Below are 288,358 nucleotides of genomic sequence, written 5' to 3'. Positions count from 1 at the left end.
GACAGGCTTATGTTTTAGTCCTTTCTTTCACATTTCCTGCCCCTTTGCTTCCTCCACAGGGGCCTTTTTACACAAATCTCTTAACCTTTTGCTCTCTCTTATGAAATAAATACCTAATAAAATACGTGTGTGCCTATTCCTTTTTGTAGGTTTTCTTAGAAGAATAAAATCCCGTAAGAATTGTATCATTTCTCTGAACATTATTTAGTAAGTACCACATTTTAGCACTTTAGGGTAGAGGTGACCAATACAAATTGGCTAGATTTAAAAATAGAACGAGGGTCACATGGATGGTAAAAGAAATTAAATCAACAGCCCTATAATTTATAGAATGTTCTCAGGAATAAGTTCTGGCTGATGTCAGAAGCTGGCCAACGCTGAGATTATCCAGCAATCTACTAATACTAACCAGTCTGGAACAATACAAGGAACAAAGCTCTACATCACCAAAATGAGTAATTAGGATTAAAGGCCAGAAAGACAAGAGGAGGACAAGGTCACCCTGAATATGTAGGGTCCTGGAACAATCACAGAGTTGTTATGAGGATTAATTGAGATTATCTATATGGCTGCCTTTTATAAACTATACATCCTTATTTAAAATTTAGACATAATTGTGTGAGGCTAGGATATGCTTAAAGGGGAGGAGGTGAGGCAGGGGAGGGATTGAGCAAAAAGGAGAAAGGATTCATGGGCACAGACAACAGTGTGGTGAATGCTGGAGGCAGGAGGTATAAGAGGACTAAAGGATAATGAAAAAAACACAATAAAGATGAAATAAAATACAGAAAAAAAGGGTATGGGAGAAAGTTAAGGGGAGACATCTCCTTAAACTTGAATCCCATTGTGTTACTGATTTCTATAAACAAAAATTGGCTTGTCTATGGACAGGATCAATGAGAAAACTTCTGCTGTGGGTGGCGGGTAGATATGGGTGGGTTATGAACGAGGTGCAGGGTGGGTTAAGTGGTGTGTTCTATAATCTGCTTGGATGTGGATCTCACATATGGATTGCATGTGACTAATTCGTTGATCCATTTCGAGTAAATATTAAGGGCTCAGGGCAGATATTTTACTAGCACAGGGGTAAGCACATGTAGAGTAGGGTAGGGGCAGTAATATTTGTCAAATAAATGAATATACATCTATAGCCCTGCCTGTCCTATCCTACAAGTAGGAAGTGGTCACAAAGAAGTCCTCACAGTTAAAACTAAATGAAATAATTCCCTAATAGGTAGATTTCTCCCCAAAGAGAGACTGTCATACAATTTTTACCTGCATTGTGGTAAACAATATAGAAAGGACATTTGGATGTACTTTATCCATCCATCCATCCATCCATCCATCTGCTCAGTACACATTTATTGAGTAACTGCTACATCCCAGGTTCTGAGCTATATTCAGGAGATGTAAAAATGAGACATGATCTCTATTCTTTGTTACCTTCACAAAGTACCTAGTTTTGCTGCAAACTTTACTACCATTTTGAAGACGGCAGTGGGGAAGGAACATGCAAGTTCCAATGAGAGCACAAAGTAAGCATGCCTTACAGAGTTTCAGACCCTGTAAGAGTTGGTAGCTAAGTCTACTGCAGTAGATGATTAATTGATGATGTCCCATACAATGGAGGGTTTGACTTCAGATGTAAGCCCTATTGTAAAGAGAAAATATAGTTAAATCACATACACACATATGCACACACATCCAATGTATGAGGAATGGTAGAGGCAAAAAACAGAGACAGAGAGGGTAAGCATTTCAGATTACTTCTCTTCCTTTTAATCTATGGGTAGAGGGTAGGGAGAGCTAGAGAATGATGTCCTACTCTCTTCACACTACTGTTTGAGCACATACTTCAAAATGGGCATGTAAAGTTCCACAAGTGGTAGGCATTTCATAGTTGATACTGCACAGCTTTACTCTGTTCATGAACTTAGGCTCTTTCATCAGACTCAAAACTCCACTGAGCAAGTTAGGGGTGTGAATGTGTGTGGGTGCATGTGTGCACGTGTGTTTGTGTGCACGGAATTGTGATATAAAATATTTCCTATTGGGTCAAGAGAAGCACCAATTGGAAGCTCCTGGTGTCAACCCTCCTGGTAAAGTCTGTACAGCAGGTCTGTAGCTTTGTTTTATTACCATGAGGTGCCTGGCCTTGAGGTCTGGTCCTGCCAAAGGCATGCCACACCTTCTGATGCATGCTGTAGGCTTAGTATTTCATGACAGAAAGCCTGAGCTGGAAGTCATAGGATGAGGACACTATGCAAACATCCTAATCACAATGCTGTGAGCCCTTGATAATTATGCTTAAAAATTCCAGAATTTTGCAATGAGAGTAGGGTGGCCATGACTTTTTTTGGGATTATATTTTAATAAGGGACTGAAATGTGTGAATAGACATGCATGGATACTTTTACTCAGTTTCTCCTTTGCCATTTTGTGGTTGGTTCTGACAGTCTGGCTTCCAGCTGCACAGGAAGTCCTCAGGAGTCACTCAGTGGCAAAATTCTACAAGAGTCACCTTCCATCTGGTTCATGCTGTCCATCCCAGTCACTCCCAGTTTATGTATCTTTGGGTTAATGCCTTGAGCTGGAGTTATGCTCTTAGTGGGTGAGTTGGAGTGTTGTCAAACAGTGATGACATATCTAATCCTTGTATGAATTTTCCCAAGTTCAAAGAATTGAGTTCACTGAGAGGACCAAAACAAACAAACAAACAAACAAAAAACTTCTTTGTTTCTAGCCTAGCTGTTACCACTGTATGTTTCTAAGACATTTTTGTTGTTGTTGGAAACAAGGATAAATGATTGCATCCCAGCAGACAAGACATGGCATAATGGAGAGTACAAAGGTAAAAGAAAGAAGGTAAGTTTTCCTTATCTCCTCTCCCCCCCAAATTTTTGCTCTTAAGAAGGTAAAAACCTTTAAGAGTGGGCACTGATAGCACATACCTTTCAGTAACTGATAATTCTATAGACTTTAAGAGGCTCTCACACTGTCTCCCCTTTCTACGCTTTGCTGTACTATGTCACGTAAGCACTTCAAATTTGCTTTAATAAGGTAACATTTGATAGATCTAAAGAAGACTTCTTTCCCCTCCTCTTCCACTGTCTTCCAAAACACCCCCATAGCCATTGAACTATTATATTACTTAGAAGTGCTGAGTTTAGTTGGGGTAGTTAAAATGTGAGGTCTCTGTAGAAATTATGGGAATATGAGATGCTATTAGGCAGAAATAGAATACTTTGTGAGTGCTTTGTGTAGGGGGGGTTTCCTTTTATAGCTGTGTATGCAATTCATGTACGTTGGTAAACATCTAGATTCGGTCTGTGTTGGTTTCCTTCAGGCTCTTCCTTCCTGAAGGCAGCACCTTTTTCTGATTTGACTTTATACTCCTAGCACAGCGCCTGACAATAATTATTTGAATGTTTTATTGACTGCAATGGAAAATATGTGATTATACAATGTCTGTTAAACTAAAAATTATTACAAACTAAATAAACCACTGTGTAATTAGAAGGTCAGCAAACTATTTGAATATCTTCACTTTGGGTACATCACACAAGGAATTAATATTTGAGACTGCATTGTTGAGATATGATTTTCTTTTTCCCATTTATAAAGGAATATAGCTTTTCAAGATGTAATAAATGACGTGGGGAAAAGAAAACAAATGATCTAGCCAAAAAGTGAAGCTTTAACTTCTTAATAATTGTGTGTGTGTATGAGAATGGGTGAGAAAAATTAAACAAATAGCTGAAGGGAGAGATAAATAAGGAGACTGACAGTGTCTCATTTACATCAAGCTGTGAGTCCAGATATTTGTTATTGAATCTACAGAATAAGAGCACAGCTCTTGTTTATTTACATTTGTTCTCAGTTTGAAAGACAGCCCAAGTGGTAAAATAAAATGAGAGTGCCTTAAATGCCTTCTAAATTTCCCCTTAAATTGAATTTCTTGTTTTATCAGGGAACAATACTTGCACTGATGTTAGCCAGACAGCTAAAAGGTCAACAAGTTCCCTTGGTTGCCTTTTGTCAAGGGTTTTTGACTTGTCTGTGAATAAAGATCTCCCAGGAGGAAGGCAGACCTGAATTTCCTGTCATCGGGTAGACAGCAATGAATTTGAAAATGTTACAAAAAGCATGAGGGACTTCAGGCACACCTTCAGACCCGTCGCGGATGCCAATTGCTGCACATGTAAACATGTACACAGAAGTGTTTTGAATTTGTTCTGTCAACTTTGGGTTGTGAAACAAATCGTTCCACAGCAGCCCACCTTGAATACAGAATGAACCAGAGGGTTTTTGTTGTTGCTGTTACCACCTCGTGCTGGATCCGAAGATACCGTTCTCTCAGCTGCCTCACAAGGCAAGAAGCATGCTCTGTTCGGAGGAGCTGGGGAGTCAGGAGAAGTGAAGCCCCATTTTCCTGATCACTTTTCTGTTACTTGAACCTCTTCAGCTCTTCTTCATGTGGTTTTCAGTGTCTAAGATTTCTGTATGTGCAGAACAGGTTTAACACTTCACTTCTAGCATCTTGAAAAAAAAATAAGCGAATCTCTCCTGATAAGTGTTAGTCATTCTTTGAAATGAGTGAATTCTTTTCTTTTTTTTTTTTTTTCCAAAATAATCCCAGTAAGAAGTATTTACCCTCTAGGTTTCTTTATGGAAGTTTGGTCTTAGAAAGGGTAAGAGGACTTTTTTTCCCTTTCCATATTGAGCTGGAAATTTATTGTTGTCTGCCCCGAGCTCCACTTAGGTGACTGGAGCGTCCACTGGGAAAGGAGATTAGGCTGAGTAGGAGTAGATTTTCATTTTAGGCTGTCAAGAAAGCACACAGTCCACTTCCTGCATTATTTCCAGTATAATCACAAGTAAATTAAAGATAATTTTAATTTCTTTTTTAAAATATCACATGCTTATATAGTCAATGCATATTGTGTCTTTGTGTAAAAGCTGAATCAGGTGCTACAGAGAAGAATAAGAACAATAGCAACAAGAAAATCTAACATAAAGTGAATGCGACTCACAGGTTAGGCAATGTTCTAAATACTTGATAGTCTCTTTCAAGTCTCAGAAAACTCCATGAAAAGAATTTTCTATGAAGAAATTGAAGCTTGGAGAGATTAATTCTATGTTCCATGATTACTTAGCTGGAAAGAGATAGAGCTGTGATTTGAACCTAGGACACTCAAACAAAATCCTGCATGAATTAGTAAACATTCTTATTACAAAGAAAGATTTATCAATTTTAAGTTCATGTTTTATCATGGCTCACACAGGCCTGCCAAGAACAAAGAGTTATCCTGTGTATGACTGGGTGGCAAGGTTCAACATCATAAACACACCTCAATTCCTCCCCTCTTTTCATTGACCAATAGGTTTTTGTTGTTGCGATTTCAGTAAAAATTCTTATTGGTATTTTGATAGAGAACCAACAAATAAATTCTAAACCTCATTTCAAAAAGTAAGCCCACAGAAATGGCCAAGGAATGTGAAAATACAGCAATGATGAAATCATTTTATTGGATAATGTAACATTATAAAGCTATCACATTTAAATAATACAAGTACAGTATTAGCAGAATAAGCTCAGAAATAGCCCCAAGAACATTTTAGTGTATAAGAAATGAGACATTTCAAATCAGTAACAGGATTTCAGTTTATGTATTGAAATAGTTGTTTCACTAATTGAAAAAAAAGTTAAATTTTTACCTATGCTAAATTAATTCCAGATAGATTCAAGTTTTCTTCAATTTCTTTCAATCATATTGTATAGTTTTCTATGTGCAGGATTTTTATATCTTTCAATATGTCTATTTCTGGATACTTAGGAATTTCAGATGCTATTATATATGATATCTTAAAAATTTTTATTTTCTAACTCCTTGTCTCTAGCTTATAGGAATAAAATTACACTTCATATATTGATCTTGTATCCAGTGACCATACTTACTAATTCTAATATTTTGTCTATATATTTCCTTTTATTTTTCACATTCACAATTGTGCTAGATTAAGGAAGCTCCCTCCTACTTCTAGTTTGCTAATAACTTTTATCATAGACAGAGGTTTTTCTACATCTATCGGGATGCTTATTATTTGTCTCCTGTATTCTATAAATGTGATGAGTTACACAGATTGATTTTCAAATTTTAAACAAACTTTGCATTCCTGAAATAACTGAACTTAGTTGTATTGTATTGTATTAACTTTTACCTGAATCATTGGATTCAGTTTACTCACATTTTGTTTTAAGATTTTTGTGTGTTATTAGGAGCTCCAGGGGCACGATTGGTTAGTTCGTGGTACTTAGAAGATTTTTGTGTGTTATTAGTGAGATGGGCCTATGATTATCCTTTCTTGTAATGTTCTTATCATTTTTTTAACTATTGATATTTTTAGGGAGTCAGAGAATGGTGAAGGGAAGGGGAGAGAGAGAGAAACATTAATTTGTTCTACTTATTTATGCACTCATTGGTTGATTCTTGTGCCTTGACCAGGCATCTGACTTGCAACCTCAGCATACTGGGATGATGTTCTAGCCAGCTGAGCTACCCAGCTACGGCCTCATGTCAAGTTTTATAGAATGAAAAGTATTTCCTTTATTTTAATTTTCTGGAAACATTTGTGCAAAAATGGAATTATTTCTTAAATATTTGGTGTAATTCACCAATGAAATTCTTTGGCCCAAGGTTTTGGAAAAAAAGATTTTAAATTAAAAATCCAGTTTTTAGCTCTGGCTCATGTGACTCAGTGGATTGAGTCAAACCAAAAGATCACCAGTTCAATTCCCATTCAGGGCACATGACTGGGCTGCAGGCCAGGTCCTCAGCTGGGGATGTGTGAGAGGCAACCAACTGATGTATCTCTTGCACACTGGTGTTTCTCTTCCTCTCTGTCTCCCTCCTTTCCCTACTCTCAAATAAATAAATAAATAAATAAAATCTTAAAAATCTATTTTGAATAAATATTTGCATTTCAAGCTAACATGAGTGTGTGCTATTGTAGCATGTTTGTCAACATGCAGAGTAGGAATTTTAATATATTAGAATCAAGATTTATGGTAATCAATGAACACATAAAATGGGTACTTTTGCCTTCTACTTTTAAAAAAAAATCTATTTTTAAAATAATTATAGGACTATTAATACATTCTATTTCTCCTTATGTCAGTTTATATAAGTTGCACTTTTTAAAGGAATTTATTTGTTTCATCTAAACTAATAATTTACTGGCATTATCTCCCCTTGTAATTATTTTTAAACAAAATTCTTATTTTAGAATAGTGTTAGAGGTACAAAGGTAGCACTAAAAATCCCCATGATGCCTCACACTCCATTTCCCCTACTGCTAACATCATACAGGATTACAGCACATTCATCATAACTAATGAACCAATGTCAACACATTGTTATTAACTGAACTCCGTACTTGATTTGAATTTTATTGGTTTTTCCCCAATATCTTTTTATCTGTTCTAGGATCTCTCTTGGAATATCACATTACATTTAGTTGTCGTGTACTACTTTCTTAGAGTTTCATTGTTTTTGATGACCTTGACCATTTTGAGGAGAATATCCTTCAATTTGGGTTATATGATGTTTTCTCATGTCTAAACTTGGGTTTTATATTTTGGGGAGGAAGATCAGAAAAGTAAAGTTCCATCCTCCTCACATCGTATCAAGTAAAATGCTATCTACTGATAACTTTTAAAATATATTCAGGATTTAATAATGCCAATATCTGTCTTTTCATCCTTGATATTGGTTATTTGTTATTTTTCTCATTTTTGATAGTTTTTATACAATTCTTTTTTTCAATTTTAAGTCTTTTCAAAAAAGCCGACTTTTGGTTTTGATGATTTCCTCTAGTGTATGTTTATTTCATTTATTTATTTCCTTTTTCTGATTTTGGGTTTAATTTTCTGTCCCTTTTCTAACATCCTGAGATGAATCATTAGATATTTGATTTTTAGCTTTTCTCTTTTTCTGATAATTTTAATAATCTAAGTTAAAAGCTACAAATTTTTTGATAAGTATGTGTTAGTATATGCACACATTTTGATATATAGCATTTTATTACCATTCATTGAAAATATCATCTGATTTCCTTTGTGATTTCTTTTTTGACTCATTGGTAATTTAGATGTTATTTTTCTTATTTTTGAAAAGTATGGGGATGCCATGGTTTGTTTTTGCTTATAGATTTATACTTCAGTTCTGTTGTATTCATAGAACATATTCTTTAAAATTTAAATACTTTGAAATCCATTGAGAGTTGTTTAACAGGCTAGCATATGGTTAATATTAGTAATAGTTCCATGAACATTTGCCAAAAATGGGGATCTCATTACCAGCTATCTGCTTTACATGGACTGCATACCATTCCTGCTGGCCTTTTGTGGTTATTAAAACTCAAGCTTCCTCCCTGAGCTCCCAAGCCAAAGGTTCCCCTAGGGTCCTCTTCCAGTATGATATCCTCCCTGGGCCTCTACAGTGTCAGTTAAAATCACTGTGTTGCCTTCTTATTCCTAGTACACTAGATTTCCCTTTGTATGCACCCTCAAATATTCATAAAAATGCTTTCTGTTCTACTCTATGCAGAATTTCTCTGTTCCTTTAGTAGGGAAGTTCCTCTGCTCTATTGCCACAAGCTCCACCTCCCCCTTCACTAAAACATATTGTCTTGTATGCAAATGTTGATTTAGGCTGAATTCTGAATTTTGGGGGTCAGGCTGAATGGGGTGTCACTATACATATAAATTAAATGAATGCCACCTCTAATGTTAACATTAGCATTTAGCATTTAAAAATAGAGCAGATGACAGCTAGTGGTTGGTGCTGGGGGCCGGGGGAGGTGGAGGAATTAAGCAAAAAGGAAAAAGGACTCATGAACACAGACAACAGTGTGGTGATTGCTGGGGGGAGGGGGATATAAGGGGACTAAATGATAATGGGAAAAATAAGATAAAGATTAAAAATAGACTATAGACTATTTTTGGACTAAATGGTAATGGAAAAAAACATAATAAAGATTAAAAATAGACTATAGACTATAAACTAATCAAAGAAATTCGCCAGTCGAAAGAAGAGTTTTAGACTCTTCATGAGGTAGATAAATATGAAATGAAGAACCACCACTTCCAATTGGAACTTGGATTGGAAATGGGAATTTGATTCATTTCACCTCACTGAATGGGAGGGAAAATGCAAAAGGATCCTTAACACATTCCTAAAATGACAGCTGAAAAGTTTGAAATGGAACTGTGTCCCTTTTAAGCTAGCAAATATTCTTCTTTCATGTATGCCAGAAAGGTATACTTCCCTAAAGAAAATGAAAATATGTTACAAAGGAAGCTAAAAAGGACAGATGCTTACATTGTCCTTTATTTCAAAGTAATACTCTTTAGATCAGCAGTGATAATAATATGGCTACTTCCAAAGGTCTTAATAAGTAGTATGCTAAGGGCTTTATCTAGATGATTTTATTCATTTTTCACAGTGACCCTCAGGTCCTTACTATAATCAGATGTTGAATCAGAACCTATAATTGAAATACTGAGTTACAATAAGTGCTGCCTTCCAGAGGAAGGTAAATGAGAAAAGGGAGATAGAGAATGGGGAAGACCTTTGCTATGATTCCTAGTTTCACTTCAAAGAGGAACAGTGGAGGCTACCCCTCATCTTCAATCTGGTGAGAGGGGCTTAAGGAAGCTTCTGGGGAGCTCATTATGTGTCTCTAGGAGTTGAGAGGGCACAATGGACTATTACCTGCCACAGGCACCAATGGAGAAGAACTAGGCACCAATGGTGGACAGCAAGAATGACAGAGCTTTCTTATGGATCAAATGTGGGTCAGGTGGACAGAAAGCTGAATGGGAGCTCCTTCACTTCCTGTTTAAGAATGTGGCCTGGAAAAACAATGGGATCCCAGTGGTCTGCAGGGAGTGAAAGGCTGAAGGAAAGTGGGCTGAGGCAGAGAAGCAGCAGGAGGATAGTATAGTCCCTACAGACCAGCAATACCATGCTCTCCATGGGGACTTCAGAAGCAAAAAGGGACTGATGGACATGGACAACAGTGTGGTGATTGCGGCAAAGAGGGAGGTGGGTGGAGGTGGAAGAGGGTATAAGGGGGAGAAATGACAACAGAAAAATACAATAAAAATAAATTTTAACATATAAACATTAAAATTAAAAAAGAAGATATTCAAGTGCCCAAGAAAGTACAGGTCATCTTTACACATGTGCTAGGTGGACTTTCAGATAATATGAAGCCACCTCATAATGGGACAGACAAGAAAAAAATTTTTGTGCTCCCCTTTCCTACCACTCCTTCTAGTACTCAAACCATGTTGGAGTCAAAACCAGTAAGTGTAAGTCAGAGAATAAGAATAGGCTCGTGTTTTTAATAATGTAACTAAGGAAGTTTTCTGAAGTCCAGGTCTGTACCTGCAGATGGCCAGGAAGATACAATTTTTTCACAGTGCCAACACCTACACCTTTCCATCCCATGTTCATTGCCCCATGCTCAGGGCTCATGAAGTTAGGGTGGAAGGCAGACATCCTCTCCTAGAATCAGAAATTGCAATTCTGATTCATAGCATTGAGCCCCTTATTCATTCCTATGCTGCTTGACCCCTTGGCCTGGATCTCTTCCTTGCTTAGACCCACAGAATACTCAATTCACCAAATATTCATGTACCAGACAATGGGGACCAACAGGTAAATAACACAGTTTTTAAACTCAAGGAACATGTAGTCCTACAGGGGAGGCAGATGTATATACAGTGCCATGTGATATGAGCTAGTAGAGACAAAAGTTGAGGGACAAGGGAGAAAAATGGGTAACTTTATAAGGAAAATTCAAGTAAAGCCTTCTAAGCTGCATCTCAAAGGATGAGAGGGAGTTTGTGAGGGAGTAGGGATTTTCAAGGAGGGTTGCTGTGCATATGATCACAGAGTATGGACCATCAAGGCATCAAATATTTTGATCTGGCCAGAGCACTGAGTGCCAGAGTAGAAATGGTAGGAGATGAAGCTGAAGATAGGGCAGGAACAGATCATGGAGCACCTTGGACTATGTTTGGACTTCTCAATGTAGATGTTAGAGAGCCACGATGATTAGGTTTCCAGCAGGGTATATTACCTTATCACATAGTTGTTTTAGGAAGGTGGCCATAGTGGCTCTGTGAAGGATGGTTTGGGGGGTGGCTTCTTCACACCCATGTTCTCCCTATCTTAGTTAGGTAGAAGTCAGATGTGAAATTCAGAGGGTACATTTTTTACCCTGTAGCAACAGTAGCACCAAAGAAATTAGCCCAGCAATTCCAGATATGCTGTTGTATTTGAGGTTTAGATTGCCATGCTACTTCTGGAGTCGATCCAGCCTTTTACCCTAACATTTGGAAATTATTTGAATGCAATTAACTCCACATGCATGGTGTGCTGGATGATTGCTCAACAACCTTCCAGGATTCTCAAACAAGATAAATTATGCTAGTGACTAGAGATCCACAGGTCTTTAATTTTTAAAAAATGTATTTTATTGATTATGCTATTACAGTTGTCCCATTTATTTCTCCCCTTTATTCCCCTCTGCCCTACAACCCGCTCCTCCCCACCCCCAGCTTTCCTCACCTTAGCTCATGTCCATGATCATACATATAAGTGCTTTGGCTTCTCCATTTCCTATACTATTCTTAACCTCCCCTGTCTATTTTGTACCTAAAATTTTTGTTTCTTATTCCCTGTACCTTTTCCCCCATTCTCCCCTTCTCCCTCCCTGCTGATAACCCATGCTATGTGAACTCCACTTCTATGTGAACTCCATTTCTGTGATACTATTCCGCTTCTAGTGGGTTGCTTATTATTATTTTTTTTAGGTTCAGTTGTCGATAGTTGTGAGCTTATTGTCATTTTACTATTTGTATTTTTGATCATCTTATTTTTCTTAGATAAGTCCCTTTAATATTTCATATAATAAGGGCTTGGTGATGATGAACTGCTTTAACCTGACCTTATCTGGGAAGCACTTTATCTGCCCTTCCATTCTAAATGATAGCCTTGCTGGATAGAGTAATGTTGGATGTAGGTCCTTGCTTTTTATGACTTGGAATACTTCTTTCCAGCCCCTTCTTGCCTGCAAGATTTCTTTTGAGAAATCAGCTTCTAGTCTTATGGGAACTCGTTTGTAGGAAACTGTCTCATTTCCAGGTAACTGTCTCATTTTCTCTTGCTGCTTTTAAGTTTCTCTCCTTATCTTTAATCTTGGGTAATGCAAATTATGATGTGCCTTGGTGTGTGCTTCCTTGGGTCCAACTTGTTTGGGACTCCCTAAGCTTCCTGGACTTCCTGGAGGTCTATTTCCTTTGCCAAATTAGGGACATTCTCCTTCATTATGTTTTCAAATAAGTTTTCAATTTCTTGGTCTTCCTCTTCTCCTTCTGGAACCCCTATGATTTGGATGTTGGAACATTTAAAGTTGTCCCATAGGTTCCTAAGACTCTTCTTATTTTTTTTTTTGAATTCTTGTTTCTTCATTCTGTTCCGGTTGAATGTTTATTTCTGCCTTTTGGTCCAAATCGTTGATTTGAGTCCTGGGTTCCTTCCTATCACTGTTGGATCCCCATACATTTTCCTGTATTTCACTTTTCATAGCCTTCATTTTCTTCCTCTATTTTGTAACCATACTCAACCATTTCTGTGAGCATCCTGATTACCAGTGCTTTGAACTCTGCATCTGATAGGTTGGCTATCTCTTCACTTAGTTCTATTTTTGGAGCTTTGACCTGTTCTTGCATTTTGGAGATTTTTTTTGGGTGGGGAGTGTATTGTTTTGTCTCAGTGCACGTCTTACATAGTAAAGGGTGGTGCCTTAGGTATACACCAGGGTGGGGCAATCCATGTTGGTCCTTTGTGGCACTGTATGTAGGGAAGGAGTCTGAGAGGGAACAATGCCATTTGCTTGGCTCACCTCCCCCACTAGCCACAACCAAATTGGGACCTCCTGGTGCTGATTGCTGGGTGGGTGGGTTTATGTGCATTCTAGGACCCTGTGGGTCTCTCCACAAACTCTGCTGTGAGGCTGGGAGTTTTTCCCACCACCACAACCCCCACAGGTTTTTACAGCCAGAGGATTTGAAACTTTATTTGAGGAAACCAACACTGGAACCCTGGGTTGCATGGTCTGTTTCCTAATTAATCTGCGCACAAATGTGGCACTGCCTGGTCCACCAGCCACCGCCTCACCTGCCCTGGTCTTCCAGCTGCTGCTTTGCTGCAAGTCATTTCTACCCCATCCACCCGTCTCCTCCCCTCCTACCAGTCTGGATAAATGTTTCTTCTTTAACTCCTTGGTGTTAGACTTCCATACAGTTAGATTTTCTGGCAGTTCTGGATATTTTTTGTTTTTAAATTTGTTCTTGTCTTTCTTTTGGTTGTACAAGAAGGCAAAGCATATCTACCTATACCTCCATCTTGGCCGGAAATTGGTCTTTAATTTTTTTGAATGTAGATTCATTTGAGAATCCCTTGAAAGTTGCATGGACTGTGCATGTGTGTGCACATACAATTTTTCTTGAATTCTTAGGGGTTCAGAGACCTACTTAAGATCACTGATTGATTTCCTAGGTTCAATGGATCTCAGGCATAGAATGCCTACTCTAAACCACTCGATAAGCTGAAATTTAAAATCTTGAGTTGGTCAAGCTTAAAGGGGTTAAATTTCTTCATCTAGAAACTTTTACAGTTTTTTAGAAGTCTCTTCATAGCTAGAGCCAAGAATAGTGGCAGAGCTTTATGTTTGGGAGATTATTTTCAACTGCCGTCAGCTTTAAGAGTGTCCATACTCCCTGTTTGACTGTCTTCCTGCTATGTTGGGTACACAGCAGTAGGGGAAGACCTGAGCCAGGTTGAAGGTTTTCAAGGAAAGGCTATGCATGCTGGGCATATGCTCAAGTAAAAGCTGGTCTATTTTAGCTTACGTGGCAATAGTAGTAACGACAGCTCACCACTGTGGAGCCCTTGAGGGATATTTTGTCCATCTTCTATCAATGCTGGCCTCGTGAATCATCTTTTTAGAAGTGCATTATCATTGTGGAAGACAAGCCAATGTAGTTTCCACACACTTTATTTTCTCATTTCATTATCCCCATATTTTTATAGCCCCAAATATATATACTGGATTCATAATGAGCAATATTGAGCAGAAAAGTATCAAATAAAATATGTCTCATCTCACATTACTGTCTGCCTGTTACCTGAGACCCATGAGCCACTGGAAACTTTACTTGAAGTGTCTTGCTGAGTTACTCTGAAACTTAAATTGATTTGTGTGTATTTTTGGCACAGTAATTGTTTTAGTAAGTATTTTTGGCACTTCAAAATGCAGTAGACCTTTATAATTTTTCAAAGGTTGCTTTCCCACGTACTAGCCGTATGTGGTTGCCTGAGAAATCCACATGCAATGAGCTTCTTAGCAATGTTACAGCCAAAAGACTGAGTCTGCGTACACATGCTTTAGAAAATATCTAGTATCAAAATAGTCCACAGTTGTTTTCTTGAGGACAAAACAAAACTGCATTTCTTTAAGCATACAGGTCCCTATCTCTTACATCTCCAAAGGTCTACAAAAAACAGCAACCTTTAAAAAAAATCCTGCCATTTTGGTAAATAATAATAATTTTGACAACAAAAAAGAATCTTGCTAGCATGCAATCTTATCTGCTAGGGTAGCTAGATTTATTATATTAATATGTGCTGAGACTAAAAAATAGTGATCTGTAATCTGGAGATACTTGATTTTATCATAATGCCACTGCAGTGCCAAATAGAATGTGGCTCTCGAAAGTGCAGGCCTCCTTTAACCAGGAACCAACATAGATGAGGCCTTACCAAGACCATGAAACTGATAGACATTATCCATCACTTGTTTACTTATTTTTGAAGACTGAACAGAAGTCAACTTGTTCAAAGATGGGATGACCCCAGTGTCCATATTTATTCCTATACAGTGACGATCCCAAGACCCGTGGTGTTTAGCAGTGTCACCCTTGTTACTGTGCTGGTCCATAGCTTCATTCCTTTTATGTTTTAAATTTCATTTTGTAAAGAAATACTGTTTTGCACAAACCTTGGACACTAATGCTTACATTTGTAAGAGCTTTGCCTGGTTAATTTCTAAATCTCACTTACTCAGTTTATGTATTGCTTCCTCTAGAAAATCATCTTTGTCTTTGAGATAAGCATTTTTGTTGTGTCATAAATGTAGTGCATGGGCAATACATTCAACAGGTAGTATGGTAGGATAGGATGATGTAAATTTGAATAGGATGTAGTTTATAATAAAAATCTATTAAATATTTTTTATATTTCCTCTAGGTTTTCTACAAAGCACTCAATCTTATTTCTTAACATTAGTGCTATGTAATTAGGTATGACACCTCATGATTTTAAAAGGAATCAGAGTGAGTGAAGAATACAGCCTTTGAGGGCAGACTGCCTGAGCCTGACCTTTGTTTTTTTTTTTTTGTTAAAGCTGTGTGACCTTGGTCAACTTATTTAACATCTCTTACCCTTGATTTCTTTATTTATAAAATAGGAGTAATAGTGCTTACTTCATAGGCTTGTTATAAGTATTCAAAGTAATAATATATGCATAATTATATGTAAGTACATATATATTAATATAATACATTAATAATAATAAATAATACATAATAATAAAAGTAATGATATATAGCTAATTGTGCTCGCCACTGATTAAGTGCTTATATACCTTTGGCTCTTATTGTTATTTTCACCATTGGCTGCCCAGGTCGCTGTGCTCCCTTCTCTTCTCACTGCCTTTGTGTTTTCTTCTGAAGCTCAGTTTAAAAGGACCACCTCCTCATTCAGAAAAGAATTATTTTTTAGGCACAGTTGTGTTAGCATTCACATTTACCCACTTTAAATGACACAGAATAAATGTGCTACAGAGCAGTAAGTTCTGCTGATGGAGGCCACCCATCTCTCAGTTTGAAGCCCAGAGAGCAGCACATTTTTGTTCTTTTGCAGCATGAACCAAAAAGCTAAAAATAGCCTGTGCAGCTGGGTGCTGCAGTAACTGCGGTGTACCTTTCATAGCAAGGCATGGGCATGGGGAGAGAGAATGCTGCAAGTGGTCTCTCACTCTCAGCATCTGACAGTGCTGGAGCAGAAAAAGGAAGGAAGAGGAAAGGGCTCAGTGCTAGTCTGGATTAAAGAGAGTGGTCATTGTGACCTACCATTTAAGGCCTGCAGCTGAAGAAGGGAATGTTCTAGCACATACCCCAGTGGTCCCAACAATTTCCAGGAATGGGTTAAAGAACCAGACCTGGGAGACTGCCCTACCTTCCTCTCTGGGACTTAGACAAAACAAAGGAGGAAAACTATCCATCAAGGAACCCACAAAGAACTCAGTTTCCTTTGTTTCCAACTAGTGATTTTGGGAGCAAAACTTCTGCCCACAATTGCTTTCTGAGGCCCGAAATTTCATTTAAATGAACTTGGGCTAAGACAAGTGTACATGCCTACGAGTGGCAATGTTTACACTGAAACTCATTCAGACTTAAAATTTAGTTATTCACTCATTCTTCACAGATCAACAAAAATAATATTTAAAAAATATAACTCACATTGCATCACCTCTCCAATTAAGCCTGCCAATACAATGGCTTCTCATTGCATTTAAGGTAAAGTTCAATAACAAAAATCTGGACCTTGGACTACATGACCTGAGAGAAATGTTCTTGCCTCTCTATCCAGACTCATCTGCACTAATTCCTACCACAGTGTGTTTCTGCTTTCTCAAAGCACTATTTCCTACCCCACAGCCTTGGCACCAGATGCTCCCCAAAGTGTTCAAATGGCGGTGTCTTCCTTCAGATTTCAGTTCACATGCTATTACTAAGAGAGACTTGTGTATCCCAGCTAAAATAGTCTATCCTGCCCTCCCTCACCCTTCATTGCATCATTGTCACAATCTACAACCATCTTCTTTATTAAGTTACATATTTCTCCTCCCCTCCTCCCACATATACATTTGGAATTAATTTCCAGAAGAGCAAAGATTTTATTATCTTAGTTACTATTGTCTCCCACATGTATAATGTCCCTTCTACATAATACTCAGTAAACATTGGTTGAATAAAAGAATGAACCTGTTATTATGAGGTTTCAGAAAATACCAGCCTCTTACGGTGAGGTAGGAGCACAGAAAAAGGAGAGGAGTAGAAAGCTATAGAACTGAAATGCTAAAGGTGAACTTCATTTTATGCTTTGCTTAATTACTGACACTATATACTTTTACCAGACCATGATGGAATAGGAGCTTTGTGTCTAGATATCTTTGCAGTTGCTGCTTTGCTGAAAACTCAGTTTCGTGTCTCTCTTTCTCTAAATATATCATGTCTGAATGAATTCTTAATAACAGCAAAACATGTGTGCAGCTCTTGCTATGTGCCCAACACTCACATGGATGCCATATATGGATTAAATTATGTATTTTTGCAATAAGCTTATATGGTAGGGAATATCATTTTTCCATTTTATAGATGAGAAAACTGAGGTACAAAAGTTTTAACTATTACTCAAGGTCATATAGATTCAAAACAGCAGAGCTGAGATTTGAACTCAGGGACTATAGCTCCAGAATTCATGTTCTTTACCCCCATGATATACTAAAATTTGGTTCTTTGATTGGACTTATATTTGAGGAACTGTGGGAAACATTTATACACTATGCCCTGGGTACATAGCACCTTTTTTTCTAACTCATTTACATAGGTCTAATAAACTATTTGAGTTACCAAACCATTTTTTAAAAATCCTAGGATTTGAAATTGTTTTCTCAAGAATAATAACTTTTAGATGTTCTTTAATTGGGAAAATTAGAACAGCATGTCTTTGATTGTATGCTGTCTCATGATTCATGCTGACTCCCCACACCAAACAGTACCGGCAAATTGCTCACAAAGACAGCAGGCTCAGATAGACATATGTAAGTTACTTCATTATAAATTAAATATTTAATTTTCCTGGAGCTATTTGTCATATTTTTGTCCCATGTGACTGATCTAAATGTGGAAATCTGTTGAATGGAATTGTTGATAAATAGAGCAAAATGCTAACATCCAGAAATGCTTCTTATTCTAAGAGAAGAAAAATCCCTACACAAGGAAAAAGAAAGCAAGGTTTAGACCAAAATGCTGAATGTAAGCAGAAAAATACTGATAGAATAACCTTGAGTCCAAGTCTTTTGTCTTCATCGTTGCAAATGGCTTAATGTAGAAACTGGTTCTTTTTTTCTTAAGGAGCTACTCAGTGATTATTTATATTAGATGTACTTGAAATTTAGCAATTCTTTCATAAGGGAAACCACAGGTGTTTTTGGTCACCCACTTGTAACTATCATTGTGGAAAACTCTGCTTATGGTGTAGAAACAGACTCTGCCACATACTTACTGTGTGACCTCGGACAAATGACTTAGTGTTCTGGACCTTAGACTCCTCAGGGGCAAGATGAGGATGACGATGGACACTTGAGAGTTCAGGTGTGAGGAGTAAGATAATGTAGGTGCAAACACAGAGCACGGTAGTGGGCACATCTGAGATGGCAGCTCTCGGTATGCACACTCCTCCTCTGTATGTCTTTAGAGAAGCACATATATGGGCCCTTGCATGGGGGCGTGTGCTCCACTACTGGTTATGTAATGACATTAGACCTTATTTTAATCAGGAACACCGCATTGCTGAGCTAGCCCCAAGGATTTTCCCAGAGCCCTGCTTTTGTAGAAAAGTACAAAAATGCCCATTTCCCCGTGGGTTACAAAATAATAAGGTTTTTTCTCCTTTGTTATCCTTTCAGTTAGTTATTCCAGCATATCACAGCATTAAAATGCTTTCATAGAAAAGGTCACTCTCTCTGATCAAAACATTTCTTTGCTTTTATATCCTCAGAGGTGCACGTGGAACAACAATCAATAAGAGGAGTTCGTAGAACAATCTGACTTACCTTTGAGGAATAGCCATTAGGTCAACATATTTTGTCATGGTTTTATAACCAATAATTTCTCTCATAATGGCACTTCCTAATCACTGGGTGAAAACAGCTCCAGTTGCAATAATAGGGCTCCATCAGGAACTTTAAGATCTTTTTCAGGACTTTGACCTTAACATTTTCATTTTGGCATTTTTTTGATGTAATGAAAACAATTCCTGATGTTTCAGATGAAAGAGATGAAACATTTTTTCACTGTGGTATCAGCTGCAAATTAAGAATTGCTAACCCATCTTTCTTTTTTCATATATATATATATATTTTACTTTTTAATGTTTATATATTTTAACTATGGAATGGAGATGTGTTCATTACTATAATTCCTCATGATTTTGAATAACATCTTTCTCCTGGGTTCTAAAAGTAATAAGTGGGAATTTATTACTGTAGGGTTGTTATTTTAATACCTCCTTACTCTGTAAGCCTGCACGCAAAGCTCTGTGAAGTCCCTTAGGAGGAAGAAGGACATGCTACTGAGATTCCAAATGGGAATGTGTACAGTTGCGTTTGATGTGTTAAGCCTGTATCAAGTCAATGTGACCCTTAGAAGTTCATTCATGAGCTACGATAGATGTGAAAAAGGCCTGTAAATAATATTGGCAAATTTAAAGCAAGACTTGCAGATAAAATCTGAACCACGTGAATCACATGTACTCACATGTCTCTTCATTGTCAGGTGCTTAGAAGTTATCTTACGAGGATGAAGTCTATGTGTATGTGGTTTGGTTTTAGGTAAGACTTTGAAAATGGAATTTTTATTGTGTGGTAGTTCATACACACAAAAGATTATAAGTAAATCATGCAGCATAGTAATAAAATAACCATTAGCATGCCTGCTACTCAGCTGAAGATGATGAAGGTAACTAATACAATTATGACTACTTAAGTACTCCTCCCACACCTACTCCCACTCCCTGGAGGTAAATAACATCTTAGATTTTGTTTTTGCATGATTTGGAGCTTCATACCCCATTATGTTTTAACATTGTTACTGCATAAAGACACCATGTATTCAGTTTCACTGCTTTGTAATAGTCCATTGTGTGAAAACACTACATTTATTAATTCTTCTCTTAGTAGACACTTGGAGCACTTTCAGTTTTTGTTATTACAAACAGTGCTGCTAGGGTAGATATTTCTTGTATGGTTCTTTGGGTGCACGCAGACAACAACACTTCTGTGGCATGCACCCGGGAATGGAACAGGGTATATACCTGAGACATGCAGAGTCTAAGTGACATAAAAGTAACACCAGATTATTTTATGAGAGTTTGTACCAATATGCCCTTTTTAGCTGGAAACCCACTTTGCCACCTGGGATTTGGGGCTGCTGAGGTAACCCGCTTTGTACTTTATTTGGAGCAACTTCACTTTTACACTTTACCCAGATCTTATGACTAAAAGAAAGTGTAAAAGTTCTCTATCATGCTGCTTCCTCTAACAAGTGAGCAGAGAGAGAAAGCCTTTTGGAGAAAGGATATACCACTGGCCCTTATATAATCCGGCATGTTACAGAAGGCCAGACCCCCAGTATCTACGTGCTTGAGCACACTTCAAGCTCCTTTGCACAGCAGTGGAGCACAGAAGCCATGCAGAAGCCTCTGAGAAACAAGTGGGTGCCCAGCGGACTAGTGGTGTGCATCTCAGTACTCTTCTTTCTCAGGTTAGGTCTAGGTTGATAAAATGGGACCAAAGTCACCCATCAAAATCATGATTGTTCTACCTCCCATGTACCCTGCTTAACTATACCCATCCACATGTATCTAGGTGTCTACGTTGTTTAAATAAAATCTTTGTTCCTTAACCACAGTTCCAAAACTGCATCTTCTCAAGCCATGAGGCTTGTGTTTAGTTCAGTCAAAACCTATTAGGACAGAGTTGATACTTTGATTGAAATTGAATTCATTTATGCCCATGTGAAACATGGCAAACGATAACCCATAATAAATTTTTCTGTCCTTAACTGAATGAAAATAGGTTTTTATAATTGAATTTCTTTGATGCTTCTCACATTTGCATCCTGAGGAAAATGGGAAGATTTATTGTAAGCAAGATATGAATTGCCCATCTGTAAAAATATTTTAATAACAGGAGTTTCTATGACAGGAAAGGATGGGGAGATAAGAATGGGTTTGTCAGCCTTCCTTTATGATGGATTCAATCAATAAAAGATACAACACTGTTCTTACGTTAAGATAGTAGTGGTGGAAATGTAAAGAAATCTATAGAAATAGAGTGATCTTTTAGGCCAAAATGTCTGAGGCACTGGATTTGGTGGATTCCCATGAGGGGTGCCCTATGATGTGTAGAACCCAGACTTCCTTGCCCCTCTTGCAAACCTATCAGGAGGTTCTGTATGAACCCGAGGACTAAAGTTTTCAATTGTCCCTCTAATCCTCATGTCCACTTAGCTGGTGTGTTTGCCATCTCTCTTGTCATTTCTCATAATGTGTGTACATGGTAGACACTCAACACATATTTGTGAAAATAGTAACTGAAAGTACTCAACCGACCCACTCTTACCCTGCCAGTACGATGATCTATGATGGAATGTTAAAGAAAAAGACAGTGATTTAAAAAATGCCAGATTTTATACACAGTCTGTTCTAGGGCTTCACAGACCAAACTTATGTAAATCTGATAATAATGAACATCACAAAAACAATGGGGGACATTATTTTAGTGCCTGTGAAAGTTCTAGGTCTGCGTCAGGCACTTCATATTTAATCTATGTAGCAGGATTACAATATGAATTTCATTTTTTCCATTTCATAGGTGAGTAAACTGAGACTTGAGAGGAGAATGGCAGGTAGAGTTGTGAAATTCAGGTCCAGGTCACTGTGCTGCATTGCCTCCCATGAGAAACATGTAAGCATTCTTTCTGATGTTTGGTTTATGATTAAATTTTAAAGGTAACTTTTGAAAAATTAAATATATGGTTTTGATTCAAAGCAAAGGTTATCGCATATATTTTGTATATTACATAAAGCTTTTGAAAGTTAAGGCAGTTACCCTGAGATAAATGAACATCAAGAAATAAATATTATGTTGCAATTATTGCCAGTAAACTCAGAAATACTCAGAAATACACAGGAAAACTCAGAATACTCAGGGGAAACTATTACACAATGGTGTGTGCCGGTGAAAACTACCATGTCTGTGTAAGCCATCTCTGAAATGTGTTTAAATTATTTTTTTGTCCACATCTACGCCGGTATGAAATTTTGTTGTCTGGCTGACCACTCACAGCCGAGGACTTTGTCCACTGCAGGGACTTAGTGACCCAGGGAGCAGGCTGTCTCTGGTGTAAGAAACCAATGCCCATCATCTACTTCATAAAGTGTGCCCTCATTGGAAACAACAGAAAAGAACCCAAGCCCACGATTCTCCCTTATTTTACCCACCTTTAGCATTCCTGTATTCTTTTTTCCTTTAAAAACATAGTCAACCCCTTACTGATTTAACCAACATCCTATACATTTTCAAGGTGGATTTGGTATTTGCATCTTCCTGAGAAAAGGCTGATTTTTATTGGAATGTAAGCAGCTGTAGGCACTGCCGCTGTTCAGCTCTGACCAGGGCCGGTTCTCAGACATAAGTGCTCAACACTATAATTGCTTTATGAGGTTTCCCAGACACCTTACCCTGTAGGACCCCATATCCCCAAATCCTAGACATTAGTAACCCCCTCCGCTCCCCATGGGCTCCTTACCTCCTATCTGGGACCAGTAAATGACAAAGTAAAGGACAGATATTGGGTAAGTCTACACTGCAGCAAAATTTAGCTTGCTATCTTGGAAATAGTCATACTATTTTGGGATTTTACAGTAAACAAAATCGAGACAGCAGACCAGAGGGGCCATTTACGAGTTATAAAATTGCCTGTGTGAGATAAGGCAGCTCATAAATGATTCAGTGAAGTGCACAGGATAAATCTTATTTCTCATACACATGAATCCAAGGAAGATTCTGTGATGTTCTCAGCCCCTGATAATGTGAAAGAGGAACACATGTCACGTTAAGAACCTGACATGGCATTAGAGTGCTATAAAATGTTCAATTAAACACGGCAACCGCAGGACAAATGGTGCCCAGGATACAGTTCTTTGTTTGCCTTTAAGAACTTTAATGTGTCTTATTTATTGGGGGCAAAGAACATAAGGATAGTAAAGTGACAGACTCTCACCCACCTGAAAATATTTGCGTTAGTGTCAAGAAAATAATAAATGGGGCTGCCTCAGGATCTTAGCCTTTTCAAAAGATGGACAGAGTTGCGTTTGGTGGATTGTACCTTATGGAATTAGAGCCGACTTAAAGAAAACTGTTCCAGCATCTGTCTTCTTTCAAGCAGATTGTCAAGAGGAAAAAAGACTAGGGGGTGGGAGTGAGGGATAACGGGGAAAAAGGATGGGAGAGGAGCAAAGGTGGTGGGTGGGGGAGGAGAGAGAAGCAAGCAGGGACAGCTTGCATGTTTTAAACCCTCAAGATAAGCTGTCGCTTAGAACCTTGACGGCTCCAGAACTTGACACTCGTAGGTGCTCTCTGGGGAACCTTACTCGCTGCTCTGCAGGCAGATCACAGCCAGTGAGCTGTGACGCCCCGGCGCTTGCCTGACCTGATATAATGGGCAGCTATTTACTGCAAACAAGGTAGATGGAAGAACATAGGCTTAAATGATGCTCTGGTGTAAGCAGGAATCCACTGGGATTGGTTGCAAACCAGTCAATCTTCTGGGTTTTTTTCTCCTCCTCCCTCGCTGCTTCTAGGCTGGGACTATTTATTTCTTTCCCTCAGGACCAAACCACAAATGCCTGACTCTGAGCAATGCTCCTCTTCCATCCACCCCCTTCTGCTTCCCACTTGGGATCGATAGAGTGGGTTAAAGAAGCAATTGTATGACAATAAATAAAAAAGAAAACTAAGTTTGGATACTACCACTTCCAAACCGAGGGTTTCTGGGCTCCTTTTTATCTATTCCGAAGGAAAAAAGAAAAAAGAACAGTCCCAGGAGGCATCTTGGTTAGGCTGTCAGAACGCTTCAATGAGAAACCCAATCAGACTTGATTTGTGAAGAGTGTCAAAAGCTGTAGTGAATCATGGAAACATCGTGGGCTATTACTTGAAGCTTTTGCTCTGTAGGCTGAAGGCTCCTCATGCGTGTTTCTAAAGCTTGTGGGTGTTTATTTTTTCTTGCATCTAAGAACTAACAAAATTGGGAAGCCCTGGGTAGTGAATGTGAGCAAACACACAATCAGGGGGCTGGGCAGTTTTTGCCTCTGTCTCCCAGACCTCAGCCCATCACAGTAGAGGAAATTATCCAAAAAGTCTTCCATGGCATCTTGCTTTTCAAAGAGCCAAAAGATTTTATTTCTGTTATTGAATTTATTTCCTGTTAAGTGAGGTGAGACAGGCAGGTATACAAGAGGCTCAGCATCATTGGATTTGCTTGGCAAGGTCATGGTGTCGGCAGCACAATGGTGTCCACATTTTCCAGCCTCCAAATTGCTCTGTTTCTCCCATGGATGCAAACAAGAGAAAGTAAATCCTTTCCTCGAGTCTTACAAAGATTTAAGTGGCACAAGTAACTTTAAAAACCTTTCCTTTGGCCTCAACCCCCAGACACTCAGCACATGTTCTTCTGTGAATTTCCTTATATAATATAAAAAGCTCAAACCCAGAGGCTCTGCTCCTTGGATCTCTGCCAGGAATGGAAGCCAGGTTCCTATCGAAAACCGATACTGGTTTTATTTTTCTTGTAAGTGAAACCTACATTAGTTATAGAAGGGAGAGACATTTTATAATTGCGTTATCAGATTGTAATAGCTAGCTCTGTTGAACATTCACACTATGTCAAGCATAAGACCATACATACCTGGTTTTCAAACAATTTCATAAACCAAGAAAAGTCATCTTGTGTCTCTGCCAGCTCTCCTGAGTCATTCTTCTAGATACTTGTTCAAGTTTCCTGTCACTTAATAATTATTTATGATAAAATGGAAAAGGAGGGGAACAGACACTTGAAATCCACAGATAACCTCTATCCCTCAATTCCACCAATCCTTTCAAACTCATCTTTCCACAGAATTATTTACTGGCAGTGAAATTACTCTGCCTCAGTGTAATCTACTGGTCCTCCTCCTGTGGGTATCAGTGCAGTCCAGGGTCTGGGGACTGAACAGGTTTTCTTTTCTTTTCTTCCTTTTTTGCTTTTCAATATTTCTCTGGGTCTGATTTCTCTCTGCAACCTTCAGCTGAGCTCTTGGAAAGCAGATCATGGGTCTGAGCATTCTGAGCACAATAGTCAATTCTGTTTCTTTTTTCAGCTGCCAAGAGTGATCTCATGTTCTGGGCTACTTTCATATTTTCAAATAAATTATTTCCAAGACTCTTATTCTTATATCTGCTGTGAGAAATTCCACTCTTGGCCGAGCGAGTGTTTTGTCAGTGGATGGTCACAGTACATTTTCACGGCAACACTTGCACCCTAGAGAAATGTAACACAGAAGGCAGTGTTTGGGACTCTTTACAGGAAAGGAAAATGGGGGTTCTGTTATCCCCACCTATAAATAAAACTTGTTGAACAGTTATGTTTTAATTTAGAATGGTAACTCTGTAAAGAACACTGCACAGAAAATACAGTTTGGGGTTACTTTCTTCTCTTCTGACAAAAAAAAATGATCATCCTCCCTCAATGAGAACAAGATATGGGACTTACCAACAGCTTATAAATAAAGTGAGATGCCTGGGTGTATGTGGTATTCTGCCTTCATATTATCTTCTCAGTGTGTACGTGATTTATTCCATAGACTGTGCACATGAAAATGGGAAATGAACAAGGTTTGCAGGGAGGATTTGGGGTCTACAATGCTCTCCAATGTGCAGTGATGTGCCACATGTGTTATCAGCTTCCCCACGCTTGGCACCTTGCATTTTTTCATAAATATAGTTGATATTTTTTTCAATTTGGTATAAAGCAGTATTCCTCAATCTGAGTAGCATTGCCATTTTAAGCCAGATGGTTCTTTGTCATGGAGGGTTGTCCTGTGCATTGTAGAATGTTCAGCAGCATATCTGGCTTCTACTCACTAGAGGCTACTCCCAACTCCTTTCAAAAACATCTCCAGACATTGCCAAATATCCCCTGGGGAGCCAAAGTACCCCCAACTGGGAAACACTGAGGTAAAGTAATATATGACATATTTTTAAAATTTTCTCTTCCCAAGAATCATAAAATGGAGTAAAAAGAGCCTCTTCAACAAATGGTGTTGGGAGATCTGGACAGCTACATGCAAAAAAAAAAAAAAATGAAACTCAATCACCAACTTATACCACACAAAAATAAATTCAAGGTGGATCAAAGACTTAAATATAAGTTGTGATACCATAAAAGTCCTAGAGGAAAACAGTGGCAGGAAAATCTCAAACATTCCACACAGCAACATCTTCACTGATATGTCCCCTAAAGCAAGGGACATAAAGGAAAGAATAAACAAATGGGACCTCATCAAATTAAAAAGCTTCTGCATAGCTAAAGAAAATAGCATTAAAATGAAAAGAGAACAAACTACATGGGAAAACATATTTGCCAATGATACCTCAGACAAGGGTTTGATCTCCAAAAAATATAAAGAACTCACATGACTCCACTCCAGCAAGACAAACAATCCAATTAAAAAATGGGCAAAAGACTTGAGCAGACACTTTTTCAAGGAGGACATATAGAGGGCCCAGAGACATATGAAAAGATGTTCAGCATCACTAGCCATCAGAGAGACACAAATTAAAACCACAATGAGATACCACCTCACACCAGTCAGAATGGCCATCAAAAACAAATCAACAAAAAAGTGTTGGAGAGGATGGGAAGAAAAGGGAACCCTAGTGCACTGTTGGTAAGAATGCAGACTGGTGCAACCTCTGTGAAAACAGTATGGAATTTCCTCAGAAAACTAAAAATGGAACTGCCTTTTGATCCAGCAATTCCTCTGCTGGGATTATACCCTACGAGCCCTGAAACACCAATCCATAAGAACCTATGCACTCCAATGTTCATAGCAGCACAATTTGCAATAGCCAAGTGTTGGAAGCAACCTAAGTGCCATAAGCAAATGAGTGGATCAAAAAGCTATGGTACATTTACACAATGGAATTCTATGCAGCAGGAAGAAAGAAGGAGCTCCTACCCTTTGTGACAGCATGGATGGAACTGGAAAGCATTATGCTAAGTGAAGTAAGCCAGGTGGTGAAAGACAAATACTATATGATCTTGCCTTTATCTGGAACATAATCAACAAAAGAAAAAAGCAAACAAAATATAATCAGAGTCATTGAAATGAAGAACAATCTAACAATAGCCAGAGGGGAGGAGACAGTGGGGGGGAAGGGTTTTCAGGAACTACTATAAAGGACACAGGGACAAAAACAAGGGGGAGGGTGGAAGCAAGGGAAGGAGGTGGGTTTGGCTGGGGTTGGGGTGGAGTGGGGGGAAAATGCAGACAACTCTAACTGAACAACAATAAAGTAATTTAAAGTAATTAAAAAAAATTCCCTCTTCCCAGAAGATTGATGTTCTGAGTTACTTTTACAAAGTTCTGCAGCCACTGTGTCAGCCAAGGAAGTGTGCCACTTAGACCTCCCTGCCAGACAGAACCTGCTGGGCGGGTTTCCAGTGGCCACAGCAGTAGGGCTGAGGCCCTGCTTTGCCCAGGCTGCTCTCCGCTAATGACTCAGCACAGCAGACACACTGGAGTTGGACCACTTGTGCCCAACATGGAACCCCTCAAATGAGCAATATTTACCCAGGCTCTCTCCCCATGGTCTGGCTGAATCTTTTTCAGTGCTGCACTGCCTTCTGACTCTGTTTCTACCTAACCCTCCCTCCTTCACCCACTCTTTGCCCAGGTGTAAGACCTGCATCATGATAGGGACCTTGGAGCCTTCACCTGCTTCCTCTCCCTGTATATTTCACGTGTATTTTCTCCAATAAATTTCTCGCATTTCTGACTTGGTCTTGGGTCTACTTCCTGGATTACCTGATCTGACGCAGCTACCATTACAGACATGCAATCCTGGGTTTCTTGTTGTTCCTCAAACACTTTCAAATTGTACCTACACTAGATCCTTTGCAAAAGTGCTATTTTTCTTTGTGAAATGTATTCTTCATGGCTCTTTGCATAGATGGTTTTGTCCTCAGGTCTCAGAATAAGTGTGACATCCTGAGTGAAGGCTTTTCTGACACAACCTAAAACCACCTCCCAGCAGTGTCTATCACATTATCCACTTTCACTGTTTTCATAGCGTTTTTGTTGATTTTTTGGTGTGTATCTGTTTCTCTCCTTTGGAAAGAGTTCTTTGCAAGAGAGAAGCATGTGTGTCTTGTTCTGCGTTGCAATTCTGGTATCTATAATAGTGCCTGGAAACAGGAGAGGAAACCAAAATTCAAAGCTCTGGCTTCTCCCCTCTTCCTCTACAAAATTGGTCAGGAAATAATGATTTTGAACTGGTTTGTCCCCCCTGGTTTAGAGGAGATTTCCTATCCCTGTAGTTACCAAATATTTATATTTGGTTGTAAATGAATTATGTACTTATTTAGAGTTCAAAGTATTTTATAGCACCGGACAACATGAATATATAAAACACAATTTCTGCCAGAACATATATGAGAATGAAAAAGTTCTGCAGCAAAATCCCCAACAAAACAGTAAGTTGGTAATTTTAGCCATGGTGCTGGAAAGCGGGAAAGAGGAGAGGGGTTATTTGAAGGACAAAGCACATATCAAGTAAGGAACTGATCCCTGATGGTAGAGAGACTTGGGGCAGCTCCCAGGCCAGAAACATTTACTTTCTGATTAAAAAGTTATGAGGAAACTAGGACAGTGGATGATTTGTTTTTGGCACATGCAGAGACCTGGGACAGGCATATCTGCAGAACCTAAGAGGAGTCACTTTTCTCATTTTCTTCTCTTTTTTTTTGGCATTAGCATGAATTTTTATAGCAGTAGTGAGGAGTCATAACTAATTCAATGAAGACCTCATAAAAAGAGCCAGAACTTTGATTAATTATAGAGATCTGTACAATTCTTGGTTGTTATAAGAAAGTGATCATTTTGATGGGGCTCAATATTAATCAGCATTTCATGGATTGGCCTGAATCACAGAGGATGGCAGATGATCTGGATAAAAGTTTGAGGCAGAAGGGGACTCACAGCATTTCCTATAGCCATACATAAGGAAAGTTTGGAATTGACATAGCTACCTTGTTGTTATATCTATTTATTATTTGTGTTCATTTTGTGCACATATGTGCACATACATGAATGGCCAGTACAATGAAGTAGAAGTGACAGTGTCTAAGCCACACCTAGTCCTTGTTCCTGTAGAACCCCTGCCTTCATCAGGTTGAGAGTCCTTGTGAGCCAGAATGCAGTCAGCCAGTTGTCCCTAGGTCACAGTGATATGCAAGGGTCAGGCCAAGATCACTAGATTCATTGACCTAATCCGCAGCTGACTGTTATGAGACCACCCAAGCCTGGCCTGGATCAGCAGAACCATACTTCTGAGCTGCCTGCAGACCTGTGAGCAGTGTAAATGATTGCTGTTTAAGCTATTAATTTCCAGTGTAGTTTGTTAGCAGCAGTAGATAACTAATCACTATTCATGTGTACTGTCTGCTACACTTACTGTCTTGCTGGGTAGGTCAAATAAACACACCAAATGGTAAATCTGATTAGAAAGGAGAAAGTGATCAGAGTGTGCTGAGGCAGTAAAAGGAAAGACCAAGAAAAATAGGATTTGGGGTGAACCTTAATGTCCATGCAGCATCTAACTAAGCAGGGGATGGGTAGACATAAGCCATTCCCGGCAGAGGAAAAATGTGGAGGTAGGAATCAGAGCGCAGTGTGGGTGGTGTTCAGGGACAACATAGACTTCCCCAGAATGAGTGGCTTCAGGTGAATATCCTGGTGGCCTGTGTGGTAGGTGTGTGTGTATGTGTGTGCATGCATGCACGTGCAGGGGAGCAATTGAATCTTGACCAGTCATACCTGAAACCATGTATTTTTTGCCAAAGGTGTATTGTCCATCTAATCTCTGTTGGTAGTTTTCTGATCATTTATTGTTTTTCTCAAATGTCTTATGAAGTGGACATGCAAATTGTCAGCTCTGTACTTTCAGGTTATGTGAGGGCGCAGGCCCAGGACAGCAGTCTCTCAAGGGAGACAGTTCTTTGTGTCAGAAGTATCTCCCCCGTGGGGATTCTGTTTATGTTCAGTATTTTTCAGAACCTAATTGTAAGTCATAGATAACTTTCATGCCTTTACATTGTGTTCTCCTGTAGGAATTCAGAGGTGAAAGAGGGCAAAGGGCCACTGGTGCTAGCAAGCAGCTTCTCCATAAGGTACTGAGACTATTTCACCTGCTTTCTTGTCTCTGCTGTTGCCACGGCCAAGGTGCCAGAAATCGGTGGTGGCCAAGGCCTGTTCCTCTGCCTAGAGATTCTCTCTTGTGGCATTTTGGTAGCAAAGATTCCAGAAAAAAAACCTATTTTTTAATATATTTTTTAAAAGAGTGTTTTGTTGTCTAAATGGTATTAAGAATACAAACCAAGAGGATTCCATGTTACTGCAGTATAATCCCATCATTCTGGCAAATTTTCTCATCGTCAAATAATCTGGAACTTTTTCCATATTAAACTTGATGCAGAGAATTAATACTGTTCAATAATAAGGGTTCATTTGGCTCCGGATGTCAACAGGGAGAGCTGACACATTGCTCTCCAGGGTTCTTCTAGACAGACAGCCCGATCCACTTCTTTCATCCTTTTGTCTTGCTCTCTTGCAACAGCAGGTGTTTTTAGGAATCTGTGTGAAAGGCAGCATCCAGACTTTTGCCATCATTTTGATAACCTATTTCTACTGCTCTGAGATCTCAAAAACGAAAGTAGCAAAAGGTTAATAAGGCAGTGAGTTTGGTGGAGGAGCACAATATACCTACGGGGTGGCTGGATTTTAAAGCAGTTTGCCCGAGTTTGGCTAGGCCTCATCTAGCTCACCTCCTACCTCACTCTCTGTTACTCCCAGTGCACCAGCCACTCTGGCGTATATGAGTTCCTGACGTGTGCATATGAATAAATGTTCTGTTTCTCCTCTCTGCCTTTCCCTTCCTTTATGTGTAGGTAACTCAGTTTTATGTCTCATCTCAGCCATTATTTCCTTAGTGAAGCCTTTCCTGAACCCTGAGTTATAAACTCTCACAGTACTTTTTACCTCTCATTCAAAGCCCTTCACATGTTTTCAATTTATTTGCTTTTATCATGTGATTAATGCCTATCTCTCGTATTAGACTAAGTGATTCAGGAGGTCAGAGATGCTATTTTTTTTTCTCACCTCCAGTGCCTGGAACATAGCAGGTGCTCAATAAACATGTGTTGAGTGGATGCATGAATAGATGTATGGATGAATGGATCAAAGATTTTCTCTGAGAAAGACAGTGAGATACCCACTGTGACTATACCTTCTAGAGGTTTCTCCTGTATTCTGGTCATGACTATCTACTAATGCCTGGAAAATAGTAAGGACAACTGGATTTGTTCTGGATAACTGGGCTTCACTTTTTGCTCAGGATGTACTTTTGGAAACTCTTCTGTGATGCAGTTTATAAAAGGCTTTTTTGAAATACTTGTGGAGCAAAAGTGAAGTCTTGGCTTTTAATTTCCACTTCATTTAGTTACTGATTTTCTTCTGAAAATTTGAATGATGGGCATTTTCCATTAATTCATTATCCCAGCCTTCTCTCTAAATTTCCTATTGAATGATGCTATTTAAAATTTAAATGCCAAACTATAGAAATTATGGAGAGCACTTGATGAATAAACTACTACAATTAAATGTCTTAATGAAAGGAGTGGTCCTAGTATGATTGAGAGTGGACTTGCACTGTGAATTTAGGATAAATTCAAGCACATCAAGGTGATTTACACACCAGAGATGGCCCAAGGGAAGACTCAAGGTGGTATTCCACAATTCCAGGTACCTCAAATGAACTTTGTGTTCTTGAAGCTCTGGTAGATTTCTGCAGACAAAAAAAGACAACCCTTTCCTCTGCATCTTCTCCTTTTAGGTATTCAAGGTTTTCTTTGAAGAGCTCTACTCATGAGCAGTCAAAGTCATTTCAGTTCTGGTACTGTCTTGCTAAGCCATGTGGCTTACTCTAATGCCTCATTGCTGCTGTCACTAACTGTGAGAAATGAGCATCCTGAAGTTTATAGCTCTCTTAGTCTGGATAATTTGGAAGTACTAGTCCCAGGGTGCCCCTACGCTGGGAGAGTTCCCTTGGTCTTCTGTCTTGGCACTTAAACATTAGGACTTTCAGAAAGCTCTTAGAAGTTGTGGAGAAAAAGGGACCCTAGTGCACTATTGGTGGGACTGCAGACTGGTACAACCACTATGGAAAACAGTATGGAATTTCCTCAGAAAACTAAAAATGGATCTGCCTTTTGACCCAGCAATTCCACTGCTAGGATTATATCCTAAGAGCCCTGAAACACCGATTCAAAAGAACCTATGCACCCCAATGCTCATAGCAGCACAATTTACAATAGCCAAGTGTTGGGAGCAACCAAGGTGCCCATCAGTAAATGAAGGGATCAAAAAATTATGGTACATTTACACAATGGAGTTCTATGCAGCAGAAAGAAAGAAGGAGCTCCTACCCTTTGCGACAGTATGGATGGAACTGGAAAGCATTATGCTAAGTGAAATAAACCAGGCAGTAAAAGACAAATACCATATGATCTCACCTTTAACAGGAATCTAAACAACAAAACAAGGAAATAAGCAAAATATAACCAAAGACACTAAAATAGAGAACAGGCTGACAGTGTCCAGAGGGGAGAGGGGAGGGAATTTCAGGGGAAAAGGGGAAGAGTTTACAGGAACAAATATAAAGGACACATGGACAAAAACTAAGAGGGGTGGAAATAGGAGGAAAGTGGGGAGCACTTGGGTGGGTGGGCTGGGATGGGAGTAAAGGATAGAAAGTTGTACTTGAACAACAATTAAAATAAAATTTAAAAAAAGCTCTTAGAGTCATTTGCTGCTCTGACCAAATAGTTTAAAAACTGGGGCAGAACCTCCTCAAAGACCACAGATCTAGGGGACTAGATGTTAAGCTCAAAGTTGGGAGCTGGTCTTTAACTACACACTCATCCCAATGCAGCCTTGACACCCTACACGGCCACCCCAATGCTCTTCCTGTCAGGTGCATACTGCAGGTAAGCTGCTGCCTTATTTCTTCTTTTGTTCCATCTGGCTGCTCTTTGCTTCTTACACAAACAAGTGCTTATGCTAATCGCAAGATATAACCCAACCTTAAAAAGGGTGTAGTGATCAGTATCCATCATCTTTCCAAGTGCCTTGTCACTACATCAATTAATACAATTGAGCAAAAAATGTCACAGGCCTGGTGGAAAAACCTTTTCACAGCCTTTCAGGGGGAAGTTTACTTCCAGCATTTTTCCCTTGCATTAGCTCCTGTCATCTACAAAACAACAGAACCCAGTGGTGTCAATTATATTTGATTGACTGAGTAAAGCACACACACAAATAAGCGAAAACAATGGACACAAAAATCTATATATGACTCCCCTTGTCAGAGAGAGTGCTTGTCTTCTCCATTTTCATGCGGCACGGTGTCCTGCTGCTCCTGGCTTAAATGTTTCCTTCAGCCCCCAAACTATCACCAATTAAGTTAGCAGGGTCTTCAAAGGTGTCAAACGACTCCCTAGGCAATTGGCTCTAACTGCTGTTCAATAAATGAGGTCTAATTTATCAGTTTAACTTCACTTCTAAAAACCTAATGTTTCACAGTGCTGGGCACCATTTACCTAGCGCGTGAGGCTCTGCCACAGCCAGCAGTGTGGGCGAAAGTTAACAATTGCACATTTTGTTGGGTGCAAATTTTTTTCCCCTTTCAATGTGCCCTTCCTTCCCAACTTTGTACTTTTTTTGTACTTATCACCTTGCACACGTACACATGCAAAATCCCCAACATAAAACCTAAGTCTGGACTATCTTTGGTGCCGACAGTTTTAATAACCAGCTAAAAGAAGCAGAACCCTTTCCTCTCTTTTTTTTTATGTGCTGCCTTTGTGTTGTCACTACATAGAGACTCACATTTTTAAAAACTCCAGGAGGCTAACTTTGGCAGCAGAACAGGAAATGAATGTATAGGCTCTTGTTCCTAAATAAATTAAACAGGTACAGATTTGGCAAAAGGACTATTTAAGTAGAAAGTCTTGCAAATAAATGGTCCAGAAATTTTAATTAACAACTCAGGAGTGAAAATCATTCAAATCTATCAATGAGACAAAGAAAAGCTATAATTTAAAGCTCAAACATACTAACCACATTAGAATTGCTCAAAATTAATCTTAATACCTAAACAATGACCAAGGTAGATAAAAGTATTTCTTTCTATCTTGATGTGTACATGATCTGGGTTTATTTGCAGAATTGCTCAAAATTAATCTTAACATCTAAACAATGAGCAAGATAGATAAAAGTATTTCTTGACGTATACATGAATGTGGGTTTATTTGCAGAGTTACTCTGTATTGTATACAATTTGAGCTGGGGTGCAGGGGCAGTCCTTTGTGTTATATTGAGGAAGTATAACTGAGGATATGGTGACTATGGGGATGTTTTCATTTTAATGGGAAGGTCCCTAAATTTGCAGCTCTATCTCAGGCAAGGAACAATTGGAATTTGGATAAAAATCACATTTTAAGTAAATTTCTATCATTCTGATATCTCAACATTTTCCCATGATCTTGAAAGATTTCTTAAAGACACCACACATGATACACTGGGGGCAATATTTTATTATTAGAATGCATTCTCTGTTGCCTCTTTGAACATATTAAATTAACCCTAATCTACCTGAGGAATCCATCTATCCTGAGGAAAATTAAGATTAGGTTACAGAATGAAAGCCAGTAGAAATGTCAGCTCCTGACACACACAGTAGAATTTTGCAGCAGGAAAAATAACCATATAAACCAGACTTGGGATGGTATTTTAGATTCCTTTGTTTTACCCTTTAGCACATCCAAAATCAGGAGGACCCAGCTCACAGAGTTCTCTGGATGGTGGTTTAGAAGATTTGTACCTCTGTGGTTATAGACATAGAAGACAAGGAACAAACAGTCTCAATCTCTCTCTCTCTCTGTCTCTGTCTCTCTCTCTGTCTCTCTGTCTCTCTGTCTCTCTCTCTCTCTCTCTGTCTCTCTCAGACTGTGAGAAAGAGAAAATTTGAACAGACATGCGGCTGAGCTTCCCTCCCCATGCTTTGACCAGGAGAGGGGGAAATGACTGACACGAGAGTGTAACAGGGTGGGTGGAGGGAGTGCAAACACACAAATTAAACTAGCCAGGGCAGCCTGGTCAGTGGAGAAATTTAGCTGCCTTGGTCTTGACATTAAGTTTGCTCAAGCTGTCCTCACTTCCCAACTTCAGCCCTACACCTGCCATGTAGAGGTCTCTGGTTGCTTCAAACTGTAAAAATCCCCATTCCTTCCTACCATTTCCAACTTCCTGTAATGGTCAACATCATATAGTGTGGGGCTTGGTTACTTTCTTTTTATCTACATAGCCCTGAATCTCACTTAGCTTGTTAACTTACTAATATCAGGGGTTATTATCTTTTAAACATAATTGTACAGTTTAATGAATTATCATGAAGTAAACATTCCATGTAACCCCATACAGGCCACTTCTAGCATTGCCTGCTCCCCAGAACCTTCCCTGTTTCCCTTTGCAGTCACACCCTCTTCCCTCCCCCAGAAAATAACCACTACATTCCTTTTATTATAATTGCCAACTTGCATATTCAATGAGCATCACAAACCAGACACAAACCCATTCTCCAGGCATCCCCCCACCACCATCATACCACAAACACCCTGCTCTTCATCTAATCTTCCTCTTCTTGTTAAGTATCGGTATTCAAGTAATTTCTGAGGTCTTCCCTTGATCCCCACATCTGACCCTTCACCTCTCCTGGTGTCACATCTTAAAAGCCCAGCCGATCAGCCCACGTAGTGTATTTCCGGGGGTAACTACCTGGTTCACGCCACCATCATTGCTTTCCCAGAAAATTGCAAAAGCTTTCTGGCAGGTCTCCCATGTTCTGCCTGCCTGTCATCTGTTTGCAGTCATGTGCTGGTAAACATTTAATGGGGGAAGGAAACCCTCAAATTAGCATTTGCCAGTTACCCAAGATTCTCTCTTACTTGCAAGATGTTGTTGGTATTGTAGGTGATTCCAAGGCTTCTTGGAGGGGCAAGAAGATAGAACCCATGCTACAGGTTGGGGAAACATGATTTACAAAATTTGCCTTAATTTACATGGCAAATTGAATGTCAGAAAGCATCAGAAAATGCTAAGAATCCTCAGTAAAATGGACTCATGCTGGTTCTAGACTTGCTCAGGATCCTAGAATCTTTTTTTTTTTTTAATGTTGAAAGTAGGAGTCAATAGAAGAGACAACTTTCTGCAGGTTCTTTCTGTGTTTGGCCAGTAGGGTGTACCACTAGTGGGGTTTTTCAAAAATATAGATTCTCCTGGACCAAGAACCAGAATGTGTAGGGGTGAATATTCATATTTATTTATGTCCACATATAACTTCAATTACCAGTCAGGTGGCACCAGCTAAGCCCCACCTGAGAGGAGGCAGCTGGAGCTGATCCTTAGTCATGACGCTGGGAAACAAGGATGGGCATGAGAGAGTGAAGAGGAGCTTGGTGTTGCAGTGTTCATCTTGTGATTTTACTTTATACATGCTGCCATTTAATGCCTGCAAAATAAGTTTGGTAGCACTTGGATTTTATGGGGTTTTAAGAATCAGTACTGCCTGTTTTCATTTCTTTTAGCTCTTGGTTGATGTGTGTGCACGCTGTAGCATCACCTGTGACCAAAAGACACTGGAAGCTCCTGATTTATAGCTTAAGTGAACACTATGAAAACTTGGAACTTACCTCACCAGATCTCTTGAAAGAAGAAACAACAGACCAAAAGCTGTCCAAAGCCAAAGCATGATGTCTTGTCCATGTTGCCTGCTCCTTACTCCCATTTAGTCCAGAGATTGATTTACCGGGTAATAATTGAGGCCCAATTGAATTTTTAAAAAAGCCCATTAGTCTGTGGGAGCAAGTTATGTGAATTGAGGCTAAGTCAGGATCCAGGAGGCATTTTCTCAGGACTTCTCCTTATGAAGCTATTACTCAATTTTTCACATTAAAAGACATCCCCAAGACAGAATCAGCAGAGACAGGATAAGAAGAAGAAAAATGACACTGCAGTTCTCGAAGAAAACAAAACCCAATTCCAAATGCTGCCCATCAGCTCAAGCCATTCATCTTCTCTCTCCTTTCGTGTCATCAGATTTTATTTCAATCGAAAATCTACCAGGCAGGGACATACCTTTTGAGTGATCTGATAGCACCATAGGTGCAATTGCTGTTTAGTGAGTCTAAGCTTTGAGACTCTTAATAAAACTGAAGGAAAAGAGAGATCCAAGAGGGACTGGTGAATTAGGAGAAATGTCACCAGAGGCTTATTGAAGCAAATAGAAATAGTAGTAAGTGGAAATAGAAGTACACAGAAGTTGAATTATGAGAAGATCAAGATATTTATATTTTTAGCTGAAGATGCGATGTATTTTGGATATCATATTTTAGTTCTTCAGTTAGAATTCAATTGGGAACTATTTAAAACACACAGGATATGTAAAGTCCACATTTATCAACCAGATAAATTGAAGGAAACCTCTACTCTGGTTTTTCATCTTTAAAATGAGAACTGTAAAGGTAGTTTGAGGAATTAAATGAGGTATATATAGCACTTGGTATGATGCCTGACTCAGAATAGGTACTTAGTAATTGTCAGCTATTAGCAAAGCTACTTAAGAGGATTGCTTTAATGCACAAAAATAACTACAAACAATTGATTTAAACTATGAAACTTTTCAGTATTACAAAGTATAGCAGTACAAAAATTAGATATGTTCTTAAATGTTTAGGATCTAAGGAGCTGAGTTGTAAACTTGTAGACAATTATTCATCAACTCATATTTTGAGCACATGCTGTTTCGTGCAGTTGCTAGACACCTAATGCTGTATAATGCCCTTGGACTGAGATAGGTTAGTAAACAAAGACTAAATCTATAGTAGGATAAATGCAAGGAAAGAGGTATGCGTAAGAAGGTATAGGAACTTAAAGAAGAGGCACCTTAGGGAAAAATCTCTTAGAGAAGAGAAAACTTAAACCAAGTCAAGTCTTTCTTTTTTTTAAAGATTTTATTTATTTATTTTTAGAAAGGGAAGGGAGGGAGAAAGAGAGAGAGAGAGAGAGAAACATTGATGTGCAGTTGCTGGGGGCCGTGGCCTACAACCCAGGCATATGCCCTGACTAGGAATTGAACCTGTGATGCCTGGCTCGCAGCCCATGCTCAATCCACTGAGCTATGCCAGCCAGGGCCAAGTCAAGTCTTGATAGGAAGAGGAGTTCCATCCAAGAAGGAGGCATTGGTAGAAATCCTTTGATTCCTTACACAACCAAAAGAAAGATTAACAACCAATATAAAAATAATAAACAACCAGAAGTGCCAGAAAATCAAACTGCATGAAACTCTGACAAACAAGGAATTAAAGAAGCATTCACCAGACTGGTAGGAGAGATGGAGACAGACAACTGGGCAGGTGGAGAGGACCTCATGGCAAGGTGGAAGACTGGGGGGCAAGGCAGCTGCTGCTGACTGTGAGTGAGGCAGGGCTGGCTGAAAGGAGACTAAAGACTCAAGCTAGCTGTAATCTACCACAGGGGTTGCCATAGGGGAAGGAACTCCCAGCCTTACACGACAGAGTTCATTGGAAAGCGGAGCTAGAGCCAACCAAGCCAGCCATATTGCTCTCCCTCTGACCCCTCTCCCACAGACAGCACCATAACACAGCAAAGAGGGTTGCCCTGCCCTGGTGAATACCTAAGGCCCTGCTGACTTACAACATAACAGGTGCATGGAGACAAAGAAATATGGCCTAAATGAAACAACAGATCAAAACACAAAAAGAGCTAAGTGCCTAGGAGATAGCCAACTTATCTGATGCAGAATTTAAAACACTGGTAATCAAGATGCTCACAGAACTGATGGAGCTTGGTCACAAAATGAAGGAAAAAATGAAGGCTACCCAAAGTAAAATAAAGCAAAATATACAGAGAACCAACAGTGAAAGGAAGGAAACTGGGACTCGAATCAATGATCTGTAACAAAAGGAAAAAATAAACATCCAACCAGAACACAGTGAAGAAACAAGAATTCCAAAAATTTAGGAGAGGCTTAGGAACCTCTGGGACAACTATAAACAATCCAATATCTGAATCTTAGGGGTGCCAGAAGGAGAAGAACAAGAGCAAGTAGTTGAAAACTTATTTGAACAAATAATAAAGGAAAACTTCCCCAATCTGGCAAAGGAAATTGACTTCCAGGAAGTCCAGGAAGCCCAGAGAGTCCCAAAGAAACTGGACCCAAAGAGGAACACACCAAGGCACATCATCATTTAGTTACCCAAGATTAAAGATAAAGAGAGAATCTTAAAAGCAACAAGAGGATAGGAGACAGTTACCTACAAAGGAGTTCCCATAAGTCTATCAGCCAATTTCTCAAAAGAAACCTTACAGACAAGAAGGGGCTGGAAAGAAGTATTTGAAGTCATGAAAGGCAAGGACCTACAACCAAGATTACTCTGTCCAGCAAAGCTATCATTTAGAATGGAAGGGTAGGTAAAGTGCTTCCCAGATAAGGTTAAGTTAAAGGAGTTCATCATTACCAAGCCCTTATAACATGAAATGTTAAAGGGACATATCTAAGAAATAGAAGATCAAAAACTATGAACAGTACAATGACAATAAACTCACAACTGTCAACAACTGAACCTAAAAAGAAATAAACAAACAAAAACAAAAATTAAGAAAACAACCAGAACAGGGAAAGAATCAGAGAAATGGACATCACATGGAAGGTTTTCAGTGGGGAGGGGAAGGGCAAAAATGGGGGGGGTGAAAGGTACAGAGAATATGAAACATAATTAGTAGGCATAAAATAGATAGGGAGATGTTAAGAATGATGATATAGGAAACAGAGAAGTTAAAGAACTTATATATACAACCCATGGACATGAACTAAAGTGGGGAAAGCTGGAGGGTTGGGGGATGCAGGGCAGAAGGGGGAAACTGGGAAAACTGTAATACATAATCAATAATATATACCTAAAAATTAAACTAGAAAAAAAAAGGTCTTGATAGGAAGAAAACTTACAGGCTGGAGAATCAATGTGTGGGAAACACAGAAGCACAAATGTACGAAGTATTCCACGAAAAAAAGTGATTGAGCTCAGCAAAGGACAGGCTGTGTGTGGGGTTCATGCTGGAGCAGGGAGCAGCAGGGTGATGCTGCCTGGGGCTTCTAAACCAAGCCAAGGTGCTCGATGCCTTTAAATCACAAAAGGGACATGTTTAGATTTGTATTTTGGTAAGATCACCCTGGTAACAGTATAAATAATGGGTTGGGGACCTCAGTCTTTGGTAAAAGAACCTAACAATTACATATTTGTGAGTTGCTGTGCCTTTGTATTGTGGCTCAATATAATATAAGCAGAATGAATGTTTCAAAGTTGATACTTCAGCAATATATCCAAAGATATCCAGATAATCTACCTGAATTTAGCTGTGGACAAATACATAGTGCTTAGGGGGGAGTTTGAGGAAATTCTTATCTGAAAGCTTCTATTCTTTGAGATGTAGGTGGTGAGGTAATTTACTAAGAGTGAGGCAGGTGGAGTTTGGGTTTTTATTTCAGGTTTTAAAAATCTAATTAGGAATTAATCACACCAGGAAGGAGTTCTATCAACCACTGAACATTCCTGTCCTTCCCTTTGATGATAAATTTCCACTTCTCCTTGTATTCAGAGTTGAGCCCAAACTATGTCCTACTGCAACACCTCGCTGAAGGAGTCACTACACTTTCCACAGTAGTTCCTGCAAAAAAAGGCTGCCTTACCGTTCCATAACATATGTTGTGGGTAATTTTTCTCTGACACTGCTAACCATGAAGAAGGCCAACACAGCCCAGCCTGCCGCCGCTGCCAATCCCATGGTCCCCTGTGAAAATTGCATGCTTCTGGTTAATTATTCCCTGCTGCTGACAGTTGCTTACCCTTCTCAGTGTGGAACTCAAAATCAGGCAGGGCTAATGTGCCTCCAACTTGCCCCCAGCTGAACCCTCTCAAGCCTGTGTGTAAAGCCCTAGTTTTTGTCAAAATAGGACCAAATCTATTCTACCTCTGATCTCTGTTTCCACCATTGACTGCAAGTCTCTCAGGTCGTCTGTCATTACCCCAACTCTCACATGTCTGCCTTTTCTTTTCACACCCACGTTCCTCTCCTCCTGTCCCTTCCACACCCTCCTGGGTGCTCTTGGGAACTCCCTCTCAGGTGAGCCACCTGACCAGCAGATGAACAAGTCAGTCAGAGGCAAGTGTGTGTAATCTTCAGGAACCTCAGTCTGCCTATAGATCCACGCTGTGTTCACCACCCCAGCTTTATCAGAAATTATTCTGATATTTGAGGTCTACATCTGGGCCTGGCTCCCATGTAAGAGAAGGGTTAGGACTTCACCTCACTGACTCCAACACAAATGGCCAGTCCACTGACATCCCCTCACCTCCTCTCACGTTTTCTCCAAAAGCCCCTCAGACTTCTCTTCCTTTCTAGTTCTGCTTAAAGTCCACGTTCATCATTATATTAATTCTCTTGCAAATACCCTACCCCTTGCATTAAAAGTATAATTCCATCAAAATGATAAATCTGTTGTTACCCCATTAAGAACAGATTGAATCTAGGAATCCAATTTCTTTCTCATTTTGAGAAAGAGAAAAATAAGCAGGCAGACAACCAGGGACACAAATGGTAGCTGAAAAGTAACTTTTTCTGCCAGTCTTGTATTTTTAGATAATATTCTCCATCTTCACACCATCTACTTAATCGTGGGTGGTTTCACAATTTCCTGAGATATTGCCTTTCAGTTAAACCCCAAGCCCTGCAGCCAAGCCTTCCTTTCTTCTTTCCCAATGGCTTCTCCACTTTCAAAGCAGTTTGTGGCTAACTCAGGGATCACCTTCCAGGCTGATGAGAGAAGTAGGAGTGCAACTTAGATTGGTTTGGGGCCCAAAGGTCTCAATGTCTAGAGTTCCTAAAATTATGTGGTTGAAAACTGTGCTTATTGCAAATCATTGCCAAGGTGTATAAAAGGCAATGTGAAAAATTCTAGGAAGCTCATGGATTCCAGGGTACTGTATAGGTTACTGGGAATGGCTCTGCCCACCTTCTGGCCAAAGACTTTTCTTTAATGCTATCACGGGGCCAAATGCCTTAAACCGATCCCTTTTATTGTTAGCGAAGTATTAGACATAAAGAATTGACCAAAGAGGAGCAACTGTCTGTCCCCCATTCATGCTTTGTCAGCTTGGTAAGGAATGGTTTCCTTATCAAGGAACAGAGCAGACTCTGTTAGGCACGATACAGGGTAACAAAATGTACAAATGGAAGGTGGGTCATATCATAGCCTATTTCCCTTCTTATTCTTATTTACACTCTACTGTTGGCTCTGGCGTAACATTTTTGTAACTCAAAATCTTATCTATAGCGAAGAATGCTAACTGTTTATCAAAATTCATGTTCTTCTTTTCTTCTCAATTCGAACCTCTTTCCCTGACTGTTTTGAAGTTGGGCATGGCCATGAGTTTGAATTCTGGACAGTGAAATGAAAAGACACACTATGGTGTTTCTTCTGGGCTATGGCTTTTAAAGAAGAACTTGTGTTTCCTCCAGTCTTTCCCCCAACTCATTGGCTGGGTGGGTTGGTTGCAACTGGGTGAGGCCCTAGGGGAGGGCAGAACCACAGAGGGAGTCTCTGAGCCGCCTGTGCAGATGGACCTTCTCCAAAAAGGAACACCTGCCGAGATCCTTCCATGAGCAAAAAATAAACTTCCATTGTATTTGCCTTACATATTTTTGTCTGTGTGGCAAAATATGAACTCATTCAATATATTCACTAGATTCACTTAATTCCTTATGAAGGTTTGGATAGATCTCTTATATTTATCCCATTATATATTATATAATACATATATATTATATAATATATAATATTGGGGTATATATGATATATATTACAATAGATAAGAATATTTTGTCCAGCTTAAAAAAATACTAGCTCATATGTGTAGAACTTTTTAAGACTCCAGTTTTTGCCATTATAGTGCTACCACCCCTAGTACAGACGCTGAATTATTTATTCTGAATAATAACCATGCCCATCATACAAGATCAGATTTTACTCTCAGCTTTATAATCCTCATTTCACATGTGTTTAGTTGTTTTTGAACAACTGTTTAGGTCTGCGGTAATCCAATTTTGAAAGGGAAGACAGCTGTATATCCATACTGTGTACTATCTTTTATGCATAAGCTTCCTCAGCCCAAGCCAGAATGTATATAAAGCCTTAATTTTTGTCAATTACTCAGTTACCACCTTTTATTTGTATTTGATGTGGTGGATTTTGAATGGCTCATAGAAGAGAGAAATATGAGAGCTACAGACCTGAATCAGGATTCTCTTTATTCAACCTGAAATAACACAGACACTTCTTGCCACAACTTCATGTAATATTAAACGTTTCTGCTTAGAACATGGGCTGGGCTAATGAAAATATTACTACCGACAGCTAAATCTGCAAAGCCTTTATAGCTTATATGACTTTATTTGTAATCTTCACAATCCTGGGAGATTGTAATCAAGGCATTTGGATTCTGGGATTCAATTGGAAGAAACTGGTGCAGAGAATAAGTGAAGTGCCTAAGGAATGGCAACTGTAACCAGATGGCCTGTGTCCACAGCCTTTGTTGTTTGCATCATACAGTGCAGTGATTCTGAGCCTCTGAGTGTGCCCTTCACATTTACGTCCTGTGGCATCATTTACTTTAAACTGGGAGATCCGTAAGAGCTGATTCCCAAGGTTCCTTCAGTTTACATGTTTTATGACTGCATTCTGCTATCTGCTTTCACATAAAAAGTTTCTAGCTTTCCATTATGCTAGAGGCTTAGGGTTATTCTCTTATATTAACTCCTTCTTCACAATGTTGAAAAGGGTTCAAGTTTTGTTTACTGAAGAGTCCTTTCCTCATTTCTCTTCACTCAACATTGATTTCATGCCCTTAAATACATTATGTTTGAAGCTGTGATTTTCCCTGAAATCGAGCCAGGAACGAAGTTAATCTCAGCCCATTACACTGCTAATGCTTATCTTCACCTCAGGATGTTTTCCAAAGTACTTAAGAGTCATTAGCTTTTATAGGACCTTGCAGTTTACTAAGTTTCCACTTTGTTTAAAATTAGTGTAACCCTATAATTTATTATGTTGACCAGGATACTTTTAGTGGAAAGGAGGCTCTATAAGTAATTATGCTGGGACAACCGGCTTTCACTGAGACTATCCCAATCAAACAGGCACATGACGTTGCCCGGCTGCAAGGCAGTGTCTTGGTGGGGAACGGGGTGTGATATGTATCTTCAGTCTAACACCAGCCCTCCCCCTTGTTGTTTTCTATTTTAGCATCCAATTATTTTTTTCTCCTCTTTTTTATTACAATGTGTAAGGACACATTTATTTATGTGCTTTAAAGACATTTATATTCCTCACTAGACGTTTTGTTCCATAAGGCAGGATCTAACACCTAACACCACACTTAACACATAAAGGTGCTCAATAAATGCTTGTTAAATGAGGGAATAAATAAATAGACTGGTCTACAAGTCAAAGGCACCTGATTTATGATTTCAAAAGAACACGAACTAAATAAGGCTTTTGCAAAGAAAAGAAAATGCCAGAGATTGGTCTGCTTTGGTAAATTTCAGACCTGAACACAATTGCTTTGTATTTTTTGTATCTGGAATAAGTCCCATCATTTTCTTCAACAATGGAAGAGTAGTAGACATTGTGCTGAGATACAGTCAAGTTAAAGGGCATTTCCAATGTATTAATAATGAATTGTGAATGTAATGGTGTAATGATGTTTTCTCTCTTCAGGTGGAATGGAGCTAAGAGTGGTTCTCTGGCTGCTCTGGGAGCCTCACAGGGGGCTGGGCTTTGGGTGCATAACAAAGGCTTCAGGGGCCATTCATCACCTGCCTATGATCAGTAACAAGATTCTACCAGGTCACTAAATGGGTAAGGTTTTAAAGGACTCTCTCATGTGAATTAAACACAGAAGAAACTGATAGGCTGGAGTGTGAACTTCTTAGCCCATACACAAGAAAACCTAAAATGGATCAAAGACTCAAATGTTAGACTTGAAACCATAAACATCCCAGAAGGAATCATAGGAAGTAAATTCCTGGGTATTTTTTGTAGCAATATTTTTTTCTGATAATTTGCCTCAGGCAAGGGGAACAAAGAAAAATGGGATTACGCCGAACTAAAAACTTTTTGCACAGCAAAGGGAACATCAACAAAATAAAAGACAGCCTGCAGAATTGGAGAACATATTTGCCAATGATATATCTGATAAGGGGTTAATATCCAAAATTTATAAAGAACTTATATAACTCAACACCAAAAAAACAAACAATCCAACTAAAAAATGGGCAAAGGACCTGAATAGACACTTCTCCAAAGGGGACATGCAGGTGGCCAATAGACATGAAAAGATGCTCAAGATCACTAATCATCAGAGAAATGCAGATTAAAACTACAATGAGAGATCATTTCACACCTGTCAGAATGGCTACCATCAATAAACAACAAACAACAAATGCTGAGGAGGATGTGGAAAAAGGGGAGCCCTGATGTACTGTTACAGACTGCGGGGGTGGGGGGGATGCAGACTGGTGCAGCCACTGTAGAAAACAGTATAGAGATACCACAAAAAAATTAAAAAATGGAACTGCCTTATCACCCAGTGATTATACTTCTGGGAATATATTTGAAAAACTCAAAACACTAACTGAAAAGACTGTATGCACCCCTATGTTCATTGCAGCATTATTTATAATAACCAAGATTTGGAAGCAGCCCAAGTGACAGTCAGCAGATGAGTGGAATACTACTCAGACATAAAAAAGGAGGAAATCTTACCCTTGGAGACAGCATAGATGGACCTGGAGAACATTATGCTAAGTGAAATAAGCCAGTCAGAGAAAGACAAATACCATGTGATTTCACTCATGTATGTAATCTAATGAATAGAATAAACTAACAAAAGAGGACCAGATTCATAGATGTAGAACAGACTGACAGCTGTCAGAGTGGAAGGGGGTTACAGGGCTGGATGAAAAAAGTGAAGGGATTAAGCAAAAAAAAGAAAAAGAAAAAAACCTCTCACAGACACTGATAGTGATTAACAGAAAGAAAGGGGGGTTGGGAGAAGAGGATAAAGTGGGGATAAATTGTGATGGATGGAGACTTGACTTGGGGTGGTGAGCACACAATATAATACACAGATGAAGTATTATAGAATTGTACACCTGAAATCCATGTAATTTTATTAACCAATGTCACCCCAATAAATTCAATACAAATTTTTTTAAAAGGGCAAGAAATAAAAAAATAAAATTTACAAAGAAAATTAGGGCAAGCATACCAGAATACTCATGTCTATTGGTGAGCACAATGTGTCTTATGAGAAAATGTGAGACAGTGCCTACAGGCTGCTTAGGAATAAACACCAGATAGGCAGTTGCATGACGGTACTGTCCTTGACTCAGACTTTGAGAGTGTGACGTGCTCAGGTGCTCCAGGCATGTAAATGGTGTCAGATATTTGGAGAGTCACTTTACAAAAATACTGACATCTTCTCTTTAAAGAAAACTTCTTCCCATTCAGAGGCAGATAAGGGCAAATGTTTATAATTTTAATATGTAACTTTAAATCATTTATAATCATACACACAATAAATTATGATAATATTTTAAATAAGAGAATGGTATCCAAAAAGGAAAGGAAAGTGTGTGGAAGCGGGAGGGGGAATATTGTTTGCATGGGAAATATAGGTCTGTGAAATCCTGCGTGTTTGGCAGAGATTGGTTGTAAATTTGAACCTTAGCTTTGCAGTAGCCAGGATGGAGGGAAAAAATACTGATTGATTCTTCCTCTACAGTTCGTGTTTCTCATCTCCTCACAGCTGACATGCTATCAAATAACTGAGTGATTAAGTTATATCCTGGTTTCAGAGACTGGATGGATTGGAAGGCTACCTAGTTTTTCAGGTATGAATTTACATATCATCTCCCAGGGAAGGTATTCCTACATATGGATGGCTTAATTCTTACTTCTGTTCAGAGGGTGTTTGTTCTTTAAACTTATTTCCAAACTCTGTAAGGTGTGTCCTACTTGGAAAAAGATCTGTTTACGGACTCCAATAGATCACTTCATAATAATGATAAAGAAATGGTGTAGTCTTAGGTTAAGAATAATCAACTAAGTTTCCTGATATCTAAACCACAGATTTTTTGAAAGAAACATTTTTCTCCTCCTATCACATATATATTATGTCCTACTATAATTGAGTCAATACCCAGACTCATTTCTCTTTTTTGTCATAGTGAAAGTGAGATTCCTTTCATCATTAGCCAATACCTTAAGTTCCTTTGTACAACATGATACAGACCACAATAAAATATAATTTTACTACAGAGTGATTTTTGTCTATGATACCACTGTCTCCCAGTGAGGTGAGACTTCCTGCTGTGGTGTGGGCACATGTCATAATCCTCAGTAGTTGAGGCTGCAACTACCCAGTTGAAAGTAATATTTGGGTATAGACGGAAATTTTAAATAATGAACTCACCTCAACTTGGTCATTAGCTGGGACATGAGAATGTTTTTGTTTTAGTGAGCTTGCCAAGAGAACCATATATTTTTTATTGTGATCCAAACTATGTTTAAAAACAGAATTACCAAAGATTCACATTTGTCTAAACTTTAAGATGCTGAGTGTTATCACTGTGTATGTACATATACAGACAAAGAACACATCTGTAGCAAAATAAAGGAAATTCTAATCTGTTGTGGAGAAGGTGACATATTGCTAACTTCCCTTGCCAAGGATGGATAACAATTTTCATAATGTTCAAGGGTTGCATTCAATTAGGCATCCGATAATTCCATCCCTCATTAGAGATCATCAGTGTCTAGATATGAGATAGATGTTTCTAAAAGTCTTGCTGGAATCACATAAAAATATACTGGAATTAGAAAAATCATGAAGAGATTATTTAGTAAAATAGTTTTAACAGCTTATATGTAAAAACATCTCTTTTCTCCCCACTCCAAAATTAGGTCTTATTTATGAGGGCGTTCTTAACTCAAAAACATATTCTTACTTGGGGCAAATGTAATGCAAACGTTCTTATTTATAACCTACTCATGGGACCATAGAGGTTTTTCCAAGTTTGATATGCTCACTGAACAAATGATGACATTACAGCTTGCAAGGGATAGAGCTTGAAATTCTAAAGCCTAAACTCTGAACTCTCTGTGTTATATGGCTATAATACATACCAAAGTGTGTGTGTGTGTGTGTGTGTGTGTGTGTACACATTTTCCCAGAACTAGGGTGTTTGGCTTTTGTCAGATTATCACAGAGTTTGTAACTTTTCAAAAGGTTAAGATTTATTGTACTACTGGCTACGGGGTTGATAGGGTAAGATGAACACAAATAAAATTCAAATTCAGAGATTTAGCTTACTACTAAGAGAAAAATGTTTATTGTACGAAAAGAGAGTTCAGCACAGGAAGATCCTGGTAACAATTTTATGCCAAAACAAGAAATTAATGAGTGAAAATTAATTGCAGAATTTCTATGATTCAGAGTAAAGAGTTGTAGGGATTCACTGGTTACTACATATTGACTATATCTCAGGGTTTCTTGTAGTTTGAAAAGTTTTAGTTCATGACAATGTTCAGCATTACTCTTCTTTAGATTCAAAATTGCACGTGACCTTATTGGCATCTGGGTTGATATTAAAATCAGGACCTCAGAAACCAGTAAAATTATCACCTGTTTTGGGGTCTTATTTAAAATCATCTGGAACTCAAAAATCTGAAAATATTTATTGGCTTCTAATGTAGGTACCATATACTAGCCCTAATGTTTTCAGAACCATTTCTGTAAGTCGCCGTCTTATACTGTTCTGCAGGTGCAGCATTTGGCCTTGCTGATGAAACAAGTGCTATGAATTTGGTGCCATAGGAATTAGGCCTAGAATATGGATTAACTACGTCTTTGATCCATAGACTCATACCCCCAACCTGTGTTAATCTTGGGTATAAGTAGGATTAATTAGGAGTTAAGTGTGATTTGGGCAATAAGTACTGGTGATCTGCTTACTTGTATATCATGAGATAGGGCCAGAGTTGAAACTAGAATTCCTCGTCTTGGTCCTTATACTGATTAGTCATCCTCATAGTCACCACAATCCTGTTCACAGATACAAGGGGTTCCAAAGACATTGATGTGTTACAATTCACAGCAAAGGAAAGCTGAGTAAAGTGGTAACTGATGGCTGATGGTTTGGGGCCAAGCCTCACACTACCATTTGTAGAGCATTCTGACACTGCATTAATTTGTAATCAAATCAGTTTTCCTACCTGAGACTCCTTTCCAGCCTGTAGAAATCTGATGTGTTACACCTCCCTTCCCTTCTAGGGCTTCCCTCTTTAGGGAATGAAAACTAGACCTTCTAAGGAAATAAGAAAAGGCTGAGAACTGCCATGGAAAATGTGACTTAAGGAAAAGAAGGGGAGAAAAATAGCACTTGTATATATCGGTATATGTGTATATCCTGTGTGTGAATTACACAGATTTGAAAATAAGAATAAGTGCAATATATGAGTATGTCACTTTTTAAATGATTGTTTTTATTAATATTATAGTTAAATTTTAATTTTTCTGAAGTCTTTTTCATTGTATAGTCTTCATGATAGCATTTCTGAAGGATTTCTTTGTTCATTATTTACCATAAAGGTAAGATTAAAAAATGATAGTCAGTCAAATAAGTGCCTTATCAAACTTACTATAATAGCTGATATGTTTTTAATAAGCATATTCCAAAGGTACACATACAGAGCAAAACAAATTAACTGAATGTTTAATCTCTGAAATTTTAAACAAGTCACTTTTATTTTGCTTCTGGCTGGGGTCACTCCTGTCCCAGGTGCATGTCGTCCTACTTTCCATCTCTCAGAGGGTAAAGTAGCCCCTGAGCATTTACACATGAATAAGGAAGATGCCAACTTTTTAAAAAAGGAAAAGGCTTTCTGTTAGGTTTCAAGAATGAAGTGAGTCACGAAATTTTGTGTGATACTTTAAAAAGGAACCTGTAATGAAAAATAAAAACAAGAAGTCTGTGTCACTTATATACTGGTGGGTTTAGCGAATGAAATTAGTGAAGATGTAGTAAAATAACCATCATGGTGCTGAAGAGTCTATTAAAGCTCAGAAAACTAAACTTCATTTCCTACTAGAAGCACATTAAAATGAACATAATTTCCTACAAAAACATGTGGTCCATTAGTATAATTTTATGCCTCAAAGGATAGCATAAGGGCTGAGTTTAATGTTACTTCTTTCCATAGCAGATAAGATTACCTTTTTCTATTTAAAAAAGGCAGAAAACATGAGAAATTTTGTCATTTTCAGCAAACAGAATAACTGAAGACCAGATCTGAGATCCCTTTAGTGACAAAATATAAAATATGTTTAGCTCTAACTTAAATAGGACTGTCTTACCACTTGGCTAACGGTCATTAATTTTATGTTTTTATGGTAACTAATTTGTAAATCGTCACCAAACTGTGGTCTTATATTTACAAAATAGGTTAATGACTAGCCCAGTGCTTTGCATTGTTAAAATATTTAAGTATTCCAGTGTCAATCACTAAATACTGTGGTGACTTGGGGAATATAGATTTACATGCAATTTTAACCCGGGCTGAATCAAAGTATTTGGTTTTTACACTATCTACTTTATAGTAACCCAGAAAGGCTACATTAAGATAAAACTTTCCCCTCTGTCTTTATTGGTCAGAGATTGCTCCTCCTGTAGACCTTGATGGCTTTTATACTTACTACATCATCAGAGGTCCTTGTCCCCTCCTCTCCTTAACCCTTCAAAGGAAGATGTTCTCTCACTATCAGTATTTCTAAATCTAGTTCTTTCTGCTCTTCTGGAATCTTGCTCTATCAGTTACTCTCTGATCTTTGAGCTCTCTTTCTCTGTTGATTTCCTTGAACAAAAACATGCTAAAGCCTCCTTTTGATAGAGAAAACAAAAAATTAAAAAAAGACAACAAATATTCCTTTCCTTAATCCTGTTCCTCCCTTGAAAGATAATGGCTCTTCATTTCTCTTTAGTGTTAAATATTTTGGAAGGATGCGAGTATTACATAGTAACTAAATCTAATTTTCTCCTCTTATCTCATTATGCTGCTTGCAATCTGGCTTCTGTTCTACTATGAGCAAACTTCCCTCTCAAAACTCATTATCTTTACAGACCAACTACAATGGCCATTTCTTAGTTTTCTCTTCCTTAATCTCTCAGCAGTGTACCAAGTTGTTGGCCACCCCTTCTTTCTCATAACTCAACCCTATTTTTGTATGTCTTCTCCTTAAGTTTTACTTAACCCTTAGTCATTCTCTATCTACACTTCATTTACTGACATTTTCACCTTTTAAACAGATGGTCTAAAATTTTTTTTACAGAACATTTTGTAACTTTTCAGAGGTTGGAGCCAGACAGAGCTTACATGTGCCACTGAGTAATTTTCTCACTGTACACTGTAGCTAATAATACCTGTTGGTGGATTGTTGTCACAATTAAATGAGATAACATGTAAAGTGTTCAGGGCGATGTATGCACTAAATCAGAGCTCACAACATTACAGTCCTTTTCTGCTTTCCCTTATAGATAGAGTCAGATCTTAAATAAATTCAATAAGCACAAAAATGACCAGCCCATATTTCATACACCCTATCTCTATCTAGTAATTTTTACTTTCTGCTAGACATCTCTATCTGGGTACTGTAACACTGACTCAAGTTCAATGTTCCAATGTTATCCTCCCTAAATCTTTGTCTTTACCTGAAGTTGTGCTTTTAGTAATGACGGCAGCCTTCTTCTGGTCTGTGATATGCCTTGGTCTTATTGCATAATTTGGCCCTGATTCTATACCTCCAATATATCTTGCATCTGTTTACTGTTTTACTTCCTACAATCACCATTCTAGTTAAAAAGTTTACAGCCCTTTTTCAAGGAAACTGCAAATAGATTCTCACCTACTTTAATATCAAGCCCTGTCACCAGATTAATCTTTCTAAAGCATAGTTTAAAACTCTTACTCCCTTATGTAGAAATCCTCAGTTGCTCCCTGTCCTCTCCTAAATAAAGTTCAGAAGTTCTTTTAGCTTGGCATTCAAGGCTCTTGATAAGTGTGGTCCAACATTGTTTTGAGTTAGTACTCTACAATGTTTCATTCAGTGGTTAATGGCCTTATTTGTGCTCATGTGTTTTGTATTTAAGCAGTGGTCCCACACTTTCTGAGTTAAATATTTCTGAGTTAAATACCCCAGCCACTGCCCATACGAACTAGTTAAAACAAGGGAGGAATTCTCATCCAGTCTCAACCAATCTTTCCTTTATGCTCTTGGCAGCTCCCAGGGGTGACAAATCCTTTGAGTCTTGGCATAGCCAGTGTTCCCCTTCATTCTTAGGAAGTATCTCAAACTTTCCATCCCCTGCACTGTCACTCCTACTTTTGCTTTTGCCTTGGAAGAGCTGCTGAAATGATACTGATCCTGTGACACCCTGTTGATAGAATTTCCTCCAATTACTGCAGTCAATGTGATTGCCATCCCTGCCTCCACCAACCTATTAATATCCAGCCTAAGGGCACTTGACACTTTGCCTTATACTATACTCATATATGTTTATATCTTACTTTCTATCCTACATCGTAATTCCCCTGAGGACAAGAAGTTTTACATTTTAAAACTCATTGGACTCTTCCCCTCATACAAAGAATTTGATGGAAAAGATATTCAATATAATACTTGTATGATAATTTGTATGTATTGCTTATAGCTTCAAAATTTCTTGAAACACTAAGAAAAATTGTGGGAATCATAATTCTAATAATAATCTTAATTTTATATTTATTATAGCTGGAAATACACATGTACATATATATACAATGTATATATAAATATGCATACATAATATTTATAAGTACATATACAAACACATGAAAATATCTAAAAATATCAAAAACTATATGAAAATTTTAGAAGTAATTATTCATTGGTAATAAGCTTACAATTAGGTTTATCTTTAAGAGAAAAATTTTAACCTAACAAAGAAACCCGGATACAGTACCCTATTTCCCTAAGTTAACCAATGGCCCCATTTTTGTCCAAAGAGCCAATTGGATTGCATCTAAGGGCAGTTGATAGCATTTCTGTTTTGGTGAGTCAGCAGTGCTGCATTCTATATTCAGTCCTAATTATCAAGAGTGTTGATCATTCATAAAATCTCAGTTTATGGGATTTTGACTCTGTGGTCACTGAGGCTTCTTCTGAGAAAAAAACTTAAAGGCTTATTAACTACTATTTGAAAAATCACATTCCACAGTACATTTGATTACATCTCTACCATAAGAATTAATTTTTGCTTTTTCTAAAAAAATAAAATCAATGTTGAGCTGCTTTTAATGTATGACCTATACTCCTTTTGGCATATGTGTAAAAATAACTTGGCTTGCTATGAAAAATACCATTTTAAGAAATCTAAGGTGCTCATCTTGGAGTCTTTCATTTTCTCCCAATATATAAATGAAAATTAGTTCAAAGTGGTTGCCTGAATCCCCAGCCTCTCAGAAAAAAAAAATAAAATCTTCTTTTGCCAGACCACAGTGTACTGAAATAAATTAGTATAATGATTTATGTTTACTGTTTTAGTCAATTCTGATAGAGATTATAGAGACAAAATGACAAACTGCCTTACTGGTAAAGTTAAATCATGTCAGCCAATCTTTAGTTTTTCCTTACCCTAATTGCTCCTTCTGTTCATTTATCTTCCCGGGAAATCTTTGGAAGAAATACTAGTTCAATCAGTGCATGTGCAAACCACTGGAGATAAAAAAAAAGTTTAGTCTAATTTGTCTCACTAAATTGTAATGCCTCTAGTAAACAAATCTTGGTTTGAAAGAAGATTAAAGAAATCTGAATAATTATGGTGCAAAGTGCTCTTGTTTTGCATTTATATACAGGTTGCTCATCTCCCTACTCCTACCTCCATACTTCTTTTTTTCTTACTGCCTTAGAGAATGCGTCCTATTTCCAAATTAGAACCAAGAATTGCATGCAATATTTTTACTCACACAGCTAAGGACCTGTTCAATAAACAAGTAAAAAGTATAGACTTTTTAAAGGAAACATCTAGCACTATTCTACACTAAAAAAGTGTATGTTGAAAAGTGACTTCATGGGGAAAATAAAGAGGTTCCAGTTTCAAATGGAGATAAAACCGCTGGCCACATGAAGATGACTTGAGGTATGCGAACTTTTAGGTGATGAGAACAAGGTTAAGAATGTGTATTCTTTGTTTCAAGAGTAAAACTTTATAATGGGCTTATAATATGCTAAAAACTGGGCTAGGTTTTCACTATAATACTTCTCATTCCAGGGGACCTAGACAATCCTCTGATTCTCTAAACCAGCTTCTCTAAGCTGGCTCATGTTACGTCTCTGTGTTTTTATTGACAAGTTGTGCGATATCATTACCATGTTAGAAAACAGACCAAATCACTGTGCTTATGATTAAAGTTTTTATTATTGTTTTTTCTTCACACAGAGCAAGCCTGACTTCTCTGATTTCTCTATGGTCCCATCAGAGAAGATTCTGAATCTGAGTTGTTAAGTGATGCCCAAGACAAGCTGGATGGGCTTGTTAACAATAGTGCGGTAGAAATTAGCAGACTGTAGCAATCTCTGTCACTCTGGCTTGTGTGAGCAGGAAAAAGTCTCTAAAGCCTTTGGTGGTCTGCAAAAGTGACAGCACTCACTGTCGCCCACTGCAGAAGTCTCTGATGTAACTCTCTGGGAGCTTCAGGTGAAGGCCCCTTGTCATGCCGTGATCGGTAACATCCCTCAAACCCATAATGTGGATTTTCACGCTTACCGTGAAGTGTTAGAACTAAGAAATCTTAGAAACCATCCCTAAAGGAGAGAGTTGGATATAATGGAGACACAGTGGTTTAGGAAAGGTAAGGGACTTTCTGAAGGTCATATGGGAAATAAAGTAGAGGGCTGGGAAGGGGACTTGGATCCTACAAAATCAGGAGGGCTAACTCTAGACTCTCTAGACCAGTCCTTCTAGTGGAGTAAAAAGAAAGCAAACCAGAGAAGTACATTTAAGAAAGAGAAAGCTTGCAATATTAAAGCAAACTTCACTCTTCCTTGTTTAGGACAGTCACTTCTATGCTAACATACTTGGACTCAGGCAACTAGTATGCTTGCTTTGAGCCTTCTCTTTTAGAGGAGTGATAGAGCAACTTATTAGCCTTTGTGTACAAATCGCTGAGCTGGGAGCTTTGGAGAAAACAGAGAAGGCCATGACATGACCTCAGGAAGCTCACATACTAATAGATGAAATGGATGTGCAAATGACCACGTCTGAAGACAAAGAAGTCAAGTGGACAACCACAGGTTATTAGTAGCTAAATATTGAGAGAGAACTTGGATATAAGATCTCTCTTCATTAGTGGGTCTAAACTGTGCAAGAAAAAAAACCTCATGGCTTATATATTGGTGAATAACACATCCAGGTTGAGGTGGGGGAATTCAAGTAACAGTCAAGTAGTACACATCCTTGTTTCTCTCTATTTTTCTAGATAAGGAGAGAAAAACATGTACAATTTGTACAGACAAGAAACAAACAGACCCAGTGTTTTCTTATATTTTATAATTTAAGTAATAATTTAATGTACATGTAATAGTTGCCATATTTTGCTTTTCTGTGGGACTTTGTTGCAGGGAGTTGCATGTACCTGCCAATGAAATGTTTATGGAGGAGCTCAAATTGATCAAGTGCTACCACTTGCCAGATATTGTCACAGGCTCTTTGACATATTTTATCTCATGCACTTCTCACAACAGTTCTATATAATTGCTACCATCTCCATTTTTCAGATGAGAAAATTGGATTTTTAGAGAGGTTAGGTAATGTACCCAAGATCACATAGCTAATAAATGGCAGAGCCAGGATTTTAACCAGATCTGAAGATTCCAGTATCCATGCTCCCCTCCTTCATCCTATTGCTAAAAACTGATGAGGCCTTGAAGAACAATGAAGGAAACAAATAATTTCAACAAAAGACAAGGCAAGAACTTTCATAAAAGAGGGAACAGCAGGGAGTATGATTTGGCAGTCAGTGGCCAGAAGAAAGGATGAGGGGACAATGTGATGTTCAGAGGCACAGATACTGTGCATGACCAATGATGCTCCTGTCTTCTGTCTTTCTCTGCCAAGCCCCCAGCGCCAGAAGAGCATTTGCCACCTGAGAGTAATGGTGAGTAAGGGTGGAATCAAACCCTTCCCTTCTGCAAGCTCAAGCAGGAGGGAAGAGTGAGAGGGCATAAATGAGAACCCACACTTTGGTGCAAGCTGAGGACTTCGGCAGTGAGGTAGTGAGCATGCCATGCAATCAGTCTGGGTTTGAGGGAGAAAGGGATGGAGGAGCCAGGGATCTTCACACACACAATGTGTGCCTGATGCTCCCATTCAATGGCAATTTTTGCTTGCTGCTACTTCAGAAATGAAGTGTTTCTATTAAAGGAAAACAACTTCAATATTTAATAGGGAATGTTATCTTTTATTAAAAGCCCTATCAACAACAACATGAACAAAACAACCAAAAAAACTTGAACAAGAAAAGGATCTTCGAGCAAAGTATTTGGTATCAGATAAAGGTCACAACATGTTTTGTGAACTCCAGATAGGGGCTTTTTTTGTAATTAAGAAATTAAAGAGGAAAGATAAGAGACTCTTCACTTCTGTAAGAGTGAGGACATAACTCACACCAGACCTCTGAGTTCTTATCCCTTTCCCTTGAGACCCATTTATCATGGTCATCTATCTGCTTATCAGGCCTGGGGGAGGCAAAACATCAAAAAGCACATGTAATCTTGAGTCCTAGAAGTAACCACGATATAGGCCATGACCCTTCAAAAGGCATCATCATCAAACAGAAGCTACATCAACTCTCTCACATAGCAAGAGTAATGCTAAAGAGTAAAGACTTGATGTTTTAGGGAAAATAGGAAAACAAAAAGAGAGGGGGAAGCATTTTTCTGAAGGAAAATAGCTTAAGGGAAAAATATGTTTTCAAACATATGTTTAAAGAATTATTTATTTGTGTAATTTTTTTCTAGGATCTCATAGCCTATTTGCCTAGCCACAGTGCTGGACTTTAGACACCAGGATGGGAAGGGACTGGGGCACTGGTCTATAGGAAAAGTGTAGACTTAGTATTTGGTGTGGTGCCATTGGATACATCACAATAAAACTTTAAAGCCACCAACCATTCCAAGGGTCCATGCATTTTCCAGAAACTGATAGGCTAAGTAGATGTGCTGCTTAGACTCGGCTGCAGGAGTCTAAGGCTATCTGTGTATAATCCAGATGGACATTAAGTGGAGAGTAATTCAGCAGCCAAATTGGAGCTGTTGTTACTAACAGGATGTTCCACAGCATCAGTCAGGAAGGGCAATGGTGTCCACAGAGCTATCCTTAGCTTTGGCTGGAAGCTGAGATTATAAAACATCTTTTGACACTGGCCTGTGGAGGAACCCTCATCCTGCAATGAGAGATAGTGGACACAGCCTTGTAGTGAACACTGAACAAAGCTTAGCCTTCTGTGGATTCCCCTGGAGGAGCTAAGTCTATGTCTTAAGTGAGTGTGCAAGCAAGATGAAAAGTATAAAACAAAAGGCAGAGAGAACAAACCTTGGAAACAAAGGAGGATGCGGATTGAATCAGACTAACCCAGAACTATGTACTAGTCACACTAAGTAAAGGTCCATTTGCAGCCTCTTAGTCAGACGGGAAGGGAAACTGACATCAGCACTTCTGTGCACCCCTTCGCAACCTTCCACCCATTGCCTCCTACTCCCTCAGGCAATCCCCCCACCATTGTTCATGCCCATGGGTCATGAGTATAAGTTCTTTGGCTACTCCATTTCCTGTACTGTACTTTACATCCCCATGGCTATTCTGTAACCACCTATTTGTACTTCTTAAGCCCCTCACCTCCTCATCCATTCTTCCACACACCCTTCCCATCTGGAAACCATAAAAATGGCTCCATATCCATGATTCTGTCTGTGTTGTTTGCTTAGTTGGTTTTTTAGATTCAATTGTTGATAGATATGAACTTATTGCCATTTTTTTATTCCTAGTTTTGATCTTTTTTTTCTATAAGTCCCTTTAACATTTTATATAATAATGGTTTGTTGAGGATGCACTCCTTTAGTTTTTTCTTCTCTGGGAAGCTCTTTATCTACCCTTTAATTCCAAATGATAGCTTTGCTGGGTAGAGCAATCTTGGCTGTAGGTCCTGCTTTTTATGACTTTGAATATTTCTTGCCAATCCCTTCCAGACTGAACAGTTTTTTTTTTTGAGAAGTCAGATGATAGTCTTATGAGAACTTACGAGAGGTAACTAACTTCTTTTCTCTTGCTGTTTTTAAGATTCTGTCTTTATCTTTAACCTTTGACATTTTAATTATGATGTGTCTTTTGGTGGGCCCCTTTGCATCCATCTTGTTTGGGACTCTCTGTGCTTCCTGGACTTGCAAGTCTATTTCCTTCACCAAATTAAGAAAATTTTATTTCACTATTTTTTTCAAATAGGTCCCCAATTTCTTGTTCTTTCTCTTCTTCTTCTGGAATCCCTATGATGTAAATTTTGGACCCCTTTAAGTTGTCCCAAAGGCTGCTTATACTTTCTTCAATATTTTGGATTCTGTTTTCTTCTTGTTGTTCTGATTGGTTGTCTTTTGCTTCCAAATCATTGATTTGATTCTTGACATCATTCACTCACTGTTGTTTCCCTGTAAATTATCTTTCTTTCAATTGGTGTATTCTTCATTTCTGACTTGGTCTTTTCTATGCTGTTGAGGTCCTCACTAAGTTCCTTGAGCATCTTTATAACCAGTGTACTGAACCCTGCATCTGCTAGATTGCTTATCTCCATTTTATTTAGCTCTTTCTCTGGAATTTTGATCTATTCTTTCATTTGGGCCATGCTTCTTTGCCTCCTTATTTTGGCAGCCTCCCCATGTTTGTTTCTATGTATTAGGTAGAGCTGCTTTGACTTTGTGTCTTGGTAGTTTGACCTAATGCAGTAGGTGTCCTATAGGTCCAGTGGCACAGCCTTCCCTCTTCCCCAAGCTGGGTACTGGAGGTATGCCTTTCATGTGGGCTGAGTACACCCTCCTCCTGTGTTTGAGCTCTGCTTGTTGTTGGCAGGTCAATGGGAGGGATTTAGCCAGTCTAGTCAGCTGATAGGACTGGCTGTGATCACTGAACACCAACCTCTGCCCTCCATGGAGGATCAACTGTGCAGGGGCAGGGTACTGGTGCTCTGACATATTCTGTAGCTGTCCAATGGGTGCAAAGGCTCTGGCATTTCCCAGGTGGTACAAGGCAAGGTCAGCCCCAACCTGTGTTTTGCCTGAAGGCACTCTGCCTGAGCTATAAAGCAATCTGAGATGGCAGCTATTTGTGCTGGGCTTGGAGATTCCCAAGCAAAGAAAAGCAAAGAAAAGCAAAGCCAAACCAAGCCATGAATCTAGGCTGTCTGCTGTTAGTGCTGGGTCTGGGGCTCACTGAGGCCAGCTGTTGCTTGTTTGAGAGGATTTAGGAAATTGTGAAGCATGAGCCAAGACCAGCCATTCATATGGAAAAGCAGTTTGGGTGGGGCTGTGTTAGCCAAGTTGATGGAGTCTCAGAAATGGAACCAGCTTGCCAGCCTTATGCCTCTTTGGGGGAAGGTTCAGAAGAGAGACAATGGCCTCTGCTCACCTTGATACCAGATACTTCAGTTTCTCCCAGTAGGCCACTAGTTTCTTTCAAGCTGCCACCTCAGGGCTGGAGCTCAGAGGGAGTGAGTCTGAGTAGGTGAGTCCATGTGTGGGTTCTTTAAGAGGAACTTCTTGGGGCTCCTGAAGTTTCTTCCACCAACTCAAACAGCACTGGTTTTTATAGCCAGAAGCTGTGGGGACTTATCTTCCTGGCACTGGAACCCTTGGCTGGGGAGCCTGGTATGGGGCTGGGACTCCTCACTCCCAAGATATCCTTCCCAAATTGTTATCCAATGCACGTGGGTGTAGGACCAGCCCACTCCATGTCTGTGCCCCTTCCACCAGTCTGAATGGATGTGGTTTCTTTAATTCTGTAGTTGTCAGACATCTATTCAACTTGATTTCTGATGGTTCTGAGTGATGGCTATTCTATATTTTAGTTGAAATTTTAATGTGATTTTGTGAAATGTGAGCCAGGTCTGTCTATATCGCTATCTTGTCTGGAAGTCAACCTATTAATTTTCACAGTCTTGAATTTAAAGACACTTCTAAGTTTTTCCACATCACTGTGTGAGATAGGGCAGATACTGCCTGGTTATGGGCAGCAAGTTTGCTTCTGAATGTGGACAAAGCCAGTTAAGAGCCTCCTTATTGAACTGACCTAATGAGGTTTGTTTCAGCTGAATATGAATAATTACAGCTAATGTTGCAAACTCAGATGTCTACAGGGGCAAGTAGCTTGCAGAAGATCAAGCTGTGAGATAATAAAAAGTAGTGAACACTCACTCCTTCTCTTGGGAGACTATGAGGAACTATGGAGACCAAGCCAGGGTAGTTGTGGCTCAGCTCCGGGGGATAGTTATCATGATGGAACACATGTCCATTATTGCCAGATATTCCAGATTTCCAAGACAATCCAGAGATCTGATTTTTTCACAAACATAGCTGTTAAATTAAGACTATCCATAAAAAGCACTCTTAAGATACATGAATCTTTATTTGCTACATGACTGAGCTACAAATCTTAGTTTTAGGTAACATGGATTAAATGCTTTAAAACTTTTCTAAAATTTATCTTTAAAATTTATAAAACTGTAAAACTATGTTAATTTAAAATAATAATATATAAGAATTGGTAGACAGTTGGAAGCTCATTCCTCTTTGGAGGAATAGTTGATTGTATTATCCACGAGAGAGGATGGCGTCAGAAAGATGCCCCTGACAAGCGTGGTGGTGTGGGAGATGTGAGCTTGATCCACATTGCAGTGGATGGACAAAAGGTGTGATGCTATTAATCCTGAAGTGTGGCTGATATTTATTTTAGAAAGGAAATTCGACTGCATATGTCTAGAGAAATGAAGTAGTAAAGAAGGGACAAAAAGGAAAATGAAGGTGTATATAGCCCGCACCACCGTTCTGCTCCTCCTCTCCTGTGATGGGAAGAGCTGGGTATCAGGGGCATCAGAAGTCAGAGCAGCAGCAGGTGGGCACAGGTGGCTCCTGACCTGCTGAAAAGGGAAGCATGAGGTGCTTATTTTGGCAAGAGAGATGCCACTACTAAGCTCAAGGGTTACCTTTCTAGTTTGTCCTGGGACATACACCAAGCTTCAAGAGACTGAGGTATACCGCACCCAGGTCAGCCGTACCCAGCTCATCCACACCCAGGACACATGTACTCTTCCAGGCCCAGTAACTAACAGGACATGTTGGAGGAGAGCCTAAGGGATCATATGAGGTTTGCATTTAGTTCTTGCAGAAATGCAATGCTTACAAAAAGGGCTGATTTCACAGTTGGCTAACTGGTAATCCCTTCACTTTAGTTCCAGCCAGAAGAGTCAATGTGTGTTTAATGTGTTCCAAAGGACTGCTCCTTATGAAGGGAAACATAGCATTGCTATATGGAAGGCCTCTATAGCTAAGGACACTCACAGGTGTCCATTGTGAGGGCCATGCTGAAGAGAGCGACACTCTTTAAAATTACTGTGCACTACTATGAGATAACTGATGCATTTAAATAAGAGCTTATTTACAATAAAAGCTCAGCATCATCAATTTTAGCTGCTTTATAAGAAAAACTAAGCTGGAATATAGACATCCTTCTTAATTTATTCTCTATATAATTTAGGTATAATCATCTCAAACTCCAATTTTGGTTTTAAGTTTTCACACACTTCTTTCTGCCCTATCAATGAGTGATAAACAGACAAAATCTAAGAGTCAGCAAGGTTCATATCTTGTTTTATCCCCAGTAGCTACTTCCTTAAAATCGGTTTCTTCTGAATAGTTTCAAGTTAGGAGAAAAAGAAAGATTATTTATTTTGGGCCCATTTAACAAGAAAATCATTGAGAATGTTTTTATTTCTTATCAACCTAAAATTAAGAGAGAGTTTATTCAGTCTGTGTGACCTCTTAAGAGAAATATTCTCTATAAAAATAAGATTTTTAGACCTCTGAAGGTCGTATATTCCCAAATTAACACAGAGCAATTTCACTGAACTCTGAAATCCAATGACCATTTTTCATAGTGTGGAAATTAATTAATTCTAAGAAAATTTTAAAGGGAAATAACCTATTTGTAGAAAAAAGCAAACCATTGAAAATTTGCTTATAATTATCCACATTATATTTTCTACAAAAATTGAAAATCTACCCTGCATTTGTAGTGTCTTGTGTGTGGTTATATGTCTAACAGCTGGAAAGAAGATCTGTTGCATGAGAGAGAAGTCTAAAATGAAGAGTCTTAGGCAAAATAGTTAAAAGCTTAGAAATTAGAAATCAGACTATTTGATTCTAATTCCATCTCCACCACTTATTATGTTCTCTGTAAAATGGGAAAAATTACAGCATTCATTTTATAAGGTTTTTTTTTTTTTTTAAAGGGACTAAGTAAGATAATAGCTGCAAAATACTTAGAATAGTGCCTGGCATATGGTAAGATTTTTTTCTTTCTTTTTTAAATTTACTATTTTAACAAGTATATAGTGATATTTCTTCATGGTTCTAATTTACATTTTTTCTGATGATTAATCATGTTTACCAATGAATGTTTCATAACCTTATATGCTACCTGTATATATTCTTTGGTAAACTGGCTGTTTAAATATATTTGTCCAATGTTTATTCCAATAGGGGTATTTAATCTTCTCTCCTCAGCATGGCCTGTAGAAAGAATGGTCACTCTTCACTGGCAGGGTAGCCTGAAGAGAGATGACAAACACAAAATGTTCACCAAGAGTGGCTCAGAATTGCCTGGTAGCCAGCCACTAACAACAACAATGTACAAGAATAGAGAGATGCTGGTAAATGAAGTCTTTGTGTTCTTAGAATTTGCACTTGAATTGTCATCCAAGGAGGTTTTAGTAAAAGCTGCTTATGGTGCTAGTGTCTGGGCACAAAGATAAGACCTCAATTCAGGGCCTAACATGAGAGAAATGGTCTCCAGCATTATAGCCAAGGAGATGCCTGCTTTGACCTTCGGCAGTGTCAGATCCTGGACTCTCTGATAGTCTTGGTGAGGCTACACACCCCAGTTGCTCAATTAAACACTAATGTAGGTGTTAACTTGGAAGGTATTTTGTAGATGTGACAAAAATCTATGGTTAGTTGACTGTAAAGTAGTATATCCCAGTTAATCTCCATGGACCTGATTAAATCAGGTCCAAAAACAGATCTCAGAAGCAGAGCTGAGGCTTTCCTTAAGTAAAAGAAATTCCCCACATTGAATGAGTGACCCTCCTGATGGCCTGGATGGCCTGCCCTCTGGGTTTTGGACTTGCCTAGCTAGTCCTGACAACTGTGCGAACCAGCTCATTGCAATAAATCTCTTACTATGTGTCTCCTGCTGGTCTGCTTCTCTGGTTGAACTTGGCCTTCTAGGGTCACCCATGACTTATTCTCTTGGATCATGTAGCCTTGGCTTCATTTTTGATCAATGTCTTAGTCCTCAAAACTTGAAAACCAAATATTTCAAGTTGTTTTCTCTAAGCAAGATATAGCTATATTTTAAAAACTATACTTTAATAAATTCTTTTAATAGTCAATAACCTGTTTATATTTTTACAACTAGCCTTATATCTGTAGCTATTCACACCATCAAACTCTGTGTTTTCTGTTTACCTTTTTTGTTCTCGGCCATCCTCTCTTTTTCCTGCCGTTTATTGGACTGTTAAAAATTTTCAAAATTTCTCTGTTTTCCTTTGCTGGTATAAAAACTACACAATGAACTCCCATTTTTTAGTGCTAACTACTATTTTATATGTGTATTTATTTATACTTTTAATAACAAATATAAAGTTATTCAGTATTTCTAACCTCTTCCCAAACATGCCATGGAACTTAGCAGGTTTTAAATACCATTCAACAGCCCCAAACAAAATGTTGTCTTTTTTTCCCCCCAGAGACCTAATTTCATTAAAATTTGTTTTGACTGATTTTTATAGTAACTTGCTAATTCTTTTCCCTACCATTTCTATATGTCAAGGTCAAGAGACTATGCAACATGATAGGCCATCTTGATCTTGAATTTAACTTTTTATTACAGATTTTTCAACCTTTGAAATGACCTCAACTAATTAAGAATCTCCAGATATGTCTTAAACATTTTAAAACAGACAACTCTACAGTTGTACCACACATGACCAAAGGATGAGTAAACTGGGATTGTAAGTTTCATTCATTACCTGTTCCAAGGGGCATCCTGTCCCTCTACATGAATTTCTAGAATCTAGTATCATAGAATAAGAAAAGAAGGCCAAGGCAGTCACAAATGCCTTCAAAATATCTAGAAGCAAAAGGTTAACTTTTAGGGTGTTGCATAAAAATTTAATGTAACTTACATAGGAAGTTACAGGTTATGCAGTATAAGACAGCATTTAACATGCAAAAAAGAAATTCCTTTTCCTTAAACTTTTCAGAGATATAAAATTGCTCCTTAATTAAGAGTCAAATTTTTAAACCACTACTAATTAAGCCAATGTTGTTATTGAGAAAGATTGCAGATCTCGATCCATCGATTCACACAAAGTAATAGCCATTATTACACTGAATTCAAACCTTCTGGGAAAGCAGAACAGAAACCCTGAACTTAAGTAAGATTCAGAGTTGTTCTAAAAATGGTGTAAGTCAATATTTAATCAATCAGAACAAATCTGTTTTTGTATAAAAATTTAAACACACAAAATGAACACCTTGAGACACTTTGGGAATATATAAAAGCAAAGAATTTCCAAATAAACACGGCCTTAGCGTATGAGTAAAGCCCTCCGCTGTCATGGGCTGCAGAGCCGCAGCCCAGCACAGACAAAGCATGATGGGGCCATAGATCACCGTAATAACATTTGCAATAAACAATAACAGAACAAAGCAGACATCTATAAGAATCCCACGAGGAATTTACGTTATCCATAATTTTTCTTTACATTTGAGAAACTATGGCAGGAAAGGCCATTACATTCAATGGCACCAATTAATTTCTGCAACTTTTAATGACATCTTTCTGAGTAAAAACCTCACATAATGCCCTGAGCACATGATTGATAGTAGCTTATGTTTGATTTGTACTGGATTCCTGATTTTTTTTTTTTTTAGTATTTTTAAAGAGTCCCTCTGCAGCCAATCAAGCAATCAACATGAAATACTCAGATTCTCTCTTGAAAAGTACAAGAAAAAACAAAAGACAATGTGGCTTCTTTCCTGGGCAAAAAGACTGCTGCTGACGTTATGTAAGTAGTTTTCTGGATGATGGATTACAGAGATTTTTATTCCAAGACAAAACGATAGTCAAAGAAACCACTTAATTCTTGTTCCATTTAGGATATCAGAGTATAACACTGCTATTAAGTATGGGTTTGTAATACACAATTTCCTATTATTGACTTTCCTAAACTTTAACAGAAAGTATTTCTTCATATCCTAGAAAACATCCTGAGTTTGTAATAGCAATGAAAGGATTTAGACTGAGCACTTAGGACCACACGAGAGTTAACAGATGTTTTTAGTGGGCACAATCATGGGGAATGAATCCTTGACTAGCTTGGGGTTTGGATGGAGTTTCTTTTTCCTTTAACCATAAAAACTTCAGTCAAAATTTGGTTGAGCCGTTTAAAAAATATGGCTGTAATTAGGATAGTACAAGATATCTAGTGGTGTGTTGGTAAGTACAAGGTTCCTATCCTTAAGGTATGTCCTATTTAGAAGGTCCTCTGAATGGGAAACGGAAGCTTGGAAAGAGGCTACATAGCATGTGCGCAAGAGACATCCTGCAAAGCCCGAAGGAAACCAAATACTCCCCAGAACTATATATCAGTGATGGCCATAAAGAGAGTATGGGATGTGTAATAGTGACAAATCATGCATTCATTCTATAAATATTCATTGTCTATTTTAGTCTAAATACTGAGACAAATTTAGAATGGCTAAATGGCTTGCCCAAGAGCAGAGAGTAGATACATAGTAGGGTTGTGGTTTTCCAACTCACTCCAAAATCCTAGTTTAGAAACAATATGTTTCAGTCCATCAGAACATAACACAAACAAAAGGATATCAAATTTTAACTTTTTTGTGAATTAAAATAACTAGTGAATAATTATGATTCATCGGTGATTAAGGTGTTTCTGAACTATTTCCACCATAGATTTCAGTCATATCAGAAGATCAGAATTCTTTTTGTTTATCTTCACCCAAAGACATCCTTACTGATTCTAGAGAGGGGAAGGAAGGGATAAAAAAGGGAGAGAAACATCGATGTGAGAGAAAAACATCAAATGGTTGCCTCTCACATGCATCCCAACCCAAACCTGCAACCCAGGCATTTGCCCTGACCGGGAATTAAGCCCATGACCTTTCAGTTTGCAGGATGATGCCCATCCAACTGAGCCACACTGACAAGGGCCAGAATTATTCTTTCAAGGGACTCTGTTTAACTGTTAGCAGTCTTGTATTCACAGTCAAAGAGAAATTAATGCCTAGATACTTGGGGAATAAAATTCACCCTTGACTTTAAGTTTCTATAACTTTTCTATAATTATCCAGGGTGAGTGGTGTATGTTCATTAACCAAGAATTCCAGATAACCCAGCAACCACTCAAACCCAATAACCTCTGCTTATAAAGAGGGTTTTGGATGACAGAAAGCTAGATTACAGATGATAAAATTCAGATTTTTCCATGACTGTCAATATGATCATGGAACAGTTCTGTGGTTTTATACCAGAGCCAGTCATGGGCAATGTGATGTGTGTTTTATGTAATCTTTCTTTCAATCCACAGAAAGCTACATAAATAGAAAACTCCTTTTCAAATTAATGGGCTTAACTAGTTTACTTTCTACATTGCTTTTACTCACAAGATCATTCCCTAACTCTTCTAAAAGTTTATCACTGTGGATAACTATTGAGAATTGTTGCATATTAGAAAGGATCCCAGACCTGGAAGGGACCTCAGAGGTAATAAACTCTGATACCTTCACTTGACAAATCCAGAAAATGAAGCTTTGAAAGTACTTGGCCAGGACCGGTGAGGAAGTTTGTGGTAGGATAGAACCCTAGGGACCAGACTCCTGGTAAAGCGCCGGATGGTCCCCACTTACTCTGTAACATCAGAATCAGTGTAAACAAGAAGTAGTGTGTTGTGCTGTGTTCCTTAAAACACTCTGTGAGCCCTGTTAGGGAATGGGATGTCATTTTGCATCCCCTCTTAAGGAGACACAAACTTAGTATCTTGCCCAGAAAGATAAAACTTAAAATTATTCCTCCAATTATATATATATAAGCATTTTGAATAGTGGATGTTGGTCATTGTCATTCCCCTTTGCTGAAACCTGAGTCTTATTATTTGCTGTTTGCTTTTTCTTTCTCCCTGTAAAACAAAATATACGCACTATATTTGAAAAATTTATTTTCTTTTTTTTAAATGTGGTTTCATCTTTTTTCACTTTTCTTTTTTTTAAAGATTTTTAAAAATTTATTTATAGAGAGGGAAGGGAGGGAGATAGAGAGAGAGAGAGAAACATCAATGTGTGGTTGCTGGGGGTCATAGCCTGCAACCCAGGCATGTGCTTTGACTGGGAATCGAACCTGTGACACTTTGGTTCGCAACCTGCACTCAATCCACTGAGCTATACCAGCCATGGCCTGAAAAATTTATTTTCTTATTTGACTAACAAAAGCAGAAGGAATGGGAAAGGAGAGTCGAGAAACCAAATAGAAAAGAAGTAAAATGGGGAAAGAGGAAGATAGAAGAGAGCAATGGGTTTAACCCAAGAGTACAGGGGGACCACTTCCCATCTATTAAGATGATACATATACAGCAAATAACAAGTGTTGGTGGAGATGTGGAGAAATTGGAATCCTTATGCATTCTTGGCGGGAATATAAAATAGTGTAGAATCCACTTCTGGATGTATACCCCAAAGAAGTGAAAGCAGGGGCTCGAACGATATTTGTACACCTATCTTCATAATAGCATTATTCACAATAGTCAAAACTTGGAGGCAACTCAAGTGCCCATTGATGGATGAATGGGTAAAACAAATGTTATATATGACAGAATCAGTTTTTAAAAAGGAGATTCTGACACATGCTGCAATGTGGGTGAACCTTGAAAACATCATGCTGAATGAAATAAGCCAGTCACAAAAAGACAAATCCTATGTGATTCCATGTATTTGAGGTACTTAAAGTCACAATGAATGTAGCCACATTCATTGAGACAGAACACAAGACCGTGATTGCCAGAGGCAGGGGGAGGGGGGAACAGGGAGCTGTTCAATGGGGACAGAATTTCAGTTTGGGGAAGTGAAAATGTTCTAAAAATGATGACAGTGATGATTGCACAACAGTGAGAATGTGTTAATGCCACAGAGCTGTACACTTAAAAATGGTCGCAATGATAAATGTTAATTATGTGTATTTTACAACAATTTAAAAAATTTGTGAAATTCGAAAATGCAAATTACCCTCATACTTCAATATTCCCTTAAAAATCTCTCTGAAGTAATATTCATTATTTTCAGCAAAGGTAATTCTTTTTGCTTCTAAAACAAGCAACTGTTCTTCAAAGACAAACTGTCTGGGGTGATTCCACTGTCTTTGCCCCAGGCATTATTAGATACAGGTAAACTGGTACACTCTCTCTAGCTTAGAAAAGGTATCAGGGATTTCAGAAGTATACATTCTATAGAGCCGAAATACTATTTTCCTTGTGCCACGCAATATTTGCTTTATTTCTATTGGAAAATAAATAGGCAAGTCTCTGTTTGCAATACTCATTCTGATCGATCCAAAGGCAGCAGAAATAAAACGCTTTTTCTTTCTACTCCTTTACAGTTAGTTTTTCTTTAATTATAGGAAACTCTCATTATAAATATGCTCTCTGTCATCAGGCAGTGTCAGCTATTGAACACTTAGCCAGGCTGCCCCGTTTATTTTAGTCTACCGCTCCTACCTTGTAAGAGCGTTCCAACATCTCCCAGATCCTTTCAGAAGCCAGGTAATGGCCAAAGTGCAAAGGATCATTGTTTATTAAATGATAGAAGAGCTTCCCATGGGCATAGGTAAGGTGAAGCAACTAATGTAAGATATTGAAAGTGGTGCTCTTTTTTATTGGCCAAATATACAATATATGGAAATGAATGCTTAATCACCACTGCAAGAATATCATCTGATTACTCTTAGAGATTTTAGGAAGCTACTACTGTGTGCTAGACCATTTACTATGCCACTGTGACACCAAGGGCTGATAGACAGGATTCTTTCCCAGAGGACCTTACTGTTTATTAAAAGCACTGTATGGACAGCTCCTGGTTAACTCGCTATATAGAGTTTAGTGATTTAAAAGGTTCAGAAGCAGTTCTGTCCCATACTGCCAAAAAATGCATCCTTTTAAAAATGTATTTCCATCTCTTATGGTTTAAAAACAACCTCACAGCTTACTGTTTATATTAGTATGACTTTCCTACCCCATTGTTGCAATAGCAGAAATTTACTATTTCAAGACTGTTGCCCAAGTAAATAGCTGAATAGTTTATTATAGGAAGTTCCTGAATGATCCATCAACTCTTTAATTAAAAGCATCAAGAGGCAGTTCACGTTTCCAGATTCTTTGAGCTTTTGCCTCAAATGCTTGCCATTTCTTCCAATTTAAACCATTATATAATGATCCTTTATCCAGCCCTACTCAAGTTCTGGCTTTGAAAGACCATCCCTGAACCCAGACTTCAAAAGTTCAATAAATCAGACCTTGCCCTTTCCTCAAGCCTGTGGTATTTACAATAGCCAAAAATTGAAACAACAAAAACTCAAATGTTCATCAATAAAATAATGGATGAACTGAGGTGCATCTGTACAATGAAAGACTACACACCCATAAAAAATATCAACGGACTGACATAGGCAACAATGTGGGCAAACCAATGTGTAAAAAGCCAAACACAAAAGGTCACTTTTGTGAGGCTCAATTTATGTGAAACATCCACAATATGTTGATCCACAGATGCAGAAAGCAGATTAGTGGTTGCCAGGTAGGGGAATGGGGACTATTCCCCATTCTATTATTTAATAGTCACAGGATTTCCTTCGGAGGTGAGAAAAATGCTTTGGAACTAGACAGAGATGATCGTTGCACAACATTGTGAATTTACTAAATACTACTGGATTGTATACTGTAAAATGGTTAACTTTATGATATGTGAATTTCACCTCAATTAAAAAATTCCAGTCTGTAGAAGTTTATGGTCTCCTTGTTTCTTTTATCCTCTCCCAAGGACATGCATATTGATTTTAGAGAGAGGGAAAGAGAGGGAGAGAAACATCAATCAGTTACCTCTCACACATGCCCGGACCATGGACTGAACATGCAACCTAGGCATGCGCCCTGCCTGGGAATCGAACCTGTGGTCTTTGTGGGATGACACCCAACCAATTGAGCCACACCAACCAGGGCTATATTCTCTCTCACTTTGATAAGAAATAAGCTATTTAGTATTACTAACTAATATTTGGGGAGCCAGGATTCAACAATTGTATCTTAAACAAGAGACCATAATCCTGTTTGGGTTTTAAAAATAGACCCTTGATGACTTCCAAAGCTAACAGTTAGTATCTCCTCATTTTCCTCCCTCTGACAGTAAATAGTATCCTTTTTGTGGTGTGTTTATTCTTATATGTCTCACCTTCCTACACTTCACCGATCTTTAAAATGTCATTGATTTCAAGGCAGCCTTATTTTAAAAACTACCCCCTGTTTGGTTCATTCTACATTTCTACGTCACCGTCAGTTTTTCATGATGATGCCTCAATCTTTTTTAAAAAATGTAGTATTTATACATTTTTTTTTGTTTGTAACCTTTTTAAAAGTTATTTTTAAAAAGTTCATATGTTAAAAGCATAGAGACTCTCTTAAGAAGTCTGGGGCAAAGAGATCCATTGTGAGGACCCTCCACTCAGCGGAGCAGGAACCAGGTTGGAGTGGCAGCCACTGGGCCTGGGCCAGCATTTCTGTTTCTAGAGGGCTAGTGTGAGCGGTATGACCAGGTAGGAAATAGTTCCTACTCCTGTCTCATTTGTGCGGATTGTATCTTCTCAGATATACTTGTCCTGATGACTCTTATTCCAATATTTTACTGACAGCTTCTCAATTTAATCAAAGCATAACATAGCCAGAGACCAGCTATCAGGGTAAGTGTGGTGTGAGGGTGCCCATGCCTCATGCTCTGCCATTTGTCCATTCCTCCCTACGCTGCAAAATACACTCTGATCTAAACGTGTTCTAAGTCATGGATAATTCGTATAAGTACGTGTCTGCTCCGTTTAAAGACAACTGTTTCATCCTCAAGTCCAATTCAGTAGATTTATCTTCCACAATTACAGGGCTTTGATCACCCTGGAATAGGCGGTGTCATGTGGTATGTAGCTGTCCTTTCCCAGTGCACTTCCCTTATCAGGATACATGTCTGTTGATTTGTGGGAAGCTGGCTGTTTTTCGTTCCTGACAAACTCCAGTGATTAAAATGTAGTGGCTTGCTCTTGTTCCCCTGATAAAGGTGACAGCTGCAGAGTTTCCAGTGGTGGTGGATATCGTCCATGCAGATTGCTTTTTAATGAAAGCAATATATTATCTTACCTACAGACCCTGAAGCCTTAGTTAATGTATTCTGGCTTGGCACCACATTTATCTATAAATTAGTTGTATTAAACACACTCCTTACTATTTATCCAACCTTTAAAGAGTTTTTCTACTAAAAGGATTTTGCCCCCTTTCTTCATCTTAAGTATTGTTATACCCAATGACAACCCCACCGATATTTTAAGTGTAGTTTTGAGTACAACATTCCTAGGTTGGAGAAATATGATGCAGACTATACTCAATAACTTATAATTCTTCACCACATTTTTGCATTAAAGTCAGAATAAAAAGATGGAACTGGTTAGAACATCAGCCTTTTAGTTCAGTCTCCTGGACATCTGCAATAATGCTGAAAGCAAAGCCCACTAAATAGCATGGTTGAATCAATCTAAAAGAAGAAATCAATTTAAAATTGAGGCTATAAAGGTTTAAAATTTGAAATTATAGGAAACCTCCTATTCATATGTACAAAAATAAAAAGAAGTTCCTGACATAGTTGAAACCCAAACAATCCCTGGACATGCAACTTTTTGATATCACCCTGTTTCACATGGGATGTGTGCAGTGGTTCCAGGGTCCACTGTGAGTGGTTCCAACTCTGCCGGGGGTGAATGGCATCTATTGTGCTCCTGGAGGAGGACGCTGTGGCAAGGCGCAAACTTCATGCTGTGGCTCTGGAAATAGCTGCAACACTAAGGCCTTGTAATGACCCATGAACCAAAGTTGGAAGCAAACAACTATTTTGCTGAATGTGTCCTCTCTGACTTCAACCCAATATTAAACTTTTTATAGAACTATAAATCAAACCCATTAAAAACAAAAAGCCCAGTGAGCCAGTCTGAACTAAATCCAAGCTTACATATTTTCTAAAACAACTGAACTGTAACAAAACTAAAATATCAAAATAATTCTCCAACCTGAATCGATATTGCATTTGGTTCAAGTATCTGAACCGTATTTTCCATTTCAAGACAGGATATTGTTAAGTGTAAACCACCACTTCAAAGAGGAAATACAGTGGAAGTTGATGCCATAGTTAGTACTGAATATAAATATAAAAAATATAGAGTAAATGTGTGAGAACTACCCACTTTACAAATACTATACACTTTATAAATAATGTTTGTAAACAAATGACCATTCAAAGAGAAGCTAGAAAAGAAATTGTCAAAAGAAGCAAATGCAGTAATTAAATTGGTGAACAATGGGGAAGGTGTGGGGGAACCAATGAAAATTACCTTTAGGAAACGGAAATGGAAAGTTCCCGGGGAATGAATGTATTCCACAGGGTATTAGAGGAAACAGCAATCAAATACATAGTAAGCACTGCTGACATTAATTATATTTTAGATTCCAGGAAATTATACTCATCCTTCTCAGATTTTTTCTTACATACTGATTATTTTTAGTTTATTATAAAATGGTAGAGTAATAAGTAGGAAATAGAAAATAAGTTGGGGGTAACTTTTGGTCTCTATAAATAAAAAACTATAAATTAAAATATGTTCCTTGAGTTTTTAAGTTATCCAAGATAGAGCAAAAACTATATTGGTTTAAAAAAAACTTTAAGAAAATGACTTTAATATCCAAAATTTCATAAATCGTCCTTTTTTGGTACGGAACCATAAATATGTCTCTAAAAATAACTGAGATATATTTGCACATTATAGTTAGCAATGGCCTGGCACATACATACATATGGATGTGCACACACATTTATCTGAAGAAGCCTACTTTTTCATGAGTGGCATAGCACTAGGGGAATGATCGTAGGGCAGAGAGTCTGTGGATTCATCATTTTTTCCAACAAGCTCACATCAAATAGAGTTATTGATAAGAACACTAACTCATTTGATCTATCTCTTAAGGATGTAATGAAAAGTTAGAAATCTGACATGTTTAAAATACTTGTAAAATAATACAATTGTTCTCCATGTCTAGAAATTTCTCTTACAGAAATAATAATAAATGTGAGAAGATTTGCCCACACAAGACTTATCTACAATAAATATGTAACAGAAACCATTAACTAATCATGAAACCTCATTTCTTCATCTTCCAGGTCACAGAGCTGATACATATTTCCCAGCCTTCCTTGTATTTAGAGGTGGCCACCTGACTAAGTTCCATCCAATGGAATGGGAGCAGGAGGGATGTGTGATATGTGCCACTGCGGGCATCACTGGTAATTGTTCATGTTTTCTTTCTTTCCACAGTGACCTTGGAAACCACATGGTAAAGATGGTGGAGCCACAATATGAAAGGGTTTCATATCCCTGAATCACTATTTGAAGGAAAGCTACCTGATAATCAGTAATATTGGCTTAGGCTGTACATGAGCAATAAGTAAGTTCTACTGTGTAAAATCTGTTGAGATTTACAGGGTTTATCTGCTATAGTGTTACCTTAATATACAGTAATTTTTATAATCACAGAAAAATTGGAAATAACCTAAATACCTGACACAGTTGAATCATTTTATGGAGATCATTGAAAATTCTAATTTTCTTTCTTAAATTATTATGGACAGTCTTCATTTTCTATAATACATACATATAACATTTATAACTAATACATAAAAATTTATAATTTTGATATTATAAACTAAATTAAATGTTTATAGTTTGATGGTGTAGGGTGTTGACGATATCCAAAAAAGATGGATACTTTTATTTCATGAAATATTTTAAGTAGTTGGGAAGAGAAAAAAATATCTCTTCTTTTATCAGAGTTTAATTTGATTGTATTCAGTGGAAAACTGGTGATTTAAAGTGAAGTGACTTATTGGTTGACTCCTACATGCACATTGTTAAAAGTCTGTGTGTGTATGTGTGTGTGTGTGAGAGAGAGACAGAGAGACAGAGAGGCAGAGAGACAGAGAGAGAGGAGAGGAGAGAGAAGAGAGATCTATTAGGGATCAAATAGAAACTGAGACTTGACCAACCAAGCAAATAACCATGGCATGGCTGAATTCTTAACAATGTTAAAAATCATATCTCATGGTTGACTAATTACCCTGGAAAATATGAAGAATCATCCATTACCATATTTTCGGAACATAAGATGCACCTAGGTTTTAGAGAAGGAAAATAGGAAAAAAAATTTTGAAGCAAAAAATGTGGTAAAATATTTAGTAACATAAATAACATAATATTTCACCAATGTAAATATAAACAGAACTCAACAGCAGCATTAACAACCATTATTCCTCCCAAACTCGAGGGGGAAAAAGTGTGTCTTATAGTCCAAAAAATATGGTATTTGGTGGCTAATGTAAGTGTAGAAGAGCATGTTCACTTTTCCATTCACTAACTTTTATTTTAGGTGTCAGTGATGCAGTTACTATCCCCTTTTATTATGGTCATTATTTATACATGTATAATCAGACTGAACTCATTTACTTTTATTAAAACTAGATCAATATTGCCTTTTATTCACATAATATGTTCTGTCTTAACTGACTTGCACATAACTGACTTGACCAGATCAACCATGTACTTCTGTCCACTGAAAACCTACATTCTGACTGAAGTCCACTGCACACTGAGTACATACATGTGGCTGGCAGGTTATATTCCAATACTTTCGTGCATTTTCAGAACTGCCAGTTGAACTGTATGTCTATTGAAGCTTGTTGGGCCTGAGATCTCATTTTTACCCTACTTACAAGCTAATAAACTATCCTTTTATTATTGTATGGATACTGGCAGAAAACACAAGCCTCCTGGGTCAAAGACTAAGAACACTATTACTCATGGCATAGCAAGCAATGTGAGTGGTAGCGTATCTGCATTCGTTTCCCTTTCTTCCAAATGGAACTTCCAGTGTATAGGCCCAGATGAGCGTTGGGCATGGAGTCACTCTGCATTCAGCTGAGGAACACAGGACATGGGAATCTGGCCATTCTTAGCAAGCAGTGAGCAAGCCTATGCTTTGTTTGGGAAGAGATGCCACCTTATCTCCCAAATTTGCTGCATAAACAACCCTGCATAATGGCCTAAATAAATGAGCAGTCAAGGTCTTGGCACACAAAGTTGTTGTTGTGGTTGTTTTTAAATATGGTACAAGGAAGATAATTATAAAGTATTTGTAAATATTTCATAAAAATTTATATGGATCTCGCACTAAGATTTCATGACACTTATTAAAGTTCTCACTTTATTTTAAAGACGTTGGAAGTAGATACCACAAACGATGCTCTCTGGGTTGAGGAATGAAGTTAACAAAGAACTACAATTAGTACATTCACCCTCAAAGTAACTGAATGGCATTAAGTGAAAAGACTGGCAAATGAAGGCACAGTTATAGGTCTTCATAAAAAATGTATCTAAGAGAAATATGTGTAAATGTTTCTGAGCCAGTGCTTTAACCCACTTTCTCAATTAGTTGTATTTCCAATTATTCTACTTTTCTTCCTTTTCAAGAGCTGTTTCTCAAAAAATGACACCCACCGATAGGCTCACTGGCTATGTGGAACTAGACTCTCCCTCTGTTTTTCACAGAACATGTCTTAGCAAAGAGGCTGACAGCTGCGAATGTCCAGAGCCACATCACCCAATTTTCTAAATGATGTCCTTTCTAAGACCACTCATCCTTTCTCTCAGGAAAACAAAAAAAAGCCCCTTTTCATTTTGTTGAAGATAATGACAAATCTAACTACCTTAAGGGTGAGTTTCCAGTTTATGAATCACTCCTGTGAAGATATTGGTTGATATCATGAAGATTTTCAGGTAGAAAGCCCACTGTGAATTAAGAAGAAAGGAAAGATCTTAGTTACAATAGGCCTTATAATGCAATTATTTATGAGATGCTCTTCCAGAGCTTTTCATGAAGCACCAGCTGCTCCTTTATCCTCAGACAGTTGATGTGGAGGTTCACACCTATTCTGCATGTGGCTTGAAACCTGATGAAAGTGGTATGGATGGTTTTGTGAAAAGTCCCAAGTCACAGGCATCAGTATTGATGCGTTATATGAGCACCTTGACTACAGCAAGGGGTACTTTTATATTATAAGCTTAGAATTCTCCTAACAGGGCAGTGGACCCATTAAACACAGTGTCCCATCACATTAATCAAGGTCAAAGATTTAAAAACTTATCTAGGCTACTACATAGAAATGATTGCAGATAGCTTACTCTAAATTGTTATTGAAAACAAATTGTGTTAAAAATGCTTCAGCCCAGTCTAAGTTTGGCAAATTAGTGCTTTGACCTGAATTGATATTATATTAAGAAATATTACAACATAAAAGAGCTTTCTGAGGAAAACATTTTTGGCCATGACTGTTTCCAACAATTATAGAATTCAACAAAACACACGCAAAGAACACCCTGAGAGCTCTGCCTAGCTCATTGATCCTGTGCCCGTGACTCCAATCCCTGCTTTGTAAGCTGTTAACCTGAGGGGACTCTCCTTTCTTCACCTTTTTTTGGGGAGTGGGGGGTCAAGGGTAGGGGGTGAGAGACTCAGTTCCTGTTGCATCCTGAAAATCTGATCAAACAAAATGACCTCCTGATGCAAAAAAAGGAAAAAATTGCCAGATTTAGATTACCAGGGAAAACAGGGAGATTATCAAAGATCTAAATAATGCAACCAATAGCAAAATAGCTTAGTAAATCATACTAACCCAGCTAAATTAGACAGCACTGTCCATACACAATTACACTGTTTGGCTCCCACGACAGCCTTTAAATGTGACATGTTATTTGACATGTTTGCAATTAGGGCTTGGAAAAAAAATCAATTTTTTTCTATTCCACTTAAAATAAAAAATGTACTGTTTTTCAATGAAATGTACCTTTTTTAAAATTCAAGACAGACAAAAAAGTAATACCAGAACAAACATATCACAGCTGCATTATGAAGATAGACATTTAAAGTCCAATTTTATTAGATTTTATGAAAGGGCAGAACCTAGAGGTAATTACCAGTGTGTTGTATTTACTTTCACATCATTATCCTCATTCACTGTGCTCCTGGACTTGGAGCAGCCAGTGAAGTCAACAGGCCCTGGTGGTCCTGGGGATCCTGGGTGCGCTTCTGAAGCAGCTCTGTGGGAACTGTACCTGTTACCAACTCACACGGGGGCGCACCCCTCCTTTCCTCAGCCCAAGACCCACCTGGGACCAGAGAACATTGTTCTCTAGCCCTCCACCTTCTGTTCTTCAGAACTGGTTTCTGACCTCTCTGAATAATCCACACACAAAATATTCAAAGGTGAGATTCTTAACTGAATAAAATGCTTCCAATTTATTGTTATTTCTCCCTTTTCATAGTCTTTATTGCTTCTTGCAGCCTCTTAAAATTTATAATAAACATTTGACATTTTTTCTCTTGCAGGGAGATATTTTGACCTTTATCATACTTTGCCCTATCATTGCATACTGAGTATATATATTAATAGCAACAGTAATAATAGCAATAAGTAACAATAAACTAATGTTTTTGTGTCATTTCTATGTATAAGATATTGCTGTCAGTGATTTATATGAATTGTCTCAACTGATCTTCATAGTGACCCTATAGTTATTATCACCAGTAAATATGTCTGCCATTATCAATAGATTAAGGGGTTTCAATAATTTCTAAGTAAATCATTATAATTCTTGTTAGTTACTTTAATGCAAATGGGGGCTTTTGATATTTTTAAAAACTCTGAGATGGATTTTGGATAAAACAAATCAAGCATTGCTGTAGGCAGAATAATGCCCCCCACCCAAGATACCCACGTCCAAATTCCTGAAACCCCCAAAGCTTGCATGGCAAAAGAAACTTTGCAGGCATAATTAAGTTAAGGATCTTGAGGCAGGACGATTGTCTTGAATTTTCTGGGTGGGTCCACCTTGTAAGTGGGTGGTAGGACTGTCAGCACGGAAGACTGGAAGATGCTGTGCTGCTGGCTTTGAAGATGGGAGAAGGGGCTGCAAGCTAAGGAAAGCAGGTCTCTAGAAGCTGGAAAAAGCAAAAGAACAGATTCTCCCTTAGAGCCGCTGGAAGAAAAACAGACCTGCAGTCACTTAGATTTTAGCCCAGTGAAACCCATTTTGGAACTTTGGCTTCCAGAACTGTAGGATACTAGATGTGTGTTGTATTACACTACTAAATGTGTGCTAATTTGTTACAGCAGCAATAGGAAACTAATACAAGTGTGAATCTTGATATAATGTAAGTGTTGTTATACTGTATGAAAAAGTCCAGGGCAGCAGGGCCCAGAGGGGCTGGGAGGGCCTCTTTGGAGGAAGCCATGCTGAGAGAGCTATCAATGCCACAAAGCTAGCACTGCCCCCACTTCCAACAACAATTCTAAGTTCATTACTTCACCAAACCACTCTCAGTTTTGATAATACTCCAGAAGGACTCTCAGAACTCCCCGAGGGCTGTTGCACTCACAGTTTCAGTCTATCAGGGGAAAAGGGTGCAGATTAAAACCAGCCAGGGTGAGAGGCACACAGGGGGACCCCACTGTTCCCCCCTGCTGAGGGGTGGGCAGCCTCACTTCCCTGGCTTTGACGTGTGGTCATGTCAATGTGTGGCATGGAGTTTGCCACGCAGGTAAGCTCACCTGAACCTGAAGTTTTCACTGGGGCTTCATCAGGGAGGCATGATTGATTGATCTCAGCTTCTCCGTCAACTGATACTGTGTTACTCAAAGCCTCTGCTCTGCCTTCTGTTGTTGGGCTTCCTGGTCAGTCCCCACTGTAAATACCATCTGGTGTGGCCAGACCCTGCTCTGAGTCACAATCTTAGACTCCCCAGCATGACCTAAGGCTCCCAGGCAAATAAAGATGTTCCTATCAGTCAGGACACCAGAGCCCAGAGATTCCTGCCCAGAATCCAAGGCCAAAGGCCAGACCTTCTCCTGAGGCAAGGTAACTTCTTTACTAAATGCACACCCAGCCAGGTTTAAAGGGTGAGATGAATTGTTCCAACTGGAGCAAAAGAAAAGGAGAAAAAAGCATCTAAGATGTAGGAACAACATGAGCAAAGACACAAATGTTTGTGAGCTTTCTAAAGGAAAAGCTAATCATTGTCTACAATTCAAACAAAGGGTACTGGGCACTGGAAGATGGCAGCGGCTGGAGAAGACACTGATTGTTGAGGCCTGATGCCCTAGTAAGAAGTTTTGTATCATGAGCTCAGGGCATTGGGAAGATTTTTCAGAAGGGAGTAATTAGAACAAAGAGTCCTTTAGTAATGTGAATAGGCATCTCCCACTTCATGCTTTATGAGTTTATGCTGTTGTCATTACATTTATTTTTAAATAAGGCAATTTGTATTTATAAGGAAGAAGGAAATCATCTTTTTCTATAATAACGCTGACAACAGAGTTAGACGATCTGCTCAGGTTGGACTGCCCAAGCCCTCAGGTGCAGGACAGAAACTCGGTGTGGGGGCCAGCAGAGCCGCTTCTCTGACTTCCTCACTTCATCTGAAAAATGCAATGTAGCCCTGGCCAAATAGCTCAGTTGGTGGCAGTGTTGACCCACACACTGAAAGTTTGCAGAGTTGGTCCTCAGTCAGGGCTTGGATGGGTGGCAACTAATCTCTCATTGATGTTTCTCTCTCTTTAAAATCAATAAACATATCCTTGGGTGAGAATTTTTTTAAAAATAGAAAATGTGATATAAATGGTAGAAAGCCCAGTGGTGCTGTCCAGCACCTGCATTTTCGGCAAAGCCCAATCAGCCCACAAAGTTAATTTATTTCATCTTTATTTTGTTCTCTGCCAGGGTTTCATTCTACAATGCTGTGATGGTCAAGACTCAGAGACAATCAGAAACTCAGTTGCAGTCAATTCACGCTTCTATAACAAAATACCACAGACCTAGTGGCTTAAATAGTAGGCATTTTTTCTTCACAGTTCTGGAACCTGGAAGGCCTGGATTGAGGTGCTGGGAAACTTGGTTCTGGGTGAGACCTTTTTCCTGGCTTTGAGATAGCCATCTTCTTGCTGTGCCTTCACAAGGTGGAGAGAGAGAGAGAGAAAGAGAGAGATAGATGGAGAGAGAAAGCTGTCGTCTCTTCCTCTTTTTGTAAGGACACTAATCCCATCATAGGGCTCCACCCTCATGAACGTATTTAAATCTAATTGCCTCCCCAAGGCCCCACCTCCTAATACCACCCCACTGGGGATTAGGGCTTCAGTGTATGAACTGAGAGATAGAAGGACAAACATTCAGTCACTGACATCATTTTTCTCATTCAGTTTACAAATGCCCCTGGGACATCTCACTCTTGTGATTTACTTTAGCAACAGAGTTTTTCTTTTCTTTTTTTTTTTTTTAAAGATTTTATTTTATTTATTTTTAGGGAGGGAAGGAAGGGGGGAGAGAGAGAGAGAGAGAGAGAGAGAGAGAGAGAGAGAGAGAGAGAGAGAGAAACATCAATGTGCAGTTGCTGGGGGTTATGGCCTGCAACCCAGGAATATACCCTGGCTGGGAATCGAACCTGGGACACTTTGGTTCCCAGCCCGCGCTCAATCCACTGAGCTACGCCAGCCAGGGCTAGAGTTTTTCAATAAAAGCTAACTTGAGGATATCTTTCAATTGAGAAATTATATTTTTATACTTATAGTTACATAACTTATAATTACATTATGTATAAAATTATATTCTATATATCCATAGAAAAGAAGGATAGCAGGCTTTCAATGCCTAAGAACATGGCTTAAATACCTTTTGCATGTCTTCTGGGCATGATTTTAACCTGTAAAGTGGAAGGAGCAATGATTTTTTTTTAGGTGGGTTTACTTCACAGAGTTTTGTGAGGACCAAGGAATATTTGGATAGTTGTAAATGACGCATACATGTGAATTGCCTACATTGTACAAAACATTGTCCTTTTTGATTCTGGGAGTTTTCTGGTTTTCTGGAAACTATTCAAGGACCACTGGGACAAAAGTCAGGTTACAAAACAATGTATGGAGTATGACCTTGTTTTGTTAAACCACAGTTGAGTCTATGGGTATACACACATGGGCACATGCACAGATACGCTTTAGTGGGATGGAGGCAGGAAAGAGAGAAACTGACAGAATAAGCTCTACATGACTGACAATAATTATCTCAGAGTGGTGGGATTGTGGGAGATTTTTATTCAGCTTGTTATTAATATTTTCTAGATTTTCTACACTGAGTTAGTGTTATATGTGCCTTACACAGGCTAAGTATTTAGAATTTTTTTAGAAGTCGCTCTTACACTTTCTGCCTTTCCTTTCCTTCTCACAAGAATTGAATATTTTTCTACATAGTATAGTTCAAGCATAATTGGAACTTGCCACAGGAAAAGATGTCATCCCTTACTTCATTCCATTAGAGAAAGTGATTTAAGCAATTTCCTCAGATTCTCCTTTTTAGAACTCTATACATCATTGGAGTGACAATAGGCAGACCTGATAAATGCTGGTGGTCACCTCAGAGACGGTCTTTGCTTTGTTTTCTTTATAGGAGAGGGGAGGAAACAGCAGCTTCCTTGTTCCTACCATCTTCCTCTATTTGTAACATTCAGTCTCTTGTTCATTCTGGGGAGCAAACACATCACCTTGCGATTAAAACACTTTTCTGTTTCCAAGAAAGCTTTTAGATTAAGAAGCCAGATGTGGAATTTAAAGGCTTATAAAAGTTTTATTTACCAAGGATGTGGATGGCTTGTACATAAAATATGAAAATATCTACATTTACCTTGAAGATATGCTGTGGTTTTCTTGGGCCATATAAACTGCTGCCTTCAGCAGCATTGTAAGAAGGAATTAAACACTCTTGAGAAGACAGAAAATAAGATCTTATTTGGTTGGGATGTTTGAAGTTACTTATTCAATACCATGAATCCTGTGATGTTTTTTCTCACTTTAGGCAGAAGACATAAAATAGACAATACTGGAAAGAAGAAAGTTAATTGGATTCATAAAATGCCTAACTCATTCATAAATAATGTTTTCATTGGAAAAAACAGCAAAAGAAAACTGAAGATCTTTTAAAGACCTAAACATAAGCTTCTCTCCTTCGTCCCTGGCAGAGGAGGGTCTGTATTCCGAGGGGTCCAAAGAGTAAGCTCGCAACCAGCCTCATTCTGATGCTGTGCTCACACCAGATTGACAATTGCTACAATTTTCAAAACCTTAACATTCAGATTTGATTGTAAAAGTTTGGACATTCATTCAATTAAATATGTAACCTTCTATATACCTACTACATACCAGGCACTGAGGTGCCAAGGATGGACGAGGAAACTATGGCATGCTCACCATGTGGGAGGGCTAGGTGGGTACCAGTCAGACTGCATGATTGTTCAAGTTCCTTTCAGTTTTAAAGTACTGTCTAAAGTAATTTCCTCAGGGCAGTCAGAATTGGAGGGTAACTAAAATCAAAATAACCTAATGGTTTAGCCAAAACAAAAAAAAAAAAAAAAAAAAAAAAGAGAGAGAGAGAGAAAGATTGAAAGAGAAAGAGAAAAAGCCACCTACTTAGTCTGGGGGAAGAGACACTGGGAAGATGTTTTGGGGGAGGAAATGACTTGGCTGAGTCTTACAGGACAAGGAGGAGGTGGACAAGCAAAGGAGAGTAGGAGGAGCAGAGTGCAAAGGCCCTGTCTCAGTGTGAGAGGCCCTGGTGAGCTTGGGGACCTGCACAAGGTTCAATACAGTCACACTGGGCCTGCCAGAGTGACTGCCTGAAGTGGAGGCAGAGAAAGGGCTGGTGTAGATGACCTGGCACAGCACATCAAGGAACTTGGGGAGCTAGTGAACGTTTTCAGCCAAGGGATAGCTTGATCAGATTTGAATTTTAGAAAATGACTCTGAATAGGTTAGAGGCTGCAGGTTGGTGGAGCGGGAGAAGCCAGAACCAGGAGAGAGACAGGTGCCTAAGACAATGGTCTGGACTGAGGCTCTGGGGGTGAAAGGAGGAGCTGGGCTCCAGATATACCTAGAAGGCAAAACAGGAACAAGTGGAAAACAATTGAGTGGGCTTAGAAGAAGGTGCTGTGCAATGGGGTAGAATGGGATTCTGGGTTGACTCCCAAGTTTCTGGCTCAAGCAAGTGAGGAGTGATGTGATTTACTAAGGTAAAGAATAGAGAGAAAGCCCATTTGGAGGGCAGAAACAATGACTTTGGTTTTGAACATGCGAGTTTCCGGTGTGTGGTTGATCGCATTTTTCCAGAGATGGCCCTAACCTTATTGCGCATACCACAAGCTCTTACTACATGGTGATTTTGATCTGTCTCTCCCTGGGAGTTGGGGTTCTGTGTTCCTTTCCCCCCCAAACCGAGTGGACCTTAGTGACTGCTGTGACCAACAGAATATGATGGAATTGTTGCTACACGGTTTCTATGGCTATATAGTCAAAACTCCATGCACTTCTACCTCGCTCTCTTCCTCTCAGAACACAGCCGACATAGGGTGAGGAAGTCCAAATGGGCACCACGTGGACAAACCACACGGAGAGGCCTGTGCAGGCAGGCGTTCTATCCAACAGCCTGCAGAGGTCCCAGCCAATGGGAATATCAACCACCAGGCATGTGAGTGAAGGTATACCCAGGTGAATCCAGGTCTGAACTGTCAAGCTGGCCCAACCTTGGATCTTCACAGTTGAGGTTCCTGACATATAGCACTACAGATTGGTCATCCCTGTCATGTCTCCTTCCAAATTCTGGCCCACGGAGTCCGTGAGCATAATAAAATGGTTGTTTTACACCACCACATTTTAGGGTGGTTTGCTGTCCAGCATTAGCACATGGAACAGGAAACATGTGAGATGTTCTCATGAAGGTGTTCGGTGCAGATTCGGCTGTTCGTGCTGGAGCTCGCAGTCCAGGTCTGAGCTGGCAATGTTCACTGGGTGCCATCGGCACATAGAATATAACTGAAGCTATAGATGCAGGTGCTATCCTAGGAAGTGTCTTAAGAAGACAAAAAGTGTGGATCTGAAATCTAGAAGTTACGTATATTAAAGAGCATTTGAAATAAAAGAAGCATGCAGTAGTAGCTAAGCATAATACTGGTCAGGATCAGACAGGAAACTAGAAAGAGTTTGAAGGGCTTTAAATAGAGATTGAGGTGCCTACAAAAGGATTGAAAAAGCTAGATATCTGCTACCACGTCCCGGTTCCCTGCCAGAGCTGTGGTGCAGAGAGCTGCCGCCACCACCCAGAGGCCAGGGACCTGCAGAAAACTCCTTGCGACCTCACAAATACACCTCAGCATGGGGTGGCTGTTGGTAGAAGGATGTGGAGGCTGCTGCAAAGACTTTTCCCTGTGCAGCTCATGCCTTGCCTCGCCCCTGCTATGGGATAAGAATAGCTTCCACTTTCCAAATCGAATGCAATATGTCTCACTGCCTCCAGAGTGCAAATTTTGTCCAGAACCTGGGAGCAAGAGAATAGAAAGAAATGTTTCTTTCTATGCCAGGCTTCTAGTAGAAAGGGGAGAGGAGAATGAATGCTGGTTCCAAAAACAAAGCCATACTTGACCTAAATACAGCCCAATGTCTTTCCAAGGAAATGGGGTAGTCCGAGGTGCAGAATAGAATCCATCTCTAAAGCCAGGCCAGGCGGTAAAGTCGACGGTTGGAGGGGCAGTGGATTTTGGAGCCCAATAATCCTGTGTTCAAATCTCCGGTTCATTCCCTTACTTACAGGGTTCACTACCCTTCCAGGCTTCTGTTTCCACAACTTTCAAACGGGGATAAGAATACAAACACGTCAGGAGACGTGTTTGGGAGAATTGAAAACAGTATGTGTAGGAGGCACTGAGCACAGAGGTTGGCAGATGGAGGCAGACATAAACGGTAGCTTTTCTTGTTCTTCTTACATTGGCAAGTGAGGCCTCGCTCAGCCCAGCCTGGGAAAGCCCCGCCCACGCGGGAGATTCCGTCTCCTGTGATGGATGAAGAGAACGATTGGCAAATACGTCGGAGGAGCAGAAACTTCCTGAATGGCATGTTGTCAGACTTCATTCAGCGGCCCTTGATTTAGCACTGCTCCTTGAGATCATTAGATAAAATGTGGCTTCTATGCTCTCAGAGAGTTAGTTTCAACACATACTTTGAAGGGTGAAAGAAAATGGGCCAAAATGAAAAAAAAAAAAAACCTGCTAAGAGCTTAGTTTACAGCAGCTAGTACCACCTCAGAGCTGACTCCACCCGTCCTTACACTGGAAGCTTGTTCTGATCCTAGGGGAGGCTCGCTTAGCCTCAAACAGCTTGTGAATGCCAGTCTGTCTTCGCTTCAACCGGGTTATTTCCATGGCTGAGTTATAGTCCAAAAGATGGAACTGTCAGCACACAGTACGTGATGTCTAAGAATGCTCAGCCTGGTGTGGTCCTGAACTCACAACTGGATCTAGATACAGGGCATGCTACTCTCGAGCTGGGCCAGCATGGCCACACCCCAGACCTCTCTGAGCCTCGGCTTCCTCATTGACATAACAGGGGAAATATGTACTAACTGCCTGTGGGACTGCTGTGAAGATGGAATAAAATTAGCAAATGATGAGAGCTGCCATTTATCGACATACATGTGCCAGATGCTGTGCTAAGTGGTTTATGCGCATTTACTTAATTTAATCATCAGAATAGTCCTTTAAGTATGTAAGTTATCCCAAGTCACACAAATACTAAATGTGCTGCAAAGGCAGAATGTGAACCCCTGCCGATGAAAGGGCCTAGCACAGGGTCTGACTTGCAGGAAGTATTCAGTCAGTGGAAAATGTTATTTTTTACCAGTCTAGTTCCCCCCCTCATTTGCTGGACCCCAAACTGATTCCCAGAGAGGTCTTGCCAAGGGGCAGGGCTGGGGTTGAAATTTAAATCCCTTGGTTCTGAGTCTAGTGCTTTTTACTTTAACCTCAGCTGGCCTCTCTTCATCAAATCCCTTTCTAGGAAGACAACTTAGAGTTTAGCAAGGCTGGTCATGAACAATCACATGTGCATGACGACAGCGCACTCTGCTGGCATCTAAGAGAACTGAAAGGGGCCACTGGGCATTTTACTCACTGCTAGTGATTTTTTTGCCATTAGACTTCCTACCTAAGCAACCTTTGATTAGTACCACTCCACCCGTATTTTACTCAATGGGCATCCTGCGTCTTTATGTTTTTTTTATTTATGTTTTACTATAAAGTCAACCCTGATCTTTAAAAACTGTGTGCCTGCCCAGAGGGGTGTGTAGCTCTCCCCATGCTCCACCGCCTTGCTGAGACCTACCCTTGGGTGAGTGCTCTACGTCATGCTGTGGCATGCATACTGCCTTTGGGTGTGCTTGTGAGTGAGTGAAAGTGGCCGGGCATACAAGGAAACATCTTCACAGTCCCTGTCATCCCAACACTGCTGAAGGCAAGTAGGAGAACCAACCTGACCATACATCACCGTGTGCGACTCCAGCCGAGGCTCTGTAGTCTCCATGCACCAAGGTAACCAAATGGTTAGGAATGCATTCTGCAGAGAAGGACCCAGAAGCTCCTGGCATCTAACTCCAGGGATCAAATAGAGAATGTTCAGTGACCACTACATACTCAGTTACTATTTTGAGTAAACATTGTATTTCTAAATGATGAACACATTGATATCAAATCCCTGCTCTGCATATAAGATATGTTATATAATGTTCATTGTGTGGTACCTGCCCCTCAAGGAAAGTAATAAAGAATTGCTACAACAAGAAACAAAACAAAGCCATTACATTCTCAAGGCCAGCACAAGCTCTCTAATCTTCTAAATTCCTTCTAGAGAGATTGGGCATTGTCAGGCTTGTGGAATGAGAACCCGATTGCCAGGCATTCCGCTCCCAGCACCGCCCTCGGCCATGCTGGAACTCACGGGCCTCCTCCTGGCATCAGAGGCCCACTGTTATTTTAAATACCCTTCCCTTCCACCCTTCTGCAATTACCAAGGAAATTTGTGTTTCTGTCCTTTATTTTCAAATTAGAGACAATTTGCCAAAGCTTTTCCTTGATAGTTCTCTTCCTGAACAGGAGAGGAGATGGTGCTCCTGGGAGGAAAGGATCTTATTTAAAGCACTGACAGAACCTGCCAGTACTAGCCTGGATGTGGGTTTCTGTATTTTTTAATGAAGATATTATTTATTTATTATCAGAGAGAGAGGAAGGGAGGAAGAAAGAGAGGAAGAGAAACATGGATGTGGGTTGCCTCTTGCACACCCCCAAATGGGGACCTGGCCCACAACCCGGGCATGTGCCCTGACTGGGAATCGAACCCACAGCCTTTCAGTGCACAGGCCAGCACTCAGTTCACTAAGCCCCATGAGCCAGGGCTGGTTTTCTGTCTTACTCAGGTGGTGTTGTCACCAGTGGGTACAAGCAAAGTCCTAGCGATGGATACAGTTCAACGGGAGCTTCTGTTACTGCCTCAAGGCTGACTTTATTTGTATAATCACTTCATTTGAAGAGGTCAGTTGGTTAAGAGCACAGACTGAGACAGTCCTAGGCTCACATCCACACCAGCCACCCACTCTTGTGAAGTCTTGGAAAATGTGTTGACTTCTTTGAGTTCTTCAACCCTAAAATGGGGATCATGATAACAGACCTCCCCAGGCAGCTCTTGTGAGGGGTATAGAAGATCAGGTATAGAAAATGCTGGTCACTGTGTCTGGCACAGAGTAAGCATCAATGCACTCATTTATTCAACAAACTACTGAGTGAGCAGCTACTATGTGCCAGGTGCTGATCCATGTTATACAAATTTAACAGCGAATAAAACAGCAAACTCCCTGCACTCAGAGGTCCCACAATCCAGTAGGCTGAGACAGATCGTAAACTTGTGAGATATAATGTATCTGGAGTGATGTGCTTTGAAGAAAAATAGAGCAGAGTAAAAGCTAGGCAATGCTGGGCACTATTTTTGACAGAGGGAAATCTCTCTCTCTCTCTCTCTCTCTCTCTCTCTGTCTCTCTCTCTATGTCATAGAAAAGCTTCTCTGAGAAATGGTACTTAGGAAGAGAACTGAGTAAAAGTATAGGAGACCAGCAGCTCTGGGGATGCCCACATGACGAGAGGTCCAAATAGAAGGATCTGTAAATGCCAGGCTCTGAAGCAGGCGGGCACTTGGACTGTGAAGCAGCAGCTGGTGGGCGTGGCTGGAGCGAGGGGAAAGCAGAGGGTCAGCGAGGTGGCTGGGGGCCAGCTCACGCGGCAGGGTCTCTGAGGCCGTGGGAAGGACGGGGAGATGAATGGCAAAGGTGCAGGCCAAAGAATCATTCAAGGCCACTAGTTTTTTTTCCTTTCTTGGCTTCTCATCTGCCCTTCTTTGTGCCAGGCAGTGTCATAGGTGCATATCTGTATCCAACAGCAACCTTGAAAATCATATCTTTTCTTGACCATAACTTGACCTTTCCTTGATTCTGGAGAATTTAAAGATTCCTAAGAACGGAAACTCAGGATATCTGCTTTAGAGAAGGTATTTGAATAAACGCCATTCCAGCATTCATTCTGTCTTCTTTATTTAGTACTGTCATTAATATTATTGTTATTAATATTACCTGCCTCAGAATAACTTATTTTATTTACTTCCCTGGGAGGTTTAATTGTACGTTTGAAGAACCCATTGATTAGGCTCAGAGGAAATTCACCCAGATTATTTGCTATCCAATAAACACGAGGGCTGCATTTACCTTTTCTGTGAACAAAACTCGAGTTATCAATTGCTTGTTTTCTTCAGCCCACATAAGTAAATATTTTTATTTTTAAGCTTGAGAAATATCACAAAGCAGATAGTCTTCCTGAAAATGTAAACCTGTCTATCAAGAAAATGTGTGATGATGTGAAGCAGACCGTTGAGCTACAGGAACCACCTTCCCTCTTCAGAGGTAGAATCTTCTTTTGGAAGGTATTTAAATTTAACCCTGTGTGGTATGTTTGTATGTGTATGTGTGGGCACATTTTGGTGTGTGTTTGTATACACACAGGTGCAAAGATACACACACACATTCCATATGTGCCTATGTATCGACTCTAACAAATAGAGAAGCGAGGAGATGTCACTAAGGGCTGTTTACAAAAGGACTGTGGGTTATGTGTTCCCCTGCAGGAAGCCAGCTGCCTACGGAGAGGCCCACTGGGTAAGGAGCTGATGTCTTCACCCCACAGCCAGTGGGGCTCTGGGGCCCACCTGAGTGAGTCTGGAAGCCGGTTCTCCCCCAGTCGAGGCTTGAGATGGCTGAGGCCTCAGCGGACGGCGCGCTTGCAGCCCAGTGACGCACCGTGGGCCAGAGGCACCAAGGTACGCTGTCTGGATTCCCACCCACAGAGTCTCTTCGAGAATATTTGTTGTTTTAAAAGTCACTGAGCCTTCAGATATTTGTTATTCAGGAATAGAGGACTAATAAACAGCTCACAGATAAAATTTTTCTTTTAAAAAGGACTCACAGACATGGACAACAGGGTGGTGATTGCTGGGGGGAGGGGGTGTAAGGAGACAAAATGGTAATGGGAGAAAATATAATAAAGATTATATATTTTAAAAATTTATCTTTTATCTTTTCCTTGATATTCTGGTTCAAAGAAATACTTTAAGAATATAACGTTTACTAAAAGTGCTAAAGATTGGGTTGTAAAATGAGTCCAGAAATGTAAGCTCAGACTAAAGTTCTCAGTTGTCTTACTATTGGAGACCAAAAAGCAAGTAAACAGTCAAAGCATTTTGAGCTGAAATAATAAGAAAATGCGTTAAAATTCTTTCTGGTCTTTTTCACTGCTCTGAAACGAATTAAAACATAATTAAAGAGCACCTTCAGTCCAGCACACATGGGCACTTCCATCGGTGCCTGCCGCGGGGCTGGGTACAGAGGGCGCCGTGGCCCTGTCTCCCGCAGCCTGCTCTCAAGGTCACAGTTGTTGCCCCAGACGTCTGAGAGCGCTGACACCACCATTTCACAGTTGTGGAGAAGAGTCCTGATTCCCTTTAAGCAGGTTTCTACAGTCTGGGTTACAGCTTTATCAGTTCTGGTTATTGGCATCTGCTCTTATAAAAAAGCGGTTAAGTAGGGTGAAAACACATGAATTTGGTCTAAAATATGGCCCTGAAGTGAAATAAGGACTGAGATATCACCCCATCTATTTACTTGAAAAATCTACTACTTACAAAGGAGTTACACATATTGTTTTAAGATTTCAGAGCTAAGTACCGCAGCTACACGGCCTGTAGAGAATGGCGCACCCCAGTGCCGGCAGGCGCTCCCCTTCCGATGAACAGCTGGCGGTAAAACAAAAAATATCCCCAGAAACACTGAAATGGCAGCAAAGCAAATAGCTCTGTTTATGGAGGGAAAAGGGCCTCAGATAAACATATAAATAAACCAAATGTAAGAAGCACTGACAAAATCATGAATGCTTCCCACATAAAGCAGCCCGGACTTCTGCAAATTATGTTCACTTAGCTAAGTGCGAATGCAATATTGCTAAGGCTTATTTGAAGAGTCAGGAAACAAATGAGCCTAGAATTAAAGTAGATATGCTGGCTAGAGTGCCTTTAAAACTTGCTTTCCAAGTCGTAAAAATTGTTTGGGAATCCAATGGCCTAATAACTATGGAAAACCAAAGCTCATAATAAATATTTTTTATCTCTTGTTTCAGCCCCTGCTCTGTGATGCAGGTATACATACACTGTACACAGTCTCAGCATTGAGGATTTGGTCCTGAGGAGACCATTGCTTCCCCATTGAAGTTAACTGCTCTCCAGGTGTCCTTCCTCCCTAAACTCTGAACCCCTGAGAGGGAACTAATTCCTTTTTAAAACCCCCAACTAGCCCAGTTCCTGGCACATGGTAGATGACCCGGTTGTGCCAGCTCAACAAATAGATGGCAAAGTGAAGGAGCAAAGGAGAACTTGTGTGATGCCCCACTCCCTCATCCTTCATGAGAGGACAGTCTCGCTGGACCTGCACCCCCGGCCCCTAAAGAACCACCGACCACAATGTCAACTGAAGGGGGTTCCCCTTTGGATGGGAACTAGGCTCTTCAGTGGCTACCATCTTGTCTTGAATCCTGGGTTACGGTTTCTACCCTGCTTCCTCTAGGCACGTCTTCTGTCTTCTACTTGTGTGCTGGGGAGGCGTTCCCAGCACAGCCTCACCATGGCAGGGTGAGCAGACAGAGCAGAAACACAGGCTTTCCATCCATCCATCCATCCATCCATCCACTGACGAGTCATATTTGTCTTTTTTCATGACTGGAGAAAAATTGATCACAGCCAAATAAACTCAGCGAGAAATAAACATTTATCTAACATATCCTCTTCAACCAACTTTGTCCAGGAAGTCTTCGTTTTTGAGGAACATTTGTCATGAGGGTGCCCTGACAGTTCACTTGTGGTTGTGTGAAAAGGACGGCTATGGAGTAGTGGACACACAGGCACTGTCCCAATGTGGCTCAGAGCACAGGGCCGGGGCTGTGCTGGAGTCACCTTACTACTGTTCCACTGAAAGTCTGAAAGCATACGTGCAGATATTTTCATGTGATCTGTGAAGAGGAGGTCACTGCTTTACAAAATGAGCAACTGAACTTCCATAAGTGGTTTCTTTATCTGGGACAAGATGGCAAATGAACAACTCCTTCATGGCAGACAGTTGTCAATCAATCATGCGGTTCAGTTCTGTTAGGCCTGGGCATGACCCAGAATCCCTTTCAATACAGCTAAGCATAGCTGTACCAACTGGTGGCATGTGAAAAGATATGTACTTTCCGTCACTAAGGACACAGGGCAAATTCCAGTTGTGACCATGGAGAAATTGTTCTGTAAGTAATTTAGCAACTGGGGCACAACAAGTGTTCAGAGGAGTGTCCTGAGACTCAGTGAGGCTGTCGGCTGACCAGGACTACACAGACAGGGGAGGGCAGAGCACAGTCTGAACATGGACCGTCTAACCTGACAGGCTCTATCGGTACTGGGTGATTTCTGTTCACTCCAATATTGTGTTCCATATTCTTAAGAGAGAACATCTGGGAGAGATCAGTGGAGCTGAAACCTCATTGTCTTTCCTGATTATAAATTTCCTTTTCTAACCTTTTTGCCAAATTATGGCTAGACAGCCATTACTTTGTGTCCAAACTCCTTGCTGTCTGGAGCGCAAAGTCCAGTCTTACATACACCAGTCCCCAGTCTTGGCACCTGCCCCTTTCTGTTTCTCAGTTTTAAATCTGCCAAAGTGTTTTCTCCATGAAGCTTTTTTTTAATAAAGCTCTAGGCTCTAAGAGAATATATTCAAAACATATTAAAGATTATAATTAAGAAACAAACACCAAACCAAAAAAATAATTTTGGAATAGTTGAAAACGTGGTCCAAGCCTCAGTGGTTTGATGAGAGGTCTTACCAAACGTGCCTTTCAAAAACAGTTCCAGGAAAAACAAAAATGATTCCAGAGCAATGAAAAATGGAAAGCTTCTCACCTCATTCCATGAGGCTAGAAAACGTTCCTCATACCAAGTTGGAGAAAAAAGCAAAACAAGCAAACAGCAAAAAAAGACAAAACAAAACTAAACTAAACTAAACTAAAACCAAAGAGCTCCTACCAGTGTTATCTTGTCACCTTTCTGAGCACCTGGTTTCGTGCTTCAGAGCTTAGGGCAGCCATAGGCCCAGTCAGGGGGATGTGCCTGCCTTGGGGTTTGTGGGCCACTTGGTGGGCAGGGCTGATGAAGGGAAGGGGTCAGAGCTCAGCTGGCATCTCCAACCATCCAAGATGAGTCATTGTTTTAACGGGGAGCATTTTCTCTGACAGAAAAATAATTCACTTACTGATAGACAGAGCCCCGTCCCCCAGGGGGATTAGTCCAAGACATTAAATAAGTGTTTTCTACATAGTAAGACATGCATTAATTTATACTAGGACTGAGTTTTACTTCAGGCTGAGGAGGGTCTTGTCACTTTAGCGATCTGACAATAGGAAGGTCATATTAGATTTGTGGATTAGTAGCAAGAGCATTGAACTAGGAGGAGCTAGACACCTAGCTGGAGTTCTAACTACATCCCTTACCAGCTCCCAGAGCCTGGGAAGCCACTAAACATCTGGGATCCTGTCTCTTATCTGTAAACAGGGGATGAGGCAACCTCATGGAGTGTTGAGAATCATATAGGGCAAAAGGAAAGGACTTTAGGATTTGTAATGTGATAATAAAGAGGACTGTCTGGGAGGGGAACCTTCAAAAGATATTGATAAAATGTATTCTACTTTTGTTTTTTTATGAAACTACTCACTAGCTTATAATTTTGAGCATGTTATTTAACCTTTCTAGGCCTCAATTCCTTCATCTGCAAAATGACAATAATACTATCCATCTAAAAAGTCTGTTGCAAGATTTAAGTTAGCATTTGTAAAGTGCATAGAATATATTTACTATATAAAATAAAAATTACATCAGTGAGGTATCTCTAAAGCTTTCTCCCATAAAGTCATGGCTTTATATGATAAATAAAACAATAATGAAGCAAGATTTTATAAAAATTATAGCTCATCATTTTTGATGATTATGAGCCACTTTGCTGCAGGCATTTAAGCTTGTGGCAGACCCTGTCCTTGGATTTGGTGATGAAGGCCTTCTACAAGTCTGTCTTGAAACACTGTCCACACAGAAATGCAGCTATAGACCACACACCACAGGCATAATGGCTACGCTATGAGATTCACCACAGAAATTCTGTGGTTATTCTACTCTCAGTTGTTCACCTGGGCCAGGTTTTCAGTGACCTAGTTCAATGTCATTGTATTTGTTTGTATCTGTGTTCATCGGACTGGATGACAACACTGCAGGACTCGCATGTGCTCTAGCTGTTCAGGGTTCATGGTGACGTTTGTGGCACGACCATGTAGAGGAGGTTTGACGTGGAGAAGCTGTCCAGTGGTAACCAGACATTTACCATCATCCTGGACCCAGAGCCCTTTTGAGGTACCACAGCCAAAGATCCGTCTTGTTTGGCTTCAACCATACCTTTGCCTTCTACTTCTCATACGTCACAGCTGCTACTTTCCCACTCAAGACTCTTCCCTCCCCAGAATATATGCATGTATTCCGAAATTGTAATTTTGTAATCACACATTTTGGATGTTGTAGAAATGAAATATATACAAAGATATACGAGTTACAGTCACAGGTGACTTGAAACACATCTCAAGATGTTGCCAAACACGCTGACGTGCAGTTGGAGTTCCGCATTGCAGAATCAGCATCAACCAAGTCATCTGTGCACAGGAAAGAATTTTTGAGCCATCCTTGTCATTTTAAATGTAGGGGCTTTGGTTGGGGACCCTTACAGTACCATTTACATTGACCAGCACTGTCTATCTGTGAGAGGCTCATTTACTTGGTGGGCCGTCCTTCGGGGGGCGGGGCCTGCTGAGTGAGTAGCAGGGGAAGTGATCTCACTGTTCTGGCCAGAGATTTCTAGATCAATAATTAGTACTTGAACCAACATGGGCCGGATTCTCCATTTGACGTCATGGGAGTTGTGACACAGTGACACTTAGGACTGTGAGTTTAGAGCACATGTGCATTTTTTGGAGCAGCCCCTTTTTACATACACAGTGAGATGGATAAATCTCACTGTGTATGTAAAGAGACAAGGAGATGTGCAGGGAGAACCCACATAGAAGGACGGTGAAAGGCAGGGGTTGGTGCAGAGACGGAGGTTGCTTTGCTTTCTAACTGCTTGCTCTGCTTATTTGCAGGCCTCTGGGAGACCAATGGTGCTTCCTGGCCTTAAATTCTGTGAGAGATCCTCGTGCCTCTCTGTATAATCTCTTATCTCCCCCTTAGTCTAGTTCGAGTGGGCTTTCAGTGCTGTTAACCAAATAATCCTTGAGTAGGACAAGTGGGTACGCAGAACCTGGTGAGGGGAAGAAATAGTGAAATGTCTGCTACCTTGGTCTTTCATTGCAGCGATTTTCAACCTTTTTTTATCTCACAGCACACATAAACTAATAACTAAAATTCTGTGGCACACCAAAAAAATACTTTTTTGCTGATCTGACAAAAAAAAGGGGGGTATAATTTTGATTCATTCACACTGGATGGCAGTTGTTGTGTTTGCTGTTGTCATTATTTTTATTTGACAATCTAAGGGAAAAGAAATCGGTGTCCCCAACTTAATAGGTAGGTATTGGATGTTAAAAATTCCTGTGGCACACCAGTGAAAATCACTACTTTGTTATGCGGTTTGTGTCTCTGAGCTTGTTCTTGAAAACCTGTCTTCTCAGAGGCCAGCCAGGACTCAGCCTTTCTTTCCGGGTGTGGGGTCTGTGCTGAGGAAACTAGGTAATCACAAATCTGTCACCCACCCATCAATTCGACGACAATTTAGGCAGTGGGAGAGCTCTGTCTCACACTAACATACTCTGAGAAAATGTCTAGACTGATAAAATCAAGTCTCTCCTCTTGAGGAGCTTAGGGGCAATAGGCTCAATATCTTCTTTAGTCAGATCTGTGAACCAAGAGAATATTTTATTTTAAATCTACTGCTTTTTAAGAATAGTTTTCTTTCCCATTGCATGGCACGTATTCTAACAAGAAGTCCTAAGAAAGTTTAGAATTCAAAAATTAGGTAATTAGGTTCTTTAAAAAAATAAAGACATCTGATGATAGAGTATATTCCACATGTCTGTTATTTGTATAGAACGTTATGACATTTAAAAATCCAATTTAAAGTTTTGCGGCAAAAAAAATGCTACAGATTAATTCCACATCCAACTCTCCTTCGCCTCAGCTGCAGGGGTACTTTGGCATCTCTGTCCAGAATCCCAGGAGCCACACAGGAGCCATGGAAACTCTGTACATGGCACCTTAACTCAGACAGCAGGGCGTTCCCTCCAACCAGAGGTGCGGAGGTTTGGGCAGAAGGAGGAGGCTGACCTCATAACATCCTCCATGGACTGTACACAGTGGTAAAGCGGCTCCTAACCACTTAGGAACAAGCAAGGAAAAGAAGGGGAGAAGGAGGAGGGGAGGAGGAAATGGGCGCACAGGGGAAGGAGGAGGTGAAGGAAGAAGAGAAAGAAGGAATCAAAAGAAAGCAACAGATTCCATACAAGGTTGTTTCCCTCCAGGCTCTAAGCTTTGATGATTTCTTGCTGAAAAACAAGAGCCTGTGATACCTCAAGCTCTGTCTCCCTCTGCTGACCACTCTGTCTCTGGACTCCCATACAGGCTGCGATGCCCCCTGTTTTTCTGAGAAGGTGAAGCATCTGTTGATAAACATGCTCACTCTTTCCCTTGGAAGACTCAAATGGGAGCTTCAGTCTGGGGGCTGTGTGACACCAGTAACCAATGGCTCCCCCCCCCCCCCACCCCCCATCCAACTTCCTGGGCTTGAATGCCAGCCCTGCCGCCAACTGTGAAGCAGCCAGGGAATCACTGAAAAGCTGTGCCTGTTCCCTCAGCTGTAAAAGGAGGGCACAAGCCGGGTGGACCAGGGTGGGGAGTGGGGAGTGGCTGAGATCCTCCCCATCAGCGTTGCACTGCACCTGGCAGAGAGAGCACCGGCTGCTGTGGCCTGGGATCGATGAAGACACGCTTGGCCCTAGGGACCATGGCTTTTTCAGCCACCCACAGGCATCTGCGAAGGAGCAGCTGTGAAAGGATGGGGGCGTGTACTGTATTAGGAGTTGGTTTCCTTGTAGGAATTCACAGCTCGTATTTTCAAATCATAGCTTAGAGGGTACAAAGCACACAACAAATATACAAAAATTCTCCAGATCCTGGTCACAAGAAGAATTTAGAAATTTCTATCTCAGGGAGATTCTGAAGTTTGACTCTTTGGGCCAAATCCTCATTCCACCACTTTTCACCTGTTTGACTTCATGCAAGTGAATTGGCATATCTGAATCACGATCTCCGCCTCTGTAGAATGGGAGTAACATCGCTCCCCACTTCAGCCATGTTCTTGGGACCATGGAGTAAGTGGGCCACTCGCAGGAAACCCGTAGAAAGTGCTGTGCAGGGCAGTCCTCAGTCTGGGTTACATGTTATCACCTGCAGTCCAAGCTGAGCTCTTCACTGTCTGAGGAAGGTTGAGGCCAGCATCAAGGGAGAAAACCATACAGTAAATTCTGAAACAATGGGGTTACTGGGGGCAGGGGGCTGGGGGAGCCAGCTTTCCTTTTCAACGGTGGTTTTCAGAATGAGCTGCATATTGCCATTGCCTTGAGAGTTAAAAAAAAAAAAAGTCCAACCCAGGCTCCACTCTCCCAGGTGCTACTCTAACCGGTGAAGGGTAAGGACTGAGACTGAGAAGGATTAAAGCTAATGTACAGCCCAGGCTGGGAACCATGGCCTTCGGAGTACCTTCCTACACACCTGCAGGTGTTAGAACTTTCTGTCATGTCTTTGTGCACAATATGCTAAGCTGTACAAGCTAAAAAGCCATTAAGTACAGAGTGTTTTTGAAATAAGAGCAACTTATGCCCTGGCTGGCGTAGCTCAGTGGATTGAGCGTGGGCTGTGAACCAAAGTGTTGCAGGTTCGATTCCCAGTCAGGGTACATGCCTGGGTTGCAGGCCATGACCCCCAGCAACTGCACATTGATGTTTCTCTCTCTCTCTCATTCTCCCTCCCTTCCCTCTCTAAAGAAAAAAATAAATAAAATCTTAAAAAAAAAAGAAATAAGAGCAACTTGACTTGGTTCAATGATCAGAAAAAGAGTGAGAAAGGACATCTCCACCCCAACCCGTGTGTTTCTGCATTCTGATGGCTTTGGGGCATGGACCTGTCCACATTCTCTGAAACCCCCTTTGCTTACATGGGGGCAGAGGTCCTCTGCCAGCATTTGAGGTGCAAAACTTGTATATACATGAAGCCCAGTGAACAGCCAAAAGCAGGGGAAGCTTTCAATGAGTGAAAAGACCTGAAGCAACCTTAAGGAAAGGGTTGGGGTGGGTCACCAGGAGGAATCTTCATCTGTGTTTGTAGCAAGGGGCTCCAGAGGGAAGCCAGTTGTTGTTCTGTTTGTCTGAGCCCAGGAGTAATTTAGGGTCTGGTGGCGGCCATCAGATGGCCCTTGGGGATGAGCTTCTCGAGTGAGTGGGGGTTTGGGGCAGTGAGGCGGGTGAAGCAAGTAAGGGCTCTCTTTCCAACCTGGGAGGTGCTGGCACATGGAAAGTCATCACTGTGTGCAGAGAGTGGGATGTCATATCTAGTGAGTCTGGGATAGCAGTTAGCGGTCAGGTGGTGGGCAGCTTTCATGTACCTCATTTTCCAGACTGGAGCATGGACGCTATAGCCAGCCTAACTGAGTTGGCTCCCAGCCTTCCCCTCACTCTGTGACCTTGACCTGCCGCATTACCTCCCAATGCCTCAGCTTCCCCATCTGTGAAATGACAATGATAATAGCACTCACTACAGGGCTGTTGAAAAGCTTAAATAAACTGGTCAATATCAAGGGTATCTGATAGTGTCTAGGACATGCTGAGGAATATATTGTGTTAATATTTTCATCATTTCCAATCCAACTCAGAAAAACATTTTTAGGTCTTAAAAAGGAAAATTTTACTAAAACAAAAGTGACTACAATGAAAGACTGTATACAAAAAAACGAAGACCTGGCTGGCATAGCTCAGTGGATTGAGTGCGGACTGGGAACCAAAATGTCCTAGGTTCGATTCCCAGCCAGGGTACATGCCTAGGTTGCAGGCCATAACCCCCAGCAACCGCACATTGATGTTTCTCTCTCTCTCTGTCTATCTCCCTCCCTTCCCCTCTAAAAATAAACAAATAATATCTTTAAAAAAAAAAATAAAATAAAATAAATAAATAAATAAAAAAGGTTTCTAGGAGAAGCTCTTTAAAAAAACAAACAAAAAAAACCGGAGAAAGTGATTTTTGGTTTGGGGAGAATCCTTGTACATGGGCACCCAGGATCCTTCCTTTAAACTTGAGCGGTGAGCATGTTAGAAGAACACACTGGCTGAAATTGAGCTGGGAAGAGAAAGCCAACGTCCGGCCCAGGCTGGCTGGTGTCCTCCGGAGTGGCGGTAGGGGAAATGCAGGCAGAGCGGAACTCTCTCGCCTCCCAGGGAAGTTTATGTGTCACAAGGAGAATGCCCCAGCTGCCCTGGGCTCTACAGAGAGGTTTCCATTTCTAGCAGTTTCACTGTAGAGGTGACTAAAAGTGACAACCTCACTGTCAGGTCGTGTAGCCCCTTTGTTCACATTGGTGGGCCTGGGTTACTGGCCAGCTGGTCCCCAGCTGTTCCCTGAAGCAGGAGGCCTCTCAAACTTGGGGGCAGAGTGACTGCTTGCATTGTAGCATCTTTGGGGACAATTCTGCTGCACAGAAGAGTGTGCACAAATTCTTGAGAGCAACTCCAGGAGTCTAGGGAGCTTTTCGAATGTGAGATAAGATGAAGCCCCCCCAGGAGAGACCCAGGCCTTCAATATTTGCTGCGACAAACCCACGCACTCTATGGCTTTTTTCACAGTGCCCCCGGGTGGATGCAGCAGGGTCCTGTTGATCACCAGAGACGGGACAGTTAGATATTTGGTCAAAGGTGTTAGAGTAACTGATTCCTAGTCTGATTAAGCAATGATTTCAGAGTCAATAAATTCCCCAAGTAGCTTCCATCCAGAGAAGGGTCCAGAAATGGTGCACCACAGTCAAAGGAAGGGCTGTCTTGGGGTCTGTTAATGAGAACATAGGAAGTTTTCTCAGAAAACACTTTTTGTGTAGGCTTCAATGTTTTTAAAATTAATTAACGTACAGTCAGCATCCCACTGATTTCACATCTGCCACTGATTTTCTTACTAATTAGAAAAGCTGTTGGCACAGGAATTGTTAGATGTTTGCACAGTACAAATTAGGGCATAATTAGAAGACAGGGTGTATGCTAATGACGGCAAGGCTGATAAACCAGTGTTTACACCAACAGAAGAATCTTCCCTCTCACAGTTCTTTGAGCTCATTTCTCCTAGAATTCTGTATGAGGAGAGGTATAAATCTCTTCTGACCTAGCTGGGTGGGAGTTGTTTGAGACAACATAGTCTTCAGAGATATCACTTGACCTCTGAAGTCTTTTAGCCTCAAAATCTCATGGAGAACATTGTAACCACACAAAACCTGTTCTCTGGAGTAATCAGGTGAGACTTCATATCCCCCTGACAGTTATTTAGTTTGGAGTGCTTCCAGATATGCATCTTGAAGGGTCTCTTCCCTTTGTGGACCCCCCAGCCTGGCAGGGGCCACACAGGTCCCAGCTCTCACTGAGAGCAGAGTAGGGGCCACAATGATGTTATGTGACCCTGTGCAGTTCCCAACATTATTGCTCAGCTGTTTTGTCTTTGTGACCTTACTTACTTACTGAAGACAACCCACTGATTCAGTTTAGAACAAATAAGGAGTATACAGTTTGACTAACACACAGTAGTTTGTCATAGAAGGTAATAAGTGAAATGTAAGGTATTTCACTTGCTCATAAGAAAGTAACTCTTTTATTGAAGACGTAATGCATACAGTGAGATCCAATACGTGACAGAATTGTGGATGGTTATCAAAATGAGTTCTCAGTGAAGGTTTCTGAAGCCACAACCCTTGCCTCAGCCCCAGAAGACAGTGGTGACTGATGTATCCTTTGATGTAATGACTCCTATGGGACCCTGCCTCCATGTGGTTCCAGTCCCTTTGTAGAAGGAAATGGCCACAGCATAGCCTGGCAGAGGTCATGGCCTGTGGGTCCCAGATGATATCAGCATAGTGTTAATCACAACAACTGCCACCGTCCCATCTTGAAGATTACTTGTCTGCTATCAGCCAGACCATCTTATGGCCATCTGTGACCTTCATAGACATGTCCTGATTCCCTAAGCCTGTGAGCCTTCCCCCTACTTTGTGGGTTTAGTTACACTCACAACCAAGTTCTTTGGTCCAACCCTGTCAGCAGGCTCTCAGCCATCGCCTGGGCTTATTCACCCACATCGACTGGGTCTGCACCAATATGGCATAAAACTGGCCATTGCCTAGGGACTGGGGTCGCATATCCACAGGCCATAGGTGTGCCACAAACCTGAGGACACAGGCTCCTTCTGCAGAAAGCAGCCACCACTTAGCTCCAGCCACATGGGCATATATGGACTGATCCTTGCCAGACCTATCTGATTTCTCAGGAGAAATTAGAACACTGCATTTGTACAGGAAATTTGCCAATTTTGGAAATGTTAACAAATTACAGCACTGCAAGTCAAACAAAATGACACACACACAGACTTGTACTATATTCATTTCCATGTGGCCCAGATAAAATCTGCCTGAGGCTGATGATCCCAGTCCCAACAGATACAAATAAACACAAGTGCCCGGTGATGTTGGCCTGAGCCACAAGGGTCATAGAAGACTGCAGGCGCGGGGTGGGGGTGGGGTGGGGATTGGAGTTCTGTCACTTTGGGCCAGATACGATCTCTGGCCCCCTGCTTATTCATCTTGTTACCACTCTAAAATTAGGGATTTAAAAAAAACATTATGAAATATTTTTAATTTGGACAATATTCTATTAACATGGTGCCCTATTAAGTCTCTATGTCCCTAGAAAGCTGGTCCTGTCTGTTCATGTATACTATTTTATGATATGATATGTTGGGATAGAGAGAAACAAATCCCCCAGGCAAAATATAATTTTTAAAAATCAGGAATCCTAATACATATCATTAAAAAAATCTAACAGAGTGACATTCTGCTAAAAAAATTTTACTCTCTGAAGACATATCTGCAGCTGAACGTGGCCTTGAGAAACTGGAAATGCATCATTCTGATTAAGAGCTGTGTATGAAACAAGATTACATTGACGTTCCAAAGATAGTTATGAAATGTTCCTTTTCACATGACAGTGAAGTGTTGCTTCTATAATAATATGCATCTTTTTAAAAATAACATCGTTGAGGGAGAAAATTGCTTTTAAATTTGATAGTGGCCACATATTAGAGAAAAGGGATTTATTCTTCCTTGTACACCTTATTTTTTTCATTTTTAAAAGTTAATTTATATATAATAAAATTTGCCCCCCTCTGCATGTAGTTCTAGGGCATTTGAAAAGCATACATAGTTTGGGTAACCTCCGCACTTTGTTTTGATTTTGGAAGTCAAATATAAAGACAGTCTCAAACCTAGATTAATCAATGGCTTCACTTATTCTGTTCAATTCATTCCACCATTTCAGCCCCCATTATGTACCAGGCATTGGGACCACAAAGGAGGACAGACATGGCCCCTGACTTCAAGGAGTGGTCTGTTCTGTAGAGGCACCAGACATCTTAAAGTGATGATGCTGTAAGACAACTGCTGTAAAGGATATCTGTATCCTTTCTGAAGGATATCTGTATTTGAACCTTTGGGGAGCCAAGGTTTGAATTCCCATCTACTTAATTGTCAGTACCAGGTCCACTGGTAAGTGTTGAGTGTAACTGTGGGTAAGAGAGTCCCACACTGGCTCACAGGCCAGCCTGGAAGCAAGGAGATACAGAGAGGTGAGTGCTCTGCTGGGGAAGGACAGGGAATCTGTGGGGCCATGTGGAAGGAGCACAGGAAGGGGGTCTGGACAAAGCTACAGCTTCCACAAGGAGCAAAGGGGAAGGCATGAAGGCGTGTGTTGAATTCTCTGTGCAATTCTTCCAGCACAGCCCAATTCTGGAAGGGGTTGTAGAAACCTTCACCAAGGGGTAAAGAGGTTGCTTAGTGGGTTGATTTATGACTGGTTAATGATGGAGAAAAATGTGTGAGAGAGAATATTCACACTAAACTACAATCCAAGAAAGCTTCTGTTTTTCCTGCTCCAGTCAGGCATAGAAAAATGGCTGTCCTGCTGACAGGGAGTCCATGATCCATGGGTTGGCAGTGCCCTGAAAGTCATTTATTAGTAGGGGGAGGACAAGAACAGGCCTGGGCGTTTGGTACCAGCCACTCCACCCAGCCCCCTGCTGGCCCAGCTCCAGGTGCTGACAGCAGAGGCTGGTCCCATGATGGAGTAGACATTGGCAGGCCTCGTTCCCAGCCAGCCAAGGGCTGCTGAGATAAGTGGGCCTAATGGGATGCCTTGGTTCCTCCATCAATCTCCAGGCCGGCCAACGATGGTCAGAAGGCAGCCAGAGAGAAAAGTTCCCTGGACTGGAATGCTTGGCTTTGTCCAGATCCATTGGCACGGTCTTCCGCATCTTCTATCATGTTGGGTGATGTTCACCAGCCAACAGAGGGAACAGTTAATTTAAATGATGAAGCCAAATTTATTGGCTTGTATTCTGTTCCCTGCTCACTCCCCATCTCTCCATTACAAATGAATGGAAATCTCCACTTCAAGCCAACAACTTGCCTTATTCCTCTTTCGCCCTCAGCCACACCTTCAGTCTCATCTGTGTTTCCATGTCTATCTAGATTCTGGATGTAGTGCAAAGCAACAAAGTCAGCCTCAGAATCAGATAGACTGTGGCTTCTCAGCTTGGGTACCATTGACATTTGGGCTGGATGATTCTGTGTGGCGGAGCTGTCCTGTGGCATTGCGAGATGTTGAGCAGCCTCCCTAGCCTCTACCCACTAGGTGCCAGTGGCATGCCTTCCATTTATGGCAACCAAAAGTGTGTCCAGACATGATTATAGGTTCTCTAGGGGGAAAAATTGTCGAGAAATACTGAGATAGACCTGGGCTCTAATACTGGTTTTGCCACTCATGAAGTTATTTAGCTTCTTTAATACCCTTATCCATTTAATATATTTTATGGTTGTTATAAGAATTAGAAAAGTGTAAATTTTGTTAATTGCTGGCATGTGGTAAATCTTCAAAGGGTAGCTATTATTACCATTTAAGTACTCTGTGCATTTTCCTAGATAATTTTTTGTTGTTGTAATTGCTGATTTCTAGTGACTAAAGAGTCCAAGAACTGTGAAACTGACAGTAATTTCCTTGGCTCTGTCCCTGGTCACGTAAGGAAACTTGGCTTGGATTGCATTACCTAAAAGTACAGTTTGGAGTCTCTCTCCAGGAAAGCTGCCGTCTGCAACATTCCTGTAGAATGGGATCAGCAGCCCCGTGAGCACGGGGAGACTTCGGCCTCGTAACTGTGGGCTCTGGGGTTGGAACCACCCCCTTCACTTCCCATTATGAGCATGTGTAGGTCACTGATGGTTTTTGAGCCAAGGTTTGAATTCCCAGCTTTTGGGATTCAGGGCTTAGGGCAGATACAAACAGATTTAGAAGCAATGTTTTTAAATGGTATGTAAAGGGAGAACCATTTCTTGGAATAAGTTATAATTTTGAGAGAATGACCTTTCAAGACTGCTGATCAGGGTTTCAGGAAGGTTCTCCCTCCACCTCCACCATCCTACCACATACCCTCTCCTCTTTCTCTTTCACTCTGAGAACATGAGCATTTTTATGCAATTACTTTAAAAAGTATTCTTCAAGAAATTAATGTTCTTTTCTTGGCTGATTTATAAGATTAGAGGAGTGGGAGAGGCATACAAAGGGGAGATATATTTTGCAGTTTAATCAAAAGTATGAGGTAATATGGCAACCCTTTCTTCTTTCCTCCCTTCTTTTCCTCTCTTCTCTCTTCCTCTTTTCTTTTCTTCTCTTTTCTTCTCTTCTCTTTTCTTTTCTTTTCTCTTCTTTTCTTTTCTTGTCTGTTCTTATCTATCTGTCTATCTAAACATTTTTGTTTGCTCTAGGACCTGCCATGCATGATGATAGTTAAAGATCTAGGACATAGTCCTAATTGAATTGACTAAGAATGACAAAATTAATTGTTTAACTATACTGGGAGGGTAGTACTCTTTTGGAAGCATATCAGTGTTAGCTATCTAGGATCCAAAGTGGAATAAGGCAATCTCTTTCAAAAGGAGTAGAGAATTTAATTGAGAAGAATAGATAATAGAGTTGTAAAGATCAAATTTTAAAAATTGATTGAAAAGAGATTAAAACAGTGTTTACACAGAAAAAGTGACTAACAAATTTTAGGAGAAATGAAGGGGAAGCTGGAAGGAGAAGGAAGGATGGAAAGAAGGAAAGAAGGAAGGAGGGAAGGAAGGAAGAAAAGAAGAAAGGAAGAAAGGAAGAAAGGAAGGGTCCTATAGAGTAGTATGTATTAAACAACAAATGAGGGGTACAGATAATCCTTTAGGAATTTAGAGAGGATTCCAGGGCATGGGTTATTCAGAGAAAGCTCCTCGAGATAAACATGGAGAGACATGAAATGTCAAGTAGTGAGTAAAAACAGAGGCCTCACTTTGGCTAATAACTTAAATATTTTTAAGAGATAAATACTCATAAGGCAATGATCTACTAAACATGAATTCTGAATTGCTAGAATTCTCTTCTGAGTTTCGTAAAACATCAAGCTAATGCAGGTCAGTAAAAACCATTGTCACTTAGTAACTTAAACCCTGTATTTTTAGAACATAGGCATAAGATGTGCTCATATAATGGGTATTTCATGTCTGATGGAGAGGCCAAAGCACATCTGGGAAAGAGGCACAGCTGTCCTCCCTAAAGGCTACCAGAAAGGCTGACACATGTCTTTGTGTAGCCACTCTAAGCTGGTGATGATGAATTTTTCTCAATGTAGGGTTGTAAGTTCTTTAAGTCATTACCTACTATGCAAGTCATAATTCCTTATATTATTCCTAAGTTTACCTCTTTTGGACTCTCAGATTCATATCTGAATTCCCTAAATGTTACAGTTCCTACACAAAGAAAAATATCCCCAACTCAAAGTCTCTGATTTACTTAATTGTCCGGCAGTGTTGATTCTTGCCCAAATGTGATTTTGGGGTCAACTGGGATCAAGTATTTATTTCTATGAAGGACAAGAGGGAGGAGGACATTCCTAGGTCTCAGCATATTTGAGAAAGCACATGACAGCAAGCCTGGACCCAGCAACATGGGGCCATGTCCAAGGTAAACTCTTTATAATTCCTTCAGACTTATATATTCTTTGTTAATGTGTTTAATTTTGTTTAGTAGGGGTGAGAAGATTGATTTTTCACCAATAAAAGCTATATATACATGTTTTTCTTTAGTGCTCAAAATTAAGATGATTACATGTAAAATATATACAATTATCTCCCCCCCCCCTTTTACGTATTTTAATTGTCTTAGAATTTCCCTTTTCTGGACTAATTTCTTGGGAAGAACGTTATCTAAGGTAACAATCACTTATGCTCAGTAAACTGCACTCTGGTGCAGTTGTGTTGGGCAGCCATCCCTTTCGGAGGGGTGGTTTTTATAGTTCCACATGAGAAATTGTCTACCTTGTGGAAAGCAGGGTCTATTTATATTACCAGGGTCATCTGTGATCTGGACAGCGACCCATGTTACAGTGCCATGTTTCCAGTGTATTCTACCTGGCAGGACTCAGCTCTGGATGACAGATGGGCACTGCCTCTGCGAGTCCCAGCGCTGGCTGACCTGGGCTCCCCTCTGGCTGTTCCTGGAGAGCTCACTATTTGGGAACTGCTCTTGAGTGAGTGGCCTTCCAGGAGGCTTCTTTTTAAAGCTCTGTAAAAATAAAATTGATTATATCTTTAACATCAACAACAAAATATATTTAGGAAAATAAAATAATTCCATTAGGACCCTATCACATCTTCCATGGTTTAAACAATTCCAGTTACATCTCTCAATGGGTACCTTTCTCTTCCAATTTTATTAGTCATTCTTTTCCTTTTGGGGATTACTCCTCCTCCTCCCAATCTGGTCTCACTCTGGTGGCCCACTTTATAATATATGATAACTGGGACTATGCACTGCCATAGAGATAGACTTTGACTTCAGAAACTTAGGGCGGTTTTAGCTCACTTTTAAACCTCTCTGTGAAGTGTGGTGGGAACAGGACACATTAGACCTCTGCCCTTGGACCATCACTTATGTTGTCCTTATATTCCTTCCAAGGCCCTACACCTCTCCATGGTTTGTCCCCCTTTCTCCTCTGACCTCACCTCCATCATCTGTCTGCCTCCTTCACTCCGTGTTAGCTACAGGGGGGTTCTTGCTGATTAAATATGCAAAGCTCATTTGTACCTTGGAGATATTTTTTGGAGTGTCTGCAATACTGTTCCCAGATTTCTACCTGGTTTATTGTCTTCCTTCAATCACATAGCTATTCAGGCACCACCGCCTCAGAGAGGCCTTTCCTAACCACTCTAAGTCACCAGTCTCTCGATCATTATCACCTTACTTAACTTTTCCTTCTTGTATTATCACTCTCTGCTTTCATAGTATTTTTGTTGTGTTTGTTTTTTATCATTTTCTCCCCTAGGATATAAGTTTACCTGGGGCAGGACATTCACTGTTGTATATACTATTGTATCTCTAATATTGTGTCTCTGTAGTCCAAATAAGTAAACAGAGGGATTATGTAAGGACTTAACACAAGGACTAACCTAAAAAACTTACAGACCCACACTGAGAAAATTCATGGCCACCAGTTTAGAGTGCATAAACAAGAGAGACTGAAACATTTGAGGGCAAGTCTCTGCTTGTTTCTAATTGCTGGCCCATAGTGGGGGGTTTACAATATATACTTTTGTACAAATGATTAAATGCCTCAAATTAAGAAAGGGACTAGACAATTTCCAATGTCTCCTCAAGTTCTAAAGTTTCATGAGTCTTTAAAATCCTAGAAGTGTCCTCAACTTAGTAAAATCAGATGTCTTTGGAGTGCACATGAGATCCTAGATTACAGGAATTCTGTCAATATACTGACATGAGGGAAAGTTTAGGGAAGTAATGAGTTTTTCTCTCTTTTTTTTTCTTTTCCACTGGAGAGGATGAGGAAGGCATAAAAAGACGTAGCATTGCAACAGTGCAAACTGGGCTAAATCACAGAAGGTGCGCTCTACACTCTCCCAAGTGTGCTTTTTGGCAAACTTGTAGAGAAGCTGGAGAGTTAACAGCTGTCACCGGGGCCTCAGGCAAAGATGCAGAGAAGGTCAAGCTTGCATTCTGCACTGAGCCCACCTCTTTCTCTCACCCCCTTTATTGCACTTGAGCTATTGACTTTCCTCCTGCTGCCATTTGCCTTCTAAATCTTTCCCTCCCTCACTGCTGGACTCCTCTGCAAGGAGGTTTGTCTTCTTTCTCACCCAGCTGGAGTTCCTGCCCCTGCGTTCTCACGGGAGCCCAATTAATTAAAAACAGCTATGTTAATGGGCAAAGAAGACATAAAGAAAATTTGCAGTTTGATGTCTTACCTGGTCTTCTAGGACCTGAAATTCAAGGAACTAGGAACACACACACTTTCTCTGTACAACTCATTTGTACTAATACTTTACACTATTTTTCTGTAAAGCTATCCTGTAACCTAAGAAGCAATAAAAAAAGCCTGGCTTTGGGAGAAACCCTAAGTAAGCAACCATGGCCCTCTCCATGCTAAGGGCCTCATATATATCCTTATATTCATGGGTTTGGAGGTACAGTCTTTGATATTTTTCTAATCAAACCAAACTAGCAAATAATGGTTTTCAGATATAGGGATTTCCTAACCACTACATTTTGATGGTCTTGTAGTGGTTAGGAGATCTGTTAGTGGCACAGATTACAGAAAAACGTACTCTGTGATCTAACAAAGATTAAGTAGGAAGGATCCTTTAGAGTCACCTTGACAAAGAGCCCAACAGAGACCCGAATTCTCACTTTGCCATTAAAGTGCTTTGTCCCTAATCCTGGATTTCAGGGGCACCACGGCCCAGCCAAGTTGACACATAAAATAACCATCATATCCACACAGATACCCAATTTTCCTGGGGTTACTTTTTGAAAATATTATCCATTTCCCACTGAATTACCTTGGGAACTTTGTCAAAAATCAATCGGTTATATATATATTTCTATTCTGCTCCATTGATCCATATATTTATCTTTAAAAAATTTTTAAAAATATATGCTTATCAATTTTAGAGAGAGAAGAAGGGAGAGAGAGAGAAAGAGGGACCTGACCAGGGACCAAACACACAACCTAGGTATGTGGCCTGACCAGGAACCAAACCCCTAGTCTTTTGGTGTACAGAATGATACTCCAACCAGCTGAGCCACACTGGCTAGGGATATATTTAGTTTTACACCAGTACGACTGTCTTGATTTCTATAGTTTTGCAACAAGTCTTGAACTCAAAGACTATAAATCCTCTACCTTGTTTCTTCTTTTCCAGAATTAATTTTTTCCATGTCTTTTGAATTTTTATATGCATTTGAAAATCAGCATTCTAATTTCCTAAAGAGAATAAAATCCTGTCAAGAATTTGATTTGGATTATATTGAACCTATAGATCAATTCAGGACAATTGACATGTTAACAACATTGAACTTTGCAATGAAAAATAGTTTTTATTTTTGTCTTTTTTTTCATGTCTTTAATTTTTCTAAGCCATGCTTTTTCATTTCAGTGCATCTTACATGTGTTTTGTTCAATTTGTTCCTAAATAGTCTCTGCTTTTTTATGCTATTTTAAAATTTCACTTTCCAATTATTCACTGCTAATATATAGAAATGCAATTTATTATTGTTTATTAACTTGGTATCCTGAGACCTTATAAAATTCACTTATTAGTTCTTGTAGCTTATTTTGTAGATTCCTTAGGATTTTCTATGTTACAGATAATGTTATCTGTAAGGCAATCTTACTACATTATTTTTTTCAATCTGCAGGCCTTTTATTGCTTGTCCTTGCCTTATTATGCTGGCTAGGACTTCCATTACACCTTTAACTGCCGTGATGGAAGAGGTCATCATTGTCTTGTTCCTAATCTTAAGGAAGGCAGAAAATCTTTTGTTTTTATAGAGAATATTAGCTATACACTTTTCTAAGATGCCCTTTATCAGTTTTTAAATGTTTCCTTTTTTCATGTTGGCTAAAACCTTTTTTTATTATGAATACATATAAAGTTTTGTCAAATGCTTTTACCATATCCATTAATATAATCATACACTGTTTTCTTTTATTGTCCTATTGTAGTACATTACATTGAATGCTTTAAAAATGGTGAAAATCAACCTTGCATTCCTAGAATAAACCTCATTGGGTCTAATGTAGTCTTCTTCTTTGTCTTGGTGGGTTCAGTTTGCCAAAATTTTGTTAAACATTTTTGGCTTCTATTTTCACATTAAAAAAAACAACAACACATTTACCTAATTTTGATATCAGGGTAAAAAATGAGTAAAAAAAAGCCTTACTTTTTGCTTTTTTCAGTTTCCATAGGATTGGAAAGGATTGGTGTTATTTCCTACTTAAATATTTAATAAAGTTCATCAGTGAAGCCATCTTAATCTGATCTTCTTGTTTTTAATCATAAATTTAGCTTATTTATTCAATACAGGATTTTAATATATATGAGTATATTTATTTATTTATTTATTCATTCATTCAGATTTTCTATCTCTTGTGTCAATTTTGGTAATTTATGTCTTTCAATGAATTTGTTTTTCTAAGTTGTCAAAACTATTTTTAAAAATTGTTCATTTTATTCTTTTTATCTTTTAAAATGTCTATAGAATCTATTGTGATAATGACTTTTATTACTGATAATGATGTTTTATGTCTTGTCTCTTTTTTTCTTGATTAGTCTGGGGTTTCTCAATTTTATAGATCTTTTCAAATAACTAGCTTTTGTTTTCATGGATTTTTTTCTATTGTTGGTTTTATTTTTCATTTATTTTTGCTTTCATTTTCATTATTTCCTTCATTCTATTTGCCGTGGGTTGAATGGCTTTTATTTTTTTTATATTTCTTGATGTAGAAACTTACATAATTGATTTTAAATATTTTTTTCTTTTCTACCATAAGCAAAATGATCTAAAGTTTGCACTTAGCACTGCCTTAGCTACATCCCACAAATTTTGATAATTTTTTCACTATCTTGCACTTTAAACTATTTTCTAATTTCCTTTGTTAAATCATCTTTGACAAAAAGATATATACCCCTAAATATAAATGTATAAGAAAATGAAACAATACTTTATTCATACTTGTTACTTACTTTTTTACTTAACAATATCAAGAACATCTTTCTATTAAATAATTTTCTCAAAACAGATGGAAAATTGTACTGCAACAACAATTAAAAACAACTTGATTTAAAAAATAATTTTCTCAAGCATTTTTAATGAGTGCATAGTTTTACACATTATGAGTACATTATACAAAATTTATTTAAACCCAGCGTCTATTGTTGGATAACTTAGTTGTTTCCAACTTTTTACAGTCGTAAATTGTTGTAATAAATTTCCTCATATGTTAATCTTTGCGTACCTAAGCATTCTGTTTTTATATTACTTTCTATAATTGAAAGTTTTTGGTCAAGATGTTGGTTTTCAAGGCAGTCTCCCTTTTTAATACTGTCTCCTTGGGTCTAAGTCTACATTTTTTACATGGTTCAATTAATTTATTTAGCAAAATTCCTGCTTGTTTAATTTCCTTTAAGTCTTTTTTGTTGGTAGATGGTTTTTGCAGAAAATTTTATTAAATATGCATATTGAAGAGACCAAATATTCATATACATTTGTTGCCTCTTGGTTAACTTTTTTTTTTTGCAGAGTTGATGTGGTCTGTGGGCTGCATCAGCCCATAGGTATGGCTATTTGGCGTTCATAGTTATGAAACATATTTAAACCACCAACATCTAAAATTGAGGTGGCTGGCCCTGGCCTGTGTGGCTAAGTTGTTTGGAGCATGATTCCCTAACCAAAAGATTGTGGTTTAGACTCCCAATCAGGGCACATATCTAGCTTGCAATTGATTCCCTGGTCCTGGTGTGTACAGTACCCAGTCTGGAGCCATAAGGGAGGCAACCGATCCATGTTTCTCTCTCTCATCAATGTTTCTCTCTCTCCCTTCCTCTCCTCTCAAAAGGCAATGAAAAAAAGTCCTCATGTGAGAATGAGTAAATAAAATAAAATTGAGGGGGTAGGTGTTATATATAGTTTATGGATATTAAAGGTCTTGGAAAGTTGGGAATATGGTAACACTGGGCCAGCATTCCTGCATGATAAGAATAAATGGGAAAGGTGTAATTACTTTTCCTACACATGTCCTTCCCATGTTGGCATAGTTCTCACTCATCCAGTGTCACTTGATTAGGATACAGATTGACACTTATAGGTATTTAGGTTCACAATCCCTGATTTGATCAGATCAAATCTTTTAGAAGGCTAAGGTATTTTCATCCAAGCTGAAGGCATATGTAGATATACTTTGCCTCTTAGCACAACCAAAAGGACAACAACAAATTTAAAATAAAAAATAACCAGGAGTGCCAGAAAATAGAACTGAATGTAACTCTGACAACGAGGGAGTTAAAGAAGAAACATTCATTCAGACTGAGGAGAAGCAGAGATGGGCAGCTGGGGTGAAGAGGACTTGTGGCAAGGCAGCAGCTGGAGGACTGGGGCAGGCAAGGTGGTGGCTAGCAGAGTGGGAGGTTCCACATTCGCTGTAATGAACCAGGAGGAACAATTGGGGAACGAGACAGACTACACAACCCAGGGTTCCAGTGTGGGGAAATAAAGCCTCAAAACCTCTGACTGAAAAAACCTGTAGGGGTTGAGGCAACAGGAGAACATATCAGCCTCACAGGAGAGATCACTGGAGAGGCCCACAAGGTTCTAGAACATACACAAACCCACCCACCCAGAAAGAGCCCAGTTTTCTTGTGGGTAGTGGAGGAAGTGACTGAAAGCTGGCTGAGAGATGAGTAAGCAAGCAACATTGTTCCCTCTTAGCCCCATCCCCCACATACAGTGTCAAAATGCAGCAATGTGGGTTGCCCCACTCTGGCAAATACCTAAGGCTGCACCCCTTACTATGTAACAGGTATACTGAGACAAAGAAATATGACCCAAATGAAAGAACAGATTAAAGCTCCAGAAAAAAATACAACTAAGCGATGGAGATAGCCAATGTATCAGATGCAGACTTCAAAACACTGGTAATCAGATGCTCACAGAAATGGTTAAGTATGATTATAAAATGGAGGAAAAAGTGAAGACTATAAAAAGTGAAATAAAGGAAAATGTATAGGGAACCACCAGTGAAGGGAAGGAAATGAGGACTCAAATCAACGATTTGGAGCAGAAGGGAGAAATAAACTTTCAACCAGAACAGAATGAAGAAACAAGAATTCAAAAAAAATGAGGAGAGGCTTAGGAACCTCTGGGATAACTTTAAATGTTCCAACATCCTAATCATAGGGGTTCCAGAAGGAGAAGAGGAACAGAAAGAAATTGAAAACTTATTTGAAAACATAATGAAGGAGAACTTCCCCAATCTGGCAAAGAAAATAGACTTCCAGGAAGTCCAGGAAGCAGAGTCCCAAAGAAGTTGGATCCAAAAAAAGAACACACCACGGCACGTCATCATTAAGTTACCCAAGATTAAAGATAAAGAGAGAGTCTTAAAAGCAACAAGAGGAAAGGAGACAGTTACCTACAAAGGAGTTCCCGTAAGACTATCAGCCGACTTCTCAAAAGAAACCTTACAGGCAAGAAGGGGCTGGAAAGAAGTATTTCAAGTCATGAAAGGCAAGGACCTACATTCAAGATGACTCTATCCAGCAAAGCTATCATTTAGAATGGAAGGGCAGATAAAGTGCTTCCCAGATAAGGTCAAGTTAAAGGAGCCCATCATCACCAAGCTCTTATTCCATGAAATGTTAAAGGGACTTATCTAAGAAAAAGAAGATAAAAAATATGAACAGTATAATGGCAACAAACTCACAACTATCAACAACTGAACCTAAAAAAACCAAAACCATAACCAAAAATGAACTAAGCAAATAACTAGAACAGGACAGATTCACAGAAATGGAGGTCACACAGAGGGTTATCAGTGGGGAGGGGGAAGGGGGAGAATGGAGGAAAAGGTGTAGGGTATAAGAAGCATAAATGCTAGGTAGAAAATAGAGTGAGGTTAAGAATAGTATGGGAAATGGAGAAGCCAAAGAACTTAGCTCATGGACATGAGCTAGGATGGGCGGATGATGGTGGGGAGTGGTACAGGGCAGAGGGGAATAAAGGGGAGAAAAAAACGTGACAACTGTAATAGCATTACCAATAAAATATATTTTTTAAAAAGAAAACTAATGTTAGTCATGTATAGGCAACCCTGACTTACCATTCCAAACCTTAGAGAGTCACATGCTCTGTATGTGCAGCCATGAAAACATTCCAGTGTCCATGACTAGTATTCTGTTCTGCCTCCTGCTTCCTTCTCCAAGAAATTCTAGACCCCCATTTGGGAACCTTTCAAATTTATACTTCCAATAGGAGACTTCGCTCTTTTGAGATACAGGGTAGAGATCTGCTCTGTTTTAATAAACATGAGGTTTTCTAGGCAAACATCATCTCTAGAACTATACAAACACAATGTATCTACATAATGTCTCTCTGATTTTTCAAGTCTTAGTTTTTAATTAATGACACAGTTAAGGTTGGATCAAATTATTAATGCAGGATGTTCATTGTCTGCCCCACTACCCTGAGCAGCCAAAGAGAATGCCCTAATTACCAAATCAATTTCCTGATTTTTTTCCTTCCTCCAAATAGAGATTCTTTTCTGCTAGGGGAGTGGTAAGGTCGATCTACATGGTAAAGTGAAACCCAAGAGAGACGGCGAGGAAAGGCAGGGAAAGGAGAATGCTGTGTTGAAAGAAGTTATGGGGAATTGTGAATTGAAATGCTCTGGATTGGCAGGCAGCAAGTGTGAGGGGGAAAGGTAGAAGACACAAAGGGGTTTTAATAAACATTGTTATGGTCTTTGAATTTGGATCCCCTTTATGAGAAACATAAGTAAATGTTTGGAGTTATTTTGAAGTTACTTTTGGCTGTGTGATGCTGTTTCTTGACTGACTGCAACCCTGCTCTGAGACCAAACTGCCAAGCTGTCGGTTCCAGGTTGTTAAAGGTTACACGGCTTATGAATAGGTTTTCCTTGTTCACATCCTTCTAATATTGTGCTATGATTATATTCATTTGCTGTGCTTGAGACAGTGAGTACTGGACACCTGTTTAAACAGATTTAAGATTGTTCCTTCGGCCAAGAATTTTGTTGTGTACCTTTCTTTAAAAAAAAAAAAACCCACCAAGACCTAGACAATTCAGACATATATTTCTGTTCTCCTTTTCTGCTTATATTTCTCACTCTATGGTTTTTCTGAGTTGGGGAGTCCACATTAAAGGTCAAAATGCTTCTGGCTCTAGGATTTGATTTCTTAAACACATCCCAGGTCAACTAGAGTGCTAGACTTTATTACTTTTTAAAAACCAAACCCCTGCCAAGTGAAAGGAGAGAAGGGCATGTTTAGATGAAAGTGCCTGATGTTCAAATTCTGCAGTTTGTTGACATTTTATTGCTCAATGCAATTTTTCCTACCCTTCAGGGCATTTTGCTTAATGGTTTCCCAAGAACAGTATGATGAGGCTTCAAAGCAAGCTCCAGGTTTTAGCAACAATACTCTTATTCTAGTTTATATGAGTCACATGTCTAAAACCTTGTATAAATCTGAAGTTTTTTCTATAAACACTATGCCCAGAAAATATGGCAAGTCACGTTAACTAGCCGTATTAGATATCACACACCATTATGGAAATAAACCAGGTAATTCCAATGTAATAGATTTTTGTGCAGACTATAGGGAGGGGAGGTATACCTAAATAAGGTTTTGGATGTACTAAATTAATTCAAGGGTATCTCTCACTGGTGGTCTGATAGTGTCAGCTGTTCATATGATGCATTAAACATTACATTATTACATATACACCAGCATGATGATGTATAACTCCAAGAAGTCTGTTCTTTGTGATTATTTATTCCATGGGTCAAGGGGAATATGAGCAATTCATTAACTTGAAAGTGGTTCTCATCTTTTTTGTTTGTTTTTGTTTTTTATTGTTGATATATTAGAGTTGTCCCAATTTCCCCCTTTACTCTCCCCTGCCTCGGCCCCCTCTGCTCCCACAGTCAATCCCCTCACCACTGTCTGTGTCCATGAGTCCTCTATTCGTGTTCCTTGTCTTGCCCCATCTCCTTCTTTCCCCTGTTATCCCTCTTCCCCTTTGGTTTCTGTCTGTCTGTCCCTTGTTTCCACACCTCTGGTTCTATTTTTCTCATTAGTTTGTTTTGTTCATTAGATTCCTCTTATAGGTGAGATTATATGGTATTTGTCTTCTGCCCCCTGGCTTATTTCACTAAGAATAATATTCTCAGTTCCATCCATGCTGTTGCAAAAGGTAGGAGTTCTTTCTTTCTTTCTGCTGTGTGGTGTTTCACTGTATAGATGTATAAAGTAGTTCTCATTTTATTGAACCGCATACATACAAGTAAAAATGCCTTTATGAGGGGGATATATTTTAGCACTATTATGGTTAAAAAATGATGTGCCAACTCTTACACTCAAAATGCTATCCAGTACTATTATGGGCTTCCAGAGCTGACTCTTCCCTAATCTTTCTCTATTTACACTGGATTGCCTACTGGTCACGGTCAACTGGGTCAGCCTGAATAACAGAATTTCTGGGAAGGCAGAACCACAGAAACAGTAAGCCTGGAGGAAGGAATGCCTGGCCTTAATAGTTGTACCAACCTAAAAAAAAAATCACTGAGAGGGATGATAGATATATTTTTCTCTGTCTGGAAGGGCGTGCACAGGCTGCTTCTAGAGGCACCAGAGGCAGCTGATCTCAGGTCTCTGTCCAGCATGTCATGGGTTTCTTTTCCGTGTGTTTGTTACTGAAAAGCGGAAGGAAGAGCTCGCCTACCTTACAATAGAAGATACAATGGCAGGCCGAGCAGCTGGAGCAGTTCATTGTTGATGGTTTCCAACGATGTAATCATCCAGGCACTAACGTCAGCCAAACCTATAACATTTAGGAGACTGTGGGGTCTGACCTTGTGGTTAGGAAAATGTTAATAAGTATTTGAAACTTCATCTGACAGCCATTCTCCAATACTCATTGCACAACAGAGGAAACTTTCAGCCCTGGTTTTTAATTTTCTTCTCTTTTGTGGGCTTAGGGATGGACCTCAATGTTATTTTAACTTTGTTTCCTCTAGGCAAAGAGATTTACTAAATTAGGTAGCCAATCAAGAAACCCTGTTCTGAACATTTTGTGTAGTACAGGCTGTGCGCTCCTTGAGGTTTGGTGCATCTGAAAGCAAAAGGGGCATGGGAGGGGACGCTCAGCCTTTTAAACAGGTCAGGGAGGGGCTGAAAGATATTCAAATAGAGTAACTACTTTAAGTATCTGCTGGGCCAAGGTAAAGTCTAGAAAAATGGTCCTAGAATCAGACGTATGATTTTTCTGAGTCGTCAGAGTTGAAGTCTGGGAAGGAGCAACAGCTAGGACCTCACTGGGAATGCTCCCCTCGAGCACACAAGCAGAAAGGAGGGCTTTCCTTTGGTTGCTCTGAAGCTTAAGGATGAGATGCTTCCTGCTGTTGGGAATGTAACGCCACAGGACTTTCCCAGCAGATGTGCATCCAGACCCTGACCAACCTGCAGGCTTGCAGCCATGACGTCAAACATCCCTTCAGACAAGCCACAAAGAGAACCAACCATCCTTTTCTCCTTGAAGTCTTTACAGGTTTTAGAAATTGGCTGTGAACAATGAATTCTGCACATGGGCCAAAAAAGGCCACCACTGTCAATAACATAATGACTGAGAACTTCTCAACCTAACTTAATATTTACTCCCTAGTACCTGCTACTTACTGCCTGTATCAAGTTTGTGAAAATTTTAAATATGTTTACTTTTCAGAACCCACCTCTTTCAACATAGGGGAATGGAAGGAAAATAGATGCGAAAAATAATGACTGATTAGTAATTTGCTTCTATTTTCTTTGTGCTAAATTAACATAAATATGGAGAAGCATGATGTGAAGGAGAGACCAAAGGTGAGAGGGGAAGTGTGAGTTCTTCACCTGTGAACAGCAAGGCTTTCTGAGGAAGGGAAACAAATGCAAAGAAAAACTGGGAAAGCGTCATGTAAAACGGAAGCTCCCTCACATCTCTTACTGATCATTCTTTTCTTTGAACTCAGATAACACTCACCTGTGCTGTAGGGTGACTTTTCCTCAGTCACATGCTTTCCCTCCCTGCCCAGCATGCCCCTCTCTTTCTCCCACTAAGACAAGATCTGGTCCTTAAGTCTAGAACTTATGGGTCATAAGGGAACAGAATATGCTTTTTGATATAACTCCAGTTGGGGAAGGAAATAAACACTCTTTCAGTGTAAGTGACAGGCAACATACATACTAGGACCAAGTTCATCTTTGCCAAGAAGAGAGAAGACCTGTACTCCCTGCCCTCTGGCACGCATAGGGTCCTAAGCACCATCCTCACTCTGCCCCACCATACCTAGCAGGAGAAGAAAAGAAAGGAGAGAGAAAAAGATAGATTATGCTGAATGCTCAACTCAAGAGGGTGGGAGAATAAAAGGAGGAGGACACAGGGATGAAGGTCAAGGGGTGTGCCAGTTAAGGCCTTCTAAGAAACAGCAATCAAAATGGGATTAAATGTGCAAAGGATTTACTTAGGGCCCTGGCTGTGAGGGATAAGGGGGAGCGGGGGGAGTAGGCTTGGAGAGCCTTCAGGCCCTGATGCAGTGCTGACCCCTGTGAAAGGAGAGGGGGAAGGAGGACTTGGGTAGGAAGTACCCCAGGCCACACCACACTTTGGAGAAAGTGTTGGCCAGGCTAAGGGGAGTGCCAGGCCATAGTTGTCCCTTACAAGAGTCCCCCAGCAGGAAGATATACCCTGGTTTTTATACCTCTGCTGTGCTCAGTACCTGGCTAAGGAAATTTGGGGAAAGTGTGGCCTTGGGGTGAATGCCACAGAGCTGATGGTGGTTCTCACTGCAGGTTTTTGAAGAGAGCTCAGTGGGATCAGCTTCACCGCCACCCCAGGGAGGAATACATGGTGCTGGCATAGGCGTCTAGTAGGCTCCGAGAGTCTAGGACTAAGGCACTGGGTCTGAGTTAGAGCAAGAAGACAAGTTGAATAAAATAGAGAACTCACTTTGGAATCTGTGCCCACTTGTCTGTGGTTTGGAAAAATTGCTTGATCAAGTTAAGTACCGATTCAGCATTTTCCAAGATTCTCTGAGTTTAACAAAAGCTGCTGGTAAGGCCATTTCACTGTGGATATTAATGTTCAGATCTATGATTCTCATTTTGACAATCGCATTACATGGGGACATGGGTAGCCAATCACTGTGTCTAAGTGTTGTATTTCTTTGCCTCTATTAAATGTGAGCCTTACAGGGTCCCTGCTTGGCGTCAGGCAAACCAAAGTGAATTCTACCCCCCTCAACATCCCCCGAGCCCTCACCACACATATTGTTCCTTGTCTTGCAGCTTACATATGTGTGTATGTGATTTGTTCTGTCTTTAAAAGACAACAAGTGACTTGAAAGTAATAGTAGTCGTACACTTTGAATCAGCATTGCCTTGAACACACAGTTGGTGTGGGCTTCAACATCACTTAAGTGAAGTGGGAAGGACTGAGCAGGGAGGGCACAAGGTAACAAGGGAAACACGATGGGAACATTTATATCTATTGCAGTCTACTTATTTTCAGAAGGGCTCGGGTGGCTGACAATAGGAGACACATGCGTTACAACCATCAAGAAAGCATAAAGAAGCAATAACAAAGGAAGGGGGTAGATCTGAGAGTGGTGTACTAGAAAAAGCTAAGCTAGGGCTTGCTACTGAGATTGAATGCAAATTTTACTTTTGATCTTTTCCTGGCAGGCAAGACAAAAAAGAAAATACAAGTTATATAAGGTCTTTATTAGGTAATAAAAAGGAACATATCAGTTTTTCTATAGGAGCAGATTTTTTCCCTAGCACTATGTCTAGGAAGAATTTATTTTATGACCCCTTATAGAACCATTGGCTTCTTAAACATATGATGGTTTCACTAAGTTTTATAAAAAGTATATAGAAGCTTTTTTCTATATGGCTATTTCTTATATTGATTTTTGATAAATGCCATAGTTTAGAGACAAGTTTTCTTTGGGGACTTAGAATCAGTGGTGAAATGAGGTTGAAGAATTACATGTGGGCCTATGGCCTGTGGAAGGGCCCTGGGAATGGTATATTACAATAATAATGACTGTAGGCTACTACACTAAGTATCAATTTGACATTAGGAAACAAATGAAGTTGTATTCAAATGGAATATAATTTTGGCTGCATTTCCTTGAAATGTGGCTAAATAGTTCTGCCTGGCACATACATTTTGATTTGACACTGAGCCATCGTCAGAGTAGAATGATCTAAAATTGATTCCAGTAGGTCCCACGCTCATATTGAGAAAACACTTTGGGAGATGTGGAAAGTACTCCTCCTGCTTATGAAGCAGTTTAAGCACCAAAAGCAATTAAACAAGTTTCTTTTGTATTCTGAGACTCTTCAAGATTTGAATGTGCCAACGTGCTATCACAGATTGAGTTCCCTTGTACGTAGACTCTGGCCTTGAGATTAGTGCTCAGAAAGCTTATTGTATGTAGATGGCTTTTGGAAGCAACACCTATGGAAGGGAAGGGGAGGAAGCAGGATAAAGCAGGGGAGAAACTTGACCAAACCCATGAAAAGCTCTGGTGCTGGGATGGCTATTTGGAGTTGTCTCAAGTTGGGTAAAGGGCTGGGCCTGCATAGCCCCATGTTGACCAGCAGTTGGATGCAGGCTGCCCTGGGAAGAGGCATGCTCTCGGGCAGGGTGGCTGTCTTTGGCCAGGGAGTTCCCTGAGGGCCCACACCTGAGGGCTCTGGATAGCAGCACTGCCCACAGCTGGGGTAATACGCCCTTTGTTTCTGAAGGGTGCATGCATCATGATGTATGATAGAACTTGTATGTACTGTTCACTAAACTAGCAAAACATACGTTAATCCTGGAGAACAGTCAAATACCTCCCAGACCAGGGGTGTCAAACTCATTTTCATTGGGGGCCAGCCACATCAGCCTCACAGTTGCCTTCAAAGGGCCAAATGTAATTTTAGGACTGTATAAATGTAACTACTCCTTAACAGTTAAGTGAGAGCTAAGCACTGCCACTGGGTAGAAACAAGGCGCCGGACTGGATAAAACAAGGCAGAGAGCCAGATTTGGCCCAAAGGCCTTGTGTTTGTCACCTGTATCCTAGACTGAATGGTGGAAAGGATACAAGTTATAAAATATTGGTTGATCCCAATGACCTGGATGTATACTCTGTATTCTGTACAATGAAAACATCAGTGAGATTTTATATTTGGCTACTCCTGCAGAAGCCAGATGTCACTGACTTGGTCAACAAAAACAGCTCGTTTTACTCACTTAAATAATACACAGGGCAGTCCAGGGCCTTCACAGCTCCTCCCAGAACAAGTTCTTTCTCTCTCCTTCTCTCTTTTGGGCATGGCTACTCTTGTTCTCAAGGCTGCAAGAGTCACTGGTGTACCAAGAGGGGAAGAAGGGTGAAGTATCAGGGGTGAGAGTTAAGTGCCAGGTTTGCTTCTTCCTTCACAAAGTTTTCTAAAGCATCACTCTGATTTCTACTGACTTTTCATTAGCCAGAGCTGAGTCACATGACCATCCCTAATCAAGGGCATCTGGGAAAGTAATTTGCTGTGAGAACATTTAACTGACGCTTCTGATTAGGAAGAAAGGATATTGAATAGGCAACCAGCACTGCCTATTGCAAGTAATAGAATTTAAAGTCTTCCTTCTTTGGTTCTAATTGACTGAACAACTACAAGAGCAAATTCCATAGAAGTAAAAGATAAATATAGTTATAAAATATAAATATAAATATGAGCACAACATCACCATAGATTGTTATACTTCACGTTTATTGCACTTAACACAGGCTTTCCACATTTCATCAAAACCATTATGCTTTTATTACCATAGATTTATGGTTGCATCTCTACCACTTGGGATAGAGCTGTGCACACGGTAGGGAGTCAGTGAGTGTGTGTGTGTTGTGTAAACAAAGGAGTGCGCTGGCATAAAGCACAGCACTGTGCAGTGTAATGTGGTCATAAACTATACCATGTATCTTGCAGGCATATCATGGGGAGCCCCTGCAGCGGTGGCTGGGGGGTGGATTTTAGGTTTTGCTTTGGTGTGCTTTTGTCCTGGTTATACCACTGCCAGATGAGAAGCTTTCTGATGATTTGACTTTTATAAACATAGATTTTAGGAAATTTAGAGAAATAACAATTGAAAAGCTACCTTCATTATGATTAGTTATAGAAGTACAACGACCCCACCCTTTATTTAAAAATTATTGCTGTCTTCTACCTAAATAACACAAAAAGTGTCTCACTTTCTATAACTTTTATATGATCTACATATGAAATAATAGTATTAAATATGATTTTCAATCTATAGACACATTAAGTAAATATAAGTGTCATATCTCTAATGACACATTCCTGAAACACCCAACAGTCTCCTCTCTATACCCTATCCCAGGTTTAGGGGCACACTATTCTCCTTGAGGAAGGTTTTTTTTTTATCAGACTATCTTCTCAAATATTGTCCCAATAGACAGTTTATGGCATCTTAAAATAAAAATATTGAGACCAAGGAGAATGCTAAAACACCCTGCATTTCTAATATGCTCCTGATGGATGCCAATGCTGACAGTGCCCGATCACACTTTGAGTAGCAAGACACTGGGTTTGTGTCTTTGGGTTTTGATGTTCATAGCAGCAAATTTGCAATAGTCAAGTGCTGGAAGCAACCTAAGTGCCCATCAGTGAATGAGTGGATCAAAAAACTGTGATACACTTACACAATGGAATTTTGTGCAGCAGAAAGAAAGAAGGACCTCCTACCTTTTGCAACAGCATGGAAGGAATTGGAGAGCATTATGCTAAGCAAAATAAGCCAGGTGGTGAAAGATAAATACCATATGATCCCACCTTTAACAGGAACCTAATCAACAAAACAAACAAACAAGCAAATTATAACCAAAGGCACTGAAATTGAGAACAGGCTGACAGTGACCAGAGGGGAGAGGGGAGGGAATTTCAGGGGAAAAAGGTGAAGGGTTTGAAGGAACAATAATAAAGGACACATGGAAAATAATGGGGGGATGGAAACAGGGGAGGGAGGTGAGGAGAGCTGGGTGTTGGTCTGGAGTGGGGAGAAAAGGCAGGAAACTGTACTTGAGCAACAATAAGAAAAAGACTCTGGATTTAATCTTGGTTGCATACTGGAAGCCTGGGGTAGTTTTCATAAATGCTGATGTTTGGGTTCTGCCCCAGAGAGCAAGATTTATTTGTTATGGAGCTCCATTTGGGCATCAGATTATCTATCTGTCTATCTATCTATCTATCTATCTATCTATCTATCTATCTATCTATCTATCTTTCATCTATCTACCCAAATCTTCACCTAAGGATATATTTATTGATTTTACAGAGAAAGGAAGGGAGGGAGAGAAATGTCGATCCATTGCTTCCCATACATGCCCCAACTGGGGATGGAACCCATGACTTAGGTAGTTCCCTGACCAGGAATTGAATCCACAACCTTTTGGTGTACAGAATGATGCCCCAACCAACTGAGCCACCCAGCCAGGGCAGGATCATTAAATATTTAGAAGCTCCCCAAGGTGTTTCTAATGTATAGCAAAGTTTGAGGACCACTACTATACACCATTTAAAATACTTTTTTCTACAAGTCCCTCGAAAAGCACAAGGATAGACTTGTGTGCCCCACTGTGGTTGACACCCATGTTTGGATTTTTTTTTAATTCAAGGAGAGTGCTGCATTCTTCGTATGGGCTCAATCAGAGTTTTTTGACTACATCAGCATATGGAAAGATGCTTGTTCTACTTATATACTCTGGCAAGAAGGGAGAGGTGGTTTACTTTTCATTGTAAACATGAGTCCAGCACATTTCCATTTACTGCAATTCCTTTGCCAGCTTCTTCCAAGGGTGATCCTATGTAAAGGTTTCAGAGATCTTGGAAACTAAGGGCAGAGAAGACAGAAAATAAAAGGAGGGGAAATGATAGCAAAGAGGAAAAGGAGAGAGAGTAATGGAGGGCAGGGGAGAAGGAAAAAGTGGAAAGGAAGGAGAGAGAGTTGGAAGAAGAATAGGAAAGAAATGAGAAGAAGAAAACATGGATATAAGGGTATCGAAAAAAATTGTTAGGTAACTACTAACAATGCTGTGGTAGAGGTGACACAAAGGCCAGCAAACTGTACTGTCATAGGAGGTGGGAATCAAGTGCTTGAAAAGTTATATAAAACTGTGTAATAGTAGAAGAATAAAGGGAAATAATGTCAGAGATAACAGAGGACATACAGACAGACCTATCAACAAGTGAGAGTTATGAGCAGTAGACAGAATGAATGCTGTTTTTATGGTGGGAAAGGGAAATAACTCTATTGTAATGAATTCCCTATCCTTACTTTGCTTTATCAACTCAACAATAAGCATAAATGTGGCATCTAAAGAAATAACATTAACCTATTTTGTATCAGGGAGTCTTTCAAGGAATTATTTAAATATTTATTTTATAGTTATTTCCTCTAGCCAGGACCATCTAGTGTGCTGCTTATGAATATCCACTTTAAGAAAAAAATAATTCTCAAAATTTACTAGGAGATACTCTTTGAGAAGTTTAGTCCCACTGCCATCTCTATGATGTATATTTAGAACTTTCTTATAAGGATTGAAGTCTCGATACTAATGTTTTATGAGAATAAGTCATTGGAATTTAATACATTCAAAGCAGTGAATGGTTTGGTATCTTGTTATCTTTTCTAAGAAACATTCTTATTTAGATGTGTTGAACTTTAGCAATACAAGTCCCTCTAGTGACATAAAAAAAAAAACCCAGTCTTTAAAAGATGCTGACAGATGTTGTGATAGCTTTTTACAGTGCAGTGGTTTCCTGCTCTGTGACATGTAATTACGCATGTAGATAGAACTTTACTCATTTTACTGGCCCAATGGGAGGGAACTGGGACAGGGGCCTCAAAGCTGTCCTTACTAAAAGGAAACATACTCTTACATGGAAATGTCTTGATTTCTACAAAGAATTAAGAATTTGTGTTTTTTAAAAAATTCTGTATAAAACTAGGGTCATGGTAAGGAAACATTTCTATGACTTTTTAATTATTTTTTAAATTATATTTTACTGTTTATGCTATTACAGTCATCCCATTTTTTTCCCCTTTGCATCCCTCCACCCAGATCCCCCTCTTCTCCTTCAGGCAACCCCCACACTGTTGTCCATGTCCATGGATCATGTATATATGTGGTCTTTGCCTACTCTATTCCCTATGCTGTATTTTACATCCCCATCACTGTTCTGTAACTACCTATTTGTACTTACTAATCTCACCTTTTTCACCTATCCCCTGCCCCCCATCATCTCATCTGGCAACCATCAAAATGTTCTCTGTATCTATGATTTTGTCTCTGTTTGTTTCTGGTTGTGTACACCCTCTTCTTGTTTGTTTAGTTTGTATTTTAGATTCATGTTAATAGATGTGTATTAATTGCCATTTTATTGTTCATATTTTTCATCTTTTTCTTAAATAAGTTCCTTTAACATTTCAGATGATGTTGATTTGATGATGAAGGACTCCTTTAGGTCTTTCTTGTCTGGGAAGAACTTTATCTTCCCTTCATTTCTAAATGGTAGCTTTTCTGGGTAATCTCAGTTGTAGGTCCTTGCTTTCCATCACCTTGAATATTTCTTGCCAATCCCTTCTAGCTTGCAAAGTTTCTTTTGAGAAATTAGCTGAAAGTCTTATGGGAACTCCCCTGTAGGTAACTAACTGCTTTTCTCTTGATGCTTTTAAGGTTTTCTTGTCTTTAACCTTTGGCATTTTGATTTGATGTGTCTGGGTGTGGGCCTCCTTGGGTTTATCTTTTTGGGGGACTCCCTGCCCTTCCAGATCTGTATGTCTATTTCCTTCACCAAGATAGGAGAGTTTACTATCATTATATTTTCAAACAGGTTTTCAATTTCTTGCTCTCACTCTTCTTTCAGCACTCCCATGACGCAAATATTGGTATGCTTGAAGTTTTCCCAGAGGCTCCTCACACTTCCTCATTTTTTGGATTCTTTTTTCCTCTTGGTATTCTGATTGGGTTTTTGCTTTCTTATATTCCAAGTTGTTGGTTTGATTCTCAGTTCCATCAGCTTTGCTGTTAATTCCTTATTAATTGTTCTTCATTTCAGTTAGGGTATCCTTCATTTCTGACTTGTTCTTTTTTATGGTTTCCGTGTCATTTTTTATGCTGTTGAAGTTCTAAATTCATCTGCTCTTCTCTAAGTTCCTTGAGTATCCTTGTAACCAGTGTTTTGAGCTCTGTATCTAGTAGCTTGCTTCTCTCAATTTTGTTTACTTCTTTTTTTTTGGATTTTTGTTCTGTTCTTTCATTTAGGCCATGTTTCCTAATCTCCTTGGTTTGGCAGTCTCCCTGGTTTCTATGCACTAAGTAGAGCTGCTATGTCTCCCAGGGTTGGTAGAGTGACCTAATATAGTAGGTGTCTTGTAGGGTCCAGTGGCACCACATCCCCTATCACCCAAGGTGTGTAGAATAGGTGCACCTACTGTGTTGGCTATGTGCACCCTCTTCTTGTAGTTGAGCTTTGATTACTGTTGGTAAGTCAATGGGAGGGATTTACCCAGGCTGAACAGCTACAAGGACTAGCCATGACTAGTGACCACTAACTTCCAACCACCATGAAGGATCAGCTCTGCAGGGGCCCACCCCACAGAGAAGGACTTACTTCAGCAGAGCTCTGGTGCCTGCTGAGTCTGCCCCTTGAGTGTGGTGTGGAGGCAGTTGGATGGTGGTGGTTTGACTCGGTCTATAGCTGTCCACTGGGTGCGCTGGCTCTGGGGCTTCCTGGGAGGTACAGGCCAAGGTCAGCTACTGCCTGTGTTCAGTCCAGGGACACCTGACATAAGCTACAAAGCAATCTGCAGATGGCTACTACTTGTGCTGGGCTTGGAGGTGCCCCAGCAAGGCCAAGCTGTGAACCAAGGTCAGCTGCTGCAAGTGCTGGGTCTACAGGGCTTCTGAAGCCAGATGCTGCTTGTTTGAGAGAATTCAGGAAAATCTGAAGCATAAACAAGACAAGCCATTCATATGGAAAAGCCACTGGAAACAGCTTTGGTGGGCCTGAAAGTTGGGTGAGGCAGAGCCTTCAGGAATCACCATGGTGATACAGTGTGAGCCAGGTTGATGGAGTGTCAGATATGGCATTTACCTGCTGTCTCTGTGTGGGGGGAGGGCTCATCAAAGGAACAAAGATCTCTGTCAGCACTTCTGTTTGAAAGAAAGCTGTCCCCCAGCTCTTGCCCCAATGCCAGACACTGCAGTTTCTCCCCGTATGTCTCTGATGCCTTTCAAGCTTCTGCCCCAGTGCTGGGGATCAGCGGAAATTAATCTGTGTAAGTTCGTGCGTGTGCCCTTTAAGAGGAATTGCCTGGGAATAGAGGAGTTTCTGTCTTCCAAAACTTCAAACCCCATTGGCTTTTACAGCAAGAAGTTATGGAGGCTTATTTTCCTGGCACTGGAACCCCCAGCTGGGGGCCTGTTGTGGGGCTGGGGCCCCTCACTCCCAAAATATCTCTCTTGATTTTTGTCTACCGAATGAGAGTGTAGAACCAGCCCATTCCTCATCTCTGCCCCTCCTACCAATGTCAATGTGGTTTCTCCTTTAATTTCATAGTTGCAGGACTTCCATTCAGCTTGATTTTTGACAGGTCTGAATAATGGTTATTCTGTAATTTAGTTGTAATTTTGATGTGATTGTGTGAGGAGGCAAGCTGTATTTACCTATGGTAGCATCTTAGCATTCTCCTCCATTTCTATGAATTTCAAGCAAAAAATTTATCCATTTTATAAGGAACTTGAGTAGTAAAGCTACTATTCCATGTATGACTTAAGGACCTGCATTTTTAGTGTCCTAGCAACATCATTAAACATACAATGTATTGTCCCATAGTCTGGATCCTCTGAATTTGCTCAACTTTCCTCTTTTACCTTTTAAAAATTCTTTGCTTAGTACTGCAGTATTTAAAATGCTAGTGTTAATAATCAAATTGCCATCTTTTTCAAACTCTAGAACTTTGCTATGTTTAATTGGGAACTCTGTGTCTGGCTCACAAAATCTAGAGAATACTAGCACAACTTCAACTTTCAAGTTTAAAAACAGTCTTAGAACAAAACTGGGGCCTCGGGGGAAGAGAACATTCTCTGGGTCTCCTTCCTTTGCAGGAGCCCTTCTAGCACGAAGTCCCAAAGTTAGGCTTATGTGTGATCCCAGCATTGCCTCCTCTGTACCAACCAAAAAATACAGGAATCTATATTTCATGTGTGCTTGCTGTATATTCTCTATTAGAAGCTGAAGCACTAGAATAAGGCAGGAAAATGTAAGGAAGTGATTGAAGGGGGCACACGAGGTCCAGGGGCCAAAACGAGAACAGGCCATCTCATCTGAAGAACAGACAATGGGAGAAATGCAGAACCACACATGGAACCATGTTCTACCAACAGACTCAAGGGACAGAGCAAATGGGCTGAAATTTATAGACATGCTGTTCTATAAATTGAAAGGAACCTACCTTTCAGATGTGGCTGTAGGCCAGTCTCGCCTTTTCCCAGATTTATCAAGAAGCAATGTCCTTTGCCCAAGACCAAACAGCTGTCCAGAAGCAGAGCTGAGACCACAACTCATGTTTCCTGTGTGCCAGTGGGCAATGTGTTCAGGAGGGAGCATAGCACAGGACAGATGGATAGATGAAATGCAACAGAGATAGTAAGAAAACGTGTACCAAAGCCAATCCCTCCATTTACCTTGGACATGGGAATTAAACTTTCTGAAGTTAAATTTTCTAATCTATAAAATGGGAGTATAAAATGGAAATATCTTCACATAAGTGAGGCTGGTGCATAAAAAGACACTTTGATATTAGCTCCTTCTTCTATACAGACCTCATTAAGCCCAAGTTTGTCAGATGACCCACATAAGCAAAATTGCCTCCTAGTTTTGTACCTTGGTCTACTTTGCCCAGGAGCATACAGAATGGCCCACATTTGACTGCAGTAACATTGCTAATAACTCTTAACAGCATACAGTACTCCTTCCTACTGGTAAGACTGTATTGTAGTTTCTTGCTAAAACTTGACAGGTCTCTTATAGGCAGGCTCTGCCAACACTTTGAAAATAAAACTTTTGAAATTTCAACAGAAATATATTTTTACTTGATAGGATGAAACCTCATGAAACTCACTGCTTAGGGGGATTGAAAAGGCTACATCAATAGGGCCGTTATAAACCCAAGCTCCACAGTGTCTCCCAAAGGGATTAGACAGCCTTGTAATGTGCTAGAGGCAGAAAAAAAGTGACCCAAGAAGGGGCTAAACCCTTAGTTGTCATTAGTGTTTTCTCATGTCAACACTGCGATTTGAAAAGACAGAAGAATTGACTCACTTTATATACTTGTCTGATCCTTTAGTACTTAATGAAAACTAGAATGTTTTATTTGATCCCTGTGGGAAAACAGCTAAACTGGGCGGTTTGTTCCTGAAATAAAATAGCAGCTATCAAAATAGTCTCAAAGTCCCTTAGAAATCAGAACATCACAGATTTATTAGAAAGTAGGTGTTCCAAGCTTATAGGTGGCTATTAACATGGTTTTATTTCCTTTATACAAAAAGTAGAAAGGACTGAAAAACATTCTTGACAGAAAACAACACGCTGGCCTGGTCTCATTGAGATGCCAAGCCCAAACTGCCCAGATACGGGGAAAGGGAAGTTCAGTCAACATCAGCCAACTCTCATGCAGTTGATGAACTACGAAATGGCATCAGTTGCTCGGTGACTGTCCTGTGGGTAGGTTGAATCGATACAATCTTAGAAAACATACATTTGCTCAGTCGTGCTTTTAAACAGCATCTCTTTAAAAACCAGGTATATATACAAGTATCACCCAAAAATGTGTGTTAGATAGTCTACTACTATAAATTTAAGGCATCCTGATATTCTGTTATTCTGCTGGTGAGGCATTGTTCTCATGGTTTTATTTCCACAGAGGATCGTCCAGAAATTTCCAGAGGTGTCCAAAGGGCAGCAATGAAAGATAATAAAAAGGTGATTTACAAGAAGAGTTCTTTTGATTCTGGCTCAGCAATGTGCTTTATGCTGTAGGATTTCTTCGTTTTTCTATTGATGTCATTATGCCTAAGCAGAAGAGAAACCACGAGGCCAGAATTAGATAAAACTATGGGCAAATTACAAGATAATACCACTCAACAGTTCACCAAAAATGGAAATTACCCTAATAAAAACCATGCCGAAGAACACTTCATTCCAGTAGGCAAATGATTCTGTTTCATATAAACCACTCTTTGAAAAATAAAAGAGTCATGTCATCAGACACACTTAGTGAACACTTTTTAATTCTCAATTGTAATTGCTGATTAGAATCCAGGCAAAATTCTATAGTCAAGTGAATTTTATCACAAACAAAATGGAAAGTATAGTACTACTGGTCCAGTGGACACAAAAGATATTTATATTTTATTTACACGAATTCAGGGGTGATACCTTTTATTCTCTAATAAGCTTAATGGCTATCAGTAATTTAAAAAGATACTTATTAATAGTTTAAAGAAGATGCTTTTTTGGGGGGTGTGTGATTACTGAGTAGTACATGTTAGAAGACCACAAGTTAGTAAATCTATACAGAAAAGAAAAAATAGGGAACAATAATGCTGTTTTCCCTTATTTGATACCTTGTAAGCTTATGGCAAGAAGTAGAAGCTCAAACCTTGGAACAGTTTTGTTTTGTTCTTTTAAGTGAATTTCTCTCTGGGTAGATGCATTCATTTTCATGAGCTATTACTCCCATTCTGGGTATAAAATCTTCCAGAGAGGAGCTGTCTCCTGGGGTGAGCAAGCCTCCATATTACTAAATTCTTCCTTGTTGGTACACCACACACACACACACACACACACACACAGTTTCTCGTAATTGTACTCGTTAGATGAGGACATATTTGGACAGAGAACTCCAGGTATGGTTTTACGGACTCAAAATCATGCTCCCTTACAAGGACCATCTAGTCTACTCTTAGTGTTTTAGTAAATATTTGATTATCATCACAGTCTGAAAGTTATACTTTTTAATTTCATTTATTCCCCTGAATTGAACTTCGGAGAGTTGTCCATGGACAAGAAAGGGAGAAGATGAAAGAAAAACCCACTTGGTTAGAAGACATTCTAGGGACTTCCGACCAAACATAGTGGATTAAATATACACATTTATCACCCCTTTCTTACAAAACAGCACTACAATGAAAAAGTAAAGACATAAAAAAGGCATAAACCTAAATGAATAAGGGAAATGGGAGAAGAAATGATACACAAAATACCAATAATATCTCAGAAACAGGAAGGTGAATGGATATGTGTAGTATTCCTGCTTTAATGTAAGTGAGGCTGTATGCAAAAACACTCAAAAGAACACTTTCTACAGGATAAAATGCAGCATGATTAGAGCTGAATATATACCAGGTAAAATGTTAATGTGAGGCATTTATCTGAATAATATCAGGGTAATTCAAACATCCCTGAACCCTTCAATTACCTAGTTCTGAATCACCAGTATTTGGAAGAACAAAAGTGTTAGGGTAATTCTGGCATGAATTATTCAGATAATTTGCCGCTCCTTGATTGCATTTTTGGATATAAAATCACATTCTCAGTGACCAAAATTGGAAAGAAGAAAGGCTTGAATTTAAATAACAGTTTTTCCAGTTCTTTCATTTGCTAACTCATCCAGGCCTGGGCTGCATCTTTCCACAGCCCAGAGAGCAGCTTGGAGGATCAGTCGGAAATGGCCCGTGGGCATGCATTTCCACTGGAAACCAAAACGGGTGCGGGGGGTGGGGGGGTGTTGCTACTTTTGTGGTTTCCTTCCGAGCTTTACTGAGAGCACATCTACCAATCTCATCTACTAAAAAAGTGGGTTCTGATTCAAAGAATGAAAACCTGCACTCGAAGCACCCAAGCTGACACTCCCTGTCAGTAGGTGGACTTACAATCGGAAGGCTTAGCTTTATACAGTTCACACCATTCTTCGTGTGGGATGACAGCCTCAGTCCTCTTTGTTTCACTTCTTTTTCCCTCTTGTACCATTTCTTCTCTCTAGCTCTCCCTCTGTCCAAACATTTATGAAGTCCCCACCATGTGCCAGCCACCATGCTAGACACTGGGCATACATATGAGGGCAGGATAGTGCTATCAAGGGCCCCTGCTCTCATGAAGTTCTTATCCCTTTTGTGAAATTTGCCATGTTTTAAACTATATCCACACTGAATTGTCTCTTGATTATGATCTCGAAGAATGAAGGGACCATGCCTCATATCTGATACAGCAAAACAACTGGCTTAGAGCTAAAGATGTTGAAATGAGTGTGCTGGCAACTCAGGGATGTGGGTCCAGGAAAGTAATGTATCTGCACTGTACTCAGTGTGGGAAGGAAAATCCCAAATGGCTGTGGTTGGAGCAGGGATAGTTGGTGAAGGTACTGGAAGGTGTCCAGGTAAAGTCTCTCTGTGGTACTTTTAAACCTCAAGTAACTTGCTGATTCTTTAAAACTCCAGCCTTAAGAGAGTTTCTAGACAGGCACTGCTCCTTCAGTGTGCAAAGATATCCTAGTTGTGGCAGGCTTGATGCAGTTATGACACGTAATAGACTGTGTATTCCCCCTGGAGTTCCACAGTTCAAAACTGGACCCTGAGGGCATGAGGGAAGGAAAGTGGAGTTGGGTGAAGGGAGTTGTTTGTTTTTAAGTTTTGTGGCTACACTTAAACAAGGATTAGCGTGCTGAAAGAATGTATTTCTAGTGGGATGTCTTTAGTTTCCAAAGAAGGTCTCCCCCCGTACCCCCTACCTAGAGTTCATGGGGGTTCGACATGTTCATTTTTTGCCTTCCAAAGGCAGTGCTTTAACACAGAACATGGAATCTTTGTTGGAATAGCTTTTTCTATGTCTCAACTCATTCTACATTGATACTGAACTCACAGTCTTCTCGTGTTGGAATACGCTTCCTCCCAGAGGGTACAAGGAGCTTATGAGAAGAAACTCCATTTGTGACTTGTGTTCTCCTCAATCTTGAGAGTTCTGGCATTTGCTAAATTGTCCTGGAATGCTGAAAGATCTGCTCATTTTAATTATTCCCCATAACAACAACATTTTTCTTTGCATAGAAGATTCTACTATGTAACAGCCAATGACAGTGTAAAACTGTGGCCCATTTCAAAGGAGAATCTGTCAATTAATGAAACCTGGAGACATGATTCAAGGTTGGGGTCTCCTCCCTTCCTCCAAGTCATAGGGACAAAGTTTCAGTATGAAATACAGGTTTTCTCTTTGAAACTAATTGGAACCCTGGGGAGACAGGAAGGGGGGAGGAACAAGAGTTGAGCAGGGAGCACAGAACACCTGGGGAGCATGGGGAGGTGGGAAAAGGAAGGAGACTACATAGGTGCTAGGGCAGGGGTGTCCAACTCGTGGCCTGCAGGCTGCATGCAGCTCAGGATGGCTACGAATGTGGCCCAACACAAAATCATAAATTTACTTAAAATCTTTTTTATTTTGCTTATCAGTTTTCATTAGTATTTGTGTATTTAATGTGTGACCCAAGACAAGTCTTCTTCCAGTGTGGCTCAGAGATGCCAAAAGGTTGGACACCCCTGCAGGGGGCTCTGGAGCAAAGGTAATCACTTCACATCAGGAATCAACTTCCTCCTGATGGACTGGCTCTGGACCCCAGAGTTAGTAAATTAGAAATAAAAACACAAAAATACTTGAGATCACAGCATAGAATTTGAAACTATAATTTTTGAGCAGAAAGTCTGTCTATAGTTTTACAAAATACTCTTTTAATATTAACACCTTAACAAACTTTTGTGAACTGTTACCTTGGGGAGGAGATTCAGTCTGCTTAACCAGGTGTGCCCTAAAACTATGCAACCAACACCTACTCAGAGAGCTTGGAAACATACCTATGACTCCTTATATAATTATCCCCTTCAACAATCCTTAGAAAACAGGGATTAAAACTAAATACTTCCAGGTCAAAAATTTAAGAGAAGATTAAAGTGTGGTTATTTTACTACATCCAGAAAAATCATGGCAAAGATGCACGTGCTCAGCAGGATTAGGGATTCCTTTTTGTGCCGACTGCATTTTTCCATTGTGATTCTGGAAATGCTGTTCAGTGGGGTTGAGGGTATGCTCTGCTTGGGTCAGGTTTCAGCCAGGGCCTGACCTCTATTTTCTCAGTGTCTTTCATATCTTTGCTCATTTTTCTGATTAGAATGATATTTTGACAGTAAAGCGACAAGGAGAGAACTATGTGTGCGCATGCACATGCAGGCTTGGGTACTGGTAGGCGTGGGGGCACCCTGGACTCTGGTCCCCTACTGGGAACAGCAGAGAGCCATTGCCACATGCTCAGGCCAAACATATCACTCTGTTTGAAGTGGCTTTTGAACAGCCTTGCTATCTATGTAAAACCTTTGATGCTAGCTCTTGGCTCCAGATGTCTAATTCTGAGCATGGCTGATTCCTCTGCAGTAAAACCCACACTGATGGTGTTCAGTGCTTCATCTCTTTTTAAGGAGTCTATTGTCATGTTGGTGCTAGGATTAGGGGTTTCCTGCTAATGCCTCAGGCCACAGTGCCACCCACGGTCAGAGAGGGTATGACTGTTGGTGACCAAGGGGTTAATACCTTCTGCCTGTCCGTTACTGGAACCAATGCTCTTTTCATTTGCTACAGATCTCAGACAGACTTAAACTCTGGGAAATGAATGTCTTATTGACATTTTAAGACAAGTAATTGCAAACATTCCCTTGGAGTTGTAATAACTCAAAACCAATTTGTCCTTTATAAGAAAAAGTAAAGATAAATCTGACTGTTATAAACAAAGTCATCCTCTGCAGTTGAAATACACTGGGAAAGCTGTTCAAAGTAATAGCATTGAATCTAATTTTAAAAGGCATTGAAAAGAAATTTAGATTCTTTCTATCAAGCTGTGACCAATTTAGAAAAATAAAGAGCAAATAAAACCCCCTCACAGAGCTGACATTCTGTAAAATGTTGTATTTATTGCCCCCATTTTTCATTTACCAGGAAAAAATAAAAATTTCTTAGGAAATAAAATGTGTTTCCAATGTATGCCTAGAACAAGGGTCCACTGCCTCATTTTTTCTCCCAGGGTTACACTGAGAGGGTCATTCAGTGGCACAATGTTTGGGGCCAACTCTAACCCACGGACTGCCACTGGTTTCCAAATATAGTCCCAAGGGTTCCAAAGGATCCTGGGTAATCCCGGTTACCTGAGAGGAGCCATTTGGCCTTCAACCAAATTCTTGGGGCATGATGGGAAGCCATCACTGAGAGATGAACACTTGGGTTCCCTTCCTGCTTGCATCTTTTTATGGGATGCTTTCTCTGTGGGTCTCATGATCAAGATGAAGAAGGCACTGGAGTCAATTAGGTGGTTTTCATGTGCACGTTCCCATGCTAGTTTAATTTCTCTGAGGAATCCTTATTTCAGCTAGAGATATCCATCCTTTATCTAAGGTGGACGTGAGTAATGATGAGTGAGTCAGAGGAACTTCCCCTCTCTAGCATGAACAAAGTAGTGGGTTTTCTCTTTCTACAGAACACATGTCAAACTAAAAACTTAATAAAGTACAGGTTAATTTATAAGGTAGTTGAGAGGAAGTAGCCAGGATGCTTATTTAAATACACCGAATATTTTTATTTCAGGGTTTCTGTTTGTCACTGAAATCAAACTCTGTTAACAGAAACAGCCCATGAACCCAATAGGATCAGAACTGAGCCTTAGGAAGGCTGGTTTCTGAAACTGAGTAGGAAAGTGGTAACCTCCTGTCACATGTCCAAGTAGCCTCGTAACCTCATGTTGTGTGCTTGTTACAGTAGATTGTCCAGCATCATCCCCTTGCTTACAAAGACAGGATGGAATATTTCTGGTGGGAGAATCTACTGTGACACAAATTGTCTTTATTCCAGGTGCTGTAGAAGCTTGGAAGAAATGAGAGATCCTCCCCATCCCCCTTCCCCAAGAATTTGCCAGTCTTTGCACTTCATTCCCTCAGGGTATCATTGATGACTTCTGCTTAAGGACAAAAACAGAATTTTCTAGCACCAGAAGACACACCCAACCTAAGATGTGGGGACAGGGATGGGTATGTGGGTGGGGAAGGTAGGTTGGGAAACCCAGAAATGGGCACGGAGGGAGCTGGCTTTTTCTTCTCCTGTTTCCTCTCTACCCCAGGCATTGGGCAGTCAGCACTGGCCAGAATTCCCTGCCCACTGCGGCCAAAGCCACCTGGTTTAGGCAACATGTGAGCCTGACCCCAGCAGATTTCTGGTGACTGGTAAACACTGAACATCCAAGGCACCTAAGTCAATGTACTGAATTAATGAGACCCCAGGGGCACCTGCTAAAATGACTGCGGTATGTTTTTCCTCTAGCCTGAATAGAGACACGGAGCAGGTTAAATTCAATTTAGAGGGAAAACAAAGGAGAGTGACATTTCTCATGCCTTAGTACTCTGAACCAAAATTCCTACCCTCAACCCACACCCTCACCTTTGTGTGTGTGCATACATATATACACCCACACACACATATGCACATTCACACAAAGGTTTTGGAGGGTTTTGGAAGACAGCTGAAAGGCATGTCATAATTTTAATTTAAATTAAACTTAAGTAAATCATTAAATTAAACTTAAGTGATTTGCTGAAATTTAATTTAAATGATTTAAAAGTGATAGTCTCCTTTTAAAATAGGGTTTGGGTTTTAACTCTTCTGACATAAACCAGCCAGAGGCATGGGCCGCATTAACTTCCCCTCCGCTGCTCTCCTTTCCCTCCATTTCCCGCCTTGTCAGGGAGTGGGGCATATTCCTCCTGGACGAAAGCTGTGCTACAGAAGGACTTGGCCCAAGGAGGTGACCGAGCCACCTTGGGCCCTCCCACGGGATCCTTTCATGTACATAGTCTCTGTGTTTTGGATTGTGAACATTTTGTTTGAGAAAGACCTTTGTTTCATTGGGTGACTCAGAGACTGGCTTACTGACTGGCATCGTGGTTCTGGGGGCTGAGCTGGAGCAAGTTCAGAATGACAGGGCCTGGCTGCTCCCAAGGGCTGCAGAATGGTGATGAAATGTGCTTTCAGTCTGTGATCAACAATGAAAGAAAACCTCAGCTCTGCTTCAAAGTTCTGGTTCTGATCTGATCGGAGGTTGACTAATTCCACCCATGACAGGAAATTTAATTTCTATACTTACTTGGTACTTGACTCCAATAAAACAAAGACTGAAAGCCAAAGTCAACGGGGATACACAGCATGTCTGTGAGCTGAGTAGATTCCTCTGCCCACTGCTGCTGGAATAAAGCCCCTCCTGGAGGGCACTTGCTTCCTGCCAAAGCTCCAGTTACCAGCCTGCCTGCTCCTTTTGGGGGAAGAGTTGTAAGTTTCTTGTTCCTTGGTGTCAGCCCTGCAAAAGGTGCTCCAGGACTATGATTGAAAAGGTCATGCAATTCAAAGCGAAGGCGCAGCAGTGCTACGCAAGTCATCCCCTGCGCCACGTACCGTGCACAGTTACGCAGATGCTCTCCAATCAGCGTGTTAGAGGAAAGGTTGATGCAGCTGCTGGACATCTCCTAGAGGTGCAATTAAAAATCATCTGAAAACATGCAGCAAGCTCAGCACATGCGCAAGTCTCAATTAACAGGAGGCATGCCAGAGACAGATGAGACTAGGACAGAAGCTTTGTATACACGTTAAGGAGCATGGGGAGCTGCTGAGATATTCCTTGTATTCCTGAGCAAGAGAGCCCATCAAGTTACTTGGAATAGTTTTATCTGAGGTTGACTAATTCTGCCCATGACAGGAAATTTAACTTCTATACTGACTTGGTACTTGGACATATTTAACCCCAAGGTTCTGGTGTTTGGGGTACAAATGTGACTTTTCTAAGTGAAACAAACAGAGCTAAAGTCCTTTATAACAAAGACGATTCACACTGGAGATCAAGTGGTGTTCATTTAATTAGAGAAATACTAACTAAATCTTGATTTTGGTATTACAAAAAGAATTAAACAGTTCTTAGACCTCCCTGGGATTTTACCTTGAACCAATAATAAGTTATGTGGGTGTGCCTCCCTGGGATGCATTATGTACATTCTGGGTCCTTCCATTCCTCAGAGTTTTGCATTTTGGCTGCTATACCATTTTTGATGGCGTGGCAGGCACAGAGCACGCAGGGAACATTGCCTTAAAAGATGTTCGTATTTCTTATTCACTGGATTTAAACCACAGATTATAGTGCATGGTTTTCCAATAAATGCAATTATAAAATGTAGTTCCTGGCTCACTCTGCCATCCCCTGTGTACTGGCAAGCATGTCAGACCACTCCAGCTCCCTGGTCAGCACTTATGGGCCTGTGTCCTACAATGCCAAGGTGGAAGTCCCTGTGGCGTATTTATTTCAAAGACCATTCCAGAGTTGAATCGCTAAGTCTTTAAAGACAGAGTTTCTATTTATGTGCTCTTTAATTGGGTTTGAGAATAAACTATCCAGTCACACGAGGAAAACAAACTCTCCCAGAGGCAGAATCCATGCCAGAGAAGGACCTTATTCCACATCGATTGGGGGCCTAATCTTATAGAAATGCCTCCCCATCCAGGACTCTTAATGCTCAAGGATTAAACTATTTTGGAAGGTTAGGGACTGAAATATGTGATTTAATCTTTCTCTCAGAGTATTTTCCAGATGAAGAGAAAAAGGTATGTACACTAACATATCTCATTAGAAACGCAATACATTTGGCTTTCCACACATCCCTTTGGAATTCTTCTGGGGATGACCTCAAGATAGCAAAGGTAAACAATCTGTAGTGTTAAGAATGGCATGATTCAAAGGAAAAAGAAGATAACCTCCAAATAGCACTCACCGCCTTATTTTTTCCTTTGCTAGCAGAGATCATAGGATTTCCCTTGGCGTCTGCTGTCTTTCTTCCAAGTGAGGTTAAGGGCAGTGTGGAGGTCTTCAGCTGGCTGACCGCCTGATAGTTATTGTTATTGTTCTGGTTGCCGCTTAGTGTCTCCATGATGGATCGGAAGGTTCCAAAAGGCCTTTTTAGTTGATCCCCTGATTCATTGCTCATGGAGGTCCGCTGGGGGGTCCTGTTCTTATCTCTGTCCTTCTCTCCATTTACTTCGAGGCTAGTTTGCTCCATCTGCACCACAGGCTCCTCAAAGGTAACTCTGAGTTTCAAGTTCTGAGATGTCCGGCGCTTGGAAGATGGAGATTTGAGGGCACTCTTGGGACTCGTGGCCACTTTCTGGGCTACCGTGCTGTCAGGGCTGGGCTGAGTGGGGTCTCCAGAGGGCTGGTTCGGGGGCGTGGTTCCTGAGCCTGGACTCTGGGATTCCAAGTCGGGTTCGCTGCTCTCTGAGGTGGGTGATGGGCTATGGCCATCCAGAGATTTGGAGGCCTTGATACCAAAAGGAAACCTGCGTCCTGAAGCCAAGGTGTGTTTCTTTATCATCAAGTGTAAGCTTTCTGCGCTGTCCATGGCCTCCACACTTTCGACGATGGGCTGTGGTCTGGGCCGATCGGCCTTTCTCATGGGTGTGCTCTTGGGGTCCTCGGAGTTGTTGGAGTCTGTGTCAGACTCACTCAGTGACCGCTGCATCAGCTGCCTCAGCCTGGCTAACTTCAGCTCCCTCTTCTCCAGAGGGATCTTTTTGGAATTTCTAGAGGAAGCCTGAGTATCCTGGAATTCCAAGGACAGCTTTTCCTGGGTGCAGACATTCTCTGAGATATCTTTCCCCAATAACTGGCGAAGGATTTTATCAGAATCTTCATCTTTTGCTTTAGTCCTAGTCCGGCTGGATGCTGACAGGCTTCCAAGGACCTGCATCCCCTCTTGGATGCCAGGTTTGCTTTTGGCTACAGACTCATCATCTGTATCTGGGGATTTCCATTGGGACTTTCTGGGAGCTGGGGAGGATGGTGAACTGAAAAGAGGACAGAGGACACATGATTTCCTACTGGGTTAAAATGACTTGGCCACAAGTCACAGCGTGGTCTTTCTTGCCACTAATAATTGGCAAATCAGTGAGACTGGAAAAAGAACAATCACTTAATGTCTGTTCAAAGCAAGCATAACCAAAGTATAGTGTGCCTCATGCTTTACACTATGACTAAATTTGTCTACTATTTTACTATTTATACATTAATTTTGCACCAATTTTCTCAATCCCATCTTCAACAATCCTATGAATCTACATATCCTTATTCCCATTTTATAGATGAGGAAATGAAAGACTCAGAAAAAGTGACTTGTTAATAGTCCTGGAATGACAAAATGACAGAGCCAAAGATTGTTCCAGGTGACCTGACCCTGGGCCCAGTGCCTTTTCCACACAATATCTAATTTTTATTCCTAAAAATTAGGAATGAAAAATGAAATATGTTCTGTTGTCATATTCTTAAAAGACATTAAAATAAAGTCCAAAAGAAGGCTCAGAAATTTAAGACACTTAAGAACTCTAACCACCAATGTTCCTGGCATTACCTGGACGAAGAAAAGAGTGACTTGCCCTCAGATTTCTGGGCTTCTAGAAGCTGTTGGAGCTGGTTCTGTAGCGTGACGCGTTCCACTGTCTGCCTGGGAAACACAAACCGAGACAATTGGCTCTCTGGCGTACACCACCCCTATAAATTAGTAGCTATACATCTTCACAATAATTTAATAAGTTGCAATAAATCCAAAAGCATCACAAATGTGTAAAATCTGCATCCTTGCGATTCAGAAATTTTCTAAGGATACAATCAAAAGCACCCAAAATGGATGTGAATTTATTATTCATATTGTGAAAAACTATAAGTAATCTGAATGCTTATCAGTAAGACTTAGTAAATAATTTATAATTATTTCTATTGATATAAAGGGAGCTAACAAAATGATAACATACTCGAATATTTATTTATTTAAACTATAGAAAAGTTTCCCATATAAAGTGTACTTTTCTTTCCTTAAGTAAAAAAAAGGATGTTACAAAATACTGTGTGTGGTATAACCTCATTTTTAAGAAAACGGAATCTTTCTCTTTTTCTCCTTCTCCCTCTCCCTCCCCCCCCCTTTTTCCAAATAAGGTCATTCTCTGAGGTACAAGGTTTAGGACTCCAACATATGTTTTGTTTTTTTTTAAGGGTCACAATTCAAACCATAGTAACCTAGGCTTATAGATTGGGATTTCTAATAGAGCTGAAGGTCACCATGTCTAAATAGTGACTGTGTTTATTAACTAGAAGTGGTAAAGGTATTCTGACAGGCAAAAGCACTCAAGAGTGCCCCCACTCAGAATTTTGGACTGAAAAAGCTTGTGTTTTCCACCCTTCCTCCTGCCCTGAAGCCTGCAGGGTGCCGTGCTGAGGCTGTGCAGAGTGGGTTTCTCAGTTCATTTCCAGTTGTACCAACCTCACTGAGGTGCATGGCAAGTAATGGACCAGCATCTACATGTCACCTCTCATATTTATCTTGTTATTGGCATAACCACAATTGTCCACAGCATTCAGCTTTGGACACACTGGAAGAACTGTTGTCTGTTAGCATGCACGTGTGTTTTATCTCAGGATTATCCACAGAAAGAGCAGCCAAGCCCCTGACCTTGAAAAGTTCACCAATAAAACAGCAATTAAAGTTCACGAAAGCCTCTCAGACTCTGCGGTAGAGAGACTGAGGAGAATGTCTTGTGATCTTTTCTCTGAGCATGTCCCTTCAGAAAAAGCATTCTATTAGATCGTTTTAAATTTCCTCTTGAAGGACATGTCTATACACTCCTGGGGGGGAGTGGACACTGGTACGGCATATTTGGGAGGATTTTAGGCTATATCTATCTGTCTTTCAAATATGTATGCCCTTTGTTCTAGCAATTCCCTTTCTAGGTACTTATTTTTAGAAATACCTACACATGTACAGAAAGACGTGTGTACAAGAATGTTTGCTGTGGGGAGGTGACTTACTGAGTTACGGAGTTGTGTGCATTTTCCCTTCAGTTGCATCCAGCCCTTCAAGCTCGCTTTGCTCACCTGCCCCAGCGGGGTTTTGTGTAACTGGGTGAAGAATGCTTTGTGGGAACTGTAATATGTTTAAATATTATTTTACACTTTCTCTATTAAAAGCCCAATCTCATTAAAGAGAGTATTCTGTGTATTGGCAGGGGATGGGGTGGAGGGATGCAGAGAATTGTACCTCTAAGGCAAGAAAGTAGGAATAGAGAGATCAAGGTTTCCCCAAGCAGGTGAAAGAGCCAGAGGGTCCAGGGACTTTGTTCAAAAGGATAAAAGGGATATATATATAATTTAAAAGTAAGGTTTCTGACTTTTAGTGATTCTCTCCATACTATGGCAACTGTAATTTGACCGCTGTTGTTTCCCGAGGGCTGACCTTGGTCTCGTGTGGGTGTCAGCTCCTTAATCCTTCCACTCACCAAAGACCTACCTCTCCTCCAGTCCCTTCTCTTCAAGCCTTGCCCGACAGCTCCCAGAAATGCTTCCTTGCCAGCTAGGTCTGCATGTGTCTCACATAACACTCTCACAGAGCAGGGAACTGGCTGTAGCTAGATGGAGTGTCTTAAATAACACCATGCTGACTGAATAAGATTTTATGTTCTCAGGGTTCATGAATTACCTGATTAATTTTTATAATAATTTACTGGTGATATTTTCTAGGTTAACTGTAATTTCCCAAATAGATAGCTTTCTTTTTAGGAAAACTGAGAAACTGACCCATCCCCATACTTTTCTCTCTCATATGCCTCATGAGTTCCTAGAACATTAAGGACAGGAGTTTGGGACTGATGCCCTTGTGTGCTCTCCACACCTGCTCTGTAATCTGGCCCTGAGATGGGAACAGAGAGAGAGGGGCTCTCTTTGCCTAACGTAGCTTAAATTCCCTGCTTTGAAAGCTTGCTTTGCATTTTTTGTTCGTTTAAATATGATCTTGCCTCTGCAGAGATGGCATCTTTGACATGAACGCTGGCTGTGAGGGTTTGGGACGGAGGAAGAAAAGATGAGAAGAAAGCAAGGAAGCCCTTGTACCATCCGCATGGGGGAGCTTACCAAAGCTCCTGGCTGACACCTAAGCACAATGATGATGAGCAGACCTTGTTCTCGGGGAATGAATAGGCACTTACTCCTTTAGCTGCTTGGTTAACTTCACCACCTGAGAGGCCAGTGACATGCAGGTCTCCACCACCACCAGGTACCGGGAGCACAGGGTGTGCCCGTGACGCTCGGCACTCTGGGAGGGCTTGTCCCCGGCGTGGTTCTGCATGGTGACATTTGCTCCATATTCAACCAAGGTCTGTCAGAAAGTGCAGAGATATGGTGTCATATCAAGACCTCCTTCTAAACATTATTTTTAAATGACTGTAGCAGAAGGTTGAATGGAACTTTTCCTGTTATTCCAAAATCAGTTACCAAAGCCCTTAACAGGACATGGTGAGGGCAATGGGTACCATCACATACAAAAACAAAACAAAACAAAACCTCCGGCAAGCTTTCAGTAGTCGGTATCAGACACCTTCTCTGGAGCCTACAAAGATGCAGAAGACCGGTCCTGCTACCATCAACCACGCCCCAGTCTCACTCAGAAGGGAAGAGGTTGCTGCCATCCTGACAGTCCTGTCCTTCGTGAGGAGTGCAGGGCAGGGGCTGTGATGAGACACTGTCTCTTTCAGTGGGTAGGCTCATAGAGTTGGCGGTATCTGGAAGCAGGAGAGAGTGGCATTGTGTTTACTGGCTCCTATTTACTTGGGCAGCACACTTGATCTGTTGCTGAGCCTAACCTTGATCAAGAATGAAGTGGAGTGAAATGACAGCGTGAGGCTGGGCAGCAGCCTGCACTCCCACCATGTACCAGAGTAACAGCGTGTCCCATGCGCCAAGCAGATATTGTACAGGAGAGCTTGGTGTGAGCTTGTTACAAAAATGGGAGGGTTCTCCAGCAGCAAGAGGTGCTGGGATGCAACGCTGGTGGAGGGAATTGTATGGACATGGAGGGTGTAAAGTTGGGCCACATCTTCCCTGTCAGGTATCAGTGGGGATGCTCCAGAGGGCCCTCAGGGGACTCTACCCACCACATGCGTCCACAGTCAGCACCTGAAGGCTGCCACAGAGGGCGCCAGCAGCCCACCACAGCAGGACAAAGAAGCAGTGACACCTTTCAGGGAGAGCACCATGATCTTTCCCAGTTAAGCAAAGAGAGAAGAGATTTTTCTCTCTGTGCCTTCTCTTTGTCCCCAACACTGCAGTCCAGAAGAGAGAGAACAGGAACTAATGTGGAACGTAAAAAGCCTGACATATTCTTTGACACCATCAACATGAGATAGAGCACTGGGTTTATTTTAATAATGGGTAATGTTTTCCCCACAAGCAACACTTGCAATCTTTAAATTCCTAGACTACTTAGAGGTCATTAAGGAGCTCCATTCTCCTTCAAGTTTATGATCACTCGCCATGAAAGGTCAATCTGCCAGCAAGTCATTGCCGCCCACCTCGCAGGAGTCAGGGAGACCATCTCGGCCTGAGCTCTCCAAGCTCTCTTCTCCGAGGAACTCATTGTAAACAGACCCGGTTAGTGCTCCCTTGACTCAGCCTCTGCAGTTTTCTTTCCAATGTTTTTCAAACCCAGTCCCCTTCTCACCTCACGAGGAACCTCACTCGCCCCCTCTTCTACTCTCTTTGTATTTTTTTTAGTCTCACACCCAGCGGACAGACCCACTTCCAAGATTACCCAAGTTTCCACATCCGTGGAATCGAGTGCCAAAAACATCATCTGTGCTAAGTGGAGTGATGAATGCTCTGAAAGGACAGGATGCCTCTCCTCACAGACTCCAAAGGAAAATAACTGAAATCTCAAGCAGAATTGGTGATATCAGCTGGTTTTCTTTGGCTTTCCGTCATTTATTAGCTGATAAAGAAGTTCATTTCAAAACTATTAAATATTAGAGTGTGTTGTTAAATGGAAAAACAAAGTTTTCCTTTCTTATTCAATTATTTTTCTTCCACAAAAAATAAGGCTACTCCTTTCATCTTTCTGCAGATCCTGGTAATAATTTAAATTTCTCTCTTCTCTATGCTCTCCAATTTCTCATCACTCTTTTTACAACTTGGTGCCTCAAATTAGAAGTTTTATCCTTTGCCAATAATAGTGGGGAAACTTTTAAACACTTGGAATATTTTCTATCAATTTAGCTCTTAAAAGAGCAGTTGTATGTGGGTTGACATTCTAGAGAGCTCTCTGATTTAAAAAAAATCATTATCTCCAGTCTTTTAGTTTATAGCTTTTCCCTATCTTCTCATGTCATTTCCTGAGTTCTCTCTACTTTCCTGAGTTACTGGTTCTCACTACCCAGTATTCGCTATCAGATGCAGTCTACCTTCCACACAGTAGGACCTCAATAAGTACCTGATAAATAAATGAGCACATTAAGTTTACACTAAAAGAAACAACACATAATAAGGCAAAAAAGAGTGTTGCTTTCTTAGAGTTGTTATATACATATAACATATTTGAACTGTATGAACTTGGTGAAGTTTCTCTAATCATGGCTGGCAGCCACATGTTGTCAACAGCTCTGCTAGAGACATGGGAACCGAGCTAGAGATGTTGGGCCATTTTTGACCATAAGAATGGTGTGATTGCTCTGATTCCAGTTAATTATGATTACTGTTCATAAATTAAATTCCAGGCCAAATCTAAACCTACTTTCCAATTCAAAGCCTTTCTTCTCTTCACATGGTTGCTCTTCTTCTACCAGCTCTTGTCCCCACTCCTTGGCCAGCCTCTCTCTTTGCTTTGCCACTCAGAGCCTTCACATTCTTTTCTGGGTGAAAAGGGTTCTCTGGTTTTTACATTCACACATGAAGACCCTCGTTGGGCTCTGCTACCCTGTGCTGCTGTGACGGCACCACTGGGTCCGGCTCAGCTCCGCGCAGCTCTGCATTCAGCTGAGGGATGAGATGCCGACCCCCTTGTAGGAAGCCCACCCTCTCTGAGCAGCCCTCTAGGGTGCCCAGCCCTTGTGTGGTTTGGGGCAGGAAGAAGAACCTCCCTCCCCTCCCCTATGGCCCTGTTTCCCGTTTTTACACCTTGCACATGCAGATTAGAGTAATACCTGTAAGCATAGTTGGCTATAAATATGAGGCCACCTGAGGCTGGTGGGTGGAGTGGTTGGTCAACCAAGGCCATGGCTAGCCTGCCCAACAGCTGAGGGGATCAGTATCTGAATCCTTCCTGCAGTCAATTCTGGCCTTTTCAAATGCATGTGAGAAGCTAAGTCCTGCCACATAGAAAGGGGGATGACTACAGTATACTCTAGCCTACTACTCCTTACTGTGAAGAATTCTTCTAATACATTCTTAACAAAATCGGTCTTGTTTTTCATACACTTGAGAACAAGTATGCCAATGTGCTAATGGTAGCAAGAACTGTCTGCTACTTGAGAGACTGAGAGTGATTTCTGGTAGTGATTGCCTGCTGCCTTGAGAGCAGGGGAAACCTAATGTCTATTGTCATCAGCACTGGGGTTTTAATGAGAGAGAGGGAATAGCTCCTTTCAACATCCTGTGACTCTCAAGGAGAGTCTTATAGGGTTATTCTGCCTATACCTGTGTAGATTTCTGGAGATACAAAAACATCAATATAACTCCTTATTATCTACCACAATAGAAAAAGCTGATTTAATCCATTCTTCCAGTGAACAAAATTTCCATTTTTTTGTTGTATTACTTGATAAACTCATTTCGCTGTTGAAAGCAGTGGGGCCGGTCTACCTGTATGCACCCAAGGTAGCCGTGCTGTGAGGCCACGTGCACGGCGCTGTTGCCATCCTGGTCCACTTCATCCAGTGAGATGCCCTGTTCTTGCATGAACTGAAGAAGCCACAGAAGAATCTTTTCCTATAAACATGAAGACAGTTGGAATTAATGAAATATCATGAGGGGAAATCTGATATCAAGTCAGAGGAATACAACACTCTAAATTGTGAAGAAAAGACACAACTACACTTACCATATCAAGAGAAAATCCCATGCAGTATGAACTGAAAATCCACGAATCTCTGACTGAAGATAATGAAAGTTGATCTGCACAAAGTTTGAGGGCCTCCTCAAAATCATACAGCTAGACAGATCCAAACTGGAAACCAGAATCCAGGTCTTTGGTTCCAAGGCATGTTTTTGCTGCCTTGTTATACTGTCTGTAGGCTTCAGGAGTATTACTATAAAATCTCGAACTATTGAGATAACTAGCTTCTGCCTTGCAGCTTATAACACTTCAACTATGCCTTCCTAACTCCAAACCTCCTGCAATCAACAGGCTTACAAAAAGAGGCCACATGAATACATGGAACAGACTGACAGCTGTCAGAGGGGGTGGGAGAGTGGATGAAAGAAGGTGAAGGGATCAGCCAAAGAACATATGTGCATAGGCAGCAGTGCAGTGAAGGCTGAGGGGGGCGGGCGGGTGGAGGCTGGTGGAGGTTGTCAAAGGGGAGGAAAATGGGGGACATCGGTATTAATGTCAACAATAAAAGAAATAAAATTTAAAAACAAAGTGGCACCATCTTGAGTTAACCTCACCAAAATACAGCTGGGACTCTCTTGATTATCAGACCAAGTATTGGTCATGTTTAAAGGCAAAACTTCTTCTCTTCCACGTGGGAGGGAGGGTACCTAAAGCTCTGAACACAACCTCTCAGAAACAAAGACCGAACAGTCAGTGTGTGTTACCATAATCCGTTTGCATTTTACCCACAGAGTCTTTGTGGTATTTTCATGTTATGTTTGGCCTACACAGAAAGCTGGGGGATGGGATTTCACTGTTTTAAAATAGAAAAATTAAATATAATGTTAAAAAAATATGAGAGTGGTAAAAACAACAGCATGAAGTTTAGTGGGTGGAATTTGACATTTAAAAAGATGATCACGTGTTTGAAATAGCCTTGAACCTCTTCTTAGCCTTTTAAAGGATTACTTTCCAGTTATTTGCTCGGACTGGTCATGAACTTTTATACTTTTCTGGATTAAATTTGCCTTCACCTTCTGAACATGCCAACTAATCTGCTAAAGGAATGCTGGATAAAAACAGCCAGCTCCTTTAATGTTTCACCCGTCATGTGGGGAACAGGGCTCTGTTTATGAAGGCATCTGGGACATCAGGGACAGACTGACATTTGCACAACACTTTTTCCACATGAGCAAGCAGGGAGTAAGACCCCTAAAGAGCAAGAGGAGAAAAATGTAATCAGGGCCCACAACCTATGAAGAATGTACCCAGGGAAAGCAGAGTGAGTGTTAGCTGCAGGAGTGGACAGACCTCGTAGAAAGTGAAACCCTCACCGTACCCAGAGAATGTTAGAATCTGGATAAGGATCTGCTGATAGGCTTAACCCATTTTTTTAAAGAGGAAAACTTGGGGAAAGTCAGAGCTGAAATTTGAACCAGAGCAGGTGCTGTTTCACATGAATAAGGCAGAACAATTTGTTTTATTTTTCTTAATTCGGTGGGAAAAATTAGATTATTTTTATTTGGAGACAGAGGATGGCACCATGTGATTGATCTTAACTTCTTTAAAGATCCTGATGGGTGGATGTATCTCAGGATAGAGGCCACACCCCCTGGTTTGAAGTCAATGGCTAAGACACAGAGGTATCAAGAGGGCAGGCTGCTGCAGCTGTACGGATGGAAAGGGCAGGCCTGCCATCCTCAGTGGGTCATTCTCAAGCTTGTGGGGATTTGGCTCACTCCATGATATTAAAATCATGGAACTGAAGCATTGCGGAGTGTCAGAGATTTCAGTGAATCATCCAACTGAAACAGTCTTATTTTACAAATCAGAAAACTAAAAAAGGTAACTGCCTATTTTCTGATACTCCAGCAGCTTTTTTTCTTTAGTTACATTCAGAGGAATTTGAGATATTTAGAAATGTCTTATAGGTTACCTTCTGGCCAGGCATATTTTCCTATTTTTCAGACTCAATTAAATATTATAGTGGCCATGTCTATCCCATGTGCACAGAAAACATCCTTTCACAGTGTTCTGACTTTTAGTAATGGAGTTGTAGGAAATGGAATGCTGTGATTCATGAGAGTAGGAATTTTCCACTTGCAGACATGTGGGAAAGAATCTAGACACCTGGGATTTGCAGGGCCTTGGTGACATGGGAGAACAAGACAAGGTCTGTGTGAGGCAAGACTTGCCTTGGCCACTGATGGCTCTCCAGGTTGATGGCTCTCCAGGTGAGGTCTGTATTGTTACAATGCCCTGCCTTCTTTTCTTACAATGGCACAGATAACTCTTCTTTACCATTAAAGATCCTACCCCATTCAATATGCAAGACTTACATAAAGGAAAAACCATTACTTTATTGTTCACAATAAGACAGGTCTTTGCCCAGCATCTCCAATTCAATTTTGTGTTCGACACTGGACAATTTACTTTAATAAAAAGATATGTCATTGGCTTGTCCACTGACCTATTGTATGGAAACAAGTGTCTCCTCTATGACTATCAGAAGGGTCTGGATGACTATTTGCCAGTTCTAACAATCAACATTTAGGATTTATGCAACAGACATAGAGAAGGCTAGAATCCCTTGGTTTTGGTAAAAGCTGTTCGCACCACTTTCAGAGAAAAGTAGCTTTCTGCCTTGATATCACTGCAGAGATCCACTGTCCTACAATTTAAACAAGCTAAACTTAACAAATATCTAGTTAGGAGAACAGAACAAATACAGCTATTTTATCCAACCAAGAAGGCCGTTATGAATGCATGTGTGTATTAGTCATGCATATATGTGAGGGGGTCTACCTCCTCCCTCTTGGACCTTTCAAGCTCCAACACACACCCACCTACCCCCGCCACACCCCTCTGAGGGGGCAGATGTTAAAGGATGAATATGACCTCAGATCTACTCTTTCCCAAAAATACTGCTTTCAGAGACCATCCACTGTAGTCACGTGGATGGAGAGGCTCTTCTGTGTTATTTCTCTTTCACAGAATGCCTCTCCAGCTTACATTCCATCCATCCACCCACACATCTGTCTATATACATTTAACTTTCATTGTTGACTGAAAACTGTGTTCATCTACTAGTTTTGTCTTCTGGGAATGTTCTACACTTTTGTAACCAGTTATAATGTTTTGTTTTGTGTGTTCCTAAAGGCAATGTGATTGTTTAAAAAGGCAATTAATATATATAATTTATGAGACTTGCTGAACAAAGTCTAATAAAAATGTAATTGAAAAGTATGCTACAGGTTTATTACCGGTATAAATAATACATTTGCAGTTTTCAATGCAACCGTAAGTTTTGAAGGAGGCAGCTCTGACTGTGACCATAGATCATCAAATCTAACAGGCCATCAATTATAAGATTAATTCTGGTTTTGAGATGTTGAAATGTAAAATAAATGGCCAGCAATAATTTCATAATGTCATCTACTTTGAGATAAATGTAGAATCCAGAGATACTACAATGTGGGGAAAAAGTATCTCTAACAAATGGTTAAAGTAGGTTAAGGACTGAGTAAGTCTTTGGTAGGGTTCTTTTATATTTCACTAATGGTGAAATAAACTAAATAATATTGACAGCAATAAAAATAATAACTTGGAAGATAGCCAATAATCATTAGAGCCAACATTTTTCTAGCATCTACTATGTGTCCCCAGTGGGCAGTGCTTCATGTGGCTTTTCTCATTTGGTTCCCAGAACAACCCTGTGAGGAAGGTTCTATTACCTGCATTTTAAAGGTGAAGAAACTGAAGTCCAAGGAGATCTTTTATTTTAAAAACTAAATGTATCAAGGCCATTGAGCTAGTAAGTGGTAGGGCTAAGATTTGAATGCAAACAGCTCAACTCAGGAGCTGATGTTCTCCGTGACTCTTTTCTGGGTGTGAATATCCACTATGGCTCAGTGCCCCATGACCTCAGAGTCCATAAAGGACATGCTCCCGTTGCACCCTTTGGGTCCCAGAAATCCTGGTTAGCTGCTTGTCAGGGTGGGTTCATGGGGACTCTGCATCGTTTATGCTTTTTCAAAAATTGGTCCTTGGAGAGCGGATGGATGCTTATACTAATCAAAGAGTTTTCTATTTTGCTTTCCTCTGAAATTGCAACACTCTTAGTGTTGTTTACTTATTTCTACCCCGTGATGGTGAAACAATAAAGTCAAAGGAATATTTCCCTTTTTAAATTAAGTTGTGGAAAAACAATGACACAGCCCACAGGCGCATCTCCCCACCCACATGCCTCTCACTGTTTGGGACCCTTCCTAGGAACTGCTGAGCCTTTTCTTTTTTTCAAAAATCTCCCCACTGCACCAAATCTGTAACAGGACAAACATTTAAAAAGGAGAATGAACACCACAGTGTGGGCAAAGGTATTCTAGGTACTAGCTCACTGCTATGATGAGGTTGTTTTTGTAGCAGAATCACCTGACTGAAAAGTCATGTGAACGATTCAGAAACAACATGATGGCAGGGGTGAAGTTGAGAGCAACAGAGCCCACAGAACCAGTGACCAAGGAGGGCAAAATAGTCCAAATCCCTAGGCAGCTGAGGGTGAGAGGTTTGCTGGGAGCCTGGATGAGACCATCTGAACCTTCATGTTTGAATAAAACAGCCCATTACACAGGCAGCAGCCTTGACTTGAGACGATTCTGTCTCAATTGTTTTGCTAGCAACATCTCTCCCAAGAAACAGCAAAGCAGGCCTCTCAGAGGACACCCCCACGAACTGCAGAGTCTCCCCAAAGCTTTCACCTCCACGCTCCCAGTGCTGGCTCTGCAAGGTACAATCAGAAAATGAAATAATTGTACCCTCTGAGACTTCATGTGTCAAGATGAGGAAAATCAATTCCTATCACCCAAAGACCTATCGCTGCAGGACACCACTATAAACTGCTGGCTACCCTGTGGTACTGAAGTCTTTAAAGGTAATTTTTACAAGAAAAAGGACACAAATTGGGAGTCAAATGGGACCCATTCTTTACGAATCTATATGAGGGGCAGAGGGCAACTAAAACCAAGAGAAGAATTTTCCTCTGTACTATCCTTTTGAGAAGTATTTACTGAAGAAACAAAACCAGAACATACTCAAGTGCCTGCTTGATGTAGAAAAACTTGCATGTGCTGAATCCATTAGAAAACTGTTCAATAACAGTCTTCCTTGTGAAAATATTAGCCTTGTAACGGTTCCAAGTTCAGCATCTCCACAGGTTATCTGTTACATAAGTGGCTACGGCGGATGTAGGACGGCTGGACAGCATTCAGTTCTAATGCATTTCTACATTTTCCACTTGGGCAGGAATGCTCTCCTAAGGGCACTGCTGGCCAGTCCTGCTCCAAGCTGTACTTTAGGTTATTAAAAATGCTTATCAGCTTGAAATAACAACCTGAAGACTGATACTAGCATGAAGCAAATGTCTGTCACTGCTCTTCACATAGGTCACTAATTTCCATATTTTCCTTTGGATCAGACAAGTAAGCCACACTATTACCCAATCAGTTCCAGAAAGGGCACTTTCTTTTGTTCTGTCCCAATAGCTTCCAAATTATGAGAAACCTGCTGTGAGAGCTGAATAGAGAAACTGGCATATATAAGCAACATTTCCCAAGACAAAGAGTGCTGGACGTCCAATTATTTACTTTGAGTCTCAGGACAGCAATGCAAGCCTTTCTCCTTTTCTTTGGCAAACTCTAGCAAAAGTGCAGGCAGTCTTTCCACTAATATTGAAATTCCTTGTTAACTTTTGTATAAGCAAATCAAATTAGGGGTATGAAACAACTATTCTGACAATTTGAGAATAAATTAAATTCTGTTTTACACTGAAAACAATTTATAAAGATTAGCAGTAATTTAGTTGCACTGGTCATTTGAAAATTGTATTCTGTCTTTTGCCACTATAAAAAGGGACATCCTTAGCAGATGCTTATTAATGGTTACGATTGCTTGTAGGGTATCACGGCTATATAATACACATATATATGGAGTAATCACTTCAAACATAATGGCTTTTACAAATCTTAAGTGTTCTTCCTGCTACTTTCTTCACTTCATAAATTTGGTACAGGTACTCACATCTTCAACAAGCTATGTAAGGTGCTCCATACATCATAATATGTTGTTAGATTAAATTGTAAAAAAAGAGTTCTACAGCTATATCAGTGCCACTGTGGGCAAGTTGTACAAATTATGTACACAGATGGAGACAAAACAAAATCTAGCCCCGAAGTCAGAGGACTTGAGATCCAGTCTTTGCTGTCACTAGCCACTAGAACACGTGCAAGTTACTCAACTTTCTTTAGTCTCCTTATCTACAGAGTGGGGTTAAAAACAACATGATCTCACTGTTGGGATTATATCCTAAAAACCCTGAAACACCAATCCAAAAGAACCTATGTACCCCAATGTTCATAGCAACACAATTTATAATAGTCAAGTGCTGGAAGCAACCTAGATGCCCATCAGTAAATGAATGGATCAAAAAACTGTGGTGCATTTACAAAATGGAATTCTATGCAGCAGAAAGAAAGAAGGAGCTCCTACCCTTTGCGACAGCGTGGATGGAACTGAAAAGCATTATGCCAAGTGAAATAAGCCAGGCGGTGAAAGACAAATACCATATGATCTCACCTTTAACAGGAACCTAATCAACAAAACAAACAAACAAGCAAAATATAACCAAAGACACTGAAGTAGAGAACAGGCTGACAGTGACCAGAGGGGAAGTGGGAGGGAATTTTAGGGGAGACGGGAAGGGTTTATAGGAACAAATAAAAAGGATACATGGACAAAAACTAGCGGGGGATGGAAATGGGAGGGAGGTGGGGAAGGCTGGGGGTGTGGGCTGTGATGGGAGTAAAAGACAGAAAACTGTACTTGAACAGCAATTAAAATAAAAAAAACACAACAAGATCTAACAGGGTTGTTTTAAGAAATAAGTAGATAATGTACATAAACTCGAATGACATGATGCCTGGTACATACAGGAAGCAGTACATATTAATGTGTGTATATTAATTGAACTTACAAAGGCACAAAATAAACCATCACCTAACATGACCTGCACTAGAGAAAGACTGTGGTAATATTCTTCAAGTCAATATTTTGAACTTGAGATTATCATGCTTGAAAAAGCATAATCTCTTGCTGACAAGACTACAGTTTACTGCCACTGGGGAAGGTTTACGAAGCCAAAGGGGATATGGTGATATGCATGAGAAGCAATTTTCTTTTCCACAAACAAATAAGATTGAATCCATTTTAATCGAGTGCTGACTTTATTCTTTAAGTCTCTGATTGGCACTTTGTGGTGACAACTTTTTTTAAAAGAGAATTTATATTCATTGCCTCCCAGGGAGTTAGTGAGGAGTTTTCACCCCACACACTGGATGGTGATCTGTGAGTGTCAATCACTCACACTGGGGATTTCCTGCTGTAGAAACTGGTTGTAGTTGAGATGCATCTAGTTAGCATGATTGCTCATCGTTAACAGAGGGAGACCTCCTTAGTTAATGTCTCACTAAATATCTTCTTCTTAATTTTGGATTCAAGAATATAGCATTTTTCTTTTTGACAGAAGTTAAATGTGTTTAATGTAGAAAAGTTGGAAAATACTGAAATATACAAAAAAAGATGAAAAGCCACTTATAATTCTACTCTGAGTGATAACTACTATAAATATGCTGTGACAGGATTTTTTCATTTTTGTTTTTGTTTTTCTTAGTCTCATTACCTGTTTTTCTATCTCTCCAAAGTTTAAAGTTGGTACCAAGTTATAGGAACAGTTTTATATTATATATTTTAACTCAAATATTATATAATGGCCACTTTCCTGTAAAATTTCATCACATCATGAAGCTTCATTATTTATCTAATATCCTATTATGGAATGTTTAGGTTGTTTTAGAACTTTTTTCATTAAAAATACTACAATGAATGTGATTGCTCATAAATCCGATGATTAAAAATTCTTCCTACCTGGCCGAAGCACCCTGCGTAATGAATAAGGCTTGGAAAATCCTTAGAGCAACTCAGCTCTGCAATGGCTTCCGTTTCGCTCACCATCCAGCGTACGCACTCTAACTGACCATTCTAGATTTTAGAAAAGAGAGAGAAAGAAATTCAGGGTAATTCAGGTCTGAAAAGTAGCTCATAGGTGGTAATTTTACCAAGGGAAGAAAAATCATGTGAATTTTGCCTTTTCTATCAGGCTTCATTTATTTAAAATACAGGTATATCTCCTATAATATTTCTGGTATGTGGTTCTGGCTCTAAATCAACGATAGAATTTGCTTAAGTACATTTTCCTAATTTTAGTCAATTATTTTAAAATCACTATATTGAGGTATAATCTGCATATCATAAAATAAACCCTTTTAAAGTATACAATTTGATGAATTTTGACAAATACATACTCACTTGTAACTACAACTCCAATAAGGATATAGATTTCCATCACCCTACCCCACCAAAAAAAAACCCCCAAAACAAAAAACCACCCAAAACCCAAACTTCTGCTAGCCTTTTGCTTTCATTCTGTCACCTTTACCCCAGGTGACCACTGATATGATTTCTATCACCATAAAACAGACTACGAACTCTTGCATCTGGCTTCTTTCATTCAGCATAACACCTCAGAGATTCATCCAAGCTACTACTTATGTTAATAGTTTATTCTTTTTTATTGTGGAGAAGTATTCCATTGCATGAATATATCACAATTTGTTTACTCATTAACTTTTAGAATAAGATTTTCCCCTTGAAAAGTTAAAATGTTATGATTCCAAAGTAAAGAAAAATAGCCCTGTGATACTGGCTCCAATGCTGCCTCACTGACGCCTTCCCCGACTCTGCGCCCACAATAGCTCCTTTCTCCTGTGCTGAGACCCCATACTGTGCAGTCCAGGAAGGCTGGCGTGACATATATAACCTAGTGATTAAGACCCAGACTTTGGAATGGATTTACATCTTTAATCCCCCACTTAGTTACAAGACCTTGATCAAGTTACTTCACCTCTCTGACACTCAATTTTCTCCTCTGTGAAACAGCAGGGTGAGTAGTAACTACCTCATAAACTTATTGTGGAGCTCAAATGAGATGAAGCACATCAGCTTACTAAGCATGCGATCCTTGTTACCTTATACTACCAGATGCTCTCAGACACTCTCCATCATTCTATAAGACAAATGAGACATTCAGCTGCCTTCCTGGATTGCATAGCACAGAAGAAACAGCTACTATGGGCATGAAGTTAAGGAAGTCTATTCTAAAAACAAGGCAAGAGGAGGTAATCTGCTCATTCTTCATTTACTCTTATGGAGCCTCACATAGTCAACTCACAACTGTACATATGCAGTCTATTCCCTCTATTTGGGATATCTAGCATAACTGGGTTTTGTTGACCAGTTTCCTGGTGACTCACTCAGATGTAGTTCCTCCCTTTTCTGCCCTCCTTGCTGCCAAGGAGGCGGATCTGTGTGCACTGGCTTCCTAGCCCCCTGGATGCAGGCTGGCTTGGGTGGAGAGTGGTGGCAAGAGACTAGGGAAGGAGAGTGTGTTTAGGTTCCCTCTGTTCCTGACTCCCCATACTCCTCTATGGGGTTGCCGCTGGCTGGCTGAGTCCCTCTACCAGTCAAATGTCAAAAGTCAGCCAGTCTTCTATCCAGCCCTCTCTCTCAGGTCCTTCCCCTGTCCCTTCAGGCTCTGGGGTGGTAACTGCTCTGGTTGTTACCCCCGATATTGCATTTTCCTGTGTGAGCTCCCTACACCCCACCCACCCTCCTCATGTGTATAAATCCTTCATTATACACAACTTGAACATGCCAAGTGTCTCCTATAAGGAGTTTAAAAAATGATATAGTGTGCTTCATTCCCTCTGGATGAAGGAATGGGAACCATATCAAGCATCTACTAGACAACATGGTTTATAAAAGTAGTGTTTATATAGAACACAGAAATATGAGGCAACATTTCTGATTTTAATAATTTGAGTCTTTTTTTTCTTAGTCTAACTAAAGGTTTATTATTTTTCAGTCTTGTCATAGAATTAAATTTGGTTTTGTTGACTTTATTGTTATTGTATTCTCTATTTCATGTATTTCTACTTGAATTTTTAAATTTCCTTCCTTCTGCTTACTTTGAATTTAGTTGGTTTTTCTTTTAAATTTTTTTTTAAATAAAATTTTTAAAGATTATTTATTTATTTTAAGAGAGAGTAGAAGGAGGGAGGAAGGGAGTAAGAGAAACATCAGTGTGTGGTTGCCTCTCATGCACCCCCAGCTGGGGACCTGGCTCATAACCCAGGCATGTGCCCTGACTGGAAATTAAAGTGATGACCCTTTGGTTCACAGGTCGGCAACCCAACCACTGAGCCACACCAGCCAGGTATGCTTTTCTTTTTATAGTTTCCTAAGGTAGAAGGTTAGGCTATTGATCTGAGATCTTTCTTCTTCTTCTTTTTAAATATACAACTATAAATTTCCCATTATGCACTGCTTTAGCTGCACCCTTAAATGTTGGTTATGTTACATTTTCATTCATTTCCAAATAGTTTTCAATTTCCCTTGTAATTTCTTTGTTGATACAACAATTATTTTAGAGTAAGTTAATTCCATTTACTTGAAAATATCCCAAATTTCCTTCTGCGATTGATTCCTAATTGCATTCCGTTATGGTTGGAGAATATATTTTGTATGATTTCAATCAGTTTAAATTTATTGAGACCTGTTTTATAGCCTAACATATGGCCTACTCTGGAAAATGTTCCATGTGCATTTGAGAAGAATTCTGCTGTTATTGGGTGGAATGCTGTGTTACATGTCTATTAGGTGTAGTTATTCAAGAAGGCAACATTGAAATGAGTAAAATGCTGCTAGTAAGGCAAAAAGAAATATATCACAACCATGAGTTTAAAAGCAGCATCACTTGCCATAAATCAAAATACCAAGAAAACAAGAAATGTTATTAAGTTCCAGTGGGAGATTTTTGCCTGCTGAAGTCTCTAAGCCTGGGGTCATTCACTGTATGTTAAAAAGGAATGTCAGTAGGCTGTGTTCAAAGTCATTTTTCTTATTAGACTAGCGTTTTCTCTTTGAGCTTAATCAAAAGGACTAAATGAGAAAAAGGAATTAAGGTTATTTCATTCTCAGTCTGTTTAGCTCCTAAAATAATTCCTTGTTCTAGCTCCATTTCAGAAAACACAGTGTTTCCTTCACCTTACAGAATTCATTCATTCCCGAGGGCACTCGGTCATGCTCCGAACTCCCACAGTCCCTAGTGTCGGGCCCCCAGAAAACATTCAATAAATTCTGCATGTAACGGGCAAGAATTTATGATGTTCCATTTGAGGAGTTTAAGAGTCACAGACAGACGTTCTTCAACCCTGGTATGACTTAAGAGCTCCTTTTTCTCAGGTAATCTTATGTGACACCCTGTGACCCTGCTTCCAGTCAGCCAAGTCGCATTATCCCAGCAACTTCAACCAATTTGTAGCCAGGCTGCTCGTCATTAATGACAACAGGGCCCTCGGAGCTGTGCTTGCTGACGTGAAACACCGTCAGCCAGTTACTGGGGTTTAAATAATGGTCCTGAGACAGACAGACAATGATGACTTCTTAGGATTCTCTCTGCATTAATGTCCATTAAAATAGCCCGAATACACTGAGGCAGGACATGTGTCAGGACAGATCTCTAAAGGGGTGGCACTTGTTATAAAGTATTTGTACTAGCTGCTTTTGTAAAGTCTATTTTAAAGGAAGGTATAGAGGAACACTTCTGTTTCTCAAATCGCTGTTCAGAAGTAAAGCATAAAAAGCCTGGGACTCCAAATCCATAAAATCTATAAAAGCGTTGAGTCTTATGTGTTTGTATGTATTCTTCATTAGAACGAACAAACAAAAAAGTGCTAAGTTTGCATGCTGACTGTATGGTGGCAATACTATGTGGGCTGGAAGAGTTCAAGAATGAATAACAATACAGATACCATCACAGGAGTTTATTTTATACCCAGGATTGACTTAATGACCACTAAGTTTCTTATCTAACTTCCTACTTTAAAGATTCTGACTCAAAAACAGGACTAGGACATGTAAATTAAGGGGAAAAAAACTTTTTTCATCCAACTATGTAGTTAGAATATATTCAATAATCTACCATTAGTCAGAAAAACTATACACTATAAGCATTTTATAAACACTAAAATATTTAGTGTTTTAATATCAATATTCATTAGCATTGCAAGAATATTTTATTCATCATTGGAACATGCCCACTGATGATTAGATCCAACTCTATTTTCCCACAAGATTCTGCCATAAGACTAGATCTTAAATTTGATGCCTGCACTTGAATTACTGATAACTTACCTGTCTTATCCACCAGGCCTGAAACTACTTAAAGGATTCTGTCTCATTCAAATTTTTATTACCATCAACTAACACAGTATCCAGTGGACTTGGTGATATTGTTGAATTCAACTATGGTGAACCTCAAGTTCACATTTGATTTCTCTTTCTTCATGACTGCCTGCAGATCAGCTCTTAATCTGATATAGCATCATTCACAACTAAAGAAAAATGATATCCACCGGGATCATAGATTTGTCATTTTATCAAAAAGTGTTTTTATGCTCTCTTTGAAATAATATCTTATCATTGAGTAAAACTAAATAAAATAGAATACAACATTTAATATATAAAACTTTACTGAATAGTAAATAAAGACATAAAAATTCAGATTTGCATAAAAGATAAACTAGAGGTAAGATAGCAATAGTTTGTTTTTCAAATGTTATATATTCTTTAGGGAATTCAAAAGTAGATTGAACCAGCAAGTCCCCCTAATAAAACTCTATAATTCCACTAATAAAAAGTATGATTATTCAGCTTTTGGAGGACACTAATATAAAGTACATATGCAGAAGCACAAGCTGTATTATATTTTCCTAAACTTCATTTCTAGCTTCTTAATAAACATGGCTGAATTCCATATTTGTTTGCCAAAGACCTTAAAAGTAATTTTAGTTTAATGGCTAACTTTCTAGTGATGTGTTATATATTTCACAGAGGCACCCGCTGAAGTGCTACAAAAGACCGTGTTCTCTTGTATCTAAGTTTCTAGTTTTTAACCCTAATGCAGTCGCCATTAATTTCTGCAGTTTTTGACAGAGAGCATACTGTCTGCAAGAGCTAAACTCAAACTCAGCACTGATATTCTAAGCCACTCCTGATCCTGAAGACATTTAAACTTCAGATGTGATCCACAAGAAGCCCACTTCATTACCTGAAATACTCCTGCAGGCTAGCATCCCTTCAAACACACCATGTCCTCATTTGTCTTCTTCATTGTACTCACATTAGGAAAAAATGAAACAGTCTCTGATAGATCCAGGTGTGGTTAAGAGCTTAAACTACAGTCTCCATGAATAACAAAAGTTCTTAGCACTGCAATCGATCATTTCCCTTACTTTTTATTAGCTGATTTGAGGCCGACCCTCATTGCACAATAAACTGGAATGCACACTCAAAATCTCAAAGCAGTTAATGACTGAAATGATTAATCTCTTAAATATAATGTTCATTCGCTGTTTGCTCGGTATATTACTCTCCTCTCTCTCTCCATCCCAATACTTCAGCTCCATAGAAATCTTAAAAAATTGAAACTTAACTTTCAGCTGTGGGGGCCCCAGCCCCAAACACTCACCTTGATGGCGAGACCCGCTGGAGTCAACTTCTCGGAGTTCCGCTCATTGAGGCAATCTTCTCCCATCAAAGAAGTGAGGTGCTGGAGACATTCTGCGTGGCCCTGCGATGCGGCAATGTGTAAGAGATTGTTTCCACTTTCGTCGTGAATCTTGTCTAGATTGTCGGCAGCTAGGTGTGGCTGTGCAAATAGCAAGATTAGAAAAACTCAGGTCACTAAAACAGAATGAGACACTTTGGGGTTTTTCTCGGGGTGCTAGGAAAAGGAGATAAGCTTCCAGAAGCTCTGGTGGCAGCCATCAGGATCTATGTAGTCAGAATTCCATGCTATTTTCTATGACAATTTTTTTTTGTTATATTATGTTTTGGGACATAAAAGCTCAAGAGAATAATTTTCATGTGAGAGACACAGTGACAAGGAGAGGCCAGCACACTGGGGGAGGTTCTGAGCTGGCTTGTAAACAACTGTGATGGCATTCACAGTATCTGGCAGGCTCCGGGTCTGTCCCCAGCCACTCCACTGCTAAGTCCTGAGGGCCAGGTTGTGTTATGTTCCCTGTAGCAGGTTTGTTGAAAGAATGAACTACTAGTCTCAACCATCTGCTTTGCCTTGAACCATGGAGAACCGGCTTTGACTGGAAGCCAAATGGTGCCTGCGGCCAACTGCTGCTCCCAGGGGAACCTCTAGACACTTTCATCCCCAAACCAGCTCCTGGGGGCATCGGCAGGCCACCTGCTTTTGGCTTTCTCACCTCTGGTGGAGTTCATTCCCTGAGCATAAACTGGTTGATAAAGGCAGTTTGGTAAATCGAGAGGTGTTATCATTTGGGAAACATGAAAACATGGGAAGGAAAAAAGAAAGAAATGAACCAAAGAGAAAAAGAGAAGAAGGGCCAAGAGAAATGGAAAAGACATTTTTTAGGAGAAAAAAAATCACTACTTTATTTAGTAAAATGATTCGATCCTATCATCCCACTATGACAATAAGATCTGTGATAGCAGAGCAAGCACACTGTACTTAACCATGCATGGCTTTAGTAGAGCCACACTGCCAAGATGTGACAATTTTCCTGAATGAGACTTTAATTAACATCACAGTATTAGCCCAGGCTTGCTACTGTTTGATGCAAGCCTGGAAGCCAGAAAAGAACAATGCAGGCAGATGGAGTGTGATTTCAGTTCAGTTCTCTGAGCCTAAGCAGAACAGGCTTTTCTTACATCATGTTGCTCTGTTTAGAATCTTCAGAAAAGCTTCTTCATGCTCCCTAGACATGCAGAGCTGCAACTGGTAAAAAATCCATCTGGGTCAGGGGACAATCAAGCTCCAGGGTAAGCTTCTATCTGCAAATGCTTTCAGCCCTCCTGGTCCAAGTCCTCGTAATAATAATTGGGACAAAACAGAAGACCCTCTGTTCATGTATCTGGCAGTTCCACCTTCAGCAAGAAACTGACATCCCCACAAATAACTGAGTGAGAGCATTGGAAACAATTAGGAAGGCAAAGAGAAAGGCATTAAGATTCAAGGTAAAGAAAGTGCTGGGCCTTTGTTTTGTTTTTGTTTTAGATTGAGTATCCTTATTTCAGTTGAATTCATGCAAAGTTAAAGTGAAATAACACTCTCCCTACAGTCATTTGTTTTTCCCTGCTTTACCCTCCTAACTTTTTATTTTAAAACTCAAAAGTCAAATCACCTAATCAAAACCATAAATAAAGGCTAAACAAAAATGGGAATCAATGTATCATCATTCTGTTACTAATGAATGAAGCTGATAACGAAAGTTTCTGAATTACTCATGTGTATGCTGAATTAGATCATACTTACCAGGAGAGAGATTTGTCCTTCTTTAACGATGTTCAAGATGCTTTTCACCTTCTTCAGATACTCACTCCTTTCTTCTGGGCCTTGGGAGCTGGTCCAGTTCATGCCACCGATCTGCTCCTCCAGTTTGGGTTCTGCCGCCGAGGACTGCAGGTGGAAGGCCCTGAGCTGGCAGTCTGGTGCTGGCTTCTCACCTTTCCGACTCTGGGCATCAGTGAAGGTCTTGGTCAGGAAGTCCTTACTCTGGTTTTCAGAGCCACATTTAACCAGAGGGGGCGAGCCCTCAGAGTCTTCAGTGGAGAGCTTTTGCTGGTCTCGAAGGACAGATGCCGTTTTTCTCAAGTGAGGGCTTTTCACGGGAGAAAGCACACAAAACGGCGTCATGTTGGACGGCGGGTTCTCAGCACTGCCTGCAGAGCAGCCTTTGCCAGAGAGGCCATTGATGGTCGTGCATAAACCCAAAATCCTTTTTTCTGAAGTCACCTTAGTGAAAGAGGCAAGCTGTTGGCTGGATTTAATGTAAGGCACATCCAGAATCTCATCCATGTCGAGGTCATAATGCTCCAGTTCGCCCAGCAGTGCACTCGGCTCCGCGATCTTACTCGGGGGGCCGCCCTCTCTATCTCCGGGGCTGAGCTCTTCGGCTTGGGGGCCTGGGTCGGCATCACCTCCTTTCTGGTACTCTGCCTTCTGGTCCTTTTGCTCATCGTTTTCATTGTTGTCCAGAGTCTCTGGCTGATGTTTCAGGGGGGAAACTCGCTTCACTGGGCGGAACTTACTGTATACATCAGCGATTCCTGTGGGCTTTTGCGTGTTTGTAATAAGAGTTGAGACACTGCAATTCCAGCTTGAGCTAGAAACTGTTTTAAAATAAATTAAAAGAGGAGGCTATTAATTAAAACACTAAAAATATCTTGGCTATGCAGGCAGACATGGTCCACTCAAGTTATGCTCAAAGTAAGCCCCTGTGTAAGGGGACCACTTAGAATGTATATCATAAAATAAATAGTTCACACTTAACACTGGAAAACAGTTAAAGATAAAAGAAAGTTATGATATATTGGCTCCAAATTAATTGAAGTAAAGTAGTAATGGTGAAAGCAGACAGCCAAAGAAAACAAGCCCAGACAGGTATCTAGGCTTATTCCCCGGATAGTTTCACCTGCCTGGCAAGTATTTGGGTACCTGTCACCACCCTGAAAAGCAGAACTGGAGGACTGGGTCCTCTGTGTTAAATGAACTTCCAAACTAATTTAGGGAGAGAAGGGACGTATATGCACATATTCCCACACGTACACACACACGTATATGTATGTCTCTGAAGCTTAAGGAGTCCCATATAAAGAAGAATAAACTTTTTTTTAAAAGATTTTATTTATTTTATTTTTAGAGAGGGAAGGGAGGGAGGGAGAGAGAGAGAGAGAGAGAGACAGAGAGAGAGAGACAGAGAGAGAGAGAAACATCAATGTGCAGTTGCTGGGGTTTATGGCCTGCAACCCAGGCATGTACCCTGGCTGGGAATTGAACCTGGGACACTTTGGTTCCCAGCCCGCGCTCAATCCACTGAGCTATGCCAGCCAGGGCAAGAATAAACTTTTTAATATTGGGCGAACAAATTATGACTGATTGGGTGATTCCCTGGGTGATTTGTTAGACAGACTAGGGCCAGAACAGAAAGGAAGGAAGTGGTCAGGAGTTGACGGGACCACGGGAGAGGAGCTGAGGCTGAGTGTTCTCCGTCTTAGACGGAGCATCCCAGTTCACCATTTATTAGGTGCTTTCTAGCAGTGGTACAACAGCATGATGCACTGACACCTGGCAGCAGAATGCACTCTTTAAGATTCAGGGCTGCCGTTCATTATTTAGAAAGCTGGAAACAAACAAGAGGGGAAGGACATTGTGAAGGGAGGGTGAGGCGGACAGACTAGGTTTTTTTTTTTGTTTCTCGTTTCTGTTCAAGGCTTAGATAAACACTGCAAGGTTTGCATTTGAGCGTCTGGTTGAGATGGAGTATGAAGCGAAACAGCAACACAGGTGGAAGGTAAGAACCACCACTTCTCCCAGTTAGCCTCCTTGTAAGAAAGGCTACCCACCCCCATCTCAGTGCAGGATGGTGGAGCAACACCAGTCTCCTTGGCCACGATGACACTGCTTCCCATCTGGCACACTCCTCTGATTAGATGACAGATGCCCCAGTGCCCCTGGAAACGTGCTGACCAGAGATTTATGGGTTCCTACACCCTTCCATTTAGTTTACACCATCCCCCATTAAAGGAGTGAGGTTTCAGGACTACCCTCCAACCAGGGACCTCTCGTCTATCTATCCTTTTGCAGAACAACAGCAGGTAGGAAGATTGTAACCCAAAAGCATGTTTTTGTCTCTGGTCTTTGCTATTGGGCACAGCAAAAGAGATGGGGGTATTCCTAGGCCTATCATTTCTGCAAGAGTCCCTGGCTACCACTGATTTGGGGGATAAAAGTGGAATACAAGTGATTAAAATTCCCCAAATTTAGAGCACGGTCATTCTTCCTCCTGCCAGGGTGTGTTCTACAAGGATTCCGAGAAGTTCTGGAGCCAAGCTAAAGAAGTGACAGGGAATGTTCTGAGCCTGAATGCCACATAGCTGCGGGTTCTTTCTCCAAAATGGACCTCAGTTTTGCAAGGGGTTTCAGAGGATCTGCACTAAGAGGTCTTCTTCTGAGGTCCTTCTCGCTGTGGCATTTTAGAATCCAAGAAAAGGAGGTTTGAGGGGAGGTTTAGATTCTGTTTGGTAAGGAACAGGAAATAACAGGGAATGTTCTAGAAGGGAACAATGGTATCTCCATGCTCTGAAGCTGCTGCTCCCTTCCCTTCTGTTGGCTCTGGTTCTTAGTTGTACACAGTACTTGGCACAGAGCAGACAATTAACAAACGCTAGTGTTCAAATTTGAATCTCACTTTGTACAACACATTAAACCTCTTTTTAAATGCCCAAAGTGCATCCTTCCGAGGGATTTACAGCTTAATTTCACAGGGGAAAAAAGTTCTGTTAATAAACTCAGAGGAGTGATAATTACCAATAAGAGCTAGATTTTCTAGAGTTATGTATGAAATGTAAATATGCAAAAGGCAAAGACTAATTCCAGTTGGTCCATTATAAATTTAAAAGGTTTTCTAGCATTTATATGTCCTTTTCTCCCTAAAAATGTAAACCTATGAAAAAACTAATGTCTGCCAGAAATTTCTGCCAAGCCTTTCTCTCTTCCTTTCAAGAACACATGGTTAACTTACTTACTTATTTCAAAACAGAGAGATAATGGACAGAGAGTTTATAATGTATAAATATGCCTTTAATTGTATCCATCAATTGTCTGGAAAGCTTTAAATATAGTGTGATATATACATATTCCTTTACATTTCTGAGATACATACTTATTGTTGGATATATTGTTTGCTAATATTTTTGAAAATTACCTTCATTTCTTTGGAAAGTCTTGAAAATGTGCATCTCAAAATATAATAAAGAATTCTTAAAGGCACAGAACTTAGTGGGCCAATACAACGAGTGCATTGTACCACTATATCTATGTATTGTATGTACAAGGTCGTGGGTTCAAAGGGCTACTCTTTTATGTTGGCTTTATTTACATGTGAAATTTTTTCCAAGTGATACAGGGAAATGGATACCATATGTTTCCCAGCTGTTCTGCTCTGATGGGAGCCATCGGGAACGCTGTATGGAAATGAATTCTGTCTGAGTCTTATAAAAACACTTCTTTCCACAGAAGGGTCTAGAAACTGAAGAATGGGTATCAACATTAGGCTTGTTGTCCTTCCCTCATTCAAATGTGTGACTCTTTTATAGACTGAAAGTGAAATCTATGCTTTCTAGTCTGCGTCTTGACTACTGAGAGAAAAACATCCTAGTTGTGGGAAATGGATTATTTAGCAGGTTTTCATGAGAATACTCTAATATATTACTATATGATATACTTATCTGAGAAGGACAGTTTTATATACGTGCAAAAGATAAAACTCAATTAGTTTATTTCTCCTAAGCTGGGCAAATGGGTATTTTAAGCACAACACAAGAAAAAGGGCTGTTAATGCCTGGCAAGATTGTCACTTCCAATTCTATGAGAAATTTCACTTAGGCTGTTCTCCCCAACATCATAATAAACTTCATACACTGCGTGGGAACAGACCTCATACTAACTGTGGTTACTAGGAAGATTTTGAGGCTAAATTTATTTTCTGAAGATCATGAAGAAATACTCCATGTTAACAAATTTTATACCTCTGAAAAACTTATCTGCAATCTTATTAGATTTTTACAAGCTCTGTGTCTAATTTATCCCTCCGTCCCTCAAAGCTCCCAGAAAATGGCCTTACATAAGTAAGTTCTGAATGAGGTTGGTTGGATGGATTCATTTTCAACATTTTACGAAAGTAAACATGTCTAATATACCTTAAACCTGACTGCTGGTTGCATCACACATTTTCTAAAGTGGTCAGTAGGTGACTGGAAGCGCACTTGAGGCTGACTTATAGGCCACAATAATCTCTCCCAAACTACAGGTGTTTGGAATGCCTCCAATCACCAGCAAGTTACTTTCCACTGCCCACTGACCATCCACACTTGGCCTTTTATCCCACAAGCATTTACCGTGAGCTTAGAAACTGCAAGTATTTGTGGCAGGCCGCATGTTCTGATTTAGGGGTCTTGTCCCTCTCTACCTTTTTCTGCTTTGTCTCCTTCCTTTCCTCATCCCCCCACTGAACACTCTACTCTGTCTTTCTAACCATATTCCTCAAACCTGGTCTGCATCACATGGCTGCCACACCATCTCACAAGCTATCCATCTCCAGGGCATGGCTCACCCTTCTCTTCCCTTGACCCCTGCACCTCGCCCCTCAGGAAGCAAGTGCTGCTGTGTTCTGCCCCTTATCTTCATCCTTCTACACTGGGACTGCTCTGAAAGTCTCTGGTAGAACCAGCCTGGCCAAGGCTCTACCTACTTTTTGGTCTTCCTTTTCAGTTCTAAGTTATCCCTCTTCAGATAAGTCTGATTTTGTTACTTCTTAGCTCAAAAACTAGGTGGACCTTTACTGCCAAAAACAGTACTTCCTCCATTCAGTGGCCGAGGCTGCAGGCACATGGCTAAATACCCCTGACTGAGAGAGTGAGGAACTTTTACCCCTTTCATCTCTCTTTCTCTTAAGTAATTTTAGGAGTCTCAATTTGATGTTACAATGAATTTAACTCCTCTTCAAAATTTAAAATCTCCCTTTGGAACAATGAGACCACAGGTCACAGGTTCAGAAATTTTTATAGGTGAAGTGTTAACAGAAATATTTTATTTTCATCATTCATTTTCATGAAGACCTTAAAATTATTGCAAGTGATGTTGTTTTTTCTATTTTACAACACTGGTATAAAGTTTCTTTTAAAAACAAACATTTAAAAGTAAGTTACTTTAGACAAATATGTTAAATAAATAATAGTATGAGTGGCACACAAACAAAGCAAAAATAACAGAGGTAGATGCTGGGTATAACTTGCATTGTGAAGAAATATTTGAATTACTGAGCCCAGGCTTTCAGGATGACAGCTAAATTCTTTAGCATGGTATATAGCAGTTCCTTTATTTATTTTCTAATTTATCTTCCCATCTCAGCACCCATCACCCCCACATCACTAATTTTTCCCTGCTTGTCCATCACCAGACTCACCCCTTCTGGTAAAATATGTTCTTTCTTCATTGCTCTGCCTTTGGGGCAATCCCCCTCTCCTGGAATCCCCTTGCTGCCTTCTCTGCCTGAGAGGCAGGCCCCCGATGAGATTCGCTCTGGCGTTACCTCCTTGGTGTGCTTCCCCTGACTCTCCCAGGGCAGTGTTGCTCTGTGTTTCTCAGGGCCCTGATTGTGCTCGGCCATACAGAGTTGGGCATTTCTGAAGTTCTGTTGCAACTGTTCACTCATGCATTTGTCTCACCTTCTCTCTTGATAGTTCCTCAAAGGCAAAGGTTGCTTGTAAACCTCCTTGTGTTTATAACCAGCCCTCTGTCTAGAATAGCATCTCATAGATACTGGGACTCAGTAACAAAATCTTTCAATGGATAAATGGAAGATGTGGGGAAGGGAAGAAGAAAGGAAGAGGGGTGGAGAAAGAAAGGAATATGCTAGGCTAAGGATGCTAAGTATAGGAAATAAATGGGAGTCTAGTCACAATGAGGCACTCTTGCCACATTTTGAACACGCTGTGTTGACTATTTCAAAGATAGTACTAGTAACCTGTTGAAGATGTTCAGACATTCAGAACATACGTTGCACATTTAAATATTTTCATATATTTTCTACAAGTTTTAAGTCTTGATTTCTTCATCTGTAAACTGAAGGGGTTAGACTACATGGTTGCCAAGACCTGACCCACCTCTAAATTTCTGTGACAGTATGGAATGTCTACAAATAACAGGGTTCTTTATTCTGAGTGATTCACTATGAAACACTATAATTCTTCTGGATCCACGTCTTTCAACAGATCCTTACAAATTTATAATTATGAGGCTAAGCCGATTGCTGACACAGAACAATTCTTTGGCTCTTGGGACTGATAAATTAGTATTTTCTTAGGAAGATAATGTACAGTTTGCTCTTGCAACAGTGGATCTAATTTTCTAGACTTAAACGTCAATGCTGGCTCCCAAAAGGCCCATTTACTTTACTTCTAAATATGGAATTATCCATTCCATATTAGAAAATATGAACTTTAGACACCAAGAAGATAAAGAAAAGGGATATGCCTTTAGGACAAAATAATGTATCCCTACTGTTTATTGTTAAAAATTAAATGAATTCGCCCTGGTTGGTGTGGCTCAGTAGACTGAGTACCAGCCTATGAACCCAAAGGGTCGCCAGTTCCATTCCCAGTCAAGGCACATGCCTGGGTTTCAGGCCAGGTCCCCAGTAGGGGGCACACTAGAGGCAATCACACATTGGTGTTTCTGTCCCTGTCTTTCTCCCTCCCTTCCCCTCTCTAAAAATAAATAAATAAATAAATAAATATCCTTAAAGAATTTAAAGATTCTGTATCCCATGAAACAAAATGGTCAGCTTTAACTGTAATTGCCTTAAATGTACATAACAACACACTCCATATCTCTAGCTATTGGAAACTTTGGTACCTTCAAGACCATACCTTCCAAGTTCTCCAGCATCCCATTTTTTCCATTTTCACACACAAGGGAGGGGTATGGTGAAAGATGAGGGGCACCAATGCTAGAGTTACGAGTTTCCTTTACCCAACATAAACTGAAATCTCCAGTGGTCCCACTTATTGAAAACACCTCAGGCTCGGGAAGACATGGGGACGGGTGACTTATACCATCTCCTGTCACTGGAAGAGGGTGTGGAGTCTGGGTGAGGACTGCCTGCTGGACGCCGTTCTGTGTGATCCTAGACCGTGACCTGACCCAAGAAAGGGTTGAGTTCACTCTGGATTCGGAGAATTGTGCTCAGGCCACAATGCTTGGAATAACGAATGTGTGTGAGGGACGCATGCTTCTGGAAAGTTCCCACTGGGTTGCTTCTCATCCCTTTCATTGATGCCACAGACCCTTTACTGAGAGTACTGTGAGGCTGCAGGGAAGTACCGAGAACTTTAGTACTGTACTTACAGAAAATATCAATCAATGAGTTATTCACAGTAAGATGTTAAAATACTGTTGGAAAAGATTCACGAATTGGCTCTAAATTTCCTGATGTTAAGTGGCTGCTGATATCAAGCAGCTGCTGCAAACGTCAGATCCACATCTCATCTTTCCCAGTCCTGGCCAGAACTGCCGAGACTGCTTGCTGACTTTGTACCCCACCTGCACCCACTCCTTGGGTCTGTGCATATTTGTACACATACTCGAACCCCTCCTGCCCTGCACAGAAATGATACTTCTCCACCAAAAAGGCATGTTCTATCAAAAAATCAGACTCAATATTTTGACAACTTTAAACCGTTGGACTTCAAAAGTACAGTTCACATAGAATAACAATTGGTGGGTCTGAGAAAGTACATGGTTTCAGAGTTTTTCTGTCATCTAAAAAGTATGCTGACCTTCACTTTGACACTAGCAGAACCTCTGACGTGGATTAAGTCTTATATTCACTCCAGGCTCCTTCCCTCCCTCTCTCCTTCCCTACCTCCCCCCCTCCTTCCTTCCCTTTTTTTCCTCCTGTGCTGAATTGAAGAGAGAGATACACATCAAGAGCCATCAAGCAGAGAAGCACAGAAACCGGAGAACTTGCTCAGTGTGTTTTCTGGAAAGCGCAGGAACATACTTACCAGTTTTAACTGAAGGTGGCGATGTTTTACAGTGTTGCTCTAATGTCAAAGACAAGCAACAACACCAAGGCCCCGCTCCTTTGTGAGACAGAGCCAGAGGCAGAAGGAGAGGAGTGTGCGTGTTGGGGGCAGGCAGGTCAGGGAGAGAACTGGCAAATCCCTGCCCTCCACCCTCAGCTCCCCATCTCCACTGATGGCTCCCAGAAGGCCTGTTTCTTTTACTTGTAAATATAGAAATTATGTATCCACATTAGAAATACGCTTTAGACATTAAGGAGAGAAAGAAAAGGGGGGACTTATTTAGGGTAGAATAGTGTTCTACTTTTTTCCCTGAAAGTGAAATGAATTCTATTTTCTACAAGAAACAAAGCAGTAAGTCTGTGAAACCTGGTCCTGTTTTGAGTGGGTTGCACCTTAACAGCTCCAGGGGAGGAAAAATGGGAGGAAGAGCCAGCACTGGCCTGCAGCCTACTCTTCCTCTTGGCAGGCCCATGTGAGCTCCGGCCTGGGCCAGGCGTCTCAGTTCCAAGGCTGCAGAGAGGACAGGGCAGGTGCAGCTGAGCAAAGCCAAATGTACACAGGCTCATCCCAGGACACACGCATGGTGGAGCGGCTCTGCCTCCGCCTCCTGGTGCAGTTCAATGTGCACCTCCCAGGCACTGGGATAACCAAGGAAATAAAGGCTTACATGCACTTTAAGACTTCCTCAAAATGGTCTTTCTTAACTGGAATTCTAAAATTTCCTCCATCTAACACTTTAGAATTGCTAATAGAATATATTTCTGTAAAGCTATCTATGTTTCTGCATACAAGTGTATGATTTTCTTAGAGGTTTTCACACACAAAAAAACGGAGAATGGATGAGCAGTTCTCATGTATTCTTACTTGAAAATAAATGAGAACGAAGGGAATTTTATGTGTTATGTGGAAAATGAGACAGCATACTGACTTCTCAACCAGGACTGAGGTTCCCTGACTCCAGCTTGTTTCCATAACACTGCAGGGCTGCTTTCATGACAGTGAAAATGATTTCCTAAACATGCAATTCACATTTTCTCTATTTGGGTCACATGTAGGCAATTAGATTTCACAAACCAGTGGCAAAACCTGGCCGTACTCATTTTGGATTCATTTTTACCTAAATCCCCAACTGTGCTCTCTGCCTAGGTTTTGGCTGCCACTCACTATGGAGCTTCTGTGTGTGAGCAAAGTTAGGAAAGTGGTTTTTAATAACAATTTTTCTTAGAAATGATGGAGTGGAAGGATTTCGCAGCTTTGTTTGTCTTTAGTGCATCAGCCTAGATTTAGTCATCTTAACACTGAAAATTTGTATTTTAGGCTGCTAATTCTTCCAAACTGGTTAAAGGTGGCAATGTCTGAGGTAAGCTACAATACAAGAATATAATAAAGCTTGTTCAGATATGTTCAAGTAATTGGCAGAATATTAAAATACTTTTATAGGGTTTATTCATTCAACAAGCATTTGTTGAATGTCTTTCTAGAAGGGCAAAGTCAAGTGAAATAGACATATTCCCTGTCCTAACGGCAGAACCAAACAGATCTGGGAAAAAAACACAAGAGGAAAGATAATTCTGTGGAGATCTGCGTGCAAGGAAGCACATTTTCACATGGCTAAAGCAAGAGAGAACCTGGCCGGTTCCAAAGTTCTTCTATCTAGAGCAGAGTGACCAGGCTGAATGTGATCGAAGGTGAAGCTGGGGGAAGTGGTCAGGGGGCCAGCTCATTTGGGGGTTTTATTGGCCACACCAGAGTCTGGATTATATTTTAACTGAAATGTGGGATCCCGGGGGGGAATTTGACAGAGAAGTGACATAATCTGCTTTACCTTATAAAATATACCCTTCTGCCTACTCTGTGGGAAACAGAGGGTGGGTGGGGGCTGGTGGTGAACACAGAAGTGAGACTAGTTCGTGGCCATTAATGCAGATGACACATAAAGCTGGCCTGGACGAGCTGGTGGGATGAAGGAAGTAAACAGATGGGGAGTTACTCTGAAGACAGACAGCTCAGGACCTGGTATATAGATTGATGCTGAGTTGGAAGGAAAGGGAGGGAGAGTTCGGGCTTCGGCCAGTGAGTGGGTATTTCAGGAAACTGAGTGCCTTTACCAAGGAGGAGTATGAGGAGGAACAAGCTGAGGAGGGAGAGTCAAGACTTCCTCCTCAGAATTCCATAGGGCACATCATGGAGATACTGAGTGAGCCAAATGTAGGAGGTCTAGAGTGCTGAGGCAAGCAGCAGTGGCATGAGGGTGGTATTAGAAGCTATGAGAGTAACTGAGCTATCAACCCAAAGAAAGAGAGGAGACAGAGTCCTGGCAAATACTTAAGTGCCACTTAGATATTTATGGGTCAAATAGAGAAGGGACTGTAAAGGAGACTGAGAAGATGTCAGAGTGTTAGGAGGAAAATGAGGAGACAGGTAGAATCACACAACCAGGAGAAGAGAATGTTTCCGGAAAGGTAGAGCCAAGTCCAAAATAAGGTGAAGAGGCGAAGAAAGAGAATATCAGCATCAATGGACTTAGCAACGTGCAAGTTGTGACCATCCCCAGAGAGGTGTAGATCACGCTGCAGGTAATCGCGGTGCATGGGGGTAGAAGACCAGAGATGGAGGTTCCCTTATTTTTTCAAAGCAGGTTGGCTGTAAATCATGGGGTCGGGGAGAGGCAGCAGCAGAGAATCAGGGTGGAAACCACTAGAAGGGGTACTGTTTGCTTGTTTTTTAAGATAGGAGATAATTAGAGGGGGCCTGTATGACGAGGATAATGACTCCATAGAGAGGAGGACACTGGCTGTGTAGCTACAAGGGGAGATAATGGAAAGGTCAAAGTGCCAAGCCAAACAGAGAGGCGTGTCCTGCTCTTCAATTGTAACACAAAACCCAAAGAAGCAAGGCTGCCTTTCACCTCTTCACACATCCATTCGTCCATCCATACCTCAGTGTACACAGGGGTGGACAACAGCAGACTTACAGTGGTTTGTATGGACAAAGACATAATACAATAGTTAATAAATAAATAATAATACAAGAAAAAGTCTGTGTTTCACAGCTGTAAACCTACTTTTGCCCACCCCTGTATTTGGCACCAGTGCCAGGCACTGGCGATATAATGAACAAAATTACCCCAAAGAGATTTTATTTGTCTATCAGAGAAAACTGATATTAAACCAATGTCACATTATTATTAGTTTTTGAAACACAGGTATTCAAACCGGGAAAGTACAGAGAGCTAGGAAATGATACAAGGTGGGGGTGGGTATTGATGTAATCTAGGCCTTGCATTGTTCAGAACAGAAGCCATTAGACATCTGTGGCTATTGGTACATGTTAAAGTGATAATAGTTTTGACTTATTGGGTTAAATAAAAGATATTATTAAATTAACCTCACTTTTATATTTTCTAATATGGCTACCAGAAAGTCTTAAATTACGTGCATGGCTTACATTATATTTCCATTGGATGGTGGTGGTGTGGGGATTATAGGAAAGAGGCCCTGAGGAGGTGAACTTGGAGGTGAAAGGAAAAACAGGAGGATATCCCCAAGTGAAAGAACACAGTACATCTGGAGGACCGAAAGGGACTCCTTGATGTGACTGGCAGGCAGAAAGCAGAGGGAGGGTGGCACGTGAGGAAGCTTGCTGACCCAGGAGAAGATGGGGCAGGGCACTGAAGGACACATGAGAGTGTTTCCCACTGTTCGTCTTGAGAACCATCTCGGGAAACAATTGCCTGCTTTTGAGCATCGAGTGACATGATCAGATTTGCATTTTAGAAAAGATCACCATGCCTTACCATGGACAACTAATGAGCAGCAAGGTGGCCTAAGCTGGTGCTTCTCAAAGTTGAATATGCATAAATGAGTCACCTGGACAGCTTGGTAAAATGCAGATTCTGACTCTGGAGTCTGGGGCAAAGCTTGGGAGCCAGCATTGCTAACAGGCTTCCAGGTGATGCTTCTGGTGCTGGAGCCGGCCCTGGACCACACTGAGATACAACGCCTAAGTGAGTGACCAGGTGCCACACAGCAGGGTCTGTGCTTTGATGAAAGTCAGGGCCCTTGACTTTCTTTGATCATCCTTCAACTAGGAGATTCTAGGATTCTATTTCTATGACTTTAGTTTCTTCAATGACTTTTTTCTTTAATAGGAAGAGTCAGGGCAAAGGAGAGATGTGGACCAAAGAAGGGTCATTTAAAATGGGAAGACAGAGCCCATTTAATATTGGGAAACAACAGAAAGAAGATAGGCTTTCACCAACAAGTGAGGTGCTGTCAGAGATGCCATAAGCCTCCCAACCTAGTAACCCCCTTCCCCAACCACAGTGCCGTGCACTCACACTTTAGCCTTGAACGGGGCAGATGGGCCAGGAAGCCACTTCTCCCTCAGGGAGAGGACAGGACTGAGACTTCTGGGAAGGAAGCCACTGTGAGGCCGCAATGAGGTTCCTTGTCCCTGTGCTTCAGTTCTTTCCCTCCCAGCCTAAAAGCTTGTCTGCACTTCCAGTGTCTCATCCTTCCTTACTGCAGGTTTCCTTGAACTCATTTCTACCAAGAGATTTCTCTGGTTTAGGGGTGGGGCATGTTTATAAAAGACTAATAAAAATAAACCAAAACATGGAAGAGGAGCTTGTGAGTCCTTTCCCCTAAATTTTCCCTCTCTAATATTGTCTCATTCCTGACTTCCTTAGCTTCACAATGTTGTTAGCCTTTTAAAAAATCAGAGAGCAGTGGTGCTTATAGTTGTGGTCAGATAAAGAGGAGAAATGTTCCCGTAAAGACAGAAAGGGCCAAAGACACATGTATTTAAGCTCTGCTACATCCAGCCCCTTTTATTACTTTTGACATGACCAGAGTTTAATTTTAACTTTTCAATCAACCCCTGCTCCCATCGTTCCCCATAATGTCATTTACTCTTTCTCTTAGAAACATGAACAGAGTGTTAACAATTAAAAGGCACAAAGAGTCTCTCCCTTTGGCCAGAGAGGGCAGCTCCCTGTGGCCAGAGACATATAAGTTCTGTGGTTCATTCAAAATGATGGTCATGCATGTTCTCTAATAAGAGAAAAAGCAATAGACAAAACTGTGCTTACATTATGATTGCAATCATCCAAAACATATGCCCCCAGAAAAAAAATACTAGAAAGAAATATAGTAATTTCATTTTGGTGGTAGAGTTAATTGTAGTTTTTACTTTTCTCATAATGAATCATATAGTGAATCTTATAATGAGTCATATCCCTTGTATAGTTATAATTTCTTATAATGAATCATATTTTTTGTATAATTATAATTTTTTCAAGAAAAATAAAAATAACTGTTTTATTTGACTAACACTCTCATCTAGATGTCTTAATGTAATATAAATTTTTACTATAGTTAAATAAACGAAGAGTTTTGTCATAAATGTTAGATTGTTTACTGTATTAGGTTGAAGTGCTTGTTTTCTTGATTGGATCTTAGAAAATGCATTTTCCTATTCTTTGGAGTCTGTTTTATATTATACCTTTTTTCTTCATGTCAAATGAATCAGTCAGCAGGATTTTCAATTTAAACTGGCATGCCAAACTTGTTTTCATACTTTTAGCTATTAAACCTTAATAAAATGGAATGCAGGGTGTTATATACTCAGCATCATTGGCTATGTCACAGCAGCTTTGAAAGAATAAATGTCATGCTAACTTATTTTTTTGTTTTGATGCTGATCAAATCCTTGGAAACCTTAGAAAACCCTATGTGCTCAAAAGATCAGGGTTTGTCACAAAATTTACACACACGGTGTAAAAATATAGCAAATTTGCAATGCTTTTAAATATGCATCCAAAGTGACTTTTACCAGATACCAAGCTTAAAAAGTATTGTATTTCTTTACTCATTGACATCTGGTGATGATGTATAATGTAGGTATATTCTTTCAGAATCTTTTCTCCAACATCCCAAGGCCATTTATTACTGTTACATAACCGGACTTCATGACCTCTGCATCTAAGCTATCAGATGCAAAGCTGCATTAAATGTTTATCTTCCTTCTTTCATAAGAAAAGGCTACAAGGCACTCGGCAGATACATATTTTGAAGAATCACAAGACATTTAAAGTGCCATGACTTGAAACAAATGTGCATTTGAATGTCTACTTAATTTTTAAAAACTCAAAGTCACTGTAATTTAATATGTTTGATTTGAATACCATATGTCAACATAACATGTTTTAGCACTTGTTTGGGAAAACGTACAACACAGTTAACACACTGTCCCATGTTGTCTTCTTTCCCTGTGTGAATGGCGGAAATTAAACAGAGAATACGTGCAAACATTTCACAAATCACTTTCTTTTACAGGTGTAAATTTTTTTCCCATGTAACTTCCATGCTGCTAATTCTTGCCCCACACTACTAACCATACAAGGTTCCTTGTACTAAAATTACTTAAGTGGCTCAACTTCACAGTGGCTCTGGAGTCAGCATACGAGGTTTCGAATGCACTTGTTAGCTCCAGAACTACAGCCGAGTTAGTGATTCTCTCAAACCTCAGTTTCCACATCAATAAAATGGGTATCATAATGGTCCTCCCACACAGAATTATTTAGAGGACAGATAAGTCACTTACAGAGGACCTGGCAAAATGCCTGGTATACTCCACCCCTAAGAAATAACTGAGAACCCTCTACAGCAGCTGAGCAGCTGGCTCCAAGGACAGGCAAAATTTGTTCTCAATCTTCTCACTCCTAGTTCTTCCCCTCCCTCCTGCTGTCCTGTGGTATCTCCTCTACCTTCACAGTTCTTTTCAAAGCTTCATTTCTCACAAAATGTGTAACCCAGTCATAGTGTAGTATAGTCAGTGGAGAGCTATTTAAAATATTCCTGTCCAAGGATAGATTACCATAGGCATCAAAGCCTTTGGCTAAAGGCTTTGTGTTGCCCTTCCAGGGCAGACACATGGGCATCAGTGAGCGAGCGATAGGTGCAGACGCAGCCCGGGCCTCTGACAGTGCTCTGCCATCGCCTTTGTCAAATCCCACCGTGGACCTGGCCCACGGTCCAGGGATGCAATGGAGTGAGTCCTGGGGTATATGTCTCACAGAGGGGCTTCCAAGGGCCCCAAATAGGACTCAGGTGACTCCTGAGTCCTGCTCCTTTCAGAGCCCCTGACAAAGGGTCCTGAACAAAGAGCCCTTGACAAACAGACAGTGAGGACTGGCAGGAGTGCTGTCCTTGTAGCCCACCTGGGAAGGCAGGAAAGGTGGGCGGTGCATCCTGGGGGCTGCTCTGTGGGGCTGACAGGCTCTGATCAGACCACACATGGAGAAACTGCAGGTTAAGTTCTGGGTGCCCCACTTTTAAGAGGGATGCTGAGAAACTGCACTCACCCGAGAGAGGGCAAGGAGCAGGGTACACTTAAAGCTGCAGAGGGAAATTTTAACCTGGAGAAGCCAAGACTGAGGATGACTGCCACCCCCACACACTGAGCAGCACCTCAGCCCAGAAGGGACTGCCCTAGTCTATCATTCCACAGGAAGAGCCAGGTTAAGGGGTGAAACTTTGAGAGACACTGATTTTTGAATGAAATATTAACCTTTAATCACCATATATTTGACCCCCTTTACCTTTGGGTGGTGAACACACGATGAAATGCACAGGTGATGTATATTATAGGAATGTATACTGGAAACTGGTATACAATTTTATTGACCAACATCACTCCAATAAATTATTAGCTGTAGTAAAAAAATGAACTTTTCTGGACGGGCAGCCTCATGAGGCTGTGAGCTCTGCGTTAGTGAGGTGATGAAGCACAGGCTGGATGACCGCAGGGAACAATGATAACAATCACCTTCAAAGATCTGATGACCTTTACACTACATGAATGTTTTTTTGCCTTTCAAAAAACTTGTTATTTGTAAATAAATTTATGGAAGAGTTGAAAAAAGAAAAATAGTACAAAGAACGCTGCATACCTTTAATCTACATTCATCAACTGTCAACATTTCACCCATGTGCTCTATTATTTGCAGTCCTACTTGCTCTCTCAGACTAGATGATTTTTAGGGCCCCTTCTTCTGTTGAGAGTTATGATCCTATAGGCTGAAGCTTCTTTCCAGGAACTAGGATTTTATAAAGATCGCATTCCTGCTGGTGGTGCTCTTCATGGGGCTGGGCTTGAATCTGAACCCTGCATACATGATGGACAGGGCCCTACACAGCCTGACCCTGACCCTGACCTCGCCCTCACTTGATCACCACACCACAGCTACATTGCTATTTTTTTCTTCCTCACACATGCTCAGTGCATTCCTAGCTCAGGGACTTTGCACTTGCCAGTTCTGCTGCCTGCAGTACTCTTCGCTAGTGTTCTCATGGCTGGTCCTTCTAACACCACCTGACCCTTCAAACCCCGGCCCCTGCCCACCTCCCACAAGTTACTCTGTCACATGGCTTCAGTCACTTCTTATACCTCTCTGGAATGGCCTGGTTCCATCACTTATTCTTGTCTGTTATCCCCTAGAATGTAAGCACTGTGAGGATGGGGGCCTTGTCTGTGTCTTGCTGTTACTGTGTTCCCCATGCCTAGGACAGAGAGCGCTCACCAATTATTTGTTGCATGAAAAAGTAACAAATGGATCCAAGAACTTCTGGTCAAAACTTGTTAATACAGAGATGGACATGAACATTTAACAACCTACACAAAGGAGAAAGTGCTTAACAAACTTCAGAAAGGAAAGAGAAAAGCCTTGATCTGGTGGAATGTATTCCAAGTGACGGCAGATTTGGGGGAAAGTGTCCCCAGAGGGTGTCCCATCCAAAAGAAAGATGTAGACTCCCCTCAGAGGCAAGTGTGCTTTCTGCTGCTGTCTGTTGGAAAAATCACTATAAAGATGGGAATTTTCAAGCACTCCGGGAGCAAATGCCTCCTAGGTGTTTGCCACGAGAAAGTCTGAAGGGCTGTGGGAGGTAGTATTTCTACGTTTGGATGCCCACAGAACTGACGGAGAATGCCTCAATTCTTTCTGAAACTGGCTGTGCAAACTTTACTATGTTGAGATTTCTTTCAAAGGATCCCACAGATAATTCTGCACAGTACTATGGGGAGATGAATATTTCCATGTGCTTGTTTTTCTAGGAACATTTTCACTCTATCAGAAGGTGGTTTACTGGCCTCCAATGGTCTATCAAGTTGGACTGTACATGAGATTACATTCAGAGTTTTTTCCTCATTTATCCATTTCCCACCAGGCCTAACTGTTGCTGACTATCTTGAGCACGGGGCCTTTGCTCTTGGTGAAGTTTTAAAGCTTCTGAATTGGAAACTGGCCTCCTTCTTAACCAGAAAAGAAATGTCTAGCACCACCTATTGTAGAAGTGGCTAGAAGTCACACCCGGAGTGAATGGAATTAACACATCCCAGGGAAAATTGTTTTTAAAAGCTTCGGTTAAGTCACTTAACTTGCTAAGCAAGAATAAGTATTTAATGGAGAAAATAAATCACCACTTAGCTGAGCAGGGAAAATCCTGATTGTTAAACTTTTAAAAAGATAATATCCTAAAATTAAATTAATGCAACTAAGTCCCACTAAGTGCAGCTATTTGAGAGGTAGTATACACAATGGATGAGGGAACAGACAGACTCTAGCGGCAGACTTCCTGGGGCTTAGATGCCAGCTCTGTAATTTAATCGCTATGTGACTGTGGGCAAGGTATTTAACTTCTCTGTTCTCTGTCTCAGTTTGCCCATCTATATAACACAGACATCATAGTGCTTAGCTCACAGGGATTTTATGGTTAACTGAGCTAATGTTAGTAAAGTGCTTAACACCAAACCTCGCTTGCACATTAAGCAATGCTGAAGTGTTTGCTATTATTTTTTCTCCCTTATTCACTCTGATTAATGAAAAAAAATATTGCATTGACAAAGTACCTTCAGATATACCACCTAATTTTTATCCTAACAATATAGTCTGGTAACATTGGCAGAACAAGTTGACTTTTTATTTTATAGATAAGTTAGTCAAAGTTTCAGCACCATACAGCTGGGAACTGGTTGAATGCTAACCTGAACAGGTCCTCCTGACTGCTGGCGGCTGGTCCACTGCAGTCGGAGAGGCTCAGCTTGGAAGCCAGTGATGCCTTTTAAGGAGACACATCCCGACAGGCCATATGGCCAAAGCCTCTGTTAAACTTGACAGGAGCTTGAGTATGTTTGAAATAAAAAAATATTTTTTAAAACTTGAAGGTAATGAAAACCTTTATTTGAACTTAAAACAATCTTCTATGATGTTTCTGATTCGAACATTGAAGCATTACTTTCGCTCACACCCCTCCCCCCAAATAAAAACAGAGATAAACAAACCTAGAGAGACTAATAATTTTCCCTGTCCCGTCTAAGCAAAATGTCAAAAAAAAAAAAAGAAAAAAAGCAAACAGTCCAGGAGAAAAGTAAACTAGCTTTGTACAAGTCCTTTCAGTGAGAAAGGCCTAGAATTCTAGTAGCTGCATAGGTAAGAACCATCTGTTTATTTTAAAATGCGATACACATAATTCTAGGATTATGAGGGGTAAACCAAACAAAAATGGATTTATAAAAAATTGTGGATTTATTCTCATATGTTCAAACTTCAGTCACCTTCTCCATTTGATGTAATACAACTATTGAGACTGTTTTTCTACTGCCCCAAACAGTTTTTAAACTCATTGATTTTGATATCATTTAGTGCTTCTGCCATATTTTGTTTCACCTCTTCCACAAAAACAACACATTTCCATTTGAGGATTTTTTTTCATCCAGGGAAACAAAAAACATCTCTTGTGGTGAGATCGTGTGAATAAGGAGGGTGGAGCATGGGGGTCATGCCATTTTTGGTCAAAAACTGTTGAACACTCAGCGTGGTGTAGGCAGGTAGCTTGAAAATCACCCATCATGAAATGGGCAAATGTGTTGAGTCTTCAAAAAAAATTCACTGAAGCTGAACGTAGCCTTGTACAATAGTGCCAGCTGGCGCACCGACACAGATGGGCTCACCTAGTGGGGGAAGCCTGTACTACTAGGGGCCTACCTTCTACAAGATAATTCTGGTTTGGGGGGGATCACCCCTTATATACTAAGCCGTCCATTACCCATGGTTCTCAGGATTCTAGTTATTATAAGAGGAGGCAAGGTTAATGGTGATGCCTTAGAGTAATTCCTTGAAAAAATAATAAACATCATTTCATAGTTTGATGCCATAGTATCATTCCATCAATATCCTTTTTTATTTTTATTTTTGCCCATCACAGAGAGAAAAGGAGGGACATTTAATTTGATTAACCAAGGGCAAAACAAGCCTAAATATACTTTTTTTTTTGTCGGGGTGGTGGGGTGTGCAAGGAGAAAAGGTCAACCAGCTGGTTTTCATCTATATGCCATAATTCTCTGTTTAGTTTACACTATTAAACTCCAAAGCTTTGCTTTAATCTTAACTGTTACAGAATGCCTTATTGCAGAGTCTATCATGTCACATCCCTGATAGGGTTTCAGACTTTGGCCAAGCACCATCCCCCAGGCTGGCCTTGCCATATGGGTAGCAAATGCATCCAACATTTTTCCATTGGCGCCTGCATCATTATGTTTTGTCACCAATGGTTTCTCGGGTTTTCAGTAAATTGCTGTGTATACTGTGGTCTGGGCTGTGGAGATGATCGCCTACATTTATTTGTATACAGCTGTGTCCTCATTAAGGCCTCCCTGTCCTGTTAGCCTTTGGAGGATGACCTAACATCTGTTTGTTGAGGGTGGGGGTGGGTGGAGGAGCCATAAAAGAAAAAGAAAGCAGAAAGCAGAGGCGAACAATGTGAGGGGAAATAGCCTCCACACTCTAGGAGCCAGGATGAGGAGGGGACATGAGAAGCGGAACCTACCTGATCTGTCTTCGTTTTGCGAATCACATCTTCGGCACAGTTCTGGGATGGTCTTGAGTGATGTGACTGAGTACTGAATGGGAAGCCAGAGAAGAAAGAGTGTAAAATAACAACTTAGAATGAGACCATAACATGCACTCAAATTGGCCAGAAAAATCAAAACACAAGAAGTGATACTTGAGTACAACATGTATATCCAGAAAGTCTAGCTAATTTTGCCCTAAATGGCCTGCTTGGTGATCTGGGAACATCCCAGCATCTACCGACAAGGAGCATCTAAGCAGATGCAGATTAAAAAGAGGGTGGGACGGCCCTTCTTTAGAAAACAAGGCATAGTGTATCTAGGGGACATTCTATCTCCCACCACTTCTGCTGCCAGTGGGAGACGGAAGAATGCTCTGACCTTGCTGATTTCAGGACAATGGTCATTGCATTTGCACTCTGAAGCCTGAGAACGAATCTCTGTGTGAAAAGCCAGGGGCGCAGCTTCCTGCAGCACCCAGGGCACCCAGGGGCCATATCTGTGCGGATGCCAAAGATCCCTAATGTTGCCACTTTTCACAGGTTATACCAGGGTAATGCTATAAAATGGGAGGGAGCACCGGTCTGTGCTTGAAAGCTCATCGGTGTCACATATAGATTATACTGAACTGAAAGAAACCACCTTGCAGCTTCAGTCCCAGTGCCAACTCAGGGGCTGGCTATCAGGATAACAAATTATGACATAAGGGGGCATAAAATCAGAAGAGCTAAAACAAATGTAAAATCAATAGCAATGATTTATGACAACTATGCTTGGTGCCAATCAATCTTTCTTTAGAGAAAGGCGTTTAAAAAAAGTAAAAGGATGAACTCTTTCTTTACTCAAGGGCTGTCTTCAATCATATTTTAATTCATAAAGTATAGCTTCCTAAATATATTTTGCTCTGTACCTTTAGGAAACAAGTTTTTATGTAAATGAGAACATACTATGAATTACTTCAATGTTGCAAAATTTGGGGGACTGAGAAAAAACATTTAATCTAAAAGAAAAATGATTATGGGAAACTCATTAGTATTGTTCTGGCATTACAAGTGAGGAATGTGTAATTAGGACACATTTGTCAATAAACAGTACTCAGTCAGCTGGATGTTGATAGATGAAGCACAGTGTCTACACAGAAACCCCCGCCACCCCAGCGAGTTCCACCGGGTATCAGGACAGCAGAGCGGCGGGAGGGGCAGTTGTAGCTATTGTCAGCTTGCCAATTTCATTTCACAAACAAATTAAATATCCAGCACTTCCAAGTGAAAAACAAAATCTCAAGTGACTAATTAGAGAAATTACTCTTACCTGTGTGAATCATAACATCTTGTTTGTGTTGGTCCTTCCTCAGAGACCACAGGTGCTTTAGCAAATTCACTCATATACTCAGGGAGGAGGACTGCTTCTTAAATCAAAAATGAACTTGAAGGATTTTTTTCCTTCTACATTATGTTCTGTGGGGGGTTGGAGGTAACACAGGTACAGAAGGCATTTTTTTTGTTACTAATAAGGTACCTTATGTTTCTAGCCAAGTACAAGGTCTCTAAGGAAATCTGGTAGCTTCTTGAGACCAGCTGGTACAGGTTAAATAATTACACAGTCTATAATTCAATTAAAACTGGGCCTTTTGTTTTGGCTTCCATGTGCTCCATGAAAGCACCCTTTGGCAAAGTCAGTCCTTCTCTTTTTTTTTCCTTCTTCCAAAACACAATTTTAGAAAGCAGAAATTCAAGACTGATTATGTTTAAATATAGTTAATGATAAATGCAATAGGGTTGTTCATTGGGCTTAAAGAGATATATCTGATTAAGCTGATGTGTGGCTATTTGTATTTCCAGCCACATGCATCCTAGCTGCCATTTCCACTTAGAGTCAAGCATGTCAGAATCTCTGATTTATCAGCTCTACCTCCAATGCTTCCTATGTGACCTCCAAGGTCCACAGTGTGCAGTAACTTTTAATTCGATGAGGTTTAGATTTGAACGGCATGGCTGCCTGGTTGGTGTGGGGACTCAGCCATAGGCAGAGACAAGCCTGGCTGATGCCCCTCCACTTCCCCAACTGACATTACACCTGGCGGCTTTGCCTCTCTGCCCAGGGTCATACAGGAGATCACATTTGTGAAGGTGTGCATCTTAACTCTGGGAAAAATGATCTGGAAGAAAAAGTCACATGCTGCTTTTGGTAATGGAAATTAAAAGTACAGCAATATAAGAAAAGAATGGTGTGTTGGCCAGAAAAATCTGAGTTTTGGGTAATTGTAAGGGTATGTGGAATGTCAAATTCAGCAATGACTTTCAATTTACACTGTGAACAAATCCAACATTCTTTACAAACAAGAAACATCAATTTTAGGTTTGTTTCAGTTAGGGACTTAAGAGATGCTGCAAAGATGGTTAAGTTGTAACATGAAGAGATGAAGAGCAAACACTATTCACAAAACCATCATGCAGAACCATTTGTCTATCTGCAAATTTGTGAATAAGCAAATGACCCAAGATGTCAACCTTACACGAATGTGCTGCGCTACCATCTGGGGGCTGAAGGGGGCAGCATCCTAGGCCTTCATCCCAGTGCACAGGACAGATGGCCTTTTACATGAAGCTGTTGGACTGCAAACCCACCTGATTCTCAAGACAATGACCAGCTCCCAGGGCAGCAACTACTGTCATTCTGGTCCTATTGGAACCAAAGACCAATATATCTTCCCTGTCTCTTGCCACCAACCCCAGTATTTACGCTCTGTACCCTTGATTCCTATTACCCTTGGGTGATGAGAGGAGCAGAAGCTTGAAGACAGTTGGAAGCATTATAATCCTACCTCTATGTAGTTTTTATCATTTTTTTAAAAAGTGTTCCAGAGAATAAAAAGTCTTTCTACCCTGTAGAAATAGCCCTTTTGATACAAACTTATTTTCCATTTATCCATCATGCCTTAAGAAAAGCTCCTGCCAAGGTTGCCCAGGTGCCTCCACTTCTTCGATGTCCCTGAGCATTCAAAGTTTAGTTCCCCTTCTGTTCCTTTACTTTGGGGCCCTCCTTGCTTGCCATGCATTCCTCTGGCCAGGCAAATGGAACTGTTCTGCAAGGCCAGCGTGTGTCTTCTGCCTCCTTGAAACCCCGGCTACAGCTTCAGCCCTTCCCGATCTTACTCTTTTCTGCCCTTGGTGAAATACTGTTTTGCCTTATGCTCTGTTGTTTCCTATGTGTTTATGTTGGTTCCCACAGGGGTCTGGGGGAAAGAATAATATCTTTGATTTATATACATGCATGGCACACAGTAACATATTAACTGACCGAATACCAAGGCATACATACATCTGATTAATCTCTGGACATTATAAGACATGTTCAAAAGAGTTCTTTCATATTTAGGTAGTAAGTGAGAATTTCTTCTGTGCTTCCATGCTTGCACTAGAATGAATTAGCTTTCTGAGTGCAAATTTGACTACGGTGTTTCTCTCTTGCAAATCCTCTACTGGCTCTGAACCGCCTGTAGGGCAAAAACCACGTACTTGAGCATGGCACATGCAACCCTCCCTGAATTCAGTCAGACTCATCTCTGACTCATCTCTCACTGTCTGTGTTTCTTTGGATTGTGGTAATGCCAGATTTTTTGGGTTCTCCTACCTACTGTCTGTCTATAACTTTATGCATGCCACTCCTTCTATGTGGAATGTCATTCCACCCATTTCCTTAGGTGCACTCTTTTTAATCTATTAAGCTTTACCTGGGTATCACCCTATAATGTCTTCTCTGACTCTCCCAGGTAGAAGTAAACCAGCTTTCAAACTATGGTCTCCTGGCCAGTGGCATCAACACCATCTAGAAACATTTTAGCCCCATCTCAGAAACTCAGAGGGCCATCTGTGTTTTTACCAGCCTTCTAGGTGATTCAGATGGATGCTGAATTTCCAGAACCACTGCTGTATATTGTTTCCTTATCTTAGGCATATGTCCATCACAGAACCCACCACATGATGTTTCATCTATATATTTATGTAATTGCTTTCTCTGCTTCCTGAGAGTGTGGACAATATTTTATTCACCTAAGATACTACATTATTGAACTGAATAAAATGGATTTCCCCATGTAACCCATGATCTTAGTGGCAATAAAAGTAGTAATAATGGTACTTAATATTTACATAGCACTAATCTTCTTAAAAAACCCATAATTATAAGTATAGCAATATAATTATGTTATATTTAAAAGAAAAAACACTTGTAATATATTAACAGTATGAATACTAGTTGATGCATTAGCCTTTTGAATAAAGAACAATGGATTTGGAAAGAGAAGATCTGGATTGAAGTCCCAGTTCTGACACTTCTTAATTCTGTGATTCTTGAAAAATAAGGCATTTCATATCTTTGGGGCTCAGTTTCCTTACCTATATGACAGATAATCATGTAGCATAATGTAAGTAAAGTCAATTTGCAAGCTGTCAAGTGATGTTAGATGTTTTTGCTTCTTCTCTCTAACCTGTTTCCCATGCATGTCCCATAGCCCTTCCTTCTCATCTTCATTCCACTCATGGTTTTAAGCTCAGTAGATCAAGACATGAGAATTAATGAGGCAGGAAGAGGGGGCCTGAGCTGGGACTGGAAAGGAAAGAAGAGCTCAGTCTGTCCAAGCATGTTATTTGGTTTCTCCTTGGTCTTTCTTCATCCAAAAGAATCCATGGCCAAGGACACCCACTGAAGCTTAGCTGTGGATACTACATCAAGTTGATATGATGCAAGACAAACAGTACCCATCCCAGACTACACTGGTCAATTTTGTCACTCTGCCACGCAAAATAATTTGAACATACATGGGATTCACAATAGCAATGTGACTTTCACATTGGGCTATGGGGATCTCTGGCCACCCTAGGTATTGTTCAGTCCTGAAAAGCTTTTTGGCCCTTACTCCTGAAAGCTGGAGCCAGTTGGGTGAACAAACAGACATTACTCAAACAATAATGAGCCACAGAGAATGAAAGCACTAAACTCCCAAGCACACTTTCAAGCTCGAGACTTTTAAACAAGGTCCCAGTTAGTTTTCCAAAGAAACAATTAAGCCAGTCATCCAAACAACTATCCTGAAGTTCATGATTTTTCACACAGCTTTCCAAACTTTAAGCAGATATCTCAACAGAAATGTGTACAAGAAAAGCTGGTACTGAAAGCACAGATACACTGCTGAAATGAGTTTTTCAGAAACAATATTTTTCTAAGATGCTGACCTCCTTCTCCAATGACTTCTTCCAATTCAGGAAGGGAGTCCTAACTTCACACCCTCCACAGCAGATGGTGCCCCACTGCCCCTGCTCCGAGGACATGGTACCAACAGTCCAGCCCTTCACTTCCAGCTCTGCTGTGCTCAGGTCTCCTTCCCTCCAGCCACTCTCAATGTCGTCGGCTCTCTGCTCTGACCCCATAAACATAAACAGGCACCCCCACCACCTCAAGACATGCTGCCTCTCCAACCGGCCATGAACTTTCCTGCTCTTGTGTTCACTGACATTTTTTTCAAAAGAATTGTCTTGGTTTTTGTCTCTACTTTCTCACCTCTGTATTCTCTTTACCACTACATGTCTTCTGTCCCTCACAGACACCGCTCTTACTATGGACACCAATGAGGCTCAGCTACACAATCCTGTGGATACTCTTTAACCTTTTTCTTTATAATGGCCTATTTCCCACTACTGACCACCTCCTTCTTTAAATTCTTTAAGTCTCGCACCCCTTTTTGGTTCCATTAATGTTCCTCCTGTATTTCTGAAAACTGCTTTCCAGTCTCTTTTGTAGGAGACTCTTTCTCCCCCACCATGGGAGACTCGCTTCTGCACAGTTACTTTCTTGAAACGTTCTTCTCTTTCCACATTCCTTGTTTCCTGGGTGACTGCACCGACTCCCACAATTTCAACAACTACCTTCCCGTAGGGCAGATACTGGTCATCTACATTTTAATACTTTCATCCCAGTCTACCTCAAACACATTTCTTTCCACCATTCAGATTACATTAAATAAACTTATTACAAATAATCCTATTGTTAAATACATTTGATTTTTGCTCTTGTTCCTTGTTTTTATCCTATTGTCCAAGAGGCTTTCTTTTAAAATTAATAAAATAGATTATTTTATGTTACAGCATTGCTTGGGATTGGCATTTGGGAAGTACCATAGAAAGAGCATGCAGGAGCTCCTCTACTGCAGCACTAATGTGTGTAGTCAGGCAGAGGAGGCAGTTCTACACTGGCTAAGGCAGTGAGATCACAGCACTCGGCGATCCCCCTCTACTGTCAGGAGTGTTCACGAATGGGGAGAGACCTGGGTCAACAGGGATGGCCAAAGGGCCCAGGAGTCATTTTCCATACAGTGGTGTCATATATGTTTTCTGCAGCTACACTGCACATACTATATCCTGGCTTCGTCATTTCCTGACTAACTAATCGTAGTTACTTCAGCTCTGAATACCAGTTTTCACCTGTAAAACAGGGGATAATGATATCTACAACAGAATGTGGCTGTGAAGATTATGAGCTAATAATGCAATACAAGGTGAACAGTATCTGACGCCTAGTAAGTGTTCAAGAAAATGTGACTATTGTTATTATTATTAGTTAAATTGAAAGTATCAAAAATGAGTATTTAAAAATGAAGCCAAAGTAGTGGTAACTACTGATGCCAAAAATACAAATTATAAAAGAATTACAAAAGAAATGTACCTTGCAGTAGGGCAGATGGCTTGATGTAATAATTATTCAACTTCAGTGAAGGCCTAGTTTTAATTGTGAACCAATAATCAATCACCATCAAAATATAAAGACTGCCTGTCAAGGATGGAGTTCAATATTGTAATTAAATGTGACCTACCATGAAGTTAACCTGACATTTCATAATCTGCTTCTGTGTAATCACAGGGTACTGTAAACTGTGTGAGAACACAGGCCAAGTCTGTGTCATTCACCCCAAGCCTAGAACCATACTGAGCACACTGGAAATGCTTAATAAATATTTGTTGAGTAGATTGGCACAAAATCTAGTTACACATATGAGGAAAGTGTTTGTGTAAAAACCCCAAATCGCCAATCTAATAAATGCCGTGACCCTTAGGCAAGATAAGAACTTCAGGGCTATAAGATAAGAGAAAAGCAAATATAAAAATCTGACAGTTTCCCATTGTTCTTGGAAAATGCTCTATCCATGAAGTTGCCCTCTACTTTCTTAGGAAGGGCTCTCTGGTCCAAGATTTAGAGCTGGGAACCTGGGTTCTAGCCCTGGGCTCTAACACTAAGTATAGGACATGAATTTACAATTCCTCTCATCTGGATTAGATTACTCCTAATGCCTTTTCGAGCAGAAGTTAAGAAAGCCAGGTAAGACATAGGACATATGGGATTAGAACAAGGTGTGAAGCTTTTAATAATGAGGGCTGGAAAAGGAGTGATGAGAGGTAATTTAGACTTGAATACAGGACATCACAGAAAAAGAATGTGTGAACAGTTAATGAAACTAGATCATACTGAGAAGCATTAACAAAAGTTTTAATATAGGTAAGAAAGAGCAGGATGGCTACCACAGAGAGAAGGCTGATAGACAAGGCTGAAAGGGGTGGAGGCAGCCAGGTGCCCCGTGAAAGGAAGCACAGAAGGAAGCATAACAGGATCTCACTCAGGCAGGTTCCTTGCCAGAAAGGTGTGGCAAGCCCCGTTTATTGTACCTTTAATATCTCTGTACTCTCTGTTGCACCTAAAATCAGGGTGACAGCTGTATTCCTTACCTACCCAACTCTCTGCCTGAGTCTACTTGATAAGCAATATAGGCCCTTTCTCAATGTCTCCCACTGCTGTGAAATGGCTCTTCATCAAAATGCAATGAGATTTGGGGGCTATCAACAAATTGAGTAGAGTAAAACGTGGTGCACACAAAACAGGGGTGGGCAGGTATTTTAGTGCAACTGAAGCCTGATCTGTAGGATGGAAAAATGTGAAAACTCATTGCATCCTGTGTTTGCCATAGAATTAATTTTTCTAGCAGACAGCAGTTCAGGAACCTCAGGAAAATTAATCCACATAATTCTGTGCTATTACTCTAGGGTTCAAGGGCTTGGGTCAAAGGGGAGGTACAGGGGAAGGACACATTTATCTTGATCTCATTTGACTTGCACAAAAAATAGGTTATGCAATTACCGAAGAAAGGCCAACTTCCATCAAAGTTGTAGTCACACTAACACAGAAAGTGACAAAAGGGCCTGTTCAGGGTAACGGAGCACTTTTCTCAGCTGCATTTGTCTGTGTGCCCATAAGCATGTGTGCACTTACATATATGTATACATGTAGGCGTATGTACATGTGTGCATGCGTGTGCGTATAAACAGGAAGGTATTTATATACATACAAAATTTCAAAATTTCTCCGCAAAATCAGAGCACCAGGTACATATGATCATTATCGTTTTATAGATGGGAAAGTTGAGGATCAATGAAATTAAGAGATTCACCTAAGTTCTCTCCAGCCTGGTCTACTTTATCTATTTGTCATTTATGCCAAGTACATTAGTTCCAAAAAGCTATTTGCAGTTGTGTCAGTGCCTATTTGAGGGTAGTGATAGGTGAGATGGCCAGTCTACTCTACACAACTAAGTTACTCAGAAGGGGGAGAACAATGTGGTCAGAGTCCTGTGTTTAAATCCTCCTCCTGCCCCTTTCATATCTGTAACCTTGTGAAAGTCACACGACGTCTCTAAACCTCATGTTCTTCATTTGCAAACAGGGGATTAAAACAGGGTCTGCCTTGCAGAGTTGATGGGAGGCTTAACTAAAATAACCGAGTCAAAGAGTTCGTGTGACTTGTGGCACGGGCAACCTCTGATGGCTTGGAGTCGGGCTCTTCAGTGCATCCACGGTTCGAACTCTGCTTTATTCAGTCCTGTGCAGACTATTTTTGAGATTGGCAAATTTGCCACTCTTAATAAATATGCCATGGCTACTAAGGACCAGAAGATAAAACAGTCTTCCAGAGCATTTTTTGCTTCTCAGGCAGAGGGCTCTGGCTTCCATTGGAGTAAGGAGTCCCTAAGCCCATTTGCAGTGACAGAAAGGCCCCACTCTGACCCTTTGTGTTTATGTGTCGTCATCCCTCCCTCACACATCTGCAGTTATTGCACAACGTTCTGCCCTTCTCGATGGCAGGATTACAAGAATGTATAGTTTAAACCCTGCGTTTTGCAAAGGATGAGCATTATTTTCAAGTCTGGGAAACTTCAAAATATTTAAGTGCCTTCTGTGTTTTGTCTCATCGGGGTAACAGCAAAAAAGTTCTAGTTTTTTTTTTTTTTTTTTTTTTGTACCATTATATAGCTTGTGTTTTAATTAAAACAAGATCCAGGCTTATGACTAGAGAAAAAATCATGGACTAGAAAGCCTAGGGCTATGGCTGGAGAGGAAGAAGAGCAGTTTTAAACTTGAGCATCTTTCTGGTGAACATCTTTTCCAAACGCATTACTCATTACCCTTCCCGCTCATGCCACTTGACCAGGAAAGAGGCTTAGGGCTATCTGAGGTGGAGGTTCATAGAATCCTAATAATAAAGGCACATTTATGGGATACTACATTTCTCTTTATGCCAGTAAATTAACAAATTGAACATATCTTCATTGTTTCAATGTTAGCATTGGAATAATCTCCATGGTGCCCCAAAACAGCTATAACATTTATTGCTTCTAGTTCACCTAAAAAGGCCGGGACAAAGTCATTTCAATATTTAAGAGGTTATCTCTGCTGCTCTCACATGAAAACATTGTGTAGGAACAATATGACTCTGGCACACTTAGGCCACTGAACCTGCATTGGGCTGAACTACAATAAAATAATCTATGATGTTATAGAGGTTGCCAGTCAAATTCAAGCTTCTTTAGTTTCATGTGGGTAAACAGAGGCTAGAATTGCTCATCCCCAGCATTATCAACATCTTAGGCCAGATAATTCTTTGCTGTAGGAGATTTTCCTGCGCACTTTAGGTTGTTTAGCAGCATCCTTGGTCTCTGCTCACTAGATGCCAGTAGCATATCCCTAGTTATGACAACCAAAAGCATCTCTAGGTATTGCCAAATGTTCCCCTGGAAGGTGAGTAAAATCATCCTTATGGGGACCACTGCAATAGACTATTTTCATCTTGGAGAAGCAGTCAGTACTGCAGCTAAAAGTACAAATTCTGGAGATGAAGTATTCCTAACTAAGTAGGTGACTGTGGACATGTCATGTCACATCCCAGGCTTTGGTGTCCTCACATGTTACATGGAGATGGTAATAAGCACCTTCTTCAGAGGATGATTGCAAGAACTGAACCAGATAATGCCTGTCCCATAGCAAGTGCTCAGTGAATGGCAGCCATTATTCTTGTTTCAACAGTCCTATATACTTTCATTTTTTCCTTCTGATATAAGTTTAAATGTAGGTCAAAGACCCAAACAATAGATCATAATTAAAGGGGGAGGTTTGAGTGGAGTTACACAATTACAGATGGATATCTTTATTTAGGTTTCAGAGTGGTCAAGTTGTAGAAACTCAACTATTGTATAATCCTGTATCCCAACTTGCTAAACATCTTCAGTTATTGCTTAACATATTTTATTATCTTTTAAGTGGAGATTCCTACTTCAGCAAAATAATGGGCTGCTGCCAGAGGATTCTTCCATAAACACAACTGCTCTATTGTAGTGTTTAAAAAAAAGGCTTGACATGATGCCTGGCCTTTTCCCTTGAGTTCTTTCTTCACATCGGTCATATAAATATTATTGTATTATTCATTGAAATGATAACAAAAGCTACCATTTTAAGAGCAATTTACTGAGTGCCAAGCTGAGTGCTTCACATACATTATTTCACTCAATCCTAAAAAAAAAACCCAAAACAGAAACACAACAAACAACAAAAAAATCTTAAATGTTAAGTCGATATCTCAGAGAAGTGAGGTTAAGGTGCTCCAACCAGCAATGTTCAGAATAGGTCTAGAGCCCAGACTGGTGCCTTCAGAGCCTTCGCTTTTGAATTGTAACTGCACTATCAAAGCTCAGAGAGTCCTAAATTCCTGATCACAACACAAGTTCCCTTTCTAAAACAACTTTCTAAAACAACTTCCTCCCTACCTGCTCCTCCTAATGTTATCACTCATTTGCTTTGCTCTTCCTTGCTCAGCTCCAAACACCTTGAAGGGAGTGGTCCTAGAAGAACCATGTTCTGGATGCTTTTAAGTCAAGCATACTAATTTAAAGTGAGAGAGAAGACAGAAAGATATTGCAGAAAGGAAGAAACTCACTTCACATTGGTCTTAACAAGGATTAATAAAAATAGCCTGGAAGCAGAGGTATGGAAAGGCTGGATTCACCTTTCCCTGGTACAAAGACTCATCCAAGGTGAAAACAGACCATTCATCAAACTCATCCCAATATTTCAATCCTTGTACACAGTATGCAGATTTTATTTAAAAATGATGAGTAATGGGGAGGACTAATGCTGCTTGCTGGAGGCATGTTAAAGTAAGCTTATCTTTTTTGAGACAATTTCTAGCTGTGACCCAAAGTGCTATGCTATGGAGAGATCAATAGAACGTAAGAGCAGAAGTTGTGTCCATCTGCCCCTGTGGCTGCTGCTGCCACTGTGGCTTCCGCTGCTGCTACAGCCCCGGCTATGAATGAAGCAAAGAGTCAAGGGAGTTTCGGGGAGTTGTATAAGGATGTGGGTGAGGATCAGGTGATTAATCACTGAAAGCAACCAGCTCAGCTAGCTTTATTTGTGAAACAAGGAAAGAAAGGCTTACTTCTTTTTTTAAAAAAAAAGGAAGGAAGGAAGGAAGGAAGGAAGGAAGGAAGGAAGGAAGGAAGGAAGGAAGGAAGGAAGGAAGGAAGGAAGGAAGGGAGGAAGGAATTGTGACCTTGGAGGTTCTGAGAAGTTAAGTCAGATGACTAGTTCAGAAACAGCAACCTTCTCCCCATTCCCTGGGAGCCCAATTGGCTGGGAGGGCGTGAGGCAGAACTGATTGTGTGGCCTAGGATCAGGGACAGTCAGCTCTAAGCAGCATGCACACAGAGGACCCGTTCGGAGCAGCCATGACTTCTGAGAAGTCCGATAGCCTACAGGATGAAGCAGGGCCTCAGAGGTCAGCTGGTCCAGTCCCTATCCATGCATGACTCTTCCTCACCATTTCCAACAAGCATCCAACCTATGCTTTGAAGCCTGCAGTGACTGGAAGGATTCCTCTTACTGTTCACCAGTTACTAACGTGGCCACCCTTCAGTCCACGTGCTTGTAAGCACTGGAGGATGCTGGATGTGCCGTAGCCAGTCATACAAAGAGAATTAACATCCATAGGGTTAATTATGTGCATAAATAACTCTATGAAAATGCTCACTATCTGCAGGTACTTTATACTCAGTGAATAATGTTGGCAACAATGAGAGAGATTAGGAAAAGTTACATGCTTTTCACACCCGAGCTCACACACAATTAAGTAGATTCACTTCTTGGTCCAGGAGACCCCCCCAACCACACTTTGCCCCACAGGATGTCTGCTGTCAAGTTCTAATGTGGTTGGAAGAGTTCGGGATATACAGACTATAATAGAGAAAGCAACCCATGTAGGCAAAGGCATAATCTCCTGAAAGTATTACTTTTGAGTAGTAATACTTACAGATATGTCGTCACTGAAGTCAATTTCATCCAAATCAAGGTATTCAGGGGCTTCCATTATTCTTCTTTGCACATTTTGAGTAAGGTCAAATGTTTATAAATTCCTGGACAAGACAGAAAAGAAAGGCAAAAGGGTAGGTTGTTTTATAAACAAAAACTCTGTCTATATTTGAACAAACAAAATGAAAAAGCTGATTGGTGCCAGTGCTGCCTTTGAGTGCATTTCCTTTCTTTGAATGTCCCCCTCCTGGCCGGCTTCCCAGACATGTTAGGCACAGCTCCTCCGGCTCCCAGGGTGGCTCCCCAGTGAGCACCTGGGGTCCTTGGCTTCACTTCACTCGTGCCTTCTTGTCTTTTCTGAGCACTAGCTCAGGTCAACTCATCCCCTGCGATCCGTACTAGGATGGCGCCAGCCCATACCCAGCACAGAGGACAACCTGGGGGGAAACAGGCTGCGGGCAGGCATGGGGTGCCCTGCCACCTCAGGAAGGCCGCACACAGATGTGAGTGTGGGTGCATCCCTGGATGCGTGCACAGAGCAGCGCACACTGGATCACCACGGAAATAACACAAGTAAAGACAGACACCGACTAACAACCAGTTATGGATATTTCAGAATTTGAAGCACAACCTCCAATTCATTCCTCAAAAACATTTTTAAAAGAGGCTCTAAGTGCAGATTTAAACCACAGAGTTATTACTGCATTGCCCCTGCGTCTCACAGCTCTGCCCAACGGTGCCAGAGTGACCTGACGCAGGCGCCAGAATGTCCTCAGTCAGCACTCGCCTCGGGGCTGCCTGTGGCAACTCTTTAAATCTGTCAAGAAGATACATCACCTCCCAGTTCATTTTCTCATCACTTATCATCATCACCATTGGCGGTGGCAGTGGCACCCACAGATGTCAGGAACAGAAATACAGACCTCCTGGCAGAGCCTTCGTGTGCAGCTATCTTCCCCGGAGCCAACTCTCGGAGAGCGAGAGATTCCATTTCCCCTAACTTGTCTTTCTGATTATAAAAACTGCCTATGTACTCAGACTTGTGGAGTAACTTGTTTTTTGCCTCCAGTCAAGGGGTACTTTGCAGATGAATGAGGAATACATTATTGGAAAGTAAACATAAATCTAGGCCAATGAAAATGAGTTTATCAATATAAGATCAAGAATGTAAAAATACCTTTTATTTTTAAAAGAAAACTTACCCTGAAGGCATTGTTTCTCATTGTAAGGTCTTTTTAAAGCTCTACAAATAGTAGAATTACAATAAAGTGGGGAAAGAATCACTTGCCATCCCATGCATCAAACCCATCACTTGGTTTAATTTTCAGTGTTTCCTCCCTTTCTCTTCCCACATGCATGCACTCTTTTTCATGTATTTTAAATTATAGCAGATGTAGAATTAGTCCACGAAATGATTAGGAATCCTATTGCCATGTTCAAGTGAGATTATCCATCTAGAATAAATATTGAAACTTCTTCTGACATCACAGTAAGGTTTAAAATAAAAACATAAAAACACCAAAGGGTCGCAGGTTCGATTCCCAGCCAGGGTACATTCCTGGGTTGCAGGCCATAACCCCCAGCAACCACACATTGATGTTTCTCTCTCTCTCTCTATCTCCCTCCCCTCTCTCTCTAAAAAAAATAAATAAATAAAAACTTAAAAAAAATAAAACATTATAAAATATATGTATAGCCAGTAATTTTATTATTTATAGAAATCTAAAAATAAGTTCTTAAGCAAATTGCTTATTACAAAAAATACATCACTTTTTCTCTAATTCTCATGAGGCTTTTCACTGAAACCATTCACACTCATACTTGCAAATTATTCAAAATAGTCTCTTCCACTCTGGTGGATTCTGAGACAACCCAGGATCTTTGGATGCCAGCTTGTCAGCTAACAGACTTTTTTCCCAATCCAATCTCTTTTCACTAAGTCTTTTCTCCACAATGACTTGTTGAATTATAGACTATTTCCATGGCTTTGGCAAATGCAGCGATGGTGCCAGGTGCGGGATGGGGTACAAACAAATTAGCACCAGAAACAAGGAAACATGGAGAGATGCAGCAGAGAAAGATGCGTCAAAGTGGGGACCGAGTGGATCTTTACACGCATGGAAATACAAAACTAAATGCAAAATGCACGTGAACATATCTTCCCCAAGCAAAGTAACAAATAATCAGTGAGCAGCAGTCTGAGGTGTTCTGACAGAATATACTCAAGTGCAGCCATTTCATGGAACACATCCAGTGGGTACTGTAAATCATGGAAGCAGAAAGCCTTTACCTTTGTACTTGGAGGATGACAGTGAGACTCTTTATTCTACAGTCCAGAGCACAAGAGTTACAACAGTTCCAGCCCATTACCGGAAGACCTGAGCTACTGCTCACATTTATCTCAGTGGGAGGGATGGTGCGGCCTCAGACTAAGGGGTCCTAGGCACCCAGGATGCTCCTTTACTTCCTAATGAACCTCCATGAGGAGCCATCTCCTTTAAGATGCCTTATTCTATGGCCCAGTTCCTTTGGTCTGGTTTCAATGCTTCTTTTTTGCAAGGTGCCACTTTGAAAGTATTATATTCTCATTTATGATGTGCAAAAACCCCTATGGTTCACCAGTCTCCGCCACATTAATTGCTTCTTTTTGGTTGGGGGGTGAGTTGTCCCATGGCATTACCTCTTCCTTCCTCAACTGCCCATCTACTGAGCACCTGGCCCCCTGGGGTACCCCCATCTGAGAAATTCAGCATACAAAGGGAAGGGATGAGGTCAGGTTAGAGCAGCTGCTGCACATAATCCAACTGATAAGGACAATGAGCTGGGCTCTGGGCACTTTTCTTACCCCGCTCTTTTGTCAGTGCTCCACCCCACACACCAGCGCACCGTGGGAACCAGTAAGCCCCGCTTCTGACCCAGGACACATGGGCTATGGTGGGACGTACAGCTGTAGGGGTCTGCCCCAGAGGCTATGAGCTGAGTCTGGTCCACAGATATGATGTGTTTGGCCCTAGCAGTGTTTCAAAAATAATCAGGTCAGTTGCTAACATGCAGATCTTGGGTGATTTCACATTAAATCTGGAGTTTTGGCTTCATTTAAAAAATATCTGAAGCTGTGGCAGCACAGGTCCACATCCCACATGACAAGCGTTGATTTCCACGGAGCTGAGCGGCCCCTACCTGTCCAGGGGGCCTGCTCCCCAGTTTCCCAGCTCTGCTCCCATCTGCTTTCCTCATTGCCAGGTGCTGCCTGGCCTTGGGGACATCTGAGTGCTGGACCCTCCAAAGGAATTCAGTTTTAAATAATACCACTTTTTTTTTCTTTTATTGGAGCCTCCTGCCAAATAATGTTTTCTTCATTTGTATTCTAAGATTGAATTTGTATTCTAAGATTGTTTCAAATTCTCACACTGCAATAGCAACAAAATAAAATTTCTTACAAATTAACCAGCATGTTACAATTTGTGCTTTTACAGGACCTTCATTCTCCAAGTATTAGAAAAAGAAAGCCTTTGGGGACATACTAAAACATTATGAGGTGGAGACTCTGTTTCCCACCCTGTACAACTGGAGGAAGGAAGGGCCCTTGTGTTGTTGTGATTGGCACTGTGGGTTTGCATGGTGCCACTTCACTGCTGGGGGCAGAGGGGAAAGGCGGAAGCTGTGTGCCAAGGGCAAGCCCAGAAAAAGACTGAAGCCATCTTTCATCAGACCAGACCAGCAGCTTGGACGCAAGAGGACTGACCTTACTCAAGACCATCAAGAGTGAGTTTACGCCTAAGTGAAAAATATTTTCAGCCTCCTCAGAAAGGGCAGTCTGGCTTAAAATCCTTTACCATGAGGTTTTATTGCTCTGCATCATAGCTGGCCCTGGGCCCTCGGGATCTCAGGACCCTGTCACTGATCCTTTGTACTGCACCCCACCCTATCAGCCCTGGCCCTACTTGTCCCAGGTTCACCAAGGTCCCAAAGGCTGTCTTTTGATTTGCCACCCTCCACCCTCTACCACCCGGCACACCACCCACAAGGTCTGCCTACTTTCAGCGCTGTCAACCTATTGTCATTATTGCAATCCATCTCAGTTGGTCTTTCAACGTCTCTTCACTGATGCTGGAGATTTTTAATCCATTATTTACTTAGGTAGGAATGCTGTGTGTTTAAATTTTTTATAGGGGGTAGAGGTGAAGATGGAGGTTGGACAGAGGGTGAGAGTAGAGAAAGGTAAAGGGAGTGTTTTATAATAGGTTAGTGCTACCAATTTGGGTAGAGAAATTTGTAGGGAGGGAAAGAATAAAAATACTTGGATGTGCAGACAGACGGCTAGGTGGTGGGACCTGTATGCTGTGCAGAATATATGGGCGATGTTTTAGCCCCATCTTTTCATGTTCCCAAAGCACTGGGAGAGACTTTCCAAACTCCAAACTAATGCTCCAGTAGAGAAAACAAAGAACAAAATAATCAGCCTCAACTATACACAATGTCGGCAGGATTTTTCCTACTCTCACTGAGTGTTGATAAACTGCCAAGAACAGAAGTCCCTCCAGTGCCTGTAAAAGGATTCGGGAGGGGCTCGTAGCCCTAATGGGTCTATCAACACCATGTCACCTTCTCATGAGGGGCCTCAGTGATGGCCCAAAAGCTTCCTTTAAGGGAAGATTCAATTTGGGAAAGAGCTCAAAGCAACTATGGGTCCAACTGGATAATAAAAATCAGACAAGCAATTTAAAAAATAGTCTGCCCCTCTAGTAGTCTGATGTTCAGGTGATATTTTAATTTTTTTTTGTGACTTGAAAACTGACCCTGAAAATAATTCTAAATGGAGTCTTCCAAAAATCTGTTGGGTGATGGCAGCATCAGTGGAAAAAGTTTGGAGTGGCCAACAAAATTTCTTTGAGAAACTACCCTCATTTTACATACACATTCTGGTGTGCTTGGCTCAATAATAAAAAAAAAAAGGCTTACTGATTTGTGACTACAGTCACATATCACATAAATTGCTCTACTGAAATTCTTCTTAAAATGAATTGCCTCACTCTATTTTACAAGGAGTCAGCACGGACTCATTCTGAAGGCTCATGTTACACAGATTTCTCCTTTTCTGCCAAAGTCACTATTGCTACATTCACCAGTAAACTATGAGGGCCAGTAATTAAAAGTAAGTTAAGGCTTGTCAAAATAAATGAACAGAGTACATTTGGTGATGAGGTAACCTCAATCGATTTGTATTACAGCTCCTCTTCACTATTTAACTCACCAATACATGGGGAAACACAGCAGCTCCCTACAGCCCGACACACAGACACACAGACACACAGACACAGAGCCAAATTTGTACTGGGATAAATTTTCAGCTCAAAAGCCTGCCCATAGATACTGGACTGACTTTCTTTAACAAGAGCTTTTAAAAAAATCACAAACTAAGTACCGGAATGCTTGGGTGGAAAAAAGTGGAATATATGAAATGTTGTCCCCAGTTGGCTCAGTAGCTTGGCTGGCAAGGAAGCAACTCATTCCAAATGTTGGATTCAGTTTCTTTCACTCTTTGATTCAGCAGTGGCCAGAAGCATGGCTGTCACTAAATGTCTAGTCCTGAAGCAGAAAAATAATACAGGCAAGAAACTTCTACTGGAAAGAAGCAACTAAAGGAGAGCCAAGAAGCACACATGAGGAGAAAGAGGGAAAGCACACACACTGTCTAGATTTCCTTCACGTCTTCATTTACGGAGTATTGCTATGTGTGCACGCTGGATGAGACATACACTGCTCTCCACTCCTGCACGGGGCATACAGCACAAAGGAGACAGACAAGAGAACAAGCCATTGCAATACAGTGCGGTCCTTGCCAAGACAAATAAATGCACAGGAGTCTGAGACACCTGACCCAGACCTTGGTGATGAGGGAAGTCTGCCTAACAGAAGGGAGGTCTAAGCTGAAAGCTGGAAGATGAGGGTATGAATGCTGAGGGAGTGGCAGGGCTAGAAGGCAGTGTTCCAGGTAGTAGTTATGTTAGATAGGCGAGTCTCAAGGATCTCAAGGTCCACATGGTTCTTAATAAACGCTGTTCTTGCTGTGTTAAAATGCAGCACAGTATTTTGCAGATGCAGCTTTAATCCCATGAGCCTAAGCAGAACCCAACCTGATAAGTTTAGCCCACTGCCAAGAAGACATCGACGTGTGATTAACCAAATCGAGTATCTAAGCAATGGCTATGCCTCCCTTCTGGGAGACAGAACTTTTCCATGTGATCCCCTCTGTTTTATTTGCTGCAAGTAAATAAAAGTACCTAAGGTCAAGCAGGTCTTGACCTTTTTTAATAGAACACCCCCAAGACGTGAACCCCTTGAGTTTGGTGATGGTTACAGTATGGGCAAAGGCTGAAATTCTGAAACAGAATTTCCAGAAAGATGAATAACACTGATTCAGCACCTATTGCTCTTTTTTTTTTTCCTACAAAAGAAAGGGGTCTTGAAGCGGGAGGCCCAAGCTGGGGTGATAGCAGGGGTGCTGGGGGCAGTATTTCCGAAACCAGAGTGTAAACAGAGCACATCTTCTTGGATTACCAAATTCTCTGGCATGGTTGGAAGAAATACAAATGAAGGTTTGGTATCAAACAGGAGACTCCAATGAAATACACTGCGCCTGCAGCAGCTCCTGAGGGAGGGGGGTTTCTGTGAGCAGCCACAGAAACATTCATGAAGCGAAGCCCTGCACCAGGGTCTGGGTTTGGGTGCTTTTACATATACTCTCTTATTTATGTTTCACAAAGACCTTGAGAGACGAATATCTTTATTATATCTTTTGTGGGGACAAGAAAACCAAGGCTCAGAGAGGTTCTGTCATGGCCTCACAGACACACAGCCAGGACTTCTAATGATAAATATGCTTTTCTCCCTTATTTCAGCTTGCCACAACTTCAGTGGAATAGTAACAGCTTACCTGCATCAAGCATTTTATTATTTTTCAAATCACGTTCAGTATTTTTTAATCTGACCTTATTCATTACAACTCTGTAAGGGAGGCAGAGGAAGTATAGTGTGATTTGCAATCATATTCTAACTATTTTATAGATGGCAAAAAGCAGAAAATGTTTTAGCCAAGGTTATGTACTACCATGTAGGGGCAATGCCAGCTCAGACAATCTACTCCCCAATAACAAGTTCAGAGCCCTTCTGATTCACCCCCCGCCCCAGATTTCTCTGAAGCATGGGCATGTCTTTGAACCACAGAGGTCAGAACTCTATGGACATTCTATGCCCTGAATTGCACTGCTTTCAGTGTCCAACAACGCTAAATAAATTGCTCTTTCCTCTCTCCGGCAGAGTCTAAATAGAAATGGTAGACGTGATCATCATGAGAGAAAAGTGTATAGGCCTCTGTGTCCCTAACATACCTTGCCCACAGGTATCCCAGAACTAGTTAGGGAAACATTATATTTCATAGCCAGTTGGTTTAATCCTTCAGTTTCATCTTTAGAGAAAATCTGATTATAACCATCTTTCCTTGTATCTTATTAAAAAGCACTGCACTAGAAAACTCATTCTAGAGATGAGGACTGAGCTGAGAAATCCCGATAAAGGCTGCTGGCCTTTTGGTAGTGTGCAGCCCTAGCTCATAGCGTAAAATTCTTACAAATGATTTGGGGGTCAATTTCATTATTTCTAAAATCTAAATACTGAGAATGAACCAACTTATACTACTTGCTCAGAGCTTGAAAAGATCTTAATTTTTAAGCATAGAGGCAGAAGTACTTTTAAATTTGTGCATGTGTGATTCATAGTAAGTTTAATATTTAAAATCATTTAGGAAAGAGGGAAGAAAAACTCATGCTCATAGTAGCTGCATAGAGAATTAAAAAGAAGGTACAATAGGATATATATATATATATATACACATAAACACAAGAAAAAATATATTGTATTCAGTTCTGGATGCTATTTCTTAAGGCCGAGGGTAAACTGGAATGCACCAAGACACAGTAAGGAAAACTCTGTCTCATGTAGCACAGCTAAGGGAATGTCTGACTTGGAGAAGACAAAAGCATTCTTCCCTTGCCCTATGAATCCAAAGAGCCATCGGGTAAAAGGAGAATTTGACTTGAAGGGTAGATATTAGAGGAAATCTCAGGGGTGCTGATCTCAGCAGACTTCCCACTAATAACACATGAAATGGGCTGATGTGGAGTGGGCGACACGCTACAAGATCATAACCACCCTGATAAAACTTGTTCGTAAAGAGGTCTGGAGGGACCCTCTGAGGGAAAAAGATGAGAATCATGTACTGGAAGAATAACCACAGGACCTTCTAATTCAAAGATTCTGTGCAGTCTGAGATGGCAGTGGAAACACCCCTGAAGCCAAACCAGGCCCTCAGGACAGTCCTGGCCCACTTCAACCTCTCTCCAGGGTGCCGCCATGACCATCTCTGTTGAACCTTCCTTACCCTCTTTCATTTTCCATCCTGATCCCACCAGAAATGTGAATGAACTATGGAGGTTATGGAAGGGGAGGGGAGGGGAGGAGAAGAGAGGGGAGAGGGAAAGAGAAAGCAATTTTAAAGAGAGCTATGGCTCATTCCATTAAAATATGCTTTACTCTGTGTTGTAGATGAAAACTTACTGATTCCACAAGGACAAAACTATGACCTAATGTGATCCAAACAAAAAGAAAATATCTGGGAAGAAAAAGGAAACATTTCTAGCTCTAGGAAGTTGAGCCTGGGCTTAGGCCAACTGTGTCTTGCACTGGCTTCTGGAAAGAACTATGAAATAATTTGGGAACTGGATCTCTAACTCAGTTATATACAGGAAACTATCCAAATCTGAGTTCCAAATTTTTGGCACACCTGAAGTGGTCATGCTTTACTCCTGATTTTGCAAAGATTGCTTGATTTCTACAGTGGATTTGTTTGACAATTAGTATTGCAAATGTGTGGGACGCAGACAATCCTGATTCTCATTTTAAAGCAAAGTAGACACGATGGCCATGTGCACAGGGAGCATTAAAGACCACATCAGGAGTCAGTTGTCTTGGCCTCGTTCTCACACCTCTCAACATTTATGAGGACTAAACTTCTGAGCAACACTAGACCAGTGGTTCTCAAAGTTCAGCAGGCGTGAGAATCATCCAGGAGGTTTATTAAAACAGATTGCTGGGTCCAACTCCAAGAGTTTCTGACTCAATAGGTCTGGGTTGGGGCCTGAGAAGTTATATTTCTAACAAGTTCCCAGGTGATGCTGATTCTTCTGGTCCCATAACCACATTTGAGAACTACTTCCTAAGATCAATGACTTGTCCCGGTCCTGGCTACATCTGCATTTAATTAAAAGATGGTGACCCCTTCCTCACATTCCCCATCTCAACAGATGTTAACTTCATTATGCAGTATCCATGCCTAGTGTCCTTCTGATTAAACTGCCTCAGTGGACTTGACTAAGCATTTCCCATGAAGACCACCCAGAAAACGCAGGTCTTAAGTGTGTGTGTGTGATTGTGTATGTGTGTTTAATTCCCAGTGCTATACAAGGGACAGTTGTTGGCCTATGAAACCCTACGAAATTTGGGCCTGGGTTATTTTAAAATTTCCTTTCTCCATAGTTCTTCATGGCAGCAAAGATGTTCTAAGTTTCTCCTGTTAATGAGATCCAGGTTAATAGTTTTAGATGAGACCCTTTTAGAGTAGGAATCTCAATGTAGGGATATCCATTCCCCAGAACTATAGTACAATAAATCTCATGGCTACTCATGAAGAAGGAAAATGGAAAAATGTAAGAATCCAGTAATAATTAGCTTAAATTCCAATGCTTACACCACATGTATGCATCATAAGACATTTAAAATAATTATTCATCAAATCCAAATGTCTACACTGGCTAAAGGTGAAAAACCAAATCCTGCTCATCTATTTAAAATATAATTATGCTGTGCTTATTTTTATTGAATCCAAATCTAGAAATCAGATTATTATGAAGGTTTTATCAGTTCTTCCGATTAAAATGTTCTAATTTAATAACCAAAAACTGAAATAAACTCTCCGTAAAATAAAGGTCCCTTTTTTGCTGAAGTGGAGCATAGTTTGATACTCGAGTGAGTAAGCAAGCATAGTGAGCTAAATGTCTACAGTATCTGCACATCTATGCACATATACAGAGTATCATTTAGCAAACACCATGCTTTAATTCCATGTTTTTATCTAGCCCCAATTTACTAAAGATACTTAATGGAAGGAAAGTTAACAAAATATGCTTCCGTCTTGGATGAGGTGCTACAATAAAAAGTATAAAATCAGATCCCAGTATATTTAGGTAATGCATCTCCAACGTGTCAAAGCATTTCAAGAAAAACGTACGATGAAAACACGAGGTTACTGCTCGTGTTTTCCACTCCAGCTAGGAGTGTTACCCACAGTCTGAACAATGTGCTGCTTTTAACACAATACCTTACACAGAGTAAATACATAAATACTTAAAATGTCGTTTATGTTGAGTTCATATCCAAACTGTGATTATTGTTGAGTCACTTTATAACTTTCACGTTAACAATCTCGGTATTGTCCTAAACAACGAACGCTGTGATGATTATCTGTGTTCAGCTTCCAACAACTTAGTGTTCATACATCTCCTTCTTGAACAGCTTCCCTCAAATGTCTATTTTGAAAGGAGTCAATCTTTTAACCTCCCTCTCAGAAATGGTATATGATGCAGGCCATGGAAACCTTAGCTGCACCTTCCATTCTCATTCTCCATTGATTAAAACCAAAGTTTGTTTTCTTTCTTTTTCCATTATGCGTATGGAGAAAGAATAACATTTGCAAGCTGTAGTGTAGGCTTTTCCTTTTTAGCACCCCAGAAGGACACCAACTTCATTTTGTAATTCACCAACATGAGCAGGAAAGGACTGAAAGCAGAGAAGCCTGAAGAGAGGGCTGTGAGAACAGCTGGGAAAAAGACACAGGCTGCCAAGTCTTTTAAGAAATTGACTAAGATAAAGTGAGAAATCCAAAGTGGAGCAATCAGCCACATTAATAATATACTGAACTTGGCTCCTCTAAGAATTTCAATTTCTGAATCATCATCTCCAATCCAGATGTCACCATATGTCATCTTCTTTCTTTCCGAAAGGAGAACAGACATCCAGAAACAGACAAAGACTAAGCTGGCTAAAGGCAGAATATCAATCAGAACTAAAAATATTTTCCCATAGTAAAACTCTACCTGCTTGTTTCTGAAGTCAGTTAGGCAATCCACGTGAATTCTGCTGGTGGCCAAGGGGTATGTGCTATTTCCTGCATGCAAATGTTCTGATTTTTCAGTATAGATTAAGACTGGAATGTACACAGCCACACCAGCCATCCAAAGTGCCGCAACCACCTTCAAGGAAGGCTTCTGATGGTCCAGGTTTTGAGGCTCGTTTAAGGGGTGGACAGTTTGGTAAAGCTTCCAGTGGTACAGCACTGCAAAGCATAACATGAACCAGATGGCCAGTGAGGTCGTCAGGGCTGCAGTGAAGCACAGAACTTTGCAGCCAGCTGAATCCAACATGAAACCAGAAGAATAAACAATTTTCATGACATTCACCACCAAGTTTTTAATGAGGTGCACAAATATAAGACTGAAAATCAGAAGAAAAGATGTCTGCAAACGCCCAGTGATGCATTTCCTGGTGGAATAAAATAAACATGTGTTTCCAACTGAGCTCACAAGGATGAGAATGGCACAAGCGATGATCTCGAGCACGTCTGCAGATGGCATCACGGTAAATGGCAAATCGGCTGTCTCAAATGGCTTCTCTTCAGATTCAGCCAGGAGGCTTTTGGACAACTTTCAAGAGGCCTTCAGTGAGAAGATCTGTGTTTTTTAAATCCACTCTGTGCTAACAAAATCATCGACTGGTGTCAATGGTTCAAAGATGGTCTGTGACAGAATTCTGCTTGCTCCAGTGATGAGCTGCTGAAAACAGGACCATATCCCAAGACGATTCTGTGTTATCATCTCTGTGGACCTAACTATGATGATAAAGTTCTAGGTAGCATCACTTAATTAAAAGTTCTTAGCAATGTATTTATAGCACTGTAATTTCCTAGATACATTGTCATGCCACCATGAGGGAGAGAATAAAATTAAACCTGCACCAGCAAAGGAAAGGTAGCCAGAGGTTGAAGTTACCCAGTTACCCTCTTCATTCATGGGAAACAATTAAAGAGGTGGGCATGTCTGAATAACAATGAAGATTTCCAAATAACAGGGGACTTCCGGCAAGATGGAGGAATAGGTGGACGCACCGTACCTCCTCGTACAACCAAGATTAGAAAACCAATAATTTACAACAATAATTTACTATCAGAATAACACCCAGATCCAGCAGAGGATTTATCTGAATGGAAGTCGGGCAGCCAAGAAGTTGAAGTAGACGCATTCATCCGGACTGGTAGGAGAAGACTAGCCGGGCGAGCGCGGGGCTGGCTTGGGTCGGCGGCGCACGGAGGTCGGGGGAAGGTTTGGCGCGAAATCGGTGCAAAAGCCATCTGGGGGCACAAGAAGGCAGCGGTGATCCCTGAGTACGCAAGCTGCGGCTGGCAGACCCAGAGGGGTAGCGATTGTGGTCCAGGGCAGAACTCGTGGCCCAGAAGCCCAGACAAGGGTCTGAGTCCAGGGAAATGGAACTACTGCCATTGTTTTCTCCCGTCCCCGCTCCCGCTCCCGCTCCCGCCCCACCCCCACATATAACGTCACAATCTAGTGACTGGGGTGCCCAGCCCCGGTGAGCACCTAAGGCTCCGCCTCCCACCGTAACAAGAGCAACCAGACCGGGAAAAAAAAAAAAGGAGAGACAGGGGAAAAAAAATATGTTTTCAACAGAGCAGATCAGTCCCCCAGAACTCATCCTTTTGAGCGACCAAGAATTAGCCAATCTATCAGATGCGCAGTTCAAAACACTGGTGATCAGAAAGCTCACGGAACTGGTTGATTTTGGATGAAATTTAGATGAAAGAATGCAGATTACCATAAAACAGATGCAGGAAGACACGCGGAGGAGAGCCAATAGTGAAAGGAAGGAATATGAGTCTCAAAACAATACAGTGGACCAGAAGGAAGATAGAATCAACCAAGCAGGAAAGCATGATGAAATAAGAATTCAAAAAATTGAGGAAAAGATTAAGAGCATCCAAGACACCTTTAAACGTTCCAATATCCGAATTATAGGGGTACCAGAATCGGAAGGGGAAAAGCAACAGATTGAGCACATATTTGAACAAATAATAAAGGAGAACTTCCCCAATCTGGCAAAGGGAACAGTCTTCCAAGAAATCCAAGAAGCTCAGAGAGCCCCAAAGAAGTTGGACCCAAGAAGAAACACACCAAGGCACATCATAATTACATTAGCCAAGGTAAAAACGAAGGAGAGAATCCTAGAAGCAGCAAGAGGTAAGGGGACAGTCACCTACAAAGGCGTTCCCATCAGACTATCAGCTGATTTCTCCAAAGAGACCTTACAGGCAAGAAGGGGCTGGAAAGAAATATTCCAAGTCATGAAAGACAAGGACCTACATCCCAGATTGCTCTATCCAGCAAAGCTCTCATTTAGAATGGAAGGGCAGATAGAGTGCTTCTCAGATAAGGTCAAGTTAAAGGAGTTCATCATCACCAAGCCCTTATTTTATGAAATGCTAAAGGGACTTATCTAAGAAAAGAAGATAAAGAAAAGACATGTATAGTAAAAGGACAGCAAACTCACAAATATTAACAACCACACCTAAAGCAAAACCAAAAGAAACTAAGTAAACAATTAGAACAGGAACAGAACCACAGAAATGGAGGGCACATGGAGGGTTAGCAGCAGGGGGGTGGGAGGAGGAGAGAGGGTGAAAAGGTATAGAGAATAAGTAGCATAGAATGTAGGTTGAAAATAGATAGGGGGAGGGCAAGAATAGTACGGGAAATGTAGAAACTAAAGAACTCATAAGTATGACACATGGACATGAACTAAAGGCGGAAATGTGGGTGGGAGGGGGGTACAGGGTGGAGGGGAGAGAAGGGGGGAAGTGGGACAACTGTAATAGCATAATCAATAAAATAATTTAAAAAATTAGGAAAAAAAAAAGATTTCCAAATAACAAAAAAAAATGACAAATCACCAAAAATGGCAATAATGTGATAGAGATTTATGAAGGACAATAGTTTTCTGGTTTCTATAATATTTTGGAAAGCAGGGATGCCCTTACCTGTTGTGGTGATCTCAAGTGTGTGCGACTATTACAAAATATATGATAGAAAATACTTGCAAAAGCAGTAGAGGATGAAGTAAAGAAGGGAGGAAGGAAGTGATTAGGGAGGCCCCCCCACCTCCCCCAAAAGCACAAGAGGCTAGGAAATGATTTCTGTCTGAAGTATGATTGGGGAGTTCACAGCAAGGACAGAAAAACGGTATTGAGACATGTTGCTCAAGTAATCTGGCATTAACTCACTTTTTGTATGAATTCTGTGGGCCAAGTATGTCATAATGAACCATTCTGGGGACAGACTACTTACCCCTACTGTATTTGCTTGTAACTTTTGCTGTCAATCATCCACTCTACACTGTCAAAATGTATGCTTCAGTCTGACCCAGTGGTATACTCGAGCCAGCTTGCACTGATGTGAGCAACTGTGTACATCTATTTCCAACTCTGTGGTCAGTACCTTCATGTCAGGAGCTTGAAGTTGCATATGTTTGGAGTATTTACACCATGGAAATGAGCGAATGCTACAGATTGGGGCTTTTGGGGGAAAGGAGAGTTGTTTCACTAGGACAACATTGGCCTAAAAAATAGTCATAAAAAATTAGCTGACGTTTTTTCTGCATTAGATCAGTATTTGGCAGCCCCAGCTCTTTAAGTAAGGAAGGGTACATGTAAAAGGTTTATGGCAGTGTTAGCAGATAAAAAGCTGGGCCCCACAGTTCCACTGAAAGAGGAGGAGGTTGGGGGGCTGACACTTCCTATTAAACCCCTTATCCCTTGTTGGCTACTAAGACAGGTACCCATTTCAGAGTTCCCACACCACATTTTTGTTTCAGAAGATATATCCATTACCTTGGTGTCATCTGCAGTCAGTCAAAAGGCTAAGTTTCCTATGATGATGATAATAATAATACTAATACTAACAAAATAGGAATAGTAACAGGACAATAATAATGCTTATACTGGCTACCATTTATTTAACACCATTTTGAGCCAGACACTATGTTGATGTCTGGCTTTATAAAGTTAGCCTCATTTAATCCTTAATATCATTTCTCATTTCACTGATGAGGAAACAGAAGACCAGAGAGGAAAAGTAAATCGCTCAAAGCTACTGAGTAATGGAGACAGGAATCAAAGCCAGGTATGACTGATTCCAACACCATCAGTTCTTCATCACGGCCTCTCCACACATGCTATCAGACGGGGGATTTTCTGCTGACTATTTTTGATCTTCCCGTAATGATTCACAATCGGTGCACTCAACATACAGAAGATATGTCCTCAGGTTTATAATACACAAGTCATGCATGTTTTTGAGTAGCAATTAGTCATCTCCCTTCTCCTTCAATGACAGTAACACATGTGATGGGTGTTTACACTTCTGCGTCTCATAAAGATGTTTAAACACTCTGCACTCCAGCTCGAGACGCCTTACTCAAAACAGAAGAAGGCTGTTTGCAGCGGTCATGAGCTCCGCCTCCCACCCTGCTCCTGACTGTGCTTAAGCAGAGGCACGATGACTGCTTGGAGGGAATTTGGGGAGCAGTGAGGAACAACCTGAAAGACTGTGCAACACACAGCCCACCCTAATTTGACATCTAATTTTAGGATAATGAACTAAGAAATTGTCTACATGATGCTATTTCTCAAATATACCCAAATGGTAACAATTTATGGTATGTAATACTGACTTCTTGGAGCTAAAGGGGAGAAAAATGTTTTGTAAATTGTCCCCTATAAAAGGCTTACATAAACATTTATTTTTCAGAGGGTCAGAAAACCTGTAATATGTTTCTTTGCATTAGAGCAAAAGTGTAAAACATGTGTCATTTTTTCCCCTATAGGGTTATTTCTGTACTAGAGAAACAGCACCCTAAGATGTAAGGCAAGTAAAATCAATTTTTTTTTAATACTGGCTTGATTGATTTGTTAACTATGGCAAAATAGGGCTAAAGAGACACCTTTGTAAGGCTGCACTGAATTGATTGTCTACTGAGAACCTACTGTGTGCACAGCATCACTCTGGACTCTAAGGATGGTACACAGGAGTGGAAGCCATCGTCCCTGCCTTCGAGAGGCACATGGTCTATTCGTAAGAACACACTGTTGTGTAACACATATGTTATATGTGTGTATGTGTGTGTATAAAACATTATATTATGTGTACATGGATAATATACATCGAGTCATTTATCAGAAGATATATTTAAATGGTTATTTATTATAAATTAATAAGTAATGAATAATATAGTGTAATGAATTATCTGATCATGAGTACAAAAATAAAATATTCAGACAAGACAGGGATTCACAGGGGCAGGACTAGTTTTAGTTTTCAGTTTACAGAAAAGGTAACTGAAGCTTAGAGAAGTTAAAGCACTTGTCCTAACTAGCGGGAAGAGGTGGCATTGAACTCGACGGACCTCTGGCTTTCAACAGCTTTTCTGAAACAGAAAGAGACAGGGAAAAGCAAAGATGACTGCATTGTGAAGGAGAGGGGCTAAGCAGTGGGTGCAACTCCAGGGGGTCCCCAAGAGCTGCACTGATTAGCTCCTGATGGCAGATAGCCCATTTCTCAAGGCCACGAGGGCCCAGGAAGCGATACTGCATCTTCCACCAAGGGAGGTAACTGTCATGTGCACACTTCAAGGAGGAAAGAAAAAATATTCCTTTGGAAGCTAAACATAGGCTCTGCCAATCCAACTTCAGTGAGGTCATTTGAGAACTGAGGAGTTCAAAGGTTCTCTACAGCTTCCATTTACTTTGGCATAAGATTTAACAGAAAAAGAACTAAGGGAGAATGTATATGGCCCAGGCTGTTTTCCAAATCACAAACTGCTGAAGTTATTTAGAATTTAACTCACAATCACATGTAAAGTGGTTCAGATGTAAATGCTTTCCGCGTGGCTTAAGGCAATCTAGGTTTCCTCAAATACACATGTGCTGTTCTAATATGAAAGCTATGGAGTCAAAATCTCCAAGTACTTTGGGCTCCTCCTGATTAGAGACTGCTGTTGCTTCACGCGACGTGGGGTTGGAGGAGGAGAAATAAAACACACCGCCTTCATTTGGGCATTAGGTTCTCACAGTAGCACAAAGACAAACAAACTTTGCAGGCTGAGGAAGGGTATTTATTCCTTTAAATTGAGTATGTAATACAAATAAATGTCTTTTAAGAAGAGATGCCCGAAACTTGATTCTGAGGCTGAATCTATAGGAAGGGCACATTAATTTATTTTAACGCAGATCAGTGTAGTGCATATGGGGAAGGGCACGCCTTCTTGAGAGCAGGCTGGTCTAACCAAGCTGGATAATTTACTAAGAATAATTCCCAGAAAGATGCAGCTTAAAATTGTCTGATTTGTTCCGTGGCCAGGAGCAACATGGCCAAAATGAAAGGAATTGCCAAATTTTTTATCTTGTAACCAATGGCTGCCTGAAGTTATTTTCAATTCTCTCTAAGGCAGTGATTTTGTGACCAGCCAGGGCAGGACTGAAAACCCCTAGCTCCAAATTAGAAGTACATGAAGAGGAACTCCAGGCTGGCTGGGGCCCGAGCAATTAAATGGTAACTGCCTTTTAGATAGACTGCTGTTGCTAATTATATTAGTGTGCTCAGAGCTGGAAAGTGTGGATAAGACCTCCAGGCTACTCTGGTGGGGAAAAGGAGCTAAGACTGACGAAGCCTGGCACTGAGCTGGACACTTCACATACGTTCTCTTCTGAAATGCTCACAATAACCCACGAGATATCCCCAGTTTCAGTAAGGCTGAGTAACTCACACAGCTGGTTCCAGTTGGTATGTGACTGAATCAGGAGTCTCACCAGGTCTGTGTGGCTCCAGAGAGCAGTGAGTTGGCAGGGCCTTGAGTAGGAATGGGGAGAAATACTACATTCAAAAACTGGTAGAATCTGGGTAGCAGAGAAAGATGAGAGAACTTGAAATCAGGCCTTAAAGAAAAAGTCTGCAAGTATGAAGAGCCCGAGGGAGAGCCTACACAGGGAAGCTTTGAGGGTAGAACCTGGGCAAGCCTTCAGGTCAGAACCCAGGCAGCCAGGATAGGAGGTGCCACCACCCTGAGAAGAGGAGGGGCTTTATGGTGCTCAGGGAAACCACTGCGCACTTCCCACACTGCAGGTGCCGGAGGAGAGGCCCCAGATGTGGAGGCTGCAAGGCCTGGTGAGCCAGGGAGCAGAGTGCAGAGTGCCTGTACTGGCACTGTCTAGGCTCATCTCTAGGCATGACGAAGTCTGTCCCAAGGCATCTGAAGCCAGAGGCCTGGGTTCAATCATAGCACAGTGAAAGGTTTATTGAGTCATATTTGCTCTGACCTCAGGATCCCCCCACACAATGAAATGTATAGATTCATATGTGTGTGTGTACAAAGTGTCTGTATATACCAATGTACACACCTATGTTTGTATGCAAGCTATTATACAGTTGCTAGTTTTTGTATTTTCTTCCTAAAATCACACAGACAGTCACAGAGCAGCTTTACACTTGTCACTGGAAGGTATTCCATGGGCTTTGCCGAAGGCAGAAATTCTAAACGCACTGTCTGAGTATAAACTCAGTTACTTGGCAAGCAGTCATGGAAAATTCCCCCAACCTTCTCCAGACTGAGTCCATCCCGAGCCCCTTTGTCTGTATCTCTGTTCTCTCCTCTGAAGATTAAACCCACCTCCAGCTTTTTGCACCTGACCACAAACAACCGACAACCCACACCAACCCTACCAATGAAATCCACCCCATCTTTTCTCCCCTCTCATCCAAACTTCTCAAAAGCAGCATCAACATTCCATGCTGACACCTTCTTATCTCCTCTTACTTCTTAACCCACCACGATTTTGTTTCTTCTTTTTCCTCGGAAAATGATTTAGAACAAGATTAGCTCCTACCATTAAATCCAGTAACACCTGGCCCTGTCTCTCTTTCTCTTTTTCGTTTTAGGCTCTGATTTGTTTGTTCCCTATAGACCAAAAGTCTTGGTCCACTTCTCTTCTCACCCAACATCTGACCCCTATATGTACAGATACCCATCTGCTTCTGGATATTACTGCCTGGAAGTCCCATAGGCTGCCCAACTCAAGCTGGTTTTTTTTTTAACTTTTTAAAAATCTTTATTGCATTTTTTCCCATTACCACTTAGTCCCCTTATAATCCCCTCCTCCCAGCAATCATCACAGAATTGTCCACGTCCGTGACAACCATACTTGGCCACAGCATCGTTCTCCACTCAGCCAAGGTCAGAGACTGCACTACCATCCCTGGCCCCTCCCTCTGACTCACCTGCACATTCAGCCACTCTGTCAGTTAAATTTTATCCTTTCATCCTTCCTACCATCCTTCCTACCTTTCATCCTTCCTTCTTATGATAGCTTCTCATTGTTTTTTTTTTTTCTCCTGAAGTGAATTTCAGAAAAACAAGACTAAAGGCAAGGAACTTAGTATATCTTTGCTTCTTCAAAAATGCTCTCTGGGTCTACACAACTCTCCAAGTGACTTAAAATACAAAGGCGGCCTTGTCACTTTACTACTGAAAAATGCTTCAGTGTCTTCCCCTGCCTACAGGGCAGGCAGCTGGTTCCCCCACCAGTTACACAAAGCCGACCATGCCGGTGCCTGCATGCCGTTCAGCTCCTGCCAAGAGGCCATAGGTCTCCTGAGTTGTTCTGCCTGCCACACTTTTCAAGTTTATTAGAAAATAAATAAATAATAGCAATAAAAATAAATGAAATGAAATTAGTTTAAAAAGATTTTTTGACATTAAAGCAACTGACCTCAAGTTGGCTGCTGCCCCTGTATTCATACCAAAGCACCTAGTCCAAATGACTTCATTAGTGAGACAGTCAAAACACAGGTGTCCCATTTTCATGACAAGCAAGCAAAGGACATGGTGGTACTACAATAATACATCCATCTGAATGCAGGAGCCAATCTCAGTCAGCAGAACCCTAGCCAATATCAGCCAGCTTACACAGGTTCTCAGGAGGAGGAGGTCTGTTACTTCCAGAGCAAGTCCCTTCCGGGTAGCAAAGCTAACTGGTGGAATAGGGAAGGCAACATGTGACTAATGAACTATTGGCATTAAGTGCATCCAAGTCAGTGAGAAAACAGAAGCTGTGGTACCTGGAAACTCAATGTTTTGAACATAGATTCTTTCCCTCTTAACCACATGTTTTGTCTGGGACTCAAACCCTTATCAAACTTTTCAAACTCCATACCCCCAGGTAAAGCTACCTGGACCAGGTGTTGCTGCACTATTTAATTTATTCGAATGTGTTTGTTATCATTATATTGATAGCAAGGTGAGGGGGCATTGCCAAGGTCACTGCTTCATTTGTCAAACTCCAACTGAGTTCTTGGCTTACTCCATTCTTGTTATCTAGTGAAATGTAGAAACGTAGACATTCTCCAGTTTCCTCCTCCCCCATTTAATCTGATTCTGCACTTGGTAACCAGTACACATTCCTATGAGTTCTGACTTCAAGCATTCCATTTCTACTGATAACTCTTAATTAAATTCTCCTTGTTTTAATCCACTATAATTTACTTCAAATCAATTCTGTAGTTCTTCTACATATCTCTGAGCTTAACAGGAAAAACCTGGCTTTCAACCATTGTTCTTTCCATTTGCTCTTTCGAGGGTCAGATAATACCCAGATTCCTGAATTTCCAACATGCCCTGTGTAGCGGTCCATAGAGCAATCTTGATGCTTCAGCAGGCAATAATATCCAGATTCATCTAACTCTAACCAGATACCTACTACATCACCCAATGCTCACGGCACTTAAGTCATGGAGCCTAGTGTTCTCATCTGTAAAATGGGCACTTTGAGGGTATTGTGAAGATTACATGAGATCATATAGGCAGTCCCTGCAGTAGTGTTCAATAGGTGTTAGTTGTTCCTGTGTTTACTATTATCCTTATATGAGATCAACTACAATGTCTCCAATGATAAGCAAAATTACTCATTATACACGGTCAGTGCTGATGAGGAAATCAGGACTCTGCATCTGGAATTCAGATCACTTATACATATTATCTTCCACTTTCAGCTTTCTCAAACTGCAACTATTCTCCAGTCATGGAAAATCACTAGGGTGGTACTTTTAAAATCATTGCTGTTAAAAGATGTTGTACTGATTCAGGGCTGAGGAAGCATGGAAGATCTTTCTCCTCTTTTCTGTGTCTGGTCTGGCCTTAGGAAGTGATTATGTGGAAGTAGAAGATCAGATGATACTTATGAAAAGCTGTTCTGGAAATCCCGGGGGACAGCATGAGCAAACATGCTGGAAGAGATCATGATGAGGATGTTTAGGTCAGCAATACAGCCCTTCACCAGGGGATGACAATAATTCTACACAGGGAGGCCTGGTCACCCGACTTCCCACAGTTTCAAGGTCACCTAGGGATATAAGTTATCATAACATGAAAATATTCATGAATTGGCTGTTTTAAAACACCCCCCCCAGAAAAACCTCCCTCCCTGCTTACAAGTAGCATCTCTCTGTATTAATTAAATCAACATTTTTTGGAAGTCAATCCCACTCTCGTTGTGGGAGATTTCAAACCCTCCTTTAATGCAACACAAACACAATGCCAGAGGATTGGAAGTGAAATTGCAAAGCTCTCAAAAGATGCAGGATTCATGATGTCAGAAACAGTGATGTTGAGTAACAGCTTAAAATACATATCAAACCACTAGAAAGGTTGGAGTGGTTTGTAATTTCAGAAACACATCAACAAGGATGGTGGTTTCATAGATGTTTCACAAGAGAATGATGTGAGTGTCAAAAGGTAAAGAGAGGCTTTGGGTAAGCTGATTAAGCCCAAGGACATTGTGGGGGTGGGCAAAAATGACCATAATTATGTACCACAACACCAAACACAAAATGATGTCATGTAATACTAAGGTATAATTTTGTTGAGAGAAATGACTGTGAATTCACTTTGAAGTTCTAATGTAAATCTCTTTAAATGTAAGCATAAATGGACTTATTCTCATAATTTCAGTTTAAATTTTCAAGACAAATTCTAAATTGAAGTTTGTTTATATAAAAGTTTTCAGTTTGTAGTGATTTCACTTTTTAATTAAGTTTATTGGGGTGACACTGGTTAATTAAGTGATATAGGTTTCAACTGCACACAGTTCTATAACACATCCTTCATATATTGCATCCATGTTTACTACCTGAAGTCTAATCTATTTCCATCACCATATATTTGACACCCTCTATCTTTTACTGTCTCCCTCCACTCCTCTTTCCCTCTGGTAATCAGCATATTGTTGCCTGTGTCTATGAATTGTTTTTTTAAGGGGTCTTTTCCTCCTCTGCTGATTATTCTCAGTTCATAAGGACTTCCGGTCCATATAATCATACTTGTTTTTATGGAGTATACTTGGAGACATTACAAAATAAACCTTAAGTGAGAACTGAATGTAGTCCAAAAGAGAAAAAAAAGGAGCTCTTCTCCAAGTAGAGCTCCACCTAATGAACTTCATGAAACTAAAGGGCCAGTATTGCTTTTAGAGCAACTACCACATACCAGGCACTTTACATGTCTAAGTTCTAAACAAAAACTCTGCAAAGTTCTTATAACTATCCCCATCTTAGAGACAGAGAAACTGAGACGTGGGTTAAATAGTAACCATTACTTCACAGAGCAAGTAGTTGGTGGAGAAAGGATTACAATCCATATCAGATAAGAGCCTAACATCATTCCACCTGATGACGAGCAGTCAGTATACCTGGTGCTGGATGTCACAGCTGGTGGAAGCCAGTAGCTTTTAGTTCAGCTGCTAATACAACCCTATTAGTGCCAGCCTCCACAAGGAAGAAACTGAAATGTAGTTTCTGGGGCTGGCTGTGCACCTGTCAGGAAGATGTAAGATCCATACCTCCAAAGGGGTCCAGGCGTTCTGTCCAATGGGTGCAGCAGCAGACCTCTGAAGCACTTGCAAGCATTCTTATGTATTTGCTTGTTGCGGGATATTCTTTTCAGTAGAATGGCTGGCTGTGTGACTAAATATTTAGGTCTCAAAATACATCAAAAGCAATTCTGACATCAAGATGTTAAAATCCCCAAAGTGCTTACAGGTGCTCCTGGAACAATGTTTCCCCATGTCTGCGTATAAGAGCGTGACCACAAATGCAAGCAATCAGCCTTGACTGCCCGAGGAGGTTCTCACACTCCAGTAGGTTCTCCAAGCCTTAGTGTGTTCCACAGGAATCCTTGCAGCATGAGGTCTTCCTCTGGAGAAGCTGGAGGCACTATGATTCGTGGCCAGCAACATATGTTACAGGCCTTTATCTCTAAGTCTACAGACTCATGGGATGCTTAGCACTCAGCCTGTAAAGACATATTATGCTTTACCTTTTCCAATAAAAATTAAATTAATACAACTTCCACTAATAGCTATTGTATCTTTCTCATCTTATTAAATAAAAATGTTCACTAATTCATTACGCTTTCTGGAGAAAGTCATAGTGGATTTACATTTGTTTTAGTAAAGCTGGCCTTTAAAACACAATTTGTTAAATTATGCTGAGCTTAAATGATTTATTTCTATATATTAAAACAAAAATTACCAATTATTTTTTTGAAACCATTCTTACCTGAAAATAATTTTCATACCTACGATATGGAATGGTTTCCTATTTAGACAATTGTATCTTAAAAGTTATTTTTAAAGACCTTATATGAGCCCTGACTGGTGTGGCTCAGTTGGTTGGGCATCATCCCACAAAGCAGAAGACAGCCGGTTCAATTCCTGGTCAGAGCACATGCTTGGGCTGCAGGTTCGGTCCCCGGACAGGGTGCTTCTGAGAGGCAATGGATAGATGTTTCTCTCCCTCTCTCCCTCCCTCCCTACCCCTTGCTCTAAAAGGAAAGAAATAAAATACTTTTCAAAAAGACCTTATATAAAGTATAGATAAAAGTTTCAGATAACTTTTTAAACATTACATTGTGAAGAAACATTAAAAGGCCAAGAATCAAACTTATTTTTAATAGATGTGATTTGTTACAAGGAAGACACAAATTCTAAGCTCCGGATTACCTTCCTTCTTATTACATATATTCAGAAGTTTCTCTGGGTTCAAAAGTTCAGAGCAACAATTTATAAGGGTCTTAGCTCTGAAGCAAGCCAGAGGGAAAGCGCTGCTTTAAATCACCGCGCAGCGACAGCCCCTGGCCTGCTGCGGGTCTCGCCAATCCGGAGTGATAGAGAGTGCTGCAAGTTCACCCACTGTCAGGACATGGTTGAAGAAGCATGATTTCTGACAAGGTAGATTCAGAAAAATTACACAAATTACCTGCAGGTACACACATTCCATATTCTAGCTTTTGGGAACTGTAGTCTTTGCAAGAGAAGAAAAGATTGTGCATACATCCTGGAGATAAAGGGGAAAATGGTTTATCGTGCTAAACAGAGGCCAGGAAACATGTATTCTTCTTCTGGAAGTCACGTAATAATGCCTTTATTTGAAGATATAGAGGGGGATTAGAAAGAATTCCATTATGATAATTAAATATTTCTCCCATGTCTTCTTTACATATTAAGAAACACTTTACTTTTTGTATCCTGAAATGTAAGACTATATAGGAGTAAGAAAGGACTGGAGACAAATTTTAAAGTGATGAAAGTATCTCTAGCTGAAAAATATAGGGTTCTTCCTTCTCTCTCCCCTCCCCCCACTTCCTTCGGATCATCTTTACCACCACCATGGCCATTGGCTATTAAGCTGTGAACAAGCAAAACAGGCTCGCTGACCTCAGGGGACTCCTATTTTAATACAGTGCCATCCAAAAACTTTCTTTGATAATAGAAAAATTCTACAGATGCACTGTCTGATATGAGAGTTTGTAAAGTAGCTAGTGCAATCAAGGAACTAGATGTTAAATTTTATTCCATTTTAATTTATTGCATTTAAATCACCACATGTGGCTACCAGCTACTGTGCTGGACATCACAGTACCAATGGATTAATAAAACAATAAACAAATAAATAGTACATAAAATCTTTTCAGGTTTGGACTAGCCCAGTAATGGAAAAACAGGTAGTGAGTATGATGGGGGAAAAGGAGTCTGGGCTCTTTTAATTGTGGTGAGTCAAGAAAGGCCTCTTTCCGCACAACAAAAGGCATCACGCCATACTACATGTGGGGGAAGAGGGAACTGCCAAGTGCAAAAGGCCTGAGGTGAGAGTGAGGTTAGAAGAGAGACTGGGCCAGAAGGCCAATGTGGCAGAGAGAACTGGGCACGAACATGAGGAGACCAAGTCAGAGAGCAGCGAGGCTGAGATGTGAGCACGCAGGGCCTTATGGCCCCAGGGAAGGAATTTGGAATTTACTCTGATGTGGAGGGAAGCCAGTGAGTGGCTTCAAGGGGGAGAGTATCATGAGCTGATTTATGTTTAATACGATCAGACAAACAGCTAGCTGGAGACCAGACGGCAAGAGTGGAAACAGCGGTCAGGAGGGAACTGCCTAGTCAGGCCTGATGCTCCAGCGGCTTGTCTAGGGCCACAGCAGTGCCAGACTCAGAATGTATTGTGAGGGCAGAGCCAGCAGGCCGGGGTGATGGATGACATGTGGTGAGAGTCTGTCTGCATGTGAGGAGGAAAAGGGAGAGCTCCAGGAGGATGACTCCCAAGTTAGCTGTGGAGTTTATCCCAACATCATTAGACTCTGGGGAGGGAGTGACCTTTGCACCCTTGAACAGTATAAGAAAAAAAAAGGTGCTCAAATTCCCAGAAGTAGTCAAACCAGAAAAGCCCTTATCCATATGTTAGGAAGCCCGTGTGTGCGTGTGTGTGTGTGTGTGTGTGTGTGTAAAGTTTTAAGTAAAATGTGCCCAATTATTTCAGTCTGATCAAAAAGAACTTATTTAACCTTAGGCATATAAACTGTGTAATGATGCTTTAAAAAGGAATCCAACTCTTGCAGTACTCTATTGTTGCCAAAATATGCTTTGGCATAGTATTAAACACAATCTACATATATTTAAGCTTGCGTAAATGCCACCCACCGTCAAAACCAGTTGTTCTAAAGCGTAATCAAATGCTACCTAGTAGGAGAGTCAGCGTACATACAGACCACTTAAATCTCTCATTACAGGTGTTGTTTTCAAGTGTTTAACCCTGGAGTTAACAACATATTTCCCTGTGTCCATTGGTGTGTTATGCACAGAAAAGCTGTATAGAGATTTCATAAACAAGGTGGCATCACTGTATATATGCATTTAACTTAAGTCCAATGCCACAGAGTCAGGGAGAAAGAAAGGAAAGCAACTGACAGAGTATGAGAAATTGCACTTACCATTTCCCTCAATGAGTATAGAGGCCTGATAATGAGTATAGGACTCAACAGGAAATTAGCTGTTCCACCCGTGGATTTGGTTCCCATTTATTTCATAGCATGGAGATCTTACCATGCCAGGTGCCCTTCTAGTGTTACTGTTTCCCATAACAGGGCCCTACCTCATCCGATGCTCAAAAAGAGACAAAGTGCTGTTTCCCATGCTGGAGGAAAAACTGGCAGCATGGGGCTTGTGGAAAAGTGGATTTTATGGGCAATTTCACGGGCATTCAAGGGTCATTTTGACTAGACGTAATTTTGCTTCATGCACTGAGTTTATAACCTAATTGCCTTATAGGATGGGGGTTCACTATGCACCATTATTGGTACAGAGGCTTCGACTTCTCTCAGGAAAATTATGAAGGATCTAATATCACTATCATTCAGTTTGAAAGAACTTGAAAATCAAGCCCTCTCAAGTTTTTGTTTTTTCTTTGTGTTTGTTTTTTAGGGTATACCATCCTTATACAAGGACATTCACACAAGCAAAAGAAAATATACAAATTTTGAGTAATTATAGCTATTAAATCTATGGCCCCTGAAGCACAGTTTTAAATCTAAGTTGAATTTGGTGCATGTTTATTTATATAACCTGTGGAGAAGTACAGGAATGTCTTTGCATGGAATTTACTTACCTCTCTAGAAACATGTATGGTATGAGGCTAAACTCTTGAACAAGAACATATGCCCCCCACACACACAAATTTCTTTTCTAGTAAAGATTATATGATCTCAAAACTTAAACATCCTTTTGGAACCTAAAACCAGAATTTATATCCTGGCACTTGCAGGTTTGGGAGTGATGCCTAGAAAAACAAACATGCTTTCTTTAATTAGTCCTAAAGGAAAAGAAATACAACTGAAAATTAATATTGTTGGTTTAATAATGCAATAGAAAATATGGTTCATAAACTCTGAGACAGATCTGAATATATCCTTTGCTTTAAACTGAATAAAAGTATAAAAATAAACAAAAGCCTAGTTGATCTGCTTTAAAAGGGATGTTTCATTTACTGTTTTTGATTAGTTTGTGTTTTTGCTTATGTTTAAACTCCTACTAGGCTGATTATTGAACATATCATATAACCCGAGTCATATAATATTAACATGATTACTTCACTATATATCTGCTCCAAGACAATCAGCTCAGTCAGAGCAACTTTCCTTTCAATTGCCTTTGCTGAAAAGTTGCATAAACATCCCAGACCAGTTAATTCTTTCCAGGGGCTTTAAGCCTCATTGACATGCAGATGAGAGCCTGATCAAATGACAAGCCTGGGAGCCAAGAGATGCGAACAAGCTCACCCGCACAGAGATGACGGGGCTCCAGCCTGCGAACCCAGGAGGACAGGGCAAGAATTCTCTGGGCTCTCACCACAGCCAATCTGGAAGAGAGTCTCTTGTAAAGGAATATTAAACTGCACTCAACTCTCAAAACATCCTTCCTTGAACACAATGAAACACGTAACGAGAAAGAGAAAGGAAAGTCTATTCCGTGCCTTAACAAAATGAAATACCCAGTTTTCTGAAACAGGAAGAATAATGTGAATCAAAGAAGTACAAACATCCACTGGGGTGGGCAGGTCATGCCAATGAGTCAGCTAGAAAACCTGAATTCTAAACTCTGTGAGGGCAGCGTCTGGCTGCACCAGCCTGGTTGCCAAGTATATCCTGGTGTTAGCATAGGTAGCTAGTTAGGCATAAGCAAAAGAGAAGGGAGCTAGCCTAGCTAAGCCTGATTAAGTCTAGATGCTACAGCTTCACAGACAAGCCAGCATGCCAGGGGACAGCCCAATCCTCTGCAGGGACGTGAATCCCTGAGCAGGCAGGAAAGATGGGTTTTCCAATTTCCCCCAGTCCCCCAGATTTCCCCCCGGATTATTAGGGGAGTGGGCAGGATGAGGGGTACAGGATAAATAGTGAGGAGGGAAATTCTTCTCCTAAGTCATGCACAGAGGAACCAAAATGGCCACTATAAAGGGGAGGAGTCCAGCCTGGGAAAGCTGTAAAAAGGCTCAGATAGGATAAGGGTACAGACCCCAGAAGATCCAGGAAAGGGACTGGATACGGGGAGAGCCTAGTATAAACCCTCAAAGAATTACAAGGTTGGTTGGTTTGAAAGAGAGCTTACTCTGCCCTAAACTCAAGGAGATATAATCAAAGCTTATATTGTATCAGCTTTGTGCAGAGAGAGCACAAAGTCCCTCCGTGTGCTCTCTCTGTAACAGCTGTGTTCAGAAGCACAGGTGGAAAGTGTGCTGGAGGGAAACAAACACTAAGACCATGAAGCTTCAGATGCCAGTGCTTGGGTAATGGCAGCAACCTGGGCCCTGGTCCTCCTCTTGGGTGCTTGGTGGGGGGACAAGTGCAGGCCTGCAGCCCCAGCAGCTGGACTTCTTCCGTATAGATGGACCTGGGCCACCCGGTTGTTGATGAGGTAATCCAGCAGCCTCTTTAGGGGTACCTGTGCCCCACACACCCCTTCAGTAAATCTTACCACTATATCTCAAATCCTCCTAAGCATGACTCCCAAAATTCTTTTCTCACAACTTTGCAAGAACCCATTTCCAGATCGGTCCAGCACTGCCTTGGTCGCAGTCCACGTACAACATCAGCATTCTGTTCTGTACCCTTGAATCTGTGACATGGCTTTTTCTCCATCTAAATATGTCTGTCTCTCTCTCCATATACAAGTCCAGAAGGTATCCAGCCATGTACTATGCACATTAGAGACATTTACTTCAAAAAACACTGTACACAGGACAATAACACCTCAGCCCCCTTTAAACTAGGCACCTTGGGACCTCACATAGTTTTCCCAATTGCCATCAGCTACCCCATCATATCTTCCTGAATCTTATCGATGGCTTGAAATCTCTTCCCTTTCAAAGGTGATTTTAGTTTTGGGAAAAGGCAGAAGTCACAGGACACTAATCTGGGCTGTAGGGGGGCTGAGTCACTTGGGTGATTTGATGTTTCATCAAAAAACTTTGCACCAGACAAGATGCATGAGCTGGCGTGTTGTGTGATGAAGCTGTAGTCACCAGTTACCCACAGCCACAGCCTTCTGAATCATCTGAATAGTTTCCATGGAGGAATGTTCAAGCTGAATAGTATGGTGAAGCCATCATTATTCACACATGTGCATTCCAGGCCACTGTTTGTGGCTGCCAGGTTACATTGATGTGTTGCAAACCATGCTCATTATATTAACAATGGCTAGACTTTTTCTGGACCGTGTGTGTGTGTGTGTGTGTACACATATATATGTTAATAAATGTTGTCATCAAGTAGCTGTGTAATTTGGTCAACTCACAGTCTCTGGGAAGCCCTTCTTTTCTCAGCTGTAAATGTGGTGGTTAGACTACAGCAGTGGTTTTCACACTGGCTCACCCTCACTCCACCCCTTCTTGGGTGCTCAATACTATCCCTGCTTTAATTACAGCAGTTGCCCTTCCCCTCAACTAGCTCATAACTGTTACAAGTATTTTAATCTTTTGGTTAAAAAGTACACAAATTAAAATTGTATAGCTTAATGAATTTTCACAAACTGAAGCCATCTCGCTCTTGCCCCATTTCGGTTACTGCCGGTTCTCTAACCCTAGGGAACCACTATCCTGAATCCCAACACAATAGATTGGTTGGCCTTGTTAATTTTGTAGAAATGTAATAATACAGTAGGTACACTTGTGCCTAGCTTCTTTCGCTCAACAGAATGTTGGGAGACATCCACATTGTTGTACATAATTGTTGACTCCTTCCAGCATTCATGATGCTAATTACTAACCCAATATACAAGAAAAAAATACTTTTGAAACATCCAGGGCAATATGATTGATCACAGTAATAAAGAGAACCATAAGTAGATAAAGCCTAAATGATACCCTTGTCTACATGTGTATTAAAGGATTTCCTATGTAGATGGGGTTCCGTATCCACTAGTGATGAGTAACTGGAAGCTGGTGATGATTCCGGAATTGTTCTAGATAAAGTTTCTAAGAGCCTACAGTTCTAATTAATTGTTTAGTTACAGTCATGGCATATCAAGTATGGTTAACCTTTTTTAATCTATAAAGCAAAGTGATTTTGAGTAGCCTATAACCCATTTGCATGAAGATAAAAGAAAATATTTGTTGAATGAATGGACTAATACCCACTTTTCAGGGAATTCAAGGATGTCTTCTTATTCTGTTATTTTCCCATGATGATCTTTTCTTGGCTTGTAACTGTGAGTATTAAAAAGCCTCTTTCTTTTCACAAGGGTCATAGTTTGTGAGAGAAAGCTATCTAGAGGGAAGAAGGAGTCAGCAGAGTGTGGAGTTTTTACAGAGCAGTGAAACCACTGTGTATGATACTGTACTGACAGATACATGTCATTACACATTTGTCAAAACCCATAAACTGTACACCAAGAATGAATCCCAGTGTCAACTATGGACTTTGATAATAAGGACATGTCTGTGTGGGCTCACCAACTGTAACAAATGTGCCCCTTTGATGGAGTGGCATCGATGGGGGAGGCTGATCAGGTGTGGGGGCAAGAAGTACTTGGAAAATCTCAATTCCTTCCTCTCAATTTTGTTGTGTACCTAAATGTTGGGCTCCACCCTGCCTGGTCTCAAGAAGCTGTAACCCCCCGAGGCTAAGGCTGAGTGAGAGACCTCCGGACCAGGAGCCACTAAGGAGACAAAACTTATTTCCCTGGCATGAACGCTGCCTGCTCTGTGCCTGGCCTCCAATGCTTGATCAGCAATGCTTGATCCTCCAATGGAAGGGTAAGATTCCCTAAGGGGGGAATCATCTAAGACAGGCATGATCTCATGGAGGCCTCAGGAAAGGACTTGGGGGGCTGTGGAAATGAAGGGGTAACTGACATCGACCCCTGCCCCCTCAGCTTTGTTAAAGCCTGAGTCCTTGTTCTTAGTTGCGAGAAATCCAAGTCTCCCAGATGCCTTTGTCTCCTCTGCCCGACTCAGGCCTGTGGAAATAACAGGGGTGGTGCAGTCCAGACCAGAGTTGGTGGACCCCCAGGGTAATAAGATCTGGGACATAGAATATGCAAGATCCTATGAGATCTGCTTGCTGGAGGATGCTCTTGAATTAGAATTCGAAGGCACAGGCAGGAAACAAAACTAGCCTTTTAGATCCTGCAGTCTTTTTAAGTGATAAAACCCCAAAATCTCAGCCCAGAATCCCAGCATGAGTTCTGCCAGCCCCTTTGAAAGCTATCTATTCCTTTAATCTTCCCTGCCAGACTGTAATCCACAAACTGTATCTGTATTCTTAATAAAAGCCTGCTCAGGTGGGAAAACGGGACACTCTCCACTAGAGAGAGTGGCCATGCCGTTCCTATTCCTCCAGAGGACTCGCTGTCCATGTGTGTTTTTCTCATGTCTTGAGCATCTGCAGCTGCGATGGATACTGCTGGCCAGTGTCTGTCTCACCTAAAACTGCTCTAAAAAATGAAGCCTATTAAAAATATTATAGAAAGTTGGGAATTGACAAATATCCAGGGACTTCCCATAAAACATACAATTTTGGAAATATTTATATTAAAAACAATTTAAACAAATAGTATTGAGAAGATTGAGAGATTCTTATTAGACAACTTTTCCCAAGAACTTTTACAATACAGTAGTCCTCCCCCTTATCCAAGGGGGAGGTTTCATCTTCCAAGGTTTCAGTTACCCATGGTCTAAAAATATTATAAGGAAAGTTCCAGAAATCAACAATTCATAAATTTTATACTGAGTGCAGTTCTGAGTATCATGATGAAATCTCATGCCATCGCACTCCATCTTGCCCAGGATGTGAATCATCCCTTTTTTCAGGGCATCCAGGCTGCATACACTGCCCGCCAATAACCCAGCGCTGCCTCACGATGTCCACACTATTCACCTCATCTCACGTCATCACAAGGAGAGGGGTGAGTACAACACAATAAAATACTTTTGAGAGAGGAACCAATTCACATAACTTGTATTATAGCATGTCATAATTATTGTTTTGCCATTAGTTATTGTGGTTAATCTCTTAATTTGCCTAATTTATAAATTAAACTTTACCCTAGGTATGTATAGAAAGAAACAATATATACAGGGTTTGGTACTGTGTATGGCTGGTTCCATTGAACATCTTGGAATGTATACCCAATGGATAGGGGAGGGCTACTGTGGTAACATTTCAAACAAGACTGTTTCCAGTACTTCTCTTTTTATAAGATGAAAGTACACATCTCTGTGATATTTCCAGTGACTCTCTTGTGAAATCTCAAAAAATTGTTTTAAGTATAAACGATACCCTGGCAAATATATTTGTTTCTCTGTATTTAGGATCTGAATATGAGAAAGTAAAACTCAAAAGGTTTTCAAAGAAATGCAGATGCTTCATTAAGATAGGACATAGGTGACTTTCAAACAATATTTGATTTCTTATTTAATCAAAGTAACAAGATAACATTGAAAGATTATTGGAAATGATTAATAAAATTAAGAAACAACTCTTTCATAAATGACAAACTTTTCCCTTTCCCCCTCCTTAACTAATCAAATATGTAATCAGGTCAAAATAAAGCACCTCTTAGACAAAAAGTGCTATCTAGGAAAATCACAAAGAAGAATAATATTTTATTTTGTATATGAAAGTGTTAATTAGTAAACCAAGGAATGTTTCCTCAATATTGAGCAAACTCCCAAGGTTTAAAACATCTCATACTTTGTTTTCAGATTTAGATGTGGTAAACTGGAACAAATAGTATTTAACATCTGAGTTTTGTCCTTCGCTGGAATGATCAGGAGGTCCATGAGGTCAAATCTTACCTCAAAATAACAGTATATGTTGTTTATATCAATATGCAGTGTATTAATATTAAATAATTAAATATTTTTATTGATTTGAGAGACAGAAAGAGAAACAAAAGCATCAATTTGTTGTTCCACTTATTTATGCATTCATTGGTTGATTCTTGTATGTGCCCTGACCAGGGACTGAACCCTCAACCTTGGATTGGGACTGCACTCTAACCAACTGAACCACCCAGCCAGGGAAAATCAATAAATACTTTTTAAAAGCTATCTAAAATATTAAAGAGGTTAAAAAACCTTTTTTTAAAAACCTCTAAGAACCTCTTTTTGTACTGAGGAATTATTTTTCCATGCCTACATAGAACCGTAGAGAAAGGTGTCTAATGTTCATGGAGCACAGAATCTTGCAAATCAAAAGAAAATTATTGGAATCCCATATTTACAATTTGTCTTTCAGCAAGAGATATAGAAAATGCAGTAATCAGAGAAGACAAGTTAGGCCCAAAAAGTGGATTTTAACCGTATTAATGAGAGCTCAACAGAAACGTCAATAATTTAAAAAGAAGCTATTAAATCTGTGGACATGTTTTAAAAAGAAGGTTTATTAAAACCATGTAGTTAAAATTCAGTGGAAACTTTTTAAAGACCTCAGATTTTTATGCAAGTCATGGTGCAATCATCTTTGATGACAATATATAACTGATAATACAAGGGACTTGTTTTTTATGGGGACATTTGGGTGAAATCTAATGAGAGGAACAGAGACAAAAAAAAAAAAAATAAGTGACTTTAACTGAAACTACAACATGTTACCAATTCAATATATTTGTGAAAACATCATCATCAAGCAATGAATATCCAACATTTTGAAAATTGCATTCTGCCAATCATTCATAAACTTTGTTGCTTCCAACATAGCTGTTAGATGAATCGAATGTGGCCTGTCTCCTATGTGTCAGTGGGTGATGTCACGGTATCTTGCTTTTTAGAAAACAAGAAGTAACCATTGCTAACAATCCTTTCTTCTGAGCAAGGCAATCATCTGATCTTCTGGCATACATCTGACATATTTTGTACAAAGTCATTTGGTTCAGGTTAGGATTAGCCACATTTGCTGAATAGCCAGCTTTTCCCAATGAAGTCACCGCAAACATCCCAGTTACAGCTGGGTCCAGAGAGAAGACACTGCATGCTGCTGATTAGTGTCCTTTGTTCAGGCCTGTCTGAGTCCTAATGACATTAAATGAAAAACATGTATCTTTAATTAGCTTACATTATTAATTTTCCTCTGGAATCAAAAAGTATCTTTATTGATGGGGGAAAAGAAGATGTAAAATGAAGAGGGAAGATACTACAAAACAGAATTTAGACAGGGTAACAAATGCATGGAAAAGAGTAACACTTTTATATCCAAGAGAACAAAGTAAATGTGCTGAATCAACAGAAAAATGTTGGAGCTATAGCTGAGATAGAATAACATAAGATCTGGGTTACAGTAACTAATGCTCTAGACACAGTCAACATTTCTAACAAAGATCTTTAGGGCTAAAGTAAACAGCACCCAACTCCACAGGCAAGAAAGAATACTGAATCTTAGCTACTACATGGTGTTTGGTGTCTGGCTTTTGTTAAGCCTCAAAAAAATCCCTTAGTACCACTCTAACCTATTCTCCCTGAATACCTGACCTCATCCTGAACCTTCTTTTCATTCCATCTTCCTATCTGGAAGGAAGGCTTTTCCAGGAAGCAGCCTGAGAGTGGTTTGGAGACCTATCTAATGACCCATCATGCCCATTATGTGACCTCCAGGGCTTCACTGTGCACATAAGCACCCCCCACCAAAAAAAAAAAAAAAAAAACAAAATAACATGGTTGTTGCTGAAAACCCTTGCAATTAAGGTTGGTCAGTGATGAGCTGTATGAGTCAGAGTCTGAGCTAAAATACAGAAAAACAATTTATAAGATTTTCCTAGTATCAACAATTCCTCAGGTAAACATCTAACCCTTACGAACACTCTGTGGGGCATTATTCTTTGTTCATGAAAGGAGCACACAAATCTAAACTATTCTCATAATAGCTATTTACCATATACTAAAATAAAATGATAATATTAAAAAACTATCATTACAAGTTTAAAAGAATTCTATTGGTTGAAACTAACTATGGGAAGCTGAATTAAGAAAAAAGAAGAAATTATTTTCTATATTTTAAAGGAACTTAACTAACTCTGATAATCTCTTTCCTCTAAAAGAAAGATCAGCAAACTCATCTATGTATTCACAAGTCTTTGCAACTGGGATGGACCCCTGAATTAAGATATTTCCATGCATAACTTATTCCAAATGTCAAAATGACATGACTAAGAAAATGCAATTCTTGAAATAAATCTGTACAGAATAAACTTCTACTACAGTTGAATGAAACTTGGAGATTCTTCCCACCATTATTTCCTTTTCCACCATTTTCTAACTTATAAGAACATATTGAGTGTCTATCCAGCATGAACAAATTATAATATCCACCTGTCTGGCATAGCTCAGTGGATTGAGCGCAGGCTGCGAACCAAAGCATCGCAGGTTCAATTCCCAGTCAGGGCACATGCCTGGGTTGCAGGCCATGGCTCCCAGCAACCACACGTTAATGTTTCTCTCTCTCTCTTTCTCCCTCCCTTCCCTCTCTAAAAATAAATAAATAAATAAATTAATAAATCTTTTAAAAAATTTTAAAAATTATAATATCCAGGTAGGGAGGAATGCAATACAGTTCTTTCTAAAGAAAACTCAGCTGATAGGGGAGCAAAGGGCTGTGGAAGTTGGGAGGTGGTCTGCAGACTGCCTGGAAGGGGCTGGGATAGGTAATCGAGCAGTTCAGCCACAGGCATAAAAATGCTCCATCAAAAGCATTAGGATCCAGTAAAGCACCATAGATGGGAAAAGGAGGGTAAACTTTCATGGCTAGAGTAGGGCACATAATGGGATGGGACAGCAGAGGATCTGAGAAGAGTGAGGTGAGATGAGGTCCTGCCCACCAGGTCCTTGATTTCTCAGAAACATAAGTAGAACAATGATGCTTTCTCCACAAAGAAGAAATAACAGTAGGAAAAAAATTGAGGAAATACAGAAATTAGTTGTCTTGCTTAAGAATATTCTCTTTCTATCAGAACAAAATTAAATGACATAGAGACTAAAAAAACATTTCAAAAGACCAAGGAATCCAGTAGCTGGTTCTTTGAAAAGATAAACAAAATTGAAAAATCTTTATGTAGACTCATAAAGAAAAACATAGAGAGGACCCAAATAAACAAAATCAGAAACAAAAGAGGAGAATTAAGAACTGATACCATAGAAATACAAAGGATTGTAAGAAATTACTATGAACAACTATATGCCAAGAAATTGGACAACCTGAGCAAAATGGATAAATTTCTAGAAACATACTATCTTTCAAAACTGAATCAAGAAGAAGTAGAAAGCCTGAATAGACCAATTAGCAGCTACTAAAATTGAAGCAGTAATTAAAAAACCTCCCAGCACACAAATGCCCTGGACTAGATGGCTGGCTTCACAGGTGAAATTTACCATACCTTCAAAGAGCTAACTCCTGTTCTTCTCAAACTATTCCAAAACATTTGAGAATAAGGAAGACTCCCAAACTTGTTTTACAAGACTAGTATTATTCTAATTTTAAAACCAGGTAAAGATACAACAAAGAAAGAAAACTATAGGCCAATATCTCTGATGAACATAGATGCCAAAATCCACAACAAAATATTGGCAATCCAGATCCAGCAATACATTAAAAAGATGATACACCATGATCAAGTGGGATTTATTCCAGAGATGCAAGGATGTTACGATATTCACCAATCAATAAACTTAACACCCTGCATAAGCAAAATGAAGGACAAAAACACATGATTATATCAATAGGTGCTAAAAATGCATTTGATAAGGTACAGCACCCATTTATGATAAAAACACTCAGCAAAGTGGGAGTAAAGAGAGCATTCCTCAGCATATATGAAGGCCATATATGAGAAACCTACTACCGACATTGCACTTAACAAGCAAAAAGGAAAAGCATTTCCCTAAAGATCAGTCAAGACAAGGGTGTCTGTTGTCACCACTCTTAATCGACATAGCACTGGAAGTTCCAGCCACAGAAATCAGACAAGAAAAAGAAATAAAATGCCTGTAGCCCTGGCTGGTGTGCCTCAGTGGAATGAGCACTGACAAGTCAATGAAAAGGTTATTGGTTCGATTCCCAGTCAGGATCATGCTTGGTTTATGGGCCAGGCCCCCAATTGGGGACATGCAAGAGGCAACTGATAGATGTATCTCTCATACATTGGTGTTTCTCTCCCTCTTTTGCTCCCTCCCTTCCCCTCTCTCTAAATAAATAAATAAAATCTTAAAAAAAAAGAAATAAATAAAAGGCCTCCAAATTGGGAAGGAGGAAGTAAAACTGTCATTATTTGCAGACAACATGATAGTGTACCTAAAAGACCCTATAGGCTCCACCAAAAAACTACTCAACCCAATAAATGAATTTGGCCAAGTAGCAGGAAACAAAGTCAATAGTCAGAAATCAATGGCATTTTTGTACACCAACAATGAACTATCAGAAAGAGAAACTAGGAACAAATTCCATTTACTACAGCAACAAGAAAAATAAAGTACCTAGGAATAAATTCAACCAAAGATTTAAAAGACCTGTACTCAGAAAACTATAAAACACTGAAGGAAAAATTGAGGTGAGGAAGATACAAATAATTGGAAACATATACCATGTTCATGGATAGGAAGAATTAACATCATTAAAAATGTCCATACTACCCAAAACAACCTACTGATTCCGTGCAACCCCTATTGTAATATCAATGGCATATTTCACTGATCTAGAACAAATACTCCAAAGATGTATATGGAACAAAAAAAGACCCTGAATAGCATTAGCAATCTTGAGAAAGAAGAACAAAGTAGGAGGGATCACAATCCCTCCTGATATCAAACTATATATACTACAAGGCCACTGTAATCAAAACAGTCTGGTACTGGCACAAGAACAGACATATAGATCAATGGAACATAACAGAAAGCCCAGAAACATACCCCTGTCTCTATGGTCAATTAATATTTGACAAAGGGGGCATAAACATACAATGAAGTAAAAGGAGTCTTTTAAATGGACGGTGTTGGGACAACTGGAGTGGTACATGCCAAAAAATGAAAGTAGACCACCAGCTTATACCATACACCAGAATAAACACAAAATGGAAAAAAAGACTTAAATGTAAGTCGTGATACCATAAAAGTCCTAGCAGAAACCATAGGCAGTAAAATTTCAGATATCTCATGTAGCAATATCTTTGCTGATATATCTCCTAGGGTAAGGGAAATAAAGAAAAAAATAAATAAATGGGACTACATCAAATTAAAAAGCTTCCGCATGGCTAAAGAAACCATCATCAAAATGAAAAGGAAACCAAAATATGGGAGAACATATTTGCCAATGATACATTGGACAAGGGTTTAATCTCCAAAATATATGAAGAACTCATATGACTCAACACCAGGAAGGCAAACAATCCAATTAAAAAATGGACAAAGGACCTGAACAGATACTTGTCCAAGGAGGACATACAGAGGGCCCATAGACAGATGGAAAGCTGCTCAACATCACTCACTATACATCAGAGAGATGCAAATTAAAACCACAATGAGATATCACCTCAGAGACTTGTCAGAGTGGCCATCATTAATGAATGAACAAACAGCATGTGCTGGTGAGGACTGGAAGAAAAGGGAACCCTAGTGCACTACTGGCAGGAAAGCAGACTGGGGCAGCCACTGTGGAAAACAGTATGGAATTTCCTCAGAAAATTAAAAATTAAACTTCCTTTTGACCCAGTGATTCCACTGTGGGGCACATACGCTAAGAATCCCACAACACCAATTCAAAAGAACTATGCACCGTTTTTTTCATAGCAGCCCTATTTATAATAGCCAAGTGCTGGAAACAGCCTAAGTGCCCATCAGTAAATAAGTGGATCAAAAAACTGTGGTACATTTACACAATGGAACACTACACAGCAGAAAGAAAGAAGGAACTCCTACCTTTTGTGACACCATGGATAAAACTGGAGAACATGATGCTAAGTGAAATAAGCCAGGTGGCGAAAGACAAATACCATATGGTCTCACTTATAAGTGGAATCTAATCAACAAAATAAACTAACAAATAAAATGGAACCAGAGGCATAGAAACACAGAACAGACTGACAGTGGTCAGAGGGGAAATGGAAGAGGCATAATGGTAGAAAGAAAGGGAAGGGACTAGTCAAAAAACATGTATGAATGATCCATGGACATGGACAATGGTGTGGGGATTGACTGTGGGAGTGGGGAGTGGGCTGGGTGGAGGAAAGGGTGAAGGGGGAAAAATTGGGACAACTGTAATAGAATAACAATTAAAAAAAGAATATTCTCTTTCTTGTCACTAAAGAACAAATATGTTATCATTATTTTTTCAAATTTGACTTATATAATGGAAAACCTTAGATATTTGTAATATGTGTGAGTAGATGAAAAATCATGCCTGTATGAATCTCTTTGGCTATTAGGCTAATTGTTAGAAGCTTTACCTCTTTGGTGTATTATCAGTTGTACTCACTAGAATTTCATAGGAAGTTTCAAAAACAGTTCAACTTCTACCCCTTAGAGATTCTGATATATTTATTTGCAGGCATTAGTATTTTTAAAGACTCCTTAGGTATTTTTGAAGTGTTCCTTGAATTGAGAATTATTGTGCTAAATTAATACTCTGAGACAAGACAAATAATTTGGGTTTTAAATGGAAGAACAAATGAGGCACGCTCTATTCATAATTACTGGTAATGGATGTCAGAATGGTGGCTTTATTTTGGAGTTTTTCATTATCAGAGAAAACTTGATAAGAGAAAAGACCAATCTATATTGTTATAGAAATAGTCTAAAACATCATGCTGGGTTATTATCTTAAATACATTCATTAAAAATTATATAAGGAACAACATTTAAGCTACATAATTGTGGCTATGAACTAAATAAAGTAAAGACTGAATCAAGGGTGGATTTTTTTGGGGGGATAATTTTTCTTTTCTGACAATATTATACAACACTTCAGCTTAAACTAGAGTAATTATTGCAAAAAATACTGAAAATTGTCATTTTCCCCAAGAATTTTTCCTCATCCTTTGATTCAGAATTAACTCATATGAAACATCTACTTAGATCTTTATCCATTTTATTCCCATTTTAAACTGCTCATTGGTCGAATGTTGCTGGATCCTCATTTATTAATGGATTTATATTTGATTCAGTTAGATTCCATCACCAATTTATTTGAATTAAAGATTTCCTATAGTCAATTTGCTTTGTTTTATGCATTATATGTGCATTATATTTTTAGCATTGTATTTCTGGCATTATTGTTGTAAGCATCTTATAATCAATGCAAAAACCATTCAATTAATAGAAACATTAACTTGATGTGGGTTTAGAAGTTTACTTTTGTAACTAGTTACTTTATCAGTGAGTGTTTTCCTCTTAGGACAGCACGCCTTGTACCTGAATTGTGAGGACTCGGATGATGAAGGCTCTTGTTACCACATCACTTATTCAAGAACACCAGGCCATGAACAGTAGGAATTCCCTAGACTATAATGTCCAGAAGGTGAAAACCAGGTATCCATATTTTTTTGGCTTTAATGAACAAAGAAATCTCAACAAATATGAAGGAATGAACTTTATAAATAGTTGTCTCTATGTTTCACATTTCTTTAAGCTACATATAAAGTTGTATTTCAATTGTTAAAATACTTTGAATGAAAACTCTATGTCCCTTGGAATATGAAATAATGGACGAGAATTCCAGATATTTGAGAAAAATGTAAATATAATAAATAATTGTAGCATTTTATATATTAAAAATCAATTTTAATTTAAAAGGTAAAAACAAAATAGCTATGACTTTTGTTTGTCTAGAACATGCTTGGTAATTTGAATATTCAAAGACTGAGAAAAAGGAAATAGGAAGGCAAATACTTTTATTTATTTTTTAAATCAAAAATGGCATCAGATCATATGGTATTTGTCCCTCACCACTTGGCTTATTTCACTTAGCATCATGCTCTCCAGTTCCATCCATGCTGTTGCAAAGGGTAGGAGATGCACATACTATCTCCCTATCATCTACCTATCCATACCAATATTGCAAATGTGATAAAATGTTCATAATTAGAGAATGTTGGTATATAGGAATGATGATACACAAACGTTTGTACTACTCCTGCCACTTTTCTCTAAGTATGGAATTCTGTCAAAATTAAAAAGGCTTTTTTCAAAGCAAAAAATTTAAAAAATGGCATTATAGCAAAAATCAGGATGAATGTTTCCCAAATTCAACTTTTCTTCCCTCAAAGAATTATTTTAGGTGAAAAAGCACGAGATATTTCTTTTAACAATATTCTACAAGACACAAACAGAATTGTTTAAATATGCATGGGGGTGCTCATTATTCCAAGGTACCACATCGAAGCATTATTTCAGTTAAAAATGTAAAGCACTTCTGGAAATTAAGGAATTAGAAGGAAGACAAAGGAAAAACATATTTAATTTTTTAATTGAGGGTATCTACACATATGCAAAAGTACCAAGAACTTTCAAATTATCTGCAGAAATGGAACATATTCTTGTGTGGCTATGTTTATGAGTTGAGCATGTTGTACACATGTGCACATACTAACACACACCTTACTGTTATCTTTGCAGTCTGGCCTCAAGCACAGAAGCCTGTCAAGAGACAAAAAAACAAGCCATTCCCTAAAGCTCTCCTACAAGTGGTCAAAGAAAGCGGAGCTGGTGAGCAGATGTTGTTTGTGGTAAGGATGCTGTGATCGCCACTCTATCCCAGCAAGCTTTGAAAAACATTTCTCACAAAGGCCTTCCAGAAAGCTGTAATATATTATAGCTATCAAAAAACTCAGAGTCTACCTCTTCAAATAACTTGTGGATAAAATGAAGAAAGTTAAATAACACTGGCTTCTTGAAGGTTCTACTGAAGTACATGTTTTTTGCTCCAGTGGCATTAAAGCACTGAGTTATCTCCAATCAAATGATAAAAATGAGCTCATTCACATCTGGGAATCATTCCTGGAAAAGTTGCCTCTAACTCTGTTCTAATTATGTGGTAATATAGTTAATATGATTAAAAAAAACCTACACAATTCATTGACAGCTGTTCTCACTATATCCATAATTATGTCCATATCATTGGTTTCTATTAAAAGTCCACAGTTCCAGTATCTTATTAGTCAATAAAATTACTACTTTCTATATGGCTACTAAAAGGCTTTAGCATTGATTTCTCAGTTGTATACTATTATGAAGTGGACATGTCAAAATAGATAATTTCAACCCTACTTTCATTTACCCCAATTCCAGTAAGTTATTAAAAAAGATTGTGAAAGTCCTATTATTCAATGACTAGAAGGAAGATGTGCACTGAAGTGTCCACTGATTCAGCTGCCCAGGAGAGTACCTCTAATAATTTTACAGCTCTAAAACTCTATTAATGCATGAATTTATGCTTTGCAGAAGATGGACTATATTTAATTTTTTGGTCAAATTGCCTTCCACTTGAATGAAAAGAAATGAGGAGGGTTTTCAACTTTGGAAAAATCATCAGCTACTTAAGACAAGTTCTATTCCCTCATCTCTAACACTGGAATCCCACTTTTAACCCCATTTAATGATGTTAATGTACTTAGAAAATATAAAGCCACATAGAACAAATCATGAAATAAATGAAATACACTTTTGAGTTTTTAAGAAATCTCTGAGAGGATGAATTCCAAAGAATGACCAAAATTCTACGAGCCAAACCGTACAGTGTAAGCCATTCTGTCAGGTATCCAAAGCCACAGGAGCATGATTTTCTTCAGCCTCTCACACTCCAGGGAGATCTGTGGCTATGGGCTGCACTGGACCATCTAAAGGGAGAAAATCATTAAGGGGCACATTTTCTTGGGGGGCAGGGCCAAATCATACTCATCTTTGTATCTCCCATGTCACCTTTCATGAGGTTCTGCACCTAACAGAAACTTCACAGGTCTGACATGTTTTGCTATCAGACGGAATTTCAGGGACTGGCAGCTCTCTAGGCTTTCCTCTCTTTCTCTGTTCCCTGTCACCTCCACGCATCCCTTTATCATTATAAAACTATCCAAAAAAACTCTGACTCCAGATGTTGACCGATACCAGAATGCATGAAGGATACTATGTGGTCACATTATACCCTAAATAGAAGATGAGAATGACAATGGCCAGAGATCATGGGAACTAGGTCTCAGTCAAGGATCTATCACCAATGCACTGTGTGAGGCTGACTCAACTGTTCTCCAAGCCACAGCAAACAGGACAGAATATTTACTTTGGCTCTTCCAGTTTTGTAACTAATCTATAATAAACAGGTGCCAATCCACAGCCCTGGGGCTGCCTTGCACTCTTCAGATATATTTTATGTATACCTCAGGCTAAGTAAGGGAAAAGGTATAGGGCAAGGAAAAAAAAAACTAAATCCAGTATTCTTATTAACTATATTGATTCTATGTTTAAAAGTAAGAAACACTGTGTTCTTTGAAAGAGCTGAATAGGCATTATAATTAAGAAACACATGAGGGCACTCTAATCAACCAACAACAATGAATTTGGTATTAATGTTTTTTGAAAGATAAATAGTCACAGCCCTTTTGCTGATGAAACCAGTGAATTTCGGCATATGCCCATGGCCAGGTTGATAATTCTTGTCATTTGAAATTTCAGTGGTGTTCAGTACCCAGCCTGAAGGGGCTGCATGCTTCACCTTGCCATTACATATGTCCATAATTTTTCAAGACCAAAACACATTTGGTGGAATGTATATCTCTTCTATTTGCTAAACTTACAGCATATTAGCCCATTCTTTTCTGGGCCTTATAGCTAAGCCAAGGATCTTGTGTTCCATCTTTATAATGAAATGCACATTTCCTATAAAAGACAACTACTTTGATTCAAAAGTGTAACACTACTTAAAAATATTTGCAATCAATTAAATTTAGGTGGCAGAAAAAAATAGGTAGAAAAAACGTACATTTTAAAAAATATAAAATAAAATTTTAAACTTTCAATGAATAAATTATTTGCTTAAAATCCCAAACTTCAGTTGTTAGCTCTGAAACTACAAAACACGCAGTCATGTGATTATTGTGCTTGTCCTTCCCTACCTTCTGGGGAACCCACCTAATGGTAACCTTTTGCTCACTGACACATTTTCATTTATTGCTTTTATAAGAAGTGGTGGCATTTTCCTATTGTTTTCTCAATTCATGCATTATCTGGGCTTCCCCTCATTTCTTTATAGCTCAAACCTTTCTTATCTGAAACCATTGTTTGCTTGACATGAAAAATAGACTCTAGTAAAACTAATTATATCAGATGAGGGAAAAACCCAAATCTTGATTATGGAATCATTAATTCTAAAACCATTAGGTAGAATTATCATACTTGAAGCTGTGCTTCTTCATCCAATGATTTATTTTAAGTTATATTTGCAATGTTTAATATCCTCACTCTTTACCTTTTCATAGCAAGTGTCTCTAACTAATTGACTCATTAAGTCAACAATTCTTCATGAATTACAAGTTATGTGCCAGGCATTGATCTATGCTATGAGTTTATAGTACTGAATACAACACAAATTTCCTGGCCTCATTTAGCTTAGATATTGATGGAAGAAGAAGATAATACACAGTTAAATGTATGGCAGGTTGAGAAGGGGGCTGGGAAGATAAATAGAGCAGGGTGAGAGTGACAATTGCAGGGTTAGGCTGTTGCTGAATAGAGGGGTTAGGGAAGAGCTGGTAAGATGAGCCCTGGGCAAAAAGTGTCTGAAAAGAAAAAACAAACCCATCCTGGCCTTAGACCTTAGCTACATTCCCCACCTTAGCTTCACCACCAACAGAGCTAATATTCTGATCCCTCTCTAACCACGTTTTCCCCCCTGGAGAACCAGACAGCAATGGTTCTCAGCCTCGGGTGGTTTTGTCCCCAGGAGATACTGGGCAATGTCTGGGCATTTCTGACTGTCACAACTGGGAGGAGGCTTGTACTCTCATCTAGTGGGTGGAAGCCACAAATGCTGCTGAATATCCTACAATGCACAGGGATAGCCCCCACAACAACAAATTATCTGGCCCAAAATGTCAGTAGGACTGAGGTTTGGAAAGACACCCTGCCACAGAGGGCAAGGCGTGCCTCGCCTCTCCAAAACACCCAAAACCTACCTAAGAGAAAACAAAAAACAGCACGTCATCCTTGACAATATTTATGCAGAGCTGGTTTTTAAAAAGTCTTAGTGAATCATTAAAACAAAAAGTAATCACTAATATTTTATTACTTCAGTTTAAATAGCTGCTTACATATAAAAGCCATATTGTTGTTCTTTCAAATATCCTATCATTAAAATATGCACTAATTTCAACAGTCCCCAGTTCAAATTATTGAATTTTTTAAAATGTGTTCCCACTCTAATGAGGAATTTGTACTTGAATGAAAGTATTTGAGACAATAATAACTGGTAGGAGGATAGTGAGATGAAGGGAGAATATGAAAAAACTACTTGACCAGCAAGAGTTTAGTTCCTTTTGCAAATATTTAGCTATACACAACTAAGAAGCAAGCAGAAAATAACACTTGGTTAATTTAGTGTGAGAGCTAAGCATCTAAGTAGTTTTCAACACTAAAATCTTCAGTTTTTATTGCGTTGTTGAAAAATCTGGTTGGCATTAAGGACTTCTATAATTTTAACTCATGAACAGATTTGCAAAAGCTATTTTAAGATACCATCTGTCACGGCATCTCTTCCCAAACAAGTGCAATCACAAGTTTACGAGAAAAGAAAGAAGACATTCTATTTTGTTTCTTAAGGCAAATATGAAGACAGAGTTTCACATATCAATTACAAAATTCTCATACATCATCTAAGAGCAATATATCTTAAACATTCTGCCACTGGAAAAAAGAGCAATGTCTGCTTATCACTCTGTCACCATGAAAACAAGTGACAGAATGAGGAAGCTAACATTGTGGAATGCATTGCACATACTGGTGAGTGAATCAGACAGTTAGGAGGATACATGGTCAAGTTAAGGGCATGAGCTTTGGAACTCCAAGGAACACCAAGATGGAGTCTTTTTACCACCAATTACCTGAAGAACAACAATGGGCATGTTCCTTAAGCTCTCTATAAGCCCCAGGTTCTTCATCTGTCAACTGGCGATAATGGTCATCAAAGTTCCCCCAAGGACTGTCATAAGGATGAAATAGGGCAACATCTGAGAATATTTGCACTTCCCTGGGTATTCCATAAGGATTCAATAACGACTGACAGCAATTAGTGGTGTAATTAGCTCCATGTGGATTGAAATGATTCTGCCTTTTCTTGAGCATCAAAATTCATATCCAATCATTGTAAAGAGGTCCCAGACCTTTGCTTGCCAAAGGCCCCTGAAAGCCTATAGTTGTTGTCCCCAGGAACATTACCTGAGGACCTGTGCACTAGGAGCAGTGACTCCCACTGGGAGGGAACAGATTGGTGCTGGTTCTGTTCTTCCACTTCCTAAGCCATCCTGCTAAGTCTTCTCTACCCTTTGACCTGAGTACCTGGGTAACAAGACAATAATAGATCAGCTATTGAGATGAAGAGAGTGATGGAAGAAAGGAAACGCCAACAATTATAACATTGGGTATATTAATATCACTGGCTGGCCCTGGCTGGCGTAGCTCAGTGGACTGAGTACCCACCAGCAAACCACAGGGTCACTGGTTTGACTCCCAGTCAGGGCACATGCCTGGGTTGCGGGCCAGGTCTCCAGTGGGGGTCATGCAAGAGGCAACCATACATTGTGTTGCTCTCCCTCCCTTTCTCCTTCCCATTTCCCTCCATCTACAAATAAATAAACTTAAAATATCAGTAGCTGGTGATCTCCAGCCTGATCAGTGTGAGAACACTCAGCTAGCTGATAGGCAAACAGCTCAAATGCAAAACATCCCATGTGTACCGTCCGCAGGACGGTCAGTTGCACTCTCCTAGAGAGAGGTGGCTTGAAGACAAAAAGTGTATTTAAATTCTCTAGAGAAATTATCTTAGAGTTTATTTTATATTCCTTTAACTTCTGATTCTATGACATAATCAAGAAATGAATTTATAACAGACAAGGGATTTGGGAAGCAACTAAATTCAGGATGGGGTACTGTTTATTAAATGCTGGCTATTTCCATCATATCCGGAGTATCTCCTCCTATTGAGCATTTCCCAGATACTAGATGTGGAGTTCAAATTGTGGAGCATGTCCAGAGACAACAGAGTTTTGTACAGAACCCCAACAGATGGAGGCTCCTCCTGATTTTCTGAGGAGGTACTGGAGGGACCATAGTTCTAAACAGTGACAAAGGGCATACACCATCTGATTATTTTCCAAATAAAATTGCAAAATAAACTGGAGGTTCATGGCACCTGTCTGAATTTAGGCAGTTTATTTAAAACCTGGGATTGGGTTAATTTCCAAAAGATTATATCCAAGTCTTTAAATGGCTTGCCTTTTTAATATACTGAACTGTGATAGGCTTACCAAACTTGGAAAGAGATTGTTTCTTTTACTAAAGGTATCATAAAACTATATAAAATGAACACTGTGAATAATGTTGATTTTTATGTTTCAGGGTACGCACTTCCGATTTTTACATATTAGCTAGAAAATATCAATGACGAAAGTAGCCGATTCATTTAACTGACCACAGTGCGTTACCTCGACAACTGAAAACTTCAGTTTCAGAATCTTCAGGAGGCCAGGGAATTGAGACTGCTCAACCTGTAAGCTCTGTATACTTTTCTTTCAACACTTTAAAAATGTACCCTGCCAGTTTTAAGAAAGACAAGGTGCTGATTATGCTCACTGGTTAGCCAAGACAAGAAGTAGAAATCTCTGGCACTAGAGAGTCTAACTTTAAATATGTCCTTCCTTATGGTAAAGAGGGCTCCCGGGGTTAAAAGAAAAAGAGGGGTGGCGGGCCAAAAATGCATTAAAAACATTTTTCTTTCCTCTTAGTCCATGATCACTTGATTCAATTTATGAATGCCTAATCTCTGTTCAGACTTAAATCCTAAGGTACTAAAGCTAATTTATGAATGCTCTCATGTAGGCAGCCTGAAAATCAGCTTAATAAACAGGTATTACACACCATCAGCAAGTACCTAATAAATTTGTCTAGACACAGGTGAAGAGGTAGTAAAATTTACTTTAAAATTTCCATGGGTTTGCAGGATCATGTGCTTCTTGCAATAATCAAATATAATTGTTCACATAATTTAATAAAAGGAGCCATTGACACGATTATGTTTACAGGACAAAAATACTAAATATTAAGGGTATTTTACACACTCAACTAAGTTGAATACTTAGGGCAGATCAACTTTCTAAATTATTTTCGTGGCTGCTGTAAATGTTTTGAAAAATATTCCTTTGTTTCGAGGTATCAACAGTTCTCATCAGTCTTTTTTTTTACCTGGTAATTCTCAGTGTTTTTGATGAAGGAGAGGAACTAAGGCTTCCTTGGTAAGGGAAAGAAGGAGTCTGTGTTGGAGAAAACTGGAATGTTTCATCACTCCCTTCCACTTGCTCCCATCCTCATCCGCCACCTAATTCTTACCAGGTATCTTAGTACAAATGAGGGGAAACATGATGGTTCTCTGTATTCACATACACAGTGAGGGAACAAGACCACAGACAGCTATTTACATTTGGCTCCCCAGTATTTAAAACAACTCCATTGCATCCTGACCCCTCTTCATCTATCACGTGTTTGAGAAGCACAGAAGAATTCCCATGTTCTCTACTGAGAACTCAACACATGGAAAAAATACCTCAGGTGCAAAAGGGAAAAGAATCTCCCCACAGTTTCCAATTCTAAGCAGGCTTTTATACCGTGTCTTTTTCTAAACTGCTTGTAAGGGCAATTTATTAGCTCCTGATTGCTATAACATATTGTGCTCTTAAACAGAAAAAAAGGTAATAGTAGTTTGGCTCCTTGTTGGCATTCCATTTTTTATAGATTATTATATTGTCTTCAAACAGGGCTGACTCTAAAATTAATATAATTAACCTCCTGCTCAGCTACAAGCATCTATTTTCCATTCTCATTTATCTTTCCTCTCTGCCCCTAAAGACAGACTTGGAAAGGAAAGAAAACTATGTTCAGTGGTCTAACATTCATCGTTAGTTCCCAGACTTCTGTTCTAGAAGCCAGTATCAGTCAAACGTGAAAACAACTTGAGAAATCACAAGAGACCCCTCGTGCTGACCGGCTTGCTTTCTATAAATAACACTTACACTTTCTGTTAAAAATGTTATAAAAACATATCAAGGATATCAGACAGACAAATGATCAGATAAAAACTGGCCACAAAGGCTTGAACCAAGACAGGAAATCTCACAGTGAGGTATAAGTGGGAAAGAGGAAATTTGGTATCTGATTTTGGACCAATCAATAATAAAACACAATATTCCAAACGAAACAGGATTCCAACTCCCCAGCCCATTTTGGTGAAAAGTATATATCCATGGTTTAAACTAGAGAACTGGAGTGTCACTATGTTTCTCACACTTGAAGAAGAAAATTTAAACTTATCCAAAGTTGGTTTTGATTCTGTTGTGGAGATTCTATTAAGATCATTAGTTTCTTGCTTATGACTATATGTCACTGTATGACAACCCACGTATGTAAAGTGGAAGACAGGCCAGGACCCCGGTTTCCCATGGCTTAGATGGGAATGTGAACACCGGAGGCCTTTGGGCCACGTGCAGTACACATACGGGATTGATTTGGCCCACTCAGTGTTCTAAAAATAAGAAATTTTTACAAAAACATCCATATTTTTGTCTTTTCTTGAAAATCAGATGTGGAGAAAGTGCCACTACCTTCCCAAATAATCACAAACCCAGCTGCTTCCTTTAGACCAGGCCTACCCATTCAATTTGTCGTTTTCTACCACTCCACACTGTATAATAATACCCAAGTGCCCTCCCAGTATCCAAGTACTTCCTGCCGCTGTGCGTATATGACTTTAGGATCCCTGCCCTAGAAACCAAGGTGCGTGTGAATCCTGCTATAAACCCTTATGTTTAGCCCATAAAGAGGTTTTAGGAAATGAACATTTCTCTTGAAAACTTGGGCCAACAGACTCAAATAACACACAAAACCTCATTCAAATACTATGGGGATCTAAAATAACGTTGAAACCTGAAAGTCTTTATTAAATCGTTGTACATTTATGAATTCTCAAGATATGATATTAGTACTTGATTTGTGACTTCATTGTAGGGAAAAAAGAGAACGCAAAGGCATCTTTCATTTAGTTCTCATTCAGGAATCATTATTATTGTCAGTGTCAGCATAACTTAATACCTATAGGTGCAGACATGAAATGGTATTACTGTAGTTCTGTGACCATTTTAATACCCAGAACAATAAAAATAATAAATTCTTAGTTGGTCTTGACTGTAGCACGAGTAGTATGTAATCCAGTTTACAGACACTTAGATTAATACTGATAAATTGTGAATATATTTTTAAGCTGACTGACTTGTTAATGAACATGCATGCATGCATGTGTTTATGATGTATTAAAGTCTTTATATGTTTATGTAATGATATCTTTATTTCTACATTTCAGAAAGCAAACATATTGCCATCTGTTTTTAATACTGAAGTCCCAAATACTTTATAATGAAGTTATACAACATATATGGGACACTGAATCAATCATGCAGAAATATCTGTTCTACCCAACTGTTCTCAAAATCCTCCATTAAGTTAATACTGAGCTAAAACCGAATATAAAGTAATTGTTGCTTGAGAAAAGGCATAAAATGCTTCAGATTGAGATCATTTGTCATTTACTTCATTATATCAAAGAATATATGTGACAAACTATTACAATGACTCTCCTTATTCCTTCTTTTACTGTAGAAGATAAACTATTATAATCCAACATATCTTAAAATTACCTGATCCAAGCAGTGCCCTATCAAAATAAGCAAAGGGACAAGAGAACCTTGTCTACTTCAGCTGTGCTGTCAAAAATGAACCAGAGGGAGCCGACACTCATACAGAGCAAAGGAAGTGTTGTATCATTTGTAACCTGATTCGAAGTGTGGGGATCAGTCAACCGTATTCTCTCAGAATACGGAACACATTCTAATCAAGGGAGAAGCCCACAGGAAGCCATTCTAATCTAAATGAGGTATATATTCACTTCAAATGTCACATACTTTATGTGTATATACTTATATTTTTAAGAGTAGCCACTCAAATGAATTCTTTCTACTGGTTCCAGAATCTCTTCAAAATAAATAAAACGACTACAGTGGAGGATCATTTAAAGGGCTAGTAGTTTGTTTCTGTACTTAATACACACACATATACACACGATTTTCTTTCCCTGTGTTAACCCCACTGAAGGTGGAATCAAGCACGGGATTTGGAATCAACTGCACTTGTGACTCCCACCACATTCGAGCATCATGAGTTTCCCTTACCTGCTAAGTCATCTGTTTGGTGGGGGCAGAAGTATCGGGCAGAAGTGATCCCAGATCAGACCCATTTCCATAGGACGCTGGGTTACTGTCACCAGCACTACAGTTCTGATGAAGCAGGGACACAGATACTTGCCTTTCACCTAGGAAGTTGCAGCAAGGGTCAAATGCAATAAACACTCCATTTAAAGTCAAATTTCTAAGGGGTTTTTTTTTGGACAAAAAGCTGGATAAGGAAACATTGTTAAAAGTAGAATGAAATGTTTTCTATTGAAACAATCTCTGATGAAGGTTCAAAGATTAGAACCAACAACACAGTATAGGACCAAGAAAAAAACTTTGATGTGGGCAGACTTGGCTTCGAGTCATGACTACACCACTGCGCAGCTGTCGGATCTGGGACAAGTCAGCTGACCTCTCTGAGCCTGTTCACTGACCAGCAGAATCGGACAACAGCACCTGCCTCACAAGAGAGTTACAGGGACTAAATAATATGTTAAGTTTCTTACATTAAGGCTAACATAGTGCATAAGACTAAAAGTGGCTCCTTTATTTATTATTAGTTGATTCACTTTATCTACTACACATATTCTCTTGATAACCAGTACCTAACTAAATATATGACCTCTTCCTCTTTTCTATACAAAAAAAGGCTTATTCAGTAACAAAATTCCCTTTAGCTTTATTTTCTTGGTACTAATGAGACTTTTGTGATACCTCTATAAAACTTAAATGTCCACAAAAGTGTAGATATTATTTTTTATTATTTCCACTTTTTTCTTAAAATTTCAAAATATTTTAGTCAGTTACTATAGAAGGTATTGTTGTGTGTTTCCCAGATTCCCTTTCAGGCCCGAAGGACTTATTCCCCCAGCTGCGGGCAAGGAAAGCTTTCAGCTGTCAGCCTTCTCCGGGAATTGTCCTCAGCTGGAGAGAGCCTCCGGAGGTGGACTGTATCTGATGATTGACTGCCATGGACTTACACAGGCCAGGCTCCCTCACCCGGCTCGGAACACCGCTGAAAGTGCCCCTAACTTCAGAGCTCTCTCAGAGGTCGGCTGAGGCCTTTGGCAAGACTGTTACCGGAGCTCAACTTCTCCTTCTGCCCATATCTGCTCTCGTCCTATCTGTAGGTGTTGACACAGAAAACTTTCTAATAAACTTCTTCCAGAGTCTGTTTCCTAGGGAACCTGATGTACAACAGTCAGAAAAAAACCCATCTTTTCACTTTAAAGTGTGCTTTAAAGGTCACTAAGGTCAGGCTTCCTGTACCATCATAATGGAAATAGCGGTTATTGTTCTTAATAGCTGGTGTGCCTGCTTTCTCTACAACTACAAATGGATTGTTTTGATGAAGGAAGATGAGAGAAAAAATAAAAACAGATGATTAGGCCTGCCTACTTGATCAGGGAAATGAATGGTTAATCAAACTAAGCAGTTATTTTGACATTGCAGAGACAACAGCTCAGATATGGCATATGAAGTAGCCTGTCTTTTGGGTCCTTGGCAATTGTTCAACTCACACTTCTCTATAAAACTGCTTTCCCTCCTAACAACTATATTCCACTAAGTATGAATGCTAAAACATTGGTTTTTGTTTCTATTTAAAATAAAATTATACAGTATCTTCATTGTCAATAAAAAGGGAATGAGAAAATGCTTGAAAAATATTTATTTCTATTGCCCAAAAGTCTTCCTCTCACCTTTTCAACTGTGTTGGTTGTTAAAAGTGAAGGTGCTTTGTCAAATGCATTTAAAACTATCTTCTGGCCGAATCTACACTGATTTAATAATATCTCTGGCAATTCAATAACATTTCCTGAAAACTGCAGTAATTACATCCACACCTATAGGTCAATATCACGTTGCCCAAAGGGCGTAAGTTGAAGGAATAATTCACAACTTACTGAACACTTAACTAAAATCAGTGGTTTATTCCTTTGTATAGTGGTGACAATAAAATATTTAATATGTTATTTAATTTAGGACCTCTGTAAAGTGGCATGATATCTACTATATTTTTCAATTGTATAATAAAACTTTTAAAAGAAACTATTTTTCTCGTATCAATCCAAAGTTCCCAGATGAGGCTTTGCTATTATTTTCTCTAATCCACTCTGGTTCCCCTCACTCAATTTTATTACCTGATGTCTGCAGACATGAACTTGTGTGCCCTTTTTTACTCATCACCTCTCTGCTGTAAGTCTCTTGAGTATGAATTAGTCCAGTGTTGACCTTGAACAAAGACCTGACTGCCAACTCATTCTTTCATACAATAAACTTTTTTGTCATCATGTCTGAAAAAAAAAATTACAGTGTCATGATCAAGAGCGTGGGCTTGGATCTGAGGTTCCCAGGTTCAAATCCCAGCTGGGCCTCTTGTTAACTGTGTGACTTAGGCAAGTCACTTTAAAACCATTTATGCTTCATTTTATTTTTTCATCTGTATAGTGGAGATTTTAATCATTCCTATCTCACTGGGTTGTGACGATTCAATTAGTTGACATACATAAAGCATTTAGGACAGTGCCTGCACATGGTATTTTTTTAAAAACTGTATTTATTTTTAGAGAGGGGAAGGGAGAGAGAAAGAGGGAGAAAAACATCACATGTGGTTGGCTCTCATGCGCCCCCTACTGGGGAAGCTGGCTCACAACCTAGGCATGTGCCCTGACTGGGAATCTAACCAGTTACCCTTTCGTTCATAGGCTGGCTGGCACTCAATTCACTGAGCCACACCAGCCAGGGCTGTACATGATATGTTTGTGTTTGCTATAATTAGTTTGCCACTCTATTTTCATTGTCCTTGAGCTCTTCTTATAAAATCTTTGGAGAATGCTAGCCTATTATGGTATCCTCTCACATTGCTACCTGACCCATCCTCTTGATTAACTTCTCTCTTCTTTAAAAATGTCAGTTTTCCATATTAATCTACTTTCCCTTGTGGCTGCCACCTCCTCCATATCCACCACAGCATACACTCCATTGTCCCATTATTTCTGAATCATTATCTGTCCCCAAACATATCCACCTACTGTAGCCTATGATAAAATGTAAAATGTGATTTACTCACATTAGTAGTAGATTTCCATTCATAATCTGAAAGGCTCACAAAATGCAGGACTGCTGCTGTTGTGCAGTCTTGTACTGGCTTTTTTAAAAAATTGATTTGAGACAGAGAGAGTGAGAGAGACATCAATTTGTTGTTTCACTTATTTATGCATTCATTGGTTGCTTCTCATATGTGCCCTCACTGGGGATCGAATCCACAACCTTATGACACTAACCAATTGAGCTACCCTGCCCAGGTTGCACTGTCTTTTTTTTAAAGAGTTATACAGGGTGGGACAAAGGTAAGTTTACCGTTGTGAGTATGCAAAACAGTTTATTCTTGCATTATTATTTATTATCATATTATTTTCCATGCAAACAAATGTAGACCTACTTTTGCCCCACCCTATATATATAAAAGCACTGCCTTGGTTAAATTTGGCAGAGAGGTGCCACAGTTTGTGTGCTCAAAGGAAACGGTAAGACAACTAGAAGGTAGGATGTAAAGCTGCAAATTAAATATGCACCTGAATTTTGAAGAGCCCACTGTTTTTTTCTGGCAATCAGGTAGGGTCTCTGTCAACAAAGTGCCTTTATTTCAACTTCATTTAATATTATCATTGACAATAACAGCTCAGGTTTAAAGGGCTCCAGAGATTCTTTCAGGCTGTGCGAGGTAGAAAGGACTGGGTCTTGCTCTACACTAACTCCTGAAGACTGGCCGTGCAAGGCAGGCTGTAGTGAAGCCTAGCGGGAGTCAATAAACTGAGGAGATAAGACTCGGAAAATACCCAACCCACAAAAAGGTTCCATAAGAATGTGACATTTTTATAGTCACATTTTAAACCACAACAGCACTTGAATGGTACACATTATAGTATTTCAATTTAGTCATTTATCTAAAAATGAGTTTTGTCTTGGCTCATAAATAAACAGTGACATTCTAGCAATTTAAAAAGCTCAGCTTCACCTTTTGCTGAAAAGCTTATTTTACAATTACAGAAACACATGCCCTTTTGTGCCATGTTGCTTAATCTCTGATTTATGGCTGCTGTCTTTGTGCTAACCTCTTTCTGTACACTACGCTAAGTTTGTACAATCTCAGCTATTTCATTCATATTTCTAATCTTAATGAGTTATTTTAACCCTACTGGCCGTGTCGCTACCAAATAGGTTAGGGAGAAGTTATTCACCCTTTCAGTTCACCAAATGGCAGTCAGTATCTTAGTGTGTTCTCAGAGTCTGAAATCACTAATGCACTTCCCTAAAGCCTGGCTAGCTTCTCCAGAAAGCCTTTCTCTCTGTCCCCTGCTCTTCCCATTGCTTGCTCTGGTGGGCCTGAGAGAGCAAAGCCTTCACAGGCAATGGCTGCCTGCTCTTCCTACTTTCTACACTTCACTTTCAGCAGGCTCCCTCAGCCAGTAAGCTAGGAAGAACAACCTTCCTAGCCAAAAATGGCACAGCAGAATGGTTTCTCCTCCAGTTCCATGTTGTCTACCTTTCAAGGGTAACACCTGGATGTTTGCAGTCACTCCCCGCTTTTCCCACAGTCTATAGCTCTAGGTCTTGTCACATACTTCAGGGAACACTGGAGATGTCTTTTATGGCAATGCACTTAATGTTAAGTGTAAACCCTACAAAGAAGAAACCTACTAAGAAGGGTTTCTGGTGGCTAACTGGGTTCAACTTAACACAAACAAACAAACAAACAAACAAACAAAGCCTAAAAGCCATTTCTGCACAAAGGCCTCGCTTGAAAGCTGCACTAGAGAGAAGCCTGCATTGAACTGCCTGCCTCTGCATTAGATGCCTACCTACACTGTGTTTCTGCCATCTGAACCAGCCCTTACAAAGGAATTCCTGGAATCCTACACAGTTGCACCCAATTGGAACAGCTCTATTCTGACCGATCAGGGTTGTGGCTTTTGGACCAATCAAAATGTGAGGATTTGGAGTCCTCATTTGCATGAAGACAAACCAATCAGGGACCAAGGATGGGAACTTCTGTCCATTTAAGCCAGTTCCTTTCTGGCTGTGAGAACACACTTCCCCTTTCCGCTGAAGACTGTGTTTCCCTGGCTAGAGCAGAAACTTGGAAGACATCTCGCAGGAGCAAAGCAGAACAGACTGGCACAGAATAGAGAAGACAAAAGCACAGTGGAGTATACCGGCACAGCACAAAGCAGACTGGAAAGGAGCAGAGAGAGTCCTGGCCCCACGGTTGCCTGACTCTAGGGCCACCTGACAGCTGGAGTGTTTTCACAGCCCTGCTGTATCACAACTGAGATATTCCATAGCTGTGCTGTTTCACAACTGAGCAGCTTTGCACTGAATAAAATTTCCTTCTTCGCAGACTAAATGGGGGATTCCTGTTGGCGTTGAATTGGCGCCAACGAACCATTGGTTGACAGAAGGAAATGTGTGTATTGCTCAAGGTCCAAGATGATGAGACAAGTATAGTTTCTTACGTCTCCCTTCTCCTATATTTGAATATTATAGAATTGGCAGGTGTGCTTCAAGGTTTTTGCTTTAGGGTTGTTGCTAATGACTTGTTTTCATTATAGATGGATTTTCTTCCCTGATTTTCATTATTCTGTAGTTGTTTGGAAGGTGGGAGAAATGAATGTTTACTCCAACATTTAAAAATATAAGTCTATATAAAAACTTCCATAAAAACACAGAGAGAGGCTGATGATACAATACTAAATGAAAATAATGCAGGCTATAAAACAGTATATCCAAGGTGATACATAATGATGATATCAAATCCCTGAAGGGGATAATACACCAAAATGTTAAATCATTGTCTCAGAGTTGAGTGATTTCAAATTTTTCTATTGATACTTCTTTGTAGTTTCCAGGTGTAGTTTTGTTTTTGGGGAACAAGTATTATATTACATGCAGCAGGCAATGTTTATAAAACCACACTCATCTGGCAGCACAGCCTGTTTAGGACTCTGCTATGCATGCACTTATATCTGTACACTTATTCATTCAATAAATATTTGCTCAATTTCTGTTATGAGCCAGGCATTATACTAAGTGTGTAGAATATAGCAGTGAATAAAGAAAAGTCATCCACACATCAGCTTACATGCAGGTGGGGAAGACAGACAAAAAATAAGCAAATAAACACAGGATATGCTAAGCAGGGGTAAGAGCTATGACAGAAAAAATGACATGAGGTAGAGGTATGGAGAATGATAGGGGCCTGAGAGGAGACACTAAATGTTTTGAGTCTGAATCCATTAAAAAAAGCATGGAAGCCAAAGAAGCTACAAAAGCAGAAGAGCCTGACTAGGTCAACACTACAAGGGCTTATTCACTCATTGTTCATTATTGATCGGGCAGTCATGGAAACAACAAATGTATATACTCACACATATTTTTACTTCTGGGCAATTCTCCTTAAGAACACAATACTTTCACCTTGAAATATATAGGGACTAATTATATCTTCTAAGCATTTGGAAAATAGTGTGTTTTAAGGGTTCTTTCTGTTAAGATGTCTGACCAAACAGCTAAAAAAAATGAATAGTAAAAGGGGCTGCTTAGTGAACATTTTCAAAACCAATGAACTTGAGGAATTACCATCAAATGGGAATGAACTAAATACCATATTTTAATAAACTGTGTGCATTAAGTGAATGTTTACCAGTAACATTTATTCTCTTTGCTTTTTCAGGAATTGTGTGGGAAAACCAAATCTCCTTAGGTTGCACCCTAACAAAGTTCCGTAAAGTAAATTTTAGTATACACAATTGTCATTTTTAATATAAAACAAAGCAACAGTTCTCCTGTTATAACACACCTACAACTATAATGGAAGCCGATCAAAAACACGAGCTGCAGCACACACAGTACCTGCTCCCCTTCCACTATTGCTAAGGAACGAAGCTGTCCACGGAGGTGAGCCCATGTTTCCCTGAGTGTTGCTACATCCCACTGTACTATAGCAGCATGTGCTTTCCTTTTTCAGTCTAGTCATTAACACACTCCAACAGTGAAGGTACTTCCATTTTAAAGGTTAAGTCATTTGCCCCAGGTTCTACAGCTGGTAAATGGCTGAGTAAGAATTGGAACCAAGCACTGGGATTCCAGAGTCCACACTTTTCACCATTACTCTCTACTGACTAAGCTTCCAGTCAAAGCCTCATCTCACCCAGATAGTTGCTCCTCTAGTTCTAATAAACTTGTTGCACTTAAGTTATTTAAGATTTGTAAGTTAAATAAAGCAAGTCCTACAGAAAATTGTAAAAAACACATGCTGGGCTTTCTAGTCTCCCTTTCCTCCTTCCTTCTGTCCATCCATCCATTCATCTATCCATTCATCCAATACCTCTAAAATTCACTATAATAAATTCTCACTTGATTTCTACTGTCTCTATTTTAGTATAGAACTCTTAAATTCTCACTTGTTTTGCTAAACTGCTGTCCTGACTGAACTCCATGTAACAATTCTCTTGCCCTATCTTCATTTTTCTGCTACATTTCCTTTCCAAAACACAGTTTGATTTTTTTCCACCTTTAAAGGTGATAATACATGTAAATAAATTAGCGCCTTGCCTGGTCTATAATAAGTGCTTTGTAAAAACTATTATTTTTGCTATAACTATGTGCCAGACATGAAGCTAAGCACTGGGGATGATGCAGTCATGGATGAGACACGGCCCCTGGCACTGCGGAGCCTGAAGTCTATTGGAGACAGACAAAAGTAAACAGTCTATCACCACACAGTTGTGTGACACCTCACCCTGACTCAAGTGGAGACAGAGATCAAGAGGAATGAGGTGCCAGGGCAAGAAGGCTGGGAACAAGATAATTCCCAGGACACTGATCCACTGGAAATCATAGGGAGCTTCCAGTCATGTGTTAAGTCTGGAGAAAGGTAGGGGATAGGTCATCGGACTGAGGAGGCTGAATGGGTGGGCAGGACCAAAATCACAAGGGCTTGTACGTCACACTAAGGATTTTGGATGTTATATATAGGCAATGAAAATCCATTGAAAATTTACTAGCACAGTCATTGATGCAATCAATTTTAGATAAACTTGGTAACAGTGGGGGGAATTGATTAAAAATGGGTGGAGTTAGGTTAAGAGGTTGCTGCACCAAGCCAGGGAAAAATATGACAACCTGAATAAAGATACTAAATATGGGACTGGACAGGAAACAATATTGTTTAAAGTAACTCAGTAAATAAGGTGACTTGTTGAGTGTTTGAATGTTGGGAGATAACAGGGAGTGGGATTTAGGAGAAGGGAGTGTTCGAGATAATATCCTTGAAAATCAGGGTCATTCACTAAATTAAGAAATTGGGACAGAACCAAGATTTTGAGGCAGAGATGATAAATTTATTTTCTGTGGTGTAGATTTTGTGAGAGCTGATGAAACATTAAAATGCAGATAAAGAGGCTCTCTAGCCCAGGGCTAGAGATTAAAAATTTGGAAGTCACCAAGATGGGTGATAGCCTAAGCCTTAGGAATGGATGATACAAGAATCTATGCAGTGTTATGAATTAATATCACTCATTGAAAAAGATTTATAAGCTCCCTTTTTCTGTAGTGGGTAATGGATCAAGATTTGACTCCAGGCATCCTTTTAACATTATCTCCCAAGACACCACACCATACATCTTATTGTTAAGTCATATCAAAATACAATTTTCCAAGTCTGTCAGAACCCAATGCCCTCCCCTAAATTTTCTGCCCGGTAAAAACCCACTTGGCCTTTAAGTCTAAACCAAATATCACTTTCCCTGGAAAGCCCTTGATAATCTGACCATCTTCCTCTCAATTTCAGGTGAAGTTCATGGCTCCCTCCTCCTCCCTGCTATCCCACTGGATTCGTGCCTATACTATTGACATATGATTTTTTCCCTCCACTAGATAGAAACATTTTCCCTCCTAGAAGGAAAAGACTGCATCTACACAGGAAAAGGTTTATAAAATGATTGCATAAAGTAATGTGTCCTCTATCTGCAAACACCATCAATTACTCTAAAGAACCTATGATGACTTCTGTTTGGCAAGCAGCCACAGAAAGTTCTTAGGTATATAATATGACATTTTCAGTATGATCTACTAAGAATTTTTTCTATTTCCATGTCATTGGAACTCCGTGATGACACAGCTGATGTGGTAAAAACAGTGTAATCATTTAGAATAATGATTACTAGTGAAAATGCCTCAAGGCCAAAAATGGGAAGAAATGAAATCTAAACAGAAGTAGAGGGCCAGAAGGAAGCAATAGGGGGCTTCACCAGGACCAACAGGGAGATCACTATGGCACTTTGGTGTAATAGCTCCTCCAGAAAGGACAATTCAAAGGTAGGTAGATAAATAGATAGATAATTGAGCAAGTTTATATTTAAGTGCCCAACATATGAACATATGAAAGGCATAGTCTTCACAATAAAAAATGTCAGGAGCCACACCTGGGTTGACTTTAAAGAAAATACTAAAGCCCTGGCTGGTGTGGCTCAGTGGATTGAGTGACCACCTGGGAACCACAGGGTCACCAGTTCGATTCCCAGTCAGGGCACATGTCTGAGTTGCAGGCCAGGTCCCCAGTAGGGGACGTGTGAGAGGCAACCACACATTGATGTTTCTCTCCCTCCCTTTCTCTAAAAATAAATTTAAAAAAATATTTTTTAAAAAGAACGCTAAAGAGTAAAAAGAGATTCAAATGTTCAAATGACAGTCATTCCTTCTAGAAGCATCAGCTTTTCTGGCAACAGGATATTTGTTTTTGCCTACTTAGCTCCTTGAATGAAAGAGACAATCTATAAATCCTTATTTTGGACTGACATCAAAAGGCCTTTCAAATTGCTATTCCTCCTTTGACTCTACAATTGTAAAAAGAAGACGCATTGAAGTTAAAAATACTTATACAATTTTTCCAAGACATTGAAAGATACATTGATATGTCTAAAATTTCAATAAGTATGACCAAATGAAAAGAAGTTGTTGTATTTCTTTTCAAACTGACCACTACTTCTTCAGGAATTCATTAGTCTTCATTCTTGATGGTTTCATGAGTGTGCTATAAGTGACGGATGAGATGACTCTAAGTGTTACAGAGTGACCTATTTTGTGTTTCTAAAGAATGAGAACTTTAAGACAGAAATTAGAAAAATGCAGAAAACCTACCATACAAGCATCACAGTGCTAATATCCTGCTTTAATTATAAATAAACAGGTCTACCCTCCAGAGCCTACAAGAAATTCAGTCTTAAGGATCATCTGCTTTGAAACTTCCAAGAATGTATAAATGTGCAAATGTTTAGCCCTCACCCTTATAGTAAGTAAATGAAGATGCTGAATTGTGCATGATTCAACCTAATTATTACTTAGTGATCATGAACGGGGTTGGTAACATTAGGCACACCCAATTATACCAGTAGGTTATGTTTTAATTCACTGAATACTTTGTTGTTGTAAGCTTCTTTCACACACGTGTTATGACTATGTGCCCTGTGCAAAGACACAAGGTCGAAAATCTTGAATTCACTTTTTAGTTTTGCCGCTGAAGCACTGTGACTGTAGCCCTTGACTATCTATTTTACTTCTTCCATTTTAACATTTGCAAGATAATAGATTTCTTCTCACCTTGTTAAATTTTTTAAATGCAACAATTAATATGGCAAACTTAATACTTTGTAAAAAACTGATGATAATAAACACTTAACTTTGTTGAATACTTATTATGAGCCAATCATTGTAATAAATTCTACCTAAATCCTGTCATTCTTACCATGACCTTTGACAGATAACCACTTATGCCAGGTGGTTATAACCCTACAGGAGAGGCATTCAAATGTAGTTTGTGGGTAGTTTAATAAAGATACATTTACAAAGGTATAGGCAAACTTTGGAGAAACAATAAGAGATGATATAGTGAGCTTGTAAGACTAAAAGGAAGAGTTATTCAGTGTGAAGTGTGTGGAGGAGGGCACAGGTAACAGAATTCATAAAGCAGTCTTAGGGCGCTGGCTGCATGGCAGGAGCTGTGGCCTAGGAAGTAGGGAACCCAGGGCATCATCAGCTCAGAGCCTCTTCCTGCACCTCCTGCTAATGCTTCCCATCAGCCAAACCCAACCAGAAGCCAAAGAACAAAGGATCCTACTGTTCAGTCCAAACATCTCAACACACAGAGCAGGTGGAGAAAGGAAGAGAGTGGATCTGACATCCACTGTTCCCATTTTATCCCAAACATCCAAAACTCATATAAATGAGGTAACCACTAAATACTTGTTAGTGAAAAAAAGAGGCAAATTAAAATATCAAAAGGTTTGGGTAAGCTTCACTGGGTCGCAAATATAGAAAGAGGCTTAGCCAGGCCCTGCTCTGAGGTTCAAGTCCATATTCATAACGAGTATGGTATTCTGCCCATTCCTCATTATCTTTACACTACCTCATTTATAAACATGCTGTTGGGTGTCCTGGGAGACAATGAGAATGATAGGAAATAATTAGCCTCCCCCAAGCAGCTTATAATCTTTCCAGCAGTTTTGTTATCTTATATTTCTGTCTCATTACTGTCAAATCTCCAATTCCCTTCTAGCATCAAAGTTCTATAAAAGCAGGTCTTAGGCCTCTTACAATTCCATCTAGCGGGTGAGCAGTGAAACCTTCCATCACATGGCATTTGCTCACCTGTTGGCAATACCTTGCCTCAGAGGGATGTTGTGAATATAAATAACACAGGTAACATGACGATATCTTTTGAAGAAACAAGCCAAGCCCTTAACCTCTATTTATTCAATGGAATAAGCCTTGGGTCTTACATTACGAATAGATTTCCTTGCAAGACCTGTTGGAGGATTCATTTATTCAACCAACCAATATGGATCATACAGTACACACCTGGAGCTATGCTAGGTAAGATTGAGAAAACGATTCTTACCAAAATCAACACCTGGCTTTCTACAGGAAGGAGTCAATAATTATCTAGAGGAAAGTTAAAAGTGTGCTAATTACTGAGAGAGGTCCTGGGCATCTATCTTGGAGTGCGGTCATGATCCTGCCCCTCAGTAGCACCCTCCCCTATTTCTCCCCAGATTGCTCTGAGCTTGACCACAGGGTAAAATCCTGTAATAAGCACAAGCTATCCCAACCACAATGTTGTTCCTCAAGATGATCAAGTACGCTGCTATTTTCCATCCCTCAGGAAGGGCCTCTGCTTTGAAATGCCAGCCCCATGTACAAGGGCCAGCCCCAAATAGATCAAATAGGAATTTATCCCTGCAGGTTTTTTCTCAGTTCTGTTTTTGAGCTTGGAGAGGCCACTCTTTCATGCCTGATCCTGACTGAAATAGCACATAGAAATCTTTCATCTTTTTCAGGGACAAGGCAAGCAAGCTGGCACAGCTACTCCCTTTCACGCTGTGCAAGCATTAGCTTTGCATTTTTAAAAACTATTGTACAATGTGTCATGCGGTGAGGTTTGCCAAAGGGAGGGAAAGGAAAAAAGAATAGCAGAGCAGATTTCCTAAATGCAAGTTTAAAAGATTTTGGAAAACCATCAACCTGGATCAAATTTCTATACTAATTTGACAGTTTCCCACTAATGGCAAGAATGTACAATAAAACCATGAGTTAGCCTCATTACAATTATATTCTAAAGAATAACCTATTTTCTTAATAATTCTAACACATGGAAAAATTCGCTTCATTGAAAACTTCATAATGCTTATTTCATCCAAGAGCGCCAGGTAAAAATCACTATTTTAACTATCTCCCAAATGTTTACTTAGGTACCCACACCTGTGCTTTCTGTTGCCAACAAAAGCTCTGCATGTGCAAAAGTCTTGCTGCATGAGATGCATTTACATACATGATGTAACAAAACAGAAAAGAAACGATCATGGACATTACTGGGAGAAACTCACATCCCTCTCCTCACCAAATCAATCTGTAACTTGCTAAGAGCTCTGCTATTTCCTAGCAACGAGTAAACATTGGGCTATATCCAGTGCCCAAGATTTGTAACCATGTTAATGTGCGAGTACTCAACTTAATTAAAGATTAGACTTTTAAATTGTATTTTTAGTGCACAACAGTACTGCTAAATTATGATGATCAGCGGCTAAGTGTGCCTATGTCTGCAGAACTCAGGGAATGAAAATGAATCATTTATTTCCATCTTGATATGATTGCTCTTCTCTGAGGCACTATTCTCCAAGTTCACAGGCCTTGGAGTTCATTGGAATTCTATGGTTAAAACACAGCTTGGAGACCTCATTTATGAAAATTCCTTTAAACCTTTCACCACTTTGACAAATCCAGTCCAAGTTCACTGAGCCAATTCAAAAGTAGCTCTCAGCCTTTTTATAGGTTTTCAATTACACCAACACAGCACACCAGAGCCGTCATGTTGGAAGAAGTATATTACAGTTACAGAGAGGCGCAAGTTCTTTTCTAAGAGACTCAAAAATAAAAGCAGCACTCACAAAACTGGAGCCAAGAGATGCAAAGCTTTGTCTCTCTTGTACCGTCCTTGACTTACTAAAGAAGAGACCTACGAACTACGTCTGCATGGCTAGTGTTTAGTTACCGCCTCTGTGATGTATGCTATGATTTTTCTAGCTTTTTAGACTTTGCAAAGATATTGGCAAGCTACCTTTCCCTGAACCTATTCCAAATAGTTTTTGGAGGAATTGTTCAAAACATTTCCTAGACTTCATTCATCATCCTCCTGCATAGTGTGTGACTGCAGGGTTTTCTTCTCCCTTCATGCAGTCTGAGAAACACAAACCCAAGCAGGTCAATGAGCTTTTCAGGTTGAAACTGGCCATCAATGGTGAAATGGAGGTTAGGCTTAATTCCATTTTCTATTTCAATGTGCTCTTTAAGTGGTCCTGAGACAAGAATCCCTTCTAAATATGTTTATATGACTGAACAGATCAGATGCTCATATTTTCTTCCATTTTCAAATTTTGAATCCATTTGAATATGTGGTTAGCATGGTTTTATGGGAGTACCAATCTCTGAGACTTGGTTGTATGAAGTATTTTAAATGACACTTATCATTAGGGGTAAAACAGACAAGCAAGCATGTGCACATTAGTTGGTTGGAAGTACTTGCAAAATTTAAACACTGTATATGCAAAGGCAAATTGACAGGATGTAAATCTCCTCCTATTCCCAGGGAGCGGGTGGGCAGTGGTGATCTAAAACCACTGGGAATGGAGAGAAAATTCATCATGATGATTCCAGCAGCTCCCTAGTGCAGGCTACTCCTTCCTTCTACATTTAACATTCTAGGTGTCAGCTGGCCTTTTAAGTAATCTCAGTAGAAGGCTTGTTCAGGAGATGCATTTTGTTTTGGCATTTGGTCTATCTTCTTTTATTGTCATCCTGTTAAATAAGACCATTATGATTTAACCTAATAGATTGCAGATAAATTTCTCTAGTATTCAATATTAGAAGAGGTGAAACCTAAAGCTAAACAATACCCACAGAGGCTCAGAACAATTCTAGGCCAGGACATTCCTTTTGAAGGCAGAGGCCCCCTTTTCCATTCAGTCTGACTCAAGTGCAGTTCTGTGGCAGATGGACAGCATCAGGGATTGGAAGGTGGGTGCCAGGGCTGGCCAGGTGAGCCTACACATGCCAATCTCTTTAGAAGCTGGGGTTAGTAGTGAATCCTCCCTCATTTATCAATGCATTTCTCCAATTCTCTAAATTCCAAAAGAGGGCCTAACTGAACACTGAACTCTTCAATGACCATAGAAAGATGACTTTTGCATTCCCTACCCTTAAGATCCAGGTTCAAGAGCACAGACAGCCATATACAACACCTCCTGCATAGACAAGAGTGGAAGTGCAAGCTAAGAACTTAGGAGACAAATACCAAGGTCCCCAAGTTCACCTCTGGGGCTCCCAGGTCCTCCTTGGAGCCCAAGCCTGCCATCCACCACTATGGGAGCCACCAGCCTAAAGTGGTTACTGAACATCACAAGTGTGGCTAGTCTGAGTTAAGAATAAAGTCTAGCCCAAATTTCAAAGAGTTTGAAAAAAGAATGCAAAGAAGATGGTAAATGATATTTCATATGGATTACATGGGAAAATGCTATTTTTGGGGTATATTGGGTTAGGTAAAATACATTATTACAATTTCACCCATTTTCTTTTACTTTTCTTTAGGTGCCTACTAGAAAATTTGAAATAATCTATAATGGCCATGAAAGTGGCTCGCTTTCATGGACACTATTATTGCTATCAGCCAGTTCTAGTCTAAGCAGTCACAAGACAACACTTCCAGAGGACACCTGGGAGGCTGCCTCGGGACCGGTGGGTGAGTGGGGAGAAGCGACAAGAATGGGACAAGAGACAACGCCTAAGGGAGCCTAGCATGAGCTGCAAGGAGAGAACAGCGGTTGGCAATGTGCTTGCTCCCTGGAGAATGCTTTCCTGCTGGATTCATTTGCAGCAGAAACACCCCAACATAAAGGCCCGAAAGAACACTGACCATAATCACATCACAAATAACTTGGAAGCAGCCTGAGGGTTACAGCAAGCCGTGCTCTGCCTGAGGCCAGACTACCTACGTAGTTTGTCCTGTCTTAACCCCACCTGCGGCCAGTCATTTGGTCACTCTGCCTTCTCATCTGCAAATGCGGGGACTAAGATGAACTGCTCTGCTGGTGTGTCCCCCTTACTCTGTCAGCTAAGTTTCTGGAACCCTGAAGAGCTCTGAATACTCCGAGGAAGGGAGGAAAGGGAGAGAGAAGTAGACAGTTTGTCACTAGAACATTGAAGCTGCAAAAGAACAGAAGCCCACACAGAAAAAACCCTTTATATTTCCTTTTTCATAAAACTTATCACACTTTATTTGAATTATTTTTTAGCTCCCGTGCTAAATATAAGCTAGACAGAAGTGCCACAAGCTCAGGAACCACAGCCGTGTGCTCACCACTGTGACCACAGATCCGAGTATGGAGCCCAGACACAGCAGGTCCCAAATACATGTCTCTGGACAGGTTCCAGTAGAGGCTTTGCAGTCAGTTTTGTTCCTGAGAATCTATTTGTTGAGTTAAGTTCCCAGATGTGTAGATGAGGAATGGTCAAGCTCTAGTGCTGGACTGCTCTGATGACGTTATCTGCATGTGAAGAGTTGTGGCAGGTGAGGGAGGACAGTGAGCTGGAAACCTTCCAGGAGGCTCCTTTGGCAGAAGCAGGCCCATGCTGACTTCAAACAAGGACGCTGATGGCTGAGGGAAGTCTGGACTGATGTAGGCTCAGAATTTCACTGGCACAGGTCTCATACCCACGGCACAAAGAACGAGCACGGAGGCAGCGTGAAGTGGCAGTGATGCAGATCTGGGTCCTGTGTTTGATTCCACTCTCACCGCTGGGCAGCTGGGATACTGGGTTCCTTCTCTGAACCACATTCTCCACAGCTTAAAACAGGGCTCATAATGTATGTCTTAGAGGGTTGGTTAGCTATAATGCACTTTTCATAAAGACTGGCACATGGTAAACACTCAATAAATGGTTACATGTGATATATGGTGAACACTCAAAATGGCTATATTTCTTCTGGATTGTAGTTTTGTTTTTTTGAATCCTCACCAGAGGACATTTTTTTTTCATTGGGTTTAGAGTCAGGGGAAGGGAGGGAGGGAAGGAGAGACAGAGATAGACGTACAGATAGAAGTAGATAGAGAGAGAAAGAGAGAGAGTCACACACATCGATCAGCTGTCTTCTCAGCATGAGCCCTGACTGGGGAATCGAACCCATGACCAGGTATGTGCCCTGATGGGGAATCTAACCTGCCACCTTTTGGTCTATGGGACAGTGCTCCAACGTACTGAACCATACCAGCCAGGGCTGTTGTATTGTATTAACAGTTTTTTTAAAAAGTTTCTAACCTGGAGTCTATGGAGCCCAGGAAATCCACAAATGGGCTTCTACAAATCCTGGAAATACCCTGAACACATACAACATGGTGTGTATGTGCATGTGCATGTACATGAGTGTGTGCAGGTGTGTGTGCAGGTGCATGTGCATGCATATATACACTCTTTTTTCCTCTAAGGAAAGAATCCAGAGCCTTCATCAGAACCTCAAAAGACTCTCAGACTGAAACCAGTTAAACAGCACTGAGCTCCTGTGCCTTCCAAAGTATTTAGCTCACTTTGTGCATCTACAGAGTAACTTTCTGCATCATCCTCAGAACTAAACCTTTCCTGTGACTATTCAAGAGGCCCACATTTTATACACTGCAGTACAACCTCTGTAAAAGGCCTGTATTATCTTGCAACAACAAAACCAAAGGAACAAAGGAATATGACTGGAATTTCTAAAGTAGAAATTCACCTTAATTTCAATGATAGTACTGCAGTTCTTACCTCTTAAAATACATCTTTTTCATAGTCTTTTCACATAGTCGATGGCCAACGGAGGTAGCTGGAATGTTTTATTCTTAGGAGGTAGTCACTTCATTTTAGAACGACAAAAAGGAAATCATAATGGATGAATTGGAAGAGCCCAGTCAAAGACTGGTTCTACTCCTCAACAACCCAGACAAGTGTCCAGAGGCTTGACAATCTCTGGCAAGGGGAAGCTTGGTGGCAAGCCAGCTACTTCAACTTTTTAAATCCATAGTCTCCTCATATGGAGAAAAAGAATGATATGAGAATTCCTCTTTCTTGTGAGAATTAAATAAGAAAACAATTGTAAGGCATCTGGTGAGCACCAAACACAGAGTAAGCACTTCATAAATATTATTAAATATCTTCCTTAAGGTAGGGAGAAAAATTATTCCTCATCTGATTTCTGAGCCACAGATTCTAGTCCTGAGATTGACTTTGGGCCACTAGCACTTTTCAGTTTCTTCCCTAAGGTATCTCTTAGAGATCATGAAGGAAAGGAGCACACAGCAGTTGGGAACGCTGTCAAAAGTGCCTGAGAAGCAGCTTCAAAGAGAACCGATCACCGTGTCCAACACTGAGATGCAAGTATGAGAATCAAGTTAAAAGAAACAGAATAAACCTAAAAAACACCTTAAAATATAAAGATTAATGACTCAGTACATGTTTTCATTCATTCATTTAAGAATTATTGAGCATATACGATGTGAAAGGCAAAGGCACACACAAAGAAGAGAGAACAGAGCAGCGGGAGAGCCAGGCAAGTACAGCCACCACTGTGCCCGAGGGTAGAGCCTGATGCAGGGGCTGGGCAGGATGGCGCGTTCTGCACAGGCTTCTTGAAAGATAACATGGGCTGAGTTTGGAAGGAGGAATAGATGTTCGCTGGGCCAAAAAATGAGAAACAGTCCTGGCTGGGTGGCTCTGGTGGTTGGAATGACATCCTGTACACCAAAAGGTTGTAGGTTCGATTTCTGGTCAGAGCACTTGCCTAGGTTGCATATTCAGTCCATGGTGGGTCAGGGCACATATGGGAGGCAATCAATCAATATTTCTCCCACACCAACTATATATATACATCCTCCTCCATCCCTCTTCCTCGCTCTCTAAAATCTATACACATATCCTTGGGTGAGGATTTATAACTAAATAAATGTGTAAATAAGTGAATTAATTAATTAATTAATTAATTAAAAAATTAGAAACAATATTCCACAGAGACCATAACACATGCAAAAGCATGAAAATGCAACAGTGAGTGGAGTGTTTGGGCATCCTGATGATCTAATATAGGTTGGCAGAGCACGGAGATTATACGGGCAGCTAGAAGAAGTCCTTGCTGAACAACACCCTCACTCATCGCCATCAGCTGAGTCCACAGAAGGAGACAGGGCACGCACCATGGGGATCCTCGGAATTCGTGGTCAGCAGCCTGGGCATCCCTTCCCACTGCCCTCCCCTCCACCAGCCCAGGGTTTTGAGGTTTTGAATGATTCTCTCTATCTATGAGGTTCCCTCTATTGAGTCCTACCTATGAGGTTTCGAATGGAACATTTATTACCACACAGTTACAATTTTTTTCTTGTGATGAGAACTTTTAAGATCTACTTTCTTAGCAACTTTCAAATATGTGGCACAGTACTATTAGCTACAGTCGCCACGCTGTACCTCGAATCCCTATGACTTATTTATTCCTAACTGGAAGTGTGTGCCTTTTGACCACGGATGAAGATTCAAGGTCACCTACCTGTTCTTTGAAAAGAACACTCAGGCAGTGGTGAGGAGGATGGCTTGGAAGTGGAATGTCTGGAGGCAGCATTTACAAATGACTTGTAAAGAGGGAGACAGGGAAGGTCTGAACTAAAGGAGAAAAAGAGTAAGGCTGTGAGGTGCAGCAGAAGGCCCCAATCAATCTGCAGATTGATTAGTGGAGGAGGAAAGGGAGGAGGTGAGATGAGGCTCATTCCCAGGTTTATCGCCTGGTGGCTTAGTGAGAGGATGCTGCATCCTCCAGGGAAAACAGATGGAATAGTAGATATCTGCTGTTTCTGCTTGCACAGCAGCCACTCTCTCTTTTCAATATTCCCTTTTCAAAAACCACCCCTTCCCTGCACACAGGTCATTTGGTTTAAGAGGGTTGTTGACCACACTTCCATGTACCTCCCCCCATCTCCTCACACAGACCGCCCTCCCATTCCCAAAGGCTCCAAACTTCTGGCCATGAGAACTGGCTCAGGCATGGGTGCAGGATCAGAGTGGACTGATTAAAGTTAATCCTGAATTATTTCCTTTTTCTGCAGGGTTTAAGTCTGAAGCTGCTGACGACCATTTTACCACTGAAGTGGAAAACCAGAAGTGGATCCTTCCCGAACTTTTCCAATACAGGAGTCAGGATGTGGCCCTTCCTACCTGAGCAAGTATGGCCTGGGTTTCTGTGACTTGTTGCCAAGAGTTCTGACATATACAACAAGTAAAGAAAATTGTATTTCAAAAAAGGAAAAAAGCCTACTTTTGTGAGTGGTGGATTATAAAAACATATATTACTGTGGTAATAGTTCCTTAAAACATTTAAATCTATCCAAGGCATTTAGGGACTTTGTAGCAAATTCTAAAGTAAATAATGACAAGCCAAGACAGATTGCCTTAGAAAATGTCAGTGCACCAAGAATGGCACATTAACTCATTCAGTTAATATTTATTATCTTCAGGGTTCTTAGACTTGTTCAACAGAAATTATAAAACTCCATGCTCGGGTTTGAGCTGGTCCATCCAAGGTCCTTCCATAAAGAGCAGCTGTGGATGCTGCTCAGACTAATTGTATGTGTTAGCGAGGCCAGGTGTTTCTGTCTGGCCCAACAGCTGTACTTGATGTTAAGGACCACTTGAATTTCAGACTGGCCATCTATAAAACAAGGCTGGTGAAGCAGCACCTCAACTCAGTCCTTAGGTGAAAAAGCAGAACATGTTTTGAATTTCTCTCCCCTTTGGTAAAATATCTACTGACCTTTGTGGAGAAGCCTGGAGGACACATTGTGCTGGGCCTTCTTTTCTTTGTTTACTCTCCCTCCATGAGACAAACTTAACACTACCATGGGTCTAACCTTTATTAATGCAACTATACCTCTATATAAATATGCTTAAATTGTTGCCTCCTGCCCTATCTGCTTCCCAGCAGCTAAGCCAAAATAAATCTTCAGGTGTCCATCTCTGGTGGGCATTTGTTGGCTCTGCCATTGTGTGTGCAAACACAGTGCTCCTGTGTCCTTTGAGGAAGCACCTACCTGCTCTCCGTGGTGTGCTGTCTTGGTGGTGCTGTCAATCAACGCTTCTGGCTCAGCAGTGTGCGTGCCACTCAAATTATGCCAAAAGTGTTCAAACTAGCCAAAAGTGTTCTATTTCCTGGTATTCTAAAGCCAAGGGCAGAACACTCTAAGGGCAGACCTCCAGCTGTGCCTCAGGAAAAGGAACATCAGTTCCAAATCCCCAGACACCCAGAGTAGTTCCGTTTCCATACTGAGAATGGTTCTCCTGACTTCCTTTGACTCTTAGGATATCCTCCACGTACCATTTTACTTCTGTTGCTTTATGACTACAGGAATTTAACTGTACAATCCACTGTGACTTAAACACTAAGCAATAGCCAACATTCATAGTATACTCTGCAGCTTATAAAGTACTTTCATATTCAATTTGTCTCTTTTAATCAACCTTTCTGGAGCTGATTTTTTCTCCTACCCCCAAATAAATCACTTACTGATTTCTCCATTTCTTACAACAGCACAATCATTCTTTCAGTCCTGTAAGCTTTTTTAAATCTCAGAATAATTTTGACTCCAGGCTTTCACTAACCCCCTATAATCAGTCACCTAATCCTAAACATGGGATCTCCCATCCCTCCCACTCTCTCTGCCTCCAGCTTTGCCGGAGCCTTCCTCACCTTAACAATGGTCTGCTGACTCTGCCACCAGTCTACTGTCTCTGGACCAATGGTACAATGGTACCACTAGCAGAAGGATGTGGAAAAAACTTTATTATCAGTGTGCTACTCCTCTTTTACCCATTATTCACAGAACAAAGATACAGGACAATGAGGTATAGGTCAACTCCCTAACCTCAATTCTGGGCTATCCGCAAGCAGGCTCCGCCTACCTCTCCTATCTCACAGCACACTGTTCCTCAGCAGAAAACATTTGCTAGAAAAAGTGCTCTCAAACATGTAGTAGATAGAAAAAAAAGGCTACGATTTTTTTTCGGCTCCCTCTCATCATAAGTGGGGTCTTTGAATGCCCCTTGAATCTTAGATAAGCTTATAATTTGATTTGGTGAATGGGAGAGTAGCAAATGCAGTAGAAACAGAGGCTTAAAAATCACATTTGAATTGGGGTTTGCTCTGTGGCTGCTCTTGGAACACTGCTTGATGGCCGTGTAAAGAAGCTGAGGCTAGGAGGCTAGAGAATGGGAGGCACGTGTCCCAGTCACCTGTTAACCTGACCGACACCCAGAAACCACCAGGCACAAGCAAGTCCATTCTAGATCATCCTGCCACCAAGTGACCCCACCAGCTGACTGACTGAAGATGCCTGAGGAAATCTAACCAAGACCAGCAGAAGAACCACCCAGCTGAAGCCAGCCCGTGTTGCTGACCACAGAATAGAGCCTGTAGTAGTTATTTTAAGCAACAACTTTTGGGGTGATTTGTTATGCAGCAAAGGATAACTGATAAAACATCTAAGCTGATTTGGTCACTTTTTCCTAGGAATTCCTTTCAGTTACTATTTAGTGTCCTGGGCACACAATCGCAACATATCTTCTTTCATGTTTTGTACCATTATTTAATTTTTAATGCATGCCATTTCCCCCTCATAGGTTTCTTGGGAGGAGACTGCACTTTGTTTTTATATCTCACCTATGCACAAAGTACGTTCACAATGACTACATAAGGATCGATTCATATTTTTCCAGGGCCCAGTCGTCAATAACATTCATCATTTCAATGCATATTTTGATCACTAATTTTAAAAGCTTAAAAAAAGCTTTAAAAAAGCTTAAAAGTTGTTTTATGGTTTGCAAGATGCAAACCATAAAACATAAATCAAATTATCTAACCTATAAACTGCAAAGTCATGCACACCATATATCATATTAGGAATCATTTTGTTGATTCATTTTCAGACAATTACTTTTTGCAAGGGAACCTGCATACCAATAAGAAGGGGGCACAAAGAAACAACTATATAAAGGTAACAGTTTTCACAGAAGCAACTGTTTGATTTTCACCAGGATATTATTTTTCTCCCAAGACACACATTTCTCCTATGTGGTTTGCAACCCTAACCTGACAAACTGCCAAAAACAAGGCTTCTATTCCTAGAATGTCACTGACTCTCCCCTTGCTGTTCAATTAGATTTTGCATTTAATAGAGAAATTCCCTTGTGTTTTTTATAATGGTGCACCTGCTCCTTGGGAGATTTCCTCCTTTGACAAGAAATGCTTTAAATCTAGCAAGAAAAAAAAAACAGCTCCAGGCTTTCTCTGATACCATCAAAGATATTTGTTTGTATTAGATGTTTGTGTGGGTTTCCCTCCTCTTAAGAGCAGTAAAGTACTACTATGATTCCTTCCAAAACAACAGCACACACAAAGTTTCTTGGCCTCTGTTCTGCATTTCCACTGTACACCTGCACCAGAACAACTGCCTGGAATTAGCTAAGCGGCAACATGGTAGACAGAGAAACTCATTTGCATTACTCACCACCTTTTGGGTGTCAGCACATGGTAAATGTCAAAACAAATGCATCATCATTTCAAAACTACTGTCTTGTAACCTCTCATCATGAAATGCTTGCTATGGAGAAAATAAAGTTGATATTCAAAATTGTTTCCTTTTTAATATTTTATTTCTGAGATATACAAATATTCTTAAGAGAAGCGCCATTTTTTTCTTTCCGATTCTAAACTTGAGAACTCTAACATGTTTGGTTTAGAGTAATCTTTGGTTAATATGGCATTCCAGAGAGACTTCTGTGAATGGTACCAAAATGTCACATCTTTTTCAAATAGTTTGAAGGAGGATACCTTTAAGGTGTTTCCCTGCACTCTAGCCATGCTGCATGTAATTTAAGACTGAGATGCATCAGAAATACCCAATAGACCTTCACTCCCAGATGTGAACACATTAGCATACTGCTTTCCTACACCTTGTTCTCTTTGACTTTTAAAATTTCAGTATTTACAAATGAAATACAGATTTCAACCCATTCCCAACTGGGATGTCTGCTTCACAATGAGAGAAATAGGTTTCTGCCTTCCTGCATATTCGGCAAGGAAAGTGGTGCTTGGAAATTACTATTTAGAGTGACACCTTGGAGAATTGACAGACTCTGCACACATGTAATCCTCATAAACCTCCCTAGACAGCCCTTATTTCATTTTGCAAACTGCACCCTGGCCGGGCTCCACAGCACGTGGTGTGTGGTGAGACTGTCCTGCAGTGGTTCTCCCTTCCTCCGGGCTCTTTGATGGACACTTGTCAGTAACAGCCAGGAGGAGTGGGGCCCAGCTAACCAGCAACTGAAAAATGGACACGACAGTAAGCTCCTTCAATTAACTTTCCCAAAGAAAGCACTGTCCCACAGGAAAAAGCGTTTCCCCCTCTCCTAGCGGTCCATTGAAAATGAGCAACAATGCTGTTGCCTTTTTGTTTCCTAAAGACTTTCTTCTCTGCAAGCAGTAGCGTGTTCCTCAAAGAATGCTAGTATTTCCTGTGGAAACTGTATGGCTGCCAGTAATGGCTCATAATTTTCCCTCTTTTCTTTTCATAAAAATGAAATAAATAAAACATGTCATTTGACAATAGCCAAAGTGGCGGTTCATCTCACTTACCACCTGCTGATGAAAGTCACCACAAGGAAGGGCCAAGAGAGAAATGCGCCCCGCTGAAATTGACACGGACCTGCCTCGGACGCAGGACAGCGGCGGAGAAAGGCGGTGGGAGCCCTGGCTGGACGGGGCAGACAGGACCCGCGGTGCTGAAGGGCGAGGGGCTACCGGTGGGCGGCAGCAACAACCCCAGGTGTGTCCTCTACGGCGTCTATTATTATTGTAGGTTCCGTTGTTATTACTATTACTTCACCCTTCGTTATCTCAGCTCTCGGGAGCCACGGCACTGCCCATCCCTGCCTCCTACATGGTCCGAGGTGGCAGCAAAAATAATGAGCACGGGAAACGGGCAAATTAAAAGAACAACCTTTTGGAAACCAAGGTGGGGTTATTTCCCCCTTCCCCTGAGTAAAGCAGCCGCCACCGCCGTCACTATAGAGACCTTCCCCCAAACCCTTTCTGCAGAGTCTCCGCTGCTACCCAAGCAGCCCGGAATCGCGGCACAAAGGGGGCCTGTGGGTTGGGGGAGCAAGGGCGACACCCGCCGGAGTCGCCCGCTGCAAACTTGGAGAGGCTCGGCCTCCCACCGCCGCCCCAGCCTCCCTGCAGCGCCCGCCCTGGACCTGGACTCACCCGGGGCGCCCCGCGCGCCGGCGGATCCCGAGCGCGGACAGACTGACGGACGGCTGCAGCGGGAGCAGGAACAGCCGCAGCTGGAGCAGGCGGGCGTTGGGGGCGCTGCCGCGGCCCCGCTACGTCACAATGCGGCCGGCCGCCGGCGCCGCTCCCCTGTCCCCCCGAAAGGCGAGTGCCGGAGGGGACAGCCCCGGGGCTGCCGGGCTGGAGCCGGCTTGGAGGGACGCTGAGCGCACCGCCCGGGACGGGGGCGCGGCCGCCACTGCACAAGCTGCTGGAACCGCGGCGCCCTCCGGCTGCCTAGCGCCCGGCGCCGCCCCCCGGCCAGCGAGCCCCGCTCCGCCTGACTGACAGCGCCCCTCCCGCCCTCCGCGTGGCGCCCCCGGCCCGGCCCACGCCCCTCCCTCGCCCCTGCCTTACCGCGACCGCAGCCAGCCCGCCCGTGACTGTCCACGAACCTGCTCTTTCTTCACCTACCTCCCGTTTATCGCTGCCGCCTTTGCTTTTCATCTGGGTCTCCCCTTCCATCCTACTTCCCCCCTCTCCGCTCCCCTCGCTCTCCGGCTCCCACTCTCTCCACTTCGCAGCCTCTCCCCCCTGGAAATGAAATCTCCCCTCACCGCGATCCGTGCGCCAACAGCTGCCACCTCATTCGTCCTCAGATCATTCCAGGTTCCAGCCGAAACTGGGCAAAGAGACTGGGAACGAGGGGAAACTGAGCATGGGCATGGTCCTGGGAAACTGCTGTACTTCGAAGCTTCTGGCAGAGTATTTTGCGTTGGCATGGAGTCTTCAGTCCCCAATCCTGCCCCCCGCCACCCCCGCCACCAGCCGCTCTCCCACCCTCGAGGACTTCGCTAGGGAGTGAATGGCAAGGGGCTTGTGCTCGGATGGTTTTGTGCTCAAGTGTGGGCGGTGGATGGAGAAGCCTTTGGTCTGAAATAATGGCTTTTTAATTCAACAACGCTTAAAACACCACTTTATTAACTTTACTTTTGGCGTCTTTCTTAATTAGGGCGGGGAGAGTCGGGGGGCGGGGCGCTGGATGAGGCGATGCCAAGCCAGCAGTGATGACTGTCTCTTTCCTTACTTATTTCCGAAATGAGTTTACGGAGAGTGGAAGCATTTATGGTAATATTGGCTCACGACCATCTCGATTTTGCCCGTTGGAAAGCTTTAAATTGTTTTTAAGAAATCTCTTTCCCAGGAGAGATGACTCGGGGAAGTACACTCAGAAAAGCCATTGAGGGCGACATCGTTGCTCCAGGATGTGGATGCTTGCCTCACGTTGCCCCAGAGAAAAGTGTGAGGAAGCCAGTTCTGGTCCTTCTGTTCAGAGGCATCCTCCTTCCCTTGCCAGTTTCAGAGGAGAAAAGTGGCGCGGTGACTCTGGGAAACTCAACACTATCTGGGTTGGTAAAGATGGGATGTCTATTGTGTATGAGCCTGTCATTGAAAACATGTTACCAACAAAAAAGGAAGGACCTGGTTGTGTAAAGTCTGTGGAGTTCCCCGGATGAGTAGACTCATATTGCACGCAGTGCCTGTGGAGTCCAATGGCTGCTCTGTCGGTATTTCAGGAAAGAGGCCCTTGTACTAGGGAGGGCACGGGGAGGGGGCGGGCATCCTTGCCTTGGACCTATTTGGACAAGATAATAGTGAGCCAATGTTACCTATAATCACTGAAATTAGGACTACCTTGAAGGCCAGAAGAAGAATGCACATGCTTTTAATTCCACTTCCTATTGATAAACTGATTTTCTCTCTCTCTGCTTTTTAACATAAACAACCAAGAGAATGTTCTGCAGTGTTGTAATTTGTTTATTGTAAATTATTATATATAAGATTTTAAGTACATACATGGAAAGTAGCTTCACAATTTTAAAAATACACATTTTCCTCAGTAGAAAATATAAAATCAGATGACATCATATGGCACTAAAAATACTTGAAAATATTGGGTTTAATTTGTTCACATCTGGTTAAAATAAAAATGCTTTTTTTTTTTTTGCTTAGTATAAACTCTGAGAAAAGCACATCTTGCTTCCATCCAATAGATATGGATAGAATTGGTGTTCCCTTGGCATGTTGTATAGGCAACATACTTTCCTTGTCAACCTCTTAAATATTGTGACATCCTTCTTTTTAAAAATAAAATTTTAATTTATTGAAGAAGTAACTGATTGAAAAATTATAAATGGATATCTCCTTCCAAATGCCCTAAACTTCTATGAGCTCTAACAATGAGCCAGGTGTTAACTCAGTTTAAATGGTTCGATGAGAAGGGACCCAATTATGTTGCACATACAGAAAGTGGGTAGTTCCTAGAAAGAAAGCTTCTCTGTTTAGCATAGAGAAGCTTGCATAGAGGAATAGCATGCCATACAGTTAAAGAGCAATCTCTGAGATGTTTCGGATATTTTCGCAGTTTTTATAGTTCTTTTTGTTATGTTTTTTTCTGTTTTTAATGTGTTTTTGATTACATGTTTATCATTGTTTCTGTAATTATTTTTACACTGATTTAAATGTTTACATCCGCTCTCCTACAGAGACTGGAGTTTGCTTTTGCTTGGACTGGCTGTTGGTTTGCTTCAGCTGTGAAAACTCTTGCCAAATCATAAGCCACAATGGATATACTGAAGTGTGAAAGTAGTGAAGTACTTGGGTTGAAGCAGAGGTTCTAGATTTTGCAATTGGATGGCAAGAAAGCCAGCTTCCTGGGGTGAGGAGGGGACTGCTCTGCCTTGTCCTGGGACTTCTTACTACCAATCAGTCTCTGGTAAAGTTTTCTAATCAAGCAGCTGCCTTTATAGCCTAGTTAGTAACAATGGAATAGTTTAGCAGCCACAGCTGCTGGACCATTTATCCCCTTTTAGAAAACCCCTCACCCAAGCCTGCCACAACAGGAAGTATGCACCTGTTAGAACACTTACTCTATTTCTGCTTCACCTCTTATCTCCCACTATTCAAGTGTCAGTTCCCATCAAGATGCCAAGGGATTTCATAGTACTTATATTTAGATTTTCAACACTGAACACATTTTCAAACTCAAGAGTTAGCTACTGAAAATAATTAGTACAGCAGGGGATTTCATTGTACATCACCTGCCAGAGCTGCCATGTAATTGTCCATTCCATTGTTACTATTAAACATCTGCCTCTATCCTTCTCCCAGTTTCCATAATGTCTTTATTGTGCTATAAAAATTGGATAAACCTGCTATAACATTGCCAGTGATCAAACATCTTTTTTCCTATTCTTTAAGTGTAGATTTTGCTTAATGAAATATCCCACTCAATATTAAAGGCTCGAGTTGTTTATTCTCATTGAGGTTCTTTTGATTTCCAATTAGGAGCTATATAGTCCAGTTGGACCACACTATTCTTTTCTTCTGCAGTTGTTTGTCTGCTCGTGCAAATGTATGTAAGTAATGATAACATTTTTTTTTATCAAGAACGAGATTACACTTATGGTAAATGTGACTGTAGTGGTCAGGATAGGTTAGTTTATGTTGTGTTAACAAAGAACAACAACAATGCAAAACTTCCATAGATTAATAAAAACATCTTGCTCTCACTGCATAACAGTTCCAGGTCACCTGCAACTCTGCTTCATGTGTTTCTCACTTTAACATCCCAGTCTAATGGGGCAGCCACTAATGGCAATATTGTTGGTCACTCTATTCACTCTAGTCACAACAGAGAACTCTGGAGGGTCTTAGACCAGGAATTAAATGCTCCAGCTCAATAGTTATGCATGCCACTTCGGCTCTCAATTCATTAGCCAGAGGTAATCATGTGGGTCCACCAATCACAAGAGGACAAGGAAGTGCATGCTACAATATAGCCAGAATATTTGATAAATAATAGGCTGTGGGAGTATGAACATATTCAATGTTATCGTAGATCTTATAAAACAGAGAAAATTTTGAGTATTTTACATAAAAGCCATGAGCTTAAGTATGGAAATAGATGCTGAATAGAAGTATAAATTCTGTTGCAGTTTTACATTCTGAAATAAGCACAAAAACAAGAGTTAAAAAATGTGACTGACAAAGTTTGATTAGGAACCCAGTTTTTTAACATTTTTGAGTTTCACAAAGAAAGGAATGGTATAGAAATATGTGGTTTTATCCAGTTTTCCACCTGGCTAGAGGACATGCTCTCATGTTCTACCTCCTTTTCCACGTATACACTTTTCTTCAATGTTTTTCTTCACTTCTACTTATTGGTGCATCTGTGTGTCTTTGTGTGCCTGAGCTGCATGTGACGAGGAATTTAGCATTCTTCCTCACTTGCACTATTTTCTATGATCATCTCTTCATTTTCCAACGATTTTTCCCCTTCAATACTTGTTCTTTTCTCTGCCGTTGGGGCATGTTTTAGCCTTTTGCTTCCTCTTAGCACTTCTAGTAAAAGTAGAATTGGAGAGGGAGATGGAATTCAAGTCCAGCTATTTAGCTGCTTATAATATAGCAGCTTTAATAACAGATTTGGTATAGAAGAAATTTTATGGATTATTAATCAGATTTACTGAGATTATCCTGGGATTCCAATTAATGCTATCCTGTGCTTTACCTGTTCTTGCAGATTATTGGAAGTTTTGTTGTTGTTGTTTTAAATGAAAACAGGCCATGTGCAAACATACAGTTGGATGGCTAAATGTCTTGCCTTGTGTTCTGAAGCATCCTGGAGGAAAAATACAAAGAAACTATCCACAAGGGGCTGAGGGGTTTTTTTTTTTTTTAAATCACAGATTTGGGGCTGTGATCTTTTCCTCTGTGCTCCTTTTCCACAGGGAGTTTCCAGCAGACAGCACACTGTATCTGGGAAGCTACTGGAATTGAGGATAAACTCTTGATCAAACTCTATTCAGGTCGGCAATATATAAGTTTCTTAACTGATTTAACTACACTTAAACCCAGTAGCTGGTGTTTTTCAGATTAGCACTTACTTCTACCTGAGGTTGACTGGGGCTCACTCTTCACCTTCTCCCTGAGAGACTGTCTTAAGCATCATCCACAAACCTTCAGTTTTGATTTTAAAGTGATATTTCTGCAGCAAACTGAGCCCAATGGATTGGTCTGTTTTTCCTACGATTCCATCCACATTATCTTTAAATATGTCAATTTTTTTCCTGGATATTTTTTATGGAAAGCCTTTTCCCTCCCAGGGTAGCTTATTGACTTCCAAACTATGGATATTTGAATCAACTCCCCTTGGGTCATATCACATCTCCCTATCTGTCCACTGATGCCTCCAATCTGAATCAGGCTGCCATTGGCCGTAATGAAATCTGCCTGAGCCCTGTGCTCCCAGAAATCAGTGATAGCTGAGAAATACCTCAGGAAATGGCTTACTGCAAAGACTCACCTCCCCATAGTACTTTGCTAAAACTCAGGGTCCACTCTTTCTCACGACTTCGTTAAGATTCACACATGGCTCCTTTGTTTATCTCTGCCAGGGCCAAATGGATTTTTTTTCCCTTTTTGCCTGAATGTGCTGACAAGAGCAGGCACAGACCCTCCAACTTTCCATTCTTTGTCTCATGAATGAATAGCTGAGATTAGTACTGTTTGTCCCTCTGAAACTTTTGAGACACAGAGAAAAACATTTCCTGTTCAGCTAACTGACCTAGACTTCCGCTGATTGCAAAACAATCTCAACTGTAAGTCACCCCACCTGTAACTTGTCTATTCCTCCCCATAAAAGTCTAGTGCAAAGTCACCCAGTGGAAACACTGTGTCCAGGGTGCTCTTCTTATTGAAAGAGCCTGAATCAAATCAATCTTACCTATCTGGTTTTTGTCTTTGTTACATCCTTTTCCCCTTTGGATTCCAGTCTCTGTCTCTCTTTTTTCTTTAAATCTTAATTAATAGCTACCCTAGTCATTCATGTGAATTGATGTCATGGATATATCTGTTATTCAACCACAAAATGGTTATTTCTAAGCAAAATTTTACATCTAACACTTTTGTTGTAAGGGACTTACCTAATACTGTACAACAATAACTGAGTAGCGTTTAAAATCCTTCAAATTGTACAGCTTTATTATTCAATTTTTTCTTAGTTTTTTTTTGTTCTGTTAGTGAAATGAATAGCCCTCCTATTCAATTTAGGAATAAATGAAAATGCTATAGAGTTGCCAAATGGTCAGCATACATGCTTTCATCACATGATGTATACAGTAACTTACTTATTAAATACTTAACCAAATTCTCTCCTATACCATGGGATTAATATATTTTCCAAAGCTTTCAAGTTAGTAATTTGCCTGCTGAGTTACACTAGTTCCAACTTGGGCCAATAGGACAGATAAATAATTTCTAAGAGAGGGGCCCAGATGGGTGCTTTCAACAACTGGTATATTCTACAGCTTAAAGACTCTTAAGAGAGGGAAAAGGGGAGAGAGTGTGAGACCCTCCTAGGAAAGAGCCCTTTACTTTCCCTCCCAGAATGATTCCCTGATACAGGCCAATGTGCACAATATTAAACATTATCTGGGGCAGTCTGACCGTGACTGGAAATTGTCTTGTTGCTTTCCATTTGCTAGAGTAGAGAGAGAGAGACAGAGAGAGGGAGGAGGGGGGGGCGGGGGGAGGGAGAGAGAGAGAATTCATTTCAGACTGGAAAACTGTGGTTGGAAGGTCTTGTGAAATTCATCATCTGTAAGCATGGAGTGTTTGTAGGGGCAAGGACACATTTAGACACTAGACATTTCACACGGGTACATAAACACAGATTAAATCTCTAACTGGGGGTTTTAGTATCCGAAATGAATTTGATTAGACTGTTTGAAAAAGGAATGCATATCAGCTGAGTGTGGTTAAATGATTTGAAGAGGAATGCAGGTCAACTTCAGAACACCATGGTACGTTCACATGGTTCTGCCATAGTTGTAGAACTTGAGGCCTATGAAAAACACATTCCATTCAGTATTAATCTTTGACTATTGTATATTTAACTGCATCTATAGGCAACTACAAAATCTCCCTCCATCTGGATAATGATTTTATTGCAGCATATATCTGTGCTTTGAATATTACTGAGATATATATCTGCTTAGATACAGAGGCCTGTTGTCTTTACAAGTAATTCACCTTTAACTCACTTATTCTACCTTGAGACCAAATGCATGCAATTTTGAGATGATCCAATGCCCATGGCTATGAAATGCAATAAAGGGATTTAGAACCTGTGGGGATTAAAATTATAATGGACTAGTAACTGGCTTTATCTTTAAGCAACTTCTGGTGGGTTAACTTTTTCCCCTTGGATAAGCCACACAAAGACATTAGAATTGGTTACCTCTAAGGAGCAGAAGAAAGCTGTCAGTGAATGGAATGCATAAGTAATTATAATTACCACTATTCCAAATCAGAATAAATCATATTTCAAAACAGCTTTGGGGAAGAAAGACAAGATCTGAAAATTAAGTAAGGTTTTTAGTCTTCTTAGAGATGACTGTCTTGTGAATTTTACTTAACTTTCCCAAATCTATAGCTCCCAGTTTTCAGTTCCTCAACCTGAGGTCATATGGTCCTTTTTAGAAAACAAAAAGGGAAGAAAATCTAAATAGATACTGAACTGGATGAGAAAAGCTGATGGCTGATGAAAAAACATTACTTACAGGTCATAGGCAATGTTTTAAAGGTGGATTGTGGGAAAAATAGAAAAATATTAATTGTGGACAGACTAAGTACTTTTAAATTCAAAGTCCAAGGCAGCCCTGCAGGATAGAGGTTGAGGTCACTAAACTGGGAGTCAGACTCCTTGGGCTCACACTCTGGGTTCATGTCTTACCATCTCCAAAGTTATGTAATGTGCCCTGGCCTTAGTTCCCATAATTACAAAATAATATACTAGTAGCACTTATTTCGAAGAACTGTTCTGGCAATTAAACAAGTTAATGTTCTAAGAGAATTTAAAATAGAATGCATTAAGAGTATTAATAAGTATTTGCTGTATAAATGAACTCTAGAAAGCTGATGGCACCTGGGGAGTTTATTGGCAAGGTGAACCATGGAGCTGAGTTTTGAGTGCTGCCATGCTGGCTGTGAATATCTCTACTTCTCTACTTGTATCCTGGCATTAAACAGCCCTAAAATTCTTTGCTCCTTAAACCACAATAAAAACACATCTTGGATTCCTACATGCCATGTGTTTAGTTGTCCACGACCCTACTTTTATTATAATCACTTAGATTGTGCACAATGTTATTTGGAAAACCTTTCGGTTTATGTTTAAGTATTGTGATTGGTTCTCCGGCAGTTTAAGATTTTTAAAGATTTCGATCCTCTAATTTGATATTTAACTCTGGTTTGTAAACAGCATTTTACTTTCTTCCAAGACCTCCAGTGGTGATTTGATTAAGAACTCAGGAATAGATAAAAATATTTTTGAAAATGAAACATCTTTAGTGAGAGGAGTACCATCAGCATTTTAACTCTAGGGCTGTCAATGTGATTTTGATGTGCTTATACCATTAATCTGATATAAATTTAAAAAAACACAGTTCTTGGAAAATACCAAGTACTTTGTCATGCATTTATTTGGCAATATTTTGAGCACCTACTGCACACTGAATGCTGTGCTAGCACTAGTTTAGGATATTTGGGGTAGACAGAATAGACATACTAGACTGTCCTTATAGATAGTCAATAAACAAGTATATTTTAGAGTTGCAAGAAGCGTCGAGGTTGATAAACAGATTGCTGTGGAAAAATTACAGGGAATCTAATGTAACATTGGGTGGTCAGGTAAAACCTTTGAGGTTTGCAGAATGAGAAGCCACCCTTGTAAACAGAGAAGGGGAAGAATTACAGGCAGAAGATCCAGCTTGAACTGCTGAGTATCCATTCACCTACCACTCAGAAACCAAAAGTGTTCGGAGTAGTTCTCAAATAACTAAATGACTTAAGGAGAGTCATGTGCAATCTACCTCTTGGTTTGGTACCACATACATACAAAAACAGTCATCAACAACACCATTAACCATACATTAGGGAAACACGGGGGGGGGGGGGAATGTTGACATATTAAGTGCTTGCAAAGTATCTGTAAGGACAATATCACACATATTACTTACCCCTAAGAAGCAAGTCTTCAGAGAAACTTAAAGCGTCTACAGATCCTCCCTGGTGCGAGGATCAAGCAATGCTATTAGAAATACGTAGCCGAGGTGGAAAGGAGATTAATTGTTCCAAAACCTCAGGGAATTGAGATCAGAACACAAAATACATTTAAGAGAAAGTAAGGTAGCAGAAAATCATGAAGGTGATGAAAAAGTCTATGAGAGTCATAAAGAATCAGGCAGGCACATTCTAAAAATTTTGCTATTTAACATGAAATGTAACTTAAGAATTGTGACCTAGAAATTTGGAGAACTTCTCTTCAGCTCTAACTTTCCACATTCTTCTAAAATCTGTCGTGACCTTGGCAATGGCTTTTAGCAGCTAGATTGACTAGGGGAAAAGAATGTGGAATCTTCATACAGATGTGAGGAAACAGGAATTTTTGAAAAAATTCTATTGTTCATAGCATCCTGAACTACTCAGGACTACATGCATTATATAAAAGCAGAACAAGGCCACAACCAATAATTTAAGTGTAGCCTACAGGGTCCCTCTAGGGCTTCACTGGTTCAATACAGCAACCACTAGCAGAGGCAGTTATTGAGCAGCTGAACTGTGGCTGGTACAAATTGAGACGTGCTTTAAGTGTAATAGACACACCTGATTTTAAAGTCTGAGTGCATAAAAAAGTGTAAAAATACAATTAATAATTGTATAACTTTTGTATAGACTAGATTAAATAAAATATTGAAAATTAACTTCACCTGTAATTTTTTTTTTCATCCAGCTACCTCAAAACTTAAAATCTCACATTTCACTGGCATTGGATTTCTATTGGACAGCTCTGTTCTAGGATGTGTGAAAAATCACCTCCATCATACATGCCCCCTAAACATCTATTCTAAACCATTCTGTCAAAATGAACGGCAGTGATGTCAGGGAAAACAGGTGGCTAACCAGCCAGGTTTAGGAGGGCGATAACAGATGAATATGACAGTTACATAGTACTGGAAAAATTGATGACTGTTAGAAGACTCATCGACATGTGTTGGAAGGAAATTACTGATGTACTCTGTAGTTGAAGGGAAATTGGATGGATGAATAAAGGAAGAAGGAAGGAAGGACTTCTTTATCCTGTGCCCAGTGACTGAGGGGTTGCGAAATATTTTGTCCTTCAAATTGTTTGTGCTTTTGTAAACTGGAAAGCACTCATGATTCTCCAAACCTATACCCAACCTCCTTCTCCCTTCCTCCAAAACAACAACAAGACAAGCAGAAAATAAAGCCTTTACAACCTGGGGTTAAGGCATCCAGTGTGTATTCTGCAAACTGTACGACAATAGCCCCACTTCACGTAGACCATGCAACAGATGTATGACGCTTAGCTTGAGCTGAGGATAGACAAAACACTATTGTATCTTCATACTTGGCTGGAACAAAACTCTTTTCCCTTGAAAAGTTCTATGTAAACGTATATGCCCTTAGCAAACTAGCTAATAATATGTCAGGCTTCAAAGTGACCATGCTGCACACTTACTGTTTTACTAATCCTCTGGCTTCCCCTGTCGTTACATGGTTACAGAAAAGTCCATTTTGGAATAGTTTGCCCTTGGCTTTAACACTTGGCAGAAGAGTTCCCTGTCCTCTGTTCTTCCTTGTGTTAGTTCTAAAGCTGTTTGTCATCCCTAGTATCCGGAACACCTGCTTTTTTTAAAGGACTGCTGGCTCAGGAAAAAGAACATAACTTATTTTTATGCAATAACTCGCCAGCTCAAGACTTTTAAAAACCCTGTCTGAAATGGTGCATTTTCTTTCCCTTTAATCAAATAAGGTATTTTACAAATCAGAATTTTTTTTATTTTACCAATTTCCTTTTGAGATAAATCATTGAAAAGCAAGTGGCAGGACGGGTGGGCAAACCAGAGAAAGAGCATTCTGCTTATAACAGGATACACAGGGGAAGGAAACACAGGCAGCCATGTCTTCCAATCCAGTGAGAGAGTGTTAAAAGAACTTCAAAGAAACCTAAGGAGGGACAACTTTTAAGAATTTAGGAAGATCAAGAAGATGAAGGAGACTCTGTTACTTCTTTATATAAATAGTAACACATTTTAAAACCCATGTTTAGTGCACATCTGTCTTCGCCAACTTAGCAGACCTTCTCTCTTTTTGTAACAGCGATTATTTTTATCTTGTGGAAACTCCCCCTTCCTCAGTCAATACATTGTTTTCTCATGTGACCTGCCTTCCTTGCCAATGGCTTAGACACATGATCAAGATTAGCTAATCAGTCTCTCATCCTCTTGCCATAGTGATTGCACAGGGATGGGGTGATTGGTTGGAGCTATTGAAGTAGAGGTATCCTTTCTTGTTCTTTTAGGCTATTGGGTTATTGTTCTTTCTGAGAGTAATATAAGGCTAGGGCAGCTGTGGCTGCCATCTTTTCTAGCCTGAGGGGACAGCCTGATCAAGAAGGAAGCCAATATAGTGAAAAGCAATACTGAGAAGAATGACACAAAGAAAATCTTGATGAAAAACTTCAAGCCCCTGGATTTCTTAGTTACATGATCATAAAATTTCCACTCAGCTTCCCTTTTCACCATAAGCTAGATTGAGCTGGGTTTCTGTCTATCGTAATCAAAAGATTCATAATGAATAATGTTTAAGTGCGAATGAACACTGTAAAAAAAAGAGCAAGGAAAGAAAAAAATAATAATAAGGGCCTCCCAAAATAGGGGAAGAAAAGGGAAATGATTAGATAATTCTTTTCTTTTTCTCAAATGTGTTAGCAGAAATTACCCTGCACATAAATGCTCATATGGAAATTCTAATGAGAATATCAATCTTACCCACTAGAATTGGACACCAACTAAAAAATGGTGTTAAAATTACCTTTTCCTGGCATAGAAGGTAGTCTGCATGCAAAAGTGCAAATTTTTGAATTATTCCTGTCAGCTTTTTCCATATTGTATTTTCTATTTCCCTCTTTTTAAAATAAAAACATTTATTGACTATTTTATAAAATTAATAAACTAATACCTTAAAAATAAGTAGTAAAGAAGTCAGTTCATTAAAAAATAAAAATTCAAATCTTTTTGAACCTCTTTCTCAAGTGTATCTTTGAGTGTACTCTTTCTGATCCTTTCCTTTGCATATATCAAAAACTTTTCCTTTTAATAAAATATGGGACCAATATAATTCTTTTTTAACAATTAAAATCACTTATGACAAATCATTTATGAACACATAATATGACCTTTTTCATGCAAAAACATATAGGTTCACCTCTTTATTTAGTGGTAGACTAATATTTCAAGGTAGTAAAAGATATTTAATCTGTCTCGAGTTTTTTGTTTTCTTTTGTTTTTGCTATTCGATCCAATGATATAACAAACAACCTTCAATATATTTTTAGCCTTCTTAAAATAATAATGATTTTTATTATTGTTGCAGCAGTTTCCTAATCACACACTATGAACTAGTGAACAGGAAAATGGCCAATTAAAATCTTCATCTTGTATACATCCTTACGCATACACATACTGGGTGTGCTGATACAGGCTGGAGTGAGGCGTGACTGGAAGTGCAACACAAGAAGAAACATTGACATAAATTATCTGACCCCGGGAGGGTGAGGTCTATATCCACAATTGCGTATGTACAATTGCCTTCTCTTGTGTTGGTGCATAACATTCGAATCATGCTCCAGGCTTACAGGTCTTGGCAGATGACTGACCTCTTAACCTACATCTCTTGCCATTTTTATTGTCAGCTTCTGTCAATTACTGCACAAGACAGTTAGCAAAACAGTTCTTCACCTTCAGGCAGATGTCTGCTGTCCATTTGTCTAGATCAAGAGGCTTACAAGCACTTCTAATTCTAACTCAGTGGGGGCATGGGAGTCCTGGAAGGATTGACAATACAATTGCTCCTCTTTAATCAGCCCAGTGGACAGGATTCATTTATTTTACCTTCCACTTTGAATTCCTTTCCAAGGAAATCTGTGAAGTTTTAAAAATCATTTAGTTCTTTCTTTTTGCTTTGGTATCATTATTAAACCTGCATATGGTATCGGCCCATTTTGGAGTGTGGGGGTGGTTTACCATGCTTCAGGTTCCTGAGCCTGACCCAATGACCTGTAATATTTCCCTCAACCTTCTCCCAGCAAGAAAACTTGAAAAAACAATCCCTTCTTGTGGTAGTTTATCACCTGGCTTAATTTTCCTCCCACTGGCATTTTTATGTCTGAGAGCAGGGAGATAAAAACATGCTGACCGATGCACAGCCCTGTTCTCAGATAACCTGAGCTGCCCAGGAAGTGCAGGTGCCTTGCCTGCGACCCGAGAGAGGCAGCAGGGTCGACTTTCACTGCTGTTGTATGCTTTTCTTCAGTTCTGTTTAAAAAGCAACAAAATAACATGAGATGATTTTGTAATAAAATCTCTAACTATAGCAGATATTTGGCCAAAAAAACACTGGCCAATTAAAATAGCAAGCCCTGCTTCTTTGCTAACAAGGAAGATGAACTCCTTGACAGCAGACTTCAGTTCAACGTTGAAATGCAGGAGAGTGTCTGAAGCCCAGGGCGGCAAGACTTCTGGGATTTCTTTTGTTTCACTTTGTTTGGCAACCATCGATGAGTCATAAATGGTGCCATCAAAGCAGGGCTCCTTCCTTACTCATGGCTAGTCCTTGACTGCAAATTATGGGGTAGGCCAAGTTCATGTTCTGTCCGAACCAACTCATTTCCCTTTCCAATTGCCCTCTCTCTATCTCTTAAAATAAGCCCTAACTTCCCTTGCTTCTAGAAATTGACTACTGTCACCCTGGCCAGGGCTGCCTAAGACCATGCTTTGTCCTTAGATCTGGGCTGTCCCACCTCTCAGACTCTTCTGTCTCCACCCAGCACTTGCTGCCATATTTGTCTTGCAACCCACTCCCTCTGGATCCTAATGGGATCTGGAGTGAAGCTGATAAAATTATACAAGTGGGTACATCTCTTGGGTCACATGTGCAGTTAAGAGATTCCTCCTGAATCTGGTTAGGATGCTCTTTGTGCAAATGGAATAAATATTACTATGGGGCTTTCAGGCACTTTCTTATGGGAGGTATTCAGGGACAGAGCTGCTTTTAAAAACTCCTCAAAGCACATTACGAGGCAGCTCCCTACCACACCAGCTTAGCCTGGCCTTCTGCCATTTTGACAGGGAAATTCAAGGAATATCCTAACAGAGCCACACTGTAATTCCTCAGTCCTTAGGTCTCCTCCCCGCTGCAGGGGAAG

The 288,358-nt window shown here is 40.3% G+C and overlaps 1 protein-coding gene across 4 annotated transcripts; it reads right to left on the bottom strand.

Annotated features, from left to right (window-relative positions):
- Nucleotides 1–130,987: 130,987 nt before the first annotated feature.
- LOC114505034 (synuclein alpha interacting protein) lies at nucleotides 130,988–274,935 on the bottom strand. Of its 4 annotated transcripts, none has more exons than XM_036020692.1 (12): nucleotides 274,623–274,935; nucleotides 197,001–197,103; nucleotides 184,298–184,370; nucleotides 164,077–164,933; nucleotides 162,256–162,435; nucleotides 156,534–156,647; nucleotides 148,325–148,450; nucleotides 144,682–144,851; nucleotides 142,059–142,151; nucleotides 140,430–141,498; nucleotides 139,066–139,136; nucleotides 130,988–131,607 (listed from the first exon to the last, which is right to left on the bottom strand). In XM_036020692.1, exons 2-12 carry the CDS (start codon nucleotides 197,055–197,057, stop codon nucleotides 131,523–131,525), a joined length of 2,895 nt encoding a protein of 964 aa, XP_035876585.1. In that variant the 5' UTR covers nucleotides 197,058–197,103; nucleotides 274,623–274,935; the 3' UTR covers nucleotides 130,988–131,522. The 4 variants fall into 4 exon arrangements, with proteins under 4 accessions (XP_035876585.1, XP_028378705.1, XP_035876586.1 ...); XM_028522904.2 differs by lacking the exon at nucleotides 274,623–274,935 and adding an exon at nucleotides 274,000–274,109; XM_036020693.1 differs by lacking the exon at nucleotides 274,623–274,935 and adding an exon at nucleotides 273,370–273,495.
- Nucleotides 274,936–288,358: the final 13,423 nt, after the last annotated feature.

The sequence above is a fragment of the Phyllostomus discolor genome, chromosome 3, assembly GCF_004126475.2.
Source record: "Phyllostomus discolor isolate MPI-MPIP mPhyDis1 chromosome 3, mPhyDis1.pri.v3, whole genome shotgun sequence".
Taxonomy (NCBI): domain Eukaryota; kingdom Metazoa; phylum Chordata; class Mammalia; order Chiroptera; family Phyllostomidae; genus Phyllostomus; species Phyllostomus discolor.
This window is presented reverse-complemented; position numbering and strand designations above follow the sequence as displayed.

Coding starts and splice junctions, on each gene's coding strand:
- LOC114505034 (XM_036020692.1), bottom strand. CDS start 197,057: ATGGAAGCCCCTGAATACCTTGATTTGGATGAAATTGACTTCAGTGAC. Junction 164,934..184,297: donor GCAAAACGAAGACAGATCAG/GTAGGTTCCGCT, acceptor ATTTTAAAACAG/TTTCTAGCTCAAGCTGGAAT. Junction 141,499..142,058: donor TCACTCTTTTCTTCGTCCAG/GTAATGCCAGGA, acceptor TCCTCTTTTCAG/TTCACCATCCTCCCCAGCTC.